At 42.9% G+C, this 247,437-nt stretch overlaps 7 protein-coding genes, 2 long non-coding RNA genes and 2 pseudogenes across 25 annotated transcripts; 8 read left to right on the top strand and 3 right to left on the bottom strand.

Moving 5' to 3' along the window:
• The first annotated feature begins 6,867 nt into the window (after window positions 1–6,867).
• LOC122541622 (uncharacterized) lies at window positions 6,868–15,913 on the top strand. Of its 5 annotated transcripts, XM_087979745.1 has the most exons (4): window positions 6,868–6,943; window positions 8,351–8,407; window positions 10,184–10,464; window positions 10,917–15,913. In XM_087979745.1, exon 4 carries the CDS (start codon window positions 10,950–10,952, stop codon window positions 11,853–11,855), a length of 906 nt encoding a protein of 301 aa, XP_087835871.1. In that variant the 5' UTR covers window positions 6,868–6,943; window positions 8,351–8,407; window positions 10,184–10,464; window positions 10,917–10,949; the 3' UTR covers window positions 11,856–15,913. The 5 variants fall into 5 exon arrangements, with proteins under 5 accessions (XP_087835871.1, XP_043534461.2, XP_043534462.2 ...); XM_043678526.2 differs by lacking the exon at window positions 6,868–6,943 and having other exon boundaries at window positions 8,225–8,407; window positions 10,922–15,913; XM_043678524.2 differs by lacking the exon at window positions 6,868–6,943 and having other exon boundaries at window positions 8,227–8,407.
• Window positions 15,914–25,260: 9,347 nt separating this feature from the next.
• LOC122541583 (uncharacterized) lies at window positions 25,261–127,703 on the bottom strand. Of its 6 annotated transcripts, none has more exons than XM_087979732.1 (3): window positions 127,569–127,703; window positions 26,354–28,048; window positions 25,261–25,948 (listed from the first exon to the last, which is right to left on the bottom strand). In XM_087979732.1, exons 2-3 carry the CDS (start codon window positions 27,699–27,701, stop codon window positions 25,665–25,667), a joined length of 1,632 nt encoding a protein of 543 aa, XP_087835858.1. In that variant the 5' UTR covers window positions 27,702–28,048; window positions 127,569–127,703; the 3' UTR covers window positions 25,261–25,664. The 6 variants fall into 6 exon arrangements, with proteins under 6 accessions (XP_087835858.1, XP_087835861.1, XP_087835859.1 ...); XM_087979735.1 differs by lacking the exon at window positions 127,569–127,703 and adding an exon at window positions 120,478–120,497; XM_087979733.1 differs by lacking the exon at window positions 127,569–127,703 and adding an exon at window positions 35,057–35,191.
• Window positions 75,949–120,614, bottom strand: LOC148141060 (major histocompatibility complex class I-related protein 1-like; annotated as a pseudogene).
• Window positions 126,691–137,079, top strand: LOC148141059 (uncharacterized). Of its 2 annotated transcripts, XM_087979747.1 has the most exons (2): window positions 126,691–128,027; window positions 136,952–137,079. In XM_087979747.1, exons 1-2 carry the CDS (start codon window positions 127,186–127,188, stop codon window positions 137,004–137,006), a joined length of 897 nt encoding a protein of 298 aa, XP_087835873.1. In that variant the 5' UTR covers window positions 126,691–127,185; the 3' UTR covers window positions 137,007–137,079. The 2 variants fall into 2 exon arrangements, with proteins under 2 accessions (XP_087835873.1, XP_087835874.1); XM_087979748.1 differs by lacking the exon at window positions 136,952–137,079 and having other exon boundaries at window positions 126,695–128,114.
• A 326-nt stretch (window positions 137,080–137,405) lies between these two features.
• LOC148141058 (uncharacterized) lies at window positions 137,406–140,908 on the top strand (annotated as a pseudogene).
• Window positions 140,909–145,393: 4,485 nt separating this feature from the next.
• On the top strand, window positions 145,394–168,389 carry LOC148141057 (uncharacterized). The gene is made up of 3 exons (XR_015753130.1): window positions 145,394–147,269; window positions 165,404–165,603; window positions 168,094–168,389. It is a non-coding gene; the product is annotated as an uncharacterized LOC148141057 (long non-coding RNA).
• On the bottom strand, window positions 162,429–171,640 carry LOC122541618 (uncharacterized). Of its 3 annotated transcripts, none has more exons than XM_043678515.2 (2): window positions 171,534–171,640; window positions 162,429–168,869 (listed from the first exon to the last, which is right to left on the bottom strand). In XM_043678515.2, exon 2 carries the CDS (start codon window positions 168,365–168,367, stop codon window positions 167,411–167,413), a length of 957 nt encoding a protein of 318 aa, XP_043534450.2. In that variant the 5' UTR covers window positions 168,368–168,869; window positions 171,534–171,640; the 3' UTR covers window positions 162,429–167,410. The 3 variants fall into 3 exon arrangements, with proteins under 3 accessions (XP_043534450.2, XP_043534449.2, XP_087835870.1); XM_043678514.2 differs by having other exon boundaries at window positions 171,620–171,639; XM_087979744.1 differs by lacking the exon at window positions 171,534–171,640 and adding an exon at window positions 171,328–171,519.
• A 356-nt stretch (window positions 171,641–171,996) lies between these two features.
• LOC122541206 (uncharacterized) lies at window positions 171,997–190,313 on the top strand. Of its 3 annotated transcripts, none has more exons than XM_087979751.1 (2): window positions 171,997–172,156; window positions 186,912–190,313. In XM_087979751.1, the coding sequence occupies exon 2, from the start codon at window positions 187,534–187,536 to the stop codon at window positions 188,131–188,133; it is 600 nt and encodes a 199-aa protein (XP_087835877.1). In that variant the 5' UTR covers window positions 171,997–172,156; window positions 186,912–187,533; the 3' UTR covers window positions 188,134–190,313. The 3 variants fall into 3 exon arrangements, with proteins under 3 accessions (XP_087835877.1, XP_087835879.1, XP_087835878.1); XM_087979753.1 differs by lacking the exon at window positions 171,997–172,156 and adding an exon at window positions 182,952–183,421; XM_087979752.1 differs by lacking the exon at window positions 171,997–172,156 and adding an exon at window positions 183,624–183,644.
• A 10,193-nt stretch (window positions 190,314–200,506) lies between these two features.
• LOC148141056 (uncharacterized) lies at window positions 200,507–206,637 on the top strand. The gene is made up of 2 exons (XR_015753131.1): window positions 200,507–201,482; window positions 204,332–206,637. It is a non-coding gene; the product is annotated as an uncharacterized LOC148141056 (long non-coding RNA).
• Window positions 201,680–206,637, top strand: LOC122541588 (uncharacterized). Its single transcript, XM_087979738.1, has one exon. The coding sequence runs from the start codon at window positions 201,725–201,727 to the stop codon at window positions 203,177–203,179; it is 1,455 nt and encodes a 484-aa protein (XP_087835864.1). The 5' UTR covers window positions 201,680–201,724; the 3' UTR covers window positions 203,180–206,637.
• Window positions 206,638–220,733: 14,096 nt separating this feature from the next.
• LOC122541611 (class I histocompatibility antigen, F10 alpha chain-like) lies at window positions 220,734–243,049 on the top strand. Of its 3 annotated transcripts, XM_043678491.2 has the most exons (9): window positions 220,734–220,806; window positions 221,453–221,502; window positions 231,428–231,643; window positions 232,513–232,773; window positions 235,829–236,101; window positions 236,741–237,013; window positions 239,927–240,085; window positions 240,309–240,344; window positions 240,645–243,049. In XM_043678491.2, the coding sequence occupies exons 3-9, from the start codon at window positions 231,595–231,597 to the stop codon at window positions 240,689–240,691; spliced, it is 1,098 nt and encodes a 365-aa protein (XP_043534426.2). In that variant the 5' UTR covers window positions 220,734–220,806; window positions 221,453–221,502; window positions 231,428–231,594; the 3' UTR covers window positions 240,692–243,049. The 3 variants fall into 3 exon arrangements, with proteins under 3 accessions (XP_043534426.2, XP_043534431.2, XP_087835866.1); XM_043678496.2 differs by lacking the exon at window positions 239,927–240,085; XM_087979740.1 differs by lacking the exon at window positions 220,734–220,806 and having other exon boundaries at window positions 221,442–221,502.
• The last annotated feature ends 4,388 nt before the right edge of the window (window positions 243,050–247,437 follow it).

Below are 247,437 nucleotides of genomic sequence, written 5' to 3'. Positions count from 1 at the left end.
ACAAGAGGTGAGGCCATACTGGATTTGGTTCTGGGTAACGAACCAGGCCAGGTGTTAGAATTAGAGGTAGGTGAGCACTTTGGGGATAGTGACCATAATTCGGTGATTTTTACACTCGTGATGGAGAGGGATAAGTGTGTACTACAGGGCAAGAATTACAGCTGGGGTAAGGGAAATTATGATGCGGTGAGGCATGACTTAGGATGTGTGGCTTGGAAAAGTAGACTCCAAGGCAAGAGTGTAAATGATATGTGGAACTTGTTCAAGGGGCAACTATTGAGTGTCCTTGATAATTATGTACCGGTCAGGCAGGTAGGAAAGGGTCGTGCGAGGGAGCCGTGGTTTAATAAGGAATTGGAATCCCTTGTTAAATGGAAGAGGGCGGCCTATCTCAAGATGAGACGTGAAGGTTCAATTGGGGCGATTGAGAGTTATAGGGTAGCCAGGAAGGACCTGAAGAGAGAGCTAAAAGCAGCAAGGAGGGGACATGAAAGGTCCTTAGTAGATAGGATTAGGGAAAACCCTAAGGCTTTCTATAGGTATGTTAGGAATAAAAGAATGACTAGGGTAGGAATAGGTCCAGTCAAGGATAGTAGGGGGAAGTTGCGTGTGGAGGCGGAAGAGATTGGGGAGACACTGAATGAATACTTTTCTTCAGTATTCACTCAGGAACAGGGCATTGTTGTCGATGAGAATACTGAGGCACAAATAAGTAGAATGGATGGCTTTGAGGTATGTAGAGAAGAGGTGTTGGAAATCCTGGAAAAGGTGAAAATAGATAAGTCCCCTGGGCCTGATGGCATTTATCCTAGGATTCTCTGGGAAGCAAGGGAGGAGATTGCAGAGCCATTGGCCTTGATTTTTATGTCCTCTTTGTCTACAGGAGTAGTCCCAGAAGACTGGAGGATAGCAAATGTGGTTCCCTTGTTCAAAAAGGGGAGTAGGGATAGCCCTAGTAACTATAGGCCGGTGAGTCTCACTTCTGTTGTGGGCAAAGTCTTAGAGAGAATTGTAAGGGATAGGATTTATGCACATCTAGATAGGAATAATGTGATCAAGGATAGTCAGCATGGTTTTGTGAAGGGCAAGTCGTGCCTCACAAACCTTATTGAATTCTTTGAAAAGGTGACGAAGGAGGTTGATGAGGGGAAAGCGGTAGATGTGGTATATATGGATTTTAGTAAGGCGTTTGATAAGGTTCCCCATGGTAGGCTACTGCAGAAAATACGGAGATATGGCATTGAGGGTGAGTTGGAGGTTTGGATTAGGAATTGGCTGGATGGAAGAAGACAGAGGGTAGTAGTTGATGGCAAAGTTTCTTCATGGAGTGCCGTCACTAGCGGTGTTCCGCAAGGATCTGTTTTGGGACCATTGCTGTTTGTCATTTTTATAAATGACCTGGAAGAGGGGTTAGAAGGTTGGGTGAGCAAGTTTGCGGATGACACGAAAGTCGGAGGAGTTGTTGACAGTGAGGAAGCATGTGGCAGGTTACAGCAGGATATAGAGAAGCTGCAGAGCTGGGCAGAAAGGTGGCAGATGGAATTCAATGTAGCTAAGTGCGAGGTGATTCACTTTGGGAAGAATAACAAAAAGATGGGGTACTGGGCTAATGGTCGGATACTTGGTAGTGTGGATGAGCAGAGGGATCTTGGTGTCCATGTACACAGATCTCTGAAAGTTGCCACCCAGGTAAATAGTGCGGTGAGGAAGGCATATGGCGTACTGGCTTTTATTGGTAGAGGAATTGAGTTCCGGAGTCCTGAGGTCATGATGCAGTTGTATAAGACTCTGGTACGGCCGCATCTGGAATATTGTGTGCAGTTTTGGTCGCCATACTATAGGAAGGATGTGGAGGCATTGGAACGGGTGCAGAGGAGGTTTACCAGGATGTTGCCTGGTATGGAAGGAAAATCGTATGAGGAAAGACTGAGGCACTTGGGGCTGTTTTCACTAGAGAAAAGAAGGTTTAGGGGTGACTTGATTGAGGTGTACAAGATGATTAGGGGGTTAGATAGGGTCGACAGTATGAACCTTTTCCCGCGTATTGAGTCGGGTATTACAAGGGGGCATAGCTTTAAATTAAGGGGGAGTAGATATAGGACTGATGTTAGGGGTAGGTTCTTCACTCAGCGAGTCGTTAGTTCATGGAATGCCCTGCCAGTAACAGTGGTGGACTCTCCCTCTTTATGGGCATTTAAGAGGGCATTGGATAGGTATATGGAGGATAGTGGGTTAGTGTAGTTTAGGTGGGCTTGGATCGGCGCAACATCGAGGGCCCAAGGGCCTGTACTGCGCTGTATTCTTCTATGTTCTATGTTCTATGATGCAAAGAGACTTAGGGAGGGAATTCTAAGGATCCCTTGCCACCCAAACAGCATCTGTTGTATGCACTGTCAACATTTCGTGCCTCATACCCCCTTCACCACCTTCTCCTTATACATTCATCCTTCGTAGATAATTAGTTCTCTCTTGAATGCCTCTACTGAACCTGCTTCCACCACACTCTCAGATGGAACATTCCAGATCCTAGCCAGTCACTGTGCGAAATGGTTATCCTCACATCATGAGTGTCCTTTTGCGAATCATCTTAAACTTGTGTCCTCTGATTCATGATCCTTTCTGTGCAGCCCCTCAGGACTTTAAAAAATCCTCTCTCAAATGCACTCTTAACCTTTCCAATGAGAACAGTCCTCTCTTCACCAGTCTTGCTCTGTAACTGAGATCTGTGAATCCTCGAGCAATTCTTGTGAATTTTTATTCCACTGTCACTAATGTCTTCATCCTTTCTAAAATATGATGCCAAGAATAGGATGCAGCAAGTTCACTTGAGGCTAAGCCAGTGAACTCTGTGTCCCTGTTGATAAACCCTGGTTGCAAATGGTGCCAGTTGCTTTATTGAATGCTCTGTCAAACTGCCCTGCCAGCTTCAGTTATTTTGTCCAGGCACACCAAGGTCTGTCTGATCTTGCATCTTTTTGGAACTGTACCTTTATTTTAGATTGTCTTTCTACATTCTTCTAATAAATCACTTCCGATTTCTCGGCGTTAAATTTCTTCTCCCACCTCTCTGCCGATTTCACAAACCTATCTCCTTTTAATATTTTACATTAACCTCTGCAAAGCTCACAATACTTTAAACTTTGGCACTGTTCAAATGCTGTTCTGTCCTGTAAAGCAGGATCATTATAACTCAGGAAGAACTTTAACACAATACTGATTCCTGGAGAATTTCATTCTCAACCTCCCTCTAGCCTCAGAAACATCCATTCACCATTCCTCACTGTTTCTAGTCACTCAATCCATTTTGTATCCATGAAGTAACTTATGTAACAAATCTGTTGTACAGCACATGTTCAACTTTTAGAAGCCCATATGCATCAGATCAACAGTATTCCCCTCATCAAGCTTCTCTGTTACCTCAACAAATTACTTATAGAGGGAATTTACATTGTCATTGTCCTTTACTTAGCTGTTTTGCATCTTGTTAATTAGCCCACACTGGCCCAAGTAATTTAGTTTTGTCCTCGATTATTCTTTCTGGAAGCTTTCCCATCACTAATGTTAAATTAACTGACCTGACTAGTATTTGTTGTGTTTATCTTTGCATCCTTATTTGAATGAGGGTGTAATATGCACAATTTTCTTGGTCTCCTGCTCCACTCCCAGTTCTCAGGAAAACAGGAAAATTATGGCCAAGCCTCCCCAATTCTCACTCCAGCCAAATAATCTCCTTTTTAAAGTTAGCCCATTGTTCATTTACTGTTTTGCCTGACAACTTTTGATTCCAACTTATCAGGTCAAATCCTTCTTATCTCATTGTAGTTAGGGTTCTTTCAATTAATTATTCTTATTCTGAATTGTTCATAGTCTTGTTCAGTGCCATATTTAAACCTTATGATTTAATGATCACTGTCTCCTAAACGTACCGAGTGACACTTGAATTCGTTCAGTGACATCCCTGATCCTGGCACCAGAGAGGTAACATGACATCCTGGAGTTGCAGCTCCAATTGTAGCAATTTCCGTTGTTGGTTTCCAGAGCTATTAGTTCTTCAATCACTATTGCTTCATTTTTGGTGTACCTCCTTGTACAGCAGAGCAAGCTATAGTGCCATGAAGTTCCCAGATCACCCATCGTTTTCATCATTCACAGCTCAACACTGGTTGGAGAGTGAGATACATTCAGGGCTCCTGCACTACCTTCCTTCCTGATACTTTCTAAACACATTCCTGAGTAGCCTGACTCCAATTTTCATATGGTGGGCTATACATTTGTAAAATGAGCCAACTCTCAGGAGCTGGTAAGAGGTGGAATCACCTGCTTTGATGTGAATTATAATTATATCCTCTTTAGGTGACAGGTGTTTGACTAATACCATGGGGAAATGTTTGTAAATTGCTGTCTGGGAGGACTACTGTTCTGAGTATGGGGAGGGAGTGGGAGTGAGTCTCTTCAGACCAGAGTTCCCTCAGACCTTCATACCTTGATGTCTTAACAATGTGATATATTCACCTTACACTCTGCCAAGATTCATTTCATGTCCTGGGAAAGATCATGAATCACTTTCAAACGTTTTCTTAATTTGGTTGGTTCAGAGTTTGGAGGTAGAATATTACGTTTGTCTGCTCAATGAATCTTCTGTACAGATTTATAACACAATGAATTCATTGTTTAGCTTAAGCCAAGCCATCTAATTTCTAAGCATGGTGTGTTCCTCTTCACTGAGACACTCAGCATCTGATGAAGAAGCAGCATTTCGAAAGCTAGTGCCTCCAAATAAACCTGTTGGACTATACTGTGTAATTTTTTAACTTTAATACAGATAAATGTGAGGTGTTGCATTTTGGTAAGGTAAATCAGGGCAGGACTTATGCAGTTACTGGGTGGACTCTGGAGAGTGTTGCCAAATACACCTCGGGGGTTCATACTTCCTTGAAAGTGGAGTCCCAAGTAGACAGGGTGATGAAGAAGGCACTTGCTTTCTTTGATCAGAATATGGAGTACAGGAGTTGGGATGTCATCTTGTGGCTGTACAGAACATTGGTAAGGCCACTTTTAGAATATTGCATACAATTCTGATCGCCCTTCTGTAGGAAAGATGTTGTTAAATTTGAGAGGGTGAAGAAAAGATTTACAAGAATGTTGCCGGGACTGGAGGGCTTGAGTTATAAAGAGAGACTAAATAGGCTGGGGTTTTCTCTCTTGAGCATCAGAAGCTGAGGGTTGACCTGATCGGCTTTTATAAAATCACGAGGGGCACCGTGAATAGCTATGACCCTTTTCCTAGGATGAGGGAGTTCAAAGCTGGAGGGCATAGGTTTAAAGTGAGAGGAAACAGATTTAAAAAGGACCTGAGGCAACCTTTTCACACAGAGGGCAATGTGTGTAAGTAATAATCAGCCAAGGGAAGTGTTGGAGGTGGCTACAATTACAACATTTAAAAGGCACTTGGATGCATATATGAATAGGAAGGGTTTAGAGGGATATAGGCCAAATGCTGGTAAATGCAACTAGGTCAGATTGGGTTGTCCAGTTGGGTGGATGTATTGGACCAAAGGGTCCGTTTCTGTGCTGTATGACTCTAAAATGCATTTATAACTTCAAGTTCAGAGAGAGCATTTATCTCCTAAGTTGTGACTTGACAGCCAAGAAGTGAAAGGTTGTAAATAGCTAATTTCACAAATCATGTGCTCCCATAAACAGGAGTAGGTAACCTTCAGTGCTCAGGTCTTTGGAGTGAGACTTAAATCCACAACCTTCTGACTCAGGGGTGACAATGAGAGCTAAGACACAACTGACAGCATGAGATAATATTTCCTAGATTACTTACAGTGTGGAAACAGGCCCTTCGGCCCAACAAATCCACACCGACCCGCCAAAGCGCAACCCACCCATACCCCTAACCTAACACTACGGGCAATTTAGCATGGCCAATTCACCTAACCTGCATGTCTTTGGACTGTGGGAGGAAACCGGAGCACCCGGAGGAAACCCACGCAGACACGGGGAGACTGTGCAAACTCCACACAGTCAGTCGCCTGAAGCGGGAATTGAACCCAGGTCTTTGGCGCTGTGAGGCAGCAGTGCTAACTGCTGTGCCACCGTGCTGCCCAACAGGTTCAGTTTTGAAATGATTCAGTCCCAAGGCTGTGTACAGAATGCTTTTCTCTCTAGAAATGGGCATCCTGAAAGTTTGATTTGATTTAAAGTGTGAACTCGTTTGAGCTGCAGTGTTGTCTTAATGTTTGGGTTCCTGAAGTTATGAAAGATCGTAAAGACCCTGAGGTCAGGAAAACTGAAACTGATGGAGAAAAAGAGATTACATGAATGAGGAACTTCCGACAGACAAGTTATTGATAGTGGATCTCCACATCAAACAAAACCCAATAATCCTAAATCCAACTGGTTCAAATACATTGGCTCATTGGGTAGCAGTGCTGCCTCACAGCACCAGGGATCTGGGTTTGATTCCAGCTTCAAATGACTGTGTGGAGTGTGCAGATTCTCCATGTCTGCGTGGGTTTCCTCCAAGTGCTCTGGTTTCCTCCCACAATCCAAAGATGTGCACATTAGGTGAAGTGGCCTGGTTAAATTGTCCATAGTGTTCAGGAATGTGTAGGTTAGGTGCATTAGTCGGGTAAATTGAGAGTAATAGGGTAGGGGAATGGGTTTGGGTGGGTTAATCTTCAGAGGGTTGATATGATCGCCATGGGCCAAATAGCCTTATTCCACGCTGTAGGGATTCTACGATTTTATGATGCAGTATCATTTCAAAAAATTTCTGGTGTTCCTCAGTGAGACTGCACTGCAGCGTGGTCTCCCAGCAGTAGATGTACTGTGTCTAGAAGATTCTTTCCCCGTATTTACCCTGGTGTTGCTGCCAAATGGAGAATCCAGTGACACGCAGATTGATAAAATGGGAGCATCTCAATATCTGAGGCAGGTGAGTCTTGATGATAATATGAAATTGTAAGTGACCTGAGTTAGAGTGTTAGCTAACATTATTCGTCTTTCTTCAGACATTGTTCCTCGTTCCATTAAATCTTCAGTTTTCACTTTGTAGAGTCCCCTTTGTAGAGGCCACTTGGCCCATCAAATCCACATTGACCCTCTGAAGAGCATCCCACCCAGCTTCAGCCTTTTCCTTATTCCTGTAACCCTGTATGGCTGTACATCTAGAAACTTCAGGCAATTTAGCATGGCCAATCCATCTAACCTACACATCTTTGGACAATGGGAGTAAATAGGAACACGCGGAGAAAACCCACACAGATATGGGGAGATCGTGCAAACTCCACACAGAGTCGCCCGAGGGTGGAATCAAATCCGGGCCCCTGGCGCTTTGAGGCGGCAATGCTAATCACTTAGCCACCGCGCTGTCTTTTGTCTCAAAAAAGCAAACCTCGACCCTTCATTCCATGTAAACAGATGACCCATCTCCAGCCTCCGTTACCCAAAATGTCACCTCCAAATCGTGAGGAGGGGTATTTGTCAAGTGGAGGGAGGGGCAAGCTAGATGTCATTGGAAAGGGCGTTTCATCGGACAAGGGGCGAAAAGATAGCAGAAAGTTTTGCTGCGCAGTGACGGATCATTCTAATTGCTTGGACAGTCACAGTCATATCTCTGAGTGACTGCACCTACATGTATACTCAGTCACACCTAGCGCCTCCGTCTCCTTTGCCCCTCACTGATGTATATTTGCTGATCCCACCATTGCATGTTATCGCTGCCTTGGATGCTGTTGGTCCTCATCTTCTGGCCTGCTGTCAAGCACAACAGAGGATGCACACTCTACGGTGATGTCAGTTTAAAAGCCTCTGAAGATGAAGCATGCTATTCCCACAGTAGAAAATCTGTCATTTATTGAGAGATCAGCTGCAATAAGTGAGGGTTTATTTAGATGGGACAACGACAAGTTTAAATCCCCACCTGATCTGCTGCTCAAAGTCACCTCCATTTCCCCGGTCAGTTTCCCCAGTTTCAGGAAACTCATGTTGCCCCAGAAATATTTGGATTGACTGTGAGAGACGTCAATCAGAGAGCCCACCCACTCTGCACATTGTTTCCTCTTCCAGAGCTGGTTCACTTCCTATAGGGACAGAAAACCAAGTGAGGAGATGGTGAGTGAAGGAGCAGCTTTTATATAAATTGTATGCCATAATATCCACACCAATCTTCAGGCAGTCTGACTATCCTGTGGGCAGTCAGGGGTGGAAATGTCCCTTATGCTGTGTGAGAAGATCCAGCTGAGAGAGCTGTTTACTCGGTGCTTTGTGCTGAAATGTTTGACTGGAGCTGCGCGTTGGATATTGTGTGTGTTTAATGGAAGTATTCCCCTCTGATTTCCAGACTGCGTATTGTTGATGCCTCATTCCTGAATGTGAGAAGTTGAGGAGCAATTATCTGGTAAGAGGTGCAGAGTGTCTTAGAATTGTTACTGATTTACTAATGTTGAGTTGTGTGTGTTGGGAGCTAGTTATTATCGCGAAGACTGGGAATACAGTGTAGTCAATTTTGTAAGTGAGTATTGGAAATTGGTTATTATCCTGGATACAGCAATTTACACAGACCAAGGGACTCTTTCCCCATTCAAATTGCAGTACTAAGGGACTTTTGCAGTGGCAGTATATAGAGGCAGGGATTTATACCTCAAAGTATATTCCGTAACTCAGTGAGATCATGATGTATCTGTGATTGAACTTCGTATTCCTGGCTTTTCTTTGAAGTTTCGCAAACCTTTGTCTCAGATTGAATACGAACAATTAATTTCCCATTGATTTAGTTTGTGGGAGTGAGTCCACTGTTCTTCCACCCCTTCTGTTTCTTCATTTCACTTCTGAAAGGTCTGCCTCTAATTTGGCCTGGACTCCCGAACCAATGAAAATAATTGTAAAACAAATCAACTCTAAATTTCTAATAGTTTTAGGAACAGAACCACAGTTTGGTTGACCTCTCCTCATTGTGTAATTCTTGCAGTCCAGGAATTATTCCAGTAAATTTGCACTGCACTCCCACCATGAGGCTTTTCTTTGTAATTTTTGACTTTGTTGTGATTATTAATCACTGTTTGCTCAGGCAGTTCGGAATCAGACATGTTGTGTGTGAACAGAATCACATGTAGACCAGACAGTTGTAGCAGGTCCACTTCCCTGAAGGATAATGTTTGGGTGTTTGGGACAATTTGAAAGTTTTCACATTTATACTCTGATTCAATTCAACTAATAGCCATACTTATTAAGTTCCCCTTTATAGCAAGGAGTAGTTCAGATGAGCAGCAGAGATCCCTTTAAGGGGAAACTGGATAAGCACATGAGGGAGAAAGGAACAGAAGGATCTGCTGGTAGGCTGAGAGGAAGAGGGTGAGAGGAGACTCGAGTGTAAGGTAAACAACTGGACTGAATGGCCTGCTTCTGAATGCAATTTAAATATGGAACTTTCCATAGTTAGATTTGAACATACAATCTCTGGATGGTTAATCCAACACCATAGCATCGCAGCTGCTAAACCTGGAGTCATGTTTATTGAAATTCTTTTTAATGCCTTCCTTGAAGATTCTATCTAAAGGCCTCAGCCTTTCCAAAAAGACTGCACTTCGAATTGATGGCTTTGACCATAGCTATGGCTGAGAGCTGAATTTGAGATGTGCCATTTGAGTGAGTGCAGTGTACCTAATTTCTCAGGATAATCCAGGACCCTTTATTCAGCTGTACTGAATCAACATTTTCCTCGGTTTTTAGCACTTACTGTACACGGTTTCTTCAACTAATTTTGAGAAATATAGGGAGAACTTTCAAAATCTTCATTCTATTAACATTTCCTTTGAATGTCTTTTAACAGAAACATATTCTAAAACTGTTTTTTGCGAGGATGACATAAGATCAGTGAATTGATAACACATTTTATACTTCAGCCAATGTCTTTTCCATAGTACCCTCATGGTGTCTGGGCAGAGAGAAAAAAGTAGCCACACGACTGGCCCTAGTCACTATCCAGTGTTCTTGCTGGAAACACAGCGTGTGAAAATCAAATGAGGAAAACGAAAGGACTTGTATTTGATTCCCCCACACAGGGAACAGCAGTCTGTCACTCACTGTGCAACAGTCTCTAACTGAGGAGTCAGTCCTTTCAGTAAAGGAGGAGAGGGAGTTGGGGGAAATAACGTTTCATTTTCCTGTTTTACAGAAGAATTGCACAGTACTGCACCACAAAATACAGAGAGGATAGACCACCACAGATCGATCCCGACCATCATCTAAGGGACAACTGCACAATAGTTGGGAGACAACTTCACATATTGTTTAACACAGGAAATCAGTCAGGGTCAGGGGAACTTTAACATATCAGCATATCTGAAACTGGTCAGTGGTGTGGGGCCTTCCGTCAGAACCAGACTTTCTGAAGGTTTGGATGTGAGTGAATGGTCAAGATGAGCCTTGGAAGAAGTGTGAGCGCCTTCAAGTGTGGTGAGAGCTTCAATCATTCATTGAGTTGTATGAAGCACTGACTCATTCGTAGAGGTGACAGGCTGTTCAAGTGTGAGGCGTGTGTGAGGAGGGCTGACAAACTGGTGAGATCTGGTGCCTCACTGCTGCCTCACAGTGCCAGAGACCCGGGTTCAATTCCCGCCTCAGGCGACTGACTGTGTGGAGTTTGCACGTTCTCCCAGTGTCTGCGTGGGTTTCCTCCAGGTGCTCCGGTTTCCTCCCACAGTCCAAAGACGTGCAAGTAAGATGAATTGGCCATGCTAAATTTCCCGTAGTGTTAGGTAAGGGGTAAATGTAGGGGTATGGGTGGGTTGCGCTTCGGCGGGTCGGTGTGGACTTGTTGGGCCGAAGGGCCTGTTTCCACACTGTAATGTAATCTAATCTAATCTCTTCCACAAAATGTACATCTGTTGCAATTCTTTTTACACAAGCACAGTTTCCTGGAACGGAAAGTTTCAACTGAGATGTGCAACAAAGCTTTGTCAAAGGCATTGATGCTGATGGATGACCAACACATGTACACCAGGGAGAAGCCATTCAAAGGCGAGATATTTAACCAGGATTTTGGAGGGCAATCAGACCTGGTGAATTATCAGCACATTTGCACAGGGAAAAAGGCATTCACGTGTGAGATGTGTGAAAAATCTATCTCCTCATCATCAGAACTCCACATACACCAGCGTATTCATACAGGGGTGAAACCATTCATGTGCGAAGTATGTAACAAATCATTCTCGTCATCGTCAAACCTCCGCAAACACCAACGCATTCACAAAGCAGAAAAACCATTTCAGTGTGAGGTGTGTGATAAATCATTCACACACTCAGGAACTCTTCGCAGACACCAACATATTCACACAGGGGAGAAGTTGTTTAAGTGCGAGGTGTGTTGCAAATCATTCTCCAATTCATCAAGACTCCTGCTCCATCAGAGGATTCACACAGGGGACAAGCCATTCACATGTGAAGTCTGTGATAAATCATTTTCGGATTCATCAAACCTCCGTAGGCATCAAAGCATCCATACTGGGGAGAAACCATATCGGTGCGAGGTATGTGACAAATCATTCCCCAGTTCATCAAGACTCCTGCTGCATCACAGCACTCATACAGGGGATAAACTATTTACCTGCAAGGTTTGTCACAAATCATTCTCGCAGTCTTCAAGCCTACACACACATCAACGCGTCCACACAGGCGAGAAACCATTCACTTGTGATGTGTGTATCAAATCATTCTCAAATTCATCAACTCTCCGCAGACACCAACGCACTCACACAGGGGAGAAACCATTTACATGTGAAGTGTGTGATAAATCGTTTTCGAGGTCCTGGAACCTTCTGCTCCATCAGAAGATCCACACAGGGTAGTAACACTTCAAGTCTGAGGCCTGTGATTAACCTTTCATTATGTCTTCAACCATCTGGAAATCCATGTGATTCACATGGGACAAATTCGTCAGATGCAATTTTGTGATTGCCTTTGTACAGTTGGTGTACCTCCTGCTCCATCAACACACTCACAGGGAGAAAGCCTTTTGGAGTGAGTTTTGTAATAAAGCCTTTACACAGTTGTCAGACCACCTGGAATATTGGACCTCCTGGAACATCAGTGAATCCACATGGTACACCAAACCCTTCCAATGTGATGTGTGTCAGGATTGTTTCACCTCCTTTCTCGTCAGATAAAAATTTCGCCACACAGATTTTGGACCCGTTCCCATTGCACTGAGAGCTGTGTGTTGTTTACCCTCCATTGTTCACAGAGGGGAGCAGTCATTCCAAAGTTGTATCGGTCTCAGCAGGGTCTGTCTCAAACCTCTCCCACTATCAGTCCAGTCATTTCAAGAAGGTTATTTAACCTTTGAGCAGATCATCAAACATCACTAAAAAAAAAGTACCTGCTGAGGATCACTTCAGTTTTAATGTTTGTAATGAGCTCACTGCAGGGTGTTCAGTTGGACTGGGACACAGAACAAAAAGCAGCTTTCACTCCCACCAAACAACTAGTGATGACATCACCAGTGCTGAGGGATTATGATGTCAACAATGGAGTCACCCTGCAGTGTGATGTCAGTGAAACAGGACTTGAAGTAACCCTCATGCAGTGAGAACAACCCGTTATGTTTGTATCCAGAGTGTTTACACAAACTGAGTAACATTGTGTACAGAATGTTCAGTGGTATTGGGACTTAGAACAAGAAGTAGCTTTCACTCACATCAAACAAGAGTGACGACAACACCACAAACAGTTGAGAATTCACCAGGCCAGGGAATTCTCACTGATCATTTCCTGGTTCACGTTCTCCTGATTGTAGTGTGCTAACAGGGCTGAGGGACTATGAAATCAATTGTTATAAACTTTTTGAGATTTAAAACAAATCCTTTTACTTAATATGCTCACTTGTATCAATAGTTTTTTGTTACTCTGACCACATTACGAACAATGCTGTATTAGACCAAGTACTCTGTTTCTGTTCAGGAATAGAAAGTTACTACAATCCTGTTAAGTCAAAAATTGACTTGTACTTTGATAGCACCTTTGACAACAACCGTATGTCTGCAGTCCCCACAGACAATGAGCTACTTTTGAAGGTCAGTCATAATTGTACTGAACATGCACACAGCTTCCACAAACATCACTGTGACAGTACCTGACAATCTGTCTTTCTGTGGTGTTGGCTGAGGGAAAAGTGCAGTCCAGAACATCAGGGGTAACTTGAAAATGTGATACAGGACTGTGTTACTTTATGTAAGAGAGCAGATAGGGCGTTGGTTTAAAGAGTCACCTAAAAGAAAACCACTGATAATGCAGTGCTCTCTACAGGCACCCGAGTGCCACATACAATAACACACCATTAGACGCATATTCCAGCTTCGTGTGTACATTGGGTGTGTGTTTGTTCGAGAAAAGAACAGATATGAATGGTGATGAGTTTTCTAGTTTCCAGAAGAGAATAGGATTCTTTACTGGGATATCCATTATTGAGACATTTACTTTGTTAAAATCTGTTGAGAATTCACCAGCTCAGGGAGTTCAGAGAGGTCTGTGCTCAGTCATAAAATTAAAAATAGAAAATGCTGGAGAAACTCAGCAATTCTGCTAGCATCAATGGAGAGAGAAATACAGTGAACGCTTTGAGTCTGGAGTGGTTCAGAAGAGGAATCATATTGGACTTGAAATATTAACTGTTTTTCTCTACCAGATGCAGTACACCTGCTGAGTTTCTCCAGTATTTTCTGTTTTCACTTCAGCTTTCTAACATATACATTATTATAATTTTATTTCAATTTTCAGTTAATTTGATTCACTCCACATAATATCAATAAATGTCACAGACCACAGCAAAAGTTGTACCTCAGCTGGAAGTTTGAAGAGTCAAGCTCTGGAACTAGTCATACCCCTGACCAAGTGATAACACTGGCATCCACAGGTGAACTGCAGTGGTTCAAGAAGGTAGCTCACCACCACTTTCTCAGGGTCAACTAAACACTTACTAGCTAGTGATGCCCACATCCCATATATGAATAAAGAAAAAAAAATCCAGGATAAGTCCTGACGGATAGCTGTTCATTATTTACAATATTGGTGTTCTACTAAAATCAGTTTCTCAGGGTTTAAGTCCCAAAGCTGTCTACAGATTGCTTGTCAACCTGAAAATTTGATCTGATTTAAAATGTAACTAGTTTGAATTGCAGATGTCAGTGTTGTCTTTGTGTCTGAATTCCTGAAGCTGTGAAAAGGGGTAAAATGCCTGGGCTCAACTGGATTGGTCATTTTAAGAGGTTGTCTTAAATCAGTACTGCCGATAAATCATTCTGCTTTCATTCACTATTCATTAAAGTTCTTCTGTTTAGACACAGTTCTAATAATGTGTCAGGAGTAAAACTGGAGATGTAAATCACTTATATGGTAGACTGGTGTTAGTTTTAGTGAGGTTTTTGTGCTTGTTTTCAAATTCCTCCATGCCCTTGCCCCATCCTTCCTCGGAACTATTTCACTTCTCAGTACTACACTAGAGTGGTAGCCAAGAGCTTTTGAGCTCAAGTCCTGGAATGGGATGGATTACAGTTGCTGCCAGAGCCATACAAGTAATTCCTTAGGTTCTGTGTCATTGTACAAATATCTTCCATTGTCATTTATTCAAACAGAAGCATGTCGCAAAATGAGTGAAGACGTTCTCTAGTACACACTGAATTTACACACTGAAGCCAATCAGATCACAATGTACCAAACTGAAATAAAACAGAAATTGAGTGGTCACATAGTTTAAAAGTGTTTACTTCATTAAAATTCCACAACAAACAAGCAACAAGTACAGGCTACAGCCAAGAGTTTATTCATGTTTTTGTTGCATTTATCAGTTGGACTGGCTGTAATTGATCACACCCAGAATTTTAAACAATGTTATTTTAGATTTCTTTATTTTTGGACCGTGGACCAAAGTGGAAAATGGCTACAGCTTTAAACCAAAGGCTGTAGAAGGAGATGATGCAGTTTTAATACAAGTTCTTGTCGCTCACTGTATTTATATTGTTGCTTTGTTCAAACAGTGGGAGAAGCAGCTGGTGACTGATTGACACCGTGGGTGTGCATTCAGGCCAGTTCAGCCCAGAGACAGCCTGTTTTATGATTGTTTTTTCAATCAGGACCAGTTGTATAGGTCGGGAATACTCAGCACACAACTCGGTGATTGGCTCCTGGGCAGGGGGACAGCCGGTGTGTGAACAAACCAGTGGCAGTAAGCCTCCAGACAAAAGACAGCAGCTGTCTGTCCTTGCAGAGAAGTAACAAAGAACTGGAAGATAACTATTTGCCTATGAACTGCTACCTATAACCAGTGACAGAGAGTGAACAATTAATGTACCAACTACCTTGTGTCTGCAGCCAATCGATTGGAAAAAGGAGGATTGATAATCAGAAGGACTTGGAAAGAGACACGTCACATTGTTAAATTCACTGGACAGGTATTCAGTTTCCGAAATGTTTTTGTCACCCATAACATCATGATCTTTTGTTTGTCTGACTCTGTCTATATGTGTGCAGAGGTAAGAAGAGGTACAATTAATTCAGAAATTTAAACAATATTTCATATTTTGTTTGCCTAAGGTTAGAACTGAATTAATACATAGAATTAATACATAGTAGTTTCCTATTAAGTACAAAACCTGGTTGTTTTCTGTTAACCTGAGATCACTGAACAGGAAAACTGGGGCTTTGAGTTATTGGATTATATCTTAACCTTTTGTCAAGACCCTGGAAATAGTGAGACTCGAGGACCAGCACTCTTTCCTGAGTGGATCATGGCAAAGTGTAAGTTGATCATTTGTGATATTTGTCACTGGTTTACAATTCACCAGCCAGGAAGCTGGTATGAACAATAGAAATGACCTGATTTTAGATGAGAATAAAAAGAGTGCTGACTTTCTGATGATTGTGTTTCATTAGTGAAGAATTACTCAGACAAATCCCTTGATATCTAGACCCTTTCCAATCAGAAAATGGTTTGTTTTACACTGGCACGGAGCAAGTCACTCGGCTTCACTACCAAACAAAGCAAATTAAACACTTCCGAAACCTTTACTTCAGCCCATCCTGGCTGGTTACAAGCCAATCACAATACTACTTAATTACATAAACATCCAACAAAGTTAACAATTAGACATCCTGTGGCTATGAGATTATCTCTGGACAATCTCACATTAACTAAGACACCTTATCAACCATCTTTGAGACTTCACAATGGATCTCAATGTGCAAGAGTTCCTAAACGTAACCACATCCTGACAATTGCTTTTCAACATTTTCTAATCAACCTATTCAGAAATGTTATTGTACATCTCTGGAGAAGGTGGGACTTGAACCTAAGCCTCCAGGCCTAGAGGTTGGGACACTACCATGGCAGCTCAAGAGCCCTTCTGATCTATTTTTAAATATGCTCTTACACACAACTGAATATTTTTACCCATCGCCAAATCACTGCAGTATTTTACTTCTATCTATTAACCACAAGCTAAAAAACCCCATATTTTCCAATTGAATAAATTATGTGTGAAGATGATTAAAGGCAAATGTAAACCACTAAAGGTGAGGGGGTGGGTCTACATAAAAAAAACAGGGTTGGAAGGGCCTGAGATATAATTATTTAGGAGGTGCAGAGTTCCTTTTGGTTCTTCAGCAATTACTCATTGTGACTGATCAAAGGGCTGGGTCAGTGCTCAGAAGTGACTTTCCAATTTGAAATCTATCTGTACAGGAAAGGTGAATGGAATCTGATTTGATGGAGACCAATGTCTGGGTACATTGTTTTTATCCTGTTTCCTGATCTTGTGGAAATGAAATCAGCTCGTTGGTCTGTATAGTTGGAGAATCATCCAGCACAGAAACAGGCCCTTTGACATTGTTTGTCCATCTCCTAAACAGAGCTAGTCTAATTTGCCATCTACCCGACAATGTGGAAAATATACATAACAAGCATGACAAATCCAACCCAATTACCGTCCTATCACTCTACTTTTAATTATTATTAAGATGGTGAAAGGTGTCATGAACAGTGCCGCTTAGCAATAACCTGTTCAGTGATGTCCATTTTGGATTCCATCAGGGCCACTCAGCTCCTGACTTCATTATAGGCTTTGTTCAAACATGGACAAAAGAACTGAATTCCAGACATGAAGCAAGAGTGACAGTGCTTTATGTTAAGAGTTCATTTGACCAAATGCAGCATCAAGGAGCCCCAGCAAAACTGGAATCAATAGATATTGGGGTCAAATTTTCCACTTGGGAGGCATATATGGCAGATAGGAAAATGATTGTGGGTGTTGGAGCTCAGTCATCTCCAGGACATCTCTGCAGGAGTTCCTCAGGGTAGTGTCCTTGGCCTCCATGATGGTTACACAATATTCAGCACCATTCAGCAGTCCATGTTCAAATGCAACAAGAATTGAACAAGTGGCAAATAATACTCACATCACACACAAGTGCCAGTCAATGGCCATCTCCAAAACAACAGAATCTAACTATCACCCCTTAACATTCAATTGTGTCACCATCACTGAATTCCCCACTATCATAATCCCAGGGGTTACACTGACCATAAACTGCAGTGAACGAGTGAAATAAACGCTGTGGTAACAAAAGCAAGTCAGGGTTAAGGACTTTTGCAGCATATCACTCAGCTCCTGACTCCACAAAGTCTGTCCATCATGTATAAGCCACAGGTCAGAAGAGTGATGGAATACTCATCACTTGCCTGGATGGGTGCAGCTCCAAACAAAACTCAAGAAGCTTGACACCATCCAGGACAAAGCAGTTTTTGATTGACAGTGCATTTACAAACATTCACTCCCTTAACCACCGAAGCTTAGTAGCAGCAGTGTGTACTAGATGAATTTGAAATTCATCAAAGTTCCTTAGATAGCACATTCGGAACCCATGATCATTTCCATCTAGAAGGATAAGGGAAGCAGACACACTGGAACACCACCACACTTGCAAGTTCCCCTCCAACCAATTATCTTCCTGAAAAATATTGCTGTTGTTTCACTGTCGCTGGGTCAAAATCCTGGAACTCCCTGCCTAGCAGAATTGTGGGTTGATATACCGCACATTGACTGTAGTGCTTCAAGAAAGCAGCTCACCACCACATTCTCAATGCTGGCCCGTGAGTGAATAAATAACAAATACAAAAATTCTCCCCATCTCTGCATCATCTCATGACCTTGCAGTATCATTGTCTCTCCTCTCCATACTCCTTTCAATCTCTCCCCACTCTATTCCCATCTCCCAATCTCACTCTGACCCTTTGTGGCCTCCTTCTTGCCCCTACCACCCCACAGGTTCCAGTGCGCAGAAGGTTGCCTTTGGAAATGTCAAATTCTGACTCTCCCTTTCATTACTGGCGAAACATCAACTGCTTCTCATTTCCCATCTTCATTCACCCCTTTCAACCTTCACTCTCTCACCCCCTGCTCTACTGCCTCTCTCTCGCTGCTATAACTACAACTTCAGTTCGTGCTCCGGGTCCCTCCACTCCCATGGTCCCTCCTGGTTTCCATGCCATTGCTTCCAATACTCTATACTCCCAGCTGACCACCACCACCACCACCATCACTTTCCCCCCCTCTCCTCTCAGCCGTCTGTTCTCTGTCACCCGTAACACTAGTCCCTAGGCCCATATAACCCCACCGCCACTCCGGCTGCCCGCTCTTCTGGTTCACACTCCAAGTTCATAACTCCCTATTCTCTGCTCCCAGCAACAAAGGCTCTTAATTGAAAACAGCCTTTGAGACCAGTTGAGAGCAAAGCATGCAACAAATCTGAACCAATTAAACATCAAATTCTACTTCAAAGACATTGTTTGATACAATGACATTGAACAAGTTCATCAATCAGATTTACAACAAAGACTGTAATGCACAGAATATCCTTGAATGACTGTATAATATCTTGTGACATCTACTGCAGTGAATACTATATTATTCAAATTATCGCTGCCCAAAGAAACTGTACGATCTAACATTCCCCCCAGCTCAAAGTGTTCTCGGTAATTATCGGTTAGGCAAATGTATTAATCTGGATAGAGAACTGGTCCCTTTCAGAGTGGTAGGCAGTGACGAGTGGGGTTTTGCAGGGTTCAGTGCTGGCACGTCAGCTATTCACAATATACATTAATGATTTGGACAAAGGAACTGAATGCAATATCTCCAAATTTTCAGATGATATTAAGCTGAGTGGCAGTGTGTGCTGTGAGGAGGATCCTCAGAGGCTGCAGGGTGACTTGGACAGGTTGGCTGAGTAGGCAAATATTTGGGAAATACAATATAATGTGGATAAATGTGAGCTTATCCACTTTGGGCTGCATAAACAGGAAGGCAGATTATTATCTGAATGGTGGCAGTTTATACAAAGGCGAGATATATTGAGACCTGGATGTATGATGGAATAGTCGCTGAGGGTTGACAGGTGCAGCGGGCAGTGAGAAAAGCTAATGGTATGCTGGCCTTCATAGTGAGAGAATTTGCATATCAGAGTTGGGATGCTTTGCTGCAGTTATACAGGGCCTTGGTGAGGCCACGCCTTGAGTATTGTGTGTAGTTTTGGTCTCCTAGTCTAAGGAAGGACATTCTTGCTATTGCAAGAGTGCAATGAAGGTCCACCAGACTGATTCCCGGGATGAAAGACTGGATCGACTGGTCTTGATTCACTGGAATTTAGAAGATTTGGAGGTGGGGGGAAGGGAATCTCAGCGAAACATACAAAATCCTGATGGGACTGGTTAGGCTACATGCAGGAAGGATGATGTTGGGGAAATCCAGAATTAGGGATCACAGTCTAAGAATAAGAGGTAGCATTCTGAAAGCTAGTACTTCCAAATAAACCTGTTGGATTTTTTAACTTTGTCCACCCCAGTTGAACACCACATTCAGAGCTGAGGTGAGGAAGAATTCCTTCATTCAGAGTTGTGAATCTCTCACATTCTTGACCATAGAAAGCTGTTGAGGTCAATTCATTGCATATATTCAAGGAGTTCGCTGCGGCCCTTGCGGCTAAAGGGTTTTCAGGGTATGGACAGAAAGCAGGATGGAGATACTGAAATTTGCATGATCACATTAAATGGTGGTGCAGGCTCAAATGTAGTGAACTTTAAACTTTTAGTGAATACTTCAGAACTGATTAGCAACAGACTTAACATTTCAGGAAATCCAAATGTGACAATGTTAAGATGTTCTGTGCAACTCACCCAAAAACAATTTGTCCTGTAATTAGTGTTAAAATGTTTTTTTTTTAACACAGACGGCAATATCTCTAATTGGAAAAAAAGTCAACATTTATCAGCCTGTCCTAAAGTCTTGTCAAAATCTTCAGAAATATCAACGATATTGCAGCAAAAACTCACGTAAAATATTGGTGACATTTTCACTGGTACTGCCTTCCTGTGTTTGACGGAGGGAGGGACAGGCCATCTCCTCAAACATGACTGAATTACAGCCCCAAGCCCAGAAAGCTCCCCCTTCACTGAGGTTGTTTAAAACCCCCACAGAGACTCAGCTTTAATTCATCCAAACCGTTCACAACCTCACTCCGAACTACATTACCCATGCTGCATATGGGCAGCGCACCGGCGCAGTGAATGGCTGTTGTCTAGAATGGTGTGAGCCAGCCCGCGGTACTTATTGGGAGCTGTAGTTCTTACCCGGGATGCGGCAGTTGGCGCCCCGCGTTCAGGAGTTCAAAAGTGAGACCGCGCGAGGCCGGGCCGTAGTCACGTGGCGGTGCTGGACTTGAAGGTGCCGGCCCCTATCGGCGGGAACCGGGATCGTCCCTGTCTCGTCTGACTTATTTCGCGAATAAATCGAAACCCTCCTCTGCTCTTGTTCACATTACCACTTCGAAGCTGCATGAAAATGACTTTCGATTCTGTACAGTCCACTTTGATCAGCTTCCTGCTTCATGTAAAAAAAATCTTGGAAATAAACATCTCACGTGACGTTTATTCATACAGGGGTCAAGGTTGCACTGGTGAAGAGACACTGTGAAGGGCTGAATGACTTTCTCCTGTTCTCTGTTACTCTGGTGTAGTTGGATTAATGAAGCTGTTCACTGAGATGGGAGTAAGGTGACACAGGGAGTGGTTAGTGCCTATAAATCACTGTCTGACAGTGACAGTGGAAGGTTCGATCCAGTCAATTTATTCAAAAGGTAATGAGATGGGTTATGTAAAAAGTAACAATGCGCAGAATTATAGGGAAAAGGCAAGTGAAGGACACTGAAAAAGACACTCAACTTGGAGAGCTAGCCCTGATAGGTATCTGTGTGGCCTCTATCTGCTCTGTGACAATTCTGTGACAATGGGTAGAATCAGTTTGAACCAACAGAATGTGGAGAGTCAGGCAAACTTCATATTTACACAATCAGGGAACACATCTGCACATTAAAATATTACACAACAAAATGGAAGATCTGTTAATGACATTCTGTATAGTACATATCACAGCGAGGACAATGCTGTCTGAATCAGCATGGGGAAGTAAGGTGTTCTGTGGATCGAACATAGTGCACTTTACTGCTCAGGACATTCCAGAATGAGAGAACTGGAGAAGGCCATTCAGACTATCATATCTGTGACAGCTTTTGCAGGATGACAAAGAGTGTTTGAAAGCGAAAACACATGGCTTCCACAAGCTGCAGTTTGTATCCAAGTTGGAATGAAAATCATTTGACAGATTTAGAGTCATAGGGTTGCACAGCACGGAAACAGACCCTTCGGTTCAACTCGTCCATGCCGACCAGATATCCTCAATTAATCTAGTCCCATTTGCCAGCATCTGACCCGGATCCCTGTAAACCATTCCTATGTATACACCCATATGGATGCCTTTAAAATGTTGCAATTGTACCAGCCTCCACTACTTCCTCTTGCAGCTCATTCCATTCACACACCACCCTCTGCATGAAACGTTTGCTCCTTAGGTCCCTTTTAAATCTCTCTCATCTCAGCCTTTAGTTCTGGACTCCAGGGAAAAGACCTTGTCTATTTACCCAACCATGCCCCTCATGATTTTATAAACCTCTATAAGGTCACCCCTCAGCCTCCAACACACCAGGGAAAACAGTCCCAGCCTATCCCACCTGCTCCAGAAGTGAGTCTCATAGTTTGATTAAAAATATCTTAAAGTCAAGGCTGACACTCCAGTGAAGGCATGCTACATTGTTGTGGTGCAGTGTTGGTGTCCCCACATTTGCACAGTGCTAGATAGCTGGGTTCAATTCCAGCCCTGGATATTTGTGTGCGCGTGGAGTTTGCATATTCTCCCTGTGACTGTGTGGATTTCCTCTGGGTGCTCCAGTTTCCTCCCACAGCCCAAAGATGCGCAAGTTTGTAAATTAGGCCATATTAAATTGACCATGGTGTGGAGGCTAGATGGATTAGCCATGGTAATGGGAGAAGGGAGGGTTGGTGTCGGCTGAATGGCCTCTTTTCACCCTGTAGAGAATTTGTGATTCAACTGCATCATCAATCTTGATCACCTACAGCAGGAGTAGGTTCTGCATGCTTTTCTGGAGTTTTGACAATTTTACCCATCTCTCTCTGTCTTTCTCTCTTGCTTCTGAACACATTAGAGAATGAAGAACCTCTTGATATTCTCTTGACTGTCTCCCACCAGTCTGCTGGAGAAGCAAAAAGGGTTTTGTGGTTTTCCAACTTGTGAGATCCCTTTTGAGCTCCTCTCTGTGTTCAAGGGTGAAAGGGTTTTTGTTTAGCTTCCACATTCCCTTGCTAGCCCATGGGACATCCTGGAGGTGACAGTCAGCCAGCAAGAGGCTGTGGTCAGAGATGTTGGCGGATCTGGCCAAGAATGCTCAGGACACAAACAGGAAATCAATCCTTGAGCAGATAGACCTGTCTGGCTGCAACCAGGTGCATCTACGTTGCATTTCATTTGCAGGCAGACTAAAGATGTCATGCAGCTTGCCGACTTTAAACGTTCCATTCAGTGACATCCAGTTTGCTGTCAGCTCCTCCCGATGTCCATCCACATCGATGATGCAGTTGAATTCTTTGGCCAGAATGACTGATGTGCATGTCAACAGCAGCAGTGGGAGCTGCTGGACAGCCAGCTACTCACTCTTTAACACCAGTATGTACACATTAATTAGTCTCAGGGAGCGTTTCAGTACACAACGTCTGCTGCAAGGAGGCACCCGCCTACCACCTCCTTAACATTGGAGATGATGAAGTTACCTCTTCGCAGCAGAATACTAAGGCCAGAGTAATGGCAAGCGCTTCACCCCATTCAAATCAAAGGCAAATGGGCCAACAAGCACAACCAATTCCTACAGCTGCTTGGGTGTGGTTTCCCAAACTCCTGCAGTAACAGGAGGTCCGCTTTAACATCAGCATGTGTAAATCTTTCAGTTTGCTGTTGGGACGTGTTAAGATAGAAGACACAGTGGAGAGAAATTGCAGTCTGTTCAGGCAGCTAGGTTAGTATTCTCGGGTGACCTTCAATACTGTGTGGGTGCGATCAATCACAGTCAGAACTTTGGGGAAGCAGCTATTCAATAAAATTCCAGTAAGCACTGCCATTGTGACATTAAATGTAACAAAGTCATTTATGCAACAGAGCAATTTACAACAGAGCTTCAGTGAATAGTGAATGAAAGCAGAATAGTCCATCAACAATACTGATTGAAGGTGATCTAGTAAAATGTCCATTCCACTTGACCCCTGGGGCTTTACCACCTTTCATAGCTTCATAAACCCCCAGACACAACAACACCATTGACATTTGCAACTCTCACTAGTTCACAATGTAAACCAAACCAAATTTTCAGGCTGCCAGTTTACATGGGGGAAACCATTCCGCACCCAGCCTTTGGAATGCAACCTTTAGCTACTAAATCTGATAGATTGAAATTTCATAAGGTTTTGTCAGCTGCAGTCTATTATGGCTGAGTGAAGAAGATTGCAGCTTAATGTCTCAACCCAGAGTCTTGAACATTGTGCCTGAAATACCAGTGCAATACCGAGGCAGTGCTGCATGGTTAAAGAAACAATTAATTTTAATCGAAGGTACTGTCTGCTCTCTCAGGTGAATGTAGAACATCTCTTGAGACTAGAAGTGCAGAGAGTATATCCCCAATAACCTGGCCAGTGTGGAGCCCACGATCAATCACAAAATCAAATGATCTAGTCAGTATCACATTAATGTTTTTGGGAGCTTGCCTTGTGAAAACAGGCTGCCATTGATGCTGAATTATAAAAAGTGGCTAAACTTCACCAAACACATAATTGTCTGGAAGATGATTTTGGACATCCTGAGTTTGTGAAAGATTTGTACAGGGCATAGCTGGACAATTCTTGGGTAGATGCCAGTGCTGTCACTGAGTGGCACAGCAGTTCTAGATCTTGACTAATCCATACTACAGCTGAGACACAACCCTTGCTGCGGTCTGGAAAATTTCTTGGTATTATGTGGAGTGAATCAAATTGACTGAACACTGAAATAAAAGCAAAATACTGTAGATGCTGCAAATCTGAAATGAAACTGCTGGAGAAACATAGCAGGTCAGGCAGCATCTGGGAGAGAGAAAGAGAGTTAAAGTTTCAAGACCAACATGAGTTCGTCTGACCCAGTTCTGAAGTAGTCATATCAAATGTAAGGCATTCAATGTTTCTCTCTCAATTGATGCTGCCAGAATCAGAGTTTTCAGTGATTTCTCCAGAATTTTCTGCTTTTTCTTATTTTATGACGAAAGACGGATATCTCTGAAAATAGGTTCATCAAAAAGAGACTGCTCTTTGACATATGACATATTACAGCAATATGATTGACTCTCAACTGTCTTCTGAAATAACCTAGCAAGCCATTCAGTTCAAGGGCAGCTGGGGACATGCAATAAATGTTGGCCAGCCAATGACTTCAACATCCCATGAGTGAATAAAACAAAAGTCCACTTGACACTTCCAGTTGAAAATGCTTCAATGCCACCTCAGAGCTCCTCCATCACTGAGCTGACAGTTCACTGACTGACAGGTCAATAATGATCAAAATCATCAACCCTTTGTTATCACTTTTCCCTCAAATTTGGCAGCATTCTACACTGGCAATGGTTCCATGGTCATCTTAAGACTCTTATTTTCAGATTATTATTGAATTCAAATACCACCATTTTCCATGGTGGAATTTGAACCCAGGTCCCCACAATATTACCTAAGTCTCTGGATGAATTATCTTGCAATAATATCACTCAGGCCATCACCAACCTTCACCTGGTTCATGGATCATTTTTATTGCCAATCAAATGTACAGAAAGAATACAATTCAACATATCAGGTACCGGGTAAAGTGGGACTAGTGGAACTAGAGATCTTGGTCATAACAGTAACATCCTATGCAACTACTTTGGAGAATGCAGTAGTGGTTTTAGAAGCACACTTTGAATTATCCCGTGGTCAGACAAAACTGTCACTTTCCCTCTCCCAAACAACTCCTGTTTAAAATGTTCATGATCAAAGGCAATAGCCAGTCTTTCTTTCTGAATCAGTGTAGAAAATGGTTTAGTTTGTGTAAACACTCTTGATACAAACACAATGGGTTGTCCTCACTGCATGGGGGTTACTCCAAGTCCTTCTTTTACTGACATCACACTGCAGAGTGACTCTGTTGTTGACATCATAATCCCTCAGCACTGGTGATGTCATCACTAGTTGTTTGATGGGAGTGAAAGCTGCTTCTTGTTCTGTGTCCCAGTCCCACTGAACATCCTGCAGTGAGCTGATTAGAAACTTCTATACTTGAAGTGATCCTCTGCAGGACCCTTCGTCTGGTGATGTTTGGTGATCTGGTCAAAGATGCATTGATCTTCTTAAAATTATTGGCCAGATGGTGGGAGAGGTTTGAGGCAGGCTTTGCTGAGACAGACAGTGATTTGGAAAGACAGTTCTCCTGTGTGAGCTCTGAAAAGTAAATAACACAGATAATTCTCAGAGCAATGCTAGCAGCCGATACAGCTCGTAAGTCTGTGTGGAAACATCGATGTCTGCCAGAATCACTGATGCTGCCAGAATCACTGAGTTAGGAAGAGGTGAAATAAACCTGGTGCACAACACACTAGATTCCTTGTTTGAATCTTGTGGATTTCAATATGTTTGATGAAAGCTTGATCACAACCTTCACACTTGAAGTGTTACTCTCCCAGTGTAAATATGTTGATGACTGTGAAGAACTGATTAATTCAATAATGATTTGATACACACATTAGACATGAACGTTCTCCCCCAAGTGAACATGTTGATGCTTGAGCAGGCCTGATGTCTCTGAGAATGATTTGTCATACAAATTGCAAATGAATAGTTTCTCACCTGTATGAATCCGCTGATGGAACAGAAGTCTCGAAGAAGTGGGGAATGATTTTTCACACACCTCACACTTAAACAATTTGTCTCCTGTGTGGACACATTGGTGTATGCGGAGGTATCCTGCCTGTGTGAATGATTTGTCACACACTTCACACCTGAAGGGTTTCTCTCCTGCATGAATATGTTGGTGTGTACGGAGGTATCCTGCCTGTGAGAATGATTTGTCACATACCCCACATCGGAATGGTTTCTCTCCTGTGTGGACACGTTGATGTAAGCGGAGGTTTCCTGAGTGTGAGAATGATTTTTCACATACCTGACATCGGAATGGTTTCTCCCCCGTATGAATCCTCTGATGGATCAGGAGTCCCGACGAAGTGGGGAATGATTTGTCACACACCTCACACATAAACAATTTCTCCCCTGTGTGAATACGTTGGTGTACGCGCAGATATCCGGACTGAGAGAATGATTTGTCACACACTTTACAACTGAAGGGTTTCTCTCCAGTGTGGACACGTTGGTGTGTGCGGAGGTTTGATGATGATGAGAATGATTTGTCACACACTTCACATCGGAATGGTTTCTCCCCTGTGTGAATTCTCTGATGGAGCAGGAATCTCGATGAAGTGGGGAATGATTTGTCACACAGCTCACACTTCAACAACTTCTCTCCTGTGTGAATACGATGGTGTACATGCAGCTGTCCTGACTGTGAGAAGCATTTGTCACACACCTCACATCGGAATGGTTTCTCCCCTGTATGGATTCTCTGGTGGATCAGAAGTCCTGATGAACTTGGAAATGATTTATTGCACACATCACACTTAAACAGTTTCTCTGCAATGTGGATGCTTTTGTGACTGTGGAGGACTTCTGCTTGTGAGAATGATGCATCACACATACGGCACTTATACAATTTCCGTCCTGTGTGAATACGTCGGTGTAAGCGGAGGTTACCTGATTGTGAGAATGATTTGTCACACACCTCACATTTGAATAATTTCTCTCCTGTGTGAATACGTTGGTGAACGTGGAGGTATCCTGACTGTGAGAATGATCTATCACAAACCTCACACCTGAACGGTTTCTCTCCTGTGTGGACACGCTGGTGTGTATGGAGGTATTCTGACTGTGAGAATGATTTGTCACACACCTTACATCGGAATGGTTTCTCCCCTGTGTGGACACGTTGGTGTCCACGAAGCTTTGATGATTGGGAGAATGATTTACCACACTGCCTGCATTTGAATGGCTTCTCCCCTGTGTGAATACGTTGGTGGATGAGGAAGGTTGATGACGATGACAATGATTTGTTGCACACATCACATGTGAATGCTTTTTTCCCCATGTGAATGTATTAGTTGTTCAGCAGTTCTGATGGTTTGTGAAAATCCCAATAAACTCTCCAGATACGAATGTTATCTCCCCAGAATTAATGCGTCTGTGCCAAACCTTCAGAAAGGTTGTTTCTGATGGAAGGCTCCACACCACTGACCAATATCAGATCTCACGATAAGCTAAAGTTCTCCTAACGCAACTGATTTTCAGATGATGGTTTTATTGAACAACTTTTGCTGTGTTGCGCTATGCTGTGAAGGGGCCTGGATGTCTCCCAATAGTTGTGCAGTTGTTCCTTGCATGATATCTGCAGTGTCTGTTTTCTCTGTATTCTCCAGTGTCATACAGTGAAACCTTCTGGAAAACAGAAAATGGAAACAAAATTTGATTGAACCACCGCTCCTTTGTAAACTGGCTGAATTCTGTTATTTCTTCTTCACACATTCACAGGATGTGGCTGTCGCTTAATCACTCAGTATCTGTTGCCCATTCCTAATTTGCCTTCAGAATGTGATGCTGACCCATTTGAACCATCACACTCCCCTGGAGTGGGGGTGAAGGGCAGCAGCAGTTATGTAGCTGTTACACCCACAATGCATCAAGGAAGGAAATACCAGGATTTTGGCCAAGAGACAATGCATAGTCCACAGGGTGATAACCACTTTCCAACACAGAAATCAATGTTAGTAAATTAGTAAGAATCCTATTCTGCACCTCCCAGATAATTAGACCTCACCTTCTCATATTCAGGAATGAAGCATCAACAATCCTCAGCCTGGAAATCAGAGGGAAATGCTTCCAATAAACACACTCAATATCCAACACACAGCTCCAGTCACACAGTTCAGCACAAAGCACCGAGTAAACAGCTCTCTCAGCTGGATCTTCTCACACAGCATAAGGGACTTTTCCACCCCTGACTGCCCACAGGATAGTCAGACTGCCTGAAGGTTGGTGTGGATATTATGGGATACAATTTGTATAAAAGCTGCTCCCTCACTCACCATCTCCTCACTTGGTTTTCAGTCCCTATAGGAAGTGAACCAGCTCTGGAAGAGGAAGAGGAGACAATGTGCAGAGTGGGTGGGCTCTCTGATTGACGTCTCTCACAGTCAATCCAAATATTTCTGGAGCAACATGGGTTTCCTGAAACTTGGGAAACTGACCGGGGAAGTGGAGGTGACTTTGAGCAGCAGATCAGGCGGAGATTTAAACTTGTCACTGTCCCATCTGAATAAAATCTTTGAGGAGAAAGTGAGGACTGCAGATGCTGGAGATCAGAGCTGAAAATGTGTTGCTGGAAAAGCGCAGCAGGTCAGGCAGCATCCAGGGAACAGGAGAATCGACGTTTCGGGCATAAGCCCTTCTTCAGGAATGACCATCCTGAAGAAGGGCTTATGCCCGAAACGTCGATTCTCCTGTTCCCTGGATGCTGCCTGACCTGCTGCGCTTTTCCAGCAACACATTTTCAGCTCCCATCTGAATAAAGTTCACTTATTGCAGCTGCTGTTTATGTATATCTAGTGTGGGAACAACATTGTTTATCACATTTTATCTTTCAAACTGACGGCATCAGTGTGTAACATGTACAGTCGCATGGGTTTTACAGCAGATCAGGAGAGTAATATTGAACTCGAATCATTAACCGTTTTCCTCTCCTTAAATGCTACCAAACTTGTATATTTCTCTTGTAATTCCTGTTTTTATTTCATATCTCCAGCAAACCTTGCTTTTATTTATCTCAATGTTTGGGACTTCCTCACACCCATCCTAAAGCCCTACCCACTCTAATCACATGAACGCACACCAAGTGGAAATGTCTTTTCTCCATTTACCCCCAAATTCTCAATGTAGTCATTGGTCATTTTGAAGATTTGCATTACGTGACTCTCAGCCACTCTTTGCTCTGGGGGGGGGGGAGTGTCGGTCTGTTCAGTCTTTCCTGCTAAATTCTCAATCTTGTCGTTATCAATGATGTTGGTATCTTCTTCCATTTTGTTGATTTTTTTTACAAGAACTATGCTCAGTGCTCCGAGTGTTGTCTCACCGAATTCATCATATACTTTTCAATTTTCTCCTTTTTTACCTCAGTTGTGATGTCTGATTTATATATATATATATATATAAAGACAATTGATTTGCCTCACTGCCTTTTCTGTTTCATGAATCTGTAGTTCTGCCCTTGTTCAATTTATTCTTCGGTCCTGGTTGAGATCAAGGACTGCAGATGCTGGAAACCAGATTCTCGATTAGAGTGGTACTGGAAAAGCACAGCAGTTCAGACAGCATCCAAGGAGCAGGAAAATCGACGTTCCTGTCTGACCTACGCAATTGAAACGATCATCTGGAGAATTAGAAATCTGAGTGCCCCCTCTCTTTGGAGGCGTGCGTGCACATTGAAGGCGAGTCAGTATGTGGGGAAAAACTGTGACGGGATTTATTCCAACTCTGAGGAAATCACATCGAAACGAGGAATGTCACAGATGGCAGGTTATCAGATTCTTAGAATTCTCTTCCAATCTCTCCTCGTTTCAGTTGAATCACAAAGAAATGCTCATCACCACTGGACAAAGCAGAAGATTAGTTGTAAACGAATGACGAGCAGACACCCTCGTGAGGGGGAGTAATGATCGAGGACCACGCACGAAGCGGTTCACCTTCGGTCTGCAATGTTTTGGTTCGGGCGGGTTCCTTTCAGGAGGAGCGAGCAGCCGACTCATCCCGTGAAGTATCCTATTGACATCACACGGGACAAGGGAGCACTGTTTCCGATTGGTCAGTGCTAGTTTATGTCAATCCCTTGTTTCCCTTAGAATAGAATCTACACAGTGTGGAAACAGGCCATTCAACCCGTGAAGTCCAATCCTTCAAAGAGCATTCTTCCCAAATACCCCTACCTCCTAAACTACCTCTGGAATCCTATATTTCCTGGCTAATCCACATTATACAAATGGTAAAATACTGAATAAATTAATATTAAATTGATATTACCAGGAACAGAGACAGAGTACAATTTCAACATATGGCTGAAGAATTAGGGTAGGGTGTGTGCTGCAGATATGTTGATCATTAGGATGTCTTCTAAGTAAGATGGAATCTGTACAAAGAGGACGCATTGCAACTAAACTTCAGGGGCACCAATATCCCGCATGGAGGTTAATGAATGCCACTCGCGAGGATTTAAACTATTATTGCACATGGTTGGGAATTGGAGGGGCAGGTCAGTAAGTATAGAGACTCGGGAAGAACTTAAGTCTAAAGCAAATATAGCTAAGAGGAAGAGCAGTCATAGAGAGGTTGAACAGAAGTGGAGGCATGGTCTGTATCTGATTCAGTGCAAGAAATATAATTGGTAAAATGGATGAAGTTAGAGCCTGGATGAATGTACGTAATTGTGATGCTGCTTGCGCAGAGACACGGTTGAAATAGGGACTGGACTAGCAGCTTAACGTTTTGGGATATCGAGGTTCCAGACAAGACAGAGGACTACGTAAAAGATGTTGGGGGAGTTGCATTACTGATTCGGGAGCACATCAGAGCTGTGTTAATAGAAAACATCCTGGAGGGATCTTGCATCGAGACATTCTGGGTAGATCTCAGGAACTGGAAAGATAAAATCACAATGCAGGAACTGTACTACAAGCTTTTCAGCTACCAGTGGGAGTTAGAGAATGAGATATAAAGTCAGATTCTGAAAAGGTGTAAAAATTACAGAGATGTTGTAGGTAATGTTAATTTCCTCATATCAATTGGGACTCCCTCAGTGCCAGGAGTTTGGATGAGGAGCAATTTGTTAAGTGTGTTCCGGAGGATTTAAGCTCTACAGAACTATAAACAGATGAAGTCCTTGAAGTATGTAGAGAAAGTAGGTAGGAGCTCAAATGGGAAGTTAGGTGGGTGATAAACAGCTATGAAATTTTCATGGCCAGCAGGGTAAAAGAGAATCCCAAGTATTTTATACATATATCAACAAGAGAGTAGCTAGGGAAAGAAAGTAGCAATGAATAGGAAATCCTCAAATGTTGAACAGTAGAACTCTGTGAGTCACATAGAATAAAAACACTAGAGATGAGACCATTTTTTGAACTATCATGTGACATATCCAGCTGGCTATGCAGGGATGGTGTTGATGTATTCAGCCTAATCAGTGTGAGAGATGCCTGAATTAGTGGATCCACAAAGCTTTTCAAATGTAGCTGAGTTTAATTAATGCCTGTCACTGGACGAGGTGATCTATAGTCATCCCCGAGAGCATTCTATAGGAGCTATAGCGAGATAATCCACAGACCAGTCACAGGGAGGAGAGGGTGGAGAGTGATCCACATGAATTTGATTTGATTTATTGTTGTCACGTGAACTGAGATAGTGAAAAATATTGTTTTGCATGCTATCCAGACAAATTATACCTTACATAAATACATCAGGGTAAAATAACAGAATGCAGAATTTGTGTTACAGCTAAAGAGAAGGTGCAAGGAAAGATCAACTCTAATATAGGAGAGGTCCATTCCTAAATCTCATAACAGTGGGGAAGAAACTATCATTGAATTGGTTGGTTCATGTTTTCAAACTTTTGTATCTTCCATCTGATGGAGGGAAGGGAACGGGGCTGAAGACAGAATAACCAGAGTGGGAGGGTCTTTGATTATGTTGGCTGTTTTTCGGAAACAGTGAGAAGTGTAGGTGGAGTCAAGAGATGGAAGGCTGGTTTCGTGATGGTCTGAGCTGTGTTAACAACTTTCTGTAGTTGCTAGTGGACTTGGGCAAAGCAATTGCCATACCAAACTGTGATTAAACCAGATAGGATGCTTTCTGTGATGCATCTACAAAAAAATGGTAAGAGTTATTGTGGACATGCTGAATTTCTGCAGCCTTCTGAGAATGTAGTGTCAATGTAGATGGACAAGGACAGATTGTTCATGATATCTACTCTTACAAACTTGAAGCTCTCGACCAACTCCAGCTCAGCACCATTGATACAAGCAGTCGTCTGATATCCACTCTGCTTCCTGAAGTCGATGACCAGCTTCTTTGTTTTGCTGACCTCGAGGAAGAAATTGTTGTCTTTATACTGTACCACTAAGTTCTCTATCTCTTTCCTGTACTCTGTCTTATTGTTGTTTGAGACCTGACCTACTATGATGGTGTCATCAACAATTTGTAATTGGCAACACCATTGTGAGTATATAAGGGGTTGGGTGTGCAGCCTTGTGGGGCACCAGTGTTGACGATTATTGTGGATGAAGTGTTGTCACCTGTCCATACTGATTGCTGTCTGAGGGTCAGGAAATCGAGGATTAGCTGTACAGCAGGGAACACTCTCCTAGGTCTCAGAGTATGGAGATAAATTTGCTTGGCATTATGGTTTTGAAAATGGTGCTAAAATCAATAAATAGTAGTCTGACGTGGATGTCCTTGTTATCCAGATGTTCCAGGGATGAGTATGGGGCCAATCAGATGCCATGGTCCAACTCTGATGTTCGGCAAATTGTAATAGATCAGAGCAAGTTGGGAGGCTGGAGTTGATGTATGCCATTGTTAACTTCTTATCACAAAGAGTTATGAGGCAAACTCTTTGTGAATTCTTATGACTATAAAAGAGACAGTCTTGATCAGGAAGGGAATTAAGTATTATGGGCAGGCAAGTGGACATGAGGAGAGTCTGATAACTCATGACTTTGTTGAATTCTGTAGGTTCTGGGGGATGAATAATTACTTCCCATTCCAATTCCTTATGGACTTTGGTCTTATTACTCACAGAACCTGATTCAATAATGCACCTGGAGCTATTGCACGCTGCTGTGCACTGAGGTGGCTGCCGAATCGACAAGGAGACCCTCTCTATTCATTATAAGTTTTTATCAAATTGAGATGGACTGGATGGAGATACAGATGCTGGGATCAATGCTGGGTCCAGCTCTTTACATCAAATTCCAATAATGTGGGGTGTGAGATGGCCAAGAGAGGTGGTCACCAGCATAGCTTAGTTTGCTAAACAAACGCAACCCCAACAATGGAAAAGAGCCTTTTTCTAAAAAAAATGTGTTTTTTGCAAAACCTTTGAATCCATTTCATGTGTTGAGAAACTTCATGAGAATGTGCAGACAAAACGTTGAGGAATCTGAGGGTGTGCAGAATCCTGCAAATACCAGTAAGGACAACCATTCAAAGACCACTTCATTCACATCAATCAGAGTCTGGACAATGTGCATTGTACATTTCGGTCATCTCTGAACCTGTTGAGACCAGAGTGGAATAAAGTAATCCTTGCTCTCAAGGGACAGCGTAGGAAGAGTTGAAAGATTAGTTGCTGATCCACATGCATCTGCTGAGCTTCACTCGTAATACTGCAGAAGGTTGAAGAGCAGTGATCAGAGTGAGAGACAAACCACATGAATTAGCCACTTTAGCTCTGTGCATTCATTGGTTAATGTAGACAGGTGGATTTTTAAATCAGGAAATGATCAAGTGTTACTGGGGGAAAAAAGCAGGAACGTGGAATTCAGGGTTATCAGATCAGCCGCAGTCACATTCAATGGTGGCAGAACACACTCACTGAGATGAATGGCCTATACTTTCTCTTGTGACATGTGATTTTATGTTCTTGTAAAAGTAAGTGGACGATTCTGAGGATCAGATCTTTCTCAAGAAACTGACTACAATGCTTACTCCACGAATACCCCTGCCACTGCGACAGTTGCAAAACCATTAGTTTTCATCATTGCCGATTTTCTTGAGACTTCATTGACTCTGACTTGGATTGCTGGAAAGACTCACCTTTTGCTCAGTGCAAATCCTAGGAAACAAGCAAACTCTTGTCAAATCAATATCAATGCACATTTTTCTTTCATTCCCTCACTTTTATCTTCTCTTTCACAGAGTAAATGTTAGTCCCACGTGAAATTCGTTTTCTTTTTTCTATGAGCAACTGTGGATTGAGTGGACCAGAAGCTGAAAAGAGAGGTTTCATCTGGCAGTCCTTACTTTGAACGCTGCTGATGGTGACGTGTGACAGTGAGCGGAGCTTGCTGATAACTGAATTCAATCTCCAGGATTTGTGGGGAAAACCTGTGAGTTCTGTCGACTTCAGAATTTCTGATGTACTTCCATGACACCCCAAATCAGCTACCAATTTCTGAATTTGGAGGAGGTTGTTATATTCTCGTCAGTTCTTTTTTCAGAGCAATTTGTGTGACTTTCAGGTACTTCAATATACTTGCAAACAGTTCGGATTTACAACATCCATTTTACATCAAATATTGTCTGATATGCTATTTCAGGAATCAAACAAAACATTAAAAAACAGAACAAGCAATGGTGCATAAAAATTGACTAAACCCATAACTACAGCAAATTCTGCTTCACCTGAATTGATATATTCTCCTGCAGTCATCTCACACAGTCAGAACAAACTTCTGCCATCTGTAAGAGTCCTGAGGAAACAGTCCAGGAGGATGGAGCTCGGGCTGATGTACGGCCTCACTCAGTTATGCTGTTATGTTCGCCTGAAGCCTGCTTTCCTGTCACTCAAAGTGTGGGCCTGCCGCTGCTGTCAATATTAATCGTCAATAGAAATTTGCATGAACACCTCAAACTGAAGAACAAATACAGGAAGAAAAAACAGTATTTGAAGACACCAAGACATGCAAACTCTGCACTGATTTAAATTGTGTGAACATATACAAAGTTGTCCTGAAGCTACAGCACAATTCTCATCCAAACACACACTCCAGTTTCCCACAAACTACCTCACCTCCTGAGGGACTTTGGAAGTACCACCAGATCTGAACAGCCCATTGTTAACAACTCGAGTTCACCATCCTGTGCCAGTTCCATGAGGCCAGGTAAGCATACAGGCTGAAGGCTATTTGCCGCTTTAGCTGAGGCTATAATGGTAAGCATAGCATTAAATGCATCAGTGAGTTCTGGTGGGACAGTGGGTAGTGACTGTGTCCCTGAGTTGGAATTTCAGATTTCGTGTTGGCCAACAAAATGAAGACTGGATTTGTGACTCCTTCTAAAATAGACCAATGCCATGTGGGAAAGCTTGAGAGATTCCTGTTCATGTAATGGAAAGAAAACAGATCCTCTCCCAACGCAATCCATACCTCCAGGCTGCAATTTTCACATTGGTGCAGCAACGCAGATCCCTGTGTGCACCACCATATCCACTGTTATGGTAAAGAAACAGGTCATTTGGCACAACCAATGCATTCCAGAATGAGGTACGCTGCTGGTAAGATTGTGACCAGATTTTACGGGGGAAGCTTTTTTCCTGAATGCAGAAATTGAACATGCGCCCTCATTCTACAACATCTGACATAATAGAGATAATTAGAGCGTTCAAAGAACACTCAATAAGTTCTGTGCAGCCGGGGCCACTTGATAGTCTCCAATATTAACAATGTGTTTGCTGACAAGGTGATCTACACAGAATGGTGCCACTGGAACAAGTCCCTGCTCATTTTGTTAGCAGCTCTCTTGAATATTCACTTTTGTTAAAAATCATTTTCTGAATATGTTTTCTGATCAATGTTGAGAAGAATGTTATGACACAGCTCTGGAGCAGTGAGATTTAAAGCCAGGACTCGTGGCACAGAGGTACCACCACGCCAGAGAACTCCAGAAATAGACTGTTTTTTTTCCCCTTCTAATCAACATGTTCAGAAATGTTCTTACACACCTCTGGAGCATGTGGGACTTGAACCCGGACCTCCCAGCCCAGAAGAAACGGACATTCTCATTGCAGCATATGAGGGCCAACATAAATAAGCCCTTGTTTTATTTAATCTATGTTTCTAATCAACTAGTTCAGAGATGACATTACACACCGCTGGAGCAGAGGACATGAACCTGGAACTCCTGGCCCATTGCACCACAAGAGGGCCAACAGGAATGAGTTCCCTTTTCCCCCAATCATCCTGTTCAGAGACGTTATCACACGTTGGAGCAGCTGGGACTTGAAGCTGGATTTCTTGGCTCAGCGGTAGGGCCCTACCATTAAAGTAATACACTGCAGCCACATATATGCAGCAGTTCCATTTGTTCCCTCCCCGCCATATCTTCAATCAAGCTGGTTAAACATGTTATTACATATCTCTCAAAGATTTAGGATTTGAACTGGGCTACCCCTAGCTGTTGGTCTGTGTGCTGTAAGGAGTCCTGCCGAACTGCAAAAAGAAGAACACCTTTACAATGTATTCGCCAAAAACGGATACCCTCGCAATTTCATCAACAATGCCTAAGGGAAAGACAACGGAATGAGGTCATGCCGCAACCCAAAGGACTAGCCACACTACCATACATCAAGAGCATTTCCGAACTAACAGCCAGACTACTGCGACCACTAGGACTCATAACAGCACACAAACCAACAGCCACTCTCAGACAACAACTCACCAGAACGAAGGACCCGATACCCAGCATGAGCAAAACCAATGTCGTGTACAAACTCCCATGCAAGGACTGCACAAAACCCTACATAGGACAAACAGGAAGACAGCTAACGATCCGCATCCATGAACACCAACTAGCCACGAAACGACACGACCAGCTATCCTTAGTAGATAACAAGCAACATGAATTCGACTGGGACAACACAACTATTATAGGACAAGCCAAACAGAAAACAGCCAGGGAATTCCTAGAGGCATGGCACTCATCCACAGATTCAATCAATAAGCACATCGACCTGGACCCAATATACCGGCCACTGCAGCGGACAGCTGGAACTGAAAACCGGAAGCGGCAGATTCAAACCACTTTAAATGCCGGAGGAAACATCACAGAAGCGCTTCACAGTAGGCTCCCAAGCACTGAGGATGTCACCTAGACAGGGGACGAAACGTCTGCAACACAAATTCCCAGCTCGGCGAACAGAACCACAACAACGAGCACCCGAGCTAAAAATCTTCTCACAAACTTTGAACTGTTTAGTTTTAAAATAAGCTTGTTTGTTTCAGCCTCGATTCACTCAAGCACATACCAAGACCCAACTGAAGGTACTGGATACAGAGAAGTCTATGAACCCTGACAACATTCCAGCATTGCTGCTGAAGGCTTGGTCTTTAGAACAACAATGTCCATAGCCAAGCTGTCCTAATAGAGCTCTAACACGTTGTCCACATTTCCTTGTCCATAATGATCAGAACAAATGCTGCCTCATTGAACAGTTTGTTCCAAATATTGATACCAATCTACTCGAAACAGTTGATACCAAGCAGCACTTAAGTGGCAGTAAGCAGTTCACAAATGGCCTGCTTGTCTTCTGGCAGGTCCAATGAGCTCTTGAACTCTAGCTTAAACATAGAAAAAAAGACCTGAATACATGAGTGGCTACCTCTGTTATCAAGACAGTTTCTAATGTGTGTGGCAACAAAGATCCAATGGAGTCCAAAAGAAATTCCCCTTTACTGTGTGTTATCCCAAGCAGTGGGGAAAATGCAGGTCAGCTGTCATATTCCCATGATAACTCTACATGCATTCCTCTGGGTGATATGGCTTAGGCCCAACCATTTGCACTCGCTTCAACGGTGAGTTTTCCTACATCACAGAATCAGAAGTAGGATGTTCACTCACGGCTACACAATGTTCTCACTGTGAACCGCGGTGGTTTAACAGGGTTGCTCATGACGCACATTTGCAGGTGAACAGGGAATGAACAACAAATTCTATTGTAAACAGTAGCACCCCCGTTTCATGAGTACACTTTTTAAAAATAAGTGTAAACTAAGGATAAAGGTTTGCTGATAATTCTGATCTGAGTTGAAGGAATTGTTTTGGTTGTATCTTGCATCATCTGCTGTGATACATTAAACACTTAATAAAATGTTTGGAAAAAAAGAGTTTATCCAGTAGAATTGGCTAATTTCTTGAAATGTTATTTGTGTTAGTATGAGGAGTCAGGGAGGATTCTTCCTCATTGTGGCGTGGACTGTAAATAGATGGAGTAATTTTGCACTTGTCCTTTTTTTAAAATGAGTGTTTGAAATATCTACAGGAATAAGTTGGTGGATGCTTGTGATAGGAAAGGTTATTTTTTTCTCAAATGTAGTCCAGGATAAGAAAAAGGTTTTCTCTGGAGTGAACCTTCTGTTTTTACTATTTTTCTTGTGTTACTCAGGAGGCAACACAATCTCGGTTGTGATGACATCGGTGTCCTTTGTTGCACTTGTATGGGAGAAGCTGGGGAGACCAGCTAATCTTTTCCTGGTCTTGTTCCTTTTCTGATATCCTTGTATTTAATTTCAATGTCTTAATTGTGAGAAGATGAAGATGGGACATGAATCAGCAAACGAAAACGAATGGCCTCTGAACAATATGATCTCTCATAGATCCCACTGAGGAAGAGGTATTGGAAAATGCGATTTCTCCAAATAAGGGAGAGGTGGGAGGTGATTAGAGTTTTAGAATAGTCATTGGGGCTCAGTTATTGATTGGGAGAACTCACTGAGTCTCACACCACGCAGATCACAGGAGTACTATGTTTTTCTACTTGATCCATTGAACTTTACGCACTGGCAGACAACATCAGCTCACAGCACTGCTGTTCCTTCTCGCAGGTTATGTTGTACCCAGGAACATGACAGGATCAGAATTTGATCTTGACTGCCTGAACAGCCAGGAGAGTCACATTGCAATTGAACCAAACCTAAACTCCCTGTGGCTGTCAATGTTCTCTCAGGAAATTGGAAGACTTTCAATGCGGTGACTGTCGTGATCAAGCTCTCACTGCATGTTTCTGTCTTTTCTTTCAGAACACGACGATTGTGTGCCAAGCTATCCCTTTTTCTATTTATCAGTGCGATTGCCAATATCATAAATCCCTGTGATGAATTCCTGAACGTTGAAACAGTTACCTCCTTTTATTTGCTGATTAGACAAAATTTGCATTTTCTCCCTATTGCCATACATAGAGAAAAGCAAAATTGATTTTGCTGCAATATCTAAAAAAACTTCACTCAAATGCCTGGTCACTATTGTAAACCTCAGAGAAGACAGCTGTGTCTGTAAATGTTACTCTTGTTTCATCTTCAAGCTTTCATCTTGCCCCAGCGCTATTTCTGACAATTGCAATTAACGGGTGAATTTTAACAAACACATGTGACACACCTATGTGCTGGAGGTGGGGTTACTTTGTGAGCTAAATTAAAAGCAGTCAAAAACAGATTGAGATCCTTTCCCTTCTATGGAAGCAGCGCTACCAAATGGTGAGGATCGACATTACAGGCAACACACCAGGATTTATTATTGTCACATGTGCCGATGTACAATGAAAAGTATTGTTTACGTGATATGCAGACAAGTTTTACCTTTCGTAAGTACATCAGGGTGCTTTCTTGTCTGAACAATATGTAAATAATGGTAGAAAGTTTGATCTCAGCGCAGTTCTTTCTCTGCAGCAGTATTCAAACAGTTGGCATCTGTGGAACAAGATCATTTATCTATTGCCACATTCTGACCATGGCGAGGTTTGGCTGTTTTACATTGACTGCGTGCAACCATGAGGAGCAGTGCTTGATGTGTCTTGGTCCTGACTGTAGTAACGTAGAAAAAGAAAGCAATATCAGGACGGATTTTTTTTGTGGAGATGTTACGAAGTCTGCCTTCCCTCAGACTAAAGACAACATTCATCTTGTCTGATTTGGAGTGTTCTGAGATGATCAAACGTCCAATATGCTGTCTGCGGAATCTGAAATATGGGAGGGATATCATGTTTAAAGAGTCGTACGGATGGGTGTTTGGAGGTTTGTGCACTCCATAAGCCTCCTCAATATATTGTGTGCACAATCAATGAAAATTTTCAATATGCAAATGAGATTCAAAAATTTGACTGAATTTTGTTCCGGAAACCAACTGTTCCTGAGTTAGGCTAAGTAAACGGAATGTTTGGCTGAAATAATAATCTAACATCGGCTTAAACTTGAGTGCCTGCTCTTGTAGCTCTTTGTGCCCAGAAGTTTGTTTTATTACACTCTGTGAGAAAGTATGATGCTGGGAAAAGCACAGCAGGTCGAGCAGCACCTGAAGAGCAGGACAGTCGCCATTTCTGGCATTAGCCCTTCACCAGAAATTGCAAATGCCTGAAGTGTCCGCTCTCCTGCTCCTCGGATGCTGCCTGACGTGCTGTGTTATTTTAAAGGGCCAGGCTTTCATGCAACCTATAGCAAATGAACCATTTAACTGATGTCATCTCGTGAACCCTGGAGACTGATCCAGACAGTTGCAAAGAAGGACGTTGTCAGACATTATCAGTGTTCTAGCTGGAGCTTTATGGGGTTGAGTCGAGGCTGGACATGCAGAGAATAGAATGTAGGATATGGAATTCAATGCAGATTCAATTCTGCGAAATCCTCCTTTCTTTTAAGCGATTCAATAGTTTAAATATTATTTGGAATGGATATTTGGTCCCATTCTTCAGCTCTGCTCTTTAATTTTTTTTGGAGTAACTGCATGAATAAATGTGTTTTTACAGGTGCTCTAAAGCAGAGGCATAAAGCTGATAATGTCTGTAATATACCTCTGGTCATTACAACTTCTTGTTTAATACTGGTTTGTAATTTGTATTCACAGCAAGAATATCAACATACGTCATCCATAGAAGGAGGAAATTTTCAGATGCAATGAAGAGTAAGATGATACATGTCCTTCATTTCTCCATCTATGGATCATTTTGATCCATATACATCTTCCATCCTGTCAGCCTCCTGCGCAATCTATTATATGTTCAAATGTTTCCCAACAGTTAGTGCACGGAGACGCAAAATGATGAATATTGGGAGCAGTGGGTTTAAACAACGATCAGTCCAACTAAATGCTATCCGTGCAGCTACAGTGAAATATTGCACTTTGAAATCGCAGAGGTTCTCACCCAGGGTCCAATTGCCTGATAGGATGGGACATCCAGGTGTATTGGCTTTGTATACCTTCGGAAGGTAGTAAAAGGACTTCAGCAGATTTGCTTTTGCAGATACATTCAATTTCGTTCTAAAAGCACACAATCTGTAGACGTCAGTCCATGTGACATTTTATCAATTCTTACTGTGGAAATAGTACCAATCTAACTCGAGTGTGTGATACAGACAGACTCTAACTATACACCTTTAATGCATTATCTGTGCTGAGATGTCACATTTTTCTTTACAAACCCTTAAGTTATCTAGGAAATGTGACTTGAAAAAAAGTTCTTGAATTTATATATTAATGAATCGAAACCTGCAACCCCATTCTAAGTGATGAATGACTTAACAGCAATTCAGGTTTGTTCAATATATCGCATGAACTGTTTGACACTTTGATTTTACTGTAAGTTCTGTATTTCCATGATCATGCCCTACTCGCTACCTGACCAAGAAGCAGCACTCCAAACACTTGTGCTTCCAAATAAACCTGCTGGCCTGTAACCTGGTGTTGTATGATCTTTAACTTTGTCTACCCAGTCCAACAATGGCACTGACACATCATGACCAAATTGGTGGCATTGTAGACATGAAGAAGGTTCCCGAAGATTACAAAGAGGTCAATGAGAAGAAAAATGGTAGAACATAGATCATAGAACAATACAGTGCAGAACAGGTCCTTTGGCCCTCGATGTTGTGCTGACCTGTTAACTAATGTAATCCCATCCCACGACACTATCCCATCATCATCCATATGCTTATTCAAGGCCTGCATAAATGCCCCTATTGTGGCAGAGTTAACTATATTGACAGGCAGGGCATTCCACATCCTTACCACTCTCTGAGTAAAGAACCTGCCTCTGACATCTGTCTTAAATCTATCATCCCTCAATTTGAAGCTGTGCTCCCTCATACAAGCCGACATCATCGTCATCCTAGGAAAAAGACTCTCACTGTTCACCTTATCTAATCCTCTGATAATCTTGTATATCTCGATTAAATCCCTTCTCAGCCTTCTTCTCTCCGATTAAAACAGTCCCTCAGCCTTTCCTCATAAGAACTTCCCTCCAGACCAAGCAACATCCTGGTAAATTTCCTCAGCACCTTTTCCAATGCTTCCCCTTCCTCTCCATAATGGGGAGAGGAATCTATGTACATGGACACTAAAATCCATCTGCACATTCACACTACCAAGAATTTTGCCATTGACCCAATATTCTGCCTTCCTGTTATTCTTCCCAAAGTGAATCACCTCACATTTACCTGCATTGAACTCCATTTGCCACCTCTCAGCCAAGTTCTGCAGTTTATCCAAGTCCACCTGCAACCTGCAACATTCTCCCATACTGTCCACCACTGCACCAACTTGAGTGTCATCTGCAAATTTATTAACCCATCCACTTATGCCTGCATCTAAGTCATTTATAAAAAAATGACAAACAGCAGTGGTCCGAAAACTGATCCTTGTGTCACACGACGAGTAACTGGACTCCAGGCTGAATATTTTCCATCAACCACCACCTTCTTACAGAAAACCAGTTTCTAATCCAAATTGCTAAATCACCCTCAATCCCATGCTTCCTCATTTTCTCTAAAAGCCTACCAGGTGGAAACTTATCAAAGGCTTTATTGAACTACATGTCAGCTGCCCTACCCTGATCCACATGCTTGGTCACCTTTTCAAAAAAGTCAATGAGATTTGTAAAACATGACCTTGATGAAACCATGTTGACTATCTCCAATCACATTGTTGCTTGCTATATGGTTATAAGTCCTAGATCTCATAATCCTTTCCAAAACTTTCCCTACAACAGATGTAAGGCTCACTGGTCTATGGTTACATGGGTCATCTCTGCTGCCCTTCTTGAACAAGAGCACATCATTTGCAACCCTCCAGTCCTCTGTTAAAAAACCTGTAGAGAATGATGACTGAAAGATCAAGGCCAAAGGCTCTGCCAATTCCTCCATAGCTTCCCAGACAATCCTCGAAAAAAATCCCATCCAGTTTAGGGGACTTATCTACTTTCACACCTTCTAGAATTGATAACATCTTCTCATTACTAACCTCAATTCTTCCTCGTCTAATAGCCGTTATTGCAGTCTTCTCCTTTGCAATATTCTCCTTTTCCTTTGTGAAAACAGATGATAAATATTCATTTAACAAATCTCCAATCTTCACAGGGTTGACACAGAATTTCCCACTTCTGTCTTTGACCCATTGTATTCTAGTATAATCTTGCAACCTGAATGATACTCTCTCTTTTCCCATGGTCACTGATGACAAAACAGGACAATGAACTTGTTTTTGACATCACCCAGGGCCATCAATCAGGCTTGTCTGAGAAGTTCTGTTTGTTCGCAGTTTCCGACCAGTGGCTGTATAGTTGCTGCTGTTTACGTTGTTCTTTCAGATAAACCTACATCCAAAGTTTCTTACTTCAGAATTTCGGTTCAAAGGACAGGAAATCAGAACGGTATTCATTTCTCATAATACAGTGGAATCTAACGCTGGTAAGGTGCGCTATAATAAGGTCCTGGAGATAGATAATTCATGAAAATGATTTTAGAAAGGTACATAGTGAAAGTGACTAAGTTCCAGCTAAGACCATCATGGCTGAATTCAGAATGCAAACTGATCATTAGTATATGAGGAAAAGCCTGGGGCTCATGTAGGGTTTCAAGCATGCACCTGCACACTGCAGGAATCGATTCAACAGCTGATGGTGAGACAGATCACAGGCATAGATTATAGAATAAGAGCAATTGAAAAGCAATGTAGGAAGACTGAAGTATTTGCTGCAGCTACCTCTTGGTCCCAGAGTCAGTTGGCGAGTCAAGGGATTTGAAAATTTTTGAATCTAGTCGAATTCTCCAATCGAGCTATTGGAGACACTTGTTCGATGACCCCTGAAGGAATGCCAGTGAGATAAAGGAGATTTTCTGACATGTTAGCATCCAATATTTTCCAGGTTGTGAGCTGCCTTCTTGAACCATTGCAGTTAGAGCGGACCAGGAACATCCAGGACTATCAGGAAGGAATTCTGTGATTTTGATCCATTTTTTTAGCGAAGGAGTGATGATAGAGCTCCTGTACTATTTGCTTGCTACACACTTCTTCCCATTTAACCAATTAATTTAATCTAATCTCTGCCAACATTAGGAATCATGGAATCATACAATTTGGAATTTTATCGATGAATGGCTATGGGCGCATGCAATCTCTACTGGCTCCTCGAAGGAGCTATTCAGCTCATCCTTTTCTCCAGCCCTATCTCCTTCACCCTCTAGCTTCATCATTTTCAAATATGTATGTATGTATATATATATATATATATATATATATATTTATGTGTGTGTGTGTATATATATATATATCTATGTGTGTGTGTATATATATATATATATATATATATATATACCCCACTCGCTTCTGAAACCTCCTATGTAATCCGCCTCCAAAACTTTGCCAAGCAATGCATTCCAAATGCTAACTTATCTCCGAGTAAAGATAATTCTCCCATCTCAATCCTTGTTCTCTTGCTGACAATCTTGATTTTGTGATCCCTAGCTACTGACATAACACTAATACAAATAGAATATCTTTCTTTCCCTTTGGTAAGGTCAACTCTTCATCATGTCCGCTCCCAAGGAGAATAAACTCAATCTTTTAAACTTTTCATTGCATGTAAAATCCTTCATTCTTCGCATCATCCTAGTAGATCTCCTTTGCACTCTCTCAAGAACTGAAAACAATGCTCCACTTGTGATCTGACCTAAAACTTGTAGAGGTCTGGCATCACTTCCTCGCGTTGGACTGTATGGTTGTAGTTATAAACACGGGGATCCTGTAAGCTTTCTTAATAACTAATCTAATTGCCTGACCACGTTCAGAAAATCAAGCCGGAACCCCGATATCCCTCTGCTCCTGTTCACCCTTCAACGTTGTATCACTGAGTCTGTATTGTCTTTCTTTGGCGAAACTGCATTACCAAATACTTCTCTATATTGACACTCATCTTCCACCCACCCACAATTTGACCAAATTGTCAATGTCCCTCTAAAGTCTCTCAGCATCTTTCTCATAATTCACACTTCTTCCTAACTTAATATAATCGACACATTTAGAGATGTTGTCATGAAAACCTATGTACGAATTGTTTTTATTAATCAGAAAAAGCAAACGTTGCAACACAGGACCAGGGAAACACCATTTTCATTTCATCTCCAGTCTGAGAAATGCTAATCTATTTCTCTGTTTCCTTTCTTTAAAGCAATTTCTAATTAATGTTTGAATGTGCACATCAGTCACAAGCATTTATAATTTGGTAACCAACCTGCCATATGGTGCTGTATCAAATCCTTTCCGAAAGTCCAAATAGACACATCCACAGCACTTTTCCTATCCACTGCCAGTGTCCTCTCGTCAAACTATTTAATTAAAATAGTTAAACATAATTTGCCCTTCACAAAGACATGATAAATGTCTAGGATTGACTTAATTTACTCCATTTATATAATAACCTTAGCTTGTTTTATGGCCTCCATTTTTTCCGCCTTCAGTGGCAACCAGACAGATGTATCGTTTTCTGGATTATCGTTTGACACATTCTCCATCACTGTGTTGCATTTGCAATCCTCCGACTGCAGGAGTAATCTGACATTTCTGTCATAGAACATTGCTTTCAAGGTTCTGCGATTTTCTCCCTTACCTCACTCAGCACTCTTGAATGTATCCCACCTGAGCCTGGCAATTTCTCTGCCTGGAGTGCTGACAGTCTTCAATCATCTCTACCACTAATCTGTTCAGTTGCTCAACACTCACGTTTTCAACTTGGGCCATTGTCACCATCTTCAATCTTGGTAAAGACAGAGGCAAAATATTCATTTTGGAAATGTGCCTTATCATTCAGAGAGCAGCTTAACCCGCTTGATCCGTTTGGACCCTATTGTATTCTTCTCTATGCTGCTACTTTTAATCTCTTTTAAGAGCATTTCACATTTTGTTTCAGCTCAACCTGCCATTCTACTCTGATGCTTACTCGTAGCTTTCATTAATCCAGCATGAAACTCTCTCTGGCATTTGAAGACTTATTCCCGATTTTTATGGCTATTAATATTTAGGCATGCAAAAAGCGCCTCTTTTCTCGTCCCTATTTCTCATGGGTATGTCACTATCTTGTACCCTATTCATCACTCTTCTGAATATTTTCATCCACTGTTCTATCTATCACAATACACTTTTAATCAACTTCTCCAATTCAACTTTCTAGACATATAATAGATAACCTGGGAGCTTGATCATTGACTGACTTTCATCCTTTTCCAACTTAATGGAGTCAAAGATTGCTACAGCAGGGAGACAGGGCCTTTGGTCCAAACTGGTTCATGACGACCAAAATGTCCATCCACGCGAACCGGCCTTCCCTGCACTTGGTCCATATCCTTCTAATCCTTTAATATCCATGTTTTGTCCAAATGCCACTTTTGGTAAACATATTTATTAGCAAGAAAGTAAATTCTTTTTGACTTGACAAAAATATAAAGTTATTGAAAATATTACAAATGGAAAATACCAGCATAATAAAGAAAAACATAAATTGCAATACAATTGCTGTCTACTAACTACTAGCCACCCCGTGGCTCAACACTGCAACTCCCCCTCCCACTCCACCAAGGACATGCCGGCCCTTGGACTCCTCCATCGCCAGACCATAGCAACATGACGGTTGGAGGAAGAGCGCCTCATCTTCCGCCTAGGAACCCTCCAACCACAACGGATGAAGTCGGATTTCTCCAGTTTCCTCATTTCCCCTCCCCCCACCTTGTCTCAGTCAAATCCCTCGAACTCAGCACCGCCTTCCTAACCTGCAATCTTCTTCCTGACCTCTCCGCCCCCACCACCCACTCCAGCCTATCACCCTCAACTTGACCTCCTTCCACCTATCGCATTTCCAATTCCCCTCCCCCAAGTCCCTTCTCCATACCTTTTATCTTAGCTTGGTGGACACACTTTCCTCTTTCCTAGAGGGGCTCATGCCCGAAACGTTGATTCTCCTGTTCCTTGGATGCTGCCTGACCTGCTGCGCCTTTCCAGCAACACATTTTCAGCTCTGATCTCCAGTATCTGCAGTCCTCACTTTCCCCCCAAACTACTACCCTATAATACAAAACGAAACCTAACCCTGTGAAAACAACACTAATAAATGAATAAGTGACTAATAAAACAAAACAAAAAAAACCACAAGGGAACACACAAAAACTGAAAAAAAAATGCTCAGTGCAAAGCTCCCAAAGAAAAGAACGGGAGTGTGGTATATACATCCATGTTAACTCAGGAGCCCCCACCCCCTCCAGGGCGCACCAAACTTAACCATCCTGGTTAAACAAACAACCTAGCTAAGACAGCAGACAAATCTGTATCCAAATAACTCAAGTAGGGCTGACATGTCGTATACACGAAGGTCTGTTTTGCACCATGCTTGTAAAGAAAAAATCCAAGGGAATGTGCTTCATAATTAATTTCCACCATCCCAGCAAGCCCGGCGAGTTCTTAGAAGCCCAAATCATCAGAATATTCTTCCGTGCACAGTAAATAAAAGTATTAACTAGTTACTTCTCATGCCCGTTTAAGATGATCAATTCAGTATACATAGGAGGAGAGATATCGGGTCTACTTTAACTTCCTCAAAAGCCTTTTAAATGTTGTTAATGTATCCGCCTCAACCACTTCTGATGAAGGCTCATTCCATATGCGTACCACCTTCTGTGTGCAAAAGGTTGTCCCTCAGGTTCTCTTTTATTCTTTCTCCTCTAAACTTAAAGTGATGTCCTCCAGTCCTTGTTTCCCCAATCCTGTGAAAAAAGAATGTGTGCATTTACTCTGTCTATGCCTTTCTTGATGTTATACACCTCCATAAGGTCTCCCCTCAGTCTCGTCTGCTGCAAAGAAATAACTCCTAGCCTGTCCAACCTCTCCCTATAACTCAGACCACTGAGTGCTGGCAATATTCTTGTCACTTTCTTCTGCACTTTTTCCAGATTGATAACTGCCTTTCTATAGAAGGTGACCAAAACTGAACACAATTTTCCAAGTGTGGCCTCACCAATGTCCAGTACAATTGCAACATAACTTCACAACTTCTATACTCAATGCCCTGATTGATGAATGGCAGTGTCCTAAAAACCTCCTTCACTACCCTGTGTACCTGTGACTCCACTTTCAGAGAATTGTGAACCTGTACTCCAAGGTGTCTTTGTTCCATTACCCCCCTTAAGGCCCCAACATTAACCTTGGAACTCCTACTGAGATTGACTTTTCAAAATGCAAGATTTTCAACTCCATTTGCCATTTATTGGCCCACTTCCCCACCTGATCAAGGCCCTGCTGTAACTTTTGATAACCTTCCCCACTGTGCACAGTACTGTCTATTTTCATGTCATCAGCAAAGTTATTAATCATACCTTGTACATTCTCATCCCAATTATTGATATCGATAATAAACAATAATAGGCCCAGCACCGACCCCTGAGGCACTCCACTAGCCACAGGTCTCAAGTCCAGCGAGCATGCTTCCCCTATTACCCTCTTCTTCCCACCATCAAGCCAATTTTTGTACGCACTTGCCAGGTTGGATATTCTTCTGTGTCGCGCTGGGAAAGCACAGCAAATCAGGCAGCATTGGAGGAGCAGGAGAGTCGATCTGTCATGCATACGCCTTTATCAGGAACTCCTGATGAAGGGCTTATGCCTGAAACGTTGATTCTCTTACTCTTCAGATGCTGCTTGAACTGTTGTGCTTTTCCAGTGCCACATTTTTTTGCCTCTGATTGCCAGCATCTTTAGTCCTCACTTTCGCCTTATTCTGTAGTGGTCGATATTTCCCAAATGCTCCCTCACTCTGACATTCTCCACTTGATCCATCTCATTTCCCAGAACCAGATCTATCACAGTACCTTCTATGGAAAGCTGGAAATGTATTGGTCCAGATGTCCACATGCACACATTGCAGGAATTCTCTCCTTTTGTGCCTCTCATGCTAAGCTTTTCCCCACTTAACCTTAGTGTAAATTAACTCCTCACCACCACAACCCTCATTGTATAGTAAACTTCCATACATTGCTTACAAATGCTCCTTTCTACTTTTCCCCACTAGTTAGAGGACCATAATGTGTGCCAAATACGGCCACTGCTCCCTTTCTGTTTCTCAAATCCAACCATATTGATTCTAATTAAGGGTCTAAATCTTTTGAAGGAAGGGAATACTATTTTTGCCAAAGACCGTTACACGTTTTCTCTCTTTACCCACACTGCTTCCACTAAAAGCCTTTGAACCAGGGATGTTACCTGGCTTGAGACATTCTTCTCTTCATGCTCCTGTGTTGTATCCCCCAGAGGAAGTTCTGCTTACAATTCCCCAGTTTTGTCCACCTTACTCGGTGTACTTACATTGATCCAAACTAGCCTTGCTCTTAGTTTTTTCTTTCCCATTAAGAAACGTAAGCTTCTTTGTTCACTGTCAATACTCAAGCCACCTCTTTCTTCCTATTCCGAGTTTTATATTTTATCTGTTTTGTCCTCTCTAGTGCTTCTAACAGTATGGTCAATAGTCAACCCACACCTGCTTTACAAGTATAAATTCACCATCACTTTCGCTTGTCCAGGATGGATGAATGGATTAGAGTGGCGCTGGAAAAGCACAGCAGTTAAGGAAGCATCTGAGGAGCAGGGAAATCAAGGTTTCGGGCAAAAGCCTTTCATCAGGAGTACAGACAGAGTGCCTGAAGGGTGGAGGGATGAAGCCTATCTCTTCTGAATAATTTCTTCCTTTCTCAATAGTGATCTCATTGTCCTAAATATCTAACCCCTTCCCTTCAATATCGGCCCTCAAACCGTGGATTTACCTCCCCGATCTGTCTTTGCCTAAATGGTGGAGCTCATGACGAACGTAGTATATCGAGAATACCTGTATTTTAAACGTCTCTCTATCGCCTGAGCCTGATCCTGCTATTCCTCCAAATGGCCTCTCCCTACGTTGTTGGTTCCCACTTGAACCACAACCTTTGATTGTTCACCCTGCCTTTGCAGAAGTTTATCCTGATATTCTGTTATGTCTCATACCTCTGCATCGAGGCAGCAGTAGACTATATGGGACTCATGATCTCGGCGGCGATTTAGACCATCTATCCCTTGAACGAACCCGTCATATACGATCATTACCTTACTAATCTGCTGACCAACCTCTTTCCCCAGAGTATCTTCGAGCAAGATGGCATTGTAGATTTCCCTTGAGGAATCCACATCGAATTGTTCACTTAATTGGCCTAAACTTTCAGAACTGTTAGACAGATCCAATGAGCCTTGAGTTTCCTGGACTTGCTTCCCCTTTCCTTTCGCCAAATAGTCACCATCTCATTTGACATCTCTACACTTCTCCTTGCTGACCATCTAGATGTAGAGATATCATGTTCTGGTACCTCTGATCTTGAAACCTCTCTCCTACTCAGGCAGGAGTACAAAATTGGACACGATCCTCAGGTGTGGTTTTATCAAGGTCATGTATATCTTCAGCTGAAAATGTGTTGCTGGAAAAGCGCAGCAGGTCAGGCAGCATCCAGGGAACAGGAGAATCGCCCGAAACATCGATTCTCCTGTTCCCTGGATGCTGCCTGACCTGCTGCGCTTTTCCAGCAACACATTTTCAGCTCTGATCTCCAGCATCTGCAGACCTCACCTTCTCCTCCATGTATATCATCAGTAAGACTTCTCTTCTGCTGAACTCAAACCATCTTACAATGAAGGCCAACGTATTATTGACTTTATTGTTGCTTGCTGCACCTACCTGTTTGTTCTCATTGACTGGAGCAGAATGACCGCGTCATATATTCACGTCCAAAAGGGATTATCAGCTGGATCATCAATCATCATCCACAATCGCTAAGAATTGACTTGTTTGAGTGGCAATAGGGGGACATTAGGGCTTTTGAAAAGGAATCTTCTACCATCTTCTATCATCCTTCTTATTAGCTCCCTGATTATTTCATTTTTTGCAACTGCATATCCAGCAGAGGGTGGTATTGTATCGTTTTAATCGCAAGATAAACTGGCGTCAGCATCTTAATGATCTTTCATAACTCTGAGTAGCTTTCTTTTCTGAAATTGCTTCCACCTTATCATCATAATGCTAAGTCAGAGCCTGAAATGACAAATTTATGTTCTTTCTTCTTGCAAGCATTTAAATTGGCACATGACACGCATGCACCAGTGAAATAGACCTGTCTTTCTATTCCTGTAATCGTTCCTCTGTTGGATGTGGTAATCTAATTGCCTCTTGATGAATAATATTGCCAGCGACAGCTTTACTACACATTGTGTGAAAGGGAGAGAGGCTGCAAGATTACGTACCTAGACACTTTAATGAGACTTTCCACCATCTCGAGCTGTGTCTGCCTGGTTTCCTCAGGACTCTCACAGCCTCTAGCAATAGATTCAGTTTGTGAGTGTGGTGGAAATGCAGTATGTGGACAAACGAGACTGACTTGGCTAAAGCTTTCGAACATTTGGCTTTACTCAACATCTTTTCATTTCCTTCACATCATCTGTTTCGTCGTTTTATTTTCTCACGAAATAATACAACAGAGAATCTTTGCTGTGGAATAAACATTGTAAATCTATCTTGCTTGTCAATTTAATGAAGTATTCCAGTGTGATAGAGTCAGCTGGAGTTTTGGCGAAGAGAGTGAATCCAGCTACTCCAAAATACAAAGAATAGGTGAAGCTAATGTCCTTACAACTCAAAATATTTTCCCTCAACAGAAAGAAACGGCTTGGCTGTCACTTTGACCTTCACTCCTCACTCCCCTGCAATATTAGTAATAAAGATCAGCGGACACTAGATGTACATCAACTCAGTTTAAATTTTCTTTATGCCTTCCCTTAAGATCAAGGACCAGATTCTTCCTCTGTGCTTTGGAGTGTTCTCAGGTACTAAAAACTCTCAAACTGAGACATATGACGGATGTAGCATTTGAATTTTGAAACAGGTTGCTGTTTAGAGGATTGTGCAATCCCTCAGGCTCTTCTACAAATTCATTGCTCATTTCAATACGTTTCTAATAAGTAAAATGGATTCAATAATTTTGCAGAAACATCTGTGTGAAGAAATATACCTGGAAGAGGAATCTGATCAGTCCTGATTCTTTTGAAGAAGGGTGTTGCACGTCTGCTGACGAAGTGGCTACTCCATGAAAAATAAACGAAGTAGTTTGAGTTTCTTTAAAGCAAACAAAAAAATAATGGATTGGTAGAGTCGGACTCAGAGACACATTGGATTTAATTTTTTTGTTTTCAGTTGTTGAAGTTGGGGATCTGGAGGAAGCTGCTAGATAATGCTTTCTCTCTGGCATGCTCACTCTGAGCTGCTGCTGAAAATGCTTGAGGTCTCTCTCTGCTGCTACATTCACGCTTTTGATTTTTTTGGAACTTACTTTCCCCTGATTTGGAGAAGATTGCATGCTAGGCAAATCTTTGTTGCTGAATTTGCCTTCCCAAGCATTTGTTTATCATATGCTGCTATATTGGAACAGTTGATGAGTAGTAGTTAATTAACATTTTATTTTGCCAGGTATTTCAATTGAGTTGTTATGCTATTACTTCATTTATTTTGATTGCATTCTAATTAAGATAAGAATTACAAGAGGCTGGCCAGTGTGAGGGTCAGGCCGATCAGGGATAGTGGAGGGAAGAGACTTGTGCCTGGAGCCAGAGAGGGAGGGGAGGTCTTTAATGAATACTTTGCTTCAGTACTGAGAGGGACCTTGTCGTTTCTGGGGACAGCATGAAACAAGCTGATATGCTCGAGCCCGTTGATGTTAAGAAGGTGGATATGCTGGAAATTTTGAAAAACATGAGAGTAGATAAATCCCCTGGGCCAGAACAAATATACACAAGGATATTACAGAAGAGATTTCTGCACCAGTAGCGATGACCTTTGCATCCTCACCGTCCACTGAAGTAATAACTCATGATTGGAGGGCGGTAAAAGCTATTCCTTTGTTCAAGAAATGGAAGAGGGTTAATCCTGGGAATTACAGATCAGTCAGTCTTACGTCAGTGGTGGGCAAATTATTGAAGAGGATGCTGAGAGACAGAACTTATGATCAGTTGTTTAATAGCTTGATTAGAGATAGTCAGCAAAGCACTGTGAGGGGAAGATCATGCCTCACAAGCCTTATTGAACGATGTGAAAAAAAAACACAGCGATAAAGGTAGAACAGTGGATTGGTGTACATGGATTTTAGCAAGACATTTGATAAGGTTTCCCATGGTAAGCGCATGGTAAGGAGGAATCGGATAGAGGGAAATTTGGCTGTCTGAACACAGAATTGGCTAGCCCTTAGAAGACAGAGGGTGGTAGTTGATGGAAAGGATTCAGTCTGAAGCTTGGTAAACAGTGGTGCTCTGCAGGGATCTATTCTGGGACCTGTGCTCTTTGTGACTTTAATAAATCCCTTGGATGAGGAACTGGAAGAGTGGTTTAGTAAGTTTGCCAATGACATGAAGGTTGGTGGTATTGTACATACTGTCAAGGTCTGTTGCACCTACAAAACATTGACAGGATGCAGACATGGGCTGAGAAGTGGCAGATGGAGTTCAAACTGGAAAACTGCAAAGATACATTTTGGAACTTCGAATTTGAATGTAGATTACAGGGTTAAAGGCAGAATTCGTGGCAGTGTGGAGAAACAGAGGGATCCTGGGGTCCACATCAATAGATCCCTCAAAGTTCCCAGTCAAGTTGATAGGGTTGTTAAGAAGGCATATTGCTTCTTAGGTTTTATTAATAGGGAAATTGAGTTTAAGAGCAGCGAGGTTATGTTGTAACTCGATAAATCCCTGGCTAGACCACACTTGGAATATCGTGCCCAGTTTTGGTCGTCTCATTATAAGAAAGATATGGACATTTTAGAGAGGGTGCAGAGGAGATTTACCAGGATGTAGTCTGGACTGAGGAGAAGGTCGTTTGAGGAAAGGTTGAGGTAGCTAAAACTTTTCTTATTGGACTGAAGAAGGACGAGAGCTGAATTGATAAAGGTGTACAAGATGATGTGAGGCATATATAGAGTGGGTAGCCAAAGACTTTTTTCCCAGGGTGGAAATGGCTATCATGAGGGGATGCTATTTTAAAGTAATTGCAAGAAGGCTTAGGAGAAATGTCAGAGGTAGATTCTTTACGCGGAGAATGGTGGGTGTGTGGAATGCACTTTCAGTGGTCATAGTAGAATTAGATACATGAGGGACATTTAAGCGACACCTGGGTAGGCACATAGATGATAGTAAAATGAAGGGTCTATAGGTTAGTTTAAACTTAGAGTAGGATAAAGTTCGGCACATCGAGCACTGAAGGGCCTGTATTGTGATGTAATTTAAAAATAAAGAATAAAGCTATGTTTTGCTGAAGGCCTGGTAATTTGCCCAATTAAATGCCATCTGGAATGCTGTGCCTTACAATTTCCTTTAAATAAAACAAATTTTAGATTCGAGGCAATTTCCTTGGTATATTTTGAGGACTTTCACCTGGCCAATAACGAATTAGCGACTCTTGTCAGTTTCAAAATTTCTCATTCCAGGTTGCAGTTTGAGTTATTGGACTCAAATTCAGTGAGTGATGTGTGTTGGTGTTCTCTGTTCAGGTGATGGTATTCAGTGGATTTAAACCAGTTGTGCCTTGCATAACAATGCCTCTGTCGGTGGCTAAGAATTTCCTGGGTGTGAAGGTGACTTTATCTGTTAGTTTACAGAAGGTGCGTAAGGCAAATCCTTTGGAATCATTTGGAATCGGCAGACAAGCTGAAATTTAGTTTGCCCCATCCTTTGAGGAAAGGGTGATATAATTAGTACAAAAGCTCAGCGTTTAGTGTTGCAGAAAGTGTCCGTTCCATTGGAAATGGTGAACACCCAATTACATTGCAGCAGCTTGAATTAGAAACCTCTCTCCTACTCAGGCAGGAACAAAACGAAAAAGATAATAAAGAGAAGCAAAAGAGAAAATGCAATACATGCCGTGGAACAAAGAGCAAATTGCTTGAATGTGAAAGAAAAAAACAATAGTTTGAATTACAAGTCAAAGCAGAAGAAAGCGTAAGTAAGAGAGAATGAAAGGGAGAAAGAGAAAGCTTTTGAACTTCAGAAGGTGGCAATGAAAAATGAAAGTCGACATAAAATAGCGAGGTGCAGGTAAAATATGGTTTAACTATGAGAACAGTGATGGAGAGCAAACCTATTATATCCAAAGGCCTGCTTGCGAACTATTTAAATATATCTAAACATTATCAAGGTTCGACAAGAAAGACATAGAAGCCTTTTTCTTTTCAGTTGAGATCGTAGCTAAACAAATTAAATGTCCACCAGTGATGTGGGTATTGTTGATTCGAAGTTGGATAAATCATGCCTGACAGAACATTGACCAAAATTAATTATACAGAAGCCAACAGATATTGGCAACAGTGAATCGTTGATCCCGAGGTCAAAGAGGTACCATTCAGATTTCATAGTTCATTAATTCCAAACAGTGACCGAGGACATGCAGTTCACATCTTTTGAATGTGTAAACAGCCAGTGTTGTTGGCACAACCCGATTGGATGAGTTGAACCTCGCGCAAGATCCAATAGGCCAAATGGCACAGATAATTCAGCAAGGAGACAAAAATATACTCCTGGAAGCCAACCCATCTGCAAAGACTTGTGGTAGAATTTTGTGCGGCAACACTTGAAGACATAGGAGAAGATCTGCCTTGGAATTGTGAGCAAAGATTGTGATTAATTCAAGGTGGAGGACAGCAAAAAGAAAATGTGACTGTCAGAGCTGCTGCTGTTTTGAGGTATTTTTGGCATTGGAGTTGGATTGCTCGAATTGTGGGAGCAATAATTACTGTTTTATAAGCTGTTGCATTGTTTTGGAACTTTGGGGCAAAAGATCAAAACGATGACAGGTTGAAAAGGTGGAAGACAGACAAAGGCAAGGATCACCTCGTCAGTGAATCAATGAAAAAGAAACCTACATTGTTGTCTATCACAGAAGTGAACCTGCACAACTACTGCTATTGTTGTTTGAGATCTAGTATCTCTGGGTATCGTGGTGCATCTAAGATAAAAAGCAAGCAGGAAAATTCATAGCTGACCTTCGAGGAACCTCTGTGGGAGAGCTCAATGTATGAGACAGCTAAGTGTGCAGTTTTAAGTATCAATTACAGTTTTTTTTTGCTTTATTGGAAATCTACAACAGTGAGTAGGATGCTTTTTTGATTATATATTTTTATTCAGATATAATTCTTGATTAAATGTCAAAAATATAAAATGCTAGCAGTGAGCGAGGAATTTTTTTTTAGATCAGTTGGACTGCTATTTTCGACGTCTGTAGATTATTAAGGTGCAAAGATGGAGTTTAGTTGAATGATGGATTCTTCCTTTCAAATATGGGAAATTAGGGAGAGTTTCCATGTTACTGATCATTACTTCTGCAGGAAGTGTATTTGGTTGCAAATCCTATCAGACTGCACCATCAGTTGGTGCGCCCATTCTAACCAATAAGGAATTTACAGTTGCTGGGGGTGTGATCGATGGCATTTATAGGAAGGGAGAAAGACTGCAGATAGACTGTACATGGGTTATCCCCAAGAAAGTTAGGAGAGGAGGGAGGTAGAGCAGGAATTTCCTGTGGCTATCCCCATCTCAAACAGATATGCTGTTTTGGAAAATGTCGGTGATAGGTCTCAGGGGAATGCAACATGAAGAGCCAGGTTTCTGGCACCGAGACTCATTCTAATTTACATCAGGTATTGTATACGACAGGTTCGAAGCAATCGATTGCAATAGCAAACTCTCTAGTCAGAGGCAGAGACTGCGAGAAATCATAATGGCGTGTTGTCTCCTTGGTGCCAGGATCAAGCATATATTGGAGAGAGTGCAAAATATTCTCAAAGGGGACACGGACCAGTAGCAGTTTGTGCGGCACTTTGGAACTAATGACATTGAAAAATTATTTGAAAAATGAGATTTTGAAGTGAGAATATAGGAAGTTAGGCAGGAAATTAATTTGGAATTGCCCAAGTGTAGTAATATCTGGATTATTCCTGGTGCTACGAGCTAGTGGGGTACAAATAGGAGAGTAGAGCAGCTAAATGCGTGGCTGAGGAGCCAGTGCAGGGGAGAAGGGTTCGTATTTTTGGATAATTGGAATCTCTTCTGGGGTAGAATTGACCTGTATAAGAATGATAGATTTTAAGGGGACTGATTATCCAGTAGAGAGGTTTGGTAGAGCTGCTTGGCAAGATTTAAATGTAGGAACTGGTGTGGAGGAGTTTGGGACCAGGGAGATAATGAGGAAAGAGATCAAGCTGAGAATGATATTGTTAGGAAGATTAGTTTGTTAAACAGTCAGGGCAGGCAAGTACAAAGCAGAGAACGAGGTTAGACTGATAAATTAAACTGCATTTATTTCAATGCGAAAGGCCTAACAAGGATGGCAGATGAACTGAGGGCATAGTTATGTACATAGGAGTAGGATATCACACCAATTACAGAGACGTGGTCCAGGAATGGACAGGACTGGCAGCTTGATATTCCAGGTCACAAATGTTATAGGAAGAATAGAAAGAGGAGGGGTTGGCAAGAGAGGAGTAGGAGTAACATTTTTGATAATGGATAACATTATTACCATACTGAGGAAGGATATTCCTGAGAATACGTCCAGGCAAGTTATATGTGTGGAACTAAGAAATAAAAAAGGAATGACCACGTCATTGGGATTGTACTATAGATACCCCAACAGTCGGCTGGGAATTAAGAAACAAATTTGTAAGGAGACCCCAGTTTTCTGTAAGAATAATAAAGGAATTTAAACTTTCCAAAAATATAATGAGAATGTCAGAGTGTTAATGGTTTACAACGAGAGGAATTTATTAAATGTTTACAATAAAATTTTCTGATTCAGTATTTGGATGCACCTACTAGAGATCGTGCAAATCTTGAACTATTCTTGGCAAATAAGGTAGGACAAGTGACTGAGGTGTCGATGCTCGAGCACTTTGAGGCAAGGGACAATAATTCTATTAGGCTTAAAATAGTGATGGAAAAGGATAAACTGTGTCGAAAAGTTAAGGTTCTAAATTGGAAGGACAATTCTGACAGTTGATTGGGGCAGATGTTCACACGTAAATGATGGAAAATGGGAAGTTTGCCACAATGGGATAACGACAGTCCACTGTATGTTCCTGTTAGGGTGAAAGGCAAGGTTGGTCGCTCTATAAAATGCTGGATGACGAGAGAAATTGAGGTTTTTGTCAAGGAAAAGAAGGAAACATATAAACACGTATAGACTGCAGATATCAATCGAATCCTTAGAAGAGTGTAAAGTCAGTAAGAATATACTTAAAGTGGAAATCAGGAGGGGAAAACAAGGGATATGAGACAGCTTTCGCAAATAGGATTAAGGAGAAACCAAAGGGATTTTATAAATGCATTAATGTCAAATTAGGGAGAGAATGTGCCCCGGCAAAGATCAGCAAGTCAATCTCTATATGGAATGCAGGAGATGGGGAGATAAACACATTTATTACATCAGTGTTTACTGTGGAGGAGAATATGGAAAATACAGAATATAGGCAAAAAGGATGCATACATCGTGTAAAATGTTCATATTACAGAGGATGAGGTGTTGGATGTCATAAAATGCATAAAAGGGATAAATCCCCATGACAGTGAAGACTATCCAGTGCAGTGGGAAGATATAATTCCCTGCGTACTTTTTGTAATTTCGTATGCAGCTAATGAATCAATTAAATTCAGTCCATTTGAATTACTTTATCGGCATGAAGTAAGAGGTGCACTCTTTTTTTTGAATGAAAAGTTTTAAAGCCAGAAGTCAGAGATTATGCGTTTGGACAAACATTAAAGGGAATGAGCTGAAAATGTGTTGCTGGAACAGCGCAGCAGGTCAGGCAGCATCCAGGGAACAGGAGAATCGACGTTTCGGGCATAAGCCTTAGGGAATGGGTGAGTTGGCTGGACAAAAATTTAGAAGTAGTACAGTGTGTGATGAAAGAAGCAGACAAGAGCTCAAAATCATAATTTGGCTCGTGGTGCTAAATCATTAGTGTTACTAATAAGTAAACCTCTAAAGGCACGATTTAATGGAACTTATGAAATTGAAAGAAAATTTATTGCAGTGAAATATTTAATAAAAAAGCCAGATAGGAAGAAATCTAAGAGTGAGCGATTTGGAGATGCTGGTGTTAGATTGGGGTGCACAAAGTTAAAAACCACACAACACCAGGTTATAGTCCAATAAGTTCAATTGGAAGCATCAGCTTTCAGAGTGCTGCTCCTTCATCAGGTTTCTGGTGAAGGAGCAGCGTTTTGAAAGCGAGTGCTTCCAATTAAACCTGCTGACTATAACCTGGATTTTTGTGAATTTTAACAAAGAGAGTGAGATATGTGACTATTTCAAAAGCTATTGCGCGAGTGGAGGACAACAAAAAGAGACTGTGTTACTCCTTACACCTCAGAGTGGAAAACCAAATTCAGATGATTGTAACTTGGACGTTCCTCAAATTAAATTGCATTATGAAGAAGTTGTCAAAATGGATAAAATACTGGCTGCATCAGTCCTGGAATATTTACAATACAAATAGAGTCAGAGAGTCATAGAGATGTACAGCATGGAAACAGATCCTTCGGTCCAACCCGTCCATGCTGACCAGATATCCCAACCCAATCCAGTCCCACCTTCCAGCACCCGGCCCATATTCCTCCAAACCCTTTCTATTCATATATGCATCAAAATTCCTTTTAAATGCTGCAATTGCACCAGCCTCCACCACTTCCTCTGGCAGCTCATTCCATGCACGTACCATACTCTGTGTGAAAAGGTTGCCCCTAAGATCTCTTTTATATAGAGTCATACAGAGGTACAGCATGGAAACAGACTCTTCGGTCCAACCCGTCCATGCCTACCAGATATCCCAACCCAATCTAGTCCCACCTACCAGCAACCAGCCCATATCCCTCCAAACCTTTCCTATTCATATACCCATCCAAATTCTTCTTAAGTGTTGCAATTGTACCAGCCTCCACCACTTCCTCTGGAAGCTCATTCCATACACGTACCACTCTCTGTGTGAAAAAGTTGACCCGAGGTCTCTTTTATATCTTTCCCCTCTCACACTAAACCTATGCCCTCTAGTTCTGGACTCCCCAACCCCAGGGAAAAGACTTTGCCAATTTATCCTATCCATGCCCCTCATAATTTTATAAACCTCTATAAGGTCACCCCTCAGCCTCTGACGCTCCAGGGAAAACAGCCCCAGCCTGTTCAGAATCTCCCTTTCAAGTTTCACAACATCCTTCCGATAGGAAGGAGACCAGAATTGCATGCAATATTCCAACAGTGGCCTAACCAATGTTCTGTACAGCCGCAACATGACCTCCCAACTCCTGTACTCAATACTCTGACCAATAAAGGAAAGCATACCAAATGCTTTCTTCATTATCCTATCCACCTGCGACTCCACTTTCAAGGAGCTATGAACCTGCACTCCAAGGTCTCTTTGTTCAGCAACATTCCCTAGGACCTTACCATTAAGTGTATAAGTCCTGCTAAGATTTGCTTCCCCAAAATGCGGCACCCCGCATTTATCTGAATTAAGCTCTATCTGCCACTTCTCAGCCCATTGGCCCATCTGTTCCAGATCCTGTTGTAATCTGAGGTAACCCTTTTCACTGTCCACTACACCTCCAATTTTGGTGTCATCGCAAACTTACTAACTTTACCTCTTATGCTCGCATCCAAATCATCGATCATTGAGGCACTCCACTGGTCACAGGCCTCCAGTCTGAAAAACAACCCTCCACCACCACCCTCTGTCTTCTACCTTTGAGCCAGTTCTGTATCCAAATGGCTAGTTCTCCCTGTATTCCATGAGCTCTAACCTTGCTAATCAGTCTCCCATGGGCAACCTTTTTGAACGCCTTACTGAAGTCCATAGAGATCACATCTACTGCTCTGCCCTCATCAGTCTTCTTTGTTTCTTCTTCAAAAACTCAATCAAGTTTGTGAGACATGATTTCCCACGCACAAAGCCATGTTGACTATCCAGAATCAGTCCTTGCCTTTCCAAATACATGTACTTCCTGTCCCTCAGGATTTCCTCCAACAACTTGCCCATCACCGAGGTCAGGCTCACTAGTCTATAGTTCCCTGGCTTGTCCTTACCACCCTTCTTAAACAGTGGCACCATGTTTGCCAATCTCCAGTCTTCTGGCACCTCACCTGTGAGTATCGATGATGCAAATATCTGAGCAAGAGGCCCAGCAATCACTTCTCTAGTTTCCAACAGAGTTCTCGGGTACACCTGATCAGGTCCTGGGGATTTATCCGCCTTTAACCGTTTCAAGACATCCAGCACTTCCTCCTCTGTAACCTGGACATCTTTCCCCTCTCACCCTAAACCTATGCCCTCTAGCTCTGGATTCCCTGACCCCAGGGAAAATACTTTGCCTCTTTATCCTATCCATGCCCCTCATAACTTGTAAACTTCTATAAGGTCACCCTCAGCCTCCGATGTTTCAGGGAAAACAGCCCCAGCTTGTTCAGCCTCTCCTTAAAGCTCTAATTCTCCAACCCTAGCAGCATCCTTGTAAATCTTTTCTGAACCCTTTCAAGTTTCACAGCATCTGTCCGATAGGAAGGAGACCTGAATTGCACGTAATATTCCAAGAGTGGCCTAACACAACAACTAGAAAAGTTAGGGTCTGGACTATCTTCTTGGTTTGAGGGTGTCTGGCTTGGTCCATAATAACAGTACATGGACAGACATCTACTCCTTCAAGCAGCAATGTTCATTACCAGTAGGGTGTACTATCGACAAAATGCACTGTAGATATTCACTGAGAAAACACATTCCAAATCCAAGACCACCTCGATCCAGATGGACAAGGGCATCAGAAACTTGGGAACACCACCCTCCAAGCCATTCAATACCCGGACTTGGAAATATGTTACATCACTTTCAATGTAGATGGAACAAAATCTTGGGAGATTCTCGCAAGCAGCGCTGTCGCACTACCTACAGCACATGACCTGCAGCAATTCTAGAGATATCTTACTACCATCTTCTCCGGAGCAACTAGGAATGGACAATGTTGCTTTGTGCAGTGATGTTCGTGTCCCAAATGTGAAGGATAATTCTCTTGTCTAAACAAACTGACAGAAGATTGCATATCTTCTACAACTGTAAACATTTAGACACCCATTCCACTGCCGTTTGGCTGTGCTGAACTGCCTTACTCATTGTTACACTGTCTGCTTCTTACCAGTAATTTACAGGAAACGGATTATATTATGGAATGTTACAGTGGTGAGAGCTTTTCTTTTTTTAATTCTGGACGTCAAAAATTTGACTCAATGTCCCCACGCTCTGATTTTCACTCCAGAATCTTAACATCATCAAAGAAAAAGTAGCCACCTTAATTTAAATCATGTTGACAAACATGCATTCACTATAAGGCTGATACTCAGCAGCAGCACGATGCAAGGTCTGCATGGTACAGAGTACAAGAAACAGTCACTAAGATCTAGTCGACAGCCCATTCTAAACGTCAGTCATAATTATGGACTGTGATAGCCGTCGTCCCAAAAATGGAGTTCTCCTCGGTTTGGTTGTGAGAAGGAGGGAACGCATAGGGACCAATTATCTATGACGGCTGGAAGAGAACAGAAATCCTGCTGGGACGGTGAAGAAGTGATTGAGACCAGACTGTTAACAAAATAATTTAAAGCAGTTCATTGTGACTGCCAGTATTGATTTAAAACTGAATTAGTTTGCAAAAACAAATGTCTCAAACACAACGAACTGTCAGTGACCGGGGCAGTAGGCCGGAAACAGATTCGATTTCAGGATTTGGATCAGGGCGAGAACTAACACACACACACTGAAAGGAGAGTGGCTGACATCTAAATTGGAACACAGATATTTCTCATTTATACAGTTCATAACTGCATGTCATCACGTACCAGGGATTCCAACTGCGACTGTAATTGAATAGTAAATCGTTACAAGCTGTATAACAGGTGGTAGCAAGGTAACTGGATACAAACTGTATGGAACTGTCATCCTGTGTGAGAAGTGACAGTGTCTCTTGTCACTGGACACTAAACTGCACCTCACGATGAGATGAAAGATGAAGAGAAAACATACTTATGATCGAGAGACATCTCGCAGTTGCTTCAGAAAGCAGCAGTATTATTGGCATTACTTCCCGTCAATTGAACAAGCGGCCAATTCCATTCACTGTAATGTGTGAGTTTCACTCATTACATCCATAAGAGAGTGCAAGTGTTTTTTTTTTCACACAGCCCAAACATTAGAATAACAGATACTCATATTTCTATCTAACAATGTATTGAAAACAGACGCTGAGTACAACATTACTGTTGTGCATTATACAGCAGAAACTATCATTTTCCTTGGTTTGTTCCAAAGTTCGCTGCTTGTTAATCAGCAATCAACTTCCACAAATTATCCTGCACATTTCAAGGATTTACACAATTGACATCGGTGGAGATTAACTACTTTAATCTGGAGTTTTAATGAGAGTACATGTTCGATTAAATTCCGTCGTTATTTTCAGTTTTTGGCAGGGCATGGTCTTCCAGAAGATGACAAACTCAGGGGCAAAGCTAACATACTTACTGCAGTATAAAATGCTGCCTGGTTTGCAAATTGGCAGTGAGTAATCTAAACAGTGCTCTGGACAATGCACACACTCATGCTGAATCAACTTAACAGTCAGACACTGTTTACATTTAGAAGCACGTAAGGACACTCAGCCTGAACGAAATACTTTGTTTGAAAATTTAACAATTGTCTCTAACTGTCATTCATCGTCAAGGGGCCATTTCACATGGTAATGTCGAAAGCTTTCACAGCACTTGAAAACTAATCACATTCTGACATTTTGCAGTAATACAGCAAATATACAATCACACATTATTCTTGCACAGATCTTGATAATTGCAAGGCAACGAGGGCTCATTTTTTTCCTAATATTCTCTTACAAAATTCATGTTTTTGTATCTTTCTTATGAATGCCAGGATAGATCGATGAGCAGTGAGACTGGGCAGGTTGAGTTTAGTAACCATCTTCCAGTGTGTTTTTTGTACCCTTGATACAGGAGATATCGCATTGCAAGAAACACATAGTATTACAGCCCAGAAAAAAAACCCTCAGAATATATCAGGCAGATAACATAAACCCCACCAATTTCTTATTTCAATGCAAGTATAAGGCATTTCGATCAGGATGCATCAAACTACTAGGCTCTCGGAAAAAAACACTTTCTTTCAATGCTACAGTTAAAATACAAATCTTTATTTTGAAAATTGGCTTAATCATATCATTATGGAAATGCTTTAGAGAAGTGTAATAATTAAATATTACCCACAAACTGTTTCAATGCAGCAGTATCCCCACCACCTTTGAGGAAGACAAATGGAGCAAAATAGATCGTCCTCAGGTCCTCACTTGATTTTTTTCAATCCAGGTTGAGAGAAATTCGACATGACAAAAAAAGAGACTTCAATATTTTGCATCAGCAAAGAACTGGAACTTCCTCCAAAATCCCAGTTTAACAAACGGAAAGCAAAATGTGGAAAATACTGCGTCCGTGTGAGTCTGCCGCTTCCCAGTCATTCTTCTCTTATCTATTTTTTTCAAGGAAATCCAAGGTCTCCTATGCATGGACAAGCCAATTCGGCACGCTTTGCAATACTTGCTTTCAAGATAAACAGGACAAAACAAATCCCTCTTCACGGCTCATCTCGTCACACCTCCACACAACGCTTAAAACCTTTAGTCTTGTATTATTACTACATTGCACAAATATAAATATATACATCTCACTGAGTCTACGCGTGCAAAAACACAATATAGTCCAGTTCATCATTCATCAAAGTTGCACCAATGTGTCAGTAGTGACGTTGTCTTATCTTACTAGGTGCATAATTTCTAGAGGGGAATCGGTGCCAGAAAGAGCTGACATTAGAGACCTCGAGGTGATGAAAAAGCTTAGTTTATTTTCAAAAGCATCAGTCCCAGATTAAAATTGTTGATTGAGCAAAAAGGGCTAATGGAAGAAAGGTAAGATTTCTTTACACTAAACACTTTATAAGTTCTTTTACTGACAATTTCTGCAAGTTGACAGCCTTAACAAATATGACTTAGATGCTCAATGAAAGGTTTTTTTGAAAAAAAAATCTGAAAAAATCTTAATTGTAAACATTTCATTTTACGTAAATCAAACGACATGTTTGAAATCCGGTGAAATTCCAAGACCTTCAGCAAGCTACATTTATACTTAGAAATATACAAATTAGTAGGAAATTGGAATATATTTATCAGTAATCACAACCATGCTCCAGACAGGAACACGTAGAACTCTCAAAATCTTTCATTCTTGTCCGGCAAATATCTGAACGTTAATTTGTTAATTGTTAATTTGATCGTTGGACTCAGTTTAAGTTCGCTCAGTTTAGGTAATTTGTTTTGTCAATTCTTTTGTTTATAAAAGGTCAGGAACTAATGGCACAGTTCAATGCAAATTATAAATAAAGTTTATAGAATTTCTTCTGGTGACCTGTGCTTTTCAAAATTAGATAAAGGAATGCTTCCATCATTTCATTGTTTTAGTCTCAAAAATACTGAGACAGAAAGGGCAAGATGAATTCGACCAAATTACAGCTTTCATTCGTTAATCAAGGTATGTAGTCCAACAGGTTTATTTGGAAGCACTAGCTTTCGAAGCACAGCTACTTCATCAGTTGGTTGTGGAGTATAAGATCGTAAGACACAAAATTTATAGCAAGTGTTTATTGTGATGCAACTAAAATGATATATGGAAAAGAAAAACACCGAGTTTGTGAGTTAAATCTCTCAGCTATCTGTAAGAATAAGAGTGTGGTTATGGTAGGGGATTTTAACTTTCCAAACATAAACTGGGACTGCAATAGTGTAAAAGGTTTATATGGAGAGGAATTTGTTAAGTGCGTACAAGACAATTTTCTGATTCAGTATGTGGATGTACCTACTAGAGAAGGTCCAAAGCTTGACCTACTCTTGGGAAATAAGGCAGGGCTGATGACTGAGGGGTCAGTGGGGGAGCACTTTGGGGCCAGCGACCATAATTCTATTAGATTTAAGATAGTGATGGAAAAGGATATACCAGATCTAAAAGTTGCAGTTCTAAATTGGAGAAAGGCCAATTTTGACGGTATTAAGCAAAAACATTCAAAAGTTGATTGGTGGCAGATGTTCGCAAGTAAAAGGACAGCTGGAAAATGGGAAGCCTTCAGAAATGAAATAACGAGAATTCAGAGAAAGCACATTCCTGTTAGGGTGAAAGGAAAGGCTGGTAGGTATAGGGAATGCTGGGTAACTAAAGAAATTGAGAGTTTGGTTAAGAAAAAGAAGGAAGCATATGTAAGGTATCGACAGGATAGATCGAGTGAATCCTTATAAGAGTATAAAGGAAGTAGGAGTATACTTAAGAGGTAAATCAGGAGGGCAAAAAGGCGAGATGGGATAGCTTTGGCAAATAGAATTAAGGATAATTCAAAGAATTTTTACAAATACATTAAGGACAAAAGGGTAACTCGGGAGAGAATAGTGCCCCTGAAAAATCAGCAAGGCGGCCTTTGTGTGGAGCCGCAGAAACTGGGGGAGATACTAAATGAGTATTTTGCTTCAGTATTTACTGTGGACAAGGATATGAAAGATATAGTCTGTAGGGAAAAAGATGGTGGTTTTTCAGACTGGAAGCCTGTGACCCGTGGAGTGCCACAAGGATCGATGCTGGGTCCTCTATATTTTGTCATTTACATGAATGATTTTGATGCGAGCATAAGAGGTACAGTCAAAAGGTTTGCAGATGATACCAAAATTGGAGGTATAGTGAACAGCGAAGAGGGTTACCTCAGATTACGACAGGATCTTGACCAGATGGGCCAATGGGCTGAGAAGTGGAAGATGCAGTTTAATTCAGATAAATGCGAGGTGCTGCGTTTTGGGAAAGCAAATCTTAGCAGGGCTTATACGCTTAACAGAGAGGTCCTAGGGACTGTAACTGAACAAAGAGACCTAGAAGTGCAGGTTCATACTCCTTGAAAGTGGAGTCGCAGGTAGATAGGATAGAGGAGAAAGCGTTTGGTATGCTTTCCTTTATTGGTCAGAGTATTGAGGACAGGAGTCGGGAGGTCATGTTGCGGCTATACAAGACATTGGTTAGGCCACTGTTGGAACGTTGTGTGCAATTCTAGTTTCCTTCCTATTGGAAAGATGTTGTGAATCTTGAAAGGGTTCAGAAAAGATTTACAAGGATGTTGCCAGGGTTGGAGGATTTGAGATATAGTGAAAGGCTGTACAGGCTGGGGCTGTTTTCCCTGGAACGTCGGAGGCTGAGGGGTGACGTTATAGAGGTTTACAAAATTATGAGGGGCATAGATAGGGTAAATAGGCAAAGTCTTTTCCCTGGGGTCGGGGAGTCCGGAACTAGAGGGCATAGGTTTCAGGTGAGAGGATAAAGATAAAAAAGGGACCTAAGGGACAACGTTTTCACACAGAGGGTGGTACGTGCATGGAATGAGCTGCCAGAAGAAGTGGTGGAAGCTAGACCAACTGCAACATTTAAGATGCATTTGGATGGGTATATGAATAGGAAGTGTTTGGAAGGATATGGGCCGGATGCTGGCAAGTGGGACTAGATTGGGTTTGGGATATCTGGTCAGCATGGACGGTTAGACTGAAGAGTCTGTTTCCATGCTGTATATGTCTCTATGACTCTATAAACATGTTGGTTTCAGTTCATTCATATTTCAATCCCAGACGTTTTCTTTTTTAAAGTTACAATTTCACGTGAACTTAAACAATATGTGTCAACTCAGATAATGCATTGAAAGTGTCTGGCTGAAGAATGTCTATCTGTGTCTCAGTGTTCCCACTGATTCTATTTCTGATAAAAGGGACTTACACAATCTTACATAGATTGTTACCTCGTGTAAAATTGACCTATTGTTAAAGTTCACTTTAGAATGCAACCTTTAGGCAAAAAGTTCTGGGATTTACATATGAGAGAACTGAAACCAACATGGCCATTCTAAAATAGAGACACTTAACAAATAATCCATGTCTTTTTTCAATATATCATTTGCATCACACTGTAAACTTTTGTGATAAATTGTGTTTCTTAACATGTGAAGGCTAAGGCTTATGATCTTTCCATCAGGACTAAAGGACCGAACTCCAGACACACCTTCAGGTAATAATGACCTCAGTAATATAATGAAAGGGATCGTTGAAAGTGCGGTTGATGAAAGTGGTCAATGTCTGTGGTAAGTAATCGACATACTTGTGTCTCCTTTTACGTTATCTAAGGAGGAAGTGAGGGCTACAGGTAGTGGAGGTCAGAGTCGATAGTGTGGTGCTGGAAAAGCACAACAGGTCAGGCAGAATCCGAGGAGCAGCAGAATCGATATTTCGGGCTTGAGTCCTTCATCAAGAATGAATCTAATGCATGAACAGTACACTGAATAGCAATCATATTTTTTGTGCATTTTAAACTGAGAAGTGTTTGATTGTATGTACATGTGATTTCAATATTTGACTCTGTGTGTAAATCGACATAAACATATTCAGAATTCGAGATAAACACTCTCCAGTCATTCACCTTTCTTTTTGAATAAAAGTTAGGCAGAATTGCTTTTGAGTACAAGTAAGGGGGAAATCAGCAGGGCAAAAAGACTCTTGAAAGTACCTTGGCAAACAGGGTTAACGAGAGTCCAAAGGGATTCTATAAACGCATTAAATTCAAAAGGCTAAGTAGGGGCAAAATATGGCCCATTAAACATCTGCAAAGTTTGATACATGTGGAATCACAGGAGATTGGGTGAGATACGAAAATATATTTTCCATCAGTATTTCCTGCAGAGAAGGATATCAAGATATAGAATGTGGGGAAATAAATGATGATTTCTTTCAAAATGTTAATATTAAATGGAGGAGGGTGCTCGACGTCTTGAAATATATGAAGATGGCTAAATTCACAGGACCTGAAAAAGTGTAACTTACAGCTCTTTTGGAAGCTCGGGAAGAGCTTGCTGGGCGCTTTTCTGAGATATTTGTATCATCAATAATCACCAGTGAGGTGCCAAAGACTGGAGTTCGGCTAACATTGTGCCAGTATTTGAGAACATAGATGGTGGTAAGTTGTTGGAAGGAATCATCCGGAACAGTATTTACATGTATTTGGAAAAGCAAGGATTAATTATGGGTTGACAACATTTCTTTTTACATGGTAAGTATTTGTGCACGGGAAATCGTGTCTCACTAACGTGTTTGAGTTTTTGAAGCAGCAAAGAAGAGGATTGATGAAGGCAGAGGAGTGGATGGGATGTATATGGAAAGTGCGTAAGGCACACTACAAGATACCTCATGAGAGGCTGGTTAGCAAGGTTAGATCACATGAAATACAGGGAGAGGTAGCTATTTGGATGCGGTATTGGGCCGATGGTGGAAGACAGAGGATGGTGGTGGAGGTTCGTTTCCAGACTGGAGGCCTGCGAACCGCAGTATCCCACAAGGATCAGTGCAAGTCCAATGATTTTTTTCATTTATGTAAATGATTTGTATTGGACCATAGGAGATGTAGTCGACGCTGAGCTCCAGCATCTGCAGTCTTCACTTTCTCCATGTGTCTCCATATTCCCTGTCTCAACACAGAACTACTGTCTTCCTGAGTTATTAATACAGCTAATTTATCTGCAATATATTCTTTATCTATGATAAGTTAAGAATGGAAGACCCATCAAACAGTTTTACTTAATAAATGACAAAATAGATAGATGCAGAGCTGGACTGAGAGGTGGCAAATGGAATTTAATGTGGACAAGTGTGAGGTGATACACTTTGGCTGGAGTAATCGGAATACTAATTACTGGGCTAACGGTAGGAAATTTGGGAGTGCAGATGAGCGGAGAGATCTCGGTGTCCATGTACACAGATTCCGGAAAATTACCACCCAGATTGACAGATTCGCCAAGTTTAAGTGCATTAAAGTCGTCATTGGACAGGCAAATGGACGTATATGGAATAGTGTAGGTGCGATGGACTGATGAAGGGCTTTTGCCTGAAACGTCGATTTTACTGCTCCTCGGATGCTGCCTGAACTGCTATGCTCTTCCTGCACCACTAATCCAGAACCCAGATTGACAGGGTTATTAAGAAGGCATACAGTATTTTGGCCTTTAATATTAGAGGGATTGAGTTCTGGATCCAGGAGGTTATGCTGCTGCTGTACAAAGCTCTGGTACGGCCACACTTGGAGTATTGTGTACAGTTCTGTAAAACGCATTATAAGAAGGATGTGGAAGCTTTGGAAAGGGTGCAGAGGAGATTTACTAGGATGTTGCCTGGTATGGAAGGAAGGTCTTACGATGAAAGGTTGAGGGCCTTGAGGCTGTTCTCGTTAGAGAGAAGAAGGTTGAGAGGTGACTTAATAGAGACATACAAGATAATCAGAGGGTTAGATAGGATGGACATACTTGGACTTTTTCCAGTATGGGATGGCAAACACGAGGAGACACAACTTTAAACTGAGGGGAGATAGGGATAAGACAGATGTCAGAGGTAGTTTATTTACTCAGAGAATAGTAAGGGTATGGAATGCTTTCCCTGCATTGGTAGTAGATTCGCCAAGTTTAAGTGCATTTACGTCGTCATTGGACAGGCAAATGGACGTATATGGAATAGTGTAGGTGGGATGGGCTTCAGATTAGTATGACAGGTTGGCGTAACATCTAGGGCCGAAGGGCTTGTACTGCGCTGTAATGTTCTATGTTCTAAGATTATTGATTTATGGTGAAAACGTCACCTAACAATTGATACTGCATGAAAATTTAATATATAAATATCTATAATTCTAAATAGTTCGATATATACAGATCCATGGACGTTTGCACTCTTGCGCATACATGCATGCATGCGTGCATACATACATAGACTTACATATAACAAACCCAGAAGATTAGTTTCTTTTCAGACGTTTACTTCCAAAACTAAAGAGAAAACGTGTGTGAAATGTTGAGATGGCAGTTAGCCTTTCCATCTCCTCAAGTTACTTTGGACATAAACTCACGTATTTTCTGGCATTCTGACTTGTTCCAACAATACAACTTGCATTAATCTTTTCAATGTTGGCTCTCATTATGCGTATGATAGACTCCATCATTCCTGTTAAGCGAACTATCACATGTTCTTTCCTCATGCTCCAAATGTTTTCTCACATATAACTTCTCTTTCAGAGTTACAGCCTTTCTTTTCTGTTCATCACTTGCAACTTTATCACCAAGATGCTTCTTGCTAACATTCTTGTGACTATGTCACTCAATTTTTTTGCAAAATAAAGGGATAATTTAGAAACAGATGCAGATAGAGAAATATGCAGATGCAAGAACAAAATTATAAAGGCAAATGGTAGGCATAAGGGAAACACAGTCCTGCAGGAATGATCAAGGTTGTATACAGGAATTACACAAAGAATATTCTTGTCAGAGAGAGAGAGAGCAATGAACATTCCTTAGCTTAATGTTTAGATTAAGGTGCTGAATTATAGTACTGTACTAGGAGAAAGTGAGGACTGCAGATGGAGAGCAGAGCTGAGAGTGTGGTTCTGGAGAAGTACAGCACGTCAAGCAAAATTCAAGGAGCAGGAGAATCAATGTTTTGGGAATACACCCTTCATCAGGAATGAGACTTGCTGGCCATAGGGCTGAGAAATAAATGGAAAGTGGTTAGAATGGGGAGAAGGTAGCTGAGAATGCAATATGTAGATGAAGGTAGGGGAGAAGATAATAGGTTTGCAGAGGACAGGGCGGCTGATAGATGGGAATGACAATTGACAGGTGGAGGGGGTGCTGAGTTGAAGGCTTGATACTGGGATAAGGTGGGGTAGATGAGATTAGGAAACTGGTGAAATCCACATCAAACCAGTATGCTTGCAGGGTCCCAAGATCACACGGTCTTCCTCCAGGCCTTGGGTCGTTACGGATTGGTGATGGAGGGGGCCAAAGACGTGGGAGGGGGTGTTGAAGTATTCTGCTACGATGCAGTTGGGTTGGCTGGCGCGGGTGTCCTCTGAAGTTTTCTCTGAAGCAATCTGCAATTTGACATTCTGTCTGCTTGATGTAGATCACTCTTGAACTGCCCATCATTTTTCCCATCTATCCACTCCAACCTCTTCTCTGACCTATCACACCTTCATCTACCTATTGCATTCTCAGCTACCTTCCCTCTGCCCTAGCCCCTCCCATTTATCTCTCAATCCCTACCCCAGAAGCCTCATTCCTGACAAATCGCTTATGCCCAAAAAGTCAATTCTCCTGGTCGGATGCTGCCTGACCTTCTGTGCTTTTCCAGCAGTACACTCTCTACTAAACTTTAGCACTGTATACTTCATATGGTCTGACGGCCGTTGACATTGACACATGCAAAGAACGAAGGATGTAAAATGCTTACCACTAGAATTGTGCTATTATGAACAGACGTAAATCGTCTTAAAATATCGTTTCCTAATTCTTCAGCAACATAATATCCAAAACGAGCTGCAGAAACATTCTTTATTTGGAAACTACTTACAATAAGTATCTCAGTGACATTGATGTACAGACAACCTCTGTGAGAGCCTGGAGCAGAGCAACAAGTTGCACTGAATGTAGAGCAGCGGATGTGGTGTACATGGATTTTAGCAGGGCGTTGAATCATATTCTCCTCGGTCGGCTCATTCAGAAATGAAGGAGGCATGGAATTCAGGGAAACTTGCCTGTCTGGATACAGAATTGGCTGGTTCATAGAAGGTGGTAGTTGATGGGAAGTATTCCGCCTGTAGCTCAATGACCAGTGGTATTCCGTAGGAATCTGTTCTGGGACCGTTGCTCTTTGTGATTTTTATAAATGACTTGGATGAGGAAATGTAAGGGTGGGGTTTGTAAGCTTACCGATGACATGAAATTTGGTGGAGTTGTGGATAATATGCAGGGCTGTTGTAGTTTGGATTAGAACACTTACAGGATGCAGAACTTGGCTAAAAATTGGCAGGTGGAGTTCAACATGAATAAGTGAGAAGTGATTCATTTTTGAAGGTCGAATATGAGTGAAGATTACAGGGTTAAATGCAGAATTATTGGCAGTGTGGAGGAACAGAAGAATCTTGGGGTACACATCCATGAATCCCTTAATGTTGCCACCCAAGTTGACAAGAATGTTCAGAAACCATATGATGTGCTGGCGTTAATTCGCATGGGGATGTAGTTTTAAGAGTTTGTAATGCTGCTGTGTTTAATCTTCGAGTAGGATAAAGGTTTGGCACAATATCAAGACCCAAAGGATGTTTCCTGTGCTGAACTGTTTGATGTTCTCTGTATCTGTTCTGGCCTGATTGGTAGTACCTCACATGTATGTAAATTAAACTCTACGTGCTACTCCTCAGCTCACTGACCCATCTGATCAATATCCCACCCGTACTCTGAAGTAACTTTCTTCGCTACGCACTACACCTCAAATTTTGTTGTCATCTGCAACATTCCGAAATACACCTTCGACATTTACATCCTTATCATGATGAAGATCAGTGAAGCCAGCCCCGATCCTTCTGGCACTCCACAGGTCACACTCCCTCAGTCTGACATGCATCCCCCCACTACACGCTCTGTCTTCTGCCTTTGAACCAGTTCTTCATTCAAAAGACTACTTCTCCCTGTATTACATGTCATCTAACCTTGCTAAACAGTCTATCCCCGAGGAACCTTATTGGCTGCCTTAGTAAAGACCACATAGAACTCGACTCTGTCCTCATCAATCCTCTTTGTTATATCTCTAAAAAACTCAATTAAGTTAGTGAAATATGATTGTCCACACATAAAGCTATGTTGACTGCCCCTAATCAGTCCCTGCCTTTCAAATTACATGTAAAGCCCATCCCGCAGGATTCCGTCAAACAATTTGCCCACCACTGATATCAGGCTCACAAATTTTTCGTTCTTTGCTTCACTGCGTCCTTATAACCCTGGCATCACGTTCGCCAACTCCCAGTTGTCTGGCAATTCAGCTGGGATTATCAATGAAACAAATATATCAGCAAGGGGCCCAGCAAACACACCTTAGACTTCCACAGAGTTCGAGGATACACCTGATCAGGTCCAGGGGGTATGGACCTTTTTCAATATGTCACAAAGTATTTCCTACATTCTGTATCCTCCAGTTCTTCTCCATAGTAATGAATGATGCAAAATAGTCATTCAGTCTCTCCCGCATCTGATGTGGTTCCATTTATAGGCTGCCTTGCTGATCATGTAGGAGCCTCATTCTCTGCTCAGTTACCACTTTGTCCTTAATCTATTTCTAAGATCCCTTTATTCGCCTTAACTCTGTATGTCAGATTGCTCCCTGAGATGGAAGGTTCATTATCAGCCGTTTAGTCATATACTAGGTAACAGCATCAGTGAGCCTCCAATGAAGCACTGGTGTTATAGCCTACTTTCTATTTCTGTGTTCGGGTTTGTTTGAGCTGGTGATGTCATTTTCTGTGCCGGTGACGTCATTTCATGTATTAGGGATGTATCTTTCCCAGAAAGTGGTAGATGGGATCCAAATTGATGCGTTTCCTGATAGAGTTCTGGTTTCAATGCCACGCTTCGAGGAATTCTGGTGCGTGTCTCTGTTTGGCTCATCCTAGCATGGATGTGTTGTACCAGTCAAAGTGGTGTCTTTCATCATCTCTATGTAAGAATACTGGTGATAGTAAGTCATGCCTTTTTGTAGCTAGTTGAAGTTCATGTATCCTGGTGGCTAGTTTTCTGCCTGTTTGCCCAATGTAGTGTTTGTTACAGTTCTTGTAAGGTATTTTGTTAATGCCTTTGATATTGTTTATTATCTGTGTAGGGTCCTTTAAGTTAATTAGCTTCTGGTTTAGTGTGTTGGTGGGTTTGGGGGCTACAATGATGCCAAGTCTTTTGAGTAGACTGCAGTCATTTCAGAGATATATTTGATGTTGGGGAGAGTGGCTAGTGTTTCTGGGAGATTTTAGAATTTATGGATTACATGAAATTTACAAAGCAGGTTCCCCCTTCAGTCTCGCTATCTGGAACGCCTTGGTCTCGCTATCTGGAACGCCAACTTACAGCTTAGCCAATTAACCACACCAAAGATTAAAACACCTCATAGAAGACTCCTGCCACTCCATTCACTCAACCCAAGAATTCTCAAACACCAAAGATACCAAGATCAAAGAGGATGAAATAATGGTCTGCTTTGACGTAGCAGCCCTGTTCACATCCATCAACATCAACCTGGCCAAAGAAGCACTGGCTACACTATCAGAAGAACCAAAGGCACAAAAAACAAACTCAACGAACTTGATAAATAAGGATAACAGCGTCACCTAGTGGAGCTATGCTTCAATACCCACATACTTTCAAAAACAAAGCTCTGCAGAGGCAGTAATGCAGAGTTTCGAAGTTACATCAATGCCAAATACCTAATGCAAACTTGGGTTCCGCTACGTAGATGGCACCTTTGTTATCATTAAATGAAACAAATTAGAGAAAACCATCAAGACCATCAATAATATCATTACTGGCACAGAATTCACAAAAGAGGGGGAAAACAAAAACAAACTGCCATTCCAAGATGTCAGAGTAGAGCGAACTGTCAATGGAGAACTTCAAACCAGCGTCTGCTGGGAAACAACACGTGCCGACCATTTTCTGAAGTACAGAATCAATTATCCCAACACCCACAAACGAAGCTGCATTAGGAATTTATTTCAACAAGCCACCACACACTGCAGCATAGAGAAACTACAAAGAGCAGAGGAAAATCACTTCAAAAGCGTGTTCAAAAAGAATGCGTACCCAATAAAAACAGTCCACTGATTTCTCAACACCAAACCCAAATAAGCAGACAACAATGCCCAGAAACCCAAGTCACTCACCCCTACATAAAAGCCATCTCGAAAATGGCTGCCAGGCTATGCAAACCTCTTGGCATCATGGTAGCCCACAAACCCAGCAATACACTAAAACAGTAGTTAATCAACTTAAAAGACCATATACAGACAACAAACAAAACAAACGTCATTTACAAAATTCCTTGCAAGAACTGGAACAATACTACATTGGACAAACATGTTAATAAAAACTACCCACTAGGGTACACGAACATTATCTAGCTACAAAAAGACAGAACCCACGATCACTAGTCTCCTTACATGCAGATGAGGAGGCCACCGCTTTGACTTGGGCAACACATCCATCATAGGACGAGCCAAACAGAGACACAGACAAGAATTCAGAGCAACATGGCATTCCAACTGGAACTCAACAAACACATCGACTTGGACGTCATCTACAAGACTCTGAGAAAAAGAACAGGAAATGACATCACCAACAGTATCCATGACATCAACACAGGAAGTCACAACACCAACCAAGGAAACTTAAACACAAAAAGAAGTTGGGACACAACACCAGCGCTTCACCGGAGACTTATTGATGATGTTACTTACTATGGTGACAAAACGACTGAAAATGAACCTTCCAGCTCAGTGAGAAAACTTAAATCCAGAACCTCAACCTCTGAGTTACTCGTTTTTCTAGATGTGTGCATGTGTGTGTGTGGATGCTGCCTGACCTGTGGTGCTTTTCCAGCATCACATGCTCGACTCTAATCTCCAGCATCTGCAGTCTTCATTGTCGGCAACGGTAAATTTCTGTCCACAAATCGCACAAATTACCACTCTTTCGGGTAACAGTCAGAATGTTTGCAATTGTGTTCATCTCTTACTATTAGATACTTGTTAGATCCTGTATCTCTTAAAAGAATAATCTCTTGCCCTTCCTCCCCGTTCGTTCTCAGTAAACTTTACCCACAGAGGTGAATTCGTTGTAAAGGTCAGGCTCTAAATCCATACCGAGCCCCTGCCTAGGCGGTGCACTGTCCTGAAACTCCTCAACATTGCTTTTGATTTCTTTCTTCCTACCTTCTGGCAGTGAAGACACCTTTTGCCAATTTTTTTGTATCCCACTCCATTACACTGAAAACACCTGAGGCATTGCACCTCCAATCTCGCCACTTGGGCTTCTTTTTTAAAGCTGTAGTAAACAATTACCCGTGTTCTCTACTCTTTGTTTTGTAGTGTAGAGTTTCTCTTTCTCCCAATTTCTACCCTCACAGGATGAAATTCTTGCTGGAAGCCAAACTTTGCCTTATGTCGTAATGTATATCCATCTGCCATCTGTGCTGCTCTTCTCAATTCTTGATATTTCCTTTCATCTCTGGCAGTGATTTTATTAACTGCTCAAGCAGAATAATCTTTCTTAGGCCCTCATAGGTCTTTTCTATTTTTTAGGCCCGCATACCTAGAATTACTATGTTTCAATCTTTTGAACTGAACGTAATTCTGACCTGGTTTCTTCTTTCTGTTTCTGAACCACTGTCTACACGCTTCTGATAACAGTTCATAAGCACTCAAAATCGCCTGTCAGACATCTTCATAATCTCTTGACAGCATAAACTCATCATTCATAATCTCGTCTGACAGTGCTGCAAATATCTCACTAGCTCTGACTATCAGTTTCGTCTAGGGGAGAAAGTGAGGTCTGCAGATGCTGGAGATCAGAGCTGAAAATGTGTTGCTGGAAAAGCGCAGCAGGTCAGGCAGCATCCAGGGAACAGGAGAATCGACGTATCGGGCATAAGCCCTTCTTCAGGAATGAGGAAAGTGTGTCCAGCAGGCTAAGATAAAAGGTAGGGAGGAGGGACTTGGGGGAGGGGAATTGGAAATGCGATAGGTGGAAAGAGGTCAAGGTGAGGGTGATAGGTCAGACTGGGGTGGGGGCGGAGAGGTCAGGAAGAAGATTGCAGGTTAGGAAGGCGGTGCTGAGTTCGATGGATTTGACTGAGACAAGGTGGGGGGGAGGGGAAATGAGGAAACTAGTGAAATCCGAGTTCATCCCTTGTGGTTGGAGGGTTCCTAGGTGGAAGATGAGGCGCTCTTCCTCCAACCGTCGTGTTGTTGTGGTCTGGCGATGGAGGAGTCCAAAGACCTGCATATCCTTGGTGGAGTGGGAGGGGGAGTTGAAGTGTTGAGCCACAGGGTGATTGGGTTGGTTGGTCCGGGTGTCCCAGAGGTGTTCTCTGAAATGCTCCGCAAGTAGGCGGCCTTTCTCCCCAATATAGAGGAGGCCACATCGGTGCAGAGGATGCAATAATGATGTGTGTGGAGGTGCAGGTGAATTTGTGGTGGATATGGAAATTTCCATTGGGGCCTTGGAGGGAGGTGTGGGCGCAAGTCTTGCCCCTCCTGCGGTTGCAGGGGAAGGTGCCGGGAGTGGAGGTTGGGTTGGTGGGGGGTGTGGATCCGATGAGAGAGTCACGGAGGGAGTGGTCTTTACGGAATGCTGATAGGAGAGGGGAGGGAAATATATCCTTGGTGGTGGGGTCCGTTTGGAGGTGGCGGAAATGACGGCAGATGATACGCTGTACATGGAGATTGGTGGGGTGGTAGATGAGGACCAGTGAGGTTCTGTCCTGGTGGCGGTTGGAGAGGCAGGGCTCAAGGGTGGAGGAGCGGGAAGTGGAAGAGATGCGGTGGAGGGCATCGTCGACCACGTCGGGGGGGAAAATTGCAGACCTTGAAGAAGGAAGCCATCTGGGTTGTACGTTTTTGGAACTGGTCCTCCTGGGAGCAGATGCGGCGGAGACGAAGGAATTGGGAGAATGGAATGGCGTTTTTACAGGGGGCAGGGTGGGAGGAGGTGTAGTCCACGTAGCTGTGGGAGTCGGTTGGTTTGTAGTAGATGTCCGTGTTGATTCGGTCGCCTGAGATAGAAATAGAAAGGTCGAGGAAGGGGAGGGAGGAATCTGAGACTGTCCAGGTGAATTTGAGGTCAGGGTGGAAGGTGTTGGTGAAGTGGATGAACTGTTCAACCTCCTCGTGGGAGCACGAGGCGGCCCCGATACAGTCATCGATGTAGCGGAGGAAATGGTGGGGTTGGGGCCTGTGCAGTTGTGGAAGATGGACTGTTCCACATATCCTACGAAGAGGCAGGCATAGCTGGGGCCCATGCGGGTGCCCATGGCTACTCCTTTCGTTTGGAGGAAGTGGGAGGATTGGAAAGAGAAGTTGTTCAGGGTGAGGACCAGTTCAGTCAGTCGAAGGAGGGTGTCAGTGGAAGGGTACTGGTTGGTACGGCGGGAAAGGAAGAAGCGGAGGGCTTTGAGTCCTTCATGATGGGGGATGGAGGTGTACAGGGACTGGATGTCCATGGTGAAGATAAGGCGTTGGGGACCGGGAAAGCGAAAATCATGGAGGAGGTGGAGGGCATGGGTGGTGTCCCGAACGTAGTTTGGGACTTCTTGGACTAAGGGGGACAGGACCGTGTCGAGGTATGCAGAGATTAGTTCGGTGGGGCAGGAGCAGGCTGAGACAATGGGTCGGCCGGGGCAGTCAGGTTTGTGGATTTTGGGCAGGAGGTAGAAGCGGGAGGTGCGGGGTTGTGTGACTATGAGGTTGGAGGCGGTGGATGGGAGATCCTCCGAGGTGATGAGGTTATGGATGGTCTGGGAGATGATGGTTTGGTGGTGGGGGGTGGGGTCATGGTCAAGGGGGCAGTAGGAGGAGGTATCTGTGAGCTGGCATTTGGCCTCAGCGGTGTAAAGGTCGGTGCGCCAAACTACTACCGTGCCTTCAGTTTCGTCTAAGCTAGCATTAGCCATAAGTCGCCAGACCACTCCATCCGCCTAGCCATTTTTTTTTCAAATTAGATAAAGAAGTCTTAGATATCTTTTTCATCGAAATGTGTCATTGCTTTAACATACTTGTACATATCAGTATCGTCTCTCTCTTCATCTCCATCCTGTTAACTTGATTTTCCTGACTAAGTGGCAACTTTTCAATGTCAAATTGTCTCTCCTTTCCTCTATCTTTTCTCTCTTTTACTCTCTCCTTTTCTTATTCTCTCTCTCACTTTCTTCTCTCTCTTCTTGCTCAGCTTAGAATATTCTCTATGCTTTCCCTCTCTCTCCCTCATTCTTTTTCCTCTCTCTCATTCCCTTTCGTCTCTTTCTCTGCCTTCGCTTTCACTTTCTCTTTCTCTCTCCTTTTCTTTCCCCCCTCTCTCTTGGTTATCTCTCCCGTTCTTTTTCCTTTCCCTCTATGTTTATCTTCTAAATCAATGCTTCTCAATTGTAAATGAGTTTTTTTTTCTAACTCAACTGCACTCGCCTGTTTCTCTGATACACCTAAGTGTTGAGTTACTCACTTACAATTTCAGACTTACTTTTGTCCTTCATTAACCCAAATCTAACCTCTTTGCTAATTCTAAAACAATGGTCATTTTCTGTCTTCCTAAACTTTCTTGGGAATTTTCGGAAGCCTCATGAATCTCCTTCACAATTTTAAGAGCCATTTCTCTCACTTTAAATGTAACAAGCTACGAGTAACTACAATGAAGCAAAATGTCTCACCTATGTTTTATTTAAAGATCCTGGATATTAACTGACAAGTGGCTGGAACCTTTCGGAGGACAAATCTGTTCTCATCTGCCCAAATCTCAGACTGGATCTGTCTCAAGTTGTCCAAATCACGGGCCCAAACCCCTAACCTGTTTTAAGTCGGCAGTGAACTCTTCTGCTAATTAAGTGAAACACCAAGAAAAGCTCACTTCGCTGTAGAAGTATGTGTAATAGAGAAATCCCAACTTCCATGGTTTAAGCAATGTTATGACGGTGTACAGGTACTGTACCTTTAAGAGGGTTGAAAATCGAGCAAAACTGCCTCACACAGCTCAAATGTATCTGAACAAGGTAACAATGTAACACATTATCGACACAAACAGAGCAGCTGGGTTTCCATGAGACAAGCACAAATTCTACCAATCAATTCAAATTCCGCCCCAAGGTATCAACTCCAATCAAGTTTTATCTAAGTATTTTGATTATGTTAAACCCAATGAAATGATTCGATGTTTTCGGGTATAAAACCGAGCATTTTTGAAAGTTAAGAGACAACTGCCAAAAGAACAACAGATGTAGGCTGCTAGTTTAAAGGTTCTCTCAGAGATATCGGTCTGTGGAAGGCGGTTACACAGCAAGACATCAAAAGTGACCTGGGGAAAATCTACAGAGGAAACTCGGCAACGCAGATTGGTTTTGAAACGTAATTTTGTTTGCAAATCTTAAACGGAATTTTTTTATTGCACTGGTATTGTAGAATGGGAGATAAAAAAAAGGCTTCAGAGAAAGGAGTTGTAAATAGTTGTTAGTTTTATTATTCTCTGTTGGATATAAAGTCTAATGTTAATTTTGACTTTAATCAGTTACCCCTGGGATTGTTCTTTGCCTCTCGAATTTTAACAAATTACAGTTGTGAATCTTTTCTGTGTGGCTGGTTTAAATTAGTAGAGGGGTTTACTTGGTGTCGTAACAATATCAATTTATTCTTTAACTCTAAAAGCGAAAATTAAACAACAACATTCTTTGAAAAATCTAAGCCTCCTTTTTCTTCAATGTTTGTTATCTACATCCCACTCTATAACAATCTACTGATCCAATAAAAGCCACTAGTAAGATTACATGAACTTAGTTTCGAAACCAGTCAGCGGCTGTCAGCATTGGTGACTGCCTTCTTTCATCTGGAAAGTTCCCTGGGTCATCTTCGGTCCTTTGCTGCAAAGATGTTTCATACTAGAAAGGTATTTTTGATAGTGTTTGAATGACAGTCTCTCGAGAGAATACAGTTGGTCTCACTTGCTAACTGTCAAAGTGCCAGCTTACTTATACTCTGAACATCGGATCATCTCATTGGTTCGAGGTTGACAAAAGCAATGAATTCAATTTCGATTGGGTTTCATTATCCTGGAGCACCCGGAGGAAACCCACGCAGACACGGGGAGAATGTGCAAACTCCACACAGTCAGTCGCCTGAGGCGGGAATTGAACCCGGGTCTCTGGCGCTGTTTCTTTCAGTAGTTTTTAAAACAGTTATAATTTTGCATAATTTTGAAGAAGTGAACTATTGTTAACTCCAGCAATTACATGTACACAGATTTACAGAGTCTTTGGAATAATTTACATTTGTATCTGTAACTCTATTGTATACAAGAAAAAAGACAGGCATTTCGCAACATATTAAACCTTCAGTGGCAGAATCTGCAAATGATGAATAATAATTGTTAATTGTAAGATGTGGATGATCTTTAAATTCATGCAGAACTTTAAAAAAAACCTTCATTACATAATTTAAACGTTAGAATTTGAGGAACGACTCAGTTAGAAATTGTTTTAATCTAAGTGTAAATATATATATATATAAAAAAACAAAGGTTTGTTTCATTTACATTGAGAAGTGAGGGCCTTGGAATTTCCCTCATGACTGAAAGATCTATTTCCGCACATACCGTTAGAAAATCGTGTCAGTGAGAAAAAAGCCATATTCTGAAGAAGGGGATTCAGTTCCATGGATTTGGTTGGCAAAATGTGGTGAAAGTTCGTTGGAAATTATAACCATACACGTCTCATTATGTTTTATCTTGCTAAATTGGTCTGATGCATGATTAAGACAATGAATAGCTTAAATCACAATTATATTCTCTAGGAGACGTAAACTGAGCAAAATTGATTGTATATACGTGGAATACTTATATAATTGAACGTAAGTAAAATTACAGTTTCAAAGTTCCATATAAAAAGTCTGTACTAATTCATCTTTTGATTTGAAAAAAAAAAGCATGCAAACTTACATTCTGAAAAAATTGTTAAAATAGTCCTGTCTTATTGTTCCATTTACAACATCGTCTCTAATCTGTGAATGCGAAGAATTCCAACTGAGCACCTACACTCAGTAAAAAAAAATTCAAACAGCTGATGCTTCTCCTCGACGATGTGTCACTGGACTAAGTGATTAGATTTTAGCATCGTTATACAACCTGTCTTCATAACCAATCAATCCTGACCCTGGCTCCGCTTCCATGGACTGAAGAGCAAATCTCCCCAAATCACCCTCATCAACCCCGATCACTGATGTTGCAAATGTAATGTACCACCATCAGACACACTCCAGCTCTCACTTTATCAATGAAATAATCTCCCAGGAAATGTGTCTACGTACCTTTGAGCATTCAGTATATTTTCTGGGGGGGGAATGTTGCTGGGGTGAAAGCAGTAATAAGTGATGGAATGAACAGCAGTACCAACTGATTGGAACATTATTGGAGTAATAAGGTGTGGCCAAACACAGAATGAACTCTGAACAAGCCATCGAACGAAACACCATCAGTTGCACGACTGGGCGAGTTGCAAAGTAGATCGTCCTATACATATGTCCTGATCAAAAATTCCAGGGATAGGTAAGATCCAAGGCAGAGCTTCTTCCACACTTTTTCCATAAAATAGTGCCAAGGAAGACAAAACACAGCGTCACATCCAATGTAAAGCTCTCTCATCAATACTCACAAGGCTGATACATCACAGAGTACATTCGGATTAAACTTCCCTTTACATCAGTCCAATCTAACATTCCCAAAGAAGATATTCCATAAGTTTCATATTGTTTGAAACAGCACGTGCATGATGCAGCGAAACGGTCTGATGTGTGAATGACTTGAATAAGCTGAATGAAGTCAAACGTGCATAGATTATATGTTTTGGTCTCAAGAAAAAGAGGGCAGATTATTGCCCGAATGGTCACAGATAGAGAGAAGGACTGGGTGTCCTTGTACACTCGTGCTCAAAGTAAGCATGCAGACGTAGCAGGCAATGGAAAGGGAAATGGTAGGCTGTGAGCAGGAATGTTTTGCTATTGTTCTACAGGGCCTTAGTGAATCGAAGTCTGGTGGAATTGTGTCTCGTTTTTGTTTCCTTCTCTGACTAAGGATGTTATGACCATGAAGGGGGTGCAACAAACGTTAAGCAGACTGATTACTCCAATGGGAGGACTGGCACATGAAGAAAGACTGAACCGATGAGACCAAACTCACGAGAGTTTCAATGAATGAAAACGGAAATCGCCGAAGCCTACTGCAGTTTGATAGGACGAGATAGTGCATAGGCAGGAACGATGTACTAATATTCAAGGACTCCACAAACAAGAGTCATGGTCGAAGGATGTGTGCCATTTCAGATTGAGAGGAGGAGGAACTTCTTCATTCAGAGCATGGTGAGGCAGTAAAAGATTCTGCCACATAAAGTAGTTGAGGCCACATCCGCTTTCAAGAAAGATTTGAATGCATTTCTTCGGGCTAAAGGGATCAAAGTGCACCAGGAGAATGCAGGAACGCGATACTGATCTGGATGATCAGCTATGACCTTACTGAATGGTGGAACAGGTTCGAGGGGTCGAATACCTTGCTACTGCTCCAATTTTCAATGTATGGTTGACTATATAGCATATTCTAGAGAGTTCTGATTTATAAGACATCTTATCGCTTTAAAAAGCGAACAACCTTTGTGGAAATCGAAATAGCCTGCATTAAGCCCGACCTGGGAGGTGTGCCTTGTCTCTACAGACTCTGCGCATCCCGGGTCTCTGCATAGAATGAAATGTTTTAACCAGTTACCAATCGGAGTAGGTCCATTCGGCGCAACCACTTTGGCGCGAGCGATTCGGCGCGGCCGGTTTGGTGTGACCCATTCGGCGCAGAACTGTTTTGTAGTTATTCAGTAGTAGTTATTAAACTACTATTACTAAAGTTATTAAAATGAAACATTAATATACAAGTTATTAAAATAAAATATAACCCGTTAAAATGCCATCAACAATTTTGTATTTACCTTATTTATTTTATTTTTATTTTCTTTTTAACATTTTTACTGAAGAGGATAAACATTATTTTTCTTTTTATTGCTTTAATTAATACTAGTAAGTAAGCCTGAAAAGGAATAAATAAGAGCCGCGCCGAATCGCTCGCGCCAAAGTGGCTGCCCGAATGGTCCTACACCCGTTGCCAAGATGGTCAAGGATATATCTCATTTAATGTAGGTTTAGAATCAGAAGAACCATCGAACAGGTGTATTTATGAGCAGCAAAATTATTGACATGTTTTGAAAATGAAATGTGAACCTGATTAACGAAGTTTCAAATGTGAAAATAAATATATCCATGTTTATAAATACGTAAACATACGCGCGCGGACGCACTCACATAATACCCACAGTGTCCCTCTCAGACCCTGACACACACACACACACAGACAGTCTGTCCCCCATACGCCCTGATTAACATATGTGCAACACTATCTCATGCAGACCCTGACACACACGCATGCTCTATCCCAATTAAACCCTGACAACACAATGCCACGTTCAGACCCTGAAACACACACACACTCTCCTTTACACTCAGACCTAGGACCAAAAAAACACATACAGACTTCCCTAGAACCTGCTTGACAATGTCGGTGGTGGGCAAATTGTTGGAGGGAATTCTGAGGAACAGGATGTACATGCCTTTGGAAAGGCAAGGACTGATTAGGTAGAGTCAACATGGCTTAATGTGTGGGAAACCATGTCTCACAAACTTGTTTGAGCTTTTTGAAGAAATAACAAAGAGGATTGATGAGGGCAGAGCTGTAGATGTGATCTATATGGACTTCAGTAAGGCGTTCAACAATGTTCCCAATGGGAGACTGGTGAGTAAGGTTAGATCTCATGGAATACAGGGAAAACTAGCCATGTGGATACAGAACAGGCTCAAAGGTAGAAGGTGGTTGTGGAGGGTTGCTTTTCAGACTGAAGGCCTGTGACCAGTGAAGTACCACAAGGATCGGTGCTGATTCCAGTAATTTTCATCCTTTATATAAATGATGTGGATGTGAGCATATGAGGTATATTTAGTAAATTTGTTGATGACACCAAAATTGGAGGTGCAGTGGACAGCAAAGAAGGTTACCTCAAATTACAACAGGATCTTGATCAGATGGGCCATGGGCTGAGAAGTGGCAGATAGAATTTAATTTAGATAAATGTGAGGTGCTTCATTTTAGGAAAGAAAATCTCAGCAGGACTTATACTTAATGGTAAGGCCCGAGGGAGTGTTGCTGAACAAAGAGACTTTGGAGTGCCGGTTCATAGCTCCTTGAAAGTGGAGTCGCAGGTAGATAAGATAGTGAAGAAGGCATTTGGTATGCTTTTCTTTATTGGTCAGAGTATTGAGCACAAGAGATGAGAGGTCATATTACAGCTGTACAGGACATTGGTTAGTCCACTGTTGGAATATCGAGTGCAATTCCCAACTAATCTAATCAAAAACTCTGTCAACATCCTTGTAAATCTTTTCTGAACCCTTTCAAGTTTCACAATGTCTTTCCAAAACGAAAGATACCAGAACTGCATGCAATATTCCAACAGTGGACTAACCAATGTCCTGTACAGCCACAACATGACCTCTCAACTCCTGTACTCAATACTCTGACCAATTAAGGAATGCATACCAAATGCCTTCTTCACTATCCTATCTACCTGCGACTCCACTTTCAAGGAGCTATGAACCAGCACTCCAAAGTCTCTTTGTTCAGCAACACTCTCTAGGACCTTACCATTAAGTGTATAAATCCTGCTGATTTACAAGAATGTTGCGAGAGTTGAAGGCTTTGAGCTATAGGGAGAGGTTGAATAGTTAAATAGGGTCAGGCTGTTTTCCATGGAGGGTTGAAGGCTGGAGGGTGACCTTATAGAGGTTTATAAAATCATGAGGGGCATGGATAGGATCCATAAACAGTCTTTTCCCTGGGTTCGTGGAGTCCAGAACTAGAGGGCATAGGTTTTAGGGTGAGAGGGGAAAGATATAAAAGAAACCTAAGAGGCAACTTTTTCACACAAAGGGTTGTACATGTATGGAATGAGCTGCCAGAGGAAATGGTGGAGGCTAGTACAATTGCAACATTTAAAAGACTTCTGGATGGGTATATGAATAGGAAGGATTTGGAAGGATATGGGCCAGGTGCTAGCAGGTGGGACTAGATTGGTTTGGGATATCTGGTTGGCATGGACAGGTTGAACAGAAGGGTCTGTTTCCATGCTGTACATCTCTATGAGTCTGTAACAAACACAGACAAATGGACACTGTCCCACGTGCACCCTGATACACACAGACACTGTCCCCCTTAAGGACCCTGATATACACAGACACTGTGTTCCCCTTCAACCCTGTGTTCACACTGTTATGGTCTAGGCCAGACCAGTCGAAACATTCTTAGGCTGGCAGCCCACACCATAACTTTGCAATTTGTTTCCATAAGTGTACAGTGAAAGTTATCCGGATTAAGTTAGCGACGTTGACTACCAGGTTTAAAACAGTTTAAAAAATTATTCACAAAATTACACGATGAAACACAGAACAGAATAAAGAATTCCGACAGAACTTAGTAATTCCAAACTAGACTTAAGTATGCTGTTCTGAATATACACAACAGTCCCAGCAAGCAAACCCCCTTAAAACCCAGTACAAATAGGACACATACTTCCAGTTTGAAGTTAGAAGATGGGAGAGAGAGTTTGCACACAGCTCACTATTGAACTCCCAACCAGTTCTGGACTGAACTAAACTGCTCAGCCAGAGAGCTAACCATTCCCCTTTCATTATACAGTCACTTCTCAAACATGACCACTTTGGCCTGAAGTCTCAGCTGTTTACGTATAAATAAAAGGCTTCTCAAAATCCTTTGCATCTATGTACCAAACCAGACTTATTGGAGCCCGGCCTGGTTTAATACCCCTTGTAAAAAAATTAAGGACAGAGTATCCTTGAGCTAAGGAACAGCTTTAAAAAAAATGGGACTAGCTTTGCGACACCTCCACCCCTTAAAAAAGAGCCATAAATACTAAAAGATGGCTTCATTTTTAACCCTTCAAAAACCCAGTTAGTAATTTAAACACACATACAGACTATCTTAAATGTAAACATGCAAACATTCCCAACCACATGCAAATCCTGCCGAGGTACACCCACCACTGAACGCCTCCATATCTTATTCAAGTCTCAATAACACATCGGCCATCACGTTTTTGTGACTTGCCACATGCACAATTGTCAAATTAAATGGCTACAACAACAAGCTCCATCTTAACAGTCTTGCACTTTTGTCAAATCTTTCCACAAATGTCAATGGGTTATCATGGGTGTGTACAATTGTCTCAGGTGCATTGTTGGTAATATAGACACTGAAATGTTGTAATGCCAACATCAAACTCAAAGTCTCTTTCTCCACTGTTAAAAAATTCTGTTGAAGAATGTTCAACTTCCTGGAAAAATACCCAATGGGCCGTTCTATTCCCTCGTTGTCCTTTTCAGGAGCACTTCACCGATACCCACATCATTGGCATCGCTAGCCACCTTGAAAGGCTTTCTGTAATCTGGTGTGGCAACTACTGGGGCTGTGGTTAACACAGTTTTTAAGGCTGTCAAATGCCTTTTGACAGTTCGCTGTCCACTGAAACACCTTGCCCTTTTTTAACAATTTGGTGAGTTGAGCAGCCACACTGCTAAAATTTGGCACAAACTTTCGGTAAAATCCACTCAATCCCAGGATCTGTAGTACTGCTTTTCTCATCGATGGCATGGAAATTCCCCAATTACTTTCATTTCTTCCTTCTTGTGGGGCCATTTGTCCATGTCCAATAACATGGCCCAGGAAGGTGACTTGGGCTTTGGCAAATTCACTTTTAGCTAAGTTTACCACTAAGCCTGCTTTCTGAAGTCGACCAAACAAGTCTGATAAATGCTGTAAATGTTCCTTCCATGAGTGACTAAAAATCACCAGGTCATCAATGTACACCACACAGTGGGGTAATCCAGCAATGATCTTATGAGTCAGTCTCTGAAAAGTGGCTGGATCATTTTTCATACTAAATGGCGTGACTTTGAACTGATACAGTTGTTTTGGCATTATGAAAGCCAAAATCACCTTTCTCTCTCTGACAGAGGTACTTGCCAGTAGGCTCGTAGCAAGTCCAACACAAAAATGTTTAAAGTTTGTGCGAAGATTTGTAGCTCAGGTGCTCGTTGTTGTGGTTCTGTTCGCCGAGCTGGAAGTTTTTGTTGCAAACGTTTCGTCCCCTGGCTAGGCGACATCATCAATGCTTGGGAGCCTCCTGCGAAGCGCTTCTTTGACAACCGGAAGCGGCAGGGACAGACCACTATAAACACCGGAGAAAACATCAAAGAAGCGCTTCGCAGGAGGCTCCCAAACACCCAAGCACTGATGATGTCGCCTAGCCAGGGGACGAAACGTTTGCAACAAAAAATTCCAGCTTGGCAAACAGAACCACAACAACAAAAATGTTTACATTGCTTGTCCTACTTTTTCTACACAGTCCTCAAACTGTGGAATTAGATATGCATCAGTCTTTGTATAGACTTTGACTTCGCAATAGTCTGCGCATAAACATTGGGTACCGACTGGCTTTGGCACCATGGCTATGGGTGAGCTCCAGTCACTGTAACTCACTTCAATCATGCCATCTTGGAGCATGCACTCTATCTCCTTCTGAACCTGTGCCAATTTTAGAGGGTTATGCCAATAAGCATGTTGCATTATCGGAACAGCATCTCCTATATCTATATCATGCACAATTAGGTTAGCATTTCCCAGTTTATTTCTGCATATCCCTCCATGTGATAGTAATAACTCTTTCAGGACATTTCAATTTTCTTGTGGAAGGTAACTCAGTAACTAATACCAATTTTTGACAACTTCCTCATTATCCAATTTGCTTTGAGGAATGTCCAAACCAGAATCCTCCGAACTTGGTACCTCCATCTGCGCTGTAATCATTAACACTTTCTCCTCTTGCTTTCCTTCCCTATCAACATACGTTTTGAGCATATTCACATGCCACACACTGATTTTTCTTCCTGTCTGGAGTCCTTATTAAGGAGTTCACCTCACTCAATTTTTTCTCGATTTGACACAGTCCACTCAACCTTACTTTTAAAGGGTCACCTGCTACTGGATGTAACACCAATACCTTATCCCCAGTTGAAAATTTGTGAATTTGTGATTATTTATCCACATCCTGTTCATTTTATGCTGTCATGCTTTTAAATGTTGTCTGGCTAACTCTCAAGCTCTATTTAATCATTCTCTAAAATTTGGCACATAGTCCAAATGGGTGGTCTCTGAATTCTGACTTATTAATTTCTCCTTAATCAATCTTAACGGTCCTCTTACTTCATACCCAAAACTTAATTCAAATCGACTGAACTGATCACTTCATACGGTACATCGCTGATGGCAAAAAGTAGAAATGGAATTTCTTCATTCCGATCATCTGGATAATCCTGACCATAAGCCCTCAACATGGTCTTTAATGTTTGATGCCATCTCTTTAATTGCTCCCTGCGATTCTGGAGGGTATGCAGTAGATTTGAATTTCTTTATTCCCAAGTTATCCATAATCTTCTTTGTTAGTTTGGATGTGAAGTTTGATCATTAATCTCACTGGATCTCTATTGGCAGTCCGTATCTAGCAAAAAAAAGAGTAATTCTTCTACCACCCTTTTAGTTGTGTAATGGGATTGCCTCTGGAAATCTAGTCAACACATCCATTATTATTAATAAATGTTATTATTCCCACTTTTTGTTTGAGATCGGGGACCTACACAACCAATCAAGACTCTCGTGAAAGGTTGCTCAAATGCTGGAATAGGTATAAGAGACGCAGGTTTTACTACTGCCTGTGGTTTTCCGATTAGCTGACATGTAAGGCATGTCTGGCAAAATTCAACTGCATCCTTGTGTAATCCAGACCAATGTCTTTGTATTTTAGCCTTCGTTTTCCTCACCCCTAAATGACATCCAAGTGGTAGCTCATGCACCACTCGGAGCACCTCCTTTCTATACCCCAGTGGCAAAACAGTTTGATTAATTTCTGCTCATGTCTCATCTGCTTGAATGTGTGATGGTCTCCTTTCTTCATTAAGACATCATTTGTGAAGTAATAACACACAGGAATGCATTAACTTTCTTTCTCTTTAAATGTATTTTCATACAACAGTTTTCAGTTCTCATCTTTCTGCTGTAATTCAATCAGCTCAGCAGAGCTAAATATACTTGCATGCTTACCTATTTGCTCCTTCTCTATTCCACCTATCTGGTCAAGAAAGGTCTCACATAATGCTTCCTTTTCTGTGCCTTTTGAACTCACCTGTTTCAACTTGTGTCGCTGTGATCTTGTGATCACCCAATTAGGGAAAATTCATGGATCAACATTCTCCATGTCTTCAGTTGCCTGCGCCCCCACTGGCTTTTCAACTAATGTAGACAGCAAGCCTACTGGTGATTCAGCTATATCCATTGCATGAACAAATTGTATTCCTGGAGCTGAGAGTTTGTCCAGTACTCCTGCCACAAATTCTCCACTTTTCTCTGGACTCTCTCACCTCACTTTACATAATTGAGCAGATTTTTTGTCTCAGGATGACTTCCTGTTACCAATACCTTTTCTGGCAATAGTCCCTCAGGAGTACATACCTGCTCATCCTCCAGCATTATAGATTGAGAGGATCCTGTGTCCCTCAATATTGTAACCTCCTTAAGTACTGTTCCTGGCTTATGTGAATAAACTTTACCATTGTGTGTATATTTTTAAGCAGATCTGGCACTTCCTCCTTAATCAACCTCTGATCATCTTGTACACTCTGAGGCAGTTGTCTAACTTCCCTTTTGCTTTTTGTTACTAGACCAAGAAAACTTCCAGGCTTGTCTGGTTTTCCTACATCTAGCTTTCTCCTAGCCCACCGACACAGTGATTCATCCAGCCCACTTTATTACAATGAAAAAAAAAGAGCTTTTTAATTTCTTTGTTCATCTCAAGGGTTTCTTTTTTACCCTGTGGTAAGTTATCCTTCTCATCTTCACTGAGATCTACCTTTCCCTTTCCACATGATGATTTCTCTCTCCGCCAGTCTCTATCCCTCATGGACTGAAATTTATTCTGGAAGTCAAACCATATTTTATGGACCAGCTCCTAATCATCTGCCACTTAAGCTGCTAATTTTGCGGTTTTAACTCTCTGCTGTTCCATATGAGTTCACACTATTTCAGGCAGTGACCTTTTGAATTCCTACAAAATAATTACCTCTCTAAGGGCATCATAGGTTTGCTCAATTTTTAAACCTCTTATCCATCTATCGAGATTGCTCTGTTTGATCCTTTCAAACTCAATATAAGTTTGACCTTAGATTCCTGAAACGTTGTCTGTAGGCTTCTGCTACAAGATCATATGCACTTAAAATGGCTTTTTCACCTCCTCATACTCTCCAGATACCTCCTGTGACCGCGATGCGAATACTTCACCAGCCCCGCCTACAAGTTTTGTTTCGATCAACAAAACCCACATTGTCAATGGCCACTGCACTTGTTTAGCCACATTTTCAAAGGTGATGAAAAAGGCTTCCACATCCTTCTCATCAAATTTAGACAATGCTTGAACATTCTTGAACGGTTTCTCACTCGGCCTCTGACTACCAGGGGCTTGCTCTTCCTCACTCTCTTCCTCACTAGGCCTTCCTTCAGGCTTTATCTCCAGCTTTTTAAGATGACTTTCTTTTTCAGTGCCTGTGTTTGAAGTTTAAAAGCTCTCTCTTTTTCTTTCTCTGCTCTGCCTTTTTCTCCCTCTTCGGCTGCTCTCTGTTTCCCTCTCTTCTGCTGCACTCTCTGTTTCCCTCTCTTCTACTTTTAATTGTAACTCAAAGCATTTCATTTCTCCTGCCCTTTCCTTATCCCTCACCTCTAACTCAAGCTGCTTCATTTGCAATTGAATTCTTGCCATGTCTGTAGATTCTGATGGTTTCTCCAGCTGGATTAAATGTTGAACTATTGCTGTAATTATCTCACCTTTCCTCAGGGAAGCAGGCAGCTTCAATTCCAGCTTCTCTGCTAATTCCTGCAGCTTGGGCTTATTCACCTTTTGAAGTACTTCCACATCCAGAGGACTTTTGGCAACTGGAAGAGCCATTATGATCCCAAGCATTGGCTACCCAACCAAACCGACACCCGAAATAAAGACACTAGCACCTACCACTCGCTGTTTAAAATCCCGCAAAGAGCCCCCAGTCTGTTATGGATGAGGCTAGACCACTCAAAACATTCTTAAGCAGGCAGCCCAGACCATAACTTTGCAATTTGTTTCCATGAGTGCACAATGAAAATTACCCAGATTAAGTTAACAAGGTCGACTACCAGGTTTAAAACAGATAAAAAAATGTATTCACAAAATTACACAATGAAACATGGAGAACAGAATAAAGAATCTCTACAGAACTCAGTCTATCCAAACTAGACTTAAGAATGCTGTTCTGAATATACACAACAGTCCTAACAAGCAAACCCCGTTAAAACCCAGTACAAATGGGACACATGCTTCCAGTTTGAAGTTAGAAGAGAGAGAGAGAGTTTCCATACAGCTCACTGTAAAACTCCCAACCAGCTCTGGACTGAACTAAACTGCTCAGCTCAGCTAGAGAGATACCCACTCCCCTTTCATTATACAGATCACATCTAAAACATAACCAATTTGGCCTGATGCACCATCTGTTCACATGTGAACAAAAGGCCTCTCAAAATCCTTTTCATTCTGTACCAAATCAGTCTGATCAGAGCCCGGCCTGGTTTATTACCCCTCTGAAAAATATCAAGATCAAAGTATCCTTGAGCCAAGGAACAGCTTTTAAAAAAAAATGGGATTAGCTTTTTGACAACATACACACCATACCCCTGAGACCCAGACTGATGCACATGAACACATTCTATCCCGTTTCATCCTGACTGACACACACAAATACATACAGTCAAGATCAAAAATCACACAGTACCAGGTTACAGTCTAACAGGTTTATTTGGAAGTACTAGCTTTCGGAGCATTGCTTCTCCATCAAGTGGTTGTGGAGTATAAGATCATGACGCTATAAATTCTGTGTCTTCTGATCTTATACACCGTAACCACCTGATGAAAGAGCAGCACTCTGAAAGCTAGTGCATCCAAATAAACCTGTTAGACTACAACCTGGTGTTGTGTGATTTTTAACTTTGTCTATCCCAGCCCATCGGCTCATCCACATCATGGCTAACACACTGTCAAGTCACCCTGACTGATTCATTCAGACACAAGCTCTCTTCCCCCTTAAACCCTGAGATATACACATACATAAACAGTCCCACGCAGACTCTGACACACACACTCGCACGTTCTGTCCACATTAAACCCTGACACAAATGCAGTGTAAATCTCACAACACTGATACATACACGCCATATCCCCTTTACACCCTGAGACAGACTGACACACACACACACACTTGCCCTGTGGACTCTGTCACATATATATTGTCCTCCGTAGGCCCTGACACAAATACACACAGTGCCCTGTGGACTTGACACACAGACAAACTTTATTCCCCCTTAGGCTCTCTCTCTCACACACACACGCGCACACACTCCTAGTCTCCCTTAGACACTGACACACACTGAGCCTTTGGCTCCAACTCTCTCAGACACACACGCACGCACATACACACGTTTTCGCTTCCTTAGACCCTGACTCTCTCAGACTCAGTACACCTCAGATCGTGATACACAGATACACACACACCACCACACATACATGACACACACACTCTGACCATCTAATTAGACTGTGATACCCACAGAAACACACAGTCCTTTTTAACCCAACACACAAACACACACACACATACCCTCTTTCCCCTGCAGACCGTCAAACACTCACATTTAATAGATATACACACACTGTATCCTCTTTTTACCTTGATACACAAATAGCTGTACACACTCTGTTCCCATTACTCCCTGCACATACACACATAGCCCCCATTAGACCTTGTCACACACAAACACATACTAACTCTGTCCCCCTTAGATCGTGACATACATAAACTGTGTCCCCCTTAGATATGCACATTTTGTCTCCCTTACATCCTTCGAATAGGCACACTTTCTCCCCCATAGATGCCAACACACACCCCCTCTCTCTCCCTTCGACCATGACACACATACAAACATAGAACATTACAGTCCATTACAGGCTATTTGGCCCTCAATGTTGTGGCAACCTGTGAAACCAATCCGAGGCCCATCCAACCTAAACTATTCCAGTTTCATCCCTATGTTTATACAAAGAATGTTTAAATACACTTAAAGTTGGCGAGTCTATGACTTTTGCAGGTGGTGCATTCCAAGCCACTAATACTCGGAGTAAAGAAACTATCTCTGACATCCTATATCACCCAATTTAAAGCCATGGCCTCTGGTGCTGGCCATCATCATCTGAGGAAAATGTCTTTCACTGTCCACCTTATCTAACCCTCTGATTATCTTATGTTCAGAGGGTTAGGTAGGGTTACATTGGTCGACACAGTGGCCCAGTGTTTAGCACTGCAGCCTCCCAGCCACAGGAATCTGCGTTCAGTTACAGCATCAGGCGACTATCTGTGTGGAGTGTGCACATTCTTCCCGTGTCTGCATGGGTTTCCTCTGGGTGCTCCAGTTTCCTCCCACAATCCAAAAGATGTGCAGGTCAGGTGAATTCGCCATGCTAAATTGCCCATAGCTTTAGGCGCAAGTATAGGGTGGGTGACTGGGTCTGGGTGGGTTACTCTTTGGAGGGTCGGTGTGGACTTGTTGGGCTGAAGGGCATGTTTCCATACAGTAGGGAATCTAATCTAAATGTCTTCATGTGTGTACTTCAATGCCAGGAGCATCCGGAATAAAATGGGTAAACTTGCAGCATGGGTTGGTACCTGGGATTTCGATGCTGTGGTCATTTCAGAGACATGGCTAGAGGAGGTACAGGAATGGTTGTTGCAGATTCTGGTAAAAGAGGCTGGAGTTTGGCATTGTTAGTCGAGGGTAGTATTACAGCAGCTGAGATAACATTTGATGACAGAAGTATTTTGGGCTGAGGTGAGAAACAGGAAAGAAGAGGTCACCCTGTTGGGAGTTTTCTATAGGCCTTCGAATTGTTCCAAGGACGTAAAGGAAAGGGTAGCAAAGAAGATTCTTGATAGGAGTGACAGTAACAGGGTAGTTATTATGGGGGACTTCCTCAATATTGACTGGGAATACTATAGTTCAAGTAGTTTAGTTGGGTCAGTTTTTGTTAAGTGTGTGCAGGAGGGTTTTCTGACACACTACGTAGACTGGCCAACAAGGGGAGATGCCATATTGCATATTGTACTGAGGAATAAACCCGGCCAGGTGTTAGATTTGGAGATAGGTGAGTACTTTGGCGATCATGATCATAATTCGATTATGTTTACAATAGCAATGGGTAGGGATAAGTATATACCATAGGGAAAGATGTATAACTGGGAGAAAGGCAATTATGATGCACTTAGGTAAGATTTAGGATGCATAGAATAGGGAAGGAAACTGCAGGCGATGGACTCACTTGAAATGCGGAGCTTATTGAAGGAACAGTTACTGCGGGTCCTTGATAAGTATATACCTATCAGGCAGAGGTAGTTGTTGAGAGAGGGAGCCATGGTTTATGAAAGAAGTTGAAGCTCTTGTCAAAGAAGAGGAAGGCTTATGCGAGGATATGGCATGAAGGCTCAGTTAGGCTGCTTGAGGGTTATAAGTTAGCCAGAAAAGATCTAAAGAGAGGACTAAGAAGAGTCAGGAGGGGAAATGAGAAGTTATTGGCGGATAGGATCAACCCCAAGGCCTTCTATAGGTATATCATGAATAAAAGAATGATGAGAATAAGATTAAGACCAATCAAAGATAGTAGTGGAAAGTTGTGTGTGGTATCTGAGGACGTAGAGGAAGCGCTTAATGACTAAGTTTTGTCATTATTCACATTGGAAAAGGGCAATGTTAGTAAGAACACAGAGATACAGGCTACAAAATTAGATGGCATTGAGGTTGACAAAGAGGAGGTTTTAGCAATTTTGGAAGGTCTGCGAATAGATAAGACCTCGGGGCCGGATGGGATTTATCCTTGGATTCTCTGGGAAGGCAGGGAGGAGATTGCAGAGCTGTTATCTTCAATACTTCTGTCATCGTTGTTGACAGGATTAGTGCCAGAAGACTAGAGGATAGCAAATGTTGTTTCTTTGTATAAGAAGGGGAGTCAGGACAACCCTAGTAATTATAGGCCAGTGAGCCTTACTTCAGTTGTGGGAAAAGTGTTGGAAATGTGCTATAAGAGACAGGATTTGTAATCATCTGGAAAGACATAATTTGATTAGGGATAGTCAACATGGTGTTGTGAAGGGTCGGTCGTGTCTCACTCACCATACTGAGTTCTTCAAGAAAGTGACAAAACAGATAGATGAAGGTAAGGCGGTTGAAGTGGTGGATATGGATTTCAGGAAGTCATTTGATAAGGTTCCACACGATAGGCCATTGCACAAATTAAGGAGTTTTGGAACTGAAGTTGATTTAATGGTTTGGATCAGAAATTGTCTAGCTGAAAGAATACAGAGGGTGGTGGTTGACGGGAAATGTTCATCCTGGAGCTCAGTTAACAGTGGTGTGCTGCAAGGATCTGTTTTGGGTCCACTATAAGTGATCTGGAGTTGGGTGTAGAAGGATGGGTTAGTACATTTGTAGATGACAATAAAGTCGGCAGAGTTGTGGATAGTGCTGAAGGGTTTAGATAGGGACATCAATAAGATGCAGAGCTGGGCTGAGAAGGGGCAAATGGAGTTTAATGCAGAAAAGTGTGAGATAGTTCACTTCGGAAGAAGTAACAGGAATGCAGAGTACTGGGCTAATGGTAAAATTCTTGACAGTGTGGATGAACAGAGAGATCTCGGTGCTCAGGTGCATAAATTCCTGAAAGTTGCCACCCAGGTTGATAGGGTTGTTCGGAAGGCATATGGTGTGTGAGTGTTTATTGTAGTGGGATTGAGTTTCAGAGCCACGAGGTCATGCTTCAGCTGTACAAGACAAGGGTAAGGCTGCACCTGGAGTATTGCTTGCAGTTTTGGTCACCGCATTATGGGAAGGATGTGGAAGCTTTGGAAGGGGTTCAGTGGAGATTTACTAGATGTTGCCTGGTATGGAGGGAAGGTCTTATAAGGAAAGGCTGAGGGAACTAAGGCTGTTTTCGTTGGAGAGGAGAAGGTTGAGAGGTGACTTAGTCGAAACGTATAAGATAATCAGAGGGTTAGATAGGGTGGGCAGTGAGAGCCTTTTTCCTCAGATGGTGAAGGCTAACACAAGGAGACATAGCTTTAAATTGAGGGGTGATAGATTTAGGACAGATATTAGGGATAATTTCTTTGCTCAAAGTAGTAGTGACATGGAACGGTCTGCCTGCAACAATAGTAGACTCGCCGACGTTAAGGGCATTTACGTTAAGGGAATTTAAATGGACATTGGAGATACATATGCATAATAATGGAACGGGGTAGGTTAGATGGGCATCAGATTAATTTTGCAGGTCGGCACATCATTGAGGGCCGAAGGGACTGTACTGCCCTATAATGCTCTATGTTCAATGTCTAAATTAAGTCACCTCTCAACCTTCTTCTCTCGAATGAAAATAGCCCAAAGTCCCTCAGCCTTTCTTCATAAGACCTTCCCTCCATACCAGGCAACATCCTATTAAATCTCCTCGGCACCCTTTCCAAAGCTTCCACATCCTTTGTATAAGGATGATCAGAACTGCATGCATTACTCCAAGTGTGGCTGCACCAGAATTCTGTACAGCTGTAACATAACCTCATGACTCCAAAACTCAATCACTCCACACCGTACGTCTTCTTAACAACCCTATCAATCTGGGTGGCAACTTTCAGGGATATATGCATATGGACACCAAGATCTCATCTACACTACCATTTGCCTAGTACTCTGTGTTCCTGTTGCTCCTTCCAAAGTGAATCGCCTCACATTTTTCCACACTAAATTCTACTTGCCACCTCTCAGCCCAGCTCTGCAGCTTAACTATGTCCCTCTGTAACCTGCAACATCCTTTGGCACTGTCAACAATTCCACTGACCTTAGTGTGATCTGAAAGATTACTAACCCATCCTTCCATGCCCTCATCCAGGTTATTTATGAAAATGACAAGCAGCATTGGCCCCAAAACAGATCCTTTCGGTACACTACACGTAACTGAACTCCAGAATGAACATCTCCCATCAATCACCACCCTCTGTGTTCTTTCAGCTAGCCAATTTCTGATCCAAACATAGGCTGTCCTTCCCACACACACACACAAATACACACACACACAGTGTCCCCTGTTTACATGAGACACATACAAGCACCTCTGTCCCACTCCCAGAATTCCTTAGACCCTGACATACACAAAGCCCGCCTTTGACATTGATACATACACATTTTATCCTCTTTAGACCCTGACGGACACACATATGTTTTGTCTCCCTTAAAACCTGACACACATACGCACAATCCCCCTTAGACCCTCATTCATATACACACACACACACACAGCCCCCTTTAGCCCCTGAAATACACATACACACACATAGAAACACACACACAATCCCCAGAAGACTTGACGCACAAAACAAACTCTGTCCCCCTTCGTCTGTGACATTGACACACACACAAAATCCCAGTATCGCTTAGAGACAGAGACAGAGACAGACAGACAGACAGACACACACACACACACACAGAGTCTGGTCTCCACTCCTTTGCTGAATAGGAGGCTCTGTCCTCCAACTCTATTAGTGTCCATCTCCTGAACTGGTAAGTGCCATTGTTGTTGGGCAGAATACCAGTGGAGTACGTTTCCCCAAACGGCATGTCATTTTTAAGGAGAATAACTTCAATATTACGAGGGCAAAATCTCATTTCAAGAAAGAAAATTGGGCTGAATTAGTTGCTGATGAGGTGTCCACTGTAAGGAACATCAGAAGAGCAACTGTGAAAGTGAAACAAATCAGAATTGGAATAGCGAGAGGCAGGGATTGATAAACACCTCTTTAAATTGGTTTTTGACCCAGATCTCTGGTAATCATAAATACATATTTAATCTGGGGTTGAACCTTGAGCCCAGAGTATTGCAAATACTACTTTAAAATAGGGATTAGACACTGACTCTAGTAAATAAATGGTATACACCACTTCTTTCTAGGAATGATACAATGACTGTCATTCACTGATCTATGACAAGCTGTCATCTCAATCTCTGCTCCCACTTACTCTCAATTCTCAGATCCCCCAACTCTCAGTTGCCCATTCTTCACTGTCACTCCTGCCCCTCCACCTAATTTTAAATTAGCCTCCCACTTTTAGTTGCCCATCACTAACTCTTAGCTGCAACCCAACCTCAGTCTCCCCTTACTACTGTCGCTCCAAACCCTCACTTTCATTGAAACAAGGGGTTTAAGGAAGTGATGTTGTTGGGGTAATGTCAGTGGACTAGCAGTTCAGAAACTCGGGCCAATCTTTTGGGTAAGACAGCAATGCCTACATTCCATGAACGCATTTTAATGAAATTTTGCCTCATTCTCACTCTCAGTGCTCCCTCTCCCTCATTCACTCAGTGGGGTTTTAGCTCTCTCTCTCCTTCCCTCCCCCTACTCTAAGTATGCTTTCAGCCACTCAATGAATGTTCTCTCCACATAAACCTTCCTCTGCAGATTTCTGGTCCCATTTGTTTTTGGTCATCAGTCCCCAGGATACCAGGGCCACCTGCATCATGGGCACCTTGTCAAAGCTGATTCAGTCCTGGCCATCCCAGCCTTCCTGGTGAAATCCATTGCTTTTCCCATCATCCTGGAGCTCACAATCATGCATCACCTAGACTGTGTGGATCCCTGTCAATCACACCCACACACAGCCAGTCAGAGATCATCGCATAAAGAACCCACTTACCCCAGCTTATCAATTCAGCAGACAGGGTTTCGTGGGAGGATTTCAACCTCCCCAGTTCCTTCTAGTCTCAAACAGTTTCCAAAGAAGGCAACATAATTGCGCTGTTTAAAAGATGGAAAGTGGCTTTGCTTCACATCAGTTACAGGCAAAATATTTAGACCTGTTCTTAGGGGTTTAGCAACAAGAAAATAAAGCATTATAATGTGATTAAACAGAGTTAACATGGTTTTACAACCGAGAAGCTATTTTGACCAATTTATTTTTAGATTTTTGAAGACTAGCTATAAGTAGAAGTTAAATATACTTGAACTGTTTCCATTGAAGCATCGGAGACTGATGGGCAACCTGATGGAAGTATACAAAATTATAAGAGGTATGGATAGGCTGGATAGTTGGAGTCTTTTTTTCAAGGGTGAAAATATTAACTACTAGGGGCATAAGTTTAAAGCAAGAGCAAGAAAGTTTAAGTGGTGTACAGGGCAAGTTTTCTTTTACAGAGGGTCGTAGTTTCCTGAAATACACTGGCAAGGAAGGTGATACAAGCAGATATGAAAGTAACATTTAACAGGCATTTAGAGTGTTATGGACTAAGCCAGACCACTCAAAACATTCTTAAGTGGGCAGCTCAGACCATAATTTTGCAATTTGTGTCACTAAGTGTACAGTGAAAATTACCCAGATTAAGTTAGCTAGGTTGACTACTAGATTTTAAGAGAGACAAAAATCTATTCACAAAATTACACAACGCAACATAAAGAACAGAATAAAGAACCCTTACAGAACTCAACTAGACTTAATTATGTTGTTCCGAGCATACACAACAGTCCCAATAAGCAAACTCCCTTTAAAAACCAGTACAAATGGAACACATGTTTACAGGTTGAATTTGAAGGGCAGAAAAGAGAGTTTCCACACAGCCCTGTGTTGAATTTCTAACCAGTTCAAGACTGAACTAAAACTGCTCAGCTCAGCTAGAGAGCTAACCACTCCCCTTTGATTATACAGGTCACTTCTAAAATATGACTACTTTGGCCTGACATCTCATCTGTTTACATATAAACAAAAGGCCTCTCAAAATCATTTTCATCTCTGCACCAAATCAGACTGATTGGAGCCCAACCCAGTTTACTATCCTTCTGAAAAAAATCAAGGACAGACTCTCCTTGAGTCAAGGTACAGCTTTTAGAAGAAAATAGGGACTAGCTTTGTGACGAGAGACACATGAACAAGCAGGGGATAGATGGATATGGACCACGTGCAAGCAGATAAGGCTAGGTTAGAATTGCAACATCATTGCAATCACACACTGGTGGGTATAAGGGCCTATTCCTGTGCTCTGCTGTTTTATATTCCATTAACATAATGATTAATGGTAAAGAATAGGGGAAATCAGTGCATGTGGTGTACAATACTTGTCTTTCAAATCGGTTTGGTAAGGTGTCAGATGAGAGGTACTTACAGAAAATAAGGATTGATGGGATTGAGGACTGATTAATAAACTAAAAATCAGAGAATCAGATTAAATGGGCCACAACGAGGCTCCGTGGTTAGCACTGATACCTCACAGTAATAGGGACCCAGGTTCAACTCTTGGGTGACTCTCTGTGCAGAGTTTGTGTGTGGGTTTCCTATCACAGTCCAAAAATGTGCAGGTTCAGTAAATTGGCTATGGTAAAATACCGGTTGTGTCCAGGGATATGCAGGCTCGATAGATTAGCCAAAGGAAACGCAAGGTTTCAAGGATGAGGAGATTGGTTGTGGGTGGGATGGTCTTCGGAGTGGTTGGTGTGGACTGGATAGGGCAAGTGTCCTGCTTCCATACTGTCGGGACTCTATGCTTCAATGTTCAGATTGATGAGATGCAACTAGCAAGGACTGCGGGGGTCAGTATCTGAGACAGCTCTGAGCACATAGAAAGATGTGAGAGAGAGCACGGCCATGGCAGTCAAAATACAATGCGGAGAAGCTTTAAATTAGAAGAAAAATAAGAAAAGCAGAATATTTTTGAATGGTGAGGGAGTGAGGAATATTTGCAATCAGCAGGATCGAGGTTTCCCTGTTTGTACAATTACAGAAGAGAAGAGTTCACGTTGTCTGTGTCGGCCCTCTTCAACAGTGACTCACCAAGTAATAGTCTTACCACTGCCCCTCCTCAAAACGTTTCAGACAATAAATGGCAGGGGGAGTGAAACAGAAATTAGTAAGGGAGGGGGAAGAGATAGACACTGGGCATGGGGATAATAAAGAGACACGATGATGATTGCAGTTACACAGGAGTTACAGGGGTAATGGAGAGACATACAATATGGGGGTAATAGGGGAAATAAAGAAACATGTGTGGGGGTGATAACAGACTAGCATGAGGAACAGACAGACACAGGGGGCCAGATGAAGACGTGGTCTCATGTCCATTCTGGTGGTTGCGGTTTAAGGCTGTTTGATACAGGCTACTAGATTAGGTGGGATTGAGGTTACAAGGAGGAGATGTTAGCAATTCTCAAAAGTGCAAAAATAGATAAGTCTCCTGGGCTGGATGGAATGTATCCTAGGATTCTCTGGGAAGCCAGAGAGGAGATTGCAGAGCCTTTAGCTTTGACCTTTATGTCGTCATTGTCTACAGGAATAGTGCCACAAGAGTGGAGGATAGCAAATGTTATCCCCTTGTTCAAGGGGAGCAGAGACAACCCTGGTAATTATAGACCAGTCAGCCTTACTTCAGTTGTGGGTAAAGTGTTGGAAAGGGTTATAAGAGATAGGACTTATAATCATGTAGAAAGGTGTTTAGGGATGGTCAATATGGATTTGTGAAGGGTAGGTCACGCCTCACAAACCTGAGTCAGTTTTTTGAAAAGGTGACCAAACAGGTGGATGTGGGTAAAGCAGCTGATGTGGTGTATATAGATTTCAGTGATGTGTTTGATAAGGTTCCCCATGGTAGGCCATTGCACAAAATATGGAGGCATGGGATTGAGGGTGATTTAGCCGTTTGGACCAGAAATTGGCTCACTGAAAGAAGACAGAGGGTGGTGGTTGATGGGAAATATTCATCCTGGAGTTCAGTTCCTAGTGGTGTACCACAAGGACCTGTTTTGGGTCCATTGTTGTTTATCATTTTTATAAATGATCAAGGTGAAGGCAGAGAAGGATGGGTTAGTAAATTTTCGGATGACACTAAGGTCGGTAGAATTGTGGATAGTGACGAAGAATATCATATATTACAGAGAGACATTGATAAGCAGAAGAGCTGGGCTGAGAAGTGGCAAATGGAGTTTAATGCAGAAAAGTGAGAGATGATTCACTTTGGAAGGAGTAACAGGGATGCAAAGTACTGGGCTAATGGTAAGATTCTTGGTAGTGTAGATGAGCCCCCTCGATGTCCACGTACACAGATCCTTGAAAGATGCCACCAGGTTGATAGGTTAGTTAAGAAGGCATAAGGTGTGTTAGCTTTTAATGCTAAAGGGGTTGAATTTCAGAACCATGAGGTCATGCTGCAGGTGTACAAAACACTGGTACGGCCGCACTTGGAATATTGCGTACAGTTCTGATCACCACATTTTAGGAAGGATGTAGAGCTTGGAAAAGGTTCAGAGGAGATTCAGAGGATCTTGCCTGGTATGGAAAAAAGGTCTTACGAGGAAAAACTGAGGGACGTGAGGCTGTTTTCATTTGAGAGAAGAAGGTTGAGAGGTGACTTAATTGAGACACAAGATAATCAGACGGTTAAATAGGTCGGACAGTGAGATCTTTTTCCGCGAATGGCGATAGCTAACACGAGGGGACATAGCTTTAAATTGAGGGGTGATAGATATAGGACAGATGTCAGAAGTAATTTCTTTACTCAAAGAGTAGTCGTAGTGTGGACTGCCTGCAACAGTAGTAGACTCGCCAACTTTCAGGGCATTTAAATGGTCATTGATGGGCATATGGATGAGAATGCAATAGTGTAGGTTAAATGGGCTGCAGATTGGTATCACAGGTCGGCGCAATATTGAGGGTCGAAAGGCCTGTACTGCACTGTGATGTTCTATGTGCCATAAGTATTGATCAGCCCAATGTGTTTGGAGCTTTTCAGGATCTGAGTCTGCTGTTCCCAAGACTCAGGGTCTTCACACTCTACCATTCATCATTGCAAAGTTAGTGTTGTAGTAATCAATCGGGATATCAACAACATGACCAAGAGCCAAGAACTCCAGCAGACCATGAATCGGGTTCACTGCAGTGTCCAGGAGGGAATGAGACTGTGAGAGCGCGAGAGAGAGACAACGCGTGAGAGAGAGAGAGAGAGCACGAGAGACAGAGAGCGAGAGAGAGAGAGCACGAGAGAGAGAGAGAGTGAAGAGAGAGCGTGCGAGAGAGAGTGAAGAGAGAGAGAGAGCGAGAGATACTGAGCTTTGAATAAGTTGCAGAGACCTGAATTGTATTCCAATGAAGATTACAGAGTGAGGTGGTAAGACTATTTAGAGTATTTAGAATTATAGAATTGCTACCGTGTGGAAACAGGCCATTTTGGGCAACAAATCCACACCGACCCATCCAGACCCATTCCCCTCAATTCACCCTTGACGAATGCACATTACCTACATGAACATGATGGGGACTTCAGCATGGACAATTCACCTAACCTGCTCACCTTTGGATTGTGGGAGGAAACTGGAGCACCTGGAGAAAACTCACACAGACACAGGCAAAATGTCCAAACTCCACACAGACATTTCCCTGAGGCTGGAATCAAACCCGGGTACCTAGCGGTGTGAGACAGCAATGCTAACCACTGTGCCGCTCCATAATTGTAGTGAAACTCTTCCTGAAGTGTTACAAATATAGGACTTGATTTTAAAATTCTGGATTAGTGGTGCTGGAAGAGCACGGCAGTTCAGGCAGCATCCGACGTTTCGGGCAAAAGCCCTTCATCAGGAATAAAGGCAGAGAGCCTGAAGGGTGGAGAGATAAGCTAGAGGAGGGTGGGGGTGGGGAGAAAGTAGGAGAGAGTACAATAGGTGAGTGGGGGTGGGGATGAAGGTGATAGGTCAGGGAGGAGGGTGGAGTGGATAGGTGGAAAAGAAGATAGGCAGGAAGGACAAGTCATGGGGACAGTGCTGAGCTGGAAGTTTGGAACTCGGGTGAGGTGGGGGAAGGGGAAATGAGGAAACTGTTGAAGTCCATATTGATGCCCTGGGGTTAAAGATGCCCTCCAATGCATCTCGTCCACATCCCGCACCTCCGCCCTCAGACCCCACCCCTCCAACCATAAAAGCCTGCCTTGATTTTAAAATGCTAGCTCCTTCTCTCGTCTGACAATGAATGGCACCATTCTGACACCATTACTTACTGAGGTTTAATATCCCAGTATCAAATCTGACACCAAGATCCTGCTGGAGCGAATGAAGGGTTAATTCCTCAACACTGAGGGCTCTCTCTAACTCCAGTATCAAATTGCATAGACCTACACAAAGAGGTCAGCATTGCGAGACTGGTCACCACAGCTTCCTTTAACAGCCTGGAATAAACAGCTTGTGATGGGTCTTTGCCAAGGGACTGTATTCCCTGTCCAGTTCAGACCAAGTGATTCCTGTGCATTGTAAGCTGTCTCCGTCTTTTGTGATAATGTAACCTGAACGATACACAAGTGGTTTTAAGGGCTGCTCCACAGACCAGATCCCCTTGCAGAAACTTCAATCACTATCAACTCAAGTATGCTCAGGTGAAATGAAAACAGGGTGAAGTTTGGCGCAGAGACCATTGGCCCAGTAAGGTTAATTTCCTGCAAGGTGGCAGCAGATAGGAGCGGTGCTGATTGTCCAACAGTTTGGGTTTTGTGTCATTTTAGCACAGAAGGGTAGATTAGGACAGGGACCTCTACAAGGCTCCAGAGTATTTACAGTTCCCATTATTCACACTGAGAACCTGGGACTAGGGGTAAAAGGAGATGAAAGAGAAGGAAAAGCTGCCATGAAGGAGCCCAGATTGAAATTCCTATTCCCCACTCGATTCACTTTCAATCCAAAAGAGAAGGTGGTAATGACTGTCTGCTCACAAAGGATTGACCCAAGGACAGGTTACAGAGGGGCTGAGCTGGCTTTGGGATCTTCCTGCATCTGAGTGAGTTTGAGCCTCAGGAAAGGCAATTACCTGCTGGGAGAAAGTGAGGACTGCAGATGCTGGGACAGTCAGTGCCGAAAAGGATTGCACTGGAAAAGCACAGCAGGTCATGCAGCATCTGAGGATCAGGACAGTCGACATTTTGGTCATAAGCCTATCAAGAATCATATAATCATACATTCTCTACAGTGGCATTCAGCCCAACATGTCTATACCTATTCTCCAAAGCGTAACCCACCCAGACCCATTCCCATGTTCTATTACTCTGCACATACACTGAATAATATACCTAACCTACACATGAACACTATGGACAATTTAGCATGGCCAATTGACCTAACCTGGGCATCTTTGGAAATGGGAGGAAACTGCAGCACCCAGGGAAACCCATGCAGACACAGGGAGAATGTGCAAACTTCACACAATTGCCCAATGCTAGAGTTAAACCCGGGTTCCAGTGTTAGCCCATTTGCTGGGGAATGGTTTAGTTCCAGAGGAGGCTGAGACTGGGAGACAGCCCGTGCACAAGGTGAGGAGGTTGAGCCCAGGAGGAGTGTAAAGACGGCAGGATGAATGGTGAGGGTGGTGGGGCTGTGATTGAGGGAATGTGTAAAGGAGGCAAAGTGGAGTGAAGGAAGAAGAATAGGGGGAAGGTGAGGGAATGGGGCTGGACGAGGCCAATGGGCTCTGATGGAAGGGCATGAAGGCTGAAGGAAGAAATGGGAGGACAGTTCTGAAGAAAGGTCACTGGACCCGAAACTTATCTGCGTTCTCTCTACAGACGATGCTACGTTTCTTGAGAAACTTCTGTTTCTGATTTCCAGCATCAGCAATTCTGTATTTTTTTTTCAGGAGGGGGAGATAACCCCGCTCGTACCGCCATTTACAGAAGCGGAAATCCAAACCACCCACGTGACTGCCGCTCAGGCTCGCGCGCTTCAGTTTGAACTCCCGAACGGTGTTACCAACCGCCGTTGCAGGGGACAGAACTACAACTCCCGTCAGGCATCGTGGGTTTACCCTCCCCCACCTACCCTTTATTGTCACCCTCACTGCGCAGACACGGGGCCCACTTGCAGCATGGGTAATGTAGTTCGGAGCGGGATTGTGAGCGGTTCGGATGAATTGAGCCTGCGTCCCTGTTGGGGCTGCAATTCAGTCACGTTTGAGGACACGGCCTGTCCCTCCCTCATTAAACACAGGAAGGCACTTCCAGAGAAAATCTCTCCAAATTCTCTTAGTTTCCTCCAACATGGAGTTTTACAAAATGTTTCTCAGCAGCTTCTCGGTCTCCTGCTGCTCGCAGTCCCGGTCCCGGGAAAGGAACTGCAGGTACTTACTATCAGTGTCTCCCACGATGGGGACACGGAGGGAGAGGGATCTGGGGAAACTCTCTCTCCCTTATCACCCCCACCACTCACCTCTTTATTAAAAGGAATCGTTGACAATCTCAGATACAAACAGAAAGTGCTGGAGCTTCTGAGAAGTTTATAACGCGATCTGCGAATAAACAGAGGGAGACTGGAGGGGGGGGGGGGAGATTGAGCTAAACCAAACAAGCAGGATACGACCCTGGAGTTTGTCACATTCGGAAAGATGTAGGTTTCTGAGGGACAACAGATTACTTTTGTAGTGGGAAAAAAAAAATCAACAGTTGAGAGCTAAACCGAACTGTGGTGGTTCCAAAGGCATTAAAAAGCTTCGCTAAAGCGAAGGAAACTCGCAAAACGGAATCAAAAAAAGATGAACGCAGTCTTCAGTAAATGTATGAATTGTCCCCGCCCTTCATCTCTCTCCAAGACCCCATGTCCCAATGCTTCTCATGGGCTGTATCTATCAGTCATCACCCGGGGACGGGGCGGAATCGATCACCTGAGCAGGAAGGGAAGCTGGTGGAAAGGGGCTCACTGCGTTTTCTTGTCACAGGGACACAGCTCACAGAAACGACTCCCCCTGCTGCTGCTGTTTGAGCTCAGTACTGTGAGTGCTGGAACATTTCAGCAGTGATCAAAGGCTGGAGGTGGGACGAGGGGAGGGGGTAATCAGGAATTAATTTTGTATTAAGGTACTGTGTGGACTGCAAGTGGGACCATTACGGAGTGGGACATAGTAGGTTCACATTACACACCATGATCATGAGAGGGAGTTGAAAGGAAGGCACTTAATGTCTTAGATTAACCCCTGGGATGTCAACAGTGGCACCTGGACAGTATGCAACACTTGATTACACAGGGATGAGGGATTTAATGCTGAGCACTGGGATCAGGATAATGGAATGCCCTTGGATCAACAAGGCCCTAAAGCAGCCTTCCACATCCATCAACGTTTTACCTGCACATCCACTAATATCATTTATTGCATCAGTTGCTCCCGATGCGGTCTCCTCTACGTTGGGGAGACTGGACGCCTCCTAGCAGAGCGCTTTAGGAAACATCTCCAGGACACCCGCACCATTCAACCACACCGCCCTGTGGCCCAACATTTCAACTCCCCCTCCCACTCTGCCGAGGATATGGAGGTTCTGGGCCTCCTTCACTGCCGTTCCCTCACTACCAGATGCCCGGAGGAAGAACGTCTCATCTTCCGTCTCGGAACACTTCAACCCCAGGGCATCAATGTGGACTTCAACAGTTTCCTCATTTCCCCTTCCCCCACCTCACCCTAGTTCCAAACTTCCAGCTCAGCGTTGTCCCCATGACTTGTCCTACCTGCCTATCTTCTTTTCCACCTATCCACTCCACCCTCCTCCCTGACCTATCACCTTCATCCCCTCCCCCACTCACCTATTGTACTCCATGCTACTTCCTCCCCACCCCCACCCTCCTCTAGCTTATCTCTCCCCGCTTCAGGCTCTCTGCCTTTATTCCTGATGAAGGGCTTTTGCCTGAAATGTCGATTTTGCTGCTCCTCGGATGCTGCCTGAACTGCTGTGCTCTTCCAGCACCACCAATCCAAAATGTGATGGGAGCTGTCCGAGTGGGAGTGAGGATTAGACCTTGGGTCTTGGGAGGGGCAGATTCTAGTGTTTGGGAGGGTGGGGGCAAGGTCCCCGTAATCTGTCCCAAATGCTGCACATCCTCAACTTCAAGTTTTTGCTCCTGAGCTTCACCTCACATTGTGCCTCCCCAGCCTGAGGGTACTGACCAGTATCCAGTTGTGTTCTCCCACCCCTTGCTGAGATACTTGTATCATCAATAGTCACAAGTGAGGTGCCGGAAGACTAGAGGTTGGTGCCACTATTTAAGAAAGGTGGTAAGGACAAGCCAGGGAATGGAGACCGATGGTGGGCAAGTTGTTGGAGGGAATCTGAGGGACAAGGTGTAATTGCATTTGGAAAGGCAAGGACTGATCAGGTAGAGTCAACATCGCTTTGTGTGTGGGAATCATGTCTCACTAACTTAATTGAGTTTTTTTAAGAAGTAACAAAGATGATTGGTGAGGGTATAGCGATAGACATGATCTGTATGAACTTCAGTAAGGTGTTCGACAAGGTTGCCCATGGGAAACTGGTTAGCAAAGTTAGATCTCATGGAATACAGGGAGAATTAGTCATTTTGATACAGAACTGGCTCAAAGGTAGAAGACAGAGGATGGTGGTGAAGGGTTGTTTTTCAGACTGAAGGCCTGTGACTAGTGGAGTGCCACAGGAATAAATGCTGGGTCCACGACCTCTCATTATTGAAATAAGTGATTTGGATGTGAGCATAAGAGGTATAGTTTGTAAGTTTGCAGATGACATCAAAATTGGAGGTGTTGTGGACAGTGAAGAAAGTTACCTCAGATTATAATAGGATCTTGATCAAATGGGCCAATGGGCTGAGGAGTGGCAGATAGAGTTTAATTTAGATAAATGCAAGGTGTTGCATTTTGGGAAAGCAAATCTTAGCAGGACTTATTCACTTAATGGTAAGATCCCAGGGAGTGTTGCTGAACAAAGATACCTTGGAGGGCAGATTCATAGGTCCTTGAAAGTAGAGTTGTAGCTAGATAGGATAGTGAAGAAGGTGTTTGGTATGCTTTCCTTTATTGGTCAGAGTATTGAGTACAGGAGTTGGGAGGTCATGTTGCAGCTGTACAGGACAATCGTTATGCCACTTTTGGAATATTGCAAGCAATTCTGGTCTGCTTCCTATCGAAAGGATATTGTGAAACTTGAAAGGGTTCAGAAAAGATTTACAATGATGTTGCCAGGGTTGGAAGGTTTGAGCTGTAGGGAGAGGCTGAATAGGTTGGGGCTGTTTTCCCTGGAGTGTTGGAGGCTGAGGGGTGACATTGTAGAGTTTATAAAATCATGAGGGGCATGGATAGGATAAATAGACAAAGATTTTTCCTGGGAGTGGGGGAGTCCAGAACTAGATGGCATAGGTTACTGGTGAGAGGAGAAGGATATAAAAGAGACCTAAGGGGCAACATTTTCACTCAGAGGGAGGTACATGTATGAAATGAGCTGCCAGAGAAAGTGGTGGAGGCTAGTACAGTTGTAACATTTAAAAGGCATCTGGATGGGTATATGAATGGGAAGGGGTTGGAGGGATATTGGGCTGAGTGCTGGCAAGTGGGACTAGATGAGTTTGGGATACCTGGTCAGCATGGACGAGTTGGACCGAAGGGTCTATTTCCTTGTTGTACATCTCTATGACTCTTTGACTCTATGTTGCAATGTGCCAGATGTTTCTAGAGATGTTGGGTTTTAACAAGATTTTGGGATAGATCTGATAAATATTAAATTTATTCTTCGATTTCAGATATTCCTGTCTCAATATTCAACCATTTTAACACTAATTACAGGGTTTTTTTTAGTGGAAGGAATTGAAATGTTGGATATTTTGTTTGAAATGCACTCTAATGGTTGTATGGGAGTTGTGGGCACATCTTTTATAGAGACATAGTCAGTGTCCCATGTTTATTGTCCACTGATAGTTTACATCCTCAGCTGAAGATGGACAAGGGACATCCAGTGGATGGAGTGTACCTGGACTTTCAGAAAGCCTTTGATAAAGTCCCACATAGGAGGTTAGTGAGCAAAATTAGGGCGCATGGTATTGGGGGCAAAGTACTGACTTGGATTGAAAGTTGGTTGGCTGACAGGAAACAAAGAGTAGTGATAAACAGCTCCCTTTTGGAATGGCAGGCGGTGATCAGTGGGGTACCACAGGGATCAGTGCTGGGACCGCAGCTTTTTACAATATATATTAATGATATAGAAGATGGTATTAATAGTAACATTAGCAAATTTGCTGATGATACAAACCTGGGTGGCAGGGTGAAATGTGAGGAGGATGTTAGGAGATTACAGGGTGACCTGGACAGGTTAGGTGAGTGGACAGATGCATGGCAGATGCAGTTTAATATGGATAGATGTATGGTTATCCACTTTGTGGCAAGAATAGGAAGGCAGATTACTACCTAAATGGAGTCAAGTTAGGTAAAGGGGCAGTACAAAGAGATCTGAGAGTTCTTGTAAACCAGTCAATGAAGGCAAGCATGCAGGTACAGCAGGTAGTGAAGAAAGCTAGTATCATGCTGGCCTTCATAACAAGAGGGATTGAGTATCGAAGCAAAGAGGTTCTTCTACAGCTGTACAGGGCCCTGGTGAGACTGCACCTGGAATATTGTGTGCAGTTCTGGTCTCCAAATTTGAGGAAAGACATTCTAGCTATTGAGGGAGTGCAGCGTAGGTTCATGAGGTCAATTCCTGGAATGGCGGGACTATCTTATGTTGATAGATTGGAGCAACTGGGCTTGTATACCCTTGAGTTTAAAAGACTGAGAGGGAATCTGATTGAGACGTATAAGATTATTAAAGGATTGGACACTGGAGGCAGGAAACATGTTTCCGCTGATGAGTGAGTGCCGAACCAGAGGACTCATCTTAAAAATAATGGGTAGGCCATTTAGGACTGAGATGAGGAGAATCCTCTTCACCCAGAGAGTGATGGGTGTGTGGAATGCTCTGCCCAGAGGGTAGTGGAGGCCCAGTCTCTGGATTCATTTAAGAAAGAGTTGGATAGAGCTCTCAAGAATAGTGGAATCAAGGGTTTTGGAGATAAGGCAGGAACAGGATCTTGATTGAGGTTGATCAGCCATGATCATAATGAATGGTGGTGCAGGCTCGAAGGGCAGAATGGCCTACTCCTGCACCTATTGTCTATTGTCTATTGTTAGTGGCTCATTACAAACCAACAATCTTTGATGAGGCGTTATGGTTAATGTGTCCTTTTAATGTTCTCAGTTACGTGGGCAGCAAGATGGGCATTTGAAGCTGTGCGTTCGGAGCTGAATCCCTTTTGGTTTGGTCTCCAGGTACAGAGCTTGGCAGGAAGGGGTGCACCACATACTGGATTTTATATCTTGAACTTGTATTGGGTACACACACTCTTACTCAGCTTATGCAAACCTGTTATTGTGTATTATTCAGATTCTGTTATGTTCAATGTGGGTAATTTTTTTTGTCTTTTTTTTAGGTCCAATTTTTTCTGTATCCAGGAACATTATCAAATTTGGAGTTCCTCAGGCGATGAGTCTCTTTCTATTCCAGAAATAATTTATTTGTAATACTGAGGGTTAGATTTGCCAGCATCTGATCATGATGTCGTATCTCAATTGTTCGATTGTGCATTGAAGAACATGGTGAGCAATTTTCACTCCTTTTGAGCTCACTCCCATTACTCTTCCAGATCAATAGACAATAGGTGAAGGAGTAGGTCATTCTGCCCTTCGAGCCTGCACCACCATTCAATATGGTCATGGCTGATCATCCTTAATCAATATCCTGTTCCTGCCTTATCTCCATAACCCTTGATTCCACTATCCTTGAGAGCTCAATCCAGAGACTGGGTCTCCACGACCCACTGGGGCAGAGCATTCCACACAGCCACCACTCTCTAGCTGAAGAAGTTTCTCCTCATCTCTGTCCGAAATGGTCTACCCCGTATTTTTAAGCTGAGTCCTCTGGTTCGGCACTCACCCTTCAGCGGAAACATGTTTCCTGCCTCCAGAGTGTCTAATCCTTTAATATTCTTATATGTCTCAATCAGATCCCCTCTCAGTCTTCTAAACGCAAGGGTATACAAGCCCAGTCGCTCTAGTCTTTCAGCGTAAGGTAGTCCTGCTATTCCAGGAATTGATCTTGTGAACCTACGCTGCATTCCCTCAATAGCCAGAATGTCTTTCCTCAAATGTGGAGACCAGAACTGCACACAATACTCCAGGTGTGTGTTCTCACCAGGGCCCTGTGCAGCTGCAGAAGAACCTCTTTGCTTCTATACTCAATCCCTCTTGTTATGAAGGCCAGCATATTAGCCTTCTTTACTACCTGCTGTACCTGCGTGCTTATCTTCATTGACTGGTGTACAAGAACACCCAGATCTCTTTGTACTGTCCCTTTACCTAAATTGATTCCATTTGGGTAGTAATCTGCCTTCCTGTTCTTGCCACAAAGTGGATAACCATACATCTATCCACATTAAACTGCATCTGCCATGCATCTGACCACTCACCTAACCTGTCCAGGTCACTCTGTAATCTCCTAACATCCTCTTCACATTTCACCCTGCCACCCAGCTTAGTATCATCAGCAAATTTGCTAATGTTATTACTAATACCATCTTGTATATCATTAATATATATTGTAAAAAGCTGCAGTCCCAGCACTGATCCCTGCGGTACCCCACTGGTCACTTCCTGCCATTCCGAAATGGAGCCATTTATCACTACTCTTTGTTTCCTGTCAGCCAACCAACTTTCAATCCAAGTTAGTACTTTGCCCCCAATACCATGCACCCTAATTTTGCTAACTAACCTCCTCTGTGGGACTTTATCAAAAGCTTTCTGAAAGTCCAGGTACACTACATCTACTGGATGTCCCTCGTCCATCTTCAGAGTTACATCCTCAAAAAATTCCAGAAGATTAGCCAAGCATGATTTCCCCTTCATAAATCCATGCTGACTCTGACCTATCCTGTTACTACTATCCAGATGTGTCGTAATTTCATCCTTTATAATAGACTCCAGCATCTTTCCCACCACTGAGGTCAGACTAACTGGTCTATAATTTTCTGCTTTCTCTCTCCCACCTTTCTTAAAAAGTGGTACAACATTAGCCACCCTCCAATCCGCAGGAACTGATCCCGAATCTATCGAAATCTGGAAAATAATCACCAAAGCATCCACGATTTCTCGAGACACCTCCTTCAGTACCCTGGGATGTAGACCATCAAGCCCTGGGGACTTATCAACCTTCAGACCTTACAGTCTCTCCAACATCAATTCCTGGCAAATATAAATTCCCTTAAGTTCAGGTCCTTCAGCCACTGTTACCTCAGAGAGATTGCTTGTGTCTTCCCTAGTGAACACAGATCTGAAGTACCAATTCAATTCTTCTGCCATTTCTTTGTTCCCCCTGTTTCTGTCTTCAAGGGCCCAATTTTAGTCTTAACCATTTTTTTGCGTTTCACATACCTAAAAAAGCTTTTACTATCCTCCTTTATATTTCTGGCCAGTTTAACTTCGTACCTCATTTTTTCTGTGCGTATTTCCTTCTTAGTAATCCTCTGTTGTTCTTTAAAAGCTTCCCAGTCCTCCGTTTTCCCACTTATCTTTGCTATATTATACTTTTTCTCTTTTAACTTTATATGTTTCTTAACTTCCCTCGTCAGCCATGGCCACCTATACCTGGGCGGCACGGTGGCACAGTGGTTAGCACTGCTGCCTCACAGTGCCGGAGACCCGGGTTCAATTCCCGCCTCAGGCGACTGATTGTGTGGAGTTTGCACATTCTCCCCGTGTCTGCGTGGGTTTTCTCCGGGTGCTCCGGTTTCCTCCCACAGTCCAAAGATGTGCAGGTCAGGTGAATTGGCCATGCTAAATTGCCCGTAGTGTTAGGTAAAGGGGTAAATGTAGGGGAATGGGTGGGTTGCGCTTTGGCGGGTTGGTGTGGACTTGTTGGGCCAAAGGGCTTGTTTCCACACTGTAATGTAATCTAATCAAATGCCTCTTCCTAGGATCTTTCTTCCTTTTTGGAATGAACTGATCCTGCATCTTCTGCATTATACACAGAAATATTGGCCATTGTTCCTCCACTGTCATCCCTGCTAAGATATTGCATCATTGAACTTTGGCCAGCTCCTCCCTCATAGCTCCATAGTTCCCTTTATTCAACAGAAATATTGTCACTACCGATTGTACTCTCTCCCTTTCAAATTGCAGATAGAAGCTTATTGTATTGTGGTCACTACTTCCCAATGGCTCCTTCACTTCGAGGTCCCTGATCAATTCTGGTTCGTTGCAGAATACCAGATCCAGAATTGCCTTCTCCCTGGTAAACTCCAGCACCAGCTGTTCTAAGAATCCATCTCGGAGGCATCTTGAGATCAAATACCATCCTGATCCTCCCAGTCTACCTGCATGTTGAAATCCCCCATAACAACTGTAGTAACATCTTTGCGACAGGCCAATTTCAGCTCCTGATTCAACTTACATCCGACATCCAGACTACAGTTTGGGGGCCTGTAGATAACTCCCAAGAAGGTCTTTTTACCCTTAGAATTTCTCAGCTCTATCCATACTGATTCTACATCCCCTGATTCTAGGTCCCCCCACGCAAGGGACTGAATATCATCCCTTACCAACATGGCCATCCCACCCCCCTCTGCCCGTCAGTCTGTCCTTATGATAGCATTTGTAGCCTTGAATATTCATTTCCCAGGCCCTGTCCACTTGAAGCCACGTCTCAGTTATTCCCACAATATCGTATCTGCCAATTTCCAAAAGAGCCTCAAGCTCATCCATCTTATTTCTAATGCTTCGTGCATTCACATATAATATTTTTCATTTGTTACTGCCCTCACCCTTCCTATCAACCCCTATTTCACTCAACCTTACAGCATGATCCCTTTTTGAGTTTTCTGCTTCATTGATACAGTTGTCTTTTTGACTTCCCTTGTTCTAACTATCCCTTCAATTTTCTTCTTAAACATCCAGTTTGTCCCCTCCCCCCACTACTTAATTTAAACATAGCTGTGTTGCAGTAGCAAACCTATCTGCCAGAATGCTGGTCCCCAACCTATTAAGGTGCAAACCATCTCTCTTGTATAATTTATGCTTACCACAAAACATACCCCAGTGATCCAAAAATTTAAATCTTTGCTTCCTGCACCAGTTCCACAGCCACACATTCAAGTCCATTATCTCCCTGTTTCTGGCTTCACCAGCCCGAGGAACTGGAAGCAAACTGGAGATAACCACCCTGGACGTCCTGCTTTTCAGCCTTCTTCCTAGTTCTCCGAAGTCCCACTGTAGTATGTTCCTCCTCTTCTTCCCGATATCATTTGTGCTGACATCTACCACCACCTCTGGCTCTTCACCTTCGTCCTTGAGGATTTCCTGCACTCTGTCTGTGATGTCTTTAACCCTGACACCAGGAAGGCAACACATCATCCTTAAGTCCCGCCTGCTGCCACAAAACCCCGGTCAGTTCCTCTCACTATGGAGTCCTCTATTATCAGGGCTCTGTGCGATGTCCAACTCTTCCAGAAAGATCTCGTTCTCTCGGATGAGCCTAAGTTCCTCGAGTTCTTTCATCAGTGCTGCAATATGCTCTGTCAGTAGCTGAATGTGCACACACTTTCCACACTTATATGAGCCAGACACACCAGAGTCGTTGACCTCCTACATCAAACACGTAGCACACTGAACCAGCTTGGCAGTCATGTCTTCACCCTCTTCAACTGTGGCGTAATCAATTCACTCAACCTCCTTGTCAAAGACTCCTGAGCTAAAGCCTCACTCTTCAATCCACAGGAACTTCCTTGGACCCTCTTTTTGGGGCAAGTCTGTGGACTTTTAATTTAGGTTAGATGAGGAGGGCCCTACTTTGTAGGACCTGGGGGTCTAGAACACACCCACTCAAATAACAATCATTTACCTTCCCGACCGGCTTTGCACTCTGACTTCACTTCCGCCCAGCACCCGCCGTTCTCTGCTGCAAAAAGAGAATCACCTGGAATCCATTTAAATCACTGCCCTGACTTCGTCATAGTCATAGAGATGTACAGCATGGAAATAGACCCTTCAAATTCTATTATTTTTCTGTATCTGGTGGCAAGCTAGCATTATAAAATTTTGATATTCCCAGTTTCAAATACATCTCCCACATTGATGCTGAAGCTCCAAACTTCCATTTCGGCCCTGTCCCAATTAAGATAGAGATCTAAGATGCAGTTCTGATATCACAATTTTGAAAAGACAGCATAAATAAACTGAAAGAAAGTGAGGACTGCAGATGTTGGAGATCAGAGCCGAGAGTGTGGTGCTGGAAAAGCACATCGTGTCAGGCAGCATCCAAGGAGTAGGAGAATTGACGTTTCAGACATAAGCCCTTCATCAGCATGATGAAGGGCTTATGCCCAAAATGTCAATTCTTTGACCCCTCAGATGCTGCCTGACCTGCTGTGCTTTTCCAGTCCTGCACTCTCAACATAAATCAAATGGAGAAGACATAGATTGCATTTGTCAGGACCAAAGTGGAAGTTCAACCATCCTCCTCACTCGCGGTGATCAGAAAACACTCTAGTTCCATTTTTGGTTGGCTTGTTTGAGCATATAAGTACTCCTGATGGTACTTGCACCATGAGCAGCCCGAAGGTACAAGAGGGGAGGTAAAAGAAAGGAGGAACAATCGTGATATGGGATTAATTAGTTATGGGAGCAGCCACATTCTGTAGCCCTCAATGTGACTCCAAGATGGTATGTTGCCTCCCTGGTGCCAGGGCTAAAGATGTCACAGAGTAGCTACATAATATTCTGGCAGGGGAGAATGATCATCCAGACGTTGCGGTCCATGTTGGTAACAACGGCTGTTGTCCGAGAATCACAATTTAGACAGTGAGATAGAAAGTTCACAAGCAGCAGTGTAACAATCTCAGGATTATTCCTGGAGCTATGTGCAAGCGATTCCAGAAATTGGAGGATAAGCAGATTATGTACATGGCTGGAAAAATGACGCAGGAGGGAGGGCTTTACATAGTTTGGGAACTAGCTCTTAGGAAGATGACACCTCTCCAAGCTGGATGGGTTGTACCGAAATAGAACTGGAACTGGTATTTTGTTAGTTCTACTGCAAGGTCTTTGAACTAATTTGGCAGGGGAATGGGAACCAGGAAAGAACAGTGGATTCAAGGGCTTACAAAATAATGAAAGACACAGTTCAGCTAACACGAGAGTAATAAGTGGATTAGGTGAGGTTAGAGGAGAAAGTAAGGACTGCAGATGCTGGAAATCAGAGCTGAAAATGTATTGCTGGAAAAGCGCAACAGGTCAGGCAACATCCAAGGAGCAGGAGAATTGACGTTTCAGGCATGAGCCCTTCTTCAGGAATGAGGAGAGTGTGCCAAGCAGGCTAAGATAAAAGTTAGGGAGGAGGGACTTGGGGGAGGGGCGTTGGAAATGCGATAGGTGGAAGGAGGTTAAGGTGAGGGTGATAGGCAGGAGTGGGGGTGGGGGCGGAGAGGTCAGGAAGAAGATTGCAGGTTAGGAAGGTGGTGCTGAGTTCGAGGGTTGGGACTGAGACAAGGTGGGGAGAGGGGAAATGAGGAAACTGGAGAAATCTGAGTTCATCCCTTGTGGTTGGAGGGTTCCTAGGCGGAAGATGAGGTGCTCTTCCTCCAGCCGTCGTGTTGCTATGGTCCTGTTGCATTTGGATGTGGACTGCTTCAGTATCTGAGGGATTATTGGGGAACAATCCCACGTCTGACCTTGTCATTGAGGGAAGATCATGATGAAGCAGCTGAAGGTATTTGGCCATCGGACACTGACCTGAAGATCTGCAGCTCTTGAAGAACAGAGTGTGTACTGACACTGCTACACAGGTTCATTAGAAAATATCTCACTTGAGGAACTCTGGCAGAGATGTCCTGGAGCTGAGATGACTGATCTTCAATACCCACAAGCATCTTCCTTTGTGCCGGGCATTATTCCAACCAGTGAACAGTGTTTCCCTTGACATGCGCAAGTCAATTTTGGACGGTCCAGCTGGTTTTTTTGAGCTTTGTAGCAGTTTGAGTGCCTTGCTCGGCAATTTCAGAACACAATTAAGAATAAACTCAATTGCTTTAGGCCAAACCAAGTAAGAACAGATTTCCTGCCCTAAATGGTGTTAGTGAACAATACAAATTTTTTACAACTGAGAATGATTACATTAGCTTATGGCTCTGGATTACTGATACAGTGGAGCGCCACATCACCACCATCTCTCCAAAATGTTGAACAGTTACTTCCCATTTGGATCCTCTGATAACATAGGGTGGTGCAACACCTGGAGAATGATTTGTTGCAGATATTTCATGTTCATGATTTCTGTGTAATTTGAAGCTGCTAGAGTCTGCTAAGGCTGTCTGACCGTGAGCCTGATTAGTCACATACCCCACAAATGAATGGTGTCTCCTCCTTGTGGACATGTTGATCTCCATGGAGCTGGGAAGACTGTGACAATATTTGTCACATACCTTGCCCATGAATGGTTTCTTGCCTGTGTGAATGCTCTGATGGAGCAGGAAGCTGCATGATTGTGAGAATGATTTGCTGCACACATTGTGCATGAATGGTTTTTCTCTTGTGTGAATGCATTAGTGCCTGTGGAGTGCCATGCATCCAAGAATGATTTCATGCAAGTATTGCAAATGAAAGGCTTCTCCCTTATGTGAATGCATTGGTGTCTGTGGAGGGGCGATAACACTGAGGATGCTTTGTCACATATATGGTGTCTCCCTGTATGAATCTTCTGATGGTTCAGCAATCGTGATTAGTCAGAGAATGATTTGTCATATGCCTCACACTTGAACAGTTTCTCCTTTGTCCAGATACATTTGTGTGTTCGGAGGTAACCGAATTGCAAGAATGATGTGTCTCACACATTAAACATGATTGGTTTTTCACCTGTGTGAATCCTTTGATGTGCGTGGAGTTGCTCTGATCGTGGGAATGATTTGTCGCACACCTCATACATGAATGATTTCTCCCTCATGTGAATGCAGTGGTGTACATGGAGTTTCGACGTTGATGAGAATGATTTATTGCATATGTTGCATGTAGATAGTTTCTTCCCTGTGACAGTGCATTGGTATACACAGAGGCGTGATGGCATTGAAAATGCTTTATTACATTTTTCACATGTGAATGTCTTTTCTCCAATCTGTGAAGGAGCTGGATTCTTGAACTGGGTAATGATATGACACACAATTTGTCCATAAACAGTTTCTCCGCCATGTGAATGCGATGGTGTTTGTGAAGGTTTGATTACTGCAAGATTGAATGGTAGCATATTTGCCACCTAATATGGCTTTTTTTCTGGGTGGCTCACAAGACCTGATAACTGCTGAGTGTCCTTGTTTCAAACCTCACATTTCTATGGTTTCTTCCCTGTATGAATGCATTGATGATTCATGAGGCTCAATGACTTTGCAAATCCTCTTTCACACACTTCAAACCTGAGAACTTTTTTTCATGTAGTTGTCCAAGTGTTAGCAGTTGTAAACCAGATGCACCTGTCAAGTCTTCCCCACACCTCAAATTGAACAGTCTCTCCCCTGTAGGAATGAGTCAGTGGTTCATGAGGCATGATGAACAGCCACTCTCACTTCTTCCTTGCCTCACCCTGACTGATGATGCACAGCCAAACCTTCAGAAAAGTTAGTTTTGATTGAAGGCTCAACATCACTGAGCAGTTTCAGATTTAATGCTATGACCGATTTTCAGATGATGATTTCACTGTGCAACCTTCTCTGTGTTGAACAATACTGTGATGGGACTGTGATGGGACTGGACATCGACTCCCAATTGCGTTAAAGTACCTATCTGAGATGGCTCAGGGAATCCGTGATGGACTTGACCTGTAAGCCTCTCTTGGTTCGACCCGGAGATCATATTCTGTGGTAGGAGAAAGTGAGGACTGCAGATGCTGGAGATCAGAGCTGAAAATGTGTTGCTGAAAAAGCGCAGCAGGTCACTTTCCTCATTCCTGAATAAGGGCTCATGCCCGAAATGTCGATTCTCCTGCTCCTTGGATGCTGTCTGACCTGCTGCGCTTTTCCAGCAATACATTTTCAGCTCGTATTCTGTGGTAATTTGGAATTTAAAACTCTTACAGCCAGTTTAGTTTAAATTATTACCTTTATTTACCAATAGCATCAATGTTACATTATAACATAGATACCTACAAACCAGGCTTGAGCTAAGGTTCTAAAACCATTAACAGAGTAGCGGCACCAGCTCTTAACTCTAAGAGCTCTCTCAGGCTACTCCCCTTATTGCTGCAAACAAGCTGTCTTTATACAGAACTAAAATTACAAAAGCGCCACATGTCCTGAATCAGATAAGCAGCAATAAAATAGGAAACGTTTGCAGAGGAAGAGAAACTCATTGACAGGTCTGAGTAAGCTTGACTAATTAAGCTACATGCACATCAAAGTGGGAAGCCTGATCAAGCCAGGCCAAATGGCCAATTTCTTTGATTAGATAACCTTCCCTTTGAACAGTATACCATAATGAGAGACTAGACTAAACTATGTGAAAAAGGTAATGAAATAACCTTGCTCAGCTAACATGCCCAGATCTGGGTGTTCTTGTACACCAGTCAATGAAGGCAAGCATGCAGGTACAGCAGGTAGTGAAGAAAGCTAATAGCATGCTGGCCTTCATAACAAGAGGGATTGAGTATCGAAGCAAAGAGGTTCTTTTGCAACTGTACAGGGCCCTGGTGAGACTGCGCCTGGAATACTGTGTGCAGTTCTGGTTCCAAATTTGAGGAAAGACATTCTGGCTATTGAGGGAGTGCAGCGTAGGTTCACGAGGTCAATTCCTGGAATGGCGGGCCTATCTTATGTTGAAAGGTTGGAGCGACTGGGCTTGTATACCCTTGAGTTTAGAAGACTGAGAGGGAAGCTGATTGAGACGTATAAGATTATTAAAGGATTGGACACTCTGGAGGCAGGAAACACGTTTCCGCTGATGGGTGAGTCCCGAACCAGAGGATAGGGGTAGAATAAGGGGTAGGCCATTTAGGACAGAGATGAGGAGAAACCTCTTCACCCAGAGAGTGGTGGGTGTGTGGAATGCTCTGCCCCAGAAGGCAGTGGAGGCCCAGTCTCTGGATTCGTTTAAGAAAGAGTTGGATCGAGCTCTCAAAGATAGTGGAATCAAGGGTTATGGAAATAAGGCTGGAACAGGATACTAAGTGAGGATGATCAGCCATGATCATAATGAATGGTGTTACAAGCTCGAAGGGCAGAATGGCCTACTCCTGCACCTATTGTCTACTGTCTATTGTCTATGGTCATTGTCCTACAAAATGGCGTTTTCTTTTAAAATCATCTTCGATTACCAAAATGCAAATTAAATTCATAACATTCCCGGATCGCGAGCTCCAGGAAACAACACACAAACATTGAATCCATGACAAGCAAGGGTACACTCAAATCTGACTACAAAGAATTCATCTTTACACCAGCTTCCTCTCTCTCTCTCTCTCTCTCTCTCTCTCTCTGTCCCTTGAACCCTTAGGTCTGTGAATGTAATTTACAGAAGAATGTGTGAGTGAGAGAGAGAAAACATTCTTCTGTAAATTACATTCACCGCCACTGCCCCCCCCAACCCCACCTCCCCACCAGTAGTCAAGCGCTTTCCCGCATCTCCTCAGCAGATGTGTAAGACTACTAGCTTTCTCAATTGTGCAATTGTCCCTTGGGTGATGGTCAGGATCTAGCTGCAGTGTCTATCCTCTGTATTCCCTGTTGTAGTACGGTGCAATCCTTCTGTAAACCAGGACAGGGAAACATGATTTCTTCCAACTGCTTCTGCTCCTTTGCTGAAGGGACAGACTCCTCAGTCAGAATTTGTATAGGTAGAGTGTACAAGGGGCTGTCAATTCAATATGAATTGAGTTATGCTGGTGAAAACTTTATTCTGGGAGTATGTGTTTAACCGAAAAACATTTAGGACAAATGTTGCTTCAGTTGAGATTGAGAAATTTCTCCACTTCTCATGGAATCCTAACAGTGTTGAGACAGGCCATTCAGCCCAACTGGTCCATATCGACCTTCCGAAGAGCATCCCACCCAGAACCATTCCCCTACCTTATATTTCCCATGGCTAAGCCACCTAGCCGGCACATCCCTGAACACTATGGGCAATTTTGCATGGCCAATTCACCTATCCTGCACATCTTTGGACTGTGGGGGGGAAACTGGAACCCCTCGCAGACACGGGAGAATATGCATACTGCACACAGACAGTCGCCCAAGGGAGGAGTCGAACCTGGGTCCGTGGTGCTGAGAGGCAGCAGTGCTACTGAGCCACTGTGCCGCCCACTTACTTTGCAACAATTTATTTGAAGAAAACACACGGGGCAGGAAATTACTAAAATTTAAGAAATGTATTACTTCATTATAGCTGATTGAAGGGTTCTGCTTTCTCCTGCTAAGTTAGCATTCGCTCAGCTGAACTTGGGATGTTCAATTTATCAGTCACGGTACTGGGTAAAACTATCAAATCCAAGCCCAGATTTTTGAGAAAGACCGAGGCTTTAAATCTTTAAAGACCGCATAAAAAGACATTTCAATACATGTATCTCCAGGCATAGCAGCTGAATTCCTATGATGCTGGCTTAACAATGCAGAGATTGTAAATTCAACCAACCAAAGAAAGTTACATACATCGAATTACAGTAAGAATCAGGCCATTCTGCTGAGTTGGTCCATGTTTATACTTCACAGGATCCTCCTCCCACCCCCTTCATCTCACCCTATCAGCAGCTCCTTCTATTCCTTTCTTCCTATGCTTATCTAGTTTCCCTTTAAAGGCGGCACTGCTCTTTACCTCAGCCACTTCATATTGGGAACTTAATACAATTGAAATTTCATGTTAATTTCAATTTCATGGAATTTCAAAATCAAAATAAGAACATGAAAGCGTCCAGCTTGTCTTAAAACCTCAAATACTGTTCTTGAGAACATGGAACCTGCTACAACTACCTGCTCTGCCTTACATGCTAGCACTTTGGCATTGCAAGTTATCTTGGATCTGGGACACCCTCACCAATCAACCACACCACCCTGTGGCCCAACATTTCAACTCCCCCTCCCACTCTGCCGAGGACATTGAGGTCCTGGGCCTCCTTCACTGCTGCTCCCTCACCACCCTACGCCTGGAGGAAGAACACCTCATCTTCCGCCTCGGAACACTTCAACCTCAGGGCATCAATGTGGACTTCAATAGTTTCCTCATTTACCCTTCCCCCAGCTCAGCACTGTCCCCATGACTTGTCCTATCTGCCTATCTTTCTTTCCACCTATCTACTCCACCCTCCTCTCTGACTTATCATCTTCATCCCACCCCCATCCACCCATTGTTCTGTTTGCTACCTTCCCCCACCCTCCTCCCTGACCTATCACCTTCATCCCCACTCCCACTCACCTATTGTACTCTATGCTACTTTCTCCCCACCCCCTACCCTCATCTCATTTATCTCTCCACCCTTCAGGCTCTCTGCCTAAATTCCTGATGAAGGGCTTTTGCTTGAAACGTCGATTTTACTGCTGCTCGGATGCTGCCTGAATTGCTGTGCTTTTCCAGCACCACTAATCCAGAATCTGGTTTCCAGCATCTACAGTCATTGTTTTTGCCAAGTTATCTTGGAGGAGTTTGAAAAGATAAGCACGACCCAGAGTCCAACACACAGGAAGAACTGATCATTCACAGTGGACAGGATAATAACCAGCTCCCAATTACACCTCATCTTCTCATATTCATAAATAAGCCAGCAACAAACCTCAGCCTGGAAAGCTTCCAATAAACACACTCAATACCTAACACACGGCTCCAGTCACACAGTTCAGCACAAAGCACCGAGTAAACAGCTCTCTCAGCTGGATCTTCTCACACAGCATAAGGGACATTTCCACCCCTGACTGCCCACAGGATAGTCAGACTGCCTGAAGATTGGTGTGGATATTATGGAATACAATTTGTATAAAAGCTGCTCCTTCACTCACCATCTCCTCACTTGGTTTTCAGTCCCTATAGGAAGTGAACCAGCTCTGGAAGAGGAAGAGGAGACAATGTGCAGAGTGGGTGGGCTCTCTGATTGACGTCTCTCACAGTCAATCCAAATATTTCCGGACCAACGTGAGTTTCCTGAAGCTGTGGAAACTGTCAAGTGAAATGGAGGTGACATTGAGCAGCAGATCAGGTGGAGATTTAAACTTGCTATTGCTCCGTTTGAGTAAAACCTCATTAATGGCAGTTCCTCTCTCAGTTCCCCTGGTAAATATTTGACAGGGATTTCTAGTGTGGGAGTAACACTTTTCATTCTCAAAGGCTTTTACATTAGTAAGGCCTCGAATGTGTTTAACACGAGATTAGAGGAAGAAGGCGCAATGATGTTTGTGTGAGGTTTCCAAAAGCTCAACACAATTTCCTGACCCACAAGGTGCATCTTATAAACAAAAAGTTAGTACAATAAACAGCTAAATGGAAGAGAAGCCATTCAAGTGTGAAGTGTGTGACCGAGCATTCACACAGTCATCAACGCTTGTGAATCACCAACATATTCACACAGGGGAGAAACCATTTACCTGTGAAGTGTGTAACAGAGGATTTACACAGTCATCAGCTCTGGTGAAACACCGGCGCATTCACACGGGTGAGAAACCGTTCACATGTGAGGTATGCCACAAATCATTTTCAGTGTCATCGAATCTCCGCACACACCAACGCATTCATACAGGGGAGAGGCCATTTAAGTGTGTGGTTTGCAATAAAACCTTTTTGAAGTCTACAAGCCTCCTGATACACCAGAGGATTCACACAGGGGAAAAACCGTTCAAGTGTACGGAATGTGAAAAATCTTTTACCTGTTCCTCTGATCTCCTGATACACCAGAGGATTCACACGGGGGAGAAGCCCTTCAAGTGTGAGGTGTGCGAGCGAGCCTTCACACAGTCATCGCTGCTGCTAAAGCACCAACGTATCCACACCGGGGAGAAGCCATTCAAATGTGAGGTGTGTGACCAAGGATTTTTGAAGTCAGGGAACCTCCGTGTTCACCAACGCATGCACACTGGGGAGAAACCTTTCAAGTGTGAGGTGTGTAACAGGGGATTTGCCCAGTCATCAACTTTGGTCAGTCACTGGCGCATTCACACTGGTGAGAAACCATTCACGTGTGATGTATGCGGCAAATCATTCTCAAGGTCATCGAGCTTCCGTGTGCACCAACGCATTCATACTGGGGAGAAGCCGTTTTCATGTGATGTCTGCAACAAATCCTTCTCCAGTTCATCAAAGCTCCTGCTGCATCAGAGGATTCACATGTGAGAAACTATTTAAATGTGACTGTGATGAGGTATTCACTCTATCACTGACACTCAGGAATCACCCCCACATGGCATGGATCTAATACTGTGCCCCTGTGCTGGACTCTCCCACCAGAGAAATGCTTTCTCTCTAACTGTTTCTCTCCATCGGCTTGTTTAATCATCTTAAACACCTCCATGAAGATTATCCCTTACTTTTCCACTTTCAAAGGAATGCACATTCTGTCTGTGCGACTAGTTCTCATAATTAAATCATTTTGCCCCAGTTTAGTGTGTAGGTTGTTTAGTGTCTAAACAGAGCTCTGTACAACTTCCACAAGACATATAATGCTTTTGGGAAGGAGAAGTTGTGGATTATTGTTCCTATTTAGGAGGGTCCTGGAGTACTGAGCAAAGGAAAGCAGTACCATTAATATTTGATGTGATCCAGTCAAATCTGGTGATGGAAGGTTAAACCAGTCGTGTACCAAATTTTCGCCCCCTAGACCGTAAAGGAAATTGATCAGGAAGAAACAGAATAAAATGCATGGATATGAGCAATGGTTAAACCAGATTGGAGGCTACAGTAGCATTGTGATCAATGGAGGGCAAACAGTTGCAAATTAGAATGCACTGTTGGACTCACCTGGGAAAGGAACGAAAACTGTCTGGTCTATGAACCCATGGGATCACTCTGTGGAACCATTGGTGGGTTTGTATTATAGAACCAAACTGCAACCTATGTCACTGATGTTTGGTGTCATTGCGGACAATCAGAATTGGGAGCCAGACGAAAGCACAGGGATATTCCAAAAAAATGTGTTTGTTGTATTCTGAGAGTGTAAACCCTGTTGTGCGGGTTTCTGTTCGTAAACTGAGCCAGCTTTCAGGAGAGGATATGGGGTAGACTCAGCTGTCTTTAGTTGGTGATTTATCGACAAATCCTCTTCAGGTGATATGTGTTTGACTAATACCATGGGTAATGTGTGTACTGTCCTGACTGGGAGGTCTACTGACCCGAGTATGGTGAAGGAGTGGGGGTGAGTTTCCACAAACCATATCTCACTGTAATAACTGTGATATTTTCATCTTATACTATTCCAAGTTTCATTTCATTTTCTGGGAAAGAGCTTGTAGAATTTTCAAATGTTTTGTTATTTTGATTAATTTAAAGTTATTGTTTGATTAATATTAAGTTATTGTTTTTCTGTTGTCTGTTTGATCTCCAGTATAGATGTTTAACCTGTAATTGAACATGCTTTTTAAATTCTAAAACATTATCTGGCAGCCTAGTGTGTTTCTATTCACTGGAACATTAAGGATCCTACACGAAGTGACCTTACAAATGATATACTGGTCAGTGTTACTGTAGATGGGATACTTTCTCTGTCAATAGGTTTATCATTGCAAGTTACAGGGAGCAGAACATTATTGAACATTGAAAGAAAAAATTATTGTCAAAGCCATCTTCTTAGTGATATAGTCCCAAGGCTGTGTGCGAATGAATTACCCCCTGTAAATTGGCGGCTGGAAAGTTTGATTCCATTTAAAGTGGAAACTAGTTAGAGCTGTAGGTGTCAGCGTTGGCTTTGTGTCTGGGTTTTTCAAGCTGTGAAAGATGGTAAAGTCCCTGTTATCAAGAGAAGTGAGTGTGATGGAGCAAAGCTGGTAGACTGTTAAGAGAGAGGAACAACCTATAGACTAGATATTGATAAAGGATCCCCACAACAAGCAAAAACATAGCTATCCTAAATCTCACTGGCTCAAGTGCAGCCACACTCCAGAGCAACCAGCAGCCATCTGAAAATCTGTGGTATTCCTCAGAGAGATCAAGCTATGGTGTGTTCTCGAACTATTATTTCTGGTGATTCCCAATTTGCCAATGTCTTGCTTCAAACATGACATCCATTGACATTAAGGTCAGTAATGTAGGAACTTCTGAATGACTTTGGCAGGTGAGTCTTGTTCCTAATCCAGGTGTGAGAATGACCCAGATTAACCTGACATTGCAGGGACAGATGAGACAGAGCTTGACTCCGAATGTAATCCACTCTGTACTTTCTCTGTGAGTATTTGCTGAATGGTGTGATTGTAGAAAAGTTATTTCACTCTTATTTCAAATGTGCACAAGCTATTCCTTCAAGCTCATACCCAAATGTCTTTTTTTAAGAATGATAATGGTTTCTGAAATGAGTTCCAATTCCTCACCACCTTCTGGGTGAAAAAAATATGCCTCAGCTTCCTAATCCTACAATTATTGACTTTAAATCTCTGCTCCGTGGTAAATGGTCTCTCTCATCAGGGAAATAAGATTGAAACAATCCCATCGCCTGCCTCTGCCATATTCCCCTCTTTCACGAACCCACCTGGGAAAACTTCCATTAATACTCCCCACTGTCCTAACCCTGAACACTCATCTTTGTATCTTTTTTTCCCTATCTCCCCTCATGATGTCATGTTGTCTATGAGATCCACCCCCTGTTCCTTGACCTGATTCTCACTAAAATGCTGATCATACAACATCCCTCCTGGTCCTCTTGTTCACCAAGATTGTTTATGGTTCCCTCTTTTCAGACATTGTCCCTCTCTCTTTTAAATCTGATTTTCAGACTGGAGGCCTGTGACCAGTCAAGTGCCACAAAGATTGGAGCTGGGTCCACTACTTTTCGTCATTTACATAAATGACTTGGATGTCAGCATAAGAATTTGAAGTTGTAAGTAGTTAGTAAGTTTGCACATGACACCAAAATTGGAGGTGTAGTGGAGAGTGAAGAAGGTTACCTCAGAGTACAACAGGATCTTAATCAGATGGGCCAATGGGCTGAGGAATGGCAGATAGAGTTTTATTTAGAAATGCAGATGCCAATCTGAGAAAGCAAATCTTAGCAGGACTTATACACATAATGGTAAGATCCTAGGGAGTGTTGCTGAAAAAAAAAGACCTTGGAGTGCACGTTCATAGCTCCTTGAAAATAGAGTTGCAGCTTAGATAGGATCGTGAAGAAGGTGCTTTCCTTTATTGGTCCGAATATTAAGTAGAGGAGTTGGAAGGTTATGTTGCGGCTGTACAGGACGTTGGTTAGGCTGCCTTTTGAATATTGCATGCAGTTCTGATGTCCTTCCTATCGGAAGGATGTTGTGAAACATGAAAGGGTTCAGAAAAGATTTACAAGGATGTTGTCAGGGTTGGAGGGTTTGAGCTGTAGAGGGAGGCTGAACAGGCTGGGGCTGTTTTCCCTGGGGCGTCGGAGGCTGAGGGGTGACCTTATAGAGGTTTACAAAATCATGAGGGGCAAGGATAAGGAAATAGACAAAGTCTTTTCCCTAGGGTCAGGGAGTCCAGAACTAGAGGGCATAGTTTAGGGTGAGATGGAAAAGATATAAAAGAGACGTATGGGGCAACGTTTTCACATAGAGGGTGGTATGAGTATAGAAAGGGCTGAGAGGAAGTGGTGGAGGCTTGTACAATTGCAACATTTAAAAGGCATTTGGATGGGTATATGAATAGGAAGGGTTTGGAGGGATATGGGCTGGGTGCTGGCAGATGGGACTAGATTGGGTTGGGATATCTGGTCGGCATGGATGGTTGGATCGAGGCATCTGTTTCCATGCAGTACATCTCTAGGACTCTATGACTTATAGAGGTTTATTAAATCATGAGGGGCATGAATAGGGTAAATAGACAAAGTCTTTTCTCTGTGTTGGGGGAGTCCAGAACTGGAGGGCATAGGTTTAGGGTGAGAGGGGAAAGATATAAAAGGGACCTAAGGGGCAACTGTTTCACGCAGAGGGTGGTGCAGTGTACGGGATGAGCTGCCAGAGGATGTGGTGGACGCTGGTACAATTGCAACATTTAAAAAGCATCTGGATTGCTTTATGAACAGGAAGGGTTTGGAGGGATATGGGCTGGGTGCTGGCAGGTGGGGCCAGATTGTGTGTGGGACATCTGGTCGACATGGATGACTTGGATCGAAGGGTCTATTTCTGTGCTTTACATCATTATGTATTTATGAGTCTATGATCTTTCTCAAAAAATATTCTGTTCACCCTCAGTGCTTTAATTTCATTCTGTTTCCAACTATCTTTTCTCTTCAAAGTGATGATTTGCAGAAGACATTGATGTTGGCAATTACTGTTCTGAACTGTTGTCAATCACATCCAAGGCTACATATCTCATACACCTACTGTCAGTTTAAAAGCCTCTAAGGATGAAGAACACTATTCCCACACAGGAAACCCATGTCAAACATTTACAAACAGGGAACTGAGACAGCAGTTGCAATCAGTGGGATTTATTCAGATGGGTCAACGGGGCGGCACGGTGGCTCAGTGATTAGCACAACACCAGGGTCCCAGGTTCGATTCCAGCCTTGGGCGACTGTCTATGTGGAATTTGAACATTCTTACCGTGTCTGCATGGGTTTCCTCCGGGTGCTCTGCTTTCCTCCACAGTCCAAAGATGAGCAGGTCAGGTGAATTGGCCATGCTAAATTGCCCATAATGTTAGGTGCATTAGACTGAGAGAAATGGGTCTGAGTGGGTTACTCTTCAGAGGGTCAGTGTGGCCTTGTTGGGCCGAACGGCCCGTTTCCACACTGTAGGGAATCTAATCTAATCTTGACAATGGCGAGATAAAATCTCCACCTCATTTGCAGCTCAAAGTTGTCACCTCCATTTCCCACGGTTTAAGAAATGCATATTGCTCCAGGAATATTTGGATTGGCTGTGAGAGATGTCAATCAGAGAGCCCACCCACTTTTCCCATTATAGCCTTTTCAATTAATTTGGAAATACGTTTTTATTTACATGTACTCACATGAGTACAGTGAAAAGTTTACAGGTAGCCGGTGACCGTGCCATCTTCGATTTAATTGTGCCGAGGTTTAGGATCTTCGCTAAAAAGCAGAAGCATAAGGAGAATAAAGTTTAAAAAGTTAAACATTCGAGTACTTCTTACTAAAAAGCGGAAAAACGAAGAAACACAGCTAACACTTCAACAGCATAACCCACAAATGCCGAGGCACGCTGCGCTCGCACTCCGCGCAAGGGCTCGGCACATTGTCTCCTCTTCCTCTTCCAGAGCTGGTTCACTTCCTATAGGGACTGAAAACCAAGTGAGGAGATGGTGAGTGAAGGAGCAGCTTTTATATAAATTGTATCCCATAATGTCCACACCAATCTTCAGGCAGTCTGACTATCCTGTGGGCAGTCAGGGGTGGAAATGTCCCTTATGCTGTGTGAGAAGATCCAGCTGAGAGAGCTGTTTACTCGGTGCTTTGTGCTGAACTGTGTGACTGGAGCTGTGTGTTGGATATTGAGTGTGTTTATTGGAAGCATTTCCCTCTGATTTCCAGGCTGAATGTTGTTGCTGGTCATTCTTGAATTTAGGAAGCTGAGATGTCATCATCTGGGAGATGAAGAATGCCTGAGGATTCTTCTTGATTTTGTCTTGTTGAGTCGTGTGTGTGTGTGTTTGTTCGGAGCTGGTTATTATCCTGTGGACTGGGAATGGTCAGTTTTCTCTGTATGTTGTGATCTGGATGTTTCCTGTTATTTTTAAAATTCTCTTAGACCACCTACCACCCTATCTCTTTAAGTACCTGAGGTAAGAGAACAAAGACTTGCATTTATATAGAGCTTATCATAATCACCAGATGTCCCCAAGCTGTTTACAGGTAATGAAATTTTTGGAAGTGTGGATACTATTACTAGATTAGATTAGATTAGATTACCATGTAGGAAACTTGACAGTAAATCAGTGCACAGTAAGATCCCACAACTTCAGTGTTATATTTTTAGGTGATCTTTTTCTAATGGTGTTTTTTGAGAGACTTCTCAGGTTCTGTAGAAACAACTAACATTTTAAAAATGTTTAAAATATACGGTTACCAGCATAGGCCCCAGTTATGCCTATCTCTTTATGGGTAAGGTGGAACATTCTTTGTTCCAGTCTAATTCCAGCTCCCAACCACAACTCTTTCTCTGGGAAATCAATGTCAGAATTGGAAAAGTTTATCAATTTTGATTGCAATTGCTATCCTGCTCTCACCTTCACCTGGTCCATCTCCAACCCCTCCCTTCCCTTCCACGATATCTCTGTTTCCATTTCTGGGGATAGGCTAGCTGCCAATAACCACTACAAACCAATTGACTCCAACAGTTACCTTGACTATATATCCTCACACCCTGCTTCCAGTAAAAACTGTATTCCACTCTCCTAATTCCACTGTCTCCATTGCATCAGTTGTGATGATGCCAACTTCGACAAGGGGGCCTCTGAAATGTCCACTTTCTTCCTCAGCCAACCATTCTCCAGCACTAGTTGACAGGGCCCTTTGACGGATCTGACAGATCTCCCTCATCCCCTCCCACAGCAGTGATGAGGTCCCCCTTGGCCTCACCTACCATTTGTCCAGCATCTGGAGGATTATTATCTGCCATTTCCACCTCTCCAGCAGGATGCCACCACCAGACATACATTCCCTTCTCCTCCCCTGTTATCCCTCCACATCACTCTGATCCACTCCTCCTTCACTCCCAACAAACCCCAGCCCCATGCCACCTTCCCCTGCAACTGCAGAAGGTGTAACACCTGCCCGTTTACTTCCTCCCTTCTCACTATCCAATGGCCCAAACTCACCTTCCAGGTGAAGCAGCACTTTACTCAATTTAGTTTACTGTATTCAGTGTTCACAGTGTCATCTCCTCTGTATTGGACAAATCAAACGTCATCTGTGTGAGTGCTTGCAGAACACCTCTGTTCTATCTACAAAAAAAGGAGACCTTGCGTCTTCAACACAAAACCTTGTTCCCCAGCCAACATCTGTCTCAAGCTTACTGCATAGAATCATAGAATCTCTACAGTATAGAAACAGGCCTTTCGACCCAACAAGTCCACACTCCGAAGAGTATCCTACCCAAATCCACACCGACACTCCGAAGAGTATCTTACCCAAACCCATTCCCCTACCCTATTACTCTAAATTTACCCGTGATTAATAGACCTATCCTACACATCCCTGAACACAATTGGGCAATTTAGCATGGCCAATTCACCTAACCTACACGTCTTTGGACTGTGGGAGGAAACCGGAGCACCTGGAGAAAACCCATGCAGACACGGGGAGAATGTGCAAATTCCATATAGTCACCCAAGGATGGAATCGAACCCGGGTTCCTGGCGCTGTGAGGTAACAGTGCTAACCTTTGAGCCACTGTGCTGTGCAGTGTTCCAATGAAGCTCAGTGCAAACTGGAAGAACTGGAACACCTTGTTTTCCGCTTGGAAACCTGCAGCCTTCTGGACTCAATATTGCATTTAACAATTTTAGAGTTTAAGGCACCTTCTCCCATGTACTTAACTCAATCCTCACACACTAGGCCTTGTTATCACATGGTCTGCTATTACACACTATCCATGTTAGCCTCTAATTGTTCCCATTAGTAGCTGCTCATTTTCCTAGGCTGATTGTTATCCACTCGCTTGTCTGTTCAATTGTTCTTCTCTCTCTTTGGGCTCTACCACCACCTATCATGTACTTCTTACCACATCACTCCACCCGATCTTCTGCATAAAAACCAGCATTTTGCTCGCTACCATGAGTTCTGAGGAAGGATCAGTGGATCCGAAACATTAACTTTGATTTCTCGCCACAGATGCTGCCAGACTTGCTGAATGTTTCCAGCAATTTCTGTTTTTGTTTAATATTTAAAAGAGATCTTGATTCCTAGTGACCACTGAAAAATCATCGTACTACATGATTTCCCATTCTAGGGCTTTTATTCTAACAAAAAAAAACTAAAACCAACATTGACTAAACATTAAAATAAAACTATGGATGCTGCCGATCTGAAGCAAACAAAAATAGAGAAATGCTGTCAGACTTGCTGAGTTTCTCCAGCGCTGTGGAGAGAATAACAGTTAACACTTTGAGTCCTATGACCCTTCATCAGAACCGACCTTTGTCTGATGACGAGTTGCTGGACTTGAAATGCTAACATTGAGTAAATATACTTTGCAGCAATTTTTACAGAAAAGAAAACCCTTTTCAATTTCTCACAAAACCAATGTTACAGTTATATTTGAATATTAAGCTTTCTGCAGCATTATAGTCTTTACAGGAACCAGATCAACAACACCCTCAGCTTTCAAAGTTTTCTGTTATGAACATATCTGTCTTAAAAGCAGAAGTAATCCATTTGGCCCTTCAACCCTACCTTGCCATCAATAGGGTCATTGCTGATGTCTATCCACTGATTTGACGATAACCATGGAATGAGGGCTATGCCAGACTGTTAGATTGTAGTAGAATACAGTCTTGCTGCTGATGGCTCAATGCATCTGATGGACACCCAGCTTTGGGTTCTGTCCTCAGTCCACGTCTCTGAAAACGAAGAATACGGTGAAGTCCTCATTCATCAGTTAGGAGGGGAGTGGTAATTTTTCTTAAACCTATTTGACCTGAAGGCATGCAACTCCATGCAGCCAATATTGAGTACTTCCCATGTGCCAGTGAATTGCTACATTTCCAGGGATGGTGACAGAGGAATCTGTGATGTTTCCAGAATGATACAATTCAGTGGTGTGAGTTCACAGAGAAATGGTGGCCTGTTTTACGTTTGACCTGAATGACTTTCCATTGTGCTGATCTTGTCTGGGAAGATGGTGTTTGGGTGGAGGAAAGAAAATAGCCACATTATCTGGGCCTGCTCAGTATCCAGTGTACCTCTTGGAAACAGAAGGTGTGTGACAGACAGTTGAGGAAAAAGAAAGGAATTACATATGAATCTGCCCCCCGCACCCCCTGCCCCAAGCGTGCGCGGGCGCACACACACACACACAAAATAGGAGACTGGCTGTGGTACAGTCTAACTGTCTATAACTGATGAGCAAAGGAGGAAAGGGAGTTGGAGAAAATCATGTTTCCTTTTCCTGTTTTACAGAAGGATTGCACTTTACGACACCAGAGAATATAGAGAGGATAGTCACTGCAGATAGATCTTAACCATCACCCAAGGGACAACTGCAAGACTGTGGGAAGACAGTACGTCCCTTCGCAGCATTGCCCAACACAGCGAAGACCAACCATCATCTGAAAATCAGTTGCGTCAGGGGGAGCTTTCGCATATCATCAGATCTGAAACCAGTCAATGCTGTGGAGCCTTCCATCAGAACCAGCTAGCTGTGAGTGATCAGTCAGGGTGAGGCTGGAAAGAAGTATGAGTGAATTCAAAGTGTGGTGAGAGCTTCAATCATTCATGAAGCCTCATGAACCACTGACTTTTCTAATAGGAGAGAGGCAGTTCAAGTGTGATGTGGAGGAAGACTGCACAGTCTCATAAGATTTCCCAACGTACAAGATGCAACTTTTGCATCAACTATAAACTCGAGAAGCAAGATGGAAGAGAAACCATTCAAGTGCAAAGTGTGTGACAAATCGTTCTCACGCTCATCCCACTTCAGCCTTCACCAACGCAGTCACACAGGGGAGAAGCCGTTCATGTGTGAGGTGTGTGACAAAGCATTCTCACATTTTTCAAACCTCCGTGCCCACCAACGCATACACACAGGGGAAAAACCATTCACATGTGAGGTGTGTGACAAATCATTTTCACAGTCATCGATACTCCGTGCTCACCAGCGCATTCACACAGGAGAGAAACTGTACACCTGTGAAGTGTGTGACAAATCCTTCACGCAGTCATCGAACCTCCTGGTCCATCAGGCAGTGCACACAGGGCAGAAACACTTCAAGTGTGATGTTTGCAATAAGGCTTTTGCAACATCCACAAGGCTTCTTACACACCAGAGGATTCACACAGAGGACAAACCCTTCAAATGTGAGAATTGTGAGATATCTTTTGTCCAATTATCAGACCTCCTGACACACCAGAGGATACATACAGGGGAGAAGCCCTTCAAATGCGAAGTTTGTGACCGAGCCTTCACACAGTCATCAACACTCATACAACACCGACGCATTCACACTGGGGAGAAACCATTCAAATGCGAGATTTGTGACAAATCGTTCTCACGTTCATCCCACTTTCACACACACAAACGCATTCACACCGGAGAGAAGCCATTCAGATGCACAGAGTGTGACAAATCATTCTCACGATCCTCTATTCTCCGTGAACACCTTCGCCTCCACACAGGAGAGAAAGCTTTCACATGTGAGGTGTGTAATAAGGGCTTTGCACAGTTATCAGGCCTGTTGAATCACCGGCACATTCACACAGAGAAAAGCTTTACAAATGTGAGGTCTGTGACTGAGTCTTCACCCAGTCATCAATGCTTATGAAACGCTGACACTAACATTGTGAGGAGAAGCTGCTCAGACAGGAGCTGTGAGAGAAAGCCTTCATCAACTTGTTAAAGCCTAGGTCCATCAGAGGACCCACAAAGCCGGTAAATGGTTTAAGTGTAACATTTATGATAATGTTCTCCTGAAGTCTCAGACCCTCCTGGAACAGTAGCAGATTCACATAGAGAATCCTTTTAGATCTGAGGTGGCTAAGTAGGCTTTCACATGGTTCATGTATCTCCCCATCCATGAATTCATAATCACAAGGCAGAAATTGTGTCAGTAAAATGTTTAAATAATTCGCAAAGCTCCTGAAAGATCAGTGAACCTGCACAGCAACAAATCCTTCCCGTGTGATGTGCAAGCATTGTTTCACCACATCCTCCTCCTGTCTCACCAGACACTGTCATCGCTACATAGACTTGAAACAGGGTCACTTGCTTCCATTGCACTGAGAGTTTACTGTGTTGTTTACCCTCCAGTGTTCACACAAGGGAGTGGTCATTCCAAAGTACTGTCTGTCTCAGCAGCGTCTGTCTTGAACCTCTCCCTCCATTGAGCTCATGATTTGAAGTAGGTCAGTTAAACCTTTGACTAGATCATCAAACATCATTAAAAGGAGACAGTATTGTAGAAGCGCCTGTAAAAACTCAGCTTCCTTTCAGTGCAGTGTCAGGTACAAGTCACACACTGACTCTCACTCTGACCAAGAACACAATCAAATACTCAGTGGTTAGAAAGGCTTCAGCTTGGGATCGACCAGCACTGGGGGAGGGCGAGCCATTCCTGGGGTTGTAACAGAGGTAGCTCAATTAGCCTCAGAATCTCTGGTCTATGAAATGGGAGAATCAGCAAGGAATCCCATTCCTCATTAGTAAGCCCAGCTGGGAAGTCAGGGAGAGGGTGGGATATGGCTTGGCTGTGACAGTCCATTGTCTCACAGCATTCACTGCTTGGGTCACCACATGCTGCATGACCACTTGCTTAAAACACTAGAGGCCAGTCAATATCCACAATCTGTACTCCAGATCAGTACCTTGAGGATTGGAGGGAATGTGAGAGGACATTAGATTACATTTACAGAGCAGCTGAAAATAGTAAAACATTCTGAGGTTTATCATATAAATAGGGAAGTCTTGTTAAAATTATATGTCACTAGTCAGATCCCAGCACGAATACAGTGAACAGCTTTGGTGTACTTATATAAGAAAAATATACTAGCATTGGATGCAGTTCAGAGAAGCGTCAGTAGGTTGATTCCAAGGTATTGAGGGATTTCATTATGAGGAGAATTTGAATCAGTTGGGCTTGTATTATTGGTGATTACAAGAATGAAAGGAGATATGTTCAACATATAAGTTTCTTAGGGGTTTGACAGGGTAGATATGGAAAAGTTTCCCCATGTGGGAGTCTCCAGGTATCAAAGGGAAAATCTCAGACTGAGGAATCACCCATTCAAAATAGTGATGAGGAATTTATTTCTCTTGGAGGATAGTGAATCTGTGAATGCTTCTCTGTAAGGGCTGTTGAGGATGAGTTTTGTTAAGTATATTCAAGGCTGGGAAAGACTGACTTTTACCAATAAAGCAATCAAATGTTACGGGAAAAAGGCAGGAAAAATAGATTTGAGGATTGTCAGATCAGCCACCATTTCATTGAATGGCAGAGCAGACTTGAAGGGCCTAATGGGCTACTTCTGCTCCTTCATCTTCTGGTCTTATGATCAAAAGTTTGCTCAAAGAAGTGGAAATGAGGATAGCGTGAAATAAAAAAAGAAAGATAAATACCAGAAGGTTTAAGGAGGGAATATTAAAAGATGGGTGATGGGGAGTGGGTTTTCTCTGTCAACTCGATGAATCATTTTAAGCATCTCAATTAGATTATCCCTTAATGTTCCACATTCAGGCAAATGCAAACTCAGCCTGTGTAACCTGTTATCTAAATTGAACCAGTTTAGGCCCTGGAACGTTCTGGTGAATCTGCAGGCCAATATATCTTTCCTGACATACTGTGTCCAGAACTAAACTCATTTTTCCAGATAGGGTCTAAACAGAGCTCTGTACAGCTGGAACGTAATTTCCACAAGGACAAAATTAGTTTTGTGAAGAGTAGCTGTGATTTACTTATTCTCTTCTGGACTTGAGAAGCGCAGATGTCAAGCAGGAAGGAAAAGAGGAATGTAGTTTTGGGAACAAGGCCATAGGAATTGGATATGAGAGATTTGGTTAACTAACTTGATGGTGACAAAAGATGTACGTGTGTGTGTATATGGACAGGTGTTTCATTATTACCATGGGAATGCATGTGCTGTACTGTCCAGGAGAATGATTGTCCTGGGTATGGTGAAGGAGTAAGGGTGAATCTCGGCAGATCTGAATTCCCTCAGGCCGTTGTATCTCAATGTAATCAAGGTGTGATATATTCAACTTACACGCTTCTATGATTCATTTTATGTTCTAGGAAAGATCTTAGTTATTTTCAAACCTTTTGTTATTTGGATTGATTCAAGGTTTAGAATGTGATTACTATCATCTGATGTTTATTATTATTTTGTATACATTTAGAATCGCCAATAAATTTAATTTTTACCTAATTCCCTGATCTGTTAGCTTAGTATCTTTCTATTCACTGAAACACTCACGAACCTACAGCAAGAGTCCTGAACACAATTTATTGGTCGGTGTCACTGTAGTTGGATACATTCTCCATCAATGGGTTTCAAATTTCCAGTTCTGAGGAAGCAGAATGTTGCTGTAAGAGGACAGAACTTTCATTTATATATCAACTTTCACAAACATCAGAAGCCAGAAAATATTTGACAACCAAAGTAGTGTTCTTTGAAGTATAGTCCACCTCCAGATAAATTCTTTCATGGATATAGATTAGTGTTGTTATCAGGGTCACATGAGGAATTTCTGAGGCTTTTGGCTTTCTGAACAAACAGCACCTTTCACCCCGACCTCCATTGATTGAAAGCAACCACATTGCAAAATGCGTAAACAAATTGTCGACACCTCTTTTAACAGGACTGTCCACTATTTAGATTCTGATCTTCCCCCTGTTAGACAATGGTGCAGAACAAATGTGTGGCATAATCAATGTTCTTTACTGAGTCTCTGTTCATACGTATTTGTATGTGGAGCTAATATAAGTAAACTCATATAGTGACAATTGGCTTTCCTGTAGATAAAGTGAGGGCTGCAGATGCTGGAGATCAGAGCTGAAAATGTGTTGCTGGAAAAGCGCAGCAGGTCAGGCAGCATCCAAGGAACAGGAGAATCGACGTTTCGGGCATAAGCCCTTCTTCCTGTAGATAAGCATCTGTCCTCAGGTAGTGAAGTGAATGAGACCTTTCCATGACATCAGTGTTAACCAGATCCCCCAATGATCACACTGACCCCCTCAAGTTCCTAATGTTTATTTGTAAGGAGATTTCAGTTTTCTGTAAGAATAATCAGCTGGTTATGGTAGGGGATTTCAACTTTCCAAACATAAGCAGGGAGTGCCATTGAGTTAAGGGCTTAGATGGAGAGGAATTTGTTAAGTGTGTATGAGAACATTTTCTGATTCAGTATGTGGATGTACCTACTTAAGAAGGTGCAAAGCTTGACCTACTCTTGGGAAATAAGGCAGGGCAGGTGACTGAGGTGTCAGTGGGGGAGCACTTTGGGGCAAGTAACCATAATGCTTTAGTTTTAAAATGGTGATGGTAAATGATAGACCGGATCTAAAAGTTGAAGTTCAAAGTTGGAGGAAGGCCAATTTTGATGGTGTTAGGCAAGAACTTTCAAAACTTCAGTCCTGATGAAGGGCTTTTGTCCGAAACATTGATTTTCCTCCTCCTTGGATGCTGCCTGACCTGCTGTGTTTCCAGCACCACTCTAATCTAGACTCTGATTTCCAGTATCTGCAGTCTTTTGCCAAAGAACTTTCAAAAGCTGATTGGGGCAGATGTTCGCAGGTAATGGGATGGCTGGAAAATGGGAAGCCTTCAAAAATGAGAGTCCAAAGTCAGTATATTCCTGTTAGGGTGAAAGGAAAGGCTGGTAGGTGTAGGGAATGGTGGATGACTAGAGAAATTGAAGTTTTGGTTAAGAAAAAGAAGGAAGCATATTTCAGACAGAGACACCAGAGATCGAATGTATCCTTAGAAGAGTAAAAAGGCAGTAGGAGTATACTTAAGAGGGAAATCAAGTGGGCAAAAAGGGAACATGAGATAGCTTTGGCAAATAGGTTTAAGGAGATCCAAAGGTATTTTATAAATGGATTAAGGACAAAAGGTTAACTAGGGATAGAGAAGGACCCCTCAAAGATCAGCAAGGCAGCCGATGTATGGAGCCACAGGAGATGGGGGAGATACTAAATGACTTTTTTGCATCAGTGTTTACTGTGGAGAAGCACATGGAAGATAGAGAATGTGGGGAAATAGATGGTGATATCTTGAGAAATATCTATAATTACAAGGAGAAGGTGCTGGATGTCTTGAAATGCATAAAAGTGGATAAATCCCCATGACTTGATCAGGTGTACCCAAGAACTCTGTGGGAAGCTAGGGAAGTGATTGTTGAGCCCCGTGCTGAGATATTTGTGTCATCGATAGTCACCGGTGAGGTGCTAAAAGACTGATGGTTGGCTAACGTGGTGCCACTATTTAAGAAAAGTGATAATAAAAAGCCAAGGAACAATAGACCTGTGAGCCTGACATTGTTGGTGGGTAATTTGTTGGAGGGAATCCTGAGGGACACGATTTACATGTAATTGGAAAGGCAAGGACTAATTAGGGATAGTTAGCATGGCCTTGTGCATGGAAAATCATGTCTTACAAATGTTAATTGAGTTTCCTGAAGAAGGGCATGTGCCCGAAACGTCGAATCTTCTGTTCCCTAGATGCTGCCTGACCTGCTGTGCTGTTCCAGCAATAAAGTTTCAGCTTTGATCTCCAGCGTCTGCAGACCTCACTTTCTCCTTTTTGAAGAAGTAACAAAGAGGATTGATGAGGGCAGAGTGGTGAATGTGATCTATATGAACTTCAGTAAGGCTTCCGACAAGTTTCCTCATGGTAGCTTGGTTAGCAAAGTTAAATTGGGTGGCACGGTGGTTAGCACTGTTGCCTCACAGCACCAGGGACCCAGGTTCAATTCCCGCCTCAGGCTGTCTGTGTGGAGTTTGCACATTCTCCTCGTGTCTGCGTGGGTTTACTCCAGGTGCTCCAGTTTCCTCCCACAGCCCAAAAATGTGCAGGTTAGGTGAATTGGCCATGCTAAATTGCCCATAGTATTAGGTGAAGGGGTAAATGTAGGGGAATGGGTCTGGGTGGGTTGTTCTTCGGAGGGTTGGTGGGAACTTGTTGGGCCGACGGGCCTGTTTCCACACTGTAAGTAATCTAATCTAATCTAACTTAATCTAATCTCATGAAATACAGGGAGAACCAACCATTTGGATACAGAACTGGCTCAAAGGTAGAAGATGGAGGGTGGTGGTGGAGCATTATTTTTCAGACTGGAGGCCTGTGGCCAGTAGTGTGCCACAAGGATTGGTGCTGGGTCCTCTGCTTCATCATTTATATAATTGATTTGGATGTGAACGTAGGAGATATAGTTAGTAAGTTTGCAGATGACACCAAAATTGGAGGTGTAGTGGACAGCAAAGAAGGTCACCTCGGAGTATAGTGGGATCTTGATCAGGCGGGCCAATGGGCCAAGGAGTGGCAGTTGGAGTTTAAATTTGATAAATGTGAGGTGCTATATTTTGGAAAAGCAATTCATAGCAGGACTTGTACACATAATAGTAAGCTCCTGGGGGCTGTTGCTGAACAAAAGGACCTTGGAGTGCAGGTTCGTAATTCCTTGAAAGTAGAGTCGCAGGTAGGTAGGATAGTGAAAAAGGCATTTAGTATGTTTTCCTCTATTAGTCAGACCATTGAGTATAGGAGTTGGGAGGTCATATTGTGGCTGGACAGGACATTGTGGTGGACAGGAGCTAGAGACAGGTGCCAGGGAGGTGGAGCTCCCACTCTCTCCTCTGAGCTTGCGTACACGTCTTGTTTTGGCTTGCATGTGCCTACCCTTTCTCCCGTAAGGGTGATGCTCCGTCTGACCCGTTGGTACCGGGGTGTCTTGCTTTTGGGTCAGATGAAAGGCTGAATTTCAAAAGAGTTGAACCCAGTGCCAGGATGACATCCGGGTGATGGTGGTGTCGGGCTGGGGAACCTCGGGCGCCAGTTGGCCGGTGAACAGTTTTGGGTTTGGTAACCTGGTTGATCCTGCCAGTAGCATATGCTTGTCTCAAAGATTAAGCTATGCATGTCTAAGTACTCACAGCTGGTACAATGAAACTGCGAATGGCTCATTAAATCAGTTATGGTTCCTTTGATCGCTTCAAACACTACTTGGATAACTATGGTAATTCTAGAGCTAATATATGCAAACGAGCGGTGACCCATGCGGGGATGCATGCATTTATCAGACCAAAACCAATCCGGGCTCACCGGCAGCTTTGGTGACTCTAGATAACCTCGGGCAGATCGCAAGTCCTTGTGACGGTGATAACGTTGGTTGGGCGACTTTTGGAATATTACGTATAATTCTGGTTTCCTTCCTATCGGTAGGATGTTGTGAAACTTGAAAAGATTTAGAAAAGACTTATAAGGATGTTGCCAGGGTTGGAGAGTTTGAGCTTTAGGGAGAGGCAGAATAGGCTGGGGCTGTTTTCCCTGGAGCATCGGAGGCTGAGGGGTGACCTTATAGAGGTTTATAAAATCATGAGGGGCATAGATAGAGTAAATAGACAAGGTCTTTTCCCTGGAATGGGGGAGTCCAGAACTAGAGGGCATAGGTTTAGGGTGAGAGGGGAAAAATTTAAAAGGGACCTAAGGAGCAACTTTTTCACACAGAGGATGGTTCATGCATGGAATGAACTGCCAGAGGAAGTGGTGGAGACTGGTACAATTACAACAGTCAAAAGGTATCTGAATGGGTATATGAATTTAAAGGGTTTCGAGGGATATGGGCCAAGTGCTGGCAAATGGGACTCGATTAGGTTAGGATATCTGGTCGGCATGGACGAGTAGGTCCGGAGGGTCACTTCTATTGCTGGACATCTCTATGACTCTGTGATTCTAATTACATCACCTGGGATAGTTGCCAAGCAGTTGTATTTATTTGTGCTCTTGTCTATCTTACAGCTTTCTCTTACCTTAAGACAGTCTTTTGAACTTTAATTAGGAAAACACAGCTTCAACACTTACTATCCAAAACCTTCTAAAAAGTAAACAATTTTAGCTCTCGTCTTGTGAGGTACAGTTAACAAGTCCTTGCAGGTGTTTGTAGCAGAAAACAACATCCTTTTGATGCGTGACCACAAAGCAATGATCACACATTTTAGATTTCTTCAGTTACTGTTGTCTTCCTCTCATCAACCACCCTTTCCTCCATTCCCCATATAGGGATGGTCAAAACTTGTCCCTAGTTGAGTATCTAAGTACCAAAGCCACAACAAAATTATAATAAAAATTAGCATAAATTGTTAACATTAAGCATTCATAGATCCAACTGCTACTAAGACAGAGGTATTTAAAATTTAAGTGTCACAGAATTATCCATTGCATTGATCGTAAGGCTAATCAGATCACAACTTATCACTCTTCACTAAAAATCTTTTGTTTTCAACATTTGCTTCAGTAAAACGTGTTAAATTGATAACAACTGCAAGAGCATAGCTTCAGGCAGAGTTTTCAGTAGTTTATGTCTGTTTTACTGTCACAATCTGGCTAAAATTGATCATAATTGGAATTTTAAATGTCAGTTACATTAAGTGTAAATTTAATTTTTGAGATATTTAGCACGGGTTTATTGAATGTCAATCAGGCAGCCACCAGGTAGCAACCTAGAAATGAGCACAGCACAGAAGGGAATAGAAGTAGAATTTTAGAATCCCTACAATGTGGAAAGAGGCCATTTGGCCCATCAAGTCCACACTGACTCTCTGAAGAACATCCCACACAGCCTCAACCCCAAACTGTAACCCTATATTTACCATGGCTTAATCCACCTAACCTGCACATCACCAGACAATACAGGCAATTTACCAAAATCCACCTAACTTGCTGATCTTTAGACTGTGGGACGAAACCAGATCACCCAGAGGATACCCGCACAGACACAGGAAGAACGTGCAAACTCCACAGAAATAGTCACCCAAGGCTCATATCGAACCTGGGTTCCTGGCATTGTGAGGCAGCAGTGCTAACCACTGTGCTGCCAAGTGGCGAATTTCTGCTGATTCTGTCTGTTTGAGGGGGCTCTCGAAATTACACTCCAGGTTTTTGGGTGTTCAGGCACCAAGAATCAGTCATATTCATACAGCAGTCTATAAGCTGTAGCCATTCAGAAAATTACAAGCCTACAGATAACAGTTTAGTTGTGAAATGTAAACAAAAGACATAGCTTAAAATGGTTTAATGTTGTCATTATTATGACAATATTGCAATCTTTTTTAAAAGTTTATAATAGAATTCAAAATGGTGAACTTTGCCCATTTGCCTCCATTGTATTTGTAATGCTGGAGGATGACATAATAAGAGTATTCAGGAGGAAAAAGAGGTAGGAAACAGGATCAGGTGGAAGAGAGTGGAGGTGGTTTGGGCAGAAAGGAAATAAAGAAAAGGAGGAGAAAGGAGTTAATTGCTTCCACCTTTGTTCCTCTCTCCTGGACCCCATTACGCCCATATTTCTCTCTGCAATGTCCCTCTCTCCTCTGTACATACAGAATCCACCCACTGCACATCATCACTGCCCTGAATGCTGTGGGCTTCCTCTTCTGATCTAAACACATCCAAGGCTACACATCCCACATTGATAAGAGTGTGAAAGTCTCCGAGGATGAAGAATGCTACTGTCAGATTAGAGGTTTCTGTCAAATGATGGCCAGGAAAACTGGAACAACAGCTGCAATAAGTGAGTGAGGATTTGTTCAGATGGGATCCTCGCCTGATCCACTGCTCAAAGTAATCTTTCACGGGTCAGTTTCCCAGGCTTCTGGAAAATCATTGTATATATTTGGAGCAATCTGATTTGCAAACAATGATCCGTGTTTTGTGTAAAATTGCTACTTCCATCAAACCTTTACTTACAATCGACAACAGATATCACAACCATGTGATATCTGATGTCAATCAGTGTTCATATTTATTTATTCATCAGTCTACAGTGTTCATATTTATTTCAAACACCCCACTTCATATTGAAAAAATCTTGTGTTAATTGTTAATTGGCTGTGTATCTAAATGTTTGCTGATTTCTGAAGTGACAGTGTCTCTCTGGGGAATATGATGGCCATTTTTGAAAATTTGTTCCTGGGATGTGGACATCACTCACGAGGTCACCATTTGTTGCAGAATTCCCAGTTGACCTTGAGCAGGTGGTAGTGGGCTTTTTGAAGCAGACTGTGACAGTGTCAGTGCAACCACAGTGTTGACAGGAAGTCATTTTTACTATGATAATTGTTGTTGCTGATACATTGCATTTGTTCGGGACTGGCTTACTTCTGAGACTGATATCTCACTCAGTCGGTGAAATCAGCTGCCTCTTCAGCTATCTGCAGTGAGGAAGCACAACTGATCTGACAGTTCCATTCACCGTTAATGATGACAGCAACAACTTCTGTACACAGGACTCAAATTACCACTCGGACTGGCTTTTATTGAATGCATTAAATATCTGCAACCTGGCTGTCCAACTCTCAATTCTGGCAATGATTTAGCAAAGTAATATTTGGCTTTCTGACATTTCACTTTGATCTTCTCCCTCAGTCCTTTCCTATATCTGACCTCAGTCAAGTTTTACCAATTGGAAGAGCAGCCTGGCTGCCTTGTATTATGGATGGCCAGACCACTCAAAAAATTCTTAAGCAGGCAGCCCAGACCATAACTTTGCAATTTGTCTTGGTAAGTGTACAGTGAAAATTACTCGGAGTGATGTAGCTAGGTAGATGGCACCAAAATTGGAGGTGTAGTGGACAGCTAAGAGGGTTACCTCAGATTACAACAGGACCTGGACCAGATGGGCCAATGGGCTGAGAAGTGGCAGATGGAGTTTAATTCAGATAAATGTGAGGTGCTGCATTTTGTGAAAGCAAATCTTAGCAGGACTTATACACTTAATGGTAAGGTCCCAGGGAGTGTTGCTAAACAAAGAGACCTTGGAGTGCAGGTTCATAGCTCCTTGAAAGTGGAGTCGCAGGTAGATAGGATAGTGAAGAAAGCATTTGGTATGCTTTTCTTTATTGGTCAGAGTATTAAGTACAGGAGTTGGGAGGTCATGTTGCGGCTGTACAGGACATTGGGTAGGCCACTGTTGGAATATTGCGTGCAATTCTGGTCTCCTTGCTATCGGAAAGATGTTGTGAAACCTGAAACGGTTCAGAAAAGGTTGTTGCCAGGGTTGGAGGATTTGAGCTATAGGGAGAGGCTGAACAGGCTGGGGCTGTTTTCCCTGGAGCGTCAGAGGCTGAGGGGTGACCTTATACAGGTTTACAACAGTATGAGGGGCATGGATAGGATAAATAGACAAATTCTTTTCCCTGGGATCGGGGAGTCCAGAACTAGAGGGCATAGGTTTAGGGTGAGAGGGCAAAGATATAAGAGACCTATGGGGCAACTTTTTCATGCAGAGGGTGGTACGTGTATGGAATGATCTGCCAGAGGATGTGGTGGAGAGGCATTTGGATGGGTATATGAATAGGAAGGGTTTGGAGGGATATGGGCCGGGTGCTGGCAGGTGGGACTAGATTGGGTTGGGATATCTGGTCGGCGTGGACAGGTTGGACCGAAGGGTCAGTTTCCGTGCTGTACATCTCTATGACTACCAGGTTTTAAAGCAGACAAGAATGTATTCACAAGATTACACAATGAAACACAAAGAACAGAATAAAGAACCCCAACAGAACTCAGTCTACCCAAACTAGACTTAATTATGCTGTTCCGAATATACACAACAGACCCAATAAGCAAAACATCTTTAAAAACCACTTTAAATGGAATAAATGCTTATAGGTTGAAGTTCTACACAGCTCACTGTTGAACTCCCAACTAGTTCTGGACTGTACTAAACTGCTCAGCTAGAGAGCTGACCACTTCCGTTTCATTACACGGGTCACTTCCAAAACATTACCACTTTGGTCTGAAGTTTCATCTGTTTATATATAAATAAAAAGGCCTCTCAATTCCCTTTAATCTCTGTAGCAAACCAGTCTAATCGGCACTGAGAGTGGTTTATTACCCCTCTGAAAAAAATCAAGGGCATAGTATCCTTGAGAAAAGAAACCGATTTTAGAAAAAAGAAATCAGCTTTGTGACACCTCCACCCTTAAAAAAAAAGAACCAGCAATACCAAAAAATGGCTTCATTTTTAAAACCCTAAACTGTTTTTAAAACCCTAGTAGCCTAAACAGACATATGCACTATACTAACTATAAACATGCACAACCACATGCAAATTCACGCTATGGCACACCCGCTAACAAATGCCTCTGTATCTCTTTTGAGTCAAGATAACGCATCGGCTACCACGTTTTCACGACCTGCTACATGCACAATGGTCAAAGTGAATGGCTTCAACAACAAGCTCCATCTAAACAGTCTGGCATTTTTGTCCTCAAAGTTTTCCACAAATGTCAATGGGTGACGGTCAGTGTATATGATTGTCTTAGATGCATTGCTGGTAAGGCGACATGGTGGCTTAGTGGTTAGCACTGCTGCCTCACAGCGCCAGGGACCCGGGTTCGATCCCACTTTGGGCGACTGCCTGTGTGGAGTTTGCACGTTCTCCCCGTGTCTACGTCGGTTTCCACCAGGTGCATCGGTTTCCTCCCACAATCCAAAGACGTGCAGATGAGGTGGATTGGCCATGCTAACTTGTCCGTAGTGATCAGGGTAAATGTAGGGGAATGGATCCGGGTGGGTTACTCTTCGGAGGGTCAGTATGGACTTGTTGGGTTAATGGGCCTGTTTCCATACTGTAGATAATCTAATCTAGACACTGAAATGTTGTAATGCTAACACCAAGCTTAAAGTCTCTTTCTCACCATTGAATATTTCTGTTGATGGATGTTAAACATCCTGGAAATGGGTCTTTCTATCGCCTTGTCATCCTCCTGCAGGAGCACCGTACCAACACCCACATCACTGTCATTAATAGCCACTTTGAAGGGCTTTGTGTAATCTGGTGTAGCTAATAGTGGAACAGTGGATAACATAGTTTTTAGGCTGGCAAATACTTTTTGACAGTCTGCTGTCCACTGACTTTTTTAACAATTCAGTGAGTGGAGCAGCCACAATGCTAAAGTTCAGCACAAACCTCTGTTAAAACTCATTCAATCCCAGGAACTGCATTTTCATCAACAGTATGGGAAATTCCCCAATGATTTTCATTTTCACACCCCCATGGGGCCATTTGTCCATGTACAATAACACGGTCTAGGAAGGTGACTTGGGCTTTGGCAAATTCACTTTTAGCCAGGTTTACTACTAAGCCTGCCTTGCAAAGTTGATCGACCAAGTCCAATAAATTCTGTAAATGTTCCTTCCGTGAGTGACTAAAAAATCACCACGTCATCAATATACACCACACAGTTGGGTAATCAGGCAATGACCTTATCAGTCAGTCTCTGAAACATGGCTGGAGCGCTTTTCATACCAAATGGCATGACTTTGAACTGGTATAATCTATTTGGTGTTATGAAAGCCGAAATCACTCTTGCTTTTTCTGACAGAGGTATTTGCCAGTAGCCCCTGAGCAAGCCCAACTTAGAAATGTAAGTTACTTGTCCCACGTTTTCGACATAGTGCTCTAACCGTGGAGTTGGATATGCATCAGTCTTTGTAACGGCATTGACTTTGCAATAGTCCACACATAACCATTGGGTACCAACTGGCTTTGGCACAATGACTATGGGTGAGCTCCAGTAACTCATTTTGATTATGCCATTTTGGAGCATGCACTCTATCTCCTACTGAACCTGTGCCAACTTTAGAGGGTTACGCCGATAAGGATGTTGCTTTATTGGACTGGAACAGCATCTCCTATCCCTCCATCATGCACAGTTAGGTTAGTACTTCCCAGTTTATTTCCACATATCTCCCCACGTGATAGTAATAACTCTTTCAGGTCATTTCTGTTTTCTTGTGGAAGGTAACTCAATAACTAATACCAATTTTGACAACTTGCTCATTGTCCAATTTGATTTGAGGAATGTCCAAATCAGAATCCTCTGAACTTGGTTCTTCCTTCTGTGCTGTAATCATTAACACCTTCTCTTCTTGCTTTCCTTCCCTGTCAAAATACCTTTTGAGCATATTCACATGACACACACTGTGAGATTTCTTCCTGTCTGGAGTCTTATCAAGTAGTTCACCTCACTCAATTTCCTCTTGATTTGATAAGGTCTGGTAAACCTTGCTTTTCAAGGCTCACCTGTTACTGGAAGTAACACCAGTACTTTATCCCCAATTGAAAAATTGTGAATTTGTGATTTCTTATCTGCTTCCTGTTTCATTGTATGCTGTGATAGTTTTAAATGCTGTCTAGCCAACTCTCCATTTCTAATTGTTCTCCAAAATTTGACACATCGTCAAAATGGGTGGTCTCTGAATTCTGAATTATTAATTTCTCCTAAATCAATCTTAATGGTCCTCTTACTTCATACTCCAAAATTAATTCAAATGGACTGAATTTGGTCAATTCATCTGGTGCATCTCTAACTTCAAAAAATACAAACGGAACTCCCTTCTCCCAATCATCTGGATAATCCTCACCATAAGACCTCAACATGGTCTTTAGTGTTTGATGCCATCTCTCTAGCACTCCCTGTGATTCTGGATGGTATGCAGAAGATTTGAATTGCTTTATTCCCAAGTTATCCACAACCTCCTTGAATAGGTTTGGATGTGAAGTTTGATCCTTGATCTGACTGGTTCTCCATTGCTAGTCTGCATCTTGTAAAACAATTTAAATAATTCTTCTACAACCCTTTTAACTGTGATGTTGCATAATGTGATTCTCTCTGGAAATCTAGTTGACACATCCATTATTGTGAATAAATACTTATTCCCACTTTTTGTTTGAGGTAGGGGACCTATGCAACCAATCAAGACTCTTGTGAAAGGTTGCTCAAATGCTGAAATAGGTATTAAAGGTGCAGGTTTTGTTACTGCCTGTGGTTTTCCGATTAGCTGATATGTATGACTTGTCTGGCAAAATTGAACTACATCCTTTTGTAGTCCAGGCCAGTAAAAATGTCCTTGTATTTTAGCCTGTGTTTTCCTCATCTGTAAATGGCCTCCAAGTGTTCATGAACCACTTGCAGCACCTCTTCTATACCTCAGTGGCAAAACAATTTGATGAATCTCTGCCCATGTCTCAATGCTTGAATGTGTGATGGTCTCCATTTCCTCATTAAGAGATCATTTGTTCAGTAATAACACAAAGGGATGCATTCACTCTCCTTCTCTGTAAATGCCTTTGGTACAACTGTTTTAACTCCTCATCTTTCTGCTGTAGCTCAATCAGCTTAGCAGAGCTAAAGATACTTGCATGTTTACCTATTTGCCTCTTCTCTGTTCCACTTATCTAATCAAAGGAAGTTTATGATAAAGCTGTGTCAGCTTCCTTATCTGTGCATTTTGAACTCTCCTGCTTCAAACTGTCCCTCTGTGATCTTGTGATCACACAATCTGGGAAAATTGCTATATAAATATCCTTCATGTCTTCAGTTGCCTGTGTCTCCAATGGCTTTTCAACTAGAGTATGCAGCACGCCTACCAGTGAATCAGCTATATCATTTGCAAGGACAAATTGTATTCCTGGAGCTGACAGTTTGTCCAGTACTCCAACTACAAATTCTTCACTCTTCCCTGGACTCTCTAGCCTCACTTTACATAATTGAGCAGTTTTTGTCTCACTGTTACCAGTACCTTTTCTGGCAATAGTCCCTCAGGAGTACATGTCTCTTCATTCTTCGGCATTACAGCCTGAGAGGGTCTTGTGTCCCTTAATATTGTAACCTGCTTACCTACTGCTCCTGGCTAATGTGAATAAACTTTACCTTTGCATGTATATTTTTTAAGCAGATCTGGCACTTCTTCCTTAATCAACCTCTCTCATCTTGTACACTCTGAAGCAGTTGTCTAACTTCCCGTGTGCTTTTTGTTACTAGTCCAACAAAACTTCTAAAACATGACCACTTTGGCCTGAAGTTTCATCTGTTTACATATAAACAAAAAGGCTCTTGATATTGTGCTGACCTTTTATCCTACTCTAAGATCAAACTAACCATATACCCTTCATTTTATTATCATTCATGTGCCGATCCAAGAGTCACTTAAATGTCCCTAATGTATCTGACTCTACTACTACTGCTGGCAATGCATTTCATCACTCTCTGCGTAAGAATCTATCTCTGACATCTCCCCAAACCTTCCTCCAATCACTTTAAAATTCTGCCGTCTTGTGATCGCCATTTCTGCCCTGGGAAAAAGTCTCTAACTATTCACTCTATCTATACCTGTCATCATCTTATGTTGTTGTGGTGCCATAGTCTTACCAGACCATAGTGCTGCTCTCTCATTAGAGAGAAGTGACTGGTGGTAATTTAACCTGAGTGCCAGCAGACCTCAGGCAAGGGAAGAGGTTGAGAAGGAGAGTCTTTTATAGTAACCTCAAACTGGTGATGGGAATTGAACCCACGCTGTTTTGCAAATCAATCATCCAGCCAACTGAGCTAAACCATTCCTATCATCTTTAACACCTCTATGAAGTCACCTCACACCCTTCTTCACTCCAATGAGAAAAGCTCTAGCTCACTCAATCTTTCTTCATTCGACATGCCCTCTAGTCCAGGCACCGTCCTGGTAAATTTCCTCTGCACCCTCTCTAAAGCTTCCACATCCTTCCTATAATGAGGCGACCAGAACTCAATGCAATATTCCAAGTGTGGTCTAACCACGGCGCTATAGAGCTGCAGCATAACTTCGAAGCTCTTAAATTCAATCCCCCTGTCAATGAAAGCCAAAACACCATACGCCTTCTTAACAACCCTATCAACTTGGGTGACAACTTTGAGGAATCTACGGACATGGACCCCAAGATCCCTCTGTTCCTCCACACTACGAAGAAACCTGCCATTAACCCTGTAATCTCTATTCAACTTTAATCTTCCAAAATGAATCACTTCACACTTTTTCAGGTTGAATTCCATCTGCCACTTGTAATTGTCAGAGTCTCAGACCTGTAGTGTAGTCTCAAAATAAAGGGGCACCAATTTAAAACTGAGATGAGGAGGAATTTCTTTTCAAAGAGAGTTGAATCTTTGGGAGTCATTGCCAGAGAGATCTGTTGGGACAGAGTCCTGGTGTCCATTTAAGGCTGAGATAGATAGATCCTCAATCAGTGGGGGATTAAAGAGGTAAACACAGGAAGGTGGAGATGAGAGATGTAGGATCAACCATAATTCTTTGAATGATGGAAGAGGGTCAAGGGGCTGAATGGCCTACTGTTCCTATTTGTTATGGTCTTACAGTAAACCGGTCTCTCAGCTGGATTTTCTCATACAGCATAAGAGGTGTTTCTAACCTCGATTGTCCACAGGATAGTCAGACTGCCTGAAGATTGTTGTGGATAATATTGTATAAAAACTGCTCTTCACTCACAAGCTCCTAAGTTAGTTTGCAGTCCCTGTAGGAAGTGAAGATAAAAAAATGTTGGCAATCAGTGGGTCAGGTGGTCCATGGACAGAAAGCAAGCTAACGTTTTGCGTCTCGATGATTTCACATCAGCCTTGATGAAATGTAATCTGGACTTGAAAAGTTAGCTTGTTTTCTCTCCATGGATGCTGCCTGACCCGCTGTAATCTCGAACACTTCTTCAAAAAAGGTTTCAGTACAGATTTGAGCATCTGCAGTAATTTGCTCCGATAGGAAGTGAACTCACTCAGGAGGAGCCGAGAATGAGTGGGCTGTCTGATTGACGTCTCTCACAATCAATCCAAATATTTCTGGAGCAACATGAGTTTCCTGAAGCTTGGAAAACTGACCGGTGAAACGGAGGTGAGTTTCAGCAGCAGATCAGGTGAAGATTTAATCTTGTCGTTGTCCCATCTGAATAAAACCTCACTTATTGCAGTTGCTGTCCCAATTCCCCTTATAAATGTTTGACAGAAATGTGCAGTGTGGCAATGATGTGGAGGAGCCAGTGTTGGACTGGGGTAGACAAAGTTAAAAATCACACAATTATAAATAAACCTGTTGGACTATAACTTGGTACTGTGTGATGTTTAACTTAGTATGTGAATAGCATTCTCCATCTACAGATACTTTCAAACTGATAACATCAGTGTGGGATGTGTAGCCTTGGATGTGTTTGGCAACAGATCAGAACAGATTCAGCATCCAAGGCAGGTAAAGTTGCAGCAATTGGATGTGTCACTTTGACACAGAAGAGAAAGATATAAATGGGGGTTACAGGTTGATTAGATGATGAGGAGTCACTGTGACTGGGAGAGTGAGATGGGAACTCACTGTGAAAGTCTCTTCCTCATGCATTGATAATCTGACATAATCTGACCCCTATCATGGGGTCACCTCGTGAAGGCTCAGCTCCCTTCAACTCAAACTTCTGAGGCTCAAATATTCATTTCATTTAGTTCTTCTCCCAACTCATTCACCCTTCCCAAGATGTCCTGGTCCATTCATCTCTTAGGATGTTGGAGTCTCAAATAAAACAAAGAACAGTGGATGCTAGAGATCCAAGACAAACAAAAACAGAAATTGTTGGAGAAACTCAGCAGATCTAACAACACTTGTGGAGAGAAAACAGAGTTAACGCTTCAATCCATACAGGGTCACTGGACTCCAAACATTAACTTTGTTTTCACTTTGCAGGTGCTGCCAGATCTGTTGTTTCTCCAGCAATTTCTGTTTCTGTTTGTCCCAGTCTCAATCTTGCCTGAGAGTGATATTGTTCAGCGTGCAGTACACTAGAATAATTGTGGCCATTCTCTGTCTCTCTAGGGAATACTACGATCCAGGTGTAACCGATCAGGTGGGAATTTAAACTTGTCATTGTCCCACCTGAATACAATCTTATTGCAGCTGCTGTTTCAGTTCTCTTTGTAAAAGTTTGAGAGAAATAGACAGGAATAGCCAGTACATGAAACAGTTCAACATCTCCCTTGTTCTTTCTGTCAGCTGCCTCAGATCAGCATGAACATCAATAAATAACAGCTTATCAGTGTGGGGATTCACAAAGTGGTGACATCAGCCATGGAAGCAGTGGATGGACCCGGTCCTAGTCAACTGAACATCAGGCCACTCACCTTCCCCGAACATAGGCCTGAGTTCCTGTCAGTGAAAGCATTGTGGGATGATTCAATATTAGTGGATTCACATGGTGCATTCTGGGGAGGGAAGGGAACTGCCTTTTGGTCAGGGGTCTCAGAATCTCCTCAGATGACCTTTAATACTATAAGTTATTTTAATTTATTCTTGGGATGTGGATGGGACTGGCTAGACCACCATTTATTGTCTATTCTCAATTGCCATAGGTCAGTTAAGAGTCAATACATTGCTGTGGATCTGGAGACACATGTAGGTTTGACAGTTTCTTTCCCTGAAAAACATTAGTAAACCAGATGGGGGTTTTCCAACAATCGACAATGGATTCAAAGTCATCGTTAGACTCTTTCATAGAATCCCTACAGCATGGAAACTGGCCCTTCGGCCCCACAGGTCCACACTGACCTTCCGAGGAGTATCTCTCCTAAACCCATTCCCTGTTACTCTACATTTACCCGTAACCTACACATCCCTGAACACTATGGACAATTTAGCATGGCCAATTCACCTAACCTGCACATCTTTGGATTGTGGGAGGAAAGTGGAGCACTCGGAGGGAACCCACGCAAACACGGGGAGAATGTGCAAACTCTACACACACAGTCACCCGAGGCTGGAATCAAGCTCGGATCCCTGGCACTGTGAGACCGCAGTGCTAATCTCTAAGCCACCGTGCCGCCCTCTTAATTTCAGGTTTTTATTGAATTCAGATTACACCATCTACCATGGCAGGATTCAAACCCGGGTCCTTAAAATGTTACCGAGATCTCTGGAATAATAATCCAGCGATAATACCACGAGGCCTCCCCTAAAATTGAGTGCAAAAAATCACTGCCAGCACCTTGGAGAAGTAGATATTCTGTAAAACTCCAGCAAACATTGTTGCTACTCACTTCAAATGAAGAAATTTGTATGAAAGAAAGATTTACTTCCTCCTGCCTCCAGTGTTAGAAAGGTAGAAGGTGAACCCTTTTAAATTGTATTGCAAACATAAAAAACAAAGCAAACTCCTTGCAATATTATTGAGGTAATAATATCATTATGACTATATTCAACTATTTTAATTATTTCTCATGTTAATGGACACAGTTGAAATAAACTTATCCATTGGCATGTAATTTGCTGAAATTATTTGTGGCCACAGCATATAAACTGGAGCCATGAACACGACTGACTGTGGTGCCTGAACAGCGAAAAACTTGGGAGTATAATTTGAAGAGCCATCTCAAACAAGCACAATCAGCAAAAACTCACCACTCTCATTGTTGCTACCTGGGCTGTGGTCATTCCTTTGGTTGGTACCAGCTTTCTTGGCTGATGTTTAATGAACCAGTGTTAAAGAACATAAAAGTTCAAGTTACACTCAAATTTAAAATTCATCATTCTTTAAATTTTAGCTGGATTACACTGATAAAATTGGCACAAACTACATAAGGTCTTGGCCATAAACATTGCTTGTACTTGTTGCATGTTTGGAAAGGAATTTTATTGGTGCAAATATTTTTAAAATTGTTAGACCAGCTGAAGGAGTTTTATTTAAGGGATGATTTGGAGATGCCGGTGTTGGACTGGGGTGTACAAAGTTAATAATCACACAACACCAGGTTATAGTCCAACAGGTTTAATTGGAAGCACACTAGCTTTCGGAGCGACGCTCCTTCATCAGGTGATTGTGATCTGTTGGACTATAACCTGGTGTTGTGTGATTTTTAACTTTATTTAAGGGAGGTATATTGTGATCTGATTGGCTTCATGATCAAGGCAGTGTGTACATATGGACTGAATAACTTTCTGATTCATTTTAAAACATCTTTATGTTTCAATAAATTATGTTATCGAGTTATGGAGCTGTACAGCATGGAAACAGACCTTTCAGCCCAATTGTCCATGCCGAACAATAGTCTAAATTAATCTGGTACTATTTGCCAGCATTTGGTCTGTATCCCTGTAAATGCTTTCTTTTCATCTACCCATCCAGATGCCTTTTAAATGTCGTAATTGTACCAAACTCCACCACTCCCTCTGGCAGCTCATTCCATACACACACCATTCTCTGCGTGAAAACGTTACCCCTTAGGTCCCTTTTAAATCTTTCCCCTGACACCTTAAACCTATGCCATCTAGTTTTGGACTCAACTAGCCTGAGGAAAAGACTATCGCTATTCACCCATCATGATTTTATAAACTTCTATCAGGCCACCCCTTAGCCTCCGACGCTCTAGGGAAAATAGTCCCAGCTTATTCAGCATCTCCTTGTTGCTCAAACCCTCCAAACTGGCAATATCCTTGTAAATCTTTCCAGAACTTTTTCAATTTTCACAACAGGGAGACCAGAACTGAACCAATGTCCACAACATGACCTTCCAACTTCTATGCTCAATGCACTGACCAATAAAGACAAGTATATCAAATCCCTTCTTCACTATCCTATCTACCTGCATCTTTACTTTCAAGGAACTATGAACCTGTACTCCAAGGTCGCTTTGCTTAGCAACACTCCCGAGCACCTTACCATTAAATTTATAAGTCCTGCCCTGATTTGCCTTTTCAAAATGCAGCACCTCACATTTATTGAAATTAAACCTCCATCTGATCAAGGTCTTGTTGTACTCTGAGGTAACCTTCTTGTTTGTCCACTGCACCAACAACTTTGGTGTCATCTGCAAACTTATTAGCCTTACCTCCTGTGTTCACATCTAAATCATTTATATAAATAACAAAAAACAGAGAACCCAACACCTATCCTTGTGGCCTCCAATCTAAAAGCAGCCCTCTACCACCACCCTCTATCTCCTACCTTCAATCAAGATATGTTCCAAATGGCTAGTTCTCCTTGTATTCCACACGACCGAATCTTGCTAACCAGTCTACCATGAGGAACCTTGTTGAATGCTTTACTGAAGTCCACATAGATCGCGTGCACCGCTCTGCCTATATCAATCCTTTCTTACTTCAAAAAACTTAATCAAGTTAGTGAGACATGATTTCCCACGCACAAAGCCATACTGACTCTCCCTAATCAGTCCTTCCCTTTCCAAATATATATTGCAGGGAATCCTGTCCCTCAGGATTCTCTCCAATAACTTGCCAACATGGATGTCAGGTTCACCAGTCTACTGTTTCCTGGCTTTTCCTTACCACCTTTCTGAAATAGTGGCAGCACATTGGCCAACCTCCAGTATTCAGGTACCTCATCTGTGGCTATCGATGATACAATTATCTCAGCAAGGATCCCAGCAATCAGTTCCCTAGCTTCCTACAAGGTTCTAATCCTTTCCTGAGGTGATAAGGAAGATAATAGACTTATCACTTTTTTAAAATAATCTTCAAATATATTGATAATTTTGGTGTATCTGTACAGTCAGTCATTTAAGAATCATCTTTGTTCATCTTCTTCTGTTACTGACATGGCTACCACTCAGTACTAATCACTTTCCAGACACGATTGACTTGTTCCAATGTGTGTGAAAACAACTTGAGGAGGTCAAACATTGTAAAGAAGAACCAAAACGCTATGTGGGAATGTCAGTTGCTTATTTATTTATCCAACATCTGGAGACAATGTTGAGTACCAGGAATGAATATCTGTTTTCAGTTCATTTTATGAAATCTGAGGTGAAGCTGGAAGCCTACTTTGAGCCAACTGAACAGGTTAATACAAGTTATTATCTAAATATGGTCCAGAGACAGTCAGAATTCAGAAATTTCAAGATAGCATGGGCACAGACATCACTATCACTCTTTCACGACACTTTCCAAACCTATGGCCTCTATCATTGAGGACAAGAGCAGTAGATAGCGGGAACATCACAGTCAGCAAGTTCCTCTTCAAGCCACACACCATGCTGAAATGGAATGCAAATGCCATTCCTTTTCTGTCACTGGATGAATATCCTGGAACTTCCACCCTCAAAGCACTGTAGGTGTCCATCCACCCCATGACCTGCAGCAGCTCAAGGTCGCTCACCACTGTCTTCTTGGAAATTAAGGATTAACAATACATGCTGGCCTAGCCACTGATGAACAAATTAAAACAGATTTATCTCAAAACACAGTTCAAATGATTACTTATTAAGAAGAGTCAGCATAGCTTTGTACAGGGGAGATCTCTCAGTTTGAGTTTATTTTGGGAAAATCATCAAAGATTATTGAGAAGGAAGGGCAGTGGATGTTATCTACATGGACTTCAGAAAAGCATTTGGCAAGATCCCTCATGGTAGGCTGGTCCAGAACATTAAGTCGTATTGGATTCACATTGAGCTGGTACATTAGACACAAATTTGGCTTGATTATAGAAGATAATAGACAGTTGTGGAGAGGTGCTTTTATGACTGGAGATCTGTGACCAGTGCTGCATAAGGATTGGTGCTGGGACTTCTATTGTTTGTAATATCTGTAAATAATTTGGATAAAAATGTAAGTGGTCTAACTAGTAAGTTTTCAAATAATATGGAAATTGGTGGAGTTGTGGATCGTGGAGAAGGTTATCAAAGGGACTGCAGGATATAGACAGTTGGAAAGTTAGGTGGAGAAAAGGCAGTTTAATCTGGATAATTGTGAGGTGATGCATTTTTGGAGGGTGGAGGGCATCAAATGCAAGAAGAAAGTATACAGTAAATGGCAGGATCCTTAGAAGCATTGATATACTTAGGGTGCAAGTCCATAGCTCCTTGAAAGTGGCAACACAAATGGATAAGGTGGTAAAGAAGGCATAACGCATTTCACATTCATGGGTCAGTGAGTATAAAGGATGCAAAGTCTTTTTGCAGCTAAATAAAACTTTTAGAAAGCCACATTTTGAGTACTGTGTGTAGTTCTGGCAGCTACACTGTCGGAAGGATTTGGAAGCAACGGAGAGGGTGCAAAAGAAGTTTAACACAATATTACCTGAATTGGAGTTTGGTAGTTTTAAGGAGAGGATGGACAAACTTGGATTGTTTTTTGCTACAGAGTTGCAGGCTGAGGGGTGACCTAATAGAAGTATGTAAAATTATGAGATGCATGTATAAGGTGGGTAATCAGAGTCTTTTTCTCAGGTTGGAAATGTCAAAGATTAGTTTAAGATGAGGGGGGAAACTTTAAAGGAGATTGTTAGGCAGGTTTTAAATGCAGACGGTGATAGGTGCCTAAAACATATTGTCGGGGAGGTTGTAGAAGCAGATACAATAGCAACATTGAAGAGGCATTTAGACAGACTTAACACAGGATATCAGTTAGGCCATTTTTGGAATACGGTGTGCAATTCTGGTCTCCCTGCCAGAGGAAGGATATTGTGAAACTTGAAAGCATTCAGAAAAGATTGACAAGGATGTTGCCAGGGTTGAAGAGTTTGAGCTATAAGAAGAACCTGATGAGGCTGGGACTATTTTCTCTGTTGTGTCAGAGGCCGAGGGGTCATGAAAGTCATAGATGACCTTACAAAGCTTTATAAAATTATGAGGGGAATGGATAGGGTAAATAGACAATGTCTTTTTCCCGGGTCAGGGCATAGGTTTACGGTAAGAGGGCAAAGATTTAAGAGGCACCTAAGGGCAACGTTTTTTACGCAGAGGGTGATGCATGTATGGAATGAGCTGGCAGAGGAAGTGGTGGAAGCTGGTACAATTACAACATTTAAAAGGAACCTGGATGGGTATATGAATAGAAAAGATTTAGAAGGATTTAGGCCAAATGCTGGCAAATGGTACTAGATAAATTCAGGATATCTGGTCAGCATGGACGAGTTGGACAAGTGGTCTGTTTCTATGCTGGACATCTCTATGACTCTATAACAGGCAGGTAATAGAGAGATATAGACCATGTGCAGGCAGACAGGATTAATTTGAATGGCATCATGGTCAGCATAGACATGATGGACCAAATGGCCTATTTCTGTGCTATGCAGTTCTGTGTTCTAAATCAGGATGAGAGAAATGACTTTCAGCAACTCAGAGAAGCTGTGGCCATTTGAGCATTAATTACATGCTGCCTATGCTTTATTTTGTAAAGTACAATTATAATCTTTCATTAATAAATTATCCTCTGCTTCACTACTTATGCCTGTCTTCATTACTTCTTTCGATATTGTAGGTCAGCTTCGGGAGAAGTTTAAAGATTGTGGATTGAGAATACAAATTAAAATTGACTGTCAGCTCCAAATTCTTACACAATACAAAGGAGTGTTTCACTGTCAGAGATACTAACTTTTAGATGAGTTAAACTACACCCTAACTGCCCTTGCAAGTCAATGTAAACAATCTCATGACAGTGTTTTGTAGAATGGCAATGGAGTTATCACTGATATCCTGGGTAATATGGGTCCAACATTCAATGTAACAAAACAGATTTTCTGTGGGCGCTTTCTGCATAAATTGACTGTTATGATACCTTTGAAAAAGAACATCACTAGGTGAAAAGCACTTTCCTAGGCCAAGCCTAAATATAAATGCAAGTCTTTTTCTCTTTTGGAAACATTATTTTTCCTCCCAAATAGGACAGTACAAACACTCCCCATGGTATTAATCAAACACCCATTATCTGAAGACTATCTGTCTCTAATTTACATTACCAAAGAAAGATGGGTCTGATTCTACTTGATGAAGGGCTTTTGCCCGAAACGTCGATTTTCCTGCTCCTCAGATGCTGCCTGACCTGCTGTGCTTTTCCAGCACCACTATAATCTAGACTCTGACTCTACCCAGTACCCATAATTTCCATTCCTGACAGACTGGTTTACTTTACTAACAGACATATACATTGACATCAAAGAAACTCTCTCAGAATACTCAGGAGACAGAAGTTTCTTTAAAATCCCTGTTCTTCAGTCTGGCTCACAATTCCAATAGTCAGAGATGACACCGAACTTTATTGACACAGGAAGACGGCAGACTGACTCAGTGAACATGATGCTGAAGTAAAAACCAAAAGAATTGCAGACGCTATAAATCAAAAACAAAGACAGAAGTTGCTGGAAAAGCTCAGCAGATCTGGCAGTATCTGTGAAGAGAAATCAAAGTTAACATTCTGATCCTTCCTCAGAACTGATGCTGAAGTATGTGACTTCATGGAACAAAGCAATCAGCCGTCATTGCCAGGCAGAAAAACCCAAGGTGACAACTCAAAAAATGCAGCTTTTCATCAGCTCAAGACTGCTGACCAAAGACAAATTCAGAAGTTAAAGGATATATGGTGGGAAGAGAAAGTTTAAGAGATCCAACAATGTGTTGGTGACCATCATGACATGCAAAGTTTTGAAGTAACCAGGGCACTCTATAGACTGAGTTCAATTAGGCAAAATCCCCTTCATTCACAAGAGGACAATGACATTTTTTAATGTTGGAGAGAAGATTTTGAACAACAACTCAACCATGAATCCACAGGGACAGGTGATACCTTCCAGTCTATCCCCTAATATCTTGTGGTATAATGTGTAGGTGAGTCACCAGCGCTGGGAGAGCAGCCACAAGCCATCAAATAGATTAGAACCAATAAAACCTGTAACCCAATGTTATTCCAGCTCAGGGTGAATGCTTGCTCATAGGCTATATGAACATATTCCTATGGAATTGGAGGAAATTAAGCCCCACCTATTACAATGTAAAAATTGTAATTCTTTGAATAAGGGAGATAAATCACAATGTGAAAACTATTGAGGTCTTCCACTATTGCCTATGGATGGGAAATTCCTGACACCCATTCTCCTGAATCATTGACTTCCTATGGCTGAGGTAATTCACTTAGAAACACAGTGACATTTTCTCCTATCTCTCTTTCTCTGTCTCAGTGTTACTTTTTAATTTAGTCATGTCTCAATGAAATATTTTGCTATATTAAAGTGCTACATACGTAATGCAAGCTATTGTCCTCTACATGTCCACCAGGCCTCAAGGTATTGACCTGAAGGACAGACTATGTATATTAATCGACCTCTAGTGCTCTGACCAAATGGCTGTTCAGCATGTGGACATCCAGACAGTGAATGTTGTGAGACAGTGGAGACTATCATAGCCGATACATATCCTGCCCTCCACCTGCCTTTCCAGCTGGGCTTGTTGATGAGGAATGTGATTTCTGGCTGATTCTCCCTCTCCATAGACCAGAAACACTGAGGCTAATTGAAATACCTCCATTACTATGCCAGGAATATCTCCTCCCCAGGTTGGTGTGCTGCTGGATGAAGCTGAAGCCTTTCTAACTACTGAGTATCTGACTGTCTTCTTGGTCAGAGTGAGAGTCAGTGTGTATTGAAAGGATGCTGAATTTGTACAGGAGCTTCTGTCCATGTAGATGAGTTCTTTTGTTGATGTTTGATGATCTGGTCAAAGGTCAAATTGACCTTCCTGAAATGATTAAACTGATGGGAGAGACTTTAGGCAGACATTACTGAGACAGATAGTGCTTTGGAATGACAGCTCCCCCATGTGCACACTACAGGTTAAAGAACACAGACGGCTCTCACAACAGAAGCAGGTGACCGCGCTTCATGTCCATGTTGTGAGGTCGGTGTCTGATGAGACAGAAGGAGGAGGTGAAACATTCTTAGCACATATCACACTGGAAATATTTGTCACCTGTGTGGGTTCATTGATATTTCAAGTTTTCTGAAAACTGTGTGACGACATCAATACAAAACCATTCAGATTGTTTCCTGTTTGAGTGTGCTGGTGGATGAGAAGATACATCTGAAAACTTTGTCACATACCTCACATTTGAATCCTTTCTTAGCAGGGTGAATTAGTCAATCAACGAACCAGGTGAAAGCTCTGTCACAAACACTGCAGCTGAAGAGTACCCTGTGTGAATCTTCTGGTGTTCCAGGACGATGAATGCATCATAAAAACCTTTGACTAAAAGTAAAATACTGCAGATGCTGAAAACAAAACTGCAAACAACTTTCGTGTTTGAATCCTCTGATGGAGTAGAAGGTATGATGACCTCGAGACTGATTTCTCGCACGTCTTGCACATGAACAGCTTCTCTCTTCTGTGAGTGCATTGATCAGCATGGAGTTTCCGTGACTTAGAATTATTTTTTGCACTCCTCACACAAGAATGGCTTCTCCCCAGGACTTTTGTTTTGATGTGCATGGAGGGTTGATGACTGTGAATATGATTTGTTACACACCTCACACTTAAATGGTTTCTCCCATGTGTGAATGCATTGACGTATGTGAAGGTTTGATATCTCTGAGACTGATTTGTTACACCCCCCCACATTTGAATGGTTTCTCCTCAGTGAGCTAACTCTTTTGTCTCAAAAAGACTGAAGACTTCACAAAATCACACCTGTAATTTCATTTGTTGTATATCTATCTACACGTAGAATCTGAGAGGTTCCTACTTAACTTTGTGCTTAGCTCCTCACACTGGCTACACAGAACCTGTTTTGTTGACTGAGCTCTGCCTTTTATCCACATAAATAAGATCTTAACCGTGACTTCATGTTCCTTCCCAGATGTCCTGGACCCTCCACAGGCAACAAAGCCTTTTGCACACACTATTTGTTGTAGAGAGCAGTGTCAATCTCTCTGACTATATAATCCCCTAAGATCATTACATTCATTTTTACACCCTCCCCACTTGAATAGTTTTCTGTGTCACAGTGCTTTGGTCAGTTAGCTCATCCATCATGTATCTCTCACTCTCATCAAATGTGCTGAACAAACCTCAAGCCTGGTGCACAATGACAAAAGCTGATGCTCCTACATTCCTGTTCTCTGGGTTCTCTTACTTGGTTAACTCAGAGTCGCATCTTCCTTTTCCTTCCCTTTCCTATGATATTATCTGAAGACCATTTTCTAAGGAGTGTGACTGTATCCTGGAATAAACTATCCAAGTAATTTTCCCCAACCTGATGCATCACAGTCTCTACAGTTCGGACTCCTGCTCATAAACCCTGATGCAAAGCTGCATCAGCTCCAGAAACTTTCTATTGGATGTGTTTGCATTGGATCAAGCTGGTATCTAGCAGCTCCCACATTGCTGAAGTTGTGACATGTTACCTGTTCCTCCATCTTTAATGTATTTGAATTAACTACTTAATTACTTTATTCAATAATTTCATTTCTTTTAAATATTTTATTAATCTTACTACTGCTCCGAGACAATTTTAAACTGTAGCAATAAAACAGCCCTGAACCACTAACCAAATACCCACCCACAATTACCCCTGTAATTGAGTCAGAACCAATTCCAACATGGTGAAAAGTTAGCGAAAGAAAAGAAGCACTTTCTTCTCTTTGTCACCAACTCCCAGCACTCTGTTCAAAGTCACACAGATGCCTGGATATGAGTTAGCTCAGTCCCAGGTAAGGAAAATATTAAGGTGGTTTTCTTAATCAACTAATTTCACTTAATTAAGTAACTTAACGAACAGATTTCAAGTAGAGAGCTTGTATATCCCAGTGTAAAGCTGGATGAAATTTAGACTTATAAACAGTAAGTTACAGTTAAATGTGAGATACAAATACATTTCTAGGCAGAGATTAACAAGTCCCTTTCTCACCCAAGTGCCAGCATGCTGTTCAAAGTCACTCTCAGTTGTCACACACCTCATACCTGAATGGTTTCTAACCTCTGTAGATCTGATGTTTCAAGGAGGTGGGAGAGGAGTGGGTGACAGCCTGGTCATAAACACCAAACTTGAAGAATTTCTCCCCTTGTGAATCCTCTGATGTCCCAGGACATTCGAAGACATCACACTTCGTCTAACACAAATGTCACAAATGAGAAGTCACTTCACAGTGTGAATGCGCTGGTGTCTGTGCAGGTTTGATCGTTCTGTGAACGATTTGTCACACACCTCGCATGTGAACGGTTTCTCTCCTGTGTGAACACGTTGGTGTCTGCGGAGATTTGTTGACTGTGAAAATGATTTGTTACACAGCTTGCAGGGAAATGGTTTTGCCCCTGTGTGAATGTATTGGTGTTTCAGGAGATCAGATGAGATGGTGAAAGCTTTTTCACAGATGTTGCAAGTGAATGGTTTCTCCCCTGTGTGAAAGCGTTGGTGTGTGCGGAGGGATGATGATGCCGAGAATGATTTATAGCACACCTTGCAAGTAAATGGTTTCTCTCCTGTGTGAATGTGTTGGTGCTTCAGCAGATCAGAGGAGTTGGTAAAAGCCTTCTCACAAAATCCACATCTGAATGGTTTCTGTCCTGTGTGAATGCGTTTGTGCTTGCAGAGGGTCGATGAGTTAGAGAATGATTTATCGCATACTTTACACGTGAATGGTTTCTCCTCTGTGTGAATGCGTTGGTGTGAACAAAGGGTCGATGAGTCTGAGAATGATTTGTTGCACACCTCACACTTGAATGGTTTTTCCTTTGTGTGAACGAGTTGGTGTTTGCGGAGGGTAGAGGAGAGGGAGAATGATTTGTCACACACCTCACATGTGTATGGTTTCTCCCCAGTGTGCGTCCGTAGATGTGTACGAAGGTTCTCGGATTCCGAGAAGGATTTGTGACACACTTCACACGTGAAAGGCTTCTCCCCAGTGTGGATGCGTTGGTGTCTGAGCAGGTTCTCTGACTGCGAGAATGATTTATCACACACGTCGCATGTGAACGGTTTCTCTCCTGTGTGAATGCGTCGGTGTCTGCGGAGGTTCGATGACTCCGAGAATGTTTTGTTGCAGACCTCGCATGTGAATGATTTCTCCCTCATGTGAATACGTCGATTAGTCATGAGCCTTGATTGTGCACAAAAACCTGAGTGGTTTCTTTTGCAGGTGGGTGCAGTTATGTTAACAGTAATACCTTGTGTTAAGAAATATTGTCAGGCTGTGAACCTCCCGGATACAGCTGAAATACAAAAGCCTCTCAACTGTAGGAATGAGTCTCTTGAGGCTCGATGAATGATTGAGGCTCTCACCACGTCTTGAGCCACTCAAACGTCTACCCAGCTTCACTCTGACTGATCACCCACACTGGAACCTTCAGAAAGGTTGGTTCTGATGGAAGTCTCCACACCACTGACCAGTTTCAGATCTGATGATATGTCAAAGTTCCCCTGACCTGACTAATTTCCAGATGATGGTTTCACTGCCCAACCTTGTCTGTGTTGAGCAATGCTGCGAAGGGACTAGATTTTTCCCACAGTCGTGCAGTTGTTCCTTTGGGTGATGGTCAGGAAATATCTGTGGTGTCTATCCTCTCTGTGTTGTCAGGTATAGTACACTGCAATCTTCCTGCAAAACAGGAAAAGGAAACATGATTTCCTCCAATTCCCTCTCCTCATTTGCTGAAGGGGCTGACTCCTCAGTTAGAAACTGTTCCAAAGTGCCAGTCTGCTATTCCCCTGTCTGTGGGGGGATCAGATGCAAGTCTTTTCTTTTACCTCACATATCTGTCACACACACTCTGTTTCTAGCAAGGATACTGGATATGCAACCAGGAACAGAGAAAGTGGATAGTTTTTCTCCTACAGTCAGACAGACACCCCATCTTCCAATGCACCATTGAAGGCAATGGGAAAAAAACTGTCACTCTCCATGGGAGTAGTACCAGCTGACTGTAGGGAGGCAAATGTTGTTCCTCTTTTCAAGAAAAGGAAGAGGGAAATCCCTTGAAATTACACACCAGTCAGTCTTATGTCTGTGGTAAAACAAGCTAGCAAATCACTATGAGGTTGTGTTATGTTGGCAAAGATCACTTTTACCCTTAGAGTCGAATATAAAAAAAAAATTCAGGTGAAATAATTCAATTGAGATTTAGAAATGTTTCCTTTGTTACTTAAAATTATTTGATGAAAACACTTGCACAAGAAGTGCTAGAATCTAAGAAAAATTGTGCTTCAATGTAGTTGATTGAAGGGTTCTGGTTTATCCTGGAAAATTAGATATACCATATCTGGTCACACTATCTATCCTAAATACAGCTACACTGCTGGGTAAAGTGATCAAATCCAAGCCCAGGCTTTTGGGAGAGGCTGAGGCCTTCCAACAAAATCTTCATGAATTACTGTGAGTCCAGCTTTAGCAGCTGAATTATTCAAATATGGGTATGGAATGAACTGAGAGGAAGTGGTGGAGGCTGGTACAATTGCAATATTTAAGAGACATTTGGATGGGTATATGAATAGTAAGGGTTTGGAGGGATATGGGCCGAGTGCTGGCAGGTGGGACTAGATTGGGTTGGGATATCTGGTCGGCATGGACGGGTTGGACAGAAGAGTCTGTTTCCGTGCTGTACATCTCTATGACTCTGAATAGAACTACGGAATGTTACATACAGAGAATTATGCTTTACAGGATCACAGGGTAGCTAGGAAAGAACTCAAAAATGGGCTGAGGATAGCTAGGAAGGGCGTGAAAAACCCTTGGCGGAAAGATTTGGGAAAACCAAAGGGCGTTCTACACATACGTGAGAAATAGAATGATCAGAGAGAGGGTAGGGCCAATCAGGAATAGTGGAGGGAACTTGGGACTGGAGTCCGAAGAGGTAGGGCAGGTCCTAAATGAGTTTTTTGCTTCAGTATTCACAATAGAGAAGGACCTTGTTGATAGTGAGAACACCGTGGATCAGGTTAATAGGCCTAAACAGATTGATATTAAAGAAGTGAACGTGCTGGAAATTCTGGGAAACATCAAGATAGATAAGTCCCCAGGGCCGGCCCAGATACGTCTAAGGTTACAATGGGAAGTGAGGAATGAGATTGCTGCGCCTCTTTGCATCCTCACTCTCCAGGGAGTAGTACCAGCTGATTGTAGGGAGGCAAATGTTGTTCCTCTGTTCAAGGAAGGGAATAGGGAAATCCCTGGGAATTACAGACCAGTCAGTCTTACGTCTATGGTAAGCAAGATACTGGAAAGGATTCTGAGAGATAGGATTGATGACTATTTGGAAAAACATATACAATTTTAAATAGTCAGCATGGCTTTGTGAGCATTTGTACTTGCAGAGTAACATTGTACTTTGTTCAAAAACTGCATGAATCCATGTAAGACTCTGTTAACTCATTTTTTTAGATTAGAATCAGTCTAAACATTATGGCACAGACAACAGAACACAGGGGGCTAACACCTTCAACATCTTATCTGGCCTGACACCAATTGTTACAGTTAACCTGAGAATGTAACTTTTAAAATATTTTGTGATTTACATATGAAAGAAGTGAAACTATCATGGTCATTCTAACAGATGAGAGACTTAACAAACAATCAAGATATTTTTCAATGCATAATTTCAGTTACAGCACACTGTAAACTTTTGCTGTACATTCTGTGTCTTACAATTGTGTACTCCACAACCACCTGATGAAGGAGCGGCGCTCCGAAAGCTAGTGTGCTTCCAATTAAACCTGTTGGTCTATAACCTGGTGTTGTGTGATTTTTAACTTTGTACACCCCAGTCCAACACTTGCATCTCCAAATCATGACTACGTCTGGTCTGTCTACATGTGAGTCCAATGCCACACAACATGGTTGACTCTGAACTGTCCTCTGAAATGGCCAAACAAACAATGGCTTTTCTGCCCATCAGGATTTAATAGATTTCTACCAAATCTACTGTTAGGCCTTTCTACTGTCAGGGAAACAATCCCAACTTCTCTAGTCTGTCCAAGTAATTGTAATTCCTCAATCTTGAAACTATTCCAGTAAATTCCTTCTGTGCTCTCCCCAAAATTCTTCACTGAACATTGCTCACGTCACTTCTCTCCAACAAGAAGCTTGAATATAGCAGTCTTCATGAACAAGGTTCTGTCTGCAGATCAACGGGTCCCACAGGAGAGCTGAATGATAGAGAAAAGGACAAAGCAGGGCAACAGGACATTTTTCTCCCTCAAGTCAGACTCCATTCACCTCCTCTCTACACATCGATTTTAAATCAGAACCTCACTTCTGAGTACTGACCCTTCAGCCTTCACAGTGAGCATCAGCATTTACGCTTGCAGTAGCTGTGAGGAAACCATTTGTATAAAAGCTGCTCCTTCACTCACCATCTCCTCACTTGGTTTTCAGTCCCTATAGGAAGTGAACCAGCTCTGGAAGAGGAAGAGGGAGAATGTGCAGAGTGGGTGGGCTCTCTGATTGACGTCTCTCACAGTCAATCCAAATATTTCTGGAGCAACATGAGTTTCCTGAAACTTGGGAAACTGACCGGGGAAGTGGAGGTGACTTTGAGCAGTAGATCAGGTTCGAAACGCTCGGATGTGAACTTGAAGGAATAGATTTTTCACATTTCAAATGAAAATGGAGTGACTTTTCAATGTTGACATCGTCCATCAAACACTCATAAGAGAAGGTGCAGCATAAGTTGGACAGAAAGTCAAACCCGAGGAGCAGGAAAATCGACGTTTCGGGCAAAAGCCCTTCATCAGGGCTTTTGCCCGAAACGTCGATGTTCCTGCTCCTCGGATGCTGCCTGACCTGCTGAGCTAACCAGCACCACTCTAATGTAAACTCTGGTTTCCAGCATCTGCAGTCCTCACTTTTGCCTAGGTCTGAGCTGTTCCTGGACAAGTGGATTAACCCAGGTCACTCACACCCGGAACAAGATCAAGACTCTCCTGCCTCTGTCAATCTTGTATTACTGAGCCTAATGTCGTTGGATGGCATTTTGGGAGCAGGGTGTGGTGAAATAAGTTAGAATCACAGAGATGTACAGCACGAAAACAGACTCTTTGGTCCAACTCGTCCATGCCAACCAGATGTTGTAAATTAATCTCGTCCCATTTTCCAACACTTGGCTTATATTCCTTAAAACTATTCCTATTCATATACCCATCCAGATGCCTTTTAAATATTGTAATTGTACCAGCCTTCATTACTTCCTCTGACAGCTCATTCCATACACCTAACAATTGTTGCATGAAAAAGTTGCCCCTGAGGTCCATTTTAAATTTTTCCCCTCTCAACCTAAACCTGTGCCCTCCACTTCTGGACTCTCCCATCCCAGGTCAAAGGATATATTGCTGGAAAAGCACAGCCAGACAGCATCTGAGGAGCAGGAGAATCAACGCTTCAAGTATAAGCCTTTAATCAGGAATGAGGCTTGTGGCCAAAGGGGGCTGAGAGATAAATGGGATGGGGGGTGGGGTAGGGGGAAGGTAGCTGGAAATTAGATAGGTAGCTAAAGGTGGGGGGGTGAAGATGATAGGTCAGAAAGGAGGGTGGAGTGGATAGGTGGGAAGGAAGATATACAGGTTGGATGGTTCAAGAGGGTGGTGCCGAGTTGGAAAGTTGGATCTGGGATAAGGTGGGGGGAGGGGAAATGAACAAACTGGTGAAATCCACATTGATCCCGTGTGGTTGGAGGATCCCAAGGTGGAAGATGAGGCATTCTTCCTCCAGGTGTCAGGTGGTTAGGGTTTGGCAGTGGAGGAGGCCCAGAGCTTGCATGTCCTTGGCGAAGTGGGAGGGGAAGTTAAATGCCCACCTCCAACACACCCGATCCGCCTAGACACCCAGTGCTGGTCTGTTACCCGCCCTCAATCTCTTCATTTCCAACTGCCGCCTTGAAGTTGTCTGCCCAACCTGTCCATCCCTCTCACCCACTCCAATCTCTCATCCTCACAACGCACAGCCCTCCACTCCCTCCGCTCCAACCCCAACATCACTATCAAACCAGCAGACAAAGGGGGCACAGCGGTAATTTGGCACAACAACCTCTACACAGCTGAAGCCAAGCGCCAACTCGCAGACACCTCCTCTTACTGCCCACTCGACCATGACCTCACCTTCCATCACCAAACTATCATCTCCCAGACCATCCACAACCTCATCACCCCAGGGGATCTCCCATTCAAAGGATGCAACCTCATAGTCCCGGAACCCCACACTACCCAGTTCTACTTCCTACCCAAAATTCAGAAACTCGACTGCCCGGTCAACCCATCATCTCAGCCTGTCCTGCCCCACTGAACTTATCTCTGCATTCCTTGACGCCTGTCCCCCTTAGTCCAGGAACTCCCCCCCCTACGTTGAGGACACCACCCTCAACCTCGACCTCCTCCCTGACTTTCATTTCCCCAGCCCCCAACACTTCACCTTCACCATGGATATGCAGTCCCTGTACACATCGAACCGCCATGATGAAGGCCTCCAAGCCCTCCATTTCTTTGTCTCATGCCGACTCAAGCTGTGTCCTTCCATTGACATGCTCATTCAATTGGCTGAACTGGTCCTCACCCTTAACAATTTCCCCTTCGAATCCTCCGACTTCCTCCAGACCAAAGGGATAGCCAAGGGCACCCGCATGGGCCCCAGCTCTGCCTGCCTCTTCGTCGGGTACATGGAAAAGATTATCTTCTGCAGCTACACCATTCCCCAACTTTACCTCTGCTACATCAATAACAGTATTGCCGCCACCTCATACTTCGATGAGGAAGTTGAACTTCACTAACACCTTCCACCCCAACCTCAAGTTCACCTGGACCATCTCGGACACCTCCCTCCCCTTACTGGACCTCTCCATCTCCATTTCTAGCGACTGACTCAACAGGGACATCTACTAAAAACCCACCAACTCCCACAGTTACCTGGTCTTTGCTTCCTTTCACCCTGCCTCCTGTAAGAACTTTATCCCTTATTCTCAATTCCTCTGCCTCCACCACATCTGCTCCAAGTAGGACCAATTCTACCATATTCATCCCAGAGAGTCTCCTTCTTCAAAGATCTCCCACGTGGTCGACGATGCCTTCCAGTGCATCTCCTCCATTTCCTGCACCTGCGCCCTTGAACACAACCCTTACAATCACAACAAGAACAGAACCCCTTGGTCCTCACCTTCCACCCCAACAACCTCAAGACACATCGCCTCATCATCCGCCATTTCCGCTTCCTACAAACAGACCCCACCACCAGGGATATATTTCCCTCCCCACCCCTATCTGCGTACCGGAGAAAACATTCCATCTACGACTGCCTTGTTAGGTCCATGCCCCAACCGCTCCTCCTCCACTACCACCACCAATCCAGCCTCCACTCCCGGCACCATCGCCTGCCACCGCAGGAAGTACAAAATGTGCGCCCACACCTTCCCCCTTACCTCCGTCCAAGGCCCCAAAGGATCTTTCCACCCAACAGAGATTTACCTGTACCTCCACAAATTGTGGTACTGTGTTCGTTGCTCCCGATGTGGTCTCTTCTACATTGGAGAGATAGGACGCCGACTTAGAGTCATAGAGTCATACTGATGTACAGCATGGAAACAGACCCTTCAGTCCAACCCGTCCATGCCAATCAGATATCCCAACCCAATCTAGTCCCACCTGCCAGCACCCGGCCCATATCCCTCCAAACCCTTCCTATTCGTATACCCATCCAAATGCCTCTTAAATGTTGCAATTGTACCAGCTTCCACCACATCCCCTGGCAGCTCATCCCATACACGTACCACCCTCTGCGTGAAAACGTTGCCCCTTCGTCTCTTTTACATCTTTCCCCTCTCACCCTAAACCTATGCCCTCTAGTTCTGGACTCCCCGACCCCAGGGAAAAGACTTTGTCTATTTATCCTATCCACGCCCCTCATAATTTTGTAAACATCTACAAGGTCACCCCCTCAACCTCCGACACTCCAGGGAAAACAGCCCCAGCCTGTTCAGCCTCTCCCTGTAGCTCAGATCCTCCAACCCTGGCAACATCCTTGTAAACCTTTTCTGAACCTTTTCAAGTTTCACAACATCTTTCCGATAGGAATAAGATCAGAATATTGGCAGGGAAATTTGCTAGAACTGCTTGGGAGGATTTAAACTAGGAAGGTGGGTGGGTGTGGGGGGTGGTGGTAGAATCCAGGGAAATAGCGAGGAAAGAAACTGATCTGAGACGGGTACAGCTGAGAACAGAAGTGAGTCAAACAGTCAGGGCAGGCAGGGACAAGGTTGGACTAATAAATTAAACTGCATTTATTTCAATGCAAAGGGCCTAACAGGGAAGGCAGATGAACTCAGGGCATGGTTAGGAACATGGGACTGGGATGTCATAGCAATTACGGAAACATGGCTCAGGGATGTGTAGGACTGGCAGCGTAATGTTCCAGGATACAAATGCTACAGGAAGGATAGAAAGGGAGGCAAGAGAGGATGGGGAGTGGCATTTTTGATAAGGGATAGCATTACAATTGTGGTGAGGGAAGATATTCCCGGAAATACATACAGGGAAGTTATTTGAGTGGAACTGAGAAATAAGAAAGGCATGATCACCTTATTGGGATTGTATTATAGACCCCCCAACAGTCAGAGGGAAATTGAGAAACAAACTTGTAAGGTGATTTCAGCTATCTGTAAGAATAATAGGGTAGTTATGGTAGGGGATTTTTACTTTCCAAACATCGACTGGGACTGCCATAGTGTTAAAGGTTTAGATGGAGAGGAATTTCTTAAGTGTGTACAAGACAATTTTCTGATTCGGTATGTGGATGCATCTACTAGAGAAGGTGCAAAACCTGACCTCCTCTTGGGAAATAAGGCAGGGCAGGTGACTGAGGTGTCAGTACGGGAGCACTTTGGGGCCAGCAACCATAATTCTATTCATTTTTAAATAGTGATGGAAAAGGATAGACCAGATCTAAAAGTTGAAGTTCTAATTTGGAGAATGGCCAATTTTGACGGCATTAGGCAAGAATTTTCGAAAGCTGATCGGAGGCAGATGTTCGCAGGTAAAGGGAAGGCTGGAGAATGGGAAGCCTCCAGTAATGAGATAACAAGAATCCAGAGAAAGTATATTCCTGTCAGGGTGAAAGGGAAGGCTGGTAGGTATAGGGAATGCTGGATGACTAAAGAAATTGAGGGTTTGGTTAAGAAAAAGAAGGAAGCATATGTCAGGTATAGACAAGATAGAACGAGTGAATCCTTAGAAGAGTATAAAGAAAGTAAGAGTATACTTAAGAGGAAAATCAGGAGGGCAAAACAGGGACATGAAATACTTTGGCAAACAGAATTAAGGAGAATCCAAAGGGTTTTACAAATATGTTAAGAACAAAAGGGTAACTAGGGAGAGAATAGGCCCCTCAAAGATCAGCAAGGCGGCCTTTGTGTGGAGCCACAGAAAATGGGGGAGATACTAAATGAATATTTTGCATCAGTATTTACTGTGGAAAAGGATATGGAAGATATAGACTGTCGGCAAATAGATGGTGACATCTTGCAAAATGTCCAGATTATAGAGGAGGAAGTGCTGGATGTCTTGAAACGGTTAAAAGTGGATTAATCCCCAGGACCTGAGAACTCTGTGGGAAGCTAGAGAAGTGATTGCTGGGCCTCTTGCTGAGATATTTGTATCATCGATAGTCACAGGTGAGGTGCCGGAAGACTGGAGGTTGGCAAACGTGGTGCCACTGTTTAAGAAGGGCGGTACAGACAAGCCAGGGAACTATAGACCGGTGAGCCTGACCTCGGTGGTGGGCAAGTTGTTGGAGGGAATCCTGAGGGACTTGTGGAATGTTTCAGAGACATCTCTGGGACACACGCACTAAACAACCCCACCCTCCTGTAGCCGAACACTTTAACTTCCTCTCCCACTCCACCAAGATATGCAAGTCCTGGGCCTCCTCCATCACTAAACCCTAACCACCCAATGCCAATAGAGAATAGACAATAGGTGCAGGAGTAGGCCATTCTGCCCTTCGAGCCTGCACCACCATTCAATATGATCATGGCTGATCATCCTTAATTAGTATCCTGTTCCTGCCTTATCTCCATAACCCTTTTCCACTATTCTTGAGAGCTCTATCCAACTCTTTCTTAAATGAATCCAGAGACTGGGTTTCCACTGCCCACTGGGGCAGAGCATTCCACACAGCCACCACTCTCTGGGTGAAGAAGTTTCTCCTCGTCTTTGTCCTAAATGGGGAACCCCGTATTTTTAAGCTGTGTCCTCTGGTTCGGCACTCCCATCAGCGGAAACATGTTTCCTGCCTCCAGAGTGTCCAATCCTTTAATAATCTTATATGTCTCAATCAGATCCCCTCTCAGTCTTCTAAACTCAAGGGTATACAAGCCCAGTCGCTTGTTCTGCCTGGAGGAAGAACACCTCATCTTCCACCTTGTGACCCTCCAACCACACAGGATCAATTTGTATTTCACCAGTTCCTCATTTCCCCTCCTCCGATCTTATCCCAGATCCAACCTTCCAATTCGGCACCACCCTCTTGAACTGTCCTATCTGTCCATCTCTCTTCCCACCTATCCATTCCACCCTCCTCTCCTAGCTATCACATTCAACCCCACATTCGTCTACCTATCGCATTACCAGCTATCTTCCCCCCCCCCCCCAGTAACCCCTACCCCCCAACCCCCAACCCCCACTTATCTCTCAGCCTACCTGGGCCACAAGCTTCATTCCTGATAAAGGGCTTATGCTCGAAATGTTGATTCTCCTGCTCCTCGGATGTTGCCTGACCAGCTGTGCTTTTCCAGCACCACATTCTTCAACTTTGAACTGCAGCATCTGTGGTCCTCACTTTCTCCCCAACCCCAGGGAAAAGACATTGTCTATTTCCCCTATCCATATACCTCATGATTTTATAAAGTCTATAAGGTCACCCCTCAGCCTTCGACACTCCAGAGAAAATAGTCCCAGCCGATTCAGTCATTGCCTCGAGCTCAAACCCTTGAACCCTGGCAACACCCTTGTAAATCTTTTCTAAACCCTCTCAAGTTTCACAAGATCCTTCCCAAAAGAAGGAGACCAGAATTGCACACAACATTCCAAAAGTGGCTTAACCAATGTTCTGTACATTTGCAACATGTCCTCCCATCTCCTGTACTTAATGCTCTGACCAATAAAGGAAAGTATACCAAATGCCATCTACATTATTCTATCTACCTGAGACACTACATTCAAGGTACTATGAATCTGCACTCCAAGGTCTCTTTGTTCAGCAACACTTCCTGGGATCTTATCATTAAGTGTATATATCCTTCCCTGATTTGCCTTTCCAAAATGCAGCACCTCACATTTATCTAAGTAAACTCCATCTGCCACTCCTCGGCCCAATGGCCCATCTGATCAAGATCTCATTGTACTCTGAGGTAACCTTCTTTGCTGTCCACTACACCTCCAATTTTGTTGTCATCTGAAAACATACTAACTATAACTCCTATGTTCACATCCAAATCTTTTATACAAATGACAAAAAGCAGTGGACCCGGTACTGATCCTTGTGGCACACCACTGGTCAATGGCCTCCAGTCTGAAAAGCAACCCTTCAGCACCACCCTCTGTCTTCTACCTTCGAGCCAGTTCTGTATCCAAATGGCTGTATTCTATGTGATCTGACTTTGCTCAGAAGTCTATTATGTGGAATCTTGTCGAATGCCTTACTGAAGTCCACATAGATCGCATCTACCGCTCTGCCCTCATCAATCCTCTTTGTTACTTCTTCAAAAAACTCAATTAAGTTAGTGAGACATGATTTCCCTCACACAAAGCCATGTTGGCTATCCGCAATCAATCCTTGACTCTCCAAATATATAAATATAAATCCTGTTCCTCAGGATTCTCTCCAACAACTTGCTCATCACCAATATGAGGCTCACCAGTATATAGTTCCCTGGTTTTTCCTCACTGCCATTGTTCAGTAGTAGCATCATGTTAGCCAACTTTCAGTCTTCTGGCACCTCACCTTTGACTATTGATGATCCAAATATCTCAGCAAGGGGCTCAGTAATCACTTCCCTAGCTTCCCACATAGTTCTAGGGTATACCTGGAGACTCCTCCACCTTTATGTGTTTTAAGATATCCAGCACCACCTCCTCTGCAATATGGACATTTTTCAAGATGTCACCATCTATTTCCATGCATTCTGTATCATCCATGTCCTTCTCCACAGTAAATACTGATGCAAAATACTCATTTAGTATCTTCCCCCATCTCCTACGGTTCCACACAAAGGCCGCCTTGCTGATCTTTGAGGTGTCCTATTCTCTCCCAAGTTACACTTTTGTCCTTAATCTATTTATAAAATGGCCTTGGATTCTCCTTAATCCTATTTGCCAAAGCTGTCTCATGTCCCCATTTTGCCCTCCTGATTTCCCTCTTAAGTATAGTCCTACTGCCTTTGTACTCTTCTAAGGATTCACTTGATCTCTGCTGTCGATATGTGACATATGCTTCCTTCTTTTTCTCAACCAAACCTCAATTTCTCCAGTCATCTAGCATTTCCTAACCCTAATAAGAACATAATATCTCTGGATTTTCATGAGCTCATTTTTGAAGGCTTCCCATTTTCCAACCATCCCTTCATCTGCGAACATCCACACCCAATCAACTTTTGAAAGTTCTTGCCTAACACTGTCAAAATTGGCCTTTCTCCAATTTAGAACTGTAACTTTTAGATTCTGCCTATCCTTTTCCATCACTATTTTATGGTCACTGGCCTCAATGTGCTCCCCCAATGACATCTCAGTCACTTGCCCTGCCTTATTTCCCAAGAGTAGGTCAAAGTTTTGTACATTCTCTTATATGTACATCGACACACTGAATCAGAAAATGTTCTTGTGAACATTTAACAAATTTCTCTCCTTTTATCACTATTTTAAAATGTCAATCAGAGACAAAGATAGAGTTATAGAGTCATACAGCACGGAAACAGACCCTTCTGTCCAACTTGTCTGCATGGACCAGATACTGATTTTGTCCTATTTGGCAGCCTTTGACCCACATCCTTTTAAACCCTTCCTATTCATGCGCCTTTTAAATATTGCAACTGGATCCACCTCCACCACTTTCTCTGGCAGCTTGTCCCATACATACACACCACCATCTGTGTGAAAAGGTTACCCCTTGGGTTCCATTTAACGCTATGGCAGTCCCAGTCTATGTTTGGAAAGTTAAAATCCCACCCTATTATTCTTACAGAGAACTCAGATCACCTTACAAATTTGTTTCTCAACTTCCCACTGACTATTGGGGTGGTCTTTAGTACAATCCAAATGAGGTAATCATCCCTTTCTTATTTCTCAGTTCGACCCAAATAACTTGCCTGGACATTTCCCCAGGAATATCCCCCCCTCAGTACAGCCATCATGTTATCCCTTATCAAAAATGCCACTCCCCGTCCTCTCTTGCTCCCCTTGCTATCCTCCTTATAGCCTTTGTATCTTGGCAGATTAAGCTGCCAGACCTGTAATTGCTATGATATCCAAGTCCCTTGTTCCTTACCATGACCTGATTTCATCTGCCTTCCTTGTTAGGCCTCTTGCATTGAAATAAATGCAGTTTAACTTACCTCATTCTCTATTTTGTTCCTGCCTGCCCTGACTGTTTAACTTGCTCATATTCCCAACTGTACCAGTCTCAGACTGATCCCTTTCCACATTATCTCCCTGAGTCCCATCCCTCAAGAATCTCAAGCAAATCTCCCTACCAGTTTATTAGTCTCCTTCCATTTCAGGTTGTAAACATTTACACCATCAGGTGAAGACAATACAGCCCCTCAAGACCAGTACCAATTTAATTACATCATGGCTGACCCATAATAAAACTAGGAACAACAGAATGTCATTCAGTCCCTCATGCCAATTTGAATCTCATTGCTTCGTACAATAGCCCCATCTATTTACAGCCTCCCGTATTCCTTAACACCCTTGCTGACATAAATCAATCAATTTAATCAATTCATTGAAAGTGGAATCGCAGGTAGCCAGTGTGGTGAGAAGGTGTTTTGTACCTTGCCTTCATTGGTCAGTGCATTCAGTATAGAAGTTGGAAAGTCATATTGTGGGCTGTACAGGACATTGGTGAGATCAGTTTTAGAATACTGCATACAGTTCTGGTCTCCCTACTATAAGAAGGATGTTGTTAAACTTGAAAAGGTTCCGAAAAAATTTACAAGGATGTAGCTGGTATTGGACAGTTTGATCTGTAGGGTGGGCTGAATAGCCCGGGGCTTTTATCCTGAAGCATTGAAGGCTGAGGGTGACCTTATGGAAGTTTAATAAATCATGAGAGGCATGGTAATGTGAATTGGCAATTTCTTTTTTTCCCAGAGTAGGGGAACCCATAACTAGTGAGCATAGTTTTAAGGTGAGAGGGAAAGTATTTAAATGAAACCCAAAGGGTAACCTTTTCATAGAGATGGTGGTGTGTGTGTGTATGGGACAAGCTGCCAGAGAAAGTGGTGGAGGTGGATTCAGTTGCAATATTTAAAAGGCACCTGGATAGGTATATGAATAGGAAGGGTTTAAAAGGATATGGATCAAAGGCTGCTAAATAGGACAAAATCAATTTCAAATATCTGGTCCATGCAGACAAGTTGGACAGAAGGGTCTGTTTCTGTGCTGTTTGACTCTATCGCTCTATCTTTGACTCTGATTGACATTTCAAAATAGTGATTGTGCTGGGGTATTGGGTAATGACAGGATTTGGCTGGGAACATTATTCTGTGTGTTGTGATGGTGTTCAGCTCGGGAAATATATTTTGCATTGCTTTGCATCACTGGGAAGCAAGTAACAGAATGAGAATCGGCTGGATGGGAATGACTCAGATTGTTTGATTAGTTCAAACAGTAAGTTCTCTGCTTGTCACGGAATGTGACAGTGAATTTGAGATTTGTTTGTGAACGAAAATTTTCTTTAACCCCAGAACTCGAACCCACAATCCTGGTTTGGGAGGCTAGTACCTTGTCCATTAGGACACTGAGGCTGTCCAAGATAAGGATTTGATGATTTTAAGGTGTCCACTTAAGTAATCACTGCCAAATTTCACACCTTTTTATGGCCTGCCACCTTCTTTCAAACACAGCCCAACTGGATCGACTCCAGCAATGAGCTGAAAGGATTGGGATTTGCATGGCAGCAATTACTGCTGCAAAGTATTGTCTGTGTGTGAGAAACAGTTGTCCAAAAAGAACTTCCCTTGCTTAATCAGACTCTCAGTTTTGGTGATTTCCCCGACCCTGATTCCTGGCCCCACCTTGATCATACTGTCTCATCCAGTCTCACTCTCATACTATCAATCACAGAGAAGGCCATCTTTGATCACTTCCATGGACAGCTCAGCACTGATATCTCCCTTCGATATTCCAGATTGACCACCTTCTGTAACCCTCCAATGGTAATAACTATTCCCCAATGCAATGACAACTGCACTCTCAGAATCCCATATGTTTCAACCTTTGATCTTTCATTCACCCCAACATTTCTGCAGCAACTGTTTAACTCAAAGCCACCCTCACCTCTGGAGTCAGAGTCAGTGGGCATGAAGTGTTAACTTGGTTCTCTCTCCACAAATCTCCCAGACCTGCTGATTTCTCCAGCAATTTTTGTTTGCATTTGTTTCAGATCTTCAGAATCCACAGTTCTTTGTTTTATTTTAAGGATTGGTCTGGGAACTGGACTCGTGAATAAATTGGGACGGGGAATAGACTGGAACATTAATGGAGAAGTGAATTAACTGTGGCACCTTGGGAGAGGAGCTGTGCAATTAAATGTCGACCCTTAGAAATTGGAGCTAAGGAGTCGACTCTTTAACAGGGCAGTGAGGTCAAACTCAACGCATGGGACTGACATTCTTACAATTAGCCCCAACTCACTTCCTGGGTAATAGAGCAATACATCGTATTTCCGTCTCCTATTTTCCGAGATGTTTCCCTGGTGTACTCTTTCTCTCCTTTGCCGCGCTGTTTGTGCACCTGCTGAGCCCAGCACTGCAAGTCATGGATGCCTGACCAGCTGTCAAACACATTCGAGGCTGCACTTCCCACATTGATGTCAGTTTGAAGGCTAGCAAGAATGAACAATGCTATTTCCACACTAGAAATCGAGACATCAGTTGCAATAAGTGAGACTTAATTCAGGTGGGAAACGACAAGTTTAAGTATCCCCTAATCTGCTGCTCAAAGTCACCTCCATTTCCCGGTCAGTTTCCCAAGTTTCAGGAAACTCACGTTGCTCCAGAAATATTTGGATTGACTGTGAGAGACGTCAATCAGAGAGCCCACCCACTCTGCCCATTGTCTCCTCTTCCTCTTCCAGAGCTGGTTCACTTCCTAAAGGGACTGAAAACCAAGTGAGGAGATGGTGAGTGAAGGAGCAGCTTTTATACAAATTGTATCCCATAATATCCACACCAATCTTCAGGCAGTCTGACTATCCTGTGGGCAGTCAGGGGTGGAAATGTCCCTTATGCTGTGTGAGAGGATCCAGCTGAGAGAGCTGTTTACTCGGTGCTTTGTGCTGAACTGTGTGACTGGAGCTGTGTGTTGGATATTGAGTGTGTTTATTGGAAGCATTTCCCTCTGATTTCCAGACTGAGGATTGTTGATGGCTCATTCCTGAATATGGTAGGGCGAGGTTTAAGTGTCTGGGAGGTGTAGACTGTGTTTGAATTCTAACTTACTGTTTTAAGTACTGTGTTTGTTGGAAGCTGATTATTATCTTATAGACTAACATAGAAAATAGAAACAGGATTAGCATATTTGATCCTTCAAGATTCGGAGATGCCGGTGTTGGACTGGGGTGTACAAAGTTAAAAATCACACAACACCAGGTTATAGTCCAACAGGTTTAACTGGAAGCACACTAGCTTTCGGAGCGACGCTCCTTCATCAGGTGATGAAGGAGCGTCACTCCGAAAGCTAGTGTGCTTCCAATTAAACCTGTTGGACTATAACCTGGTGTTGTGTGATTTTTAACTTTGATCCTTAAAGTTTGCACCACCATTCATTGTAATCATGACTAATCATTAAACTCAATTGCCTGTCCCATGTTTCCCACCATATCCTTTGATTCCTTTCGCTCCAAGTGCTCTGGTCCAGATCCTTCTTGAAAGGATGTTTTGAATGTTCTCTCTGTGACTGTTTTCTGAGGTAGCAAATCCCACATTCTTGCCACTCTCTGGATAAAACAAAAAAAGTTCTCATCTCGATCCTAACAGGTTGGTTCCATAGCTTGGGACTTTCTCGACTCATCTGCAATCGGCAGCATTCTTCCTGTATTTGCATCTAGTCCTGATAGATATTTGTAGGTTTCTTTTGAGATTCTCACTCATTCTTATGAACTCCAGTCAATATAATCCTAACTAATTCAATCTCTACTCATATCAGTCCAGCCAACCCAGGGATCAATTTGGTAAACCTTTGCTGCACTCCCTCTATAGTAAGAACATGCTTTCTCAGATAAGGAGATCAAAATTGCACATGATATTCCAGGTGTAGTTTGACAAAGGCCATGTGTAATTGCAACAAATATTCTTGCTCCTGTATCCCCTCATCTTGAAGGTCAACACCTGCTACATGTACATGCTTACCTTCAGCGACTGGTGTAGGAAGCCACCCGTGTATTGTTGCACATTCCCCGCTCTCAGTTTGTAGCCACTGAGCTAATAGTCTGCCTTCCTGCTTTTGCTCCCAAAGTGGATAACGAAATTGGTGAAGCGGAAGAGGAAAGAAAGGACAGAGTGGTTGGACTCTCTGATGAACCACTCTCACAGCCAGTCCAAATATTTCTGGAGCAACATGAATTTCCTGAAACAAAACCAGAAATTCCTGGCAAAACTCAGCAGATTTGGCAGTATCTGTGGGGAACAAAACAGAGTTAACGTTTCTGTTCTGATGAAGAGTCACTGAACTGAAAATGTTAACTCTGCTATTTCCCACAGTTGCTGCCAGACCTGCTGAATTTGTCAAGCAAATCTGGGAGTTTATTTTGCGGGGAGTTGGAGTGCAACTAACCTTCTTGATACAGCCTCTCTCCACAGTCCATTAGCAGGACAGAGTCATATAACTCAATCAGACCCTTCGGTCCAACTCATCCGTATCCTGATGAAGGGCTTTTGCCCGAAATGTCGATTTTACTGCTCCTCGGATGCTGCTTGAACTGCTGTGCTTTTCCAGCACCACTCTAATCTAGGCCCAGAACTACTCCCAATATTCCAAGTCTGGTCAAACCAGAGCTTTGTATCACTTAAACATGACTTCCAACACCTTGTATTCTCTTCCTTGAGATATTCCATGAGCCTTTTTGATGTTTAATGTTTTCATTACCTGGTTCCTCAAGTCTCTTAAAAACTGACTATCTGATGGTTTCTATTCATTTGCCTGATGAGTGGAGCTGCAATAACACAACTTCAGTCAGAAGTACAGAGACAATCTCTGCACCCGCCAAACCAACTCCAGCTGTACGCCAGGCACCAGCCCCCAGCCCTGCCGAGTTTTTACCATCCCCTTCAGACCTCCCCCTCACTGAGGATGAATGATCAGTCCTCAATAAAGCTCTCACCTTCATCCCAAAATGCTCCCAGGTCAACGAATTCCATTTGCATTGCGACATCGAACTTTTCTTCCTCCACCTCCATGCTTACGTTTTCGTTTGTGACTCCCACCCACCGTCCGAGGACCCCTTCTTCCACCTCAAACATAGTCCATCCTCTTGGACACCCGGTCCTGGTCTCTTACCTGCCCTAGATCACTTCATCTCCAACTGCTGCTGTGACATTAACTGTCTCAACCTGTCCACCTCACTTACCCACTCCAAACTCGCAAAGCACAGCCATCCACTACCTCCGCTCCAACCTCCAACCCAACCATTAAACCAGCAGTCAAAGGGGATTCAGTGGTAGTTTGGCGCATCAAACTCTACGTTGCTGAAGCTAGGTGCCAATTGACAAACACCTCATCCTACCGCCCCCTCGACCACAGCCTCACCTCCCATCACCAAACCATCAGTATGAAAGGGTTTTGCCCAAAATGTCAACACTCCTGCTCCTTAGATTCTGCCTGACCTGCTGTGCTTTTTCAGCGCCACACATTTTTGACTTTGACTCTCCAGCATCTGCAGTCATCACTTTCACTCAGAAGTAAACTGCCTGTTTGATTGGTAGCCTGTCGAACACTTCCAAATTCACTGCCTTCACAACCAATGCACAGAGATATCAGTGTAAACCATTCATACCAAGCATTGCAGTAACTCGCACAATGCTCCTTCCAAAGTTTCTTCCAAACCTGTGAATTCCAGCAGCTACAAGGACAAGGGCAGCAGATGCAGAGGAAACTCACCTGCTATAAGTTCTCCTTAAAGTTGCCCAACAAAATCCTGGATCTACTTTGATAACAGCACTCAGTGTCCCTTCAACTTCCAATACAATAGGTTGTCATGATTCAAGTAGGTGGTTCAGCACCACCTGCTGAAGGGGAAACGTAGATGGGCAACAAATATTAGTCAGGCCAGTCAGCTACACCCATTTCTGGGGAAAATATGAATTTTTTAAAAATAGTATGAAATTTTGGCTCTTTCATTAAGGGTAAGATAGAGTTAGAAGAAATCATGTTTCCTTTCCCTGTTTTACAGATGGAATGCACCATGCTATACTGGAAAATACAGAGAGGATAGACATGGCAGATGGATCTTGATTCTCACACATGGAACAATTGTACAACTGTGGGAAGACATCCAATCCTTTCAGAACATTGGTCAATACAGAGAAAGTTGGGCATTTAAACCATCATCTGGAAATAGGTTGGGTCAGGGGAGCTTTGACATATCAGATCTGAAACTTGTCAGCCGTGAGGAGCCTTCCATTAGAACCAGGTTCAACAAATATAGGAAATCTTGATGAAATGAAATGAAAAATAATCAAATCTCCATACTTCAAAAAGGATACCAGTGCAAGTCCAGAAAATCCAAAAGCGAGCAGCTTCCGACTCTCCTGGTGCAGCTCACAGTAGCAGAATCTTGTTACTACTCAGCCTGTCAAACAGGAGAAGCTGCCCCGTGAATGATCGGTTACGGTGAGGCTGGGAAGAAGTGTGAGTGACTCCAAGTGTAGTGAGAGCTTTAATCATTCATCGAGCCTTGTGAGCCACTGACTCATTCCTCCAGATGAGAGACAGTTCAAGTGTATGAAGAGGGCCCCTGGGTTTCATAAAGTCTCTTATCACATAAGGTGCATTTGTTGTACAGCAACAGCTTCATGGAAGAGAAGTCACTGAAGTGTGAGGTTTGTGATCCAGCCTTCACAATGCCAATGACACTTGTGAATCATCAATATATTCACACTGGTGAGAAGCCATTCAAGTGTGAGGTGTGTGACAAAACATTCTTGTACTCATCAACCCTCCGCAGACACCAACAGCTTCACACAGGGGAGAAACCCTTTAAATGTGACGTGTGTGACAAATCATTCTTACAGTCGTGGGGTCTCCTTGAACACCAGCGCATTCACACAGGAGAGAAACCATTCACGTGCAAGGTGTGCATCAAATCATTCTCTACTTCTTCAGCCCTTCGTGTTCACCAGCGCATTCACACAGGACAGAAACCATTCACCTGCAAGGTGTGTGACAAATCATTCTCACACTCATCCACACTCCACGGACATCAACGCATTCACACTCGGGAAAAACCATTCACATGTGACATATGTGACAAGTCATTTACCAATTCATCAACCCTCCATGCACACCAACGCATTCACACAGGGGAGAAACCATTCACGTGCAAGGTATGCGACAAATCTTTCTCACAGTTATCACACCTCCGCAGACACCGATGTATTCACAAAGGCAAGTAACCATCAACAGGCACTGTACATGACAAATATTCTGTAATTTATTGGCTTTCCACAAACACAGATGCACTCACACATGTGATGTATGCAACAAACCCTTCTCGAGGCCTTTGACCCTCCTGTTCCATCAGAAGATTCACACAGGAGCAACTCTTCAGGCATGAGGGGTGTGAGAAATCCATCTCGAGACTATCAAATGTCCACTCAGACCAACTCAGTGAATACAGGAGAGATTATTTCAGTTCTTCGGCATCATTGACCATCTGTGCATACTAATACATTCATATGGAGCACAATCCCTTCATTTGTGAGATGAATCGGAAAACTTTTACCTTACGTCAGAGTTGTGCAAATACCAGCGCAGTCACACTGGGGAAAAGCTGTTCAAGTGTGTGAGATGTAACAAATGGTTGTCAAATTCATTGACTCTTCACAGATATCAACACTTTCTCGACAGGGACGAACCATTCACTGGTAGTGTGTGTCAAATTATTCTTGTTGTAACTGCACCTCCACACACATCTAAGCATCCACAGAGGCAAGATACACACAAGTGTAAGGTGGGTGATAAATTATGCTCACAGCCATTGAACATCCTGCTCCATTAGATAATTCACACACTGAGTAACAATTTAACTGTGAGGTTTATGGTTAAGATTTTGTCATGTCTTCAGCTCTTCTGGAATACCAGAGGACTTATGGAGGGGAGTAAACTTTCAAATATGATTTGTGAAAAAACTTCCACCAACGTCCCCACTCTTCAAAAGCATCAGCGGATCCATGCTGGAAAGAAACGATTCGGATGGGAGATGTGTGTTGAGGCTTTCACACAATCTTCTGGTCCCCCTGTACACAGACACTGAGAAACTCTTCTGATGCGAGTCTTATTTTAATGCTGGAACATCAATGAATCCACTCGGAGATGGATCTCTTGAAGGGAAGAAGGAAGAGAAACTAGAGAACAGTGTGAATTCAGAGCTAGGACAGGAGGGAGCATTAATGCAAGTTTGTCTAAGGAGACAAGTGGAAGGGAAGGAAGTGGCATAGGCAGCTCGTGGGATTGTTTCAAGCTTACTTCCCTGAGCAAAGAAGTCAGTATCCAGAGTGCAGAGATTTAAAGTTAATAGATTCAAGTCAGGATTAGAGGAGATTTGAGGATAAGTGTTTTTCACCAGAGGGTGCTGACGCTCTGGAGTTGACTGTCTGAAAAGATGATAGAGTCAGAAATATTTTGAAACACTTGGATACAAACCTGAAGGAATCACTTCTCTACATTTAAAATGAAGATTGCAATTGAGCGTTCAGCAAAAAAATTCATCTTAAAATAAGTCAACATTTAAAAGCCAAAAAATACACACTGGGAGTAAAAAGGCAATTTTGGAATGAATAATTTTCATAAATTGGCCAAATCATCCTGCCAGCATTCTGTGGTACCTTGCGAACCTGGCAAACACAATGACTGATGTTTTCAATTGACCAGTCACGAGATAGTGAATGAAGCCTCAGACCACACAATGAATGTGCACCTATCCAGTTCAATGATTGACCCAACCACTGAACTCCTCTGACTACCCTGCAGAACTGTAAATAATAACAAGTCAATGAGCTGCATGGAGCCACCACATCTGAATGTGCTCCATATTCCTTGGAAACATTCATCACAGAAAACTTGCTGTTTCAAATGAAATTAACCTAATCTGATAACCAGGGTCTTCTAAATCAAAACAAGTTTCATATGTTAATGGACTGGTCATGAATCAGGATTTGAGACTGTTACAATATGTCAGATGACACAGATTTGGGGATGTGTTTGTGCTCTTTTGTCGGTTTCACAAAATGTGTGTTTAGCAGGAAGTGTGGTCGTGGCAGTAGCAAGAGACCAACGACCCCAGAAACAGACAACAGTAAAAGCAGCAGTTGCAGCACTACACAGTGTAGAGCTTCATTGAAAATCAGTTTAAGAAGGAGATTGGATGAATTCAAACAGAACAACAAAGCTAAAGGAACAGCAAGAATTAAAGCAGCAAATTTTCAGAAACAGCAATTCAAGGATTAACAGTGAGACTACAGCTCAGACTTTCTAGGAATAGAGTATGAGTTTGATATTGAATTAACTCAAAAAAGGAGCAGGGAACTGATGTTTGTGTGTTTATGAATCATACAATAAACTGTTGGAGAGTGAAGTTGTGAACAGTGTTAATTTTCTGCACTTTCAGGCTGAACTATAGATTTCAGAGTATAAGAGGAAGGTGTAGGTTCATCTAAGGATGGAATAACTGCTCCACATTGACACTGTGCCATCAAACATCATGGAGAAGGTAGAACACGGGTTACAGAGTAAAACACCATCAAAATAAGTGTCGGATTAATCCGGGCCACAGACACCCAGATCAAGATCAAGACTCATCCTGCCCCCATCTCTCAAGCACCTGTATTACTGACCTGAATATCAATGGAAACTGAGTTTAGGAGTAGGGCTGGGTCAATAAGTATGCTGGGGGTTTTGAGGAGGAGGGTTGTTGTCCTCTAGTTCTGGGAAAGTGTACCATGGTCCCAACGGATTTATAATTGGGACAATTCTACAGTCACAGCAGGAGGACAGGCTGCTGACCAGTGTCATTGAGGAACACCATGGACTTACAGTCAGCAGTCAGTTATTCTGGAGTGTGGCTGAACTTGAGCCAGTGGGATTGAGGATATTTGGGATTTTGCTCGATGTGAGGATCCTCTATCGATGCCTAGTCGGTAGCTTAGAACCATACAGCACAGAAGGAGACATTTCTGTCCAACTCATATGCGCCAATCAGACAACCCAACGTAACCTAGTCCCATTGCCAGCATTTGGACTCTATTCCTCTAAACCCTTCCTCTTCATATACCAGTCCAGATACCTTTTAAATATTGTAATTGTACCTGCCTCCACTACCTCATCTGTCAGCATGTTCTATACATGTACCACCCTGTGTGTTAAAAAGTGATACCTCAGATCTTTTAAATCTTTCCCCTTTCACCTGTAATCTATGCCCTCTAGTTTTGGACTCCTCCACCTCAGGAAAAAAACTCCTTGGGTATTCACCCTATCTATGCCCATTGTAATTTTATAAACCATCATAAGGTCACCCTTCGGCCTCCAACGCTCCAGAGAAAAAAAACCCCAGCTGATTCAGCTCCTCCCTATAACTCAAAACACTCCAGTCCTAGCCACATCCTTGTAACTCTTTTCTGCATCTTCTCAAGTTTAACAACATCCTCCCTGTAGAAGGGTGACTAGAATTGTATGCTGTATTCCAAAAGTGGCCTAACCAATGTCTTGTACAGCCGTAACATGACATCCCATCTCTAATAATCAATGTTCTGACAAAAGAAGGCAAGCATTCTAAACATCTTCTTCACAACCCTGTCTATCTATGACTCCACTTCCAAAGAACTATGCACCTGCACCCCTAGCTTTCTTCAATTGGCAACACACCCCAGGCCTTACAGTTAACAGTATAATTCCTGCCCTGGTTTGCCTTATCAAGATACAACACCTCACATTTTTTAAAAAATTAAACTCAATTTGCCACCCCTCGATCCTGGAGTCTACTGACTTCTCTACATCAGTTTCACTTCTTCTGACACCAGGGACTTTACCATCATTCACTGCTTAGGAACCCAGACACAAAGACAGCACTGACACATGCAACTCAAACTAGGTACCACTTTATATTGAATCAGACTTTCAGGCTGTCAGTTTACAGGGGACAAAGTGTTTTGGACATAGCCTTGGGACTTGACTTGGTTTCCAGTACAATATGAACTCTAAGCAACATCACAAAAAAAATGTCTGGTCTTCAGCAATTTGGGAATGGTGGGAACTTGCTCTTAACAAAATGTTTGTGACATTACAAGAGTCGCTTCATTCTCAAAGCACTGAACTAGAGGAGATGCTGCTTTCCAACAGCTTAATTTGTGGTTGATGATGATTTATAAATGTAAGTCTTTTCTTCTGACTTCAGGAAAGGTTCTGCTTCCTTTGAATGGCAATTATAAACACATTGATGGAGAAATATCCCAGACCACAGTGACATTGACCAATATGTCGTGTACAACATTCTAACTGTAGGATCCGGAGTGTTTCAGTGAAGAGGAAGACACCAGGCTGACAGGTCAGGTAGATTAGATGAATTCAAAATTTAATTTACTGAGAATTACAAATGGACACAGAGGATTCATAAAATAACAGGAAAACAACAAATCAATATTCAACGTGAAGCAAAGTTGAAATTAATGAAAATAACAAAACATTTGAAAATAATTCAAGATCTTTCCCAGAACTTGAAATGAATCTTGGAAGAGTGTAAGGTGAACAAATCATTTTGTATTATATCAAGATACGATTGCCTAAGAGAAATAAGGTCTGTCAAAATTCACTTCCCTGTCTCCTCCCCCTCCCTCCCCATACTCAAGGTAGTTGTCCTCCCAGACAGGAGAGTGCAGACTTTCCCCTTGGTAAGTCAAACACCCTCACTTAGAGAGTCATAGAGATATACAGCATGGAAGCAGACCCTTCGGTCCAACTCGTCCATGCCGACCAGATATCCCAACCCAATCTAGTCCCAACTGCCAGCACCCAGCCCATATCCCTCTAAACCCTTTCTATTCTTTTAAATGTTGCAATTGTACCAGCCTCCACCACTTCCTCTGGCAGCTCATTCCATACACGTACCACCCTCTGCAGAAAAAAGTTGCCCCTTAGGTCTCTTTCCCCTCTATCGTTCCCCTCTCATCCTAAACCTATTCCCTCTAGTTCTGGACTCCTCCAACCCAGGCTATGAGCCTGCACTACAAGGTATCTTTGTTCAGGAACACTCCCTCGGACTTTACCATTAAGATTAGATTAGATTAGATTAGATTAGATTAGATTACTTACAGTGTGGAAACAGGCCCTTCGGCCCAACAAGTCCACACCGACCCGCCGAAGCACAAGCCACCCATACCCCTACATTTACCCCTTACCTAACACTACGGGCAATTTAGCATGGCCAATTCACCTGACCTGCACATCTTTGGACTGTGGGAGGAAACCGGAGCACCCGGAGGAAACCCACGCAGACACGGGGGGAATGTGCAAACTCCACACAGTCAGTCACCTGAGGCAGGAATTGAACCCGGGTCTCTGGCGCTGTGAGGCAGCAGTGCTAACCACTGTGCCACCGTGCCGCCCACAGCCACCGTGCCGCCCACGGTGTATAAGTTCTGCTAAGATTTGCTTTCTGAAAATGCAGCACCTTACATTTATCGAAACTAAACTCCATCTGCCACTCCTCAGCCCATTGGCCCTGAAGAGGATCTGTCTATCATTCACATCCCCAACTAAAGCAGGATCTGATTCTACCCCATACCCACACCTGAAAGCTGGTGCATTTTACTAACACACACAATCACATCTTGAGAAAGTCTCAGAATAGCACAGATAGAAGTTTTTTCAAGATCATAGTGCTATAGGAAGGATGTTATTAAACGAGAAAGAGTGCAGAAGAAATTTACAAGGATGTTGCCAGGACTCAAGGGACGGAGTTATAGGGAGAGGTTGGACAAGCTGGGATTCTTTAGAGTGTAGGAGACTGAGGTGGGCATCTTATAGAAGTGTATAAGATCATGAGAGGCATTGATAGGGTGTATGTGCGCAGTCTTTTTTTCTTAGGGTTGAGAATTGGGGACTAGAGGGCATCAGTGTAAGGTTGGAGGGGAAAGAATGAAAGGGAACTTTTTTATACAGAGGGTGTTACACCTCTTGAATGAGCTGCCAGCATAAGTGGTCTGAGGTAGACACATTATCAACATTTAAAAAAGCATTTCGACATATACATGGAAAGGAAAGGTTTAGAAGGATATGGGCCAAGTGCAGGGAAATAGGGTGAGCGTGAATGGACATTTTGATCAGCATGGACCAGTTTGAGCCAAAGGATCCGTCTTCATACTGTAGGACTCTCTGATTCTCTGATTTACTCTGGCTCCCAATTTCAATGGTTAGAAATGACACTAAACATTAGTGACACTGGCTGGAGCTCGTTCCCATTATACAATCCAAACAATGGTTATAGAGGTCACATGTGTAATGGATCAATCAGTTCCCATTTCTGGAAGACCCTCTTCCCCTGGATGATTTGGACAGTACTTTCTAATTCCCAGGATCTCTGCCCTTTAGCAATCCATTCCCCACAATGCTTCTGCAGTTGTCAATCTGGTTTAACCATTTCCCTTATATACACCCTAAAATCTGGTTGCTCTCGAAATTACCTTAATTTTTTTCCTGAAACAAACAAAAACGGAAATTGCTGGATAAACTCACGTCGAGTTGCATCTGTGGAGAGATAACAGAGTTAAGATTTTGAGTTCAGTGACCATGGTTTTTTGTTTAATTTTATTTTCTTCCTGGTTGATCGCTATGCTTCTGGAGTCTGAAATGTCAGGCTTTGGGTGTATCTGGTACACAACTCATTTAAGCATCTGACTGGACCACATCAAGCATTAGCAGTCCTGCTTTCCTCTGTCAAAAAACTGTAGGTTACTGCAGGACCATGCTGAACAGAAAACATAATCCACAACTTCTCCTCCCCAAAACTAATTGTGTCCACATGGAAGCTATGTACCAACTTTCCAGAGCTGTTTAGATCCTACATAGAGAACTGTGTTCAGTTCTGGGCACTGCACCTCGGGAAGGATATGCTGGTTTTGAACGGAGTGCAATGTAGATTTAGCACAATGTTCCTGAGGCTAAAAGAATTAAATGAGAGCACAAGTTGCAGAGACCTGAGGTTTCATTCTGTTGAATGTTTAAAATTAAGATCCAATTGAGGTATTAAAAATCAATGAGTTGAACAAGTAACTAGAAAGAAATTCCTCTGGTGATAGTGTAGAACAAGGGCCACAGCATTAAGATTAGGGCAAACAAAAGCAGAAATAGCTGGAGAAATTCAGCAGGTGAAGCAGCATCTGTGGAGAGAAAGCAGTGTCAATGTTTTGGCTCCAGTAATCTCTTCATCAGGACTGATAGGAAAAGGTTGGTATACATGCTGAAAATAAGGATTGGTTGGGGGGAGGGGGGGGCATTCAAAGAGCATGGTGCTGGAAAAGCATAGCCAGTCAGGCAGCATCCAAGAAGCAGGAGATTCAATGTTTCGAGCATAACTTCTTCATCAGGAATGAGGGGGGTGGCCCAAGAGGGCTGAGAGATAAATGGGAGATAGGTGGGCTGGGCGAAGGTAGATGGGAGTGTGATAGTTGAAGGTCAGAGTGAAGGTGATAGATCAGAAAGGAGAGTGGAGCAGATAGCTAGAAGGAAGGTGGATACATAGGACAGTTCAATACAGTGGGGCTGGGTTAGAAGATTGGATCTGGGATAAAGTGGGGGGAGGGGAAATCAGGAAACTGGTGAAATCTACATTGACCCTGTGCGGTTGGAGGGTCTCAAGGTAGAAGATGAGGCACTCTTCCTCCAGGCATTGGGTGGTTAGTGTTTGGCACTGGAGGAGACTCAAGACTTGCATGCCCTTGGCAGAGTGGGAGGGAGAGTTGAAGTGTTTGGCCATAGGGAGATGGGGTTGTCTAGTAAAGGTGTCCAGAGATGTTCTCTGAAATGCTCCGCAAGTTGGCATCCTGAGTGCCCAATGTACAGGAGACCACATTGAGAGCAATGGACACAGTAGATGACGTGTGGAAGTGCAGGTAAGAAATCCAACTTCCAATTTGGTACTGTCCTACCTATCCATCCTACTTCCCACCTATCCGCTCCACCCTTCTCTACGACCTATCGCCTTCACCCTCACCTTCACCTACGTATTGCACTCCCAGCTATCTTAGCCCCAACCCCCTCCCATTTAACTCTCAGCCCTGTTGGGCCACCCCCTTATTCATGATGAAGGGCTTATGTTCAAAACGTCGACTCTCCTACTCCTTGGATGCTGCCTGACTGGCTGTGTTTTTCCAGCATCACACTCTTCTACTCTGATCTCCAGCATCTGCAATCCTCACTTTCTCCTTGGGGGGAAGAGGGGAAGAAGTAAATAAGAGGGAGAGATGGAACCCAAAAAGAGAGAACAGCAGTTGGACAGACAAAGAAACATAAAGGTCAATCTGGCAAGTTAAAAAAAAAGCCTCTAATGGGGTCCATTAGGGGGTGAAAATAGGTTGGCTGTGGTGAAACCAGCCCGAGTGATGACAAGGCCTGATGTGTGTGTATTGGGGAAGGACATGGAAGAAAGTGGTCAGGCCGTACAATTATTGAACTCAATATTGAGTCCTGAAGGCTGTGGTGTTTCCAAATAGAAAATGAGCTGCTGCTCTTCCAGTTCATGCTGAGTTTCATTGGAGCACTGCTGCTCGAGACAGAGAGATCAGCATGGAAATACGATGGTGTGTTGAAGTGGCAGGCAATTGAAAATTTGGGATCATATTTACTGACAGAACATCAGTGTTCTGCAAAGTGGTTGTCCAGCCTGAATTCCATCGTCTCAAAGTGGAGGTAACCACATTATGAGGAGCAAGTAGAGTAGTCATGGAGGTGTACAGACCCTTCGGTTCAACTCATCATGCAGGCCAGATATGCTAGATAAATCTAGTCCCATGTGTCAGCATTCTTCTAATCCCTTCCTATTCAAATACCCATCCAGATGCGTTTTAAATGTTGTAATTGTACCAGCCTCTACCACTTCCTCTGGCAGCTCATTTCATCAAGGCAACACTCGCCCACTCTGGGGAAAAGATCTTGACTACTTACCCTAACTGTACCCCTTTGCTGTCCAGTACACCTCCAATTTTGGTGTAATTTGCAAACTTACTAACTATACCTCCTCTGTTCATATCCACAACAACTAAAAAAATGACAGAAAGGAGTCGACCCAGCACCAATCTGTGTGGCACACCACTGGTCACTGGCCTGCAGTCTGAAAAGTAATCCTCTACCATCACACTCTGTCTTCTATCTTCACACAACACCAGGCTACAGTCCAAGCTTTCAGAGTGCTGCTCTGTCAGATTGCTAGTGGGGCAGGATAATAGGACACAGAATTTACAGGAAAAGATCAAAGTGGCATACAACTGATGCGGTGTATTGAACAAACTTAGATTATTGTTAAGTCTTTTATCACATAGAATGCGGGTGGAGGTTTCAATTCACTAACGTATAAATCCCTAACTTCTTACAAGTCACAGTCCTGAGATAACTTAATGTTTTATCAGTATAAAAATGGTGACATCTCAGCTCCGACAAGGCATTAAAGGTGTGAGTCTGGTCAGAGTCTGTCTTTATCCCGATCTTGAGTCAGACTGGTTCTATCGGAACTTATAAAATATCACATGGATGGACTACTGACAGATTGTGTGCTTTTTGAACAAAATACAATGTATCTGCAAATACAAATCTGCAAACGCAAATTCATCCCCCTTAATGTTGGTGAGTCTACTACTGTTGCAGCAGCCGTTCGCGTGTCCACCTTCGAGCCACTTCTTTATCCATCAGAGGGATATTGATAAGATGCAGAGCGGGGTTGAGAAGAGGCAAATGGAGTTTAATGCAGAATAATGTGAGGTCGTTCACTTCAGAAGAAATAACAGGAACAGAGTACTGGGCTAATGGTAAAATTCTTGGCAGTGTAGATGAACAGAGAGATCTCGATGTCCAGGTGCATAAATCTCTGCAAGTTGCCAGCCAGGTTGATTGGGTTATTAAGAAGACATATGGTGTGTTGACATTGGTAGAGGAATTGAGTTTTGGTGCCATAAGGTCATGCTTCAGCTGTACAAGACACTGATAAAGTCGTACCTGGAGTACTGTGCAATTCTGGTCACTACATTATTGGAAGGATGTGGAAGCTTTGGAAAGAGTTCAGAGGAGATTTACTACGATGTTGCCTGGTATGGAATGGAAGTCTTATGAGCAAAGGCTGAGGGGAACTGAGGCTGTTTTTGTTGGAGAGAAGAAGGTCGAGAGGTGACTTAGTTGAGACATATGAGATAATCAGAGGGTTCGATAAGTGGGCAGTGAGAGCCTTTTTCTTTGGATGGAGAAGGCTAACATGGGAGGACATAGCTTTAAATTGAGGGGTAATACATTTAGGACAGATATTAGGAGTAGTTTCTTCACTCAGAGAGTATCAGGGGCGCGTAACAACCTGCAACAATAGTAGACACGCCGATGTTAAGGGCATTTAAATGGGCATTTAACATATATATGGATAAAAATGGAACGGTGTAGGTTAGATGGGCATCAGATTATTTTGACAGGTCTGCGCAACATTGAGGGCCGAAGGGCCTGTACTGTGCTGTAATGTTCTACGTTCTATATAAATGGTGAGTTCTCCCTGTATTCCATGTCATCTAACCTTTCTAAACAATCTAGATGAGCATCCTTATTGAATGCGTTACTGAATATATAGATTACACCCCCGCTCTGCCCTCGCCAATCCTCTTTGTACACGATTTCCCACACACGAAGCCATGTTGACTATCCATAATGAGTTCTTGCCTTTCCAAATACTGTAAACCCTGTCTCTCAGGATTCCCTCCAACAACTTGCCCAACAACGTTGTCAGGCTCACCGGTCTATAGTTTCCGGGCTTTTCCTTACCATCTTTCTTAAATAGTGGCATCACATTAACCAACCTCAAGTCTTGTGGCACCTCAGCTTTGGCTTTTGATGACACAAATATCTCAGCAAGAGGCCCAACAATCACATCCCTGGCTTCCCATGACATTTTACGGTACACCCCCTCAGGTGCGAGGGATTTGTCCAACTTTATGCATTTTAAGCCATCTAGCACCTTCTCTGCAATATGGTATATTTCAATGTGTCGCAATTTATTTTCCCACGTTCTATATCTTCCAAATCCTTCTCCACAGTAAACACTGATGCATAGTACTCATTTTGTACCTCCCTCATCTCCTGCAGTTCCACGCATAGGCGGCCTTGCTGATCTTTAAGGGGCCCTATACTCTCCCTACTTACCCTTTTGTCCTGAGTGTATTTATCCATTTGCCAAAGCTATCTCATGTCCCCTTTTCACTCTCCTAATTTCCCTCTAAGTATCCTCCTACTGCCTTTATACTCTTCTCAGGAGTTACTTGAACTCTGCTGTCTACAACTGACATATGATTCCTTCTTTTTCTTAAATTGAATGAAGTGCAGGAAAACCATTGTTTCACCTGGGAGGTGTTTCTGGAACCTTGGATAGTGAGATAATAATGAGGAGGTTTAAGGGTGATGTCTGCAAACACATCTTCACTAAAAGGGGACTGGAAACCTGGAACTCTCTCCCCATTAAAATCATGAAGCAGGACGCCAATTGAAAATATTAAAACTGAGATTGATTTGTTCATTATTAGACAAGGGGATTAAGTGTTATGGAGTCAAGACACAAAGTTAGATTTAAAACACAGACCAGCTATGATTAAATTGAATGATGTAGCGCGTTCAAAGGATTATTCCTTAAATTCTCCTCGAATGTCCTCTCTCAATTCCAAGAACAATTGATTAATAACATCCACTTAACCTCTAGCTGCTATACACATACCCTCTCCCTCACAAAGTATTCTTCCTTCCCATGTGTGGGGATGTTAGGAGATCCAGTGACCGTGTGAAAGCTTTGCTCTGTGCCTCACACCTGAATGGTTGCTAAACATTGTGAGTGATTTGGTAATTCCTGAGTATCGATGAGAGTACCACTCACCTCACATCTGAATGGTTTCTCCGTGTGAATTCTCTGATGCAACAGGTTTCTCCCCTTGTGTGAATGCGTTGATGAAGAATGCTATGCCTACACGAGAAATCTCTGTCAAACATTTACCAGGGGAACTGTGACAGCAGCTGCAATAAGTGAGGTTTTATTCAGATGGGACAGTGACAAGTTTAAATCCCCACCTGATCTGCTGCTCAAAGTCACCTCCATTTCCCCGGTCAGTTTCCCAAGTTTCAGGAAACTCATGTTGCTCCAGAAATATTTGGATTGACTGTGAGAGACGTCAATCAGAGAGTCCACCCACTCTGCACATTGTCTCCTCTTCCTCTTCCAGAGCTGGTTCACTTCCTATAGGGACTGAAAACCAAGTGAGGAGATGGTGAGTGAAGGAGCAGCTTTTATACAAATTGTATCCCATAATATCCACACCAATCTTCAGGCAGTCTGACTATCCTGTGGGCAGTCAGGGGTGGAAATGTCCCTTATGCTGTGTGAGAAGATCCAGCTGAGAGAGCTGATTACTCGGTGCTTTGTGCTGAACTGTGTGACTGGAGCTGTGTGTTAGATATTGTGTGTGTTATTGGAAGCATTTCCCTCTGATTTCCAGGCTGAGTTTTGTTGATGGCTCATTTCTGAATATGAGAGGGTGAGGTGTAACTATCTGGGAGTTGCAAAGTGTTTGAGCATTCTTCCTGATTTCATATTGTTGGTTTTTGTGTAATTTGGAAGCTGGTTATTAACCTTTCCACTGTTCATTGTCTCTGGGGAAAGCCCCTGGAATTTCATTCCTAGCTGCATTCTGGGTGTAATTCTTCTGCCCCACCTCGGGGATTTTCATAGTTCAAATGGGTCAGCATCACATTCTGAAGGGACATTAGATTAGATTAGATTACTTACAGTGTGGAAACAGGCCCTTCGGCCCAATAAGTCCACACACAGACCCGCCGAAGCTTAACCCACCCAGACCCATTCCCCTACATTTACCCCTTCACCCTACACTACGGGCAATTTAGCATGGCTAATTCACCTAACCTGCATATTTTTGGATTGTGGGAGGAAACCGGAGCACCCGGAGGAAACCCACGCAGAATGTGCAAACTCCACACAGAGAGTCGCCTGAGGCGGGAATTGAGGCAACAGTACTAACCACTGGGCCACTGTGCTGCCCACGGAATGACAACAAATGCTATTGAGTCAGCGACAGCCCTAATTTGAAAATGCGAAGATGAAATGACAAAGAATTCAACCAGTTTATTGAGGAGGGGGAATTCGAGGAAATCATGTTTCCATTTCCTGTTTTGCAGAAGGATTTCACTGTCTGACAGCAGAGAATACAAAGAGGATAGACCCTGGCCATCACCCAAAGAAGAACTGCACAACTGTGGGAAGACATCTCGTCCCTTCACAGCACTGCTGAACACGGACGCTTGCTCAGTGAATTGTTCTTGCTCAGGAGAGTTGACATAGCAACAGATCTGAAAGTGATCAGTACTGAGCCTTCCATCAAAACCAAAGTTTGCCAATGAGTGATCAGTCAGATTGAGCTGGGAAGAAGTATGAGTGACTCCAAGTGTGGGAAGACTTCACACTTCAATCATTCATTGAGCTTCATGAATCACTGATTCTTTCCTACAGGTGAGAGGCAGTTCATGTGTGTAAGCAAGTAAGCTGTCAACAAGGTGCACCTGTTGAAAATCTGTTAAAACAAAATGAGTTAGATGATAGAGAAACCGTTCAACAGTGCGTGAGTTTTTGTAAAGTCACCTACGTTCATGAATCATTGATACATTCATTCTTGGGAGAAATGGTTCAAATTTGTAGTGTATAAACTTGATTTCTGAAGGTCATCATATCTGATAAATAACCAACACATTCTCATGGGAAAAAGAGCATTCACATGCGATGTGTGTGACAAATCATTCTCATCGTCATCAACCCTCCTCATGCACCAACACATTCATACAGGGGAGAAGCCATTCGTATGCAGTCAGTGTGGTAAATCATTCTCCCAGTCATCAAAACTCCTTGACCACCAACGTGTCCACACGGGGGAGAAACCATTCCAGTGTAAAGTGTGTGACAAATCATTCTCACAGTTACGATACCTTCGCATACACCAATGTGTCCACACGGGAGTGAAACCCTTTCATTGTGAAGTGTGCGACAAATCCTTCTCACAGTCAGGATACCTACGAGTACATCAACGCATCCACACAGGAGAGAAACCATTTCGATGCATGGTGTGTGACAAATCATTCTCGCAGTCAGGATACCTGCATACACACCAACGTGTCCATACAGGAGAGAAACCTTTCTATTGTGAAGTGTGTGACAAATCCTTCTCACAGGCAGGATACCTCCGCATACACAGACGTATTCATGCAGGAGATAAATTGTTTAAATGTGACGTTTGTGACAAGTCATTCCCCACTTCATTAAGACTCCTATTCCATCAGAGGATTCACACTGGGGAGAAACCATTCAAATGTGACCTATGTGACAAGTCATTCTCACAGTCAGGAAATCTCCAATTACATCGACGTGTTCACACAGGGGAGAAACCATTCAACTGTGAAGTATGTGACAAGTCTTTCTCACATTCAGGATCCCTGACCCTACACCAGCGTGTACACACAGGGGAGAAACCATTCAGCTGTGAACTGTGTGACAAATCTTTCTCCTGGTCAGGATCCCTCCGCATACACCGACGTATGCACACAGGAGAGAAACCCTTTAAGTGTGAAGTGTGTGACAAATCATTTGCGCGAGCAGTATTCCTCCGTACACACCAACGTGTGCACACAGGAGAGAAACCCTTCCATTGTGAGGTGTGTGACAAATCATTCACACAGGCAGGATACCTGCACATACACCAACGTATTCACACAGGAGAGAAATTGTTTAAGTGTGAGGTGTGTGACAAATCATTCCCCACGTCATCAGGACTCCTGTTCCATCAGAGGATTCATACTGGAGAAAAACCGTTCCGATGTGAAGTGTGTGACAAATCATTCTCATCATCATCAAACCTCCGCATTCATGAACGCGTCCACACAGGAGAGAAACCTTTCCAGTGTGAGGTGTGTGACAAATCATTCACACAGGCAGGATACCTCCGTACACACCAACGTATTCACACAGGAGAGAAGTTGTTTAAGTGTGAGGTGTGTGACAAATCATTCCCCACTTCACAAAGACTCCTGATCCATCAGAGGGTTCACACAGGAGAAAAACCATTCAGGTGTGAGGTGTGTGACAAATCGTTCACACAGTCAGGGAACCTTCGCACACACCAACGAGTACACACAGGAGAGAACTTGTTGAAGTGTTAGTTGCATGACAAATCATTCCCTTACTCTTGGAGACTGTTGCTCCATCAGAGAATTCATACTTAAGAGAAACTATTCATTTATTAGTTGTGTCACAACTCATTCTTGAAGTCATTGAGTCTATACAGACATCAATTTATTCACATAGGGAAGATCATTCATTTATGATATGTGTATCAAATCATTTTTGAATTTATCAACTCTTCACAGCCATCAAAGCATTCACACGGAGGTTAAATTCTCAAATTATTGGAGCTTCTTGCTTTATCAGAGGGTCCACACAGGGGAGTAATGTATTTGTGATGAACCTTTCGTGATGTCTTCAAATATCTGGGAGTCCACAGGATTCAAACTTCGGAGAAATTATTGAGTCCAATGTTTGTGACTGTCTTTGTATAGTCTGTGTATCTCCTGGTCCATCAACACACTCATAGGGAGGTAACCTGGTCAAAGTATGTTCTGTAATAAAGTCTCCACACAATTGTCAGATCTCCTGGATCTTTGGATTTCCTGGGACATCAGTGAAGCAACATGGTATACCTCCCAGTGCGTCATGTGTCAGGATTGTATCACCACTTTCTCCTCTCTCACCAGACATTTATGTCTCCACACAGACTTGGAGCGGAGTCAGCTGCTTGAGTTGCACTGAAAGTTGACTGTGTGGTTTACTCTCCAGTCCTCACACAGGAGAGCTGTTGTTCCAAAGCACTGTCTGTCTCAAACCTCTCCATCATCTGTCCATTCAAGAAGTTCAATTTAACCTTTGACCTGATCACCAAAGAAGGCCCCTGCAGAGGATTACTTCAAGTGTAAAATTTGAAATAAGTTCAATGTGAAGAATGTTCAGTGGGATTGGTATACAGAACAAAAAGCAGCGTACACTCCCATAAAAACAACGTGTGAATGACAATACCAATGCTGAAGGGTTATGAAATCAATTGTTATATTTTGTGAGTTTTAAAACAAATAATTTTACTTATACTGCTCACTTGTCTGAAATTGAATGTGGTTTTACTCATCCCATTTTGTTAATTGTGGGAGCCCATTTCCTCCAGTTCCTCGTTTTGTGCACTCTGACTTTGTAAGGAATACAGCAACATTGGTAAAGTTAAATCTGAAGTACGGTTTATTTCACGCACTTTTTTTTACATTCAGGAATTCTTCACACCACAAAAATACATGGAAATGTAGAAATGACCCTGGTGAGAATAGTGCACGGAAAACCACCATCCCATGAGTTCTCATGTGTCAGAAACGACCAATTGAATCTCTGGGATGGTTCGTACCTGAATGTGGCCACATTCTGAAGGAAAAAATGTATTCCCTATAACAACCTTATGTACTAACATGTAGCAAAAACAGATTGTTAATAACTAATATGCAAACTTTATCTGCCCTCCTAAAGGTGAAATGAGATGACTTTGTCACAGTTTGTTGGTATTCTGACTGCAAAAATCCCTCAATTCAGTAGCCGCTCAGTTATTTCTTGATCTTGGCTTCAGTTAGAATTTTTTTGCAAGTTCTTTGAATGTTACTTCACTTGCTCACAGGCTTGAAGGTCTGAGTCCCAACTGACTTTTCTCCTCCCAGTTCAGTAACAAACTGCCCCTCATCAACCATTCAAAACGTGTTGCTGGGTAATTTACTTTTTAATGGAAGGACATCTGGTGTTGATGTATCTCACAAAAAGAATTAGGATCAGCTTCCAGGAAATGTATCTACTCTTGTGTAATCACAAGTGACTACACAGTTCCACTTTTCTTTTTAGTTGAGAAAGAACTAAAAATCTAAACGTTCATTTTTAAATTTCAATTTCCAAGTAAAGTGTATGTCATCCTTAATAAACAGTGAAAAAGTATCCATTTAAATACAAAATAAAACTAAGAAGTGCAATTCTGGTCTCCTTCCTATTGGAAGGATGCTGTGAAACTTGAAAGGGTTCAGAAAAGATTTACAAGGATGTTGCCAGGATTGGAGGATTTGAGCTATAGGAAAAGGTTGAATAGTCTGTGGCTGTTTTCCCTGGAGCGTTGGAGGCTGAAGGGTGACCTTATCGAGGTTTATAAAATCATGAAGGGTCTGGATAGAATAAATTGACAAAGTCTTTTCCCTGGACAGGGGGAGTCCAAAACTAGAGGGCATAGGTTTAGGGTGAGAGGGGAAAGATTTAAAAGAGACCTAACGGGCAACCTTTTCACTGCCAGAGGAAATGGTGGAGGCTGGTACAACTGCAACATTTAAAAGACAACTGGATATGGGTATATGAATATGAAGGGTTTGGAGGGATATGGGCCAGGTGCTGGCTGGTGGGTCTAAATTGGGTTGGGATATCTGGTCAGCATGGACAAGTTCGATTGAAGGGTCTGTTTCTGTGCTGTATATCTCTTTGACTCTATTTACAATTTTTATCATGGTGGGTTGATTGGTTGAAGAGTTGTCAACAGTTTATTTTTAAAAGTCCCTTTGAAAGGCTTTTGGGGAACCTTTGCTGAAATGTGATTTGTGCTTCACTGACTTGATGAAAGCAGGTTTACTTAAAGAGTGCACAAGTAGAGGTTAGTGGTGCATTTTACAAGCCAGAGGTTTCTCCATTGTCACGTGGAGTTAAAAGTGTAGATTTTATCAGTAGATGTGCAATGGAGCAGCACTGACCCCTGATCTGTCTGTTATTTCAGAATTACACAGTTAAAAAGTGTTCAGAACTATGGAAACTATGTGGTGAAAGAGAAGCAATTATCATTGAGACAAAGGCTGACTGTTTATGGGCCTTTGCAAAAATTATTGCAAGGTTATTAATAAATTTTATGGTATGGATGTGACTTGCATTGTATTGTGTGAGGGATTTTCTTTGAGACAGTTGTTCCTGTAGCAGATTAAAACACAACGGTTAATCTTCCAGACCCATCAGGAGTTGTCTGGGCGTTAATTGTCTGGCTGATGTTGACTCTGGAGAAGTTTTCAGCAGATGATTTGTTATTCCATTTAAATGATTATGTCAGCAATCTTTTTTGTTATTAAAATTTTGGTTTTTACAATGATGAAACGTAAATGAAACAGGAATTAGAGTAACTCCCTATGTCGTGAAAACAAATCCAAAGTGTTAACATAAGCTGAACAACTTTATACATAGTTTTAGAAGTGGAGCTTGGATATTATCTTTGATGGTGAGTATTTCAAGCATTAACTGTTTGAGAGAGCATGGTGGTTAGACTGCATCATTGCTTTATCTCTCTCAAACAGTTACTGGTTGAAATGCTCACATTTCTCAAACTACTATGTTCTCCAAAATACTTGTCCAGGATGTTACTATTCTGTCCAAGATGGGAAGAGTGCACTTTCACTCTCTAGTCCCGTTGCTGCACAGCCACAACATCAATGTAATTGCCTTTCCCGCTACCTGATATGTTTAGTTGTATCTATTCTGTATATTAGACTTACAATAAAAAAAACTGTTGACCAGGTTTCAGTAATGAGGACAAAATTATTGATTTATTATGAAATAGAACTTATTCATTGATGATGCAAAACTAATTAACACACACACACAGTTTGTAACATAAAACAAAAAAACTTACCTCTCAAGATAACCCAAAACAAATACATGCAGAAACACTACGTAAGTGGAAAAAGCAAATTTTTCTCTTCCATGATTCACGATGTGAAAATAAACATTTTTGGGCAAATATAAGATTAGTGATGTTCAAATGACTAATAATTTGATGTATGTATAGGTGTCACAAAATATAGGCAGTTATCCCTGGGATCTTGGCAGATGCAACATGCTGTGGAAACATAGTATTAAGAAATTTTCCAGTTGCTTTTCAGGAGGACAGTCAGAATTAATGACAAATCTTTTTGTCTAGAAACGAGAGATCTGAGCAATGAGCCCCTTCCCGACAGCAAACTTGTCACCAGCTATTCCAAAAACTGTAGCCTGAAAGCTGTAGAGCCAGGAAGGCATCAGGAAACAAGTAGTTGTCATAAGACATGCCTTATGTCATAAGACATAAGACTGATAAGGAATGCCTTTAAAAAAAAGTTCAACGTCATTTCATTCTTAACAAATTCAGGTGGTTGTCAAGCTCAAGCCCATAAAAAAATTTAAACCTGAAGCAAACGTGACAATAGAGGCAGTTTTTTTGTTGCTTTGACTAAGTTCTGAACAACGCTGTTAAAAACCAAGTACTCTCTTTCATATATTATAGTTTGCTTTAATTTCAGTTTTCACTTAATTTAGTTCTTTCCTAATAATATCAATAAATGTCACAGACCACAGCAAAAGTTGTATCTTGGCTGTAGAATTGAAGTCAAACTCCAGAACTAGCCATACTTCTAACCAAGTGACAACACTGGCATCTACCTGAGAATTACCCATGTATGTCCTGTACAAATGTTTCACAAACTCAAGCTGTCCAAAAGCATCATCTAGACAATCATGTGTTTTGTAAAATTTAGCCACTGTTTGCTACTTCAGAATAATGGCAGCCTTGTTTTCTCATGGCAAAATCCCACAAACACTAATGTAATACTGACCAGACCATCTGTTTTTGTGACTGTGGGATCTACACTGGCCAGGATACCAGGGATATATACCTTGTTCATCTAGTCTCAAGAGATGTTCTAGATTCACCTGAGAGGGCAGACAGTATTTTGGATTAACATTAACTGTTTCTTTAACAGTGCAGCACTGCCTCAGTACTACATTGGAACATCAAGCAACAGTACTCAGACTCTGGGTGAAATTGCAATCTTCTGACTTAGTTGAGAGGGTATGGCTGAAAATAACTTCTAATATTTCTGTTCTATTAGATTAAATTTCTAATAATGTTAGCTCCAAGCCCATGGCAGCCTGAAAATTTGATTCGATTTAAAGTGGTAGCTAGTTGGAGCTGTAGGTGTCAGTGTTGTCTTTGTATCTGGGTTCCTGAAGCTGTGAAAGGGAGTAACGTCCCCGTGGTCAGCTAGAATGGACATTTTAAGAGATCATTTTCAATTATTACTGCTGATGGACTGTTGCGCTTTCATTCAGTCACTCAGGAAAATTCTATTGCTTAGATATAGTTCCAAAAATGTATCAGGAATAAAAATTTAAGGAATAACCCACTCTTCCCACTGGGAGCTCAGTGTTGGTTTTCATGAGTTTTGTGGTTATTTTCAAATTACTCCATGGCTTTGCCCCTTCCTATCTTTGTACTCTCTTTCATCCCTCAGTACTACTCTGTAGTTTCAGCCATCAATTTTGTGCTCAAGTTCTGGAGTGGGACTTAAACTAACAATGCCCTGAATCCGAGAACAAGGTTGTCGGTATAAGTCCAACTCTAGATGGATTACAGTTGCTGCCAGAGAGAAATAAGTAATTCCTCAGATTCTGTGTCCCTGGACAAGCACCCCATCCCCAATTATTGAAACATAAACATTGTAAAATGAGTGAAGACATTATCCAGTAATATTTACACATTGAAATCAATCAGATCACAATGCGCCAAATTAAATAAAAGTACTTAAAGTGATGTTTAGTAATGTTTATTTTAGTGAAATTTCTCTACAAACAAGTCACAAAATCCAATCACCGGTTTTGGCATAACTGAAAGTTTTTTTTTTAAGTGTTTCTGTTGCCTTTATCCACATGATCTGCACATAGCCACACCACCCTCCTCTCCTCTTGCATCTACCTCTTGCCTTCCCAGTAACCTTCCTCCCATCTCCACCCCCACCCACACCCTCCTATTTAAGTATCAGCTCCTCCATTCTATTTATCTCTAGTTCATCAAAATGGGAAACGAATACTACTTTAAACTAGAAACTTTTGAAGGAGATCATGCAGTTCTAAGACAAATTCTTAGAACTCAATGTATTTACACTGCATCTTCAAGCGATGGGGGAAGCTGCTGGATTTACGTTCAAGCCAGTTCTGCCCAGCCTTTTGATTGAAAAAAAATTTCGGACCCAGTTGTACGGGTCAGGAATACTCAGCATGATAACAACTGTCTGGTTAGCACCTGGGTAGGTGAACAGTCTTTGTGTGAACAAACCAGGAGCTGAAAGACTCTAAAGCAGCCCTCTGTTTTTTCTCTCTCTCTCTCGCTTGTCGTTCCCGGAAAAAAAATGGAAAATAGCTAACCACTCTAATAAATCATTTGCCTGTAAACTGCTTCCTATAACCAAGTACGAAGTGTGCTAACTACCATATGTGCAGCAAATGTCTTGGAAAGAAGAGGACTGGTAATCATAAGGATTTGGGAAAAGACAGGACACTTAATTAAATCTACTAGATAGGTAATTAGTTGAAATGTGTTCCCTTAATTTTTTATTACTCCATATGCTCAATGTTCTTTTGTTTGACTATGTCAGTTTACGTTTGTGTGGGAATAATATTGGTAGTTAACAGAGAAAATTATCAGTTGATAATTTGTACTTTGTTTATCTGAGGTTAGAACTGAATAATTTGTATTGAGTAATAGTTTCTTCTTAAATACAAAACCTTGTCAATGTTGTCTGTTAACCTGAAATCATTAAATTGGAAAATTAGGCCTTTCAGTAACAGGATTATATCTTGAACTTTTGTGATGACCCTGGGGGTATTGAGACTCAAGGATCAGTGCCGAGTGAATTATGACAATTAGTCGTCTGTGATTTTTGTCACTGGTTTATGAAATATCAACCAGAAATCCGGCAGGAATCACAAATGACCACACTCCCAGATGGGGAAAACTGAGAGTGGTAAGTTTCTGATATCAGTGCATGTTCAAATTTCCGCAGAGCTTTCAGGTGTTCAGTCACCAACAGTTAGTCATATTCATGACTCTAGTGTACATCCAGTGGCCAACATTTACTGCAGGAAAACTGCAGGCCTAAAGATGATGGTTTATTGCAGTTGTATCACAAACACAAGAAAGAGTGAAAATTGTCTGATATAGTCATAATTATATGACTACCAGATCAGTCTAGTCTTGATCATCAGTAAAGCAATGGAAGGTGTCAGCAACAGTGCCTTCAGTCAGCACCTGCTCAGCAATACTCAGTTTGTGTTCCGCCAGACCACTTAGATCCTGACTTCATTAATGCCTTGGTTCAAACATGGACAAATAAGCTGAATTCCAGAAGTGAGGCAACAGTGACTGTCCTTAACATCAAAGCCAGATTTGACCAGACGTGGCACCAACAGCTCTTGCAGAACTTGAGTCAGTGGAATCAGGGGGAAACTCACTGTTGCTTGGACTTATATCTGACACAAAAGGAGATACTTGTGGTTGTTGAAAGTCGGTCATAGAACATAGAACCCTCAATGTTCAACCAGCCTGTGAACATAATCTGATGTCCATTTAACCCACACCATTCCATTATTATCCATGTGTATATCAATGCCCATTTAAATGTCTTTAATGTCAGTGAGTCTACTACTGTTACAGACAGGCCGTTCCACATTTCTACTCCTCTTTGAGTGAAGAAACTACCCCTAATATCTGTCCTAAATCTATCAGCCCTCAATTTAAAGCTATGTCCCCTTGCGTTAGACTTCACCATCCGAGGAAAAAGGCTCTCGTTGTCCATCCTATCTAACCCTCTGATTATATTATACATCTCAATTAAGTCACCTCTCAATCTTCTTCTCTCCAACAAAACAGCGTCAGTTCCCTCAGCCTTTCGTTGTAAGGCCTTTCTTCCATACCAGGCAATGTCCTAGTAAATCTCCTTTGAGCCCTTTCCAAAGCTTCCACATTCTTCTGATAATGCGGTGACCAGAACTGCATGCAATACTCCAGGTACGGCCTTACCAGTGTCCTGTACAGCTGAAGCATGACTTGTAGCTCCAAAACTCAATCCCACTACCAATAAGCGCCAACAGACCTTATGCCTTCTTAACAACCCGATCAAGTTGGGTGGCAACTTTCAGGCATATATGCACCTGGACACCGAGATCTCTCTGTTCATCTACACTGCCAAGAATTTTACCATTAGCCCAGTACTCTGCATTCCTGTTACTTCTTCCGAAGTGAGCTACCTCACACTTTTCCGCATTAAACTCCATTTGCCACTTCTCAGCCTAGCTCTGCATCTTATCGATGTCCCTCTGTAACCCACATTCTTCGGCACAGTCCACAACTCTGCCTAACTTAGTGTCATCTGCAAATTTACTACGCCCACATCCAGATCATTTATGAAAATGACAAGCAGTAATGGCCCCAAAACAGATCCTTGCAGCACACCACTGGTAGCTGAGTTTCAAGATGAACATTTCCCATCAACCACCACCTGCTGTCTTCTTTCAACTAGCCAATTTCTGATCCAAACTGCTAAATCACCTTCAATCCTGAAACTCTGTATTTTGTGCAATAGCCTATCATGTGGAACCTTATCAAATGCCTTACTGAAGTCCACATTCACCACATCAACTGCTTTACCTTCATCCACCTGTTCTCTGACCTTCTCAAAGAACTCAATAAGGTTAGTAAGGCATGACCTACCCTTCACAAAATAGTGTTGACTATCCCTAATCAAATTATTCCTTTCCAGATGAATATAAATCCTATCTCTATAACCTTTGTCAACACGTTACCCACAGCCGAAGTAAGGCTCACTGGTCTATAATTACCAGGGTTGTCCCAAATCCCCTTCTTAAACCAAGGGAACAACATTTGCCATCCTCCAGTCTTCTGGCACGACTCATGGTGACAATGATGACATAAAAATCAAAGACAAAGGCTCTGCAATCTCCTCCCAGGCTTCCCAGAGGATCAGAGGATAAATCCCATTCAGCCCATGGATCTTATCTATTTTCAGATTTTCCAAAATTGCTAAAACCTCCTCTTTGACAACCTCAATCTCATCTAATCCGGTAGCCTGTATCTCCGTATTCTCACTAACATTTTCCTTTTCCAATGTGAATACTGACGAAAATTCATTAAGCACTTCCGCATGTCCCCAGATTCCACATACAAATTGAGTCGGAAGAGATAGGAGAGGTCTTGAACAAGTACTTCTCTTCAGTATTTACGAACGAGAGGGACCGTATTGTAGAAGAGGAGAGTGTGAAATGGACTGGTAAGCTAGAAGAGATACCTGTTAGGAAGGAAGATGTGTTGGACATTTTGAACAACTTGAGGATAGACAAGTCCCCCGGGCCTGACGGGATATATCCTAGGATTATGTGGGAAGCAAGAGAGGAAATTGCAGTACCGTTGGCAATGATCTTCTCGTCTTCACTGGCAATGGGGGTGGTACCAGGGGACTGGAGAGTAGCGAATGTTGTGCCCCTGTTCAAAAAAGGGAATAGGGATAACCCCGGGAATTACAGGCCTGTTAGTCTTACTTCTGTGGTAGGCAAAGTAATGGAAAGGGTACTGAGGGATAGGATTTATGAGTATCTGGAAAGACACTGCTTGATTAGGGACAGCCAGCACGGATTTGTGAAGGGTAGGTCTTGCCTTACAAGTCTTATTGAATTCTTCGAGGAGGTGACCAAGCATGTGGATGAGGGAAGAGCAGTGGATGTAGTGTACATGGATTTTAGTAAGGCATTTGATAAGGTTCCCCATGGTAGGCTTATGCGGAAAGTCAGGAGGCATGGGATAGAGGGAAATTTGGCCAATTGGATAGAAAACTGGCTAACCGGTCGAAGGCAGAGAGTGGTGGTAGATGGTAAATATTCAGCCTGGAGCCCAGTTACAAGTGGAGTTCCGCAGGGATCAGTTCTGGGTCCTCTGCTGTTTGTAATTTTTATTAATGACTTAGATGAGGGAGTCGAAGGGTGGGTCAGTAAATTTGCAGATGATACGAAGATAGGTGGAGTTGTGGACAGTGAGGAGGGCTGTTGTCGGCTGCAGAGGGACTTAGATATGATGCAGAGCTGGGCTGAGGAGTGGCAGATGGAGTTCAACCCTGCCAAGTGTGAGGTTGTCCATTTTGGAAGAACAAATAAGAATGCGGAATACAGGGTTAATGGTAGGGTTCTTAGTCAGGTGGAGGAACAGAGGGATCTTGGGGTCTATGTACATAGATCTTTGAAGGTTGCCACTCAGGTGGATAGAGTTTGTAAGAAGGCCTATGGAGTATTATCGTTCATTAGCAGAGGGATTGAATTCAAGAGTCGTGAAGTGATGTTGCAGCTGTACAGGACTTTGGTTAGGCCACAGTTGGAGTACTGTGTGCAGTTCTGGTCGCCTCACTTTAGGAAAGATGTGGAAGCTTTGGAGAGGGTGCAGAGAAGATTTACCAGGATGTTGCCTGGAATGGAGAGGAAGTCGTACGAGGATAGGTTGAGAGTTCTCGGCCTTTTCTCGTTGGAACGGCGAAGGATGAGGGGTGACTTGATAGAGGTTTATAAGATGATCAGAGGAATAGATAGAGTAGACAGTCAGAAACTTTTTCCCCGGGTACAACAGAGTGTTACAAGGGGACATAAATTTAAGGTGAAGGGTGGAAGGTATAGGGGAGATGTCAGGGGTGGGTTCTTTACCCAGAGAGTGGTGGGGGCATGGAATGCGCTGCCCGTGGGAGTGGTAGAGTCGGAATCATTGGCGACCTTTAAGCGGCATTTGGATAGGTACATGGATGGGTACTTAATCTAGGTTAGAAGTTCGGCACAACATCGTGGGCCGAAGGGCCTGTTCTGTGCTGTATTGTTCTATGTTCTATGTTCTATTTTCACAACTATCTTTGATTGGCCCTAATCTTACTCTAGTATTCCTGATATACTATAGAAGGCCTTAGGGTTTTCCTTGATCCTATCTGCCAATAACTTCTCATGTCCCCTCCTGACTCTTCTTAGTCCTCTCAAGGTCTTTTCTGGATAACTTATAACTCTCAAGCTTCCTAACTGAGCCGTCACGCCTTATCCTCACAAAAGCCTTCTTCTTCCTCTTGCCAAGAGCTTCAACTTCTTTAATAAACCATGGCTCCCTGTCTCGACAACTACCTCTCTGCCTGATAGGTATATACTTATCAAGGACCCGCAGTAGCTATTCCTTAACTAAGCTTCACATTTCAAGTGCATCCATCCCCTGCAGTTTCCTTCCCCATCCTATACATCCTAAATCTTGCCTAATCACATCATATTTGCCTTTCCCCCAGTTACACCTCTTTCCCTGTGGTGTATACCTATCCCTGCCCATTGCTATTGTAAACATAACCGAATTATAGTCACTATCACCAAAGTGCTCACCTACCTCCAAACCTAACACCTGGCTGGGTTCATTCCCCAGTTTCAAATCCAATATGGCATCTCCCCTTGTTGGTCTGTCTACATACTGTGTCAGAAAACCCTCCTGCATACATTGAACAAAAACTGACCCATCTAAACTACTTGAATTAAAGTATTCCCTGTCAATATTGGGGAAGTTAAAGTCCCCCATAACTACCCTGTTACTCTCACTCCTATTGAAAATCATCTTTGCTATCCTTTACTCTACATCCCTGGAACAATTCAGATGTCTATAGAAAACACCCAACAGGGTAACCTCTCCTTTCTTGTTTCTCACCTCAGCTCAAAATACCTCAGTGGAACGATCATCAAATGTTATCTCAGCTGCTGTGATACTACCCTTCATTAATAATGCCCCCCCCCCCCCGGAACTTTTACCATCATCTCTGTTTTTGCTGAAACATCTAAATCCCAGAATCTGCAACAACCATTCCTGTCCCTCTTCTGACCACATCTCTAAAATGGCCACAACATCAAAATCCCAGGTATGAACTCATGCTGCAAGTTCACCCAGCTTATTCCAGATGCTCCTGGCATTGGAGTACACACATTTCAGACCAACATCCTAATTTCTGATGCCCTCGCGCAACCTTGTAAACATATCCCTGGCCTCACTACCCTAAACCTCCTGTACACTGGAACTACAATACAGATGCCCAGCCCCCTGCTGCATTAGTTAAACACCCCACCCCTTCCCAAAAAGAGCATTAGCAAATTTCCTCCCCAAGATATTGGTACCCCTCTGGTTCAGGTGAAGACCATCCTGTTTGTAGAGGTCCCACCTCCCCTAGAAAGTGCTCCAATTATCTAAGAATTCAAAACCCTTCCTCCTGCACCATCTCTGCAGCAATGTGTTCAGCTCCACTCTCTTCCTGTTCCTCGCTTCACCTCATCACCCTTCCAGGACATTTCTGCAGGAATTCCTCAGTGTCCTTGGCACAAGCATCTTCAGCTGCTTTGTCAATGACTTTTCCTTGATCATAGAAGAGGGGATATCTGGAGATGAATACAAATGGACAGCAGTATTCATGACTACTCAGGTACTGAGTACTAGAAAAGCACAGCAGGTCAGGCAGCATCTGAGGATTAGGAGAATCGATATTTTGGGCATAAGCCCTTCATCAGGAATCAGCTTATGCCCGAAACATTGATTCTCCTGCTCCTCGGATGCTGCCTAACTGCTCTGCTTTTCCAGCACCACACTCTCGTCTCTGATCTCCATCATCTGCAGTCTTCACTTTCTCCTACTCAGGTACTGAGGTAGGCAGTATCCATATGCAGCAAGACCTGAACAATATTTAGGCAGACTGAGAAATGGCAAGAAAATTCATACCACACAAGCGACAAGCAATGATTCTCCAGCAGAAGAGAATCTAACCATTTCTCCAGCTCAATGCTGTCGCCGTAACTGAATCCCACATCAGCGACATCCTGAAGATTATTATTGACTGAGAACTAAGCTGGATCAGCTCTATAAAGAAAGTGTCTATGAGAGCAGGACAGAGCCGAGGAATCCTTCAGCAAATCTTCCTGAGTCTCTGAAACCTACACTACATTAGCAAGAACATTCTTTCATCAGTGATCTCCATAGTAAGTATCTACTATCTACAAGATACATTGCAGAAATTCACCAAAGATTCTGAGGCAGCACCTTTCAAACCCATGATACTTCTGCCTGGAAGCACAAGGTCAGCAGATAGATGCGAATATCACCACCACCAGGTTTCTGCCCAAGCGACTCACCATTCTGATTTGGAAATATATTACCATTCCTTTAGTGTTGCTGAAATAAAATTTTGAAACTCCATGCCTAACAGCATTTTGGGTCTACCTACAACATCTGGACTGCAGCAGTTCAAGGGCAATTAGGGATGGGTAGTGAATGCTGGCCCTTGTCATCGATGCCCATATCCCATGAATGATTTTTTTTTAAAATTCACATGAGTTTCCACATTTATGATATTGCCCACCATTTTAAACTTTATCTCTATACCTCTGATCTTTGTAACACTGAAGGAGAAGAGATAGTGAGTAGGAACGAGACAGAGAGGGAGCCAAGGAGGAAGGGGTAGAAATCAAGACAATGAACAATGAAGAATGAGAGCTCAGGAAGCAGAGGTCGGAGGTGGAGGAGAACAGAGGAAATTGCTGCCACCACTCTCTGCTCAGTATGTACCTTCTATAACTATTTTCCTTTATCCCTCAATCTTGTGGGGGGGAACCAGATGTAATAGTTTCTTTCAGTTGTGTCGTATACACAGGAGAAGCAGTTAAAATAGCTTAATCCAGTCACAATTATAATATTAACTTAAACATATTGACAGGAGTTTCTAATTTTTACATTTATAATTGACTTCAAAACTGTGATTATTTTCATCATAGAATCAGAGCCCGACAGCACAAAATCAGGCCTTAGGCCCAAACTGATCCATTCTGACCAAAATAGCCATCAATGCTCACCCCATTTCCTTGCGCTTGTCCCATTTCTTTCTGAATCTTTCCTATCCATGTATTTGTCCAAATGCCTTTTAAACGTTGTTAATAGACCCACCTCTTCCGCTGGCAGCTCATTCCATATGCATACCACACTGTGTAAAAAAGTAGCCCCTCAGGTTCCCTTTTATTCTTTCTCCTCCAACCTTAAACTGATGCCCTCTAGTTCTCAATTCCCCAACCCTGGGAAAAAGATGGTGCGCATTCACCCCATCCATCCCTCTCATGATCTTATACACTTCTATGCTCAGTCTCCTATGCGTGAAAGAAAAAAAAAGTCCTAGCTTGTCCAAACCTCTGCCTATAACTCAGACCCTCGAGTCCTGGCAACATCCTTATAAATTTATTCTGCACACTTTCCAGTCTAACAACTTCGTTCCTATAGTAACGTCTAAACTCAATGCCCTTACAGATGAAGGCCAGTGTGCCAAAAGCTTTCTTCACTGCCCTGTCTACCTGTGACTCCACTTTCAGACTCCATGCACTTGAACTCCAAGGTCCTCCTGTTCCACTACACTCCTTAAGGCCCTACCATTCAACATGAAACTCCTGGCTTGATTTGACTTTCCAAAATGCAAAACCTGACACTTATCTATATTAAACACCTTTTGTCATTTATCAGCCCACTTCCTCAACTGATCAAGGTCCAGCTGCAATTTCTGATAATCTTCCTAACAGTCCACAATGCTTCCTATTTTAGTGTCATCTGCAAACTTACTAATCATACCTTGTGCATTCTCCTCTAAATCATTGATATAGATCATAAACAGCAATGGACCGAGCACCGATCCCTGAGACACTCCACTCATCACAGGCCTCCAGTTTGACAAGCATTTTTTACTATTAGCCTCTGCTTCCTCTCATCAAGCCAACTGTGTATCCAATTTGCCAGGTCCACCTGGATTCCATGCAATCTAACCTTCAGAGCAGCCTACCATGTGGAACTTTATCAAAGGCTTTACTGAAACCCATATTCCAGCTTTCTAATACTGAGAAATGCTCAGAGTGAATTGCACTGTTGCACAAAGGACTTCATTAAATTTAATGTAGTATTGGCAGACCTTACTGGAGCTTTATGGAATAGCCCCCCACACAGTATTGAATGTCACCCAAACAGGCTCACAGAGCTCCCGGAACAGAAAGAAAATTTTCTTATTGTATCATCTCAGCCTCTCAACATAACCACATTGGATTTACATGATGCCAATCCATTTATTTGGTCCTGTTATGAAGTCAATCTATAGTCATTCCTCCGCCTCCACTGCATCTGTTCCCAGGATGACCAATTCCACCTCAGAAAGTCCCAAATGGGCTCCTTTTTTCACGATCGCAACTTCCCTTCCCACATGATTGACGATGCTCTCCAGTGCATCTCTTCCACTTCACGCACCACCATCCTTGAACCCCACCTATTCCAACACAAGGACAGAACTCCTCCGGCCCTCACCTTCCACCTCACCAACCTCCACAAACAACACATCATCCTCCGCCACTTCTGCCACCTCCAAACAAACCCCACCACCAGAGATATATTTCCCTCCCCAATCAGTGTTCTGATACCACACGGGATAAATGTGGATTTCAACAGCTTCCTCATCTCCCCTCCTCCTACATTATCCTAGTCTGAAGCCTCCAACTCAGCACCACCGTCAGCACCCTTCCATCACTCCCCCCTCTGACCTATCACCTGCTCCCTCACCTTCATTCACTTATCGCTTTCCCAGCTACCTTCCCCCACAACCCCAATCCCCTTCCATTTATCTCTCAGCCCCAACACACAAACCTCATTCCTGATACGTCGATTGTCCTGGTCCTTAGATGCTGCCTGACCTGCTGTGCTTTTCCAGCACTACACTCTTCACTATAGTCATCAAGAGCGGACTCAGAGGCAATGACCCTATTTATTGCACCACCACCCCCTACTTTGTCCAACAATACATTGGTAGTTCACAGGAAGCCTTCCATGAGAATTAAATGTTTCTTCTCATATGGGACTTGGGTGTCGCTAGGTGGCCAGCATTGATAGCTCATCCCTATTTGCCCTTGAGAAGGTGATGGTGAGCTGCCTTCTTGAATTGCTGCAGTCTACTTGTGTGTTGACCCACAATGCGGGTAGGGAGGAGATTACAGGATTTTGACCCAACAACTGTGAACGAACAGTGGTATATTTCCAAGTCATGGGTGGTGAGTGGCTTGGAGGGGAACATGCACGTGGTGGTGTTCCAAGTACCTGCTGCCCTTGTCCTTCCAGGTGGAAGTGATTGTGGGTTTGGAAAGTGCTGTCTAAGGATCTTTGGTGAATTTCTGCAGTGCGTCTTGTAGATAGTACATACTTCTGCAACTGAGCACCGGGGTGGTGGAGGGATTGAATGTTTGTAGATGTGGTGCCAGTCAAGTGGGTTGGTTTGTCCTGGATGGTGCCAAGTTTCTTGAGTATTATTGGAGCTGCACCCATCCAGGCAATGGGGAGTATTCCATCACACTCCTAACTTGTGCCTTGTAGATGGTGGATAAATTTTGGGGGTGTCAGGAGGTGAGTTACTCACCGTGGTCTTGCTAGTTTCTGACCTGCTCTTGTAGCCACTGTGATGTGAGGAGTCCAGTTGAGTAAAGAGATCAGGAGCTGAGTGACCCTGGTGAAACCTAAACTGGGCATCACTGAGCAGATTGTTGCTGAGCACGTGATGCTTGATAGCGCTGTTGATGAACCTTTCCATCACTTTACTGATAATGGATAGTAGACTGATTGGGCAGTAATTGGCCAGGTTGGATTTGTCCAGCTTTTTGTGTATAGGACATATCTGGGCAATTCTCCACATTGTCGGATAGACACCCGCGTTGTAACTGTACTGGAAGAGCTTGGCTATGGAAGTGGCAAGTTCTGGAGCACACATCTTCAGTACTATTGCCGGAATGTTATCAGGGCCCATTGCCTTTGCAGTATCCAGTGTCTCCAGCCGTTTTTTAGATTTCACTTGCAGTGAATCAAATTGGATGGAATACACATAAAACTTTAACAGGGCATCAAAACACAACTTACTGCAAATAAAGATAAGGTTGATATATGATCACTGTTATAATGAAGAATAATGGCAACTAATGTGTGCACATCAAGGTCTCATAAACTGGAATATGATCATGACGAGATGATAATGTTTTGAAAAGGGACCCATATTCATCGTTTCAGTCCTGAAGAAGGGTTATACCCGAAACGTTGACTTCTCCACCTTCTGATGCTGCCTGGCTTGCTGTGTTCTTCCAGCCTCCTGCTTGTCTACCTCGGAATCCAGCATCTGCAATTCTTTTTTGTCTACAATGATGTGCCCTCCAAGCAACTGAACACACAATACTGATGAAGAGCTTATGCTCGAAACGTCGACTGTCCTGCTCCTCGATGCTGGCTAACCTTCTGTGCTTTTCCAGCACCACACTTTTTGACCCTGATCTGCGGTCCCCACTTTCTCCTAGTGGAGTACAGCTGGCTTGTTTTAGGCTGGTGAAAAGGCTGCGATCCCGGATTCCGCCACGAGGGGTTGCCATTTACAGGCGCAAATCTCCAACACCAGCACTGTTCACGTCACGGCCTCAGATTCGAATTTTCGAACGGTCGGCGACAGCCTTTCATGTGTGGAACAGAACTACAACTCCCGTTAGGCATCGCGGGTGATTCTCCTCTGATTGCATGCCTCTTTCGTCACTTCGCAGGCGCGATGCCCATATGCATTATGGGTAATGTAGTTCGAAGCGGGACTGTGGAAAGTTTGCATGAATTGAGCAGAGACCCTATGGAGGTTTTAAACAACCTCAGGATGAAGGGGGAGCTTTCTGGGCTTGGGGCTGCAATTCAGTCATGTTTGAGGGGATGGTCTGTCCATTCCTCCATAAAACACAGGAAGGCACTTCTTGAGAACGTCTCTCCAACGTTTTCTCACCAAATGTGAGTTTTTGCTGCAATGTCGGAGAAATTTTGGAGATGTTGGGTTTTCACAAGATTTTGGGACAGATCTGATAAATGTTGACGTTAGGATATTACCGTCTAAAAAATATTTTCATACGAATTATTGGAATACTTTTGTGTGGATGGAGTGAAATTTTGGATTATTTTGTGTGAACCCCGCTGTAAACGGTCACGGTGATATGGAAGTTGTGGACACAGCTTTTTAGTGTCCGATGTCTATTGTTGTCCGACCAGATAAATTACATCTGCATGTTAATGGCCCATAAAATATCAATAATCTGTTGGTGAAGTTTTATAGTCAAGGGTTTGAACCGCAGACTCTGAGCTGAATAATTGGTTGGTTTGGTCAGGTCTCCAGGTACAGGGCATCCTCGGAAGGAGTGCACCACAATCCTGGATTTTACATCCTGGACCTATGGAGGGCACACACACTCTGACATAGGCTCATGGAGAATTAAGTTCTGCAGAAGGGTCGTGGGACCTGCGATGTTAACTTTGTTTGCTCTCCACAAATGCTACCTAACCTGCGGAGTTTTACCAGCAACTTCTGCTTCTGCTCATTGTTCTATATTATTCATATTCTGTATTTTTAATATGGATAATAATATTTGTCCATTGCTTATAGGTCAGTTTTCAGAATCTAGGAACATTGTCATATTTGGAGTTTGTCAAATGGTGAGTTTATTGTTCATAAATTCTGAAAGGTTTTACTAATATCAGAGTGATGGTTGCTAATCTAGCATCTGAAAAATGGGGTTGTAATTGCAGAACTTGGTGAAGATCACTCTTATTCCTAAATACATGGGGACATGACGGATGTTGAGGTTAGGGATAGATGTTTGATTACTCTCAGCAAGTTAGCATAAGGAGGGAAGCAGTGTTAGATATTCTAAAAGACATTAATGTGGACAAGTTCCCAGGTCCAGATGGGATCTATGCCATATTGCTGAGGGAAGCAAAAGAGGAAATAGCTGGGGCTTAACAGATATCTGCAGCATCCATGAACAAGGTTGAGGCCCCGAAGCACTGGAAAATTGCTAATGTTGTTCCCTTGATTAAGAAGGATCGGGACAATCCAGGAAATTATAGACCAGTGGGTCTGACGTAAGTGGGAGGGAAGCTTCTGGAGAAGATACTGAGCGGATAGGATCTGTTCCCATTTGGAAGAAAATGGGCCTCTCAGAGAGAGGCAACATGGTTTTGTGCAGGGAAGATTGTGTCTTACCAACTTAATAGGATTCTTCGAGGAAGTGGGCGGCACGGTGGCACAGTGGTTAGCACTGCTGCCTCGCAGCGCCAGAGACCCGGGTTCAATTCCCGACTCAGGCGACTGACTGTGTGGAGTTTGCACGTTCTCCCCGTGTCTGCGTGGGTTTCCTCCGGGTGCTCCGGTTTCCTCCCACAGTCCAAAGATGTGCAGGTTAGGTGAATTGGCCATACTAAATTGCCCGTAGTGTTAGGTAAGGGGTAAATGTAGGGGTATGGGTGGGTTTCGCTTCAGCGGGTCGGTGTGGACTTGTTGGGCCGAAGGGCCTGTTTCCACACTGTAATCTAATCTAGTCTAAAAAAAAAGTGGCAAAGTTGATTGATGAGCAAAGGGCTGTAGATGGCATGCCCATGGAATTCTATAAGGTGTTTGATAAGGTTCCCCATGGGAGGCTGATGGAAAAAGTGAAATCGAATAGGGTCGAGGGTGTACTAGCTAAATGGATAAACAGGAGATAGTAGTAGTGGCCTGTGACCTGTGAGGGACCCGTGACCAGTGGTGTTCTACAGGGTTCCATGCTGGGTCCACCGTTGTTTGTGATACACATAAATGATCTGGAGGAAGGTATAGGTGGTCTGATTAGCAAATTCACAGAAGACACTAAGATTGATGTAGTTGCACATAGTGAAGGGGACTGTCAGAGAATACAGCAGAAAAATGATAGATTCCAGTGTTGGTCAGAGAAATTACAGATGGAGTTCAATCTGGGCAAATGTGAGGTGATGCATTTTGGAAGATCCAATACAAGAGCAAACTATACAGTAAATGGAAAAGTCCTGGGGAAAATTAATGTACAGAGAGATCTGGGTGTTCAGATCCACTGTTCCCTGAAGGTCGCAACGCAGGTCAATAGAGTGGTTAAGAAGGCATATGGCATGCTTTCCTTCATCGGACTGGGTATTGAGTAAAAGAGCTGGCAGATCATGCTACAGCTGTATACGACTTTAGTTCAGCCACATTTGGAATACTGCATGCAGTTTTGGTTGCCACATTAGCAAAAGGATGTGGATGCTTTGGAGGGGTGCAGAGGAGGTTCACCAGGACGTTGCCTGGTATGGAGGGTGCTAGCTATGAAGAGAGATTGAATAGATTAGAATTATTTTCATTTGGAAGACAAAGGTTCAGGAGGGACCTGATTGAGGTCTCCAAAATCATGAGAGGTATAGCAAGAAACTTTTTCCCAAAGTGGAGGACTCAATTACTAGAGGTCACGAGTTCAAAGTGAGACAGCGGAAATTATTTTAGGGAAGATATGCCTGGAAAGTTCTTTAAGCAGAGAGTGGTGGGTGCCTGGAACATATTGCCAGTGGAGGTGGTAGAGGTGGGCATGATAGTGTCATTTAAGATGTACCGAGATAGATACTTGAATGGGCAGGGAGTAGAGGGATACACCTTATATATAAACTTAGAACAGAGGCAACAGGTTTAGATAGAGGATCTGGATCAGTGCAGACTTGGAGGGCTGAAGAGCCTGTTCCTGTGCTGCAATTTTCTTTTATCTTTGTTCTGAGCATCATCCCTTGTAATTCCTGTAGTTTCCTGCAGTGATTTCTGTAGATCTCCCCCCCCCCCCCCCCCCCCGCCACTGATTCCATTAGTTCAACCTAGAAAATGACAAAAATAACTTAAGCAATTTCCAAAAATTTCCACATCTCGTTTCTCCATAATTCTTTCACTAACATTTTCCCTTCCGCTTCAGAGCGATTGTTTTTTCTCTGAGCTGATTTCCTGAACTGACACACTTTGGTTAAATCAGTGATTTCTTTTGACCTTCCATTTCTCTGTTGCGAAAACAAATTCAAACTGAATATTCTGACTGAGTAACCAATCAGGACCTGAAAGATGAACCAAACAGGGCAGTGAAAACATGTTCAATGCCAACCTGAGTTTGGGAATGAGATATTCGGTGAATTGGCCATGTAGTTAGATTAGATCACATACAGTGTGGAAACAGGCCCTTCGGCCCAACAAGTCCACACCAATCTGCCAAAGCGCAACCCACCCAGAGCCATTTCTCTACATTTACCCCTTCACCTAACATTATGGGCAATTTAGCATGGCCAATTCATCTAACCTGCACATTTTTGGACTGTGGGAGGAAACCGGAGCACCCAGAGGAAACCCACGCAGACACAGGTAGAATGTGCAAACTCCACACAGTCAGTCGCCTGAGGCGGGAATTGAACCTGGGTCTCTGGTGCTGTGAGGCAGCACTGGTAGCCACCCACGTGTTAGGTGAAGGGGTAAATGTAGGGGACTGGGTCTGGGTGGGTTGCTCTTCAGAGGGTCGGTGTGGACTTGTTGGGCCGAAGGGCTTGTTTCCACACTAAGTAATCTAATCTAATCTATTAATATGGTCAGTGGTTTTGTAATAACTAATAGGTCGTGCAGGTTAGTGTTATATGATATAATGCCGAAATACTGAAAGGTAGTTTATATATGAGGTACTATCATAAACTGCTTTTTTGGTTTAAAATTATTGAGGGCTTACAAGAGACACAGAGTTAGATGTCTCGTAAATTTAGAGATGTGGTTACACATCAGGATCAATCAGATCGATGGATGACTGTCAGGAAAGGTAAGAAGATGGTTCAGAAGTCTGCGGTGGCTATTTCTCTGAGATACTCAGTTTGGATGCTGTTGCAAAGGATAGACTCTCAGAGGAAAATAGAAGAGACAGTCAGAACTTGGGCACTAAGAATAAATCTTATGTTAGACAGGGTTTGACAAAATGTAAAGGAATGATTGTTATGAGGGACTCTTCTGTCAAGGATATAGACAGAAAATTCTACAGGAGCGTGTGTCCAAGATGGTATGCTGCTTTCATAATCCCAGGATTAAGAATGTCTCAAAATGTTTGAAGTATATTGTTAAAGGGGAGATTGAGAAACCAGAAGTTGTTGCACACATTGGTAGGCATAACATAGTTAAAGAAACGATGAAGGCTTTGCAGAATAAGCGGTTAGGTACAAGAGTAGAAAATAAAGAATCTCAGAAATAGTAACCAGCAAATTGCTGCAGATGCTGGAATCAATCCTGAAAACAAAAAATGCTGGGAATCACAATGGGTCAGGCAGCATCCGTGGAGAGAAGGCAAGCTAACATTTCAAGTTTGGATGATTTTTGATCAGAGCTGACGAAGTGTGGAGGGGACAGTATTTATGCTACAGTGGCAGCATGAGGGCTGTTGGAGTGTGAGAGGAGAAAGGATGTTGATCGTTCAGATAAAGTGATCGGAATGTGAAAATGGCAGAATATTTATGCCCAGCTGCCAATCGGGAAAGAACACAGAGTCCCACTGGAGTTGGGGGGAGAGGCGCGAGGACATGATGACAGAGAATGCAACAAGTAAAGCTTAAAGTAAGGGGAAGAAATCTGAAGGTGTTGAACTCAATATGAAGTCCAGAAGATTGTAAGGTGTCTTGTCTGAAGTTCAGATGTTGGTCCTCCAGTTTGCTGTGATTTGCTGGAGCATTGCAGCATGCCGAGGACAGACAAGTGGGAATGTGAGTGGGATGCTGTGTGAAAATCATTGGCAATGGGAAAGTCAGGGTCATGCTTGCGCACAGACTGAAGGTGCTCCGCCAAGCAATTTCCCAGTCTGCATTTGGTTTCTCGAATGTAGAGTAGGCGGCATTGGTTGCAGCGAATGCAATAGACCAGATTGGAGGAGGTACAGGTGAAATGCTGCTTCACCTAGAAAGACTGTTCAGGCGCTTGGATGGTGAGCAGGGAGGAGGTGAAGCGGCAGGTGTGGCACTTCCTGCAGTTACATGGAAAGGGGGGTCGTGTCCATGTTCTGGAGGGAATCATCTCTTTGAAATGCAGACAAGACAAATTGGGAAAGATGTGCTTGGTGAGCTGCTGTACTTGTCTGAAATGGCAGATGATGGTTCTTTGAATGCGGAGGCTTGTGCGATGACGAAAACTGAGAACAAGGGGGACCCTATCATACTGTTGTGAGTGATGGTAAGGGGCAAGGGTGGAGGCTTTGGTAACAGGTGAAATATGTTTGAGGGCCCTGTTAACACAGTGGGTGGGAAGGCATGGTTATGGAAGAAGGAAGCTATGTCAGCAGAGCTGTTTTTGGAAGGATATATGTCCAATCATACATGATGTAGGTGAAGGATCTGGGATAATGGGATGGAATTCTTACAGAAGGTGGGTGTGAAGGGCTGTAGTCAAGGTAGCTATGGGAGGTAGTGGTTGGCAAAGGACAGTTTATTTCCTAAAATGGAGAGGGAGAGATCAAGGAAAGGAAGCAAAGTGTCAGAGATGGATGATGTGAAATGCCATGGTGGCATTTCTTGGATCATTGGGATCTCTTCTGGGGCAAAAAAGGCCTGTTGAAAAAGGATGGCTTTCACTTGTACTGAAAAAGATCAATATTGTCGCGGGAAGATTTGCTAATTCTCTTAAGGGAAACTGTAAACTATTAGCGACGGGGAGTGGAGGGATTCAAAGGAGCAGAGTAAATAGCATGTTGGATGAGGATGATTTTGAGTCTGAAAAGACCATGTTAATTAGAAAAGACAGGCAATGGCACATGAACCAGCCCTCAAAAGAGCAGCCAATGTGCAGAGTGGGTGGGCTCTCTGATTGACGTCTCTCACAGTCAATCCAAATATTTCTGGAGCAACATGAGTTTCCTGAAACTTGGGAAACTGACCGGGAAATGGAGGTGACTTTGAGCAGCAGATCAGGCGGAGATTTAAACTTGTCATTGTCCCATCTGAATAAAACCTCACTTATTGCAGCTGTTGTATAGAACACAGGGAGAGACTGTTCCCACTGTCGAACGGATGAGAAACAAGAAACACTTTCTCCCACCTCCAAACTCACTGTCAATCACAAACAAAACAAATTGCTGGCAAAGCTCAGCAGTCTGTCAACAGAAATTGCAGTTAATGTTTTGAGTCGAGTGACACGTTCTCAAAACTGCTGCCAATTACATGTTAATCACTTGTTCAGTATGGTCAGAAGAGAATGGCACCCTCCTGCTCGCCGTCCTGACCAGACCACTGTGGTGGCAGACTCTTCAGCCATCACAATCACCTTCCCGGGATAGTGTTCCAGTCACATCCACAATAAGCTGGACAATTAGTCCCTAGTATTGGGCACTTTATAGATTCAGCTCTCAACACTGAGTTCAAAAACTTTCGAGCGTGTAGGTCAATATTGACAACTCTTCCAGCCCAGTGTCCTGTTTTCATGGGTCTAATCTAAGCAGCGCTGACACAATTTCCAGGCTAACTGAGCAGATCTGGTAGCATCTGTGAGTAGAAAGCAAAGTTAACTGTTCGAGTACAGTGACCCTTCTTCAGAACTCTGCTTTCTCTGCACTGCCCAGCTCTACCTCTGACCGAAGACTCACAAACCTGACTGGCCCGGCCGACCCATTGTCTCAGCCTGTTCCAACCCGCCGAACTCATCTCCACATACCTTGATACTGTGCTAGCCTCCTTTTCCAGGAACTCTTCACATGTGTTCGGGGCACCACCCACACCCTCCACCTCCTCCAAGACTTTTGTTTCCCTGGCCCCCAATGTCTCATCTTCACCAAAGGCATCCAGTCCCTATATACATCCATCTGCCATGACAAAGGCCTCCAAACCCTAACTTTCTTCCTCACCTGGCATCCCCACCAGTATTCTTCCACCTTCACTCGCATTCGTCTGTCTGAACTGGTCCTCACTTTCAAAAACTCCTCCTTTGAACCCTTCCACTTTTTCCAGCCAAAAGGGGTAGCCATGGGCCCCAGCTATGCCTGTCTCTTTGTCGGTTATGTGAAACAGTCCATCTTCTGTAGTTACACTGGCACCATTCTCCACATTTTCCTTTGCGACATTGATGACTGTATCGGCGCTGCCTCATGCTCCCATGAGGAGGTTGAACAGTTCATCAGCTTCACCAATACATTCCATCCTGACCTGAAGTTCACCTGGACCATCTTGGACACCTCCCTCACCTTCCTGGACTTCTCCATCTCCATCAACGGTGACCGACTCAATTCGGATATCTTCAACAAACTCACCAACTGCCACAGCTACCTGGACTACACCTCCTCCCACCCTGCCTCCTGTAAAAATGCTATCCCTTATTCCCAATTCCTTCACCTTCGCCGCATCTGCTCCCAGGAGGAACAGTTCCACCACAGAACACACCAGATGAACGCCTCCTTCAAAGATCGCAATTTTCCCTCCCACGTGGTCAATGATGCCCTCCAGCACATCTCATCCACCTTCTCACACCTCCGCCCTCAAACTCCACCCTTCCCAATGCAACAAGGACAGAACCCTCACCCCCGGGTCTTCACCTTTCAACCCACCAACCTCTGTATACATCGCATCATCCTTCGCCATTTCTGCCATCTACAAACATACCCTGCCACCAGAGATTTCCCTCCTCAACCCGATTTAATTTCTGTAAAGACCATTCCCTCCACAAATCCCTTGTCAGGTCCACACCCCCCACCAATCCACCCTCCCCTCCCCTCCCAGCAACCTCCCCGCCACCATAGGAATTGCAAAACCTGTAACCACACCTCCCCCAAGGGAGCCTTCCACATCCGTCGGAGTTTTTCCTGCACTTCTACACGTCATTTGCTGTATCCGTTGCTCCCGAGGCAGTCTCCTGTACACTGGGGAGACAGGACGTCTACTTGCAGAATGTTTCAGAGAATATCTCTGGGACACCAACACCAACCAACCCCACTGTCCCATGGCCAAATTCATCAACTTCCCCTTCCATTCTGCCAGGGACATGCGGGTCCTGGGCCTCCTCCATCACCACACCGTAACCACCTGACAGGAGAAGGAAGAACGCCTCATCTTCTACCTCATCATCTCCAACCACACAGCGTCAATATGGACTTCACTAGTTTCCTCATTTCCCCTCTCCTCACCTTATCTCAGTTCCAATCTTTCAACCCCGCATCGCCCTCATGACCTGTCCATCTTTCTTCCCACCTATCCACTCCCCGCACTCTCAGCCCCAATTCCCTCCCATTTATCTCTCTACCCCCTCGGCCCACAAACCTCATTCCTGATGAAGGGTTCCTGCCCGAAACGTTGATTCTGCTGCTCTTCGGATGCTGCCTGACCTGCTGTGCTTTTCCAGCACCACACTCTCGACTCTCTCTCTCTACAGATGTGACCAGAACTGCTGAGTTTTCCCATTCCTGTTTTAGTTCCCGATTTCCAGTGTCAGCTGTTCATTGGAAATTGTTTTTTCGAACATATTTTCTATTACTAACAGCCACCATAAACAGGTACACTTTGTGATAACAAAATCAGAAATTGCTGGAGAAACCCAAGTCGGTCTGGCAGCATCTCTGGAAAGAAGACACATCTATATCTGTTCTTGTCACCATAAACACTTCCTTTGCCTTTCACTTTGAGGCACTCCCATTAACCCTGAAACGTTAACTTTGTTTTCCCTATACAAATACTGCCAGACCTGCTGAGTTTCTCAGGCCACACCTTCGGTTTTGTATTTAGATTTTTTTTCTGGAACTACCTTCCTGTGATTGATGGAGGAAAGGACGACCATCTCCTCAAACATGACTGAACTGCAGCCCCAAGCCCAGAAAACGTCCCCCTCCACAGAGACTCGGCTCAATTCATCCAAACCTCTCACAACTCCGCTCCGAACTACATTACCCATACCGCACGTGGGCCCAGCACCTGCGCATTGAGTGGCGGCTGTGTGGAATCAGGGGAGATGGTCCGCGATGCCTGCCGGGGGTTGTAGTTCTGTGCTGCGCAGTGGCCGTGGGCGCTCAGCATTCGGGAGTCCGAACGGCTGTGACGTGGACAGTGCTGGACGAGGAGGTGCGTCCCTGCAAAAGGCTATTGGAATGTGATTTCTTCTCGCCTCCCCCTCCAAATAAAAAAAATCTGCAAATGCTGGAAAACAAATAAAAAACAGAAATTTTTGGAAAAATGTAGCATCTCTGACATCATCTATAAATAATGAGAGAAGGCAGAGTTTAACATTTTGGGTCCCTTGACCCTTCTTCAGAATGGCCCTCCAATTCCCTCCCCATTCACAACCCCATCAGTCCTCCTTCAGTCTCTGTACAATTACTTTAGAATTAGGTTAATTGTCACCTGTTCTCAAGTACAAGAATACAGTGAAAAGTTTGCAATGTCGCTCGTAATGGTAATAATGTGGAGGGAGGGCTCCTAATGGTACAATCTTAGATACAAAATTGGAGAAATAACAGATAAAAAAAAGTTACATCACCTAACTGATTCATGGAATAAGATAGAAAATAGCACACTCATTGGCCTTAGTCTAGCCCCATCCCCTCTCCTTCCTCCATTTCCTTCCCTCACTGCTCTTTGCCTCTCTTTTACACCATTTCCTCATTCACATTCCACCCCCTTCATTGTTCATCCTGCTGTCTTCACACTTCCCCTGGGGCAGATTCCTCGCTGTTGTGGACAGGCTGTTCTCCTCTGGAACCAAGCCCTTCATCAGATAGCTGTCTTTGCTGAGGCTCAAACTCACTCAGCTGCAGGAAGATCCGAAAGCCCAACTTAGTCCCTCCACAACCTATCTTCAGGCCAGTCCCTTGTGAATGGATAGTCATTCCCACCTTTTTTAGATTGAAAGTGAATCAAGTGGAGAATAGAAATTTCAATCTGGGCTCCATCATGGCAGTTTCGCTCTCCCTTTCACTTCCTTTCAACCCTAGTCCCATGTTCTCAGTGTGAAAAATAGGATCTGCAAATATTCTAGGATCTTTTGGAGATTCGGTGGCATGGTGTCTCAGTGGTTAGCACTGTTGTTTCACAGCGCCAGGGACTTGGGTTCAATTCCAGACTTGGGTGACTGTGCAGAGTTTGCACATTCTCCATGTGATAATCTGGGTTTCCTCCAGGTGTTCAGGTTTCCTCCCACAGTCAAAAGATGTGCAGGTTGGGTGAATTGGCCATATAAAATTGTCCATAGTGTTCAAGCATGTGTCGGTTTAGTAAGAGGTAAATGTACAGCAATAGGAGGATGGGTTGGGGTGGACTTGCTGGGCCGAAGGGCCTGTTTCCACACTGTCGGGATTCTATGATCTATGATCCCTGTCCTAATCTACCCGTCTGTGCTTAAAAAATGACACACAGTCCAAATTCTCAGATAATTAGCAGTACTCTTAGCTGCTGCCACCTCCCAGGCAATTAACCTTATTGAGCCATTAGTCTCTCCACCAAACTTCACGCTGTTTACATTTTGCCTGAGCACACTTACGTTGCAATTAATAGTGTTGTGGTTTCCTGTATCTGCAGGGGACCAGGTCTGTGGAGCAGCCCTTAAAGCTACTTGTGTGCCTTTCAGGTTACATTATCACATAAGACAGGAGACTGCTCACAGAGCACAGGAATCACCCGATCTGAAGTGGACAAGAGCACAGGAATCACCCGGTCTGAACTCGACAGGGAACACAGTTCCTTGGAAAAGATTCCTCGTAAATTATTTATTCCAACCTGTTAAAGGAAGCTGCAATGGTCCGTTTCTCAGTGCTGGTCTCTCTGTGTGGAGTGGTCTATGCAGGTTGGTACTGGAGTCAGAGAGCATATTACTGGCTATTGAGGCATTAACCCTTAATCAGTGGGTAATTGGCTCAAGCAGGTTTGCAGTGTCAGGCTTGGTACTGGGACATTAAACCTCAGTGAGTAATGGTGTCAGAGAGTGCATTCAGTCTCAGGCTGGAGAAAGAGCTCAGCTACAGTTTGACAATTAAGCCATGCATTTGCAACACTGTCACTTCAAAAAGATCTCTTTGCAATTAAATCCTTTAAATAGTCTCATCATCTCAATGAGATCATGCTGTAACTGAAATGAATTGAATTGCATGTATTGTTAATTGCACCGAGGCACAGTGAAAAACTTTGTCTTGCGAGCAATACAGGCGGATCACATAGTTAAACAGCATAGATAAGTAAATAATAGGTAAACAGTGGCAAAAACAAAAACACAGGTGCAGGCAAATGCTACAGGTTTGAGAGTCCATTCATTATTCTGACAACAGTAGAGTTGAAACTGTTTTCACTGGAATACAAGCCAGGTCTTTGCAACTTGTTCAAAACTCAGTATCTGTCTGTTTGAGATATACACTTCAACCAATCTATCCTTATGCAGTGCCCACAACAGAAAGCAGTTCTCCAGAGTTTTGGACAATAAAAACATACTTTAATAAATACTGTGAGAACTAGTGCACTGTCTAGTTTTATTTACAGGCGGCTCTGTATTTTAGGGTTTACTTATGGAGGCTATGTGTCGGGGTTTATTTACAGGGAGCTCTGGGATTTATGTACAGGGGATTCTCTGTCAGAGTTTATTTGCAAGGAGCTCTGCAATGTTTTTGAGGTTCATGTCCTGATATCTTCCTCTCTCTCCTCCTCCTCCTCTCCCTGTTTCAGGCTCTCATTCCCTCCGGTATTTCTACACTGCAATGACCCCAATTTCTGGTTTGCCAGAGTTTCTGGCTGTTGGTTATGTCGATGATATCCCAATTGATTACTACGACAGTGATCTTCGCAAAGTGATCCCTCGGCAACGATGGATGGCAGAGTGTCAGGGCCCTGAGTATTGGGAACAGCAGACTCAGATCCTGAGGAGCTCTGAGCACATCGGGCTGACCAATATTCAGACAGCCTTAAACCGCACCAACCAGAGTGGAGGTGAGACCAACCCTCCATCTGGCTCCATATGCCTGCCTATTACCCACTTCCACACCTGATACCTCAGTTTTTTCTGTTATCACCCATTCTCCCATCTCTTTATTACTCCCATCCTCCACGTCTCTGTAGTCTTCCATCCTCTGTGTAGCTTTATTGCCCCCATTCCTTGTGTCTGTCTATTCTCTCCAACCCTTGATGTCTCTCCATTCCTACTCATTTCTGTTTCATTCCCCTGCCATTTCATCTCTGAATCTGTGGGTAGGTTGGCACTGCTGAGTCACTGTTGTACAAGCTAGCACAGTTACAAATGTCGAGGCGTGATAGATGGAGTTTAATCTGGATAAATGTGAGGTGCTACATTTTGATAAGGCACATCAAGGCAGGACTTGTACACCGTAACAGTAAGGTCCTAGGGAGCATTGCTGAACGAAGGGAGTGCAGGCTCGTAGTTTCTTGAAAGTGGAGTCAGAGGTAGACAGGATGGTGAGGAAGGCTTTTGGCACGCTTGACTTTACTGGTCAGAAGGTTAAGTACAGGAGTTAGGATGCATATTGTGGCTATACAAGACATTGGTTTGGCTTCTTTTGGCTCGTTTTAAATGCCCCCCAACATCAGATCTTCTCAATGGTTTGATGTTGATGACACAGGTTGACGAAGGTCGAGCAGTGAATGTGGTGTATGTGGACTTCAGCAGTGCATTTGATAAGGTTCCCACGGTAGCCTCATTCATAAAGTCAGGAGGTATGGGATACAGGGAGATTTGGCTGTCTGGATTCAGAATTGGCTGGCTGACAGAAGGCAGAGAGTGCTTATAGATGGAAAGTATTCTGCCTGGAGGTCAGTGGTGAGTCGTGTCCCACAGGGCTCTGTTCTTTGGCCTCTGTTCTTTGCAGTTTTTATAAATGACTTGGATGAGGAGGTTGAGGGGTGCCTTGGTAAATTTGCCGATGACACAAAGGTTGGAGGTACTGTTGATATTATCGAGGGCTATTGCAGGCTGCAGTGCGACATAGACAGGATGCAGAGCTATGCTGAGAAATGGCAGATGGAGTTCAACTTGGATAAATATAAAGTGATGCATTTTGGAAGGTCGAACTTGAACGCTGAATATAGGATTAAAGACAGGATTCTTGGTGGAAGGAAGGGATCTTGGTGTTCAAGTGCATAGATCCGTCAAAGTTGTCATCCAAGTGGATATGGTTGTTAAGAAAGCAAACGGTGTTTTGGCTTTCATTAACAGGGAGATTGAGTTTAAGAGCCGCGTGGTCTACAAAACCCTGGTGAGACCACACTTGGAATATTGTGTCCAGTTCTAGTTGCCCTATTATAGGAAAGATACAGAGGCTTTGGAGAGGGTGCAAAGGTTTACTGCCTGGACTGGAAGGCTTGTCTTACGAAGAGAGGTTGACTAAGCTTGGACTTTTCTCTCTAGAAAGAAGAAGGAAAAGAGGTGATCCAAACAAGGTATACAAGGTAATGAGAGGCATGGATAGAGTTGTTAGCCAGAGATTTTTCCCCAGGACTGGATTCACTGGCATGAGGGGTCATAGCTTTAAGGTGTTAGAAGGAAAGTATAGAGGAGACATCAGACGTAGATTCTTTACACAGAAAGTTGTGAATGCATTGAATACATTGCCAGTGTTGGTTGTGGAAGCAGAGTCATTAGAGACATTTAAGCATCTGCTGGACATGCACATGGACAGCAGTGAATCGAGGGGTTCATAGGTTAGGTTATTTTTATTTTCGATTAGGAATAATCCTCAGCACAACATTGTGGGCCAAAGGGCCTGTTCTGTGCTGTACTTTTCTATGTTCCATGTTCTAGGTTAGCAAAACAAGAAACTCATAATTGATTGGGTTTTAGTATCGTGGGTGATAATTTAAAGTGATTGCTGTTTTGATAACAATTCGAATTTAACCAACCAAAGTCAGAAATCCCTTTCACGGCCAAATGTCACATATTTTCAATTTTCCAGCACACTCTGGGACTGCCATCTCATCATATGCACAGCTGCTTGTAAGCTCTCAGTTCAGACCAGCATTCACTCTCTCTCTTTCAGGTACAATACATGCCTTCAGTTTCATAACAGTGGTGTGTGTATAGAATGACCTGCCAGAGCCAGAGGCTGGCACAATTGCAACATTTAAAAGCATATGAAAACGAATGGTTCAGAGGAATATAGGCCTAATGCTGGCAAAAGGGACTAGATTAATTTTAGTTATTTGGTTGGCATGATCTGTTTCCTTGCTTTCTACCTCCATGACTTAGTTACCCTTCAATGCTGTAATGATCCTGTGATTCGACAAATACGGAATACCGAGATTCCTCTGATTGCAAACATTCCCCTCTCCCTCACCATTCAAACAAATTCTGCTTTTCCTGTTTTTCAACTAATTTAATGCTTCTCCACATTGCAATGTTCTTGCCCTCTCACACACACTTTTTCTCTGTCCCAAACCAACGTCTGTGTCTTTAGGTTTGTCTCGGGTACTGACCTTCATGGCCCTTGCTAGCTACAGCTCACCAATACCAATATGACTAGTTTAAACTGACTGTCTGCTTTTGGTCCATTCATCAAAGCTGAATCCCATCAATCACTATTTTCTAGAATAACGTCATATCTGGCACCTTATCAAAACTGATTTGAAATTCCCATATTATATACTAGCTTCACTAGCTCCTCCTTTTATTTACAATATTGATTATGTCTTTGAGAAGTTGAAGTAGATTGGTCAAAGATGATGTCCCTGTCATAAATGCATGTTAACTCTGTGTAAATAAATTATGAACCTGTTACCTTGTCCCTAATAATAATATGTTTCAGTATTTTGCCTGTGACTGATGTGAGGCTCTTGCTGTGTGGATTCTCCTTCCTTTAAACAGAATTGTTCCGAATGGAACAGGATTGGTCTGTTTCCTTCTTTTCAATATTTGGAGTGTTTGAGAATAGAAGGAACTGGAAAGGTGAAAACCTCCCTCTCTGCTAACCGATAGGTCAGGGTAAGTGGGTTCTCTGTGCGATGATCTTTGATTGGCTCTGTGCTTGATTGACAGGGATCCACACGGTCCAGATAATGCACGGTTGTGAGCTCCAAGATGACGGGAAAAGCAATGGATTTCACCAGGAAGGCTGGGATGGCCAGGACTACATCAGCTTTGACAAGGAGCACATGGTGTGGGTTACCCCAGTATCCTGGGGATTGATCACCAAGAACAAGTGGGACCAGGATAAAGCCAGGAATCTACAGAGGAAGGCTTACCTGGAGAGAACCTGCATTGAGTGGCTGAAAACATACTTGAAGCAGGGAAAGAGAGAGCTAAAACCCAGTGAGTGAGTGAGTGAGGGGGAAGGGGTGGGGAGATTATTGAGAGAGAGAGTGTGAGGGATGAGGGCTGGGTGGAGAACTGAGTGTCAGAATGTCTGAGAGAGAGGGAGTTTTTTAAAATTCATTCATGGGATGTGGACATTGGTGGCTTGGCCAATATTTATTGCTCAAATTGGTCTAGTGTTCTGAATCACTCGTCCAGTGACGTTATCACTCTATCACATCCTTAAACACCACTTCGGAATGAAAGTGAGGGTATGAGATGAGTGAATGAGGGGAGACTGAGGTTGAGGGGCAACTGAGTGTGTAGAGGTGAATTAAAAATAAGGTAGGTGAGCAGGAGTGAGAGTGACAACAGGCAATTGAGAGTCATGGAGTCTGAGAAGTGGGACTTGGTGGGAGCTAAGATTGAGATGATAGCCTGTTAGGGAGCAGTGAATGATATTCATTATTTCATCTTTAGATGAAAGGTCTAATGTCCAGATTATAGGGAGTTTATGATTCCTTGGCGTCAGGGTCTAACCCCAGGTTAAAGTTGTATTGAAGATTCCTTCGGATCTGGTTTAAACTCCAATTTGAAAGGATATTTATCAATCCCTGTGTCTCGCTTATGCGACGCTGATCTCTTTCACTTTCTCAGTTGCTCCTCAGATGTTCCTTACTGTGGATACCGCATCAGCAACTGATTCAGCCCAACTGTCCTGTCTCGTGACGGGATTTTACCCTCGCAACATTGAAGTCGTTCTTCTAAAAAATGACAGACCAATCGGGGAGACATACTCTACTGGCATTCTGCCCAACCACAATGGCACTTACCAATTCAGGAGATGGGCAGTAATCAACTTGGAGGACAGAGCCACCTATTCCTGTCAGTATGAACACAGCAGTGAAGGGTTGGAGACCCGACAGTTGGGTAAGTGCAATCGCAACTTTTGGGGATTGAGTATATGTGGATGACTGTAGGAGACAGTGTGTGTCTGACACTGTGGCGGAGAATGTGTGTGTGTGTGCTAGGGACTGCGGGAGACAATGTGTTTGTGTCAGGGTCTTTGGGATGGTGTGTGTCAGAGACTGTGGGGCTAGTGCCTGATGAGGGACTGGAGTTTCACTGTGAAATTGAAATATGAGGTTAAAAGGTTTCACACATGCTGCCAATTCTAAACTATGCACCACTGTCGCACTGATCTTATATATCATCATGTGAATCTGTGGCAATATAATGGCTCATTCACTCGCTACAATCTCTATATTTGTACATCTATATCTATTTTATAAAGCAGTCAATCACTGATTTGTAAGAAATTCCCTTCACTGCAGCTCGACAAAAATGACAAGGATCCTGATCTTTCAAAAGCATCATAGCAGAAACTACTAAAAATGAAACAGCTGTTTATCTATAAAAAACAAATTGTGTAATTGGTACAATTGTTGAGAGACTGAGCTGTCAATTACACACTGTTTTACCCTTTGGTGCAGCTATTTCAACACACTAATGGACAGGTAGCTTCTCAGCCACAAACATATAAAAAGACTTGCAAAGTGGAATAGACTCATAGTTCGGGGCTACTTTGAGAACACTATTACAACCCACCTTCCAGCCAGAAAGACCTTTATTCACCCCCATCTTTGCATTGTCACTAAGCTAATTTCTTATCCCTTAATTCCATTTGCCTGCATCTTCTTAACAAGCCTCCCTTCTGCGAGTTTGTTGAATGCTTTAACAAGTCCACATATATAACATGTGCTGCACACAAACTTGGTCAACTTTCCCTGCTACATTAAGTTAATCAGGCATAACGTCCCTTGAATAAATCCATAATGGTTTTGTACGATTAATCCATGCCTTTCCAAATGAAAGTTGATTTTGTCCCTGATGATGATTTCCCCTGCTGTTGGACTGCTTGCCCTGTACTTTCCTGGATTTATCCTTGCCTCAATGAATGATGCTGGAACAGGAGTGACTCGACCCCTTCCATTTATCTCACCTGTATCTAATGAAGACTGAGAGATGGTGACCTATGTTTCTGCCATTTGTATATGAGCTTTCAATAATCTCTGACACATTCCATCTGGACCAGATGAATAATAAACCTAATGTCTTTCATACATCTTTCCATTTATCATTATTCTATCCATAACTTTTGTCTCCATAACTAGTGTCACTAAATCATCTGCTTTCTTTGGGAAGACTGGTACCATGTGTTCATTTAATAGTTTTAACTATAGTTAGGGTCATGTCTGGAGTATAATTGTGTCCACTTCTGGGCATTGCTCCTTTGGAAAGGTACAACGAGAATGGTGTTGGAAGGAATTCAGCACAGATTTACCTAAATGTTGCACAATTTCAGAAGTTTAATTATGAGGAAAACTTACTGATCTTCACTGAGGCTGAGTAAGTTCATGGTGATTTTATCGAGTATTTTAGGATTCTTAAAGGAATTATTGATAAAGTCGATGGAACAGATTTCTTTTCCATGTCAGGGAGTCCAGGAAAAGGGAGAAGGCCTTCAAATCAGAGTCTGCCTATCCAGGAGAGACATTCAAAATCTTCTCTTCACTGTGCAGAGCTGTCTTCTATAAGACATAGTCAACCCGAGCTCAATTAATCTCAAATCTTATATCGATAGAGTTTTGGATTGTTAAAGGTATTAAGTAAGAAGTAGTTTAGATACAGATCACCTGGGATCTCATCAAATGGTGGAACAGATACAAAGGGTCTGAATTGTCATTTCCTATTCTATTGTCTGAGATATTCAGCTGCTGGTGTTACAGTGATTGGTCAATAGTTTCCAGGTTCATCTCTCTCCTCTGGAGTGTTATCTTAGAGATTTTCCAACCCTTTGACAGCTCCCTCATAGATGAGGAAGATAGGAAGATAGTGATCAGAGCCTCTGCAATCTTCACCCTTCAATTCCTCAGTAACCTACGTTGTATCCCTCAGCCATTTTTTGACTTGCCATTCTCTTTACCCCAGTTCCTTCGCTCAATCTATTTTTATTCCATTTTATTCTCCCACAGCCTCTTTCTTTACTGTTTCATTGATAGTGTCACCTTCAGTCAAGGTCTATTTTAAATACTTATTTAGTACATCAGATGTCTCCTATGTCTACATAAGGTAACCCTTCTTTTCATCTATAACCAGCCCTACCTCTCCTCATCTGCTCTGTAATTGCTTCATGTTGAGAAATGCACCTGGGCCAGCCCCCTTTTCAACCTTCTTTAGGTGAGTATTTTCCTGTTTAGTTTTTCTGTAGCCTTTCACAGAGCCACTCCTAACCTCAAGATATTGTAATCAATGTTTCCTAAATGGTTTCCCACTGAAATCTGCACCCCTTATCCCACTTCATTCCACAGAGCAAGCATTCCAGGCTTTTAACAAGTCCTTTGAATAATCACGCCATCTCCTCTTTGCTCCCCTAGAAACCTTTGAACCCGCATTACTTTCACAAAGTGATTGATTGTGAGGACTACGAAGTGGATTAATCAATTGTGTGACCGGGAAGGGGACTAATTGTGAGGTTGGCTGGTGATTTACCACCCATATTGATGACGAGAATGGAGTTTGGAATGACAAGTAATTCCAAAGTTTGTAAAAAGAAAACAATCTTCATTTAATTATCTCCCTCCCTAAAGTGGATTACAAAAGTGTAGTCCCTGTCACAGCGCATCTTTCCAACCAGTACCACCCTCCAGTCAGACGGCCAATCACATCACAGACTGTAACGTAGGATGCAGGCTCATCCTTGGTACAGCTGTTTCTGAATGAGCAGTGACTGTGATTATTCATTGAACACTGAACTCCTCCTCAATTGTCACCCCACCACAGTTGAGGCATTCCAACTGTCTCCAAGATCTCTACAGGGAACAAATGACCATTTGAATATTGGAATTGTTGCTGCTGTCCTCGTTCTGATTGGTATCGTCGTTGGTATGGTTGTCTGGAGGAGGAGAGGGAAGACAGCAGGACAGGATCTGCCACTGACAGGTAGGAGCAGCTTGAAATATCACCACAGTTGAGGGACATTTCCCAATTGCTCCCCAAACCCTCTTGGGTACTAAAGTTCCCATGTAGCGTATAGTAAGTTTACGCAGGTAATGATGAGGGAACAGCATGTAACTGATGTCCCCTTGCATAAACAGTAGGTTTGTGTGGGGCTGATGTAAGGAAAAGACAATTGAAGTTCTGTTTTTTTCTGTGTCTCTTATAGGAGGAAAGAAGAAATCCATTTATAATCTGGCAAATTGTAAGTGTGAAAATTATAAATACTTGTGTCTGTTTTTCTCTCTGTATCTGTCAGTGTACCCTGTGGATGTTTGCATTTCTGTCCCAAACGGGGTGTGTGTGTGTGTGTGTGTGTGTGTGTGTGTGTGTGTGTGTGTGTGTGTGTGTGTGTGTGTGTGTGTGTGTGTGTGTGTGTGTGTGTGTGTGTGTGTGTGTGTGTGTGTGTGTGTGTGTGTGTGTGTGTGTGTGTGTGTGTGTCTTCCTGTATGTCACTGTCCCACGTTGTAAAATGTCTGTGTGATGGACATGTTTCCTTTTACAGCTACTGATTCAGGAGAATCACCCACTACCTCGTTCTCCTTGGCCTGAGATATGAAGTCACATTCTGCAATTTTTACAGCTGAATATACACCAAACCGGCATGAACTGTGGGCCTGTGGTACTGGGGGAGAGACTGGACCGTATGTCATCATTGCTTTCTCACTTGACATTTGTGTTTTCCACTCAGAAAAACCCAATTTTGTGACCAAGTCTGGAAAAGACATCAATGCCAGTCGTGAAGTGAATAACTCTGGTCTCGAATCACTCAGTTTCGTTTAATACACATGGCTTTCATTGATATCAATTTATTTTTTGGAAGGTACAGATTAATTTTATCACGGTTGAGAAGGCTAATGTCTGGTCAAGTAGAGAGTGAAGCTTTTCTCTCCCTCCTTGACTCATCTCCTTCTCCTGCAGCTGCTTACTATTCCTTGCTTCTCTTCCCAATAACAAATGAACCTTGTATATTGAACACACACACACACCTCTCTCATACACTCACACATGTAATCCCCACACTCACCCCCACACACAAACCCTGTCAGACTTATACCCCATTACAGAAGCACACCCCCACACATGCACGCACACACACCCCACAGACACACATCCACATGCTCACACTTACTCTGTCTGCCCTGCACACACACACTAATATTTTGTCGGATGAATTTGTACTTGCAGAATTACATCTTATTTTTCTCAAAACTGCCAAACTCCATGTAAGATCCTGTAAATCCCAATTTAGAAATAGAATCAGTCTGAACATTGGGACACCAACAGACTTTAACCTCATGCCTTCAATGCAGTATTCAAGCTGAGATGGCACTTATTGTTAAAGCTAACTTGAGAATATAGCTTTAAAAAAGTTCTGGGATTTACATATGAAAGAACCAAAACTAACATGGTCATTCGAAAAGATGAAAGACTTAACAAACCATCCAATTTTTTTCAATATATCATTTCAGTGGCATCACACTGTAGTCATTTGCTATGAATTCTGTATCATATAATCTTATACTCCACAACCACCTGATGAAGGAGCAGCACTCCGAAAGCTAGTGCTTCCCAATAAACCTGTTGGACTATAACCTGGTGCTGTATGATTTGTAACTTTGACTTACCTGGGCTTTTCAATATATGGTCAGCCTCTCGGACTCATGTTTATTCAGGGAAGTATGGTTTCTCCCATTCTCCATTGTCTAACTGACTCTATCCAGTGACTAATCCCAATATTAACTATTCAGTCTGAACTTGTCTGGTCCCTTCGTATTTCTGGTTTTGCACTGATGTTGAAAAATGAATCTTCTGGGAACCTCTTGTTCTATTCAAGTCTAACTGACTCTATCCAGTGACTAATCCCAATATTAACTATTCAGTCTGAACTTGTCTGGTCCCTTCGTATTTCTGGTTTTGCACTGATGTTGAAAAATGAATCTTCTGGGAACCTCTTGTTCAATTCTATTCTGTTGCCAAATTCAGTAGCCTGACAGACTCATCCTGCTAACTCTGCATCCTGACCAACAGGTGGATGCCACTGGGTCAAACATTGGTCCCACTTCTCCTTTAAAAAAATTGGAATTAATTTACATTCCCTTCTCCTTGTTCAAACGACTTGACAAAAATTCCTCCTCATCTCTCTCCCCACTTTGTCACTATTGATGATCATTTGTTACCTTGACTGACTCTTCCTATTAGGGAAAAATAATTGACTCCATCAAGACACCTCTTCAGTTTGAAAACCCTCGATTAAATCCTCTCATTTCCTCTGCTCCAGTTCAGAGTCTGTGCACTGACCAATGAGTGAGATTAGTGTTGATGGAGGTTGTGGTAGGGAGTAGGCCTGTTGATGAGACAATAATATGCATGCTTTAAGTTTTTTTTTTCCTTCTTGATTTTTAATAACAAGTACTGAGTAATAGTTTGTATTGCAAGTTTAAATTGCAGTATGCAAATATTCATATAAGGTGTGAAAGCATGTGCATCAGATATCATCAAACTGTGACACAAAATGCAAAGCTTGTCACAGATGTATCCTGTTATGAACTTGTTGTGAAAGAAACGTTACCCTAATGTGAGAAGAGTTGTGTTCTTTTACATGTTGGATAAAAATAGCTTCGATTCATTGATTATTAATTGTGTTACTGATCCATTTCTTGATATGTTTGACCGTGCAGTAACCTGAATACATTTTGAAGGTGCAGTAATTTGCAGCTTTCAGAAAGCAATAATTTGATTAACTGTAAGCTGGAGACTGCATGCTGGAGCAGAACTTCTGTCTGAATAGGACAGGGTGTAAGGCAGTACTGGAGATGAGTGAGACTTGTTGAGAATTGCTGAGACATGTGGTCCACTTCAGTAAATGTAACTGTCTGTAAAGATTTAATAAATGTAAAAGTGACTGCTTGCTGGTGTCTAGTTTGAAAATGGCCTGCTAAATCAGAAAATCTTTTGAAATGATACATCGTAAGCATTATCAGACACAGGATCAGCAGTTACAACCAACACACCCTGAGACCCAGTGTGGACCTTCAGGGAAATGGTTTCTGTTCAAATGATCAGAAATTTCTATTGTTGCTCCTGATTTTAAAACTTTTAGAGTCTGACCAGAATCAATTGTCTTCTGTGACTCCCTCGAAGATTTCTATAACCATTCTAACTACAGAGAATACTGGGCACTGATTTGTGAAATCAGCACGGAGTTCAGATTGATAACGATAATGCCTGTTGTTCAGGAGGGAGAAAGGGAATATCAAAGAAATATCATTATTATGGTCATACTGGAGTCTGGTCTCATCAGAATTAGCCCCACAGCCTGGGATCAGCTGATAATTCCGATCCGAGCAGCAGGACAGTCAGTGAAACACAATCAGGTTTCCAGTTTATCATTTGGATTCATCCGTATTTGCAATAAAATGGTCTGAAAGGTGCTCTTTGCCAGAGAATGTTTGAGGTGAAATGTAAATCTTTCCTGATGCTGCACTGGAAGATACTTTATTTACTTACTTGTGGGAATAGCTTGTTGTCCTTCCTTAAGAAGGTGGTGGGAAGCTGCCTTCTTGAACTGTTGCAGTCCACACATGTTGTATATTGACTTACAATGCCAATCAGGAAGAAATTCCGGGATTTTGTCCCAGCGACAGTAAAGGAACAGCGGTACATTTAAAGTCAGGATCTTGCAGTTGGTGGTGTTCCATGTATCTGCTGCCGTTGTCCTGCTAGATGGAAAAGATAATGGATTTGGAAGTGCTGTCTAAAGGTAGTCAGGAGGTGAGTTAATTGCTGCATTATTCCTCAACCTCTGACCTCTTCCTATGTTTATGTGGTGAGCCCAATTAAGTTTCTGGTCAATGGTAATCCCAGAAACAATTTGTAGTTGGGTATTCAGTTATGGTAACACCATTGAATAGCAAAGCTGGAGTGGGTAGATTGTCTCTTGTTGGAGATAGTCATTGTCTGGCATTTGTGTGGCCTGAATGTTACTTGTCAGTTTTCAGCCTGATATTGGATATTGTACAGCTCTTGTTCCATTTGAACTTGGACTGCTTCAGTATTTGAGGAGTCGCGAATGGTACTGAACATGGTTCCATCATCAACAAACATCCACACTTTTGACTTTGTGATGCGGGGAAGGTCATTGAGGAAGCATCTGAAGATGATTGGGCCTCAGACACCACACCAAGGAACTCCTGCAGAGGTGTCCTGGAGTTCGGATTACTGACCTCCGATAACCACAACCATATTCCAATGTGCCAGGTATGATTCTAACCAGCGGAGAGTTTGCCCCATGATACCTATTGATTACAAATTTGCTAGGGCTTCTTGTTGCCACACTTGGTCAAATTCAGCCTTGATGTCAAGGGCTGTTACTCTCACCACCTCTAGAATTCATTTATTTTGCCCATCTTTGAATCAAGGCTGTAATATGCAGAGCTGAGTGACCCTGGCAGAACCCTGGGAATCACTAAGCAGATTATTGATGAGCAAAGGGATGCTTGATAGCATTGTTGATGACACCTTCCATCACTTTACTGATGATCAAGGGGAGTCTGATGTGCTGGGAACTAGCTTGGTAGGGTTTTTTCAGCTTTGTGTTTACTCGACTTATTTGAACAATTTTTCACATTGTCAGGTAAATGCCAATGTTGTAACTGTCCTGGAAGTTTTGGAGTACAAGTCTTTAGCTCTGTTGACAGAATGGTTGTAAGGTCCCATAAATATTGCACTATCCAGGACCTCCAATGATTTCTTCATATCACATAGAGCGAATTGAATTGGCTAAAGACTGGTGCATGTGATGCTGGTTACCGTAAAGGGGCCGAGGTAGACCATCCACTTGGAACTTCTGGCTGAAGATTGTTGTGGATGCTTCAGCCCTTTCTTTTGCGCTAATGTGTTGGGCAATTTCATCATTGAAGATGGAGATATTTGTGGAGCCTCCATCAGTGAGTTGTTTAGTTGTTCACCACCATCTGCGACTGGATGTGGCAAGATTACAGAGCATGGATCTGACCCATTGGTTGTCTGATCACTTAGCTCTATAACTTGCTGTTTATGCTACTTGCAAACTGTCCTGTAGTTTAGATGATGTCCAATTTGAGCTGTTCTGTTAGGGAACTTTACAGATATTGTGAATACAATCTACTGTGGGATTGTCATAAGGTAGGCGGATATGAGAAGAATATGAAAGTGAAAAGACAGTCTTACATTACATCACATCTTTTGTGACCAATAACGATCTCAAAGTGTTTTCCAGCCAAGATGAACTTTTGAAGGTTACTGTCCATTCAGTGTTCTATGTTTCCCTTGCTGGGTTGCCGGTGTCACGGGAGAGGCCAGCATTTGTGGCCAATCCTTATTCCTCTTCAGCTCCCATAAAATTCAACAACATTTCTGTGAGTCTGGAATCATTTGTCAGCCAGACCAGGTAGTGACGAGAGAATTGCATTAGTGATCCAGATATATTTTCATCATTGCCAGTCTGACTGCAAACGCAGGTTGGTAAGCTCACTTGGCTGGACGGCAGGTTTGTAATGCAGAGACGTGCCAACAGCATGAGTTCAGTTCCTGCACCAGGTGAGGTTGCGATGAATGACTGTCCTTCTCAACCTCTCCCTTCACCTAAGGTGTGGTGATCCTCAGGTCACCTGTAGTGGTCGATCTGTAATGAGAGAGCAGCCCAATGACCTGGTAAATCTGTGGCAGCTATATTACTATGACTAGCTTTATATTCCAAAAATAGGTATTGAATTCTTATTCTAGAAACTGCCATGGTGAGATTTCAGCCCATTTCCCCAGAGCATATCCTGATACCTTGGACCACTGACCTATTGATAGAACCACAGCACTAGCTGCCTGTCTTCCGCTTTTGCTCTAAATATCATTGTTTCATAGGACAAATATCCATCCAACAAGTTCAAATTGTGGCCAGTCATGACCTGTGTCATTACCTGATTCATCACTCAGTGCCGGATCGACCTGCAGCACAATCGTAATCCATACCCTCACTCCGATTTCCCACAAAGTGCCTCACCTGAAAGACATTGGAAACCCCTTCAGATCACATCCGCTCATTTTTATCAACTATGGTTCAACATAACCACATAGCTGTTCTCAGTCGATCACATGGACTTAAGCTGAAAATGTGTTGCTGGAAAAGCGCAGCAGGTCAGGCAGCATCCAGGGAACAGGAGAATCGACGTTTCGGGCATAAGCCCTTCTTCAGGAATGAGGAAAGTGTGTCCAGCAGGCTAAGAAAAAAGGTAGGGAGGAGGGACTTGGGGGAGGGGCGTCGGAAATGCGATAGGTGGAAAGAGGTCAAGGTGAGGGTGATAGGTCAGACTGGGGTGGGGGCGGAGAGGTCAGGAAGAAGATTGCAGGTTAGGAAGGCAGTGCTGAGTTCGATGGATTTGACTGAGACAAGGTGGGGGGAGGGGAAATGAGGAAACTGGTGAAATCTGAGTTCATCCCTTGTGGTTGGAGGGTTCCTAGGCGGAAGATGAAGTGCTCTTCCTCCAACTGTCGGGTTGTTGTGGTCTGGCGATGGAGGAGTCCAAAGACCTGCATATCCTTGGTGGAGTGGGAGGGGGAGTTGAAGTGTTGAGCCACAGGGTGGTTGGGTTGGTTGGTCCGGGTGTCCCAGAGGTGTTCTCTGAAACGTTCCGCAAGTAGGCGGCCTGTCTCCCCAATATAGAGGAGGCCACATCGGGTGCAGAGGACGCAATAGATGATGTGTGTGGACGTGCAGGTGAATTTGTGGTGGATATGGAAGTTTCCTTTGGGGCCTTGGAGGGAGGTGAGGGGGTAGGTGTGGGCGCAAGTCTTGAACCTCCTGCGGTTGCAGGGGAAGGTGCCGGGAGTGGAGGTTGGGTTGGTGGGGGGTGTGGATCTGACGAGGGAGTCACAGAGGGAGTGGTCTTTACGGAATGCTGATAGGGGAGGGGAGGGAAATATATCCTTGGTGGTGGGGTCCATTTGGAGGTGGCGGAAATGACGGCGGATGATGCGCTGTACATGGAGATTGGTGGGGTAGTAGGTGAGGACCAGTGGGTTCTGTCCTGGTGGCGGTTGGAGGGGCGGGGCTCAAGTCGGAGGAGCGGGAAGTGGAAGAGATGCGGTGGAGGGCATCGTTGACCACATCGGGGGGGAAAATTGCGGTCCTTGAAGAAGGAGGCCATCTGGGTTGTACGTTTTTGGAACTGGTCCTCCTGGGAGCAGATGCGGCAAAGACGAAGGAATTGGGAGAATGGGATGGCGTTTTTACAGGGGGCAGGGTGGGAGGAGGTGTAGTCCAG

The sequence above is a fragment of the Chiloscyllium plagiosum genome, unplaced genomic scaffold, assembly GCF_037043375.1.
Source record: "Chiloscyllium plagiosum isolate Xiang-an unplaced genomic scaffold, Cpla_swu_hap1 HiC_scaffold_35, whole genome shotgun sequence".
NCBI lineage: Eukaryota > Metazoa > Chordata > Chondrichthyes > Orectolobiformes > Hemiscylliidae > Chiloscyllium > Chiloscyllium plagiosum.
This window is presented reverse-complemented; position numbering and strand designations above follow the sequence as displayed.

Excerpts from the sequence above, each read along its gene's own strand:
- LOC122541206 (XM_087979751.1), top strand. The coding sequence starts at position 187,534 with ATGGAAGAGAAGTCACTGAAGTGTGAGGTTTGTGATCCAGCCTTCACA.
- LOC122541583 (XM_087979732.1), bottom strand. The coding sequence starts at position 27,701 with ATGGGGAAAAAAGCATTCACATGTGATGTGTGCAACAAATCATTGTCA. Across the intron at positions 25,949-26,353 it reads CCATCAGCGGATTCATACAG|AGCTCACACAGGAGAACTGT; the intron begins GTGAGAAACTAT and ends TTTACTTTTCAG.
- LOC122541618 (XM_043678515.2), bottom strand. The coding sequence starts at position 168,367 with ATGACTAATCGACGTATTCACATGAGGGAGAAATCATTCACATGCGAG.
- LOC148141059 (XM_087979747.1), top strand. The coding sequence starts at position 127,186 with ATGGAAGAGAAGCCATTCAAGTGTGAAGTGTGTGACCGAGCATTCACA. Across the intron at positions 128,028-136,951 it reads CTGCATCAGAGGATTCACAT|AAGGATTGCACTTTACGACA; the intron begins GTGAGAAACTAT and ends CCTGTTTTACAG.
- LOC122541622 (XM_087979745.1), top strand. The coding sequence starts at position 10,950 with ATGTGCAACAAAGCTTTGTCAAAGGCATTGATGCTGATGGATGACCAA.
- LOC122541588 (XM_087979738.1), top strand. The coding sequence starts at position 201,725 with ATGGGAAAAAGAGCATTCACATGCGATGTGTGTGACAAATCATTCTCA.
- LOC122541611 (XM_043678491.2), top strand. The coding sequence starts at position 231,595 with ATGGTCCGTTTCTCAGTGCTGGTCTCTCTGTGTGGAGTGGTCTATGCA. Across the intron at positions 231,644-232,512 it reads GTGTGGAGTGGTCTATGCAG|GCTCTCATTCCCTCCGGTAT; the intron begins GTTGGTACTGGA and ends TCCCTGTTTCAG. Across the intron at positions 240,086-240,308 it reads ACAGGATCTGCCACTGACAG|GAGGAAAGAAGAAATCCATT; the intron begins GTAGGAGCAGCT and ends TGTCTCTTATAG.